A 247,662-nucleotide genomic window follows, 5' to 3' on the forward strand; every position below is an offset into this window, starting at 1 on the left:
TCAAGATGATGTACGAAATTAAGTACTTTGGAGATATTTAAAATTGATAAACAATATTGGATAAATTAGGGATATGATGTTAGTGGGGCAAGTCAAATAGGAGACCTGCTCATCTAATGGGGCGAGGATAAGTCCCGATCTAATTTGGCAGGTGGTGGAGCGAGGATAGGGATAAAAACCATATCTTTCATGGGTGATGGGGTAGGGTGAATTTTTAGTTAGGTTGTAAACGACCCGCACATCCCCGTCTCACTCCACTCGCCCCACTTTGTACCCGTCCCATACCCGCATCCATACATTTAAAGTAAATATATATATATATATATATATATATATATATATATATATATATATATATATATATATATATATATATATATATATATATATATATATATTGTCGTATTATAAAGAAAAAAAATTGTGGAACATTAACTTATGTGATTTTTTCAATCGTAATTTATATAATGTAGTTTTGTTGTATTTTGGAGCGATAATTTCGTGGGTACGAATATTCAAGTGGGAGTGGGATGGGGATGAGAAGGTCAAAACATCTGCTTCACTCTGCCCCATTGACATCCCCTTATTGGATTAATAAATACAAGATAAACAAACAATATAATAAAGCATTGATAAGTTTTAGTTAAACAGAAAATTAAATTAGAATTTCGAAATTTGTTTTTATTGCTCAAACAACAACAAACAGGAAAGTATTAAAATGCCCTTATCTCAACCATTAGTTAACACTCAATCACTTTGGTGTAAATCTGAAAGATTTGGCGGCGTGCCAGGAGAAGGTCCAGAGTGAGATGGTTTTACACTGGTAGTTACAGTAAAATCTGAAAGACTTGGTGGCGTGCCAGGAGATGGTCCAGAGTGAGATGGCTTTACATTGGTAGTTGCTGTAAAATCTGAAAGACTCGGTGGTGTGCCAGGTGATGGTCCAGAATGAGATGGTTTTACATCAACATTAGATGTAAAATCTGAAAGACTCGGTGGCGTTCCCGGAGATGGTCCAGAGTGAGATGGCTTTGCATCGGTAGTTGATGTAAAATCTGTAAGACTCGGTGGCGTGCCAGGTGATGATCCAGAGTGAGATGGTTTTACAACAACAGTAGATGTGAAATCTGAAAGACTCGGTGGAGTTCCCTGAGATGGTCCAGAGTGAGATGGCTTTATGTCACTGGTTTGTGTAAAATCTGAAAGACTTGGTGGTGTTCCTGGAGATGGTCCAGAGTGAGATGGCTTTACATCAGTAGTTGGTGTAAAATCTAAAAGACTCGGTGGTGTGCCTGGAGATGGTCCAGAGTGAGATGGCTTTACAACGGTAGTTAGTTTAAAATCGAAAATACCCGGTGGTGTGCCGGGAGATGGTCCAGAGTGAGATGGCTTTATATCTGTAGTTTGTGTAAAATCTGAAAGACTTGGTGGCGTTCCGGGAGATGGTCCGGAGTGAGATGGCTTTACATCGGTAGTTGCTATAAAATCTGAAAGACTCGGAGGTTTGCCGGGAGATGGTCCGGAGTGAGATGGCTTTACATCGGTAGTTGCTGTAAAATCTGAAAGACTCGGTGGTGTGCCGGGAGATGGTCCGGAGTGAGATGGCTTTACATCGAAAGTTGCTGTAAAATCTGAAAGACTCGGTGGTGTGCCAGGAGATGGTCCAGAGTGAGATGGCTTTACATCAGTAGTTGATGTAAAATCTGAAAGACTCGGTGGTGTGCCAGGAGATGGTCCAGAGTGAGATGGCTTTACATCGCTTGGTGTAAAATCATAAAGACTCGGTGGTGTGCCAGGAGATGGTCCAGAGTGAGATGGCTTTACACTAAACTCACGAGCCGATGTTGTTCCTTTATTTATAAAAAAATACAATAATAAAAGAGGTCAAATAATATAGATTTTTGATTAGCAGTTAATTAAGAATTAACGAGTCTTAGCTTGTTAATAACATTATTACATACGTAATATATAAGAAGTGGTATACATGTCACGTCATGTCATATTAATATACCATTAGAAAATATTTAGAATTGAAAATTAATCGAATTATATATTTACCAGAAGAAGCAGCAAGGAGTAAGAGCATTAGAAGGGGGAGAAAAGCCATCTTATTCACCACTTTAGAGCACTGTAAATGTATGAAGTTATGAACTAACACTTTTGATTGAAAGCTAGTTTGTGGTGGATTGTTTCTTACTGTATATGTGACAATGCTTAATCAATGACCTCTTTTTATAGTGGAGAATTAACAACTAATTAATTGTGAAGATCATGTTTGATATCATAATTAATTGTGAAGATCATGTTTGATATCATAATTAATTGTGAAGATTGTTTCCTAAATTTATATAGCATTTATGTTTGATATCTTATCTTAGGATTGTTTCCTAAATTAATATAGCATTTATGTTTGATATCTTATCTTAGGATTGTTTCCTAAATTAATATAGCATTTATTAGGATAGGATTTGTTTGGATAGGATTTTATCTCAGGTGAATTTTGAGATTTGATTTTAAGCTTTAGGCCCTTCTTAATATGTTACATGGTATCAGAGTCAGGCCAAATGTTTTGGGATCATTAATTAGGTATTGTACATTGGGCTAAATTTGAGTCGGTTGTCCATGTAAGGGAGAGTGTGAAAATACGCTCAAGCCCTATAAAAACATCAAATGTGTTGTGTGACAGAGTTAATGTAACCCTACGTTTGAGGAAAGTGTTAAAATACAACATCTTCAAACAATACTTGTAAATATCACATAGTGACAAAAGTTGTCTTATACACTTTATAATGATAAGAAGACACTCATCTATTTTATATGTTTTCAAGATTAAACTTCCTTAAACTTGTGAAGTTGAGTCTCAAGTGCAGCCCATCCCGTATTTGACAATAATGTTCAAATTCAAATTAAGAATGCTATGACAAGCACTGATTTGTAAATTTCTTATTTCCTTACAAATTAAATAAAAACCCTTCAATAATAATATCACAATTTATTACCTCCTATCAAATGAGATATCAATAATTTAACTTTTTGGCTTGAATTACTGATCATTATTAATACATGGGTCATATTAGGTGAACTTATGTAACAATTGTTAGATCGGAGCAGCGAACACTTTGTTTGGGTAAATGACAGGAGGAAGAAAGGATAGGAGAGGGAAGGATCCATTTTCCATCTTTCTTTAATAAGCCTAATCCCCCAAAATTGAAGAGATTTAAATGGAGCTAGCTCACCTCCCCCTCTAGAATTTATTATATACACCTGGGTGTACCGTACATCACTAACCAAAGGTTAGTTTTTGCTCTTTATTTGATAATAAAATAAAACAACCATCAAATGAGAACAAATACTCATGAGTGTACCGTAGAATTGTCAATTCGGGTAAATGGATCGGGTTTGTATCGGGTAAGAGTGGGTCGGGTCAACTCTTAGCTTGTCAGATCAATTCGGGTTAATGTCGTAACATATGCGGGTCGGGTTCGGGTTGGGTCATGCTTGAGTCGGGTCACGTCGGGTCATACATCCTGTCGGGTTAATAACAGATCGACTTACATTTGGGTCGGGTGATGAATAATAGGTCGGGTTTAGGGCCTGTTCTCATTGACTGAACTCAGCTGAACTGAACTGAACTGAAATGAATATTTTATAAGAGAAGGAAATTAGGAGCTGAACTGAACTGAACTGAATTGAACTGAACTGAGCTGAACTGAACTAAACTGAACTGAGCTAAACTGAACTGAACTGAACTGAATTGAACTGAACTGAGCTGAACTGAACTGAACTGAACTGAGCTAAACTGAACTGAACTGAATTTCAACGTAAGAGAACAGACCCTTAATTCGGGTTTTCACGGGTTAAAACGGTTTAGGGTAATTCTCGGGTTCGAGTCCACTTCGGTTCAAGTCAATAATTTGCGGGTTAGAATCAGGTCGGGTCATTCTCGGGTTCAAGTCGGGTTCGGTTCAAGTCAATAATTTGCGGGTTACAATCAGGTCGAGTCATTTTCAAGTCGGGTCATGTCGGTTCAATTCAAGTCAATAATTTGCGGGTTATTATTAGGTTGGGTAATTTCCAAGTCGGGTCATGTTCGGGTTCAGGTCTCAAATATTGGGTTAATTTGGGTTTCGAGTTGATTTCGGGTACATTTTTTGGGTCGGTTTGTTAACCGTTCATGTAATGACAATATAACAATATACTACCTCCATTTCTTTTTAGTTGACACGTATTCCTTTTTAGGAAATTTTGACACGTTTCCTTTTGAGGTAAATTTTGTACCTTGCATTTACATGCTACCCCACTTGCTTTTTCATTCTCTCTCACACTCTCTCCTCTCCATAATATATGTGCCTAAATCAAACGCGTCAACTAAATAGAAACGGAGGAAGTATATGGCAACATACGAGGGAACTATAGCCTATAATTTAGGAAGATAATTATCTCCTTTGACCATATAACAAATATATAATGTATCTAACTCTTAAATTTGGAGATGATGCTTCTTTCTTTTGCTGGCCTGGACCGACTTGGTCTACCTAACAAAATGTTTTGATCAATCTAATAATAATAAGGTAGTCTAAATTGAATTTAAGGTGATTTGAAATTAGGTTAGGAACAATTTTGGTTGAATTTAGGTCGGTCAATAACAAGTCGTGTTGATTTCAGGTCGGGTTAGTAATAGGTCGATAAAATTCGGGTCGGGTCAATAACATGTCGGGTTGAATTTGGGTCGGGTCAATAAGTTGAATTTCGAGTCGGGTTAGTAACATGTCGGGTTAAATTCGGGTCGGGTTAGGAACGGGTTGGGTTGAATTCAGGTCGGGTTAAATTGGGTTTTGACGGGTTAAAACGGGTTTGGGCCAATTTCGGTTCAGACCGGGTTTGATTCAGGTCAATAATTTATGGGTTACATTCGGGTCGGGCCAACTCCAGGTCGGTTCATGTTCGGGTTCGGGTCTTAAATACTCGGGTTAGCCCGGGTCGTCTTTGGTTGGTTTTATGTCGGGTTCACACTAGGCGAAAATATGTAATGGCCACCGGTTGAAAACCCCCCATTGCCACCGGTTTTGTTTTGAACCGGTGGTCATTTGGGGGGTGGCAATGAAGCAACGCATGGCCACCGGTTAACCGGTGGTAATAATAATTATGGCCACCGGTTAACCGGTGGCAATAATAATGGCGCGGTTTTTTTTTGGAGGGGAAGGCTGACTATTGCCACCGGTTTGAACCGGTAAACCGGTGGCAATAATAAGGATCTAAATTTTTTTTTTTTTTTTTTTTTTTGCCTGCAATTATTCCTACAACTGATCCTGCTATAATATTCTGCCATATTATTGCTATAAATTCTGCCATAATATAATTATTATTAATAATCATAACAAGAATTAAAAATATATATTTAGACTTTTATAATTAAAAACCAAATGCAATACAACAAATTAAATAAAGTGTGATATACACATAAATACAAACAAGACTAATAACTAGTCAATATTGTAGTCTAAAAGTTAATAATTAACAAAGTATAAATTCAAAATGATGCCACATTTACAAATTGAAGGTGATGAAAGATGCCAACATGTCTCGAACTTCATTAAGCTCCTTGCTTGTTAACGGATCTCCCTTTTTCACCTTGCAAAACTTGGAATATATATAAATTATGTTAGAATAAATTAAATTAATTAGTTAAGTTAAACATGTTGAGTAATAAATATGTAAAAAATTAAATACTTGGGTCAAAACGGTAAAAAAGAAGGCCTAAAAGACTTCTATTTGTCCATTTTCTACATTTTTAAACAAATGACCAAGTTCTTTCTCATAACATGTCAATTATACTTAGTTATAGGTGGCTAAGCCTTGAAATCACAGAAAAAGGGCATTTTACTAAGTTTAAGGTCGCATTTTCATCCAAAATAGCCTAAATAAGGCCTATTTGACTTCTACTTCCCATTTTCTACATTTTTAAACAAATGACCAAGTTCTTTCTCATAACATGTCAATTATACTTAGTTATAGGTGGCTAAGCCTTGAAATCATAGAAAAAGAACATTTTACTAAGTTTAAGGTCGCATTTTCATCCAAAATAGCCTAAATAAGGCCTAAATGACTTCTACTTGCCCATTTTCTACATTTTTAAACAAATGACCAAGTTCTTTCTCATAACATGTCAATTATACTTATTTATAGGTGGCTAAGCCTTGAAATAACAGAAAAAGGGCATTTTACTAAGTTTAAGGTCGCATTTTCATCCAAAATAGCCTAAATAAGGCCTATTTGACTTCTACTTGCCCATTTTCTACATTTTTAAACAAATGACCAAGTTCTTTCTCATAACATGTCAACTAACCAACGTAGTGATCGTGGAGTTGGAGGGTTCTTCGGATGACCCTTGAGTCAAAGTGGGGTATATACCCTCTTTCTTCCAAGTTTGCCTCCATTCACCAAATGTCTTGGCCCCCGTACGATGGCGGTACTCCTTCTTCAATGAATTTGCCTTGTTTTGCTCTCAAATTTCCTACATAAATAGTAATGTTAGCATCATTACTGCAAAAAGAGTCAATATATTATACAATTCTCATTAGATTTAGTAGTTCTTACAATTGCTTTGGGTCGAGTTTTTTTAATAACAAAGTCTTTCCACTCGTCCTCCGTCACGCTTGGCCATTTTTTCCACGGTGGGTCTTGTTCCTCAACATCTTCCTCATTTCCACCTTCACCAGGCCATCATTTCCCTTGGAAGCTTTCTTCTTGTGTTTCTTTTTCTTATAGATCCATCCACTGGTCAAGTGGGTCTTGAAGCCTCTGAATTTCTCCGCTAGTAAAGAATCAAACACCCTTCTCTTCTGGGGATCATTAGGAATACTAAACATCTTCTGCAATCACAAATACAAGCAATTATTATTTTCCATTTACAAACAAACATTAGGTGAAATTATTTGTAATACATGTAAATGTGCATTTGAACAAAACACTTGCCCTGGTATCATCCCAAAATGTTTGAATCAAGCCTGGAGGTACTTGCTTCCAAGAAAGTGTAATGGGGATTTTGTGCGAACATATGCCAACTTGGTTTGCATATTTCCGAATCCATTGTCATACTCCAACACCATGGGACCGGTTGGCTTCTTAAAACTTGTTGTCGGACCCCTACCCTTTCTCTTAGCTGGTGCCTTTACCCCCACTCCACCACCTGTGTTCAATTGCTCCTGTCCTTGGCTTTGAGTTTGAGGAGTAGTGTTCTCACCAACAATCTCAACAATTGTAGAATCAAAAAGAGGCGCACGTTCAGCTGAAATTTCAAATTCATCAAGCCTGCACTCAAAAGCATCTTGTTCCTGATCTTCTGGCTCACCCAAATCAGACTCCTTGTTGACATCATATGGCTCGTCCTTGTCCTCATCCTCATCCTCATAGCCATCATCATCATCCTCCAAATCCTCTACTAGTGGGTCATAATCGTCCTCCATGAGTTATAAACACCTGTCATTACAAACATAACACGATATTAGGTCCATAAGAGATAAAAATGTTGACATATAGGTCATAATACATGTTAGTATATAGAATATTAAATTCTATCATTTTTGATGCATTTTGACGTAACTTGTTATTTTCTAGTACCGTTAACACTAAAAAAATTAAATTCTATCATAATATGTCAATTTTGAGATATACTTCATTCATTAACAAGAATTTGTGAAAATTTAGCAACTAAGATAACAATATCATACATTTTCCCTCAAACTATTCATAAAATTACCTAACTTCTGATTAAATTTAATAATACTTTTAATTGCTTACAATTTCAAATTAAATGTTATAGTACCTCATTCTAATATTCCTTCGTTGTGGTCTGACCGCATATAACATGTCTGGTCGTCTATGTCATTTGATGCAATAGGTCTAGGAACAGTGAAAGGTGCTGAATCATCAAATGCATCGTATTCTTCCTCATCTTCAAGATCTCCAATGCCTAGGATTCTTCTTTTCCCAGCTAGCACAATGGACCATTTTGAATCGACTGGGTCAGTTACATAGAACACTTGCTTAGCTTGAGAAGCTAGGATGAACGGTTCCACACTACCATTCAAGTGCCCAAGATCTACAAGAGTAAAGTCATCATACTTGACATTACGCCTGATATTATCAACCCACTTACATTTGAAAAGAGCAACTGTGAAGTTACAATAATCAAGCTCCCATATTTCTTGAATTCGACCGTAGTATGACAATTTTGCATCGACAGGTGATTTATCCTTAACACTTGCAAACTCCCTTGACGATGCCACAAGCGTTACTCCACTGTTTTGGGTCGACGTAGATTTCAAATCCCGACCCTCTGTCCAAAAAGTGTACCCATTGATGTCATATCCCTCAAATGAGCGAACATCATCCCTAGGACCATAAGCAAGCCACCTTACTGTATCGGTGACACTATCATCCAAGCGACTCATCACTCGTTGAATAAACCAACTCACAAACCTCTTATTATGCAACTGCATTAGTGCCCTTTCACCTTTCGATGGAAATTCATCACGCAAACTAGCCATGTGCTCATCTAAATATGGGTGAACATCAGCAACATGGTGCAACACATAAAGGTGTGCTTGTAAGAACTGATCTCGATCCGGTGACATTCGTTTCGACCCAATTGTGCCATGACCATCCAGTCTCCCTTCATGTCGAGAAGCAGGAAGACCAATAGGTTCAGCAACGGCTAAATAGTCGGCCACAAAATTACCAATCTCCTCACTCACGGTCCCTTGAATCATGCTTCCTTCCGGATGAGCCGGATTCCTTACTTTATCTTGCAATGTGCCCATGTGTCTTTCAAAAGGATAGCACCACCTCAAGAAAACTGGACCGCACAACTTAATCTCACGCACCAAATGAAGAATGAGATGCACCATTATGTTAAAAAATGAGGGTGGGAAATACATCTCAAATTTGCACAAAGTCACAACCACATCCGTTTGCAAAGCATCAAGTGTACAAGGATCAAGCACTTTGCTGCATATTGTATTGAAAAACGAACATAGGCTTGTAATAGCTTCCCTCACGTGCTTCGGTAAAATACCACGTATTGCAATCGGTAAAAATACTTGCATCAACATGTGACAATCATGGAATTTCATACTTGTCAGCTTCAGTTCTCCACTTAAGGATACAAATATTTTCATGTTAGATGCGTACCCAGATGGAACCTTAATGCCGTAAAGACATTCACAAAACATCCGCTTTTCTACCCTTGACAATGTGTAGCAAGCCGGTGGTAAATACTTCTTCTCAACCTTGCCTTTACCCTCATCTCTACTCTTTATTTGAAGCATCCGCGGCCTTTCCCTTTCCCTTGCTCTTCCCCTTTCCTTTTTTCGAAACATTTACAGTTTCTTGTTCCGGTTCCTTTCCCTTTCTGTCCTTCTCCTTTGTAACCTTGTCTTTAGGCCACAATTCCGGACGAATCCCGATCTCTTCCAAATCTAACCGTACACCCTTTCCATCCTTTGTTTTGCCTGAAATATTAAAAAGTGTTCCCACAAGAGCATCACACACATTCTTCTCTATATGCATTACATCTAGACAGTGCCTAACATCATGTTCTTTCCAGTACGGAAGCTTCCACAAAATTGATTCTTTTTTTAAAAGAGCTGTTGAGACCGGAACTTTTTCAGATTTTCCAAACACTGTTCGTATACCCTTAACTCGAGCATAAACCTCAACACCGGTCAATGGCCTAGGCGCAGTCTCCTCTTCCACTGTCCCATCGAAAGCCTTTTTTTGCCTACGGTACGGGTGATCACGCCTAAGGAACCTTCGAGTCCTTATATACACATCTTTGTGAGAATTCTTGAGGTATATGCTTGATGTTTCATCAATACATATGGGGCATGCTTTTTTCCCTTTAACCTTGTACCCACATAGGTTTCCATATGCAGGGAAGTCATTCATGGTCCATATAAGGGCTGCACGCAATGTGAACACCTCGTTCTTATGAGCATCAAAACAAGAAACCCCTTCGTCCCACATCTTTCTCAAATCGTCAATTAGTGGCGCAAGGTAAACATCTATGTCATTTCCAGGTTGCCTGGGCCCCGTTATTAGCAATGAAAGCATTATATACTTCCGTTTCATACATAACCAAGGAGGCAGATTGTAGATCACTAAAAGAACCGGTCAAGTGCTGTGTTGGGTACTAAGAGTGCCAAATGGATTCATCCCGTCTGTGCACAACCCAAGTCTTAAATTTCTGACTTCATTACAAAACTCCAGAAACTTCAAATCAATGTTCTTCCATTGCGGGGAGTCAGCCGGATGCTTCAGCATTCTGTTTTTCTTCCTTCCCTCGGCATGCCACCTCAAGTTTTTAGCGTCTTTTGGTGTTGAGAATAGACGCTTAAACCTTGGAATAATAGGAAGATACCACAACACCTTAGCAGGAGGTCCCTTTGTACCAGGATTGCAACTCATGCGCTTGTAGCGCGATTGCTTGCATCGTGGACACTCCTCCAATTGTTCATTCTCATTACGATACAAAATACAATCATTAGGACAGGCATGTATCTTCTTATACTCTAAACCAAATGGACACATAAGCTTCTTTGCATAATAGTAAGACGTAGGAATTTCATTCCTATCAGGCAACATCTCACTTAATGCGGTCAACAAAGAAGTAAAACTAACGTCCGTCCACCCATGCTTCGACTTAATGTTAAAAAGTGTTAGCACGGCAGAAAGTTTGGAGTATTTTTTGCACCCAGGGTACAAAGGCTTTTTGGAAGCCTCCGATAGTAATTCAAACACATCACCTTCGACATTATGCAACATCTCATCCACGTCATTATCCTCGACCTCATCCACTGGATGATCCTCAGCTCCATCCTCACCACTATCAATAACATATTCATCATTCTCCCATTCCTCGTCCACATGAATCTCATTGCTTTTATCATGCACATCATTCCCATCAAGATCCTCACTATACTCTCCACTTTCACCATGCCAAATCCATACATGGTATTTAAGTCTAAACCCACGACAAAGTACATGATCTCTAATGATTTCAACACTATTGACCACCTTCACATTATTACAATCAACACAAGGACAGTATAGGCCTTCCTCACCAATTTTGCGCTGATAAGATAAAGCCGTCTCGCAAAACTCTTGAACCCCATTCCAAAAATCCATTGTATCACGTCTACCATCCAACCACGATCCTTTCCCATTTAGTAAAGTGTCTCTAAAAATATATAGCAACATATTATCAATAATTTACAATTACTACATATCTTATGTAAATCAACTTCAAGTACACACCGTGAATATACCATTCATATAGTGAACAAATGCATGTTTCCAAAGTGTCCCTATCACTCCAACCTAACCCATCCTTGAATGTCTACTCTCACTAGTGAATGTATGTCAACTTTCCAATTTTAAGGAAAATCCAGCAGCACTTCCCCCCAGTTCTCCAAGTACAAGATGTAGATAATTATTTACCCACATATGTACCCAGAGAACATGGAGAAGAAATGGACAGCCAAGATGTTCCTTAAAATCGAAAAAAAGACATACATTCACCACCTAAGTGAGAGTAAACATTCAAGAACAGTCCCAACCGGGGACTATTCAAGACTCTCCTAATGAGAAAGCCTTGAACGGGTATCTAGGCATATGATGATGCAAACATTCAACATATTATTGTAATTATTTATTATTAAACAAGACACAACTTGTAATATCATGAACAAACTTTTATCAAATAGATAAATAGAAAGAAATATAGCTCCATAAAGTTTATAGTTCATACCAATATAGCAATTATAATGGATGTAATGTCTCGAACTTCCCACTTGAATAGCTAATAAACTTGTGCTTCACTTCATAATATGAATCTACAAAAATAAAAAATAAAACAAAAAATAAAAGTTAGTAATTTTGTCAAGAACTATAAAACAACCTAAAATTACACATTAAAACATACTACCAAATTCAACTAATTAAGTAACAAGGTTACTAATAATCTCTACTTTATTCAAAATTTCCTAATAAAACCTAACAATCAATTTAACACCACTCCAACATATCAAATTATTATACTCCATAATCCATATATTTCCTAAAAGCATTAGGAAAATCATTAGGTAATGTAATCTAAAACGGATTACTCCTCAATCTAACTCCAAAATAATTCAATTCATACTATAATTAACCAAAAATTAAGCAACAACAACAAATTGATAATAATAATAATAATATAAAAGAAATTAAAACAACAATATACTACCAAATTCAACTAATTAAGTAACAAGGTTACTAATAATCTCTAATTTATTCAAAATTTCCTAATAAAACCTAACAATCAATTTAACACCACTCAAACATATCAAATTATACTCCATAATCCATATATTTCCTAAAAGCATTAGGAAAATCATTATGTAATGTAATCTAAAACGGATTACTCCTCAATCTAACTCCAAAATAATTCAATAATTCATACTATAATTAACCAAAAATTAAGCAACAACAACAAATTGATAATAATAATAATACAGTGAAAGAAATAAAAAAATTATTCAAAATATATTTTCCATTATACTGTTAATTCATGAACAATTAATCAATTTCTTGCATTCTAAAGATACACACAATTAATCAATTTCTTGATTTCTAAAGATGCATTCTCTAAAATTTTAACCCTACCAACAACAAAAAAAACCCAGAAAATTCAGAAAAATTAACCAAAAAATAACCTAATTATTGTCTACCAAAGAGAATTTCCCAATGATAAAAAACTAATGATCAAATTACCCACCCGGGTGTATATAACAAATTCTACTTTTTCCATGGATTAAAGAAATCAAGGGGATTATGCATGCAACAACTTACATTTGGGGAATCATCGGACAATCAAGCAGCAAACCTTAGTTGCGCCAGCATCATCGGCGTTCTGAATCAATTCTGAATTTCAATAAACAATTCAAGGAGCATAATCATATCAGAGTCTTCGGCATAACATTATACGTAGTATAATTTTCCATCTGTTCAAATTTATAGGCTCGATCTTCTCTAACTTCTTTTTCTTTTTCCTCTCATTTACACTGTTTTTATTCTTGTGGTTTCACCTCTAATTGCAGTTTCTTTTTTTCAATTAACCTAATTCATGAACAATTAATCAATTTCTTGCATTCTAAAGATACACACAATTAATCAATTTCTTGCATTCTAAAGATGCATTCTCTCAACTTTTAACCCTAACAACAACAACAAAAAAAACCCAGAAATTCAGAAAAAATTACCGTCAATTAATATGCAATTTCGAACGGTGGCTGTGGGATGGTGGTGCGGTGGCTGTGGCGTCAGTGCTGACAGGTGGTGGACGGACCACGCACCTGGTCAGTGGTGGAGGGAGTTCCCCCAAAAAATCGAAATTTCGCCCTGTGGTGGCTGCTTGCTGCTTTGCTCATTGGTGGAGGAGGTTCGGAGGGAGTGCGGAGGTGGTGGAAGGTGGTGCGGTGTCGCTGGTGGAGTGTGTGGTGGTAGGGTTTGGATGGTGGTGCGGCGTCACTGGTGGCTCGTACTGGAGTTTTGGTGGAAATAAAACAGTGAAGTATTCTGGATGGGGAAAGAGAAGAAGAAGGGCCGCGCGTTTTTATGTATTCAAATATTGCCACCGGTTCAAAATCGGTGGCCTTAAGCATTATTGCCACGGGTTCGGTTTGAACCGGTGGCAATAATATATGCCTTATTCGCGGCCATTTTTTAAACCACTGGTTTTCAAAAACCGGTGGCCTTTAAGCGGTGGCATTTTCAATTTTTCTACTAGTGTCAGGTCACCATTTTTTCGGGTTCAGATGGGTTGGTTAATAATCGGGTTCGGGTCGGTATTTCGAGTCGGGTCAGCTTTTGACAGCTCTAGGTGTACAGTTCACCAGGTGTATATAACAATATCTCAGCTCCCTTTATTTTCCATTCCCTTCCTTTCTTTATTTGCTATCCAAACAAAATGTAAGAATGTTAAACACAAGTAAAAAGCAGAGGAAACAATACTGCATTCTATTCAAATAAATCAACCAATATTATATAGGCATACATAAGCTTAAAAAAAAGGAAAAACTAAGAAATGGGATAGTGATCCACGCATGCATGCACTACATGATTTGCATCTTCTATATTCACTGCTAACAATTTTTGTCACCGGGCTTCTAAGACTATTTCTGAAGTCTGTTTGGTACGATGTTTGACGGTGCTTGGGATCCGGTGGCTCATAGTCTGTTTGATTTGCATCTCCCATGTTATGAGGGGAGGAGCTTAGGCTTGTGTGACTTACTTTGCGGTTCAGTACGAAATTTGGCCTTTTTTTGTTTGGGACTGCGACATGTGGTTTAGCATAGGTTTAGCCGTGTTTAGGTTTTCATTAACCATGGTTCCATTCCTGGAGTGTACGTAGTACGTGTTTGATTTATTTAGGATACTTGAAGTTCATGAGCTGAGTTTACTTGTACCGTTATACGTAGTATTTTTTTTTTTTTTTTTTTGAAACAACCGTTGTACGTAGTATTAGAGCTATCATATTTGGGGCATTGTATTCCTGATTTATTTCTCTCTTTAGGGTCTTTTTCTTTATAAATAAATATTACTTGCAAAGTTTCAACACTTCCATCAATAAATTTCCATGCAATTTTATTTTATTTTATTATTTTATTATTTTTTTTTTTTGGACGAACCATGCAAATTTCTATTCATCTTTTTTATGTTTTTGCATTTTCTTTTCGATTTAATTTTTTCAACTGAATCTTTCTTCAAAAAAAAAAAAAAAAAAAAAAAGGTTGAAAATAGGCATTTACTTTATTATGCTAAAGTTTCCTCAAAACCTTTATAATACATATTATCTTACTCCAATGTACCACCCCTTTAAAACTTTCTAAAATTTTATTCGTGGTTCTCTTTAATTTTAAAACTCCCTTATTTTATCTTGGATAGACGCTCTTACTTTTTCTCACTTTACTCACCTTTTTTTGCAAACTCTTTTGACTAATTATCTTGTTATGTCTCTTTCTATCATACAACTTCTTAATATGATTCATATTAGCTGACCCCAAATAATTATATTATGCACACTCTTTTAACTAATTATCTTGTTATGTCTCTTACTATCATACAGTTTTTTTATGATGATTCACTATAGGCGATCCCAAATAATTTTGGAAATAAGGCTTTGTTGTTGTTACGCTATTATTGTTGTTGTGGTAGTAGTATATGGATGGGTATTAAAATACATACGTGCATGAGATATCTTTATGATAGTATTGATATCGATAAGAACAACCACCAATAAGATTATTAGTTTATTTAAGTCAAGGTATGTATTACAATAGTTATTTCCAAAGGACATAAGAAAGATTATTGAGTAAGTAAATAAGCTAAAATAAAGGAATCAAGTATATGTTATTGTCAAAATGAATACAAATATTTTATCTCATAAAAAGATATCATTCTCATCTTTTTGATAAGATGTATACATCACAAATTACAAACTATGGAGTAATAATTAAATCCTACAAGTACATCATCAAGTAATGTAAAAAAATTACAAAATATTTGATATTTGAAAAGAACACAAAAATATAAAAATTAAGGGTTCTTCTACTAAATTGCCTCAATCTAATGTAGCAATTTCTCTCGTAATACGTAAGATAAAGCCCAGCTACAAAGTAGGCTTATTAATTGACCGTCATTTATTTATATAATTTTTATTATATGATGGTAATTAATTAATTGTTCAATTAATTAATTTTTATTCTAATGTATGTGTTTACATACCACAACAACAGACATTTCTACCAGGAACAGCCATGCACCCTCCATCTTGACCATAAAATGTCTGGCAATTTTCATTGCATTTGTCGACATCACATTCACCGGCGGTCTCCATACAAGGCGGCTCGCCTTCACCATCGTTGCCCACAGGTGCTTGGCTTGGAGCGTCACCAAGTTGTTGTTGTTTCAACATTGGTTCCAAAAGAGGTAAGAAATCCGCATATGATTGAGCTAAACTTGTGCCTGTAATTTCATTAAAAAAAAAATAACGTAAATTAATTCATAATAATTATTTAATATTGTTTTTTTAATGTATAACTGTGAAAGATATGAATAATGAAAGTATAAAATTAAATTATTACAGCAAAAGCTGAAGAGGACAATTGTAGCCAGGAAAACTGCTGATCCCTTCATATTGTTGATGATCTTGATTGAATTTTAGAGATTTTGTGATATTAACTAGATTATTGTATGTGATTATTACGTAAAAACAATTATGAAAAAGACTGATGATAAAATGTCAATTTATACATAAGAGGCATTTCCAACTTTATGAACAATGCATTATTTTTTGGAAAATTAAGGGGGATCAAAATAGTAAATGGTGTTTAGCCCTTAAATTTTTGAGGTGTAGAAAATTAAGCTCGTCAACATCCTCTCATATTTTAGCATGTTAATTGTCGTCGTACATTGAATGTTTTTAAGTTGTACAAATGTTCATAATATAGAACTCGATCTATTGTTTAAATTAAGTTAAACCTATTTGGTAGAGAATATTCATTCTCTATTTCACTACTTGTATTAAATATGAGAAGAGTATGAAATTAAATTAAGTAATTTATTCGAACCATTTATAAGCAATAAATTTCGCTTCCATAATTTTCTTCTGTGCACACTTTGTGCAAATGTATAGGGGTTCATATATACTCATATACACATAAAATCATTGTATGTTGTCCCTATATACAACCCCATTAAAATTTTGACACATCATAAAAAGTGGGGGAGAAAATTAGGAGTCAAATATAAATTGAATTTAATAGAACTTGGGCCCATTATTCTAGCCAATAAAAACATGACAAATAAAAATTGTATGTAGGGACCACATATAGTTGTAACTTGTATGTATAGTCTTTACTCTCGTATATAGTATACGAAGTATATATTACATAATCTGACTACAATTTTGTATAAATATGCCAAATTATCAAATCAATTTTTATAGTAAATAGATAATTAATTAATGTTCATTATCGGTGAGTTAAAGATTAGTGATCCTAATTAAAATGACCACAACTTGAAAATTGTTGTATACTACCTCTGTTTCTTTTTAGTTGACACGTATTCCTTTTTAGGAAGTTTCTTTTCAGTTGACACGTTTCCTTTTAGGATAACTTTTTTACTTTGCATTACAAGCTACCCCACTTGTTTTTTCATTCTCTCTCACTCTCTCTCCCCTCCTTAATATATGTGTCTAAATCAAACGCGTTAACTAAATAGAAATGGAGAAAGTATATATTATGCATTTATGGACTCTCTTTCAATTTAATATACTACCTCTATTTCACAATCTTGCAACTTTGAAGGATGCACGGATTTTTAAGCAAAATTTATTTATGAGTGTAAGATATAGAAGGAAAAATAGAAATGCATGTGATGAAGAGAGAGATAGAGAGAAATGACAACCTAAAATGAAATAAAACATTAGTTGCAAATAATGTGTAGCATACTAGCATCTATTTTTGGCAAAAGTTGCAAAAAATATAGAATGGAGGTAGTATAATACTTTGAATGCAATAACCTTTTCACTTCCTCAAAAAAAAAAAAAATTATATATATATATATATATATATTGCAAATTGAATTGTATAAAACAATTGAATGGAGAACTTTATACATATTATTCATATACACCCTTTGTTTCTAGAAAACAAAAACGTCCATTATTATTTGATTTGAATACTTGGCAATGTATATTTTTTTACCATAAATTTATATCTTACTTCCTCTAATTTTTTCTACTTGCAACACGTCAAGGAAAAGATGATTATACAGTAATCAACTAATTTTATCAAAATAATTTTAACATTGGAATATGATGAAAAGATTAGATACAGAATATTGTGTATCAACTTTCAAGTAATGAAAACACACGAATACATACATTATTAATAATCCAATAGTATTTTATACATTCATATATGTAAGAAAATATAGTCAAAGCTAGAATATGAATGATACAAAAGTTAAAGTGATGAATAATTCAACACTCGTAACAGGCAAGGAAGTACAACAAAATTAAAGGAGACTAAAATATGTACAAAGTATATCACAAAAAATTGTGCAAATTAAATTGTATTTGGAGAGTTCATAATTACATTATAATCACATATTTATGTACTACGGAGTAGTTATTAGTTTCACCTTTATGTAATGCTACGTTTAGTATATACAAATTTAAATAATTTGAGATTCTCAGTTTTTTAGTAGTAGCACAGGACCTCTAAAATATTTTAGAAGACCTAGATTTTAGGAAAAGGAGGTGTAAAATTCTCCCCATTCCATTTCAAGCTAGCTCATTCCAAGACCTTGGCTTTACTCCAAACCAAAAGAATATAACCTTTTCAAATGCCTCAAAAACCCTAATTTCATCTAAAAATTTGTTCCAAATTCCACTCACTATGCAATAATTACTATTAAAAAGAGCATGGTGATGGGCAGCATGTTGTGAGCGTGACACTAGCACCCCCAAATGTTGTAAGGCCACAACTATTGTGGGTAATTTGTTCTTTGTTGTGTGGGACCATGCATGAAATTGTTGACAAAATAAGACACCGGTCGAGAGAGATCCGACAAATGCTAACAAAATCGTGTTATTGCAAATTAGGTTAATAGGTAAGAAAATTAACGTAATGATTTGGGATAGTTCATAGAGGTTGGTGGCTATATGTTTTCTAGCGATGATCCAAGGCTTCTCATGGTGCCCTTGAAAACCCTCGATTTGAGATCCAAATATTGGGGTTTTGGCATCTCCGTAGTTGTCAATGCTCCAATGGTAGACTCCAGTGATAAGATCTGAGAAAATGTATCCAGCTAAGCCTGCTAAGATGGGTTTCACCCATACATGGGAATTGATTGAAAGGGCTATGGACTTGACTAGGGCAATAAGCACGGTGATGCATCCAATCGCCAACCATGCTTGGTGCACCCATATAGATTTTGAGGTTGGATAATCGGATTTATGCTCATTAGTGGTTTTATCTTGAGCTCGAATGGCTGGAGTGGTGTTCGGTTGGATGTCTGGGCATATTGAGCCAATGTTTGACATTATTAGGGTTATTAATCAAGATCAAATTGTGGGCAGTAATTTGATAAGTTTTGATAGGATTTTTTTGTGCAAATTCGAAGAAGTTTTGTAATGATAGAGGATTATATTGATGTGGGACAATAACTCGAACTTATAAAATTAATGGGCATGGGGGAGATATGTATATATAATTAGTGGGCATGGAGGAGATATGTATATTCTAACTTACTAAGCTAAGTTACAAATTCTGGTCAAATAAGACAATTTTGCTTATGGAAATACGTACACGAAAGAACATAGTATTACAAAATGATTGCCTTTGATTTCTTGTTAATCCAATACATACCCTAATTAATAAATATTGAAGCCAGACTATTTAATTATATTATACTTATGAAGTATTAAGTGATGTTTACGCTATGTGCTAAGTCAACGCCCAACTCAAGGCACAATCCAATTTACCAAACAAAGTACAACGCGTACTATATTCTTTATTCAACGCAACAGCTTCACCAAAATTCATAAAATCTTACGTAGAAAATCAAGTCAAGCTTGTTATTTGGTACTTTTATATTCCTTTTTTTGGAAACAAATTGGTTGTAGTCTGCAACAAGAACTTTCTATTCTAGGTAAAACCACATTAGCTTTGGGAAAAAAGTAGTTTTATGTAATCTGGTTGAAAGAAATTCCGTAGAAAATTCTACTCGTAGTATTTATGCTGAGGTGTGAGCCATTACGAAATGTTCCTTCAATCTATTTTGCTTGCAAAGTTGCAATATTTATTTCTACTATCTCTTATAACGTCATATTGTAATTTATACTAAAGAAAAATATGTCACATGTGATTTTGTTAATTTCGACTCAATTTAGACTTTATTAAAATATAATTTTTATCAAAATGCAATAAAAAAATATTAGTACTTTAAATTGTATATTGACAAGTGTAAAATACCTAGTGTTGCAAAATGGAGTAGTAGAAGTATTTAGGACATTTTGTGAGAAACTACCTTTTAAAGCATTTGTTTTGCGAGAAACTACCTTATAAAAAAAAGTTGTAAAAAACTACCTTATAAAAGCTAAATGTTGTAAGATACTACCCTTGGTCGGAAAGTGAGAGTTGACTTAATTTTTCCGGCGTTGACCTAATCATGTGTCGGTCACGTGACGTTTAATTCATCTTTCCTCATTTCCCCCTAATTTTCCCCGAGCCTATCCATATAATACCCAAGATGAACTAAATGTCATGTGACCGGCACATGACTTGGTCAACGCCGGAAAAATTTATTCAACTCTCACTTTCCGACCAAGGGGTAGTATCTTACAACATTTAGCTTTTATAAGGTAGTTTATTACAACATTTTTTTTACAAGGTAGTTTCTCGCAAAAAAATTACTTTAAAAGGTAGTTTCTCACAAAATGTCCAAGTATTTACAAACTCTCAGATGGACTAGCCCACCAACTCAAGTTGAGTCGATTTCTAAGATATTTGGATTGGTCCAGTAAGACAATCTCTTTACCTATAAAAAAAAAAATAAGGGTTTTTCTACATTATAACCCTCTAACTTTCCGTTTTCTACGATGTGCCCCCTCTTTTTGAGAAATCTACATTGTAACCTCAAAATACATTTAGCTTCTATACGGTAACCTTGCCGTTATATTGTCGTTAACAAATTCCATTAGTGGGGCCCACTCACCACTTAATAATATTTTTTTTATCGATTTGCGTGTTGAAAATGGTTCCGTTTAAGGTTTTGGGGGCTATTTTGGCCCTAAAGGGTCCATATTGAGCTCATATTTAGAAAAAAAATAACAAAAATGCCTCGTATTGCATATTAAGAAATGTCTCGAAATGCGTGTTTATGTATTTAATACGCAAAACGAGACATTTGCGTCATTTTTTTGTCAAATCTGAGCTCAATTTGGATTCTTAAGAGCCAAAATAGCCCCCAAAACCTTAAAAAAATCCATTTCCAACACGCAAATCGATAAAAAAATATTATAAAGTGATGAATGGGCCCCACTAACGGAATTTGTTAACGGCAATATAACGGCAAGGTTACCGTATAGAAGCTAAATGTATTTTGAGGTTACAATGTAGATTTCTCAAAAAGAGGGGCACATCGTAGAAAACGGAAAGTTAGAGGGTTATAATGTAGAAAAACCCAAAATATAAAAAGGTAACATGAGGAGACAAGTTGACCTGTGTGAAACTCTAATATAATAGGATATAGGATTATTTATCATATAATTAAAGCACGCACGCATAAGGACATTATACAAAATGATTGCCTTCTTGTTATTAAATTCAATACACTAAAGAATAATGTATCTGTGTTACACATCATCACTAACAACGGAAGAAAAGGAACAAGCAAGATTCATATGATTCCGGATTGAGGAAGATACTTGAATAGAGAGGCAAAGTGAGGTTTCATTGACTATCATAGATGAAGACTTTAGAGGCGGTTTACCATTCTCCATCAAGACTATGCATAGAAATTATTATGTACTCAATCCTTAGAAAATTGATTTAGGCACACTTGATAATGCATAACTTTAACCATATATATTACAAGTAAGGGGGTTTTTAAATATCGCCCTCGATTTTCTAACTAACACCCGCAAAATGAAATTAAATTACGTATTTAACCTTATTATAACGATTATAAAAATAATTAATTTTACCTTAATTTCATACTTTTACTGGACACAAAATTTTTTACCGCTCTCTCTAGTGGCGAACGGCCACCGACCTTCATCGGACAACCACCCCAACCACCGTGAAATCAAACAAATTTTATAAATTTTGCAAAATCAATTTCATTAGATCTTATGGACAACAACGAAATACCAGAAACACAACCTTTGACGCTTGCCGAAGGCTCGTCGAACCGATCAGAATCGGTACGTTGCGTTAATTTTTTTAAAAAAATCGAAACCCAGGAAACGCCTAGGATTTTCGAATGACCTAGGCTGAAACGCCTAGTTTTTTCGAATATCCTAGGATGTTTCGAAAAAACTAGGCGTTTCAGCCTAGGTCATTCGAAAATCCTAGGCGTTTCCTGGGTTTCGATTTTTCTTTTTTTTTTTCTTTTTTTTTTATTTCACGTATTGGTTGATTGTCATTGGATTTTATACTTTCGAAATTATTATTGTTATTAAAATTAGTAAATATTATTATTATTATTATTATTAGTATTATTATTATTGTTATTATTATTGTTATTGTCATTATTATGGTTGAAAGTTTTTTTTATAATTAGTTGTATTGTTATTGTTGTTATTATTATTAGTCGTGTTCTTTGGTTCTAACTTTTATTAATATTTATATAGGATTCTGAGTCCGAGGATGGTGACGGTGTGGACTATAGTGGACATTTTTTGAAAAACGAAGTGTTTCCGAGTTTTGAGGATGCTGTTCTATGGGCACAAAATGTTTGTCGACCGCTCGGATTTATGTTAGTGAAGGCTTCTTACAAGACCGATCGGAGTGGTCGACCGTATCGATATGTGAGTTGTGATCGTGGAAAAAAGGGCATGATAAGAGACATGATGAACGCGATACGCAAAGACACCAAAAGCAAGGCAAACAATTGTCCCTTCAAACCCAAGGTTGAGTATGTCAGAGTAGTAAATGGTTGGAAGCTTAGTTGCTTGAACGGAACTCACAATCATTCTTTGGTTGTTTATCCCGAGGGACATCGACAAATTAGTGGTCTTAGTATTGCTGCTAAGCAGGTAGTGCGTGACATGACTCAGGCACAGGTGCCACCTCGACATATCATGAGAACTCTTGTAGAAAAGTTTCCCGGAGACCATCCTAACATCAGGCATGTCTACAACTGCAGAAGTAAAATAAGAATGAAGCAATTTGAAGGAAGAGAAGTAGTTCACCAGGTGCTTCATTTGGCCAGACAGAGCAAATACCTCACTTGGGTTTTTACTGATTCCAACAATGTGTTGCAACATGCTTTCATGGCACACCCGATCATGACAAATTTTCTTCGCACATACCCGTACGTGATAGGTATGGATTCCACTTACAAGACGAATCGATACGGCATGCCATTCTTTGAGATTGTTGGGGTTACACCGACTAATCAAAACTTTCTTGTTGCATACGCATTCATGAGGTCAGAGTCTCAGGAAAGTTATCGGTGGGTGCTTGAGTGCTTGCGGTTGTTGATCGGTCATCATAGAGAGCCATCGGTACTATTGACAGATAGGGAGCTTGGCCTTTGTGCAGCGTTGAAGAGCGTGTTTCCAAACACAAGACACATGTTGTGTGTGTGGCATATTAACAAAGATGTTGAGGCGAAGGTTACTTCCATGTTTGAAAAAAAAAAAAGGAGATTGGTGCCAAGTTCAAAAATGGGAGGTGGAGGCTTGTGATTAATGCTACATTTGAAGAGGCATATAACAGAGAACTTGCAGTGCTGAAAACCAAGTGGAGTCAATGGCCGAAAGTGATTGAATATGTTATGGACACTTGGCTCGTACACAAGGAGAAGTTTGTAATGTTTTGGACAAACCAGGTACTACACTTTGGCAATGTTAACAACTGCAAGGTTGAGAGCCAGCATTCAGCATTGAAGTGTTGGATTGACAGTTCAACAGGCTTTTTGGACACGGTTTGGGCTCAAGTGCACTGCTCGATTAAGAACAAGATCATAGCCATTCGTAATGGATTGGAGGCATGTAGAACAAGTCATGGTCAGAAGTACAAGCATAAGCCTTTACATCAGCTGAACGGAAAGGTATCCCACTATTGTCTGTCTATTCTTCTCGGTGAGACAAACAGAATGCGAGGCTTGAGTACGGATATTCATCGACGCTGTGGGTGTGCTCTACGTACTACCCACGGCTTACCTTGTGCGTGCCAAATATATGACTCGATTGCTGCAGGGAAGGGGTTGTATTATAAGAATATTCATCCATTTTGGAGGACCCTTGTCATTGGAGATGGTGTCGACATTCCTAATATAGTTGATGAAAATGATGAGGATCGAGCTCATTTCCGCACCCTTGTTGATCAGGTTATTGCCAGTGATCCTGTGATGCTTAGGCACGTGTCACGAGTTATTGAGGGTGAGATGGATCCTAACTACGATGACCTTCAGGAGCCTAGAGTCAACCCCCGTGTAAGGGGACGACCACCCGAGAATCGTAATAGGCGGGATCCTTCATTTTTTGAGCATGTTGAACGTAGTGGGCGAGAGAATCGATCTAGAAGTAGACCACCCCCATCTAATACAGGTGATCATCAATTTAAATAATATGTTTATTCATCCTAAATTTTAATTTAACTATATGTCATACTATGTTTTTAATTTTGTAGGTACTGGGTTCGACATGCGCCAATGCAGATACAGCTACGCTATTCCCAACATCATTTGGCCTTATGTCGTAGGTGTTAAGGATGTAATTGGTGATGGGAACTGCGGATTTCGTTGCGTAGCAGATTTATTGTACGGAACTCAGGAGGAGTGGCGATTGGTTCGGCATCAAATGGCAAATGAGGTTGGTTCTCACCCTTGGTTGTACAGCATGATTTACTACGACATATGGGGCCAAGGGGTTGGTTCAGGACTGCAAAGGGAGATAGACCGGATTAGATGGGATGGTGATGCGTGTGGAGAGGAGCACTGGATGGTAGCACAACAGGATTTTTTTGCTATTGCCACATTATGGAATGTGGTGGTGATTTGTTATGGAGTAGGAAATAGACCGTCGAGCTACTATCCATCTACTACTGTTTTGCCGTTGAACAATCGTGGACCTTTAGATAGGACTTCTGGGGAGTTTGTGATTAGAACTGTTGCTGGATCGCATTTCATTCGGTTGCATATGGAACATGACCACCCACTACCTCCAATTTCACCAATGTGGTTTAACGCTCGACAGGCAAGTGTAAACGGGTGGGAGAGAAGGTACGATAGAAGGCTTCAATTGTGGCAGACATTAATCAACTCTTGAGTACCGTTGAGTATTGTTGTGAATTTTGATTCAACTTTATTTTAACTTTATTAATAAACATGGTTATTTTTTTAATTTAGTTTAAGCATTTCTTTTGTGAAGCAAGTACACAGTCTATTAGAAAATTAAAAAAAAAAAAAAAAACTCAAACATAAATGTCAACTTGATTATTTCCAACAAATGTGTAAAACTTAAATGACCACTAACAACATCCAAAACATAGTCAACATCCAAAACATAGTCTAATAAAAAAATAAAGTCCAAGCTACAAATAAATATTACAACTAATCAGCAAGTCCATTTATTGCATTCCAATCAGAAATCACTTGCTCCAACATTGCTCTGGTGTCTCTCGATAGTGTAGGGTACTCACTAAGTGATCGCTGTGCTGTAACCATGAATCGTCCTACCCACTGCATAAACAATTATAATTGTATTAATAATAATAGGAAAAAAAATTAAATAAAAAAAAACAAGTAATAAAAAACTTACGTAATCAACGTTGGTCCTCTCAGGAAGACCGTGATCATCCTCAACATTAGGAGTGACGATAGGATGACTAACTCTTCTAAACCATGATAGGTAGTCAGGTGCACAAGTATGTCCGCCAGGCGGAACTCTAGTATATCCACCAAGCAGAAGACTGAACGCGACACCGGGAACAAAACCATTCCACATGCGAGTAGTCATCTGAGCTGAAAAACTGACCCTATAAGACTTAACACTAACTGATCTATGAGCATCATCAGGCCTAATCATGTCACCGGGAACCTCCTGTATAAACCCCAACTGTCGAACAACTCGACCGGGCATATATGGCTCTATGATGCCTCGATATCGAATACATCCAGTAAACGCAGTCCTAGGCACCTGTAATGCAGGAAAAGCTCCGTACGACAACCAGCATACCTACAAATTAATACAAGAGTAAATCAACTGTAAATTAAAGCATTGTAAAAAAAAATAGTATTACGTATCTATTTATACCTCATGGTCACCCAGCTGGTCAAGTCGAGTACGAAAGGACACGAGACGCTGTTGATGCTTCCGCGCCATACCAACATCCCATAACCCTGCACGTGCATATGGAACGTCTCGCATCAACACACCCTGGTGAGGCCGAAAACATGGAAAGTACTCATATATCCAAGACTGGAGAAGAGTTAGACAACCCGCGATAGAATCACATCCATTTCGGGTGGCATGCCCGAGCTGACGATACAAGTACGCTAGTGTGGCTGAACCCCAGGAGTATCTCGTCAACCTCTCCAGGTTATGCTCCACAAACAACTCAGTGAGAAAAGAAGGGTGGGTACGACAACCGCTCTTGTCAGTAAAGAGCGTGTTACCCAAAAGGACCCACATGTAACCAATGACCTGAACCTCCTCTGTAGTCTCTACAATACGACACCTATCAAAAATCTGGTCAGTATGGACGCCACCATTCCTATATATGGCAGTCTGAGTCTTGACCTGTAGCTCCTCTGTAGTCAACTGTAACAACTCAGCTGCAAATGTCCTATACCGGTCACTAGATAGATCCTCGGCAACCATATCACCTTCAACCCGAATACCAAGTATGTGGTAAACGTCGTGCAACATGATGGTCATCTCACCAAAAGGTAGGTGGAAGGTGTTTGTATCTGGCTGCCATCTCTCCACAAAAGCAGAAATCAGCGGAAAATCAAGGTGGTCGTGCATAATGCTCGGCAGGTGCGACAACCCATTCTGTCATATCCGCGTAGCAGTGTCTGCCGTAAATCCCTCCATCCATTCACTCAACAATCTACACACACTAGCTCTAGTATGACACCGCAAAAACCGTCGATCATGCCCGTCCCAAATATATTGAGCAACATGGGCCCCAAAACTAGGAATAACGGTCCCAACATCGGGTCCACCGTTCATTGGCCCCTGAACAAGCCAAGGCGCTACAGATCGAGGTGGTCGTGAACTCGTAAATCTCCCATCAGGACCTCTCGTCACGACAGTCGGCTGCTCCTCAGCATCAGCATCAGCATCAGCATCATCGTCCTCAGGCCCATCATCATCGTATCTCGAACCTGAACCCGAAACCGAGCTAGTAGTCCTCAACAAAGGATTAGGACCGGCTCCCTCTCGCTCATCCAAATAAGTCCCAGAACTACCCACTTCTCTGTCGCGCTCCAGTAAAGAACTACCTTCCCGTATACTAATCCCCGGCCCCCTATCTCTCCTAATCGACGCGTTAATGTCGCGTGATCTAGCATGCCGTGGACCAGAACCCTCGACTACATTCTAAATTAAGAATAAAATGGCATTAATACTAACAAAATCAACCAACTAATATTTCTAATAATTAACAACTAAATATTTCTAATAATCAACAAGTATTTTCATATAGATGAATTCGAAATCATATTTAATCCTCATCAACTATATATCAACACAAACCACCCAAAATATCAACAAAACTTCAAACTAAACATCACGAAAATTCTCAAAATTCCCAATTAAAGCATTACAAAAATTAAATCTACACTAACAAATCCCAAAATCAACAACTAAAAACCAAGCAATTGAAGTCCTTCACTTTAGTTGATTAAAACCCAAAAATCTTGAAATTTAGTTGATTATTTAATTTTCAATTTCCAAACAGTTCTTAATAATAATAACAACAACGAATTTACAAATTGAAAGCCAAGCAATTAAAACCCAATACCAAAAAAAAAAAAAACGAATTTAAAAAATAAAAAAATAAAAAACCAGGCAAACGCCCAGTTTTTTCGAACAACCATGGTTGAAACGCCTGGTTCGTGTGTACAACCGTGTGGTTGTACGAAAAAACTGGGCGTTTCACCTCAACCGCCCAGATTTTTCGTACAACCACACGGCTGTACGCACGAACTAGGCGTTTTAGCCATGGTCGTGCGAAAAAATCAGGCGTTTGCCTGGATTTCAGAAAATGATAAAAAAAAAAAAACAAACCTCTTCTCCGCCAACGATTGACTTGCCTTTGTCCTTCCGCGGCATTATCACTGTGTAGATCGGCGCTCAACCACTGCTCCGGCGCTTTTATCTGCGGTGATAGTGGTGGCGGAGGTGGATGTTGTGGTGGTGGAGGTGGATGTGGTGGTGGTGGTTTGTTTAGAGAGAGAATGAGAGTGAGTAAGGAATGAGGGTTTTGTTGGGGGAGGGGGGTAATTTTGTTTGAGGGTTATTTTTTTTTTTATAAAAAGGGTAAGATTGTAATTTTAATTTATTTTGCGGGCGTTAGTTAGATATTCGAGGGCGACGTTTAGCTTTCCACAAAATAATTTGTTGATATAAAAACAAAATTAGAAATAATAATTTCAACTTTCATGAATTTTGCTAAATTAATCCCAACTTTGGATTATTGTGGAATAATCCGAACTTTGGAGGTAGTTCTTTTTCTTCAATCCCAAATATCGGTTACCGGTTGAATTTTTTTTTTTGTTAAAATGACACGTGTCGCAAATTAATTGGTTAAAAAATATTTTTAAAAAACCCCAATCACCCTAAGATCTCCGGCAACCCGCGTAGCCCAGCCACCACCCTCGTCGCATCGTCGCCGCTCTGACGCTTCCCCTAAGCCACAGTCCCCCCGACCTCCTTGAAACCCCTACGCAACCACCTATAAAACCCATCGATCCTCCATTTCGAAAACTTCCAACCACCGCTCCGCTTACCCCGGCCCGAAACTCTAGCGGGTAGGGTTTTCGACAGTGAGGAAGTGGTTGTTGGGAGGTTTTCGGGAGTGGGCCGGGGGAGGGGTTTCGAGGGTATTTCGAATGGTTGGAGGGGTTATAAGGGAGTTTCAGTGTGGAGGGCGGGAAACCAAATCGGAAAACGACGGGATTGGGGGTGGAGGTGGGTCGCAACATCGGTACAGGGGGAAAGCGGCGCAATGTTAGCATCAAGCCATTGAATAATACAAATTGTACATTGTACGCATAGCTCAATATATAGCATATAGGGAAATAGCACGTTTATCACTTAAGTATGCAAAGTTCCAACCTAGAGTCAAGAGTACATATCCTAATCTATGGTCAAGCTTGAGTAGTCAAAAATTCAAAATACTCTATCGTTAAGATCGAGGTTGATACGTATGTAGTCTCGCAGGGTGTACACGTTTGCAAATCTACATACCATGGTTTGATATGCTAGTATTAAGATGATGATGACCCGCACGCCTAGAGTTTTAGGTTGGCATAGTCTAAACCCATAATGGCTAACCTTTTCTTTTAAGGACCTTTTATTGAATTCTAGCATTGACTTACATTTTCAAGCATTGACCACGCACTCATATGCAAGGCACGTGACAACGCACCAAAAACCCTCATCCATGTATAGTATATCAACACCATGATGTACCAAACTCCCACCCAAACTCGATTTTACAAGGTACCATACTTCCTCCGTTACTCTAAGATTTTCCCATTTAAATGATATAGAGTAGTACAAATTATTAGTAATATAAATTTGAAATTCTAAAAATTATTATCAAGACAAATTAAACAAAACATCATTTGAGTCATCTTGATTCTTGAATATATGATTTTTACACTATTTATAAATTATAAGCCTACTTTGACTTATACTAATATATAAAATATATGTAGCCATGTAAAATATATTTGGATTAGTCTTTATGTATATATTCATTATATTAATCTTTTATATTTCTTATGAAATTACAAATTTTAACGGTCAAAATTGTGCATTGGCATGTGTATCAAACTATCAGTAATAGCGTTGTAATTATTATGAAACAAAGAGAGTACGTAATGTCTACATTCCTAATGAGCGAAGAACCTTTAGGAAAAATTGGAATAATAATTTTAATGACAAACCCCCCGAATGTACCTTTGTTAATGTCTAACAAATAATCAAGTCATGCGTGTGAAATTTATGCTTGAATCATGTGAAACTGTATTCACACAAATTATTACTCCGTAGTTAGGTTAAAGTCAATGATTATGGTAATAAAACTAATAATGACAGGAGATGATATCTAAATATAAGGTATATATTGTATATATTGTAAAGTCATAATAACTTAAGAGGTTTTTCAGTGTGGCAGGCCACATGGTGTAGCAGGGGTTATTTGTAAGGGGTGTTACTGGTTTTGTCAAAGGTTACTTGTATGGGTTACTTGTAGGTGTTACTTGCATTCTGAGTAACCCCTACAAATAACCCCAGACCAAACCTTCATACCAAACCATTAACACCTGATCATAACCAGTAAGACCATACAACTAACCCTTGAATACAAGTAACACCTTGACCAAAACCAGTAACACCAGAATACAAGTAACACCAAAATACAAGTAACACCCTATAAGTAACACCAGAATATATACAAGTAAACACCCTACAAGTAACCCCTTGCCAGCCACATACAAAAATTTGTATAGTAAGTTTTCTCCTATGTTTAATAGGCAATAATTTGTGAGAATGGCTATAAGATTGGGACTTTTTATTTTGTGAGTATGGTCAAATTAATGTAATATAAGGTTGATATTGTAAACACAAATTTTAAATCTGTAAAATATAGATTTAAAACAAATGCAACAAAGAATTAATTTTATTAATTTGATAATTTAGGGTACAATCTCTAATTTGATCCTATGATTCGATCTCCACTTTGACTTTGACGTAATTTAAAGATTGACTTGATTCTCGAACGAGGGTCGTCGAGGCTTGATCTCGATCGAAGATTTGATGCAGACCTTTGACTTATCTTTGATGTAGACCTTTGACTTGTTGTTGATGTAGACCTTTGACTTGAATTCTTGATTGAGGGCCGACGAGGCTTGATCTCGATCAATGACTATTTGATGTAGAGATTTTGATGATTTGAAGTCCTTCTTTCCTCCGTGTTGAGGGCCGTCGAGGGCCGTCAAGGCTTGATCTCTTCCACGAGTGATCTTCTAGAGTAGAACGACACGTCGAATGCTTGTTGTTCTTCTTCTAGGTTTTGAGAGGATTTCTTTGAAAAGATTTAGAGTGTTTGATGAGGGGTTTTCTCTGAAGAGAGCTTTAGAGTGTTTGAGAGGTTTCTTTGAAAAGGTTTTTGAATATTTGAGAGAGCGAGGCTTTCTCTGTATTTTGTATCTACTTATTTTCCTCTCTAGGTTTCCTCTGAATTTTTCCTCTAAGTTTCTCTCTAGGTTTTCTTTCTGTTTTCGTTTTCCTCCGAATTTTTCCTCTACCTCAATGAAATAGAGAGAGCTCTATTTATAGAGTGAGACATCCTAGGGTTAGGGTTTGATGTGTACATTGGGGTTGGGCTTAGCTTGGCCATATAACACTAATTAAAATGGGCTAATTTAAGTAATTTGACCCAAAATAATTAATTCTAATTAAAGTCAAATAAACATGAGTCAATACTTTGACTTTGACCCGTATAATATCCAATATGGCACTTGTATAAAATTTACGTGCCTACAGATATTTCATATCTGCTTCTTTAATTTCGAAGGAGTCATTCGGTTCGTTAAATTGGAAGGAATTGGAATGGATCTCAAATTAGGGAGATATGGATTCTAAACCTCATATTTATTAAAGGGTAAATACAAGTTGAGTAACAATTCATATATTCCAATAAAGTAAGCCCAACCTAAATATATACTTCGTATATGTTTACATATATTCGCTCATTATGTTGCCATTTCTAAAAGAATATCCTGAAAATATCTAGATATGGCGACCGCATTGCACGCGTTAGCCAACTTAGTTGATGTATAGTTATATACTTATATTATATGCTCTGTACTTCGTAGCTCATACCACCTAGTAACAGCATGGCAGCCTAGTAATAGCATGGGCTTACTAATTACAATTAATTAATTACACTAACATAAGCCCAAATATGAACTAACAAATAAATTCCAATAAAGTAAGGCCAACCTAATTATGATTGCCCCAAGTTAGTGCCAAGCTATAAAGTTTTTCCTTCATTTACCCAATTATGATCTAATAAAATAAAAATTAGATTCAGATGATATTCCACTATTTAATATAAAACCAGTTTATTGGTCTAGGCGATGTCCCAATAAATCATAAATTAATAGTTTGATCAAAATTAATTAAACAAGGTTAATGTTAACAATATTTGTAAGTGAATGAAAAATATAATAATCTATATTAACTTATCTGTCTGGCAAAGGATGGATGACGGAGATGTACTCAGGGGTTAATTAAGGGGATAGGAGATAATGGGGCGCCCCTGGGATTTGAAAGAGTTAACATTGGCTGCAATGGTGAGGCTATTAATAATCCTTTAAATGACAGGATAGAGGTGACTATAATGGCGGATGGCTCTTGGAAAAAGAGCACTGGAAATGCAGGTATGGGTTGGGCATACTCCTTTGACCATCTATTCTATATGGAAGGTGGAGGCATTCATGTGGAGCGTTTGCCATGTGTAGCTGCCCTTAAGTGGGCAATACTACTGAAAAGTTATCAACGAATACTTTTGTTTACGGACTCGCATGCTCATGGGAGTTGATTCAACATCCGAAAAGGAGGGAGGTACGGCTGCTACGGACAATTCAAGAATTACTACAAACAAGGAGGTCTTTTATGAGCTGCATCATTTGGAAAGTAGGACGAGATCAAGTAACTAAAGCTCATGGATTGCTAATATGTGTAGGTTAATTTACATAGCTTTACTAGTTAGTTTTTGTTTTAGGTTGCTGTTGTCAAAAAAAAAAAAAAAAAAAAAAAAAAGGTTACAGTTGACTCGGAAGTTATTGTACGTATGTTGGTGGATCCGATTTTCCCCAACTCTCCATATATTCATCTGTTACGAAAGTGTAAGACCTTAATTGCGAAACGTGATTGGGAGCTTACTATTAGTCATTGCTACAGAGAGGCTAATCGGGCTACGGATTTGTTAGCTAATTTTGAAGTGACGGCTACAAAAAGATAGTCATCTTTGAGGCGGTCACGAAGTATCTTCAAACCGTTTTATTGGAGGACTTGAGGGGAGCAACAAGGGCTAGGATGATCCCAACCGAGGCCACTTGAAGAAAATTAAGAGGTAGTCTTTTTTGTTAGTTTTTTGTTTTTTATTTTTCATTGTGTTTTTAGCAACAAGGGCTAGGATGATCCCAAATGAGAGAATATATACTCGTAGTTTGTTATAAAAACGAAACTATAATAAGACCTTCAGAGTAACATCTTGTAAATGTAATGGAAAATAATGACGAAATATTAGTGCATATTTCATATAAGTTGATTATTGCTTAGAATTTTATTTTTGTTGTTTTTATTATTATGGAAATCAAGTCTATTATCTGTAAAATACAACATAAAAACTACTAGCTAGGATGATTTGTTTTGAAAGACAACTATTAGGGTGATTAGTACATACACAAATTTTTATACTACCTCCGTTAATTTTTATGTGCAACTTTGAAATATTTTATATCTCATAAATAATACCCCAAAGTTGCACATAAAAATTAACAAAGGTAGTAGCTTAGATGGTAAACTATGCATGTTATACCAGTAAAAAAAGGTTTTATGTTCAAATTAAATCTTGTTCTACATGCAATTAATCAATTAATTAAGTACAGTTAAACTACATGCACGTGCATTGCATAGGTTTAAAGGTAGTTACATTAAAAAATATACATATGCATAATCAATTGTACAATACATATTACATCAATTAATTACTGGTATAATGTTCATAATTATTTAAAGTTATTAAAGAAAAAAAAATACTCATATATGATTTAGAAAGAAACTTCATTATTGAAGCTAGGAAGGCGGTGTGGAATTTTCCTCAGTCAATTTCACGCTAGGTTCATTCCAAGACCTTGGCTTCACTCCAAACCAAAAGAATATAACCTTTTCAAATGCCACAAAAATCTTATATTCATCTAAAAATTTGTTCCAAATTCCACTTACTATGCAATAGTTACTATTATAAGGAGCATGATGGTGGGCAGCATGTTGTGTGCGTGACACTATCACCCCTAAATCTTGCAAGGACACAACTATTGTGGGTAATTTGTTCTTTGTTGTGTGGGACCATGCATGGAATTGATGGCTAAATAAGAGGAAGCTTGATAAAGATCCAACAAATGCCATTAAGATTGGATTATTGAATATGAGGTTAATAGGTAAGAATGTGAAGGTTGTGAATCGAGATAGTTGATAGAGATTTTTGGCTACTTGATATCTAGCGATGATCCAAGGTTTCTCATGGTGCCATTGAAAGGCCTCTATTTGAGACCCAAATATTGTGTTTGTTGTTTTCCCATAGTTGTCAATGCCCCAGTGGTATATTCCAGAAATGAGGTCCGACATAATATATCCAGCTAAGCTAGCTACGATGGGCTTCAACCATATGTGGGAATTGATTGAGATGGCTATGGATTTGGTTAGGGCTATTAGCACAGTGGTGCACCCGATAGCCAACCATGCTTGGTGGACAAACGTGGATTTTGAGCTTAGGTCATCGAGCTCTAGCTCATTAATGTTTTTAGCTTGAGCTTGAATGGCTGGAGTTATAAAGTTCGGTTGGACTTCTAGGCGTGTTGATCCCTTGTCTAACATCATTATTGTGTTTCTTCCACAAAAAAAAAAAAAAAAAAAAAAAATCAACGTGTGGGTGGTAGCTTAATTGGTAGGTTTTCTAACTGTATTGCTAGGTATGGAGAATCGAATAGTATTTTTGTGGAAAGATTGAATAGATTTGTGTTAATGAGGAATGATACCAAACAATTACTTAAAGGTGTGCTTGAGAATAAATGGCGTAGTGCCTTAAATAACTAGGCTTGGTATGTACAAACTAATATTGGCCTACTGGTGAATAATTGCACCTTCTAATTTTTAGCTTGGGGTTTTGATTATCAATATGGAAAATCTAAGGGTGTGGGAATTCATTATGGACACATTGACTGTGGAAATCTTTACTCTTCCCCTTCACTTATAAAAGTATATATCTAGCCTACAAATTTAAATTAAGTGGACGTAATAGTTTGATTCAATAATATTATATGTTATATTTCTTATCTTTAAAAAGTGGTGGAAATACGTACACGGAAGAACATATGGAGTATTACAAAATGTGCCTAAATTTTGCTTATTTCAATACACTAATAAATAATGAATATAGACTACTCGATCTATCACTTTTAATAAAGTATTATGTTTGCTTTATATGCTAATAAGTCAATGCCAAATTCAAGGCAAAATCCAATAATAAACAACGTGCTCGTACAAGATATAGAGATTTAAATTGAAGTCATCAAATGTTCTATGCTTCTATCTTCTACGTGGGATAAAACAATCCCACACAATTTCATCTATCACTATTGTCTTATTGAAGCGAGAAAAAGTACACTTGCCTGTTAGAGTAACACGAGATAATTATAATAATGGCCTCCTCCTATCTAGAGAGCATAATATCATCGCCCATATAATTATTGAAGGTGATAATCTCACTATTATTAATATTTTGCAGATTTTGCAGGGTCATTATAACTGCTCGTGAAAGCTCCAGCTGCTAATGGATGATAACTTTTTGGATTCTTTCTCGGCCTTCAAGTCTCAGCATATCTACCGTGAAGGAAATCGGGCATCAGATTATATTGTTATGATGCTGCTAAACGTCCCTTTTATCACCTTTAGTATAATGTAGTAGATAGATAGATAGATAGATAGATATATTGTTATGATATTTTTCCTACCAGTTACTTGTTCGTGCAGTGGTGAATGGGACTGCACTTGATAAGGAGGACCGTGTGTTCAATCCCTGCAGCAACAATTGGAAGGGGACTGAAACCCACCTGCCCAAAACTTAGCCCTAAACTCATATTAGTCTAGAGGGTGAATGGATGGAAACCAAAAAAATAAAAATAAAATATCCTGTATAAAAATATGATTGACATATTTAATTATTGATTAGTTTTCTTTTTCGTATTGAACTTTATGTGAACCTCCTATCCTTCGCCTTTTCTTTCTATTTCTCACATACAATGTATATTATTAATATGTATCATTACATTACATCATCACGTCAAAGTGAGAGAAATGAGGGAATTGAAATTTTTTGGGTCCTCCAAATAGAAGAGGGTTGCCTGAAAGGTATTGCATTAATTAATTTTGATGCAACAAATTAAACAAACTAGTTTTTTGGCCAGGGCGATGCCCGGATTACTACGTGAAATTAACTGATTATTATTATACATTGTAATATATGATTTAATAATATAACCTGCTTGATAATTAGCTTAGATGGCTAAATATTCAATTTTGTTGTAAGTGGTTTGGGGATCAAATCCTCTTATCTTCATATTTTTTTATATTAGTGATGATGTGGCTGTTGTGATGTTGGGTAGGTGACGTGGCTCCATCAAGTGTTTGTGAACTGACGTGGCATCATGAATTGTTAGTGAAGTGACGTGGCGTAATTTGGAAGAGTCTACGTGGCGCATGGACATTTTTATAAACGCCTTTTAATATACTAGTTTTGTACCCCGGCGATGCCCGGGTTGTTTATTGAATTTTAAGATAAATTTATAGTTCGAGTTAACTCATGACCAGACCTAACAGGTCTATATAGTAATAAAATTCTATTACATTGTGAAATATATATGTTATTTTAACCGATTAGTAGGAAATACAAAATAAGTGATTTAAAAAGACACTTTATTATCGAGACTAGGAAAGAGGTGTAATATTCTCCTTAGTCAACTTCAAGCTCGGCTCATTCCAAGACCTTGGCTTCACTCCAAACCAAAAGAATATAGCCTTTTCAAATGCCACAAAAACCTTATTTTCATCTAAAAATTTGTTCCAAATTCCACTTACTATGCAATAGTTACTATTAAAAGGAACATGATGATGGGCAGCATGTTGTGTGCGTGACACTAGCACCCCCAAATCTTGCAAGGTCACAACTATTGGAGGTAACTTGCTCTTTGTTGAGTGAGACCATGCATGAAATTGTTGGCTAAATAGGAGGCAAGTCGATAAGCATCCAACAAATGCCATTAAAATCGCGTCATTAAAAAAGAGGTTAATAGGTAAGAAAATGAAGGTCGCGGCTTGGCCTAGAGCATGAAGATTGTTGGCTACTTCACGTCTTGTGATGTACCAAGGCATGTCATGGTGACCTTGGAAGTCGTCGATTTGAGCTCCAAATATGGGGGTGTTTACATCCCCATAGTTGTCTACGCTCCAATGGTAGACTCCGGACATGAGATCTGCTACAACGTACCCAACTAAGCCAGCTATGATTGGCTCGACCCATATATGGGAATATATTGAGGCCACTATTGACTTGGTTAGGGCAATTAGCACAGTTGTGCACCCGCTAACTAACCAAGCTCGGTGAACCCATGTGGATTTGAAAGCCGGATCATCAGGCTTGAGCCCCTCGGTAATCTTAGCTTGAGCCACCATGGGTTGGGTAGAGCTCGGTTGGACTTTTGAGGAGGTTGACATTGTACACATTCTTGGTGAAAAGTGTTTGAGAAGGGGTGGTACCTTAAATAAATAAAGGACATGGTGGAAATACGTACACGGAAGATTAATAATAAAATTAATACTACAAAAAAATTGTTGCCGCAAGATCAATAATTTTTCAACCATTAAATTGAAATACTCTACTTGTATAATATAAACCTCTGTAACTCTGTTATACTCGCTCTGTTTTCTTTTATTTGTATCAATTTAATTAACCGGCACATTTGTCAAGACGCAACTTTGACTATTAATATCTTTAATTGCTAATTAGTAAAAATTATAATAAAATTATATTATGAAACTAGACATTATGAGAAATCTAATGATATATTAAATAATAACATTTATTTATTTTATATAATATAATAAACATTATATTTTATTTTATCAAGTCAACCATGGTATGTGAATAGTGCAAAAATTAAAGTGATGCATTTAAAAAAAAAACAGAGTGAGTAATAAATTGTTGTATGTAGGAAGGGTTGCACAAAGTTTAATTGTAAGAGATAATTTTAATAGAAAAGAATGCGACAAGAGATACTAAAGAAGTTTTTCTATATGAATCAGAGGGTAATGAAATTAACAAAACTTTTGATTGCGGAGTTCAGGACTAATGAGGAGGAAAAGGACTCCATTGTGCCGGGTGGATTCAATTGGTTTGCAATAGTAGCTAGATTGAGAAGTTGATTTTTTTTATTTTTTTTATTTTTTTTATTTTTTTTTTTTTTTTTTACAAAAAATGAACATAATTAAGGAGCTTTGATTTTTTTTTTTTTACGGAGTACTAGTACTCTTCCGTCACTAGATTACATTATATTTCTACTTTTCTCTAATATGTGAGGAATAAATGCTAGAAATAGAATTGTAATTTAGGGACGGAGGGAATACTATTATTTCGGTTAATAGTTTATATAAATAAATAAATTATTTTTGCCCTTTCTAGTTTCTATTACTGTTTTTTTGATTAATTCCTCATTAATACTTTGCCTAAGTCCTTAATGTCAAGTGTCTTCCATTAATTTTTTTTTCTTCCAAATTTTAGAACTGTCAAAGATATCTGATACGCGCATATAATAAATTATATGCCACATGTTCTATACATTATTTTCAAAAGTGGAAAACATCACAATAAATAATCTTGTCCTCTCCATTATTTTTGCTCCTTCAAAACAATATTTTTATGTGATGAAAGAGCTATAAGACTTATCCGAAACGGTGGCGTATCCAGGAAGTCAGAAGTGTGGATTCGAAACATTGAATAATAATATATTAATATATAGCTCCGATCCTTCGGTTTTTTTTTTATTATTGCAATTGATAGAGAATATCCATAGAATATTCTCATCCTAGGTTTAGGATATATTTTGTATAAGATTATCTTTAATATCTGTACATATCTTATAGTTACCTAATATGATTAGGTTTCTCATTGTAACCCTATAAATATTGATCAATGGAAATCACTCTAATCAAGGAGTTTACATTATCTGACATGGTATCACAGCTTAAGTTAGATCTTGGGATTATATGCAAAAATTCTCACCCTGCCGGTGGCTTAGAAAATTAAACCCACCAGCGGGATATACACAAATTTTTTATGCTTCCGCAAACACACACATATAGATTTTTTATGTTGGTAATTTCATGTTTGTTGACTTGAACGAACAATACAAGAGGGGGGGTGAATTGTATTGTGGGGAAACTAGGGTAATTTTTGCGGAATTTGTAAAGAAACTAAGCGAAAACATAAAGTGCACAAAGAGATTTTACGTGGAAAACTCCTTGGCCCTAATCAAGAAGAAAAAACCACGACCACAAGGGATTTTAAACCTCAACTCTTAATTATAATAGGGCAAACAACCTATTACAATCTAAGACTCTAACTCAAGTTCCTCAACAAACTTGAGTTCCCCTTCAACCGATCCCTCAATCAATTGAACGCTCAAAACTCTCTCTATCTCTTTGCTTCACTTAAAGCAATAAACACTCTAGAGTTCACTCAAACTCTCTCCCCAAATTACAACTCAATGAATTAAACTCTAATATAAATCACAAGGACACTTTTGGACTCAAGTGGAATAAGTAAGAATAAATATGCTAGAATGTTCAAGTGTGTTTTTGCAAACTGAGGAAAGCGTTATTTATAGAGTTAGAAATGCATCCACTAAACAGTTAGTTAGTCCCACTAACTCCACGTTCCTCAACTTGAGTAGCACGTAGAAGTGAAATACTTGTGTTGCAAGTGAACGCAACTAACCCACGATTTTTTCAAACTCTAAAACTGCTTCCTTAATTTTCTCAACCAATTTGACTGATTAAAACCCACGTTAAAATACTTTCCAAAAAAAATCTTTTTCTCAAAAATAAAAACCAAATCAGTTAAAAGATATTTTAGAAAGATATTTAATATTTCCAAAAGATAATTATTTAAGTAAATAATATCTAATAGAAATATAGGAAAATATAATTAATTAAAATAAGATAACTATTCCACTTGACTCCTACTAATGTCAATATAATTTATACGTACAAGAAGCTAAAAAGATAACCTATTAACTGTTAAACTCCTTGCTTTCTCTGAGGATTCTTCGACTCTAAAGTTTCCACACTTTAGATCCCTCGGGAAACTAATGTCTTGCTTTCTTGATTTTATCTTCTCGCTTAGTCTTTAGCCTTCTTTATCTTCCAGTATGCTCGTTCCTCCTCGGGTACATCATCACATACTTCAGTTTCCTCTTCGAAACCTAAGACTTACAATACTTAAAGACACTTGTTAAAACGTGTAAGTTTGCTTGAGTCATCATCAAAACACATAAGGGTCAACAATGTTTGCCAATACACATTTTATCACTTAAATATCTTAAATTATATATTTGTAAAAAATATAAAAAGTTAATATTTAAAAGGAAAAAAAAAATTGAAATGGCTTATATATATAAGCATTCGAATTTTCATAGAATGCAGTGATGGTAAAGGAAGAGAGGGGGAAAAATTAAAACGGCTTATAATATACAAGCATTCGAGTGGTAATAATTAGGGTTGTTCAAAAATACCCGACCCGCTGACCCGCAAAGTACCCGACGGGTTTTATAATTATTTTTCCTATTTTACCGGGTAAGGTACCCAACCCGCTAAAATATCAAATATTTGGGTCGGGTAATGGGCCACTATTTGACTGTAGCGGGTACCCGTTAAATACCCTTTTTTTTATTATTTATTATTGGCAGCTCTTTACTTTAGGGTACTAATAATGTAATATGAAGAGTTTAGAGAAGGTATTGAAAAAAAAGGAGATAAAAAAAAATAAAAAGGCGATGCTAGAAATCAAACCCCAGACCCATGAGGCCCAAGTGCACAAACCCAAACCCTTGCTACTATCGAGCTACGCTTCTTTTCCTATCTCACTTATGTACCCATATTCTATTTATTCTTTTTTTTTTCTTCACTTTTTTAAAATTTAAAAAAAAAACGAAGTTGTTTTTCCCCGAAAAATCAATGGGTTTAATGAACCTACTTTCCTTTATTTTGTAGGTATTGTGTATGAGATAATTACCTTGATATTTTAAATTGTTATGTCTCTGCTCTGCTTTGTCCTGTTATGTTAAAATCTGCTCTGCTGAAATTTGCTCTGCTCTACTTTGTTTAAATATGCTATGTTCTACTTTGTAGTGCGTTGGAAGTCTTGCTCTACTCTGCTCTGCTAAAATTTGCCCATAAGCTCAAAAGAATATAGCAAGCTACTTGTATTTTTTTAACGCAAAGTAGTAATATTATATTATATCAAGGTGAACTTAGCCACCTGAGCAAAAGCAGAATAGAGATGGGTGTGAGTAACAACCCAAACTCTATCCTTGATAATGTTTACATAAGCATAATAAGCAGCTAAACAAGACAAATATTTAAAGCTAATCCTAACAGTCACAAGGTGCGCAAAAGGTGAGTTAGGAAGCAGCAGAGGAACACATCTAGTTAGTAGGTTGGTAGTCAGGGATCTCCGAGGCATAAGCTTCAAACACATCAGCAGGAGGGTAGTAATAGATCTCCTTGTTACCCTTCTTCACTCTTGTTCTGCCAGTCATGGCTAATTTATCAGCCACAAAATCAACAGTACGAGGAGCATGCAGAATGTTAACAGTCCAAGCCCTATGAAGAAGAGAGGCCACATCTCTGATAATGTTTCCCAAGTCCGAGTCTTTGTGGTTATCTGGATTTTTCAGCATTTTTGTAAGAGCATCAGCATCAGTTTTCCAGATCCAAGTGAGTGATCTTTCTCTTCCAAGCCATAAGTAATCCTTCCCTGATGGAAAGTAATTCAGCAGAAGCAGCTGAGATAGCATTGAAGTTAACAGCAAAGCCTTCCTGCCAGATTCCTTTGTCACACCTGATTACACCACCACCTCCAACATTTTCCAGGTTAATCCAAGAGCCATCTGTGTTTAGCTTGTAGCAACCTTGTTGTGGTGGAGCCCAAGTTCTCATAGCAGCAGAGTTAGAGGAAGAAGCAAAATCTGGATGACCCTGCTTTAATTTGAGACAGTAGAGATAATCAACTAGAAATTTGTTAAAAGTTGAATTGATAAACAACATTTTTTGTTCAAAGATGGCCATATTCCTAGTCTTCTAAAGATGCCAAATAGCAACCAAAAAAATAGTTTTCCAAGTTGTAGTTTGAGAAAAATTAAAAGCAAGCCAATCCTGAAAACTTGTATTGTAAAAAGAACTTAAATCTGAAATAGAAGCTGGAAATTTTTGGAAAACTAAAGACCAGAAAGAAGAAGAGTTAGGACAATCCCTGAATATATGGACTGAATCCTCAATGGGAGCTTCACATCTAATGCAAATTGGGTCAAAGTTGCTGATTTTTCTCCTAAGGGTATAGCCAGTAGGAAGAATATCTCTAACAACATTCCATAAGAGCATCTTATACTTGTAAGGGACTTTAATTTTCCACATTAATTTCCAGTTAAAATTAGACAGGAAAGTAGTATTAAGATTAAAATTGGGAAGGGTGCTGTTATAAGCAGATTTAATGGTAAAACTACCACTTTTATCCATAGTCCATCTTAGTCTATCTTCCACATCAACAAGTTTAGCAAGGGGATAGGCAGAAATAAGAGAGCAAATGTGAGCAGGAATGATGTGTTTAACATTGTCTAAATACCAAGAATTATTCCTAATGATGTTAGACACTCTCCAATGACCCCAAGAGTTGGGAATTTTAATATTAGGGATTAAGTAAAGAGGAGAATCACCAATCCAGTGATGATACCAAAGAGATGTGTCTTCTCCGTTCCCAATGTTAATAATAAGACCAGGTTTTAGGATTTTTCTACCAGCAAGGATATCCTTCCAAATAATAGAGTCAGTGATTTTTTGGTTATAGTCGATGAAATTACTATACTTAAGATATCTTTTAGTTAAGATTTGCACCCAAAGTTTATTAGGTTGGGTTAAGATTTTTCATCCCAATTTAGCCATAAAGGACAAGTTCCATCTTTTTAAATCTCGAATTCCTAACCCCCCTTTAGCCATAGGGTCACAAACAACCTTCCAATTTGTTCTAGGAATGTACTTAGACCTATTGACACGGTTCCAAAGGAATTGTTTACAATTTTTTTGAAGTTCATTTAAAACCGTGATAGGCAATGTTATTAAAATCGCGATTCAGATCGTAGAATCGTACGATTCTACGATCCTAATCCACCTAAACGATGTAAATCGCTGGTAGAATCGTTATGTTGTAGAATCGCTCATAGAATCGGTAGAATCGGTTAGAATCGGTGGAATCGGTACCGATTCTACGATTCTACACCGATTCTACCGATTCTACTCCTGCAAAAAACCTGATTTTTGGAAATCCATAACTTTTGATTCCGAAGTCGGAATTAGGCTTATAATATATCATTGGAAAGCTCTTGAATTCTACTTTCTGATAAAATTGGTTTCGTACCTATATCATTTATATATTTTATGTTATAGAGTAAAGAGTGTAAGGATGTCATAGTTGAACCTAACTTTAGTCAATGACTTACATATTATTCAATCTAAATCATAATAAAGCTTATGAAACATCAATTTAAATAGCTTTTAAGATTCTATCCAACCATTTAAATTTTATGGGCATAAGAATGTATTCATGAATCTCATGCACTCAAATTTGGGCATATAAAAAACACTTTTATAACATGAGTTTGTTGTAGTTGTCATTCTTTAGCTATCTCGTTAAATGAACTAACTTGACACTTAGTTTTCTATCTTTATTGGATTTTTTTTTATAATTCATGGGTCTAGGGAAAATAACTTTACGAGTCAACAACATTATTTTTTTCATAATTTAACAACAACTGTCGTGTACTCTCATGGTTAAGAATGTGTACCAATAATCCGACTTTATAGTTTATAGTGTATTGTTTGAGTTATGCGCGTGCGAAATTACTATAAAAACTATTTTATATTTGTATGTCAATATTATGTTATTAACAATATATATTATTATCATTCTCACTGCTATAAAATTATGTATGTAGTCATTTGTTACATTTTGAAGCCCAATTTTACATTTTGGTAGAATCGTACGATTCTACGATTCGATTTTACCGATTCGATTCTACCCCACTCACCGATTCAAAGTAGAATCCCGATTCTAATAACTTTGGTGATAGGAAGAATATTAGTTTGCATAGCATAAACGGGATAAGAGTTTAAGACTGATTTAATAAGAGTGCATCTTCCTGCCATATTCAAAAGTTTAGCTTGCCATCCTTTTATTTTCGAGCAAGTTTTGTTAAGAAGAGGGAAATAGTCTAGGTACCTTAACCTCTTATGAGTAATTATGATTCCTAGATACTTCCCAAAATTAGAAGTATTAGCTATATTACATATATCACAAATAGACTTTCTTACATTGTAGTTCATTTTCCTAGGGAAGATAGCTGAAGACTTTTGAATATTAATGGATAACCCAGAGATACATTTAAAATGATTGAGGACTTCCATAATAACATCAATATTAGAAGCAGTTGCTTTACCAAAAAGGAAAACATCGTCGGCATAAAGTAAGTGGGAAATACTTATGTCTTTAGCAATTTTAATAGGTTTCCAAGAGCCGTCATTAACTTTATTTTGAATCATGCAAGAAAGCCGATCTAAGCAAAGGACAAAAATATAGGGGGAAAGAGGGTCTCCTTGACGAATGCCCCTTTGAGGAGTGAAAGAGTTAGTAATTTCACCATTCCATAAGAGAGAAATAGTAGGAGTGCAAACACAACTTAGGATTAGGTCAACCATAGAATTAGGGAGATTAATGCTTTGAAGAGTATCTTTAATAAAACTCCACTCAAGACTATCGAAAGCTTTAGAAAGATCTACTTTTAAAGCCATTAAGTTAGCCTTTTTAGAGGCTTTATTAAAATGATGAGCAACTTCTTTGATTATGATAATATTTTCCTCTATCGATCTATCCGGGATAAAGCTAGATTGAAAAGGACTAATAAGATCATTCATAATGGGTTTAAGCCTATTAGAGATACACTTAGTAATGATTTTATAGATAGTATTACAAAGGCCAATAGGTCTAAAGTCCTTCATAGTAGTAGGGCTGTCACATTTGGGGATTAGAGCAATGTAGGAATTATTAATATCACTAGGAATAGCACCATTAGAAAAACATTCTCTCACAAAATTTACAATAGAATTATGAAGAATCTCCCAGTTTTTTTGATAAAAAATTGGTTGTATTCCATCTGGTCCAGGTGATTTGATAGGATCCATGTGAAAAAGAGCATTTTTGATTTCAAAAATAGAGGGAAGATCATCAAAAGTTTTTAAAATAGAGGAATCAACTGTTTTTGGAAAACAGTAATTTTGAATAAGGGTTTGATCAGTAGGGATGCTTTTAAAGACATCAACAAAATAATCTCTAGCCAAATTTTTTAACAAAACCAAATCATTGATCCAAGTACCAGAACCAACTTGAAGAGTTAAGATTTTATTCCTGGTCTTTTTTATGTTAGCTAAAGGTGAAAGTACTTTGTATTGCAATCTGCATTTTTCCTCCAGTCTAAACCTGCTTTTTGAGCCCAGATTATTCTTTCAATTTTATATATATGATTAAGCTCCAAAAGAAGGTCTTTTTCCAAAGCTATAAGAAAATCAAAATAATGATTGGAAAGAGCAGTTTGAATGCCATTAATTCTAGCTACCAATCTCTTTTTTTTTATTATTAATGTTACCAAAAACATCATAATTCCAGTGCTTAATATTGTTTAAGAATTCTTCTCTTCCTTTCAAGAAATCATAATTATGAATATCCCAGTTCTTAATAAAAAAAAGAGTTAAAATCAGGATGTTCTAACCATGCAGCTTTACATCTAAAAGGGAAGGGGCCACCTTTATGCTTATCAAAAAGAGAAATAAGAATAGGGTTATGATCTGAATGAGTACGAGCAAGATGCAATACCTTTGTGTTTGGATAGGTGTTCAGCCAGCTTGGATTTCCTAGAGCCCTGTCAAGTCTTTCTTGAATCAAGTCCAACCCTTCCCTAGCATTGTGCCATGTAAATGGATTACCAGAAAAGCCCAAGTCAACTAAACAAGCAGCATCAACCAATTTGTTCAAATCAGCACATTGAGACTCCCTAAACCTAAGCCCTCCAGACTTCTCTGAGGGTTTGGTTACCTCATTCAAATCCCCGAGAAAAAGCCAAGGTGTGTCATCAGGAGGGAGGGAAGACCTAAGATCATTCCATAACTTATGTCTCTCAGAGGCAGTAGCAGGAGCATGCACAGCAGTAAGTAAAACTTCCTTACTATCCGGAGAAAATTTGAAAAGAGCATGGAAGTAATTCCTAGTATGCCCTTCTTGATAGACAATCAGTTCAATTGATTTCTTATACATCATCCAAATACCCCCACGCAATCCATTAGGCTTAACAAATTCAAAAGCATCGAAACCTAGCAACTTAGCAACTTCACAAGCACGAGTCCCATCACTCTTAGTTTCAAGTAAGATGAAAATACTAGGATTATGAGAAGTGATAACTTCCCATGCATGTGGAATAAACTCATTTCTATAGGCTCCTCTAACATTCCATAAGACAATTTTCATATTGAGATTAGGATAAGAGGGTACCGGATTACCATTAGAGAAAAGTGGATCAAATTTGTCCCACTCCTTCCATGCCGTTGTTCGATCCATCAGCACTATGTCGTGCATCTTCAATGGGATGACCATCGAATCCAGCTCTCTGATTGTGTTCGTTGTCTCCCAAAAGTTGACCTCTATTTGTAATCCCACCACCCCGCTTGTGATGCTGAAGATTTTCATAAGGTGATCGTGATTTTCGAGGTCTCCCTCGCTGTTTTCCGACGAGAGATGAATTACTTGAGGATTTTGCGGCGGTGGAACGAGTTGATGAGGCTGATAATTCGGCCATGGTACTTGCTGTTGGTACCATGGGCGAAGGGTCGGTTGTGGTGGTGGAGATGACAGGGGGTTGGAGGGCATAGGAGACGGAGATGTTGTCGGAAATTGGTGGGGGTTCATAATTCTGGAAATCTGAAGGAGAGTGTTGTACATCATTGCTATTTTTTCCGGCGATGGAGGTGTCTCTATCGACGACCATAGCAGCGGTGTCGATAGAGGAGGGAACAGGGCAGAAGGAGAAAGAGGAATTGACATCGGCGGGGTTTGCACTAAATTGCGGATCTGAGATGGAGTCATGGTCGGAGTTTGAGCTGGATTGAAAGGGAAGTGAGGTGGTGGGGACGGAGGATGGGGGAACGGAGTGAATGGGTGGCGCATAGAGAGGGGTTGGGCGGTCGTGATCGGAGCACCTTGGAGAGGTAGCGATTGAGAGTTGGATAGTGACAGGTTGGTTGATGGTGGTATCCATGGCGGAGGAGTGGTGGTCCTCCTGGCGAATCTCACCGATCGGCGGGGTGGGCAAATCGGTGGTAATTTTCCTTTGTTCTTCTCCATCAGAAATTAAATTCAAGGGTTGTGTTTCAGTGTTTAGGGTTTCTGTGGTGATTGCCTTCTGCGTTAAGGAATTTAAAGGGGTGGAGAGGGAAGGAGAAGCTTCAATCGGTGTTGTTGCCGTCTTCATGGTTGTCAGATGGCTAAAATCTTCTGAGCTCAAGCAAAAGGAGGAGGGAGAGGAAGCGTGTGGAATTGAAGAAGATGGTTTAGTGGTTTTAGTTTTTTGAGTTCCCAAGTTAATCTCATCATTGGGATTTAATACTTTATTGTTTAATTCCTTAGAAGTGGGAACCTCTAAATCATCCAATAAAGCAAAAGAATTAGAAGTGGAAGATTTAGAAGGGGAGTGAGAATTAGGAAGAGAAGTAGTTTTACTAGGAAGTTTGGTAGTAATTGGTTTGGGCCTAGGTTGGTTTTTGTTTACTGGGCCCAAATTTGGTCTTGGAGAAATAGTGGAGTTAGCATTTATAATTCTTTTTGATGGTTTTGGTGGGCTGGTTTTCTTTTTATTTGAAACCATTGTCCAAGGGCCATAATCTGAATTTTGATGGGGAACCATGACCCTTGAATCCTGGGAGGAAGATGCTAAAAGAGAGTTAGGCAGCTCCACTTTTGAGGTAGTCGTAGTAGTTGAGGTACTAGGAGAAGAGTCCACTATTTTTTGTGTGCATCTATCTTTTGTATGACCTATTTTTCCACACAAAAAACAAAGACATTGTATGTTTTCATACTCAATCAGTTGCCAACCATTGCCCACCCAAACACTAGGAACTAAAGGACTAGTGAGATCAATTTCGAGACAAACTCTTGCATATCTTGCCCTGGTGAGATGATCCGTAGCATAATCCACCCTGATTGGATTCTCAGCTAGTTTAGCAATATCAAAGAGAGCTTCTTTGTCGTAGTATTCAACAGGCAATTCAGGAAAACGGATCCAAACTGTCATCTTATCAAAGGGATTCATCGATGGCCTAAAATTAGGCTTCCATTTAGTAATCATTAGATAATGATCAAGAACAAACCATGGTCCTCCTAAGAGAGCCCTTTCATAATCATCTTCCACCGAAAAACGAAAAAGATAAACATCTTTTCCAAGATCAATAACCTCAAGAGATCCTTTTGGCCTCCACATTGCACGAACTCTTTGGGTTATGAACGAGGGTCTAACAGAAATGCCCAAACATTTCCCCATGAGAGTAAGTTTCCAAGGATGTCTTAGTTTATGAAGAGTATCCTTTCCAAAAGCAACCTCCTTGGCTGGGATAGGTGGGATAGGAATGTCATCCTCATCCCATTCAGTAGAAGTTATAGCAATTTTGCGAGCTTCAGAAAACCATTGAGAAGAGGTTTGCACAGCTTCTCTAAAGGATTGCTTTTGAACTGGACTAGAGCTTTGTTCCCTTGCTAGAGGAGAATCTTGTGCCCCCGAAGAATCCAACATAGGAGTATCAACAACTATGTTTTCATCTTTATTTAAAGAACTATTTTGATTGTCTTCATGCACACCTTCCGTCATACTAGTACAACCGAGCATTATACTATTATTTGTTACTTGCTGTGAGCTTTCTAGTGAATTTAATTCCATGGCAAAACACTTAAAGAAAATGGACTTAGAAAGAAAAGAAAGAGAACAGGACAGGACTAAGAAAGAAACTCAAAGGCTGAAACCTGTAAAAAGAAAAACAATTTGAGAAGAAAGCTAACTTAACTCAAACAAGAGCTCCCAAGGCCATCTTGCCTAAGCAAGATGGTTGTTCCTTGATGACCCTTGAGAGAGATAGAGAAAGCTAGAGAGAGAAAGCATTTTTTTAAAGATAAGACGTGCATTAGCAAGCTACTTGTAAGTTCAGCAAGAAACTAAAAAAAAAAAACTTGGAATTGATAAAGAGCAAGAGAGTAGAGCTGGCTCCTTTGTAAGTTGGGCTTTTAACTATGTTGATTTTTATTGGGCTTGTACTGGCGGGCTAGACCCTAATGACCCACCATGAAAATCCGCTCCTACCCAACAGCACATGAAAAAAATGTCATGCTCAATGCATAACTAATGTCATGCTCAATGCATAATTAATGAATACTTTACCTTATTTTTACTGAAGTGAAATTATTTTTAATTAAACTGAAATTATTTTTGTTGAATTTAAATAATTTTACTGAGTTGAAATTTTTTTGCTGAACTGAAATTATTTTTACTGAATTTCTATTATATTTCATCTTTAAAGTTATTAATTTTTACTGAATTGAAATTATTTTTACTAAACTGAAATTATTTTTTACTAAAGTGAAATTATTTTTACTGAATTGAAATTATTTTTACTAAATTGAAATTATATTTACTAAATATTTTTTTTTAAGATGAAGTGAACGGGACTTTAGTTTTTCTGTTTAATTTTCTTATACTATGCAACTTTATATATTTTTTCTTATATTTATTGTATTAATTCAGCTTAATTGGTTATATATGTACATATATTAATTTTTTTTAATGGAGTAATTGGTTGTGTATAGTAAGGGCTGAAAATATAATTTTCCTAATGGTTGAAACGACAAACACTCCATGTAGTCCGTGGTATTGAGACTGATTGACTTTGCTTGGTTCCTAACAATGAAGCACGGAAACTCTTAATTTTAGCCACGTATCGTTTCCGAAACCTCTTACGTTTCGAAACCCGTTTCGAAACGGCTCATGGAGTTTCCTTGTTTTGTGAAGCGTCTTGCATAATTTAATAGTTCGAAAACCTGTGGGAAACTTAATTAAGGATATGAATAAGCGTTTCCCCTTTAATAGAAAGCAATTAAACCCTTATATTCACAAATTACGAGCAGTCAAGCAGCATAGTTATTTGAGTTGTTTCTATAATTGTCGTTTCCATGCTTTGGAGATCCATGTTTGCTGCCATCACCGCCTAGCTAGAACAAAGTCGATCTAACTACCACCGAACAATTTCACTAATTTGATGTTTTTCTTGTAGTTAATTTGGAAAAAAAGGAGTTCTTGCAATTTACAGAACGAAGTATCTGTTTGTTTTTATTTTTTTGCAAGTTTATTTGGTATTTTATTTTGATTAAATGTATTTATTTATGTATTTTTAATGTGTCCCCGTTTCCCATAATTTTAAAATTTCTGTTTCCCCGATTCCCCGTTTTCCCGTTTCCGTTTTCCGTTTCCGTGCAACCTAGGTTCCTAATAAGACATTGTTCTAAAATTCTCTTCCTCGGCCATCAAATCTTTGAATAATCAATCTATACACACAAAAATTAAAAAATAGTTTGCGTAACGTATGCAAAAAATTTCTTCCATAATGATTTTCTTGTATACAATAAATTGGAGAAGAATAGAAGATACTTCACGAATTGTTGTACAAACTTATTTGGGCTTGGCCCTCCTTTGCACCAAAAAAATAAAATTGTTGTACAAACTAAAATATATTGGAGAACCAATGTTTAAATAAAAAAAAAAAATTATAAAAAAAAGTATATGAACAGAATATATAATAGAAACTTCATCATTAAGGCAAGGAAGAAGGTATAGAACTCTCCTCGGTCCATTCCAAGCTAGGTTCACTCCAAGACCTTGGCCTAACTCCTAATTGAAAAAATATAACCATTTCAAGTGCTTCAAGAAGCTTATTTTCATCCAAAAATTTGTTCCAAATTCCACTTACTATGCAATAATTACTATTGTAAGGAGAACGATGATGATTAGCATGTTCTAATCGTGACACTAGTACCCCCATATCTTGTAACGTTACTACTATTGGTGGTAGCTTGCTCTTTGTTGAATGTGACCATGCATGAAATTGTTGGCTAAACATGATGCAACCCGCGAAGGATCCGACAAATGCGAGTAGGATCGGGTCGTTGAGGACTAGGTTTATGGGTAGAACCGTGAAGGTTATTATTTTGGCTAATGCATGGAGGTTGTTAGCAAATTGGCGCTTTGTGATGGTCCATGGCCATTTGTGGTGCCCTTGGAAGGCATCAATTTGGCCTCCGAATAACGGGGTTGTGGCATCTCCATAGTTGTCGATGCCCCAATGGTAGACTCCTGACCCGAGATCTGCCAAAACGTACCCGACTAAGCCAGCTAAAATAGGCTCGGCCCAAATATGAGAATCTGCTGAAACAGCTACACACTTAGCTAGGGAAACTAGCAAAGTTGTGCACCCGCTGGCCAACCAGGCTCTATGGCCCCACGTGGACTTTAAGGCCGGATCATCCGGCCTAGGTCCTTTAGGGATTATTGGAACTTGAGCCGGTGTAGGTTGAGTAGAACTTGGTTTGACTACTAAACGGGTCGGACCAAGGTTTGGTTTTACCGGGGTGGCGGTGCAATGAACCCGAGTTCGAATGATGTGGATAATTTGGTAGTTTTTGTTAGCATGTTGGTAAGGAGACTTCTTGAAGAGGTTCTTTTGTTGAGGTAAGATTGACATTGGACATTAAGATGGTGGTAGACTTGCAGGGGTGCCTAAGGGGATTAATATGATATAGGGTGGTATTTTTATAAGTGGACAATATAATTTGTAAATACGATTGCTAGAAAATAATAATTAGAAAAATAATAAATAAATGTGGTTGGAGTTGATGAGAAAGGACTTGTGGTGGATGAGAAGATAGAATCGATAAGTAATGTGGTATGGAGAAGAGATGCGTGGGACTATTTGGATGCCTCAATTAGGGAACTTTTTGGATGGTGATATGGGGGTCACTTGTTATACTTCGCATTAGTTATGACTTATGATCATGTCTATTAGTTAGTACTTCGTATTAATTAGTAAGTCATATTTGATATTTTGGTATCAAAGCTAGATATTCTAAAAACGTAAAGAAACTAAAAGTGAGTAGAAAGAATTGAATATGTAAATGGAATTAATATCTATAAAATGTGGATGTCAACAATCTTAATTAGTGAAAGTCTTACATACACGATGGTACTAAACGCATAATAAAAATTGAAAACCAGTATACTATGTATATCATAATCCCTTTATGGCTTTTTTTCCAACAGATTGATTAAAAAAAATTTACGATTCAAATGTAACACTAACTATTGCAAAAAAAAAAAAAAAAAAAAAAAAAAAAAAAAAAAAAAAAAGTATCAAGGGTTGGAGATAGAAGGAATCAAGGAACAAGCTCAAAGAAATACTCCGTAGAATGTATTCTGAAGTAATCAAACTTCCAACTCATTTCTTTTTTCCTAATTATTTTTCTCCACAAAATTACAAGTATTGCATTTTGCAATTCAACTTGCCAAAATTAAAGGTAGAAGAGAAAAATGATAAACGGAATTGGTTGTCAAATAGCTCTTCTTTGTTAGAAAGGAGCTAATGTGCCAAAATAGTGGCCAAATAGCCGTATATTCCAAGATGCTACTAAGAACATGAGGCAAATATGTGTTCAATACATTGCTTAGTGTCTATGGAGTACCTTTTTTTCCTTTTTCTTTTCAATTTCGATTCTAATTTCATTAATAATATAATGGACTAATGGTGATGGATGATGGGCCCGGTGGCACAACTCGTTACGCTTATAAATATAATAAAAACCATCAAATTAAACACTCAAAAATAAAATAGGCATGTTGCAGATAAGTTATAACAATCTTAAAACAGAAAGAGTATTTCTCTCTTTTCTCTTTAGATTTTAATTAAAAAAAATTAGAGTTAGCAAGTCGAAAATAGTCAAAAGTAGGTTAGCTCCCGTGCCATGCACGGTAATTTTCAATTAATATTTTTAAAATTAACACTATATTGTAATTTCCAATAACTATTTTTAAAATTAACACTACATTAAAAAAAATTTACTTTCGTATGTTATATTCATATCAATTAAATGGAACAAAAAAATTGCACTAATAAAAATCAACATGTGCCGGTCTTGGAAAGTTTTATTGAAGTATCCATAGTTAATTATAGTATAGTATTAATTGGTTAATAGTCTAGTCATAAATAATTCAAGGAAACAACAAAAGTTTTATTAGTTGATTTAATATGGGCATTTCATTGTTGAATCTTGTAGCTTAGCTTCTATTAAGAAAATATATAATCTTATTGTAATAAATGTATGTAGTGCGTACTACGTACGACACACACACACACACACACACACATATATATATATATATAATACGTACATATATAATTTATGTGTTTCCTAAAACAAATACTCCATATGTCACAAATATGATAAGAATATTATTTTTTATTTTATTTTTTGCTTAATTTAAGTCATCATAGTTGTTAATATTTTTTTTTTTTGGAAAGACGCATCAAATCTTCTATTATACTTTATATATGTAAAGGATTTGATTCTTAAATAATTTTTTTCAAAAAAAAAAAAAAAAAAAACCCTACTAAGGACACACATGTGTCATTGTTGGTGTGTCTTTTAGTATATAGTTATTGATTGATGATTGATTTAATCAACATTTTGGCTATTTCCAACCCTATATATCATTTTAAAAGCGCAACTTGTATGTCCTCTATAGTGGTATTTGTTCGAGTATAGTTGAATTATATGAGTTTAATATTATACAAAGTTAATAATTTTTGTAAAAATTTATGCATGATCAACTAAAGAGGTTAATTCTTAGACTACAATAATTAGATGAATCATACGAAATAATCATAAAGTATATAACAGATGATTGAGCTAGACGAATAATATAAAATACCAAGATACGTTAGAGCAAAGGTAAAAAAAAGTTGATATGCCACAGGCGTAACTTTGCAAAAGGGAGATTTTTATTATTATATACAAAAAAAGGATAACATGAGGGATGGTCACACTGTGTGGCCAGCTATTATTAGGGTTACTTCGTCAGTGAGTGTTATAGGAGTTACTCGATTAGTGTTATAGGGGTTACTTTATCAGTGTTATAGGAGTTATAATGTTATATGAGTTACTCGGTCAGTGTTATAAAGGTTATTCCGTCAATATTACATGAGTTACTCTATTAGTGTTATAGGGTTTAATTTTTTCTTTTACAAGCAGTCATATAATGTAGCCACCCGGACACAAAAACGCATTGTAATTTTTTTTTAAAAAAATTATTCAGATGATCTTTGAGAAGCTAAAAATAAAGGTGAAAATCTAAAAATAAAATTTCTAGTCATTACAGCAACAAGAAAACAGCCCTGGGCCAACCCTAAAGCACTTATCTTTTTCGCAAGGGGGGGAGAAAGTGCACCCGCTGTCACAATTTTGAAGCATATAACATCTGTGATGTTGATCGAGAATCTCTGCTTGGGGTTTCAAAGCCAACTTAGAAGGATCTAAATGATCTTGATTTGATATCCCTATTAAAAAAATATATTTATCATAGTACAACATCTTAGTTTCAAAATAAATTGGCTAACATAAATCGTTAAAGATGATAATAATAATAATAATAATAATAATAATAATAATAATAATAATAATAATAATAATAACAACAATAATAATAATAATAATAATAATAATAATAATTTTTTTTTTTATAGGTTGTATGAGTTTGTTTTTGAGATAATAATAATAATAATAATAATAATAATAATAATAATAATAATAAGTAATGCTCCTTAAAACTTACCATGAGAAGTGACAAAGAGTATCACCAAAAAGAGGGACAACAATGTAGAAATTTTCATGCTCAAGAACTTCACAAACAAATTAAATGCTAATATTCAAAACTAATAAAAATTGAACACTAATGAATGTGTGAAGCGATATTCTATTAACCTGTTTTTACTTATTTAAATAAACTTCTATCTTATGTATATTTATCTTATCTTATCTTATCCAATCTTATCTTATCTAAACTTATATGGAACCTTATTAATTTTTATTATAATTGTTCACATAATTGATGGATAACCTGGCCTAGAGGTATTCAACCACAGCCCGACCCGCTAACCCAACTCAATTTGGTCCAAAAAATTGAGCGGGTTTGGATAATCTTAAAAACACATCAATTATTAAGTTAAATCTCAAACGTGCCCTGAAAAAACCCCAAAAACACACTTTGACCCGACAAATTTGATACTTTTTTGCGTGATGGGCATGAGATATGATGTTAAGGCTCAATTTGGCCCAAATTTCTGATTGCCTCTAGGTAACCCTTTATTCGAATAGAATTTTTGTTGTACTTATCAAATCTGAATTGGAAAAATGGAAACTCCAACCTTTTGGTGGTTAGACATTGAAAATCCAACCTTCCATTAATCTCATAAAAATCCAACTTCTATACCCCACCTTCTTTGACAAATCCATTTGACCTTTAATCTGTTAAACAGGTTAATTTTTTTTTTTTTTTTTAAAAATTCTCACTTTCCTTCTCACTCCTCTTCTTTCTCTCTCCTCTCTACACCACCACCAGTCCACCACCTCTGCCACCACTTACCCGCCCTACCCAAACTCGAAACCGAAACCCTCTTCCTCCTCCTCCACTATCTCTCCTCCCAAACCAACGCCCAACCACAAGCATCACGTAGTCCTCCCAAACGAGGCGGTCCGGGATAGGGTATGGGGTCGGTTTAGGGTCGCCGCGCCGTTGATTGGGGTTTAATAATGGTGGAAGTTGGGGTAGGCAACTGGGTTCGTGGAGGTTAGGGCTTGCGTTTAGGGTCGGTTTAGGGTCGTTGTCGATTGGGGTTTGATAGGGGCTAGGTTTCACACAGGGGAGGGGGAGGGGGATGGAGGGGAGGTTGCGCGCAGGGGAGGGAAGGGGAGAGGGAGTGGTTGCGCGCAGGGGAGGGAGGGGGAGAGGGAGTGGTGGTAGGGGAAGGTGGTAGTGGTGGTAGGGGAATTGGTGGTTGCTTTAGAGAAGGTGCGGCGGCTGGTGGTTGCTTTGGAGCAGGTGCGACGGTGGGCGGTAGGGATGGGGTGGTGGGGATGGGGTGGTCAGGAGGTGGGGTTGGCTTTTCTGATTTTTTTTTTCTTTTAATTTTTTTGGTTTTTTAATGATTAAAAAAATAATTGACCAATCAATGATTGACACGTGGCACATAACTTACAAAAATCGGTTATCAACAGGTAATGGATCTGTCAAATTAAAGAAAGTGAGGTATAAATGTTGGATTTTTATGAGATTAATGGAAGATTGGATTTTTATTGTCAGATCGTGCAAAGGTTGGATTTATAGTTTCCATTTTTCCATCTGAATTTAACAAGAATTATCTAAACTTATTTAAAATTATTAATTATGAAATAAGTGAAACTTTGTTGAACAAAATGGGAGTTAGCTTAAAATGAAAAAACGAAACGATATTTTGAAAGTAAACTTTGTAAGGATTTCTTTCACATTTGCTACTGATTTGTTTCAATCGAATTCTTATGTACACCAACTGTTCTGCTTTGATATCCCTGTTATCTAGTTCAGGGTTTGTTCCTCTTTCTGCGGGATGGTTGCTCTGTGATATCCAATCTATTATTTTGATCCTTTATGTGTGCAGAATTAGGAAGGTCCCTCATCCTTGGCTTACCCCGGTTCATTGGTTGGCCACGACAACAAGGTGCTGTCAGCTTTTATATTTTTCCTTTTGAATTTTGTTTGTTTTACAGTTCTTCTTGTCAAAAAAAATAAATAAAAATAAAGTATCAAAAAGCTTGATTTTTGTCTTGTTTCATTTCTTTTTTAGAAGAAATTAATTGGTCAATGATATGTGTATAATTTATTACTTTTTTTTTTTGAAACAAATCAATTCATTAATAAAAAGTCATCCATTATCTACAAATGAAATCTAAATTAATACAAAAAATTAAATCAAATTAGGGTTTCCTTTATCAAAGTTACGATCGTTGAAAAGTACTACCTCCGTTACAAGTTATGTGCAACGATTTGACATAAAGCAAAGAGGAAAAACGTCTAATCGTTGCACATAACCTGTAACGGAGGTAGTAATAAAATCTTGCATAATTCTCGCGATGTGTGCGAGAATTTATTACTTTAATGATTTTAGCTTTTGAATTTGTTTTTTCATATTAATTACTCCTTCCGTCCCATAATATAGTTCATGTTTTCCTTTTTTGAAGATCCAAAATATTGTTCATGTTCTATTTTGGGATACTATGTAAAGACTATTACACCCTCACTTTTTTTTTAACTCTATTCATTATATTTCCTAAATTACCCTTGATTTTTGTAAATATTTTCTACTTTTTTCCACTTTTTCTCTCTAACTTTTGTCTACAAATAAGCATTAAATATCTTTTCTTATTTGATACAATACTCCCTCCAATTTTAAATACTTGCTCCACTTTTCATTTCCGATCATACTTGTTCCATTCTATTATTTGAAAAGCTTTTACAACATTTAACTCATTTCATTCAACTAGTGGACCCAACATAAATAATATTTTATTAATTTCATATTCTCTCTCCTCCAATTCTCTCAACTACTTCCGCTTTTTACAATTTTTTTATTCTTTCATGTACCTACCCCAATACTTTCATATTTTATAACTTTCTCCAATTTCTTCTAAAACTCTGCACATGGTGAAAAGGAGCAAATATTTAAAAACGGAGGGAACATTAGATTAGAAATGCATGACAAGATTACCCGCAAATTAGTGCAAATTATGTATGTATTTCATTAATATTTTTCTCTTTTAGCTATTTATACATAGCCCTTAAAGCAACCACATTGGTGGAGTAGCTCAAAATTTCTCTCTCCAATTTTAATTCTTCCACATCATATTCCATTAACTTGAGTAACTCATTTACTTTTTTCACAATGGTGAGCTAGCTCACTACAATAAAAATAAAAGGAATATCATTTATTTAAAATAAATACATGATTGTATGATTTTTTTTTATTTTTTTAATTTTTTTTTTGGTGTTTAGAGAGCCACAAGGGCGGTGGTAAGGACATGTTCACATTTACTGAATTGAACTGAACTGAACTGAGTTGATTGGAGCTGAAGTGAACTGAACTGAGCTGAGCTGAAATGAATATTTTATGAGAGAAGAAAATTAGGAGCTGAACTGAACTGAAATTAAATAAATGTGAACATGCCCTATTTAATAAGAGAAGGAAATTAGGAGCTGAACTGAACTGAACTGAACTGAACTGAACTGAAATTAAGTAAATGTGAACGAACCCTAAGAATCGATCCCAAGATCATCTGAAAATGGGAGGAAAGCTCTAACCACTTGAGCTATCCCTCACTCTCATAGATTGTATGAATATGCTGGGGTTTCACTATTTATTAATTCTTTAATGTATTATAAATCACTTAAATTATTTGTACTACAATTACATTTTACACACAAATAAGCCAAAAAATTATTGTTAAAATCGTGCATCGCACGAGCCTAACCTATATATACATTTTAGTTCAATGATATATCAATATTGACTTTCTTCTTATAACCAAATAGATATTTTAAAACTATGTATTGAACCATTCCTTTGGAATAATAATTCCATTTTATTAATTTGGATCTTGCTTGTTAAATTAGCTTTTAAACAAAAATATATCTTGTATATATTTGATAAATTATTACCAAGAACATCTCATTTCGAATGAAAAAGGGTCACTTTTAAACTTGAGGTTACTATTTTTTTTTTTTTAGAGAAAGGTTACTATAAAGTTACATATAATTTAGTGAGTTTATGAAAATGGAGGAAGTAATAATAAATAATTGTATTAATGGTACAATAACATACATGATTTTTTTTTTATTATGACTATATATTTTAGACCTTCATCATTTTTTAATTTTATTACAAACTTAATTAAGTAAAATATATTGAAGAGATTTGAAGGTATAAATTGTGAATTATTGTCATATTTAAATATATGGAATTATAATTATATTTATGATAAACAAAGTAATATATACTTACTTGTTTCAAAAAAAAAAAAAAAAAAGGTAATATACACTTAAAAATAATATTTTATTCAAAGATATAAAAAATTTGTGAATCAAAACTTTCGTGAATAGTACTATCTATGTGTTTAGTGAATATATTGTGTATAATTTACAATAAGCATTATGATATATAATTTTTTTTTTTTAATTAAGAGCTAGGAAATCAAGTCATCATGGATAAATTAAACATATATATTATATTACATGTAATTGCCAGAGAAAATTGTAAAAAAGGACCTTTAAATGATCGACTTTTTGAAAAAGGATCTTTTAAGTGAAAAATGATCTTTTATTAAGTTATATTTTGTTTATATGGGGTGCTTGTGTCAGCTTGCGAGGTGGTAAATCTTAGAGCTCCGGCTGTGTTCACTATCACATATTAATCACATGACTTATTTTCAAAAAAAAAAAAAACCCTTTCCCGACTTCCGTGAGAATATTACATGAAAGGGTTCGGTCGAGAAATGATGGAAATTTGGGAATTTTTTTGATTTTTATACTAATACATGATAGTCAACCCCGGGAATTTTTTTGATTTTTATACTAATACATGATAGTCAACCCCGAATCTCCGGTGTTGACCACCATGCAAGCTCACCCAATTCAAGTACCCATTCAAACAAAATACAAATTAAAAGGTCATTTTTTTCACAAATTTTCACTTAAAAGGTCATTTTTCAAAAAGTCGACCACTTAAAAAGTCATTTTTCACAATTTTCTCTAATTGCTATTTGCTAATTTCATGTATTATAAGGCCAAAATATAATTGCCAACAGTTCAATAATATATAATGAATCGGGCATTGTTTTGTTGTAATTAAATATTAATTGGTTCACTAAATTTTGTAATCTGCAACTCACATGATTCACATCAATGTAATACCAATATAATATCCAATATATAACCAAAATTGCATTGAACTAACAAATAAATAAAACTTCAAAGATAAAAAGACTATCATTTATTTAAAAGTCTATATATATCATCACATAATTATTAGTGATAAAAGGAATTTATAAGTGTAAATAATTTATTAACTACGTGTAATTCCTTAGTTTTTGGGTGGAAGTAAGGGTGAAGATCTGCAACAACATAAATGTGACCCATCGGTGTATTGTCGACATGTTGAGTCCTTGCAATAAGGATCAATATCACTACAACTTGTATTGCAATCTTTAACCTTGAAGCAAAGTGGAGCATTGATGACTATTTCATCGGGCAATATCACTCTTGTACGTTTAGCTTCCGCACTTGTGATTGTTCCTGATTTCAAAACATGTGATAATGGTCAAATATGTGCATAACATTAAAACAAACATAGCAAATGAAAAAGAAAAACGAACAAATTAAACAAGTGCAAAATTACGTGTTAATGTTATTAAAACACAAATTTAGTCCATACTACATGCATATTAAAGTACATATGCTCATTTTTATCACAAAAGGACGATAATTTGTAAGCAAATTAATAAGTAATTACCGCATAATATGGCGAACAAGAAAACTGAGAGAACAATAATACTAGTAGATGAATTAGTCTTCATCATACTATAATATTTTTTAAAAGCACAGATTATAATGTAGAGTATTTTATTGTATTTTATGACGAAATTATTGAAGAAATACTTCATATTTATAGTAGTGCTAGTGGACATAGTTCTTGAGATCGAGTATCAAACTTTTAAAAGAAAGAGAAAACACAAATTAGGTCTATAATGTATATTTGGTATGTTGGCATTTTTCTCTTCCATTAATAGATTATAAAATTATTGATTTTAGCTTAGAAATGAAAAAAATATATATTAAAATTAATCCTGTCAAAAAATATAAGAATGAAATTGGCCTGGTAAATGCACTTAATTAAAAATTTTAACTTACATAATTAAGAGAAGGGAATCTTTATTAATTTAGCTAGAGTGTAAATTTTTAATCAAAATTTATAAACTTACATATTTAAGAGAAGTGAATCTTCATTATTTTAGTTATTTAAAGAATTAAAGTAAAACCAACTATGAGGATCGAGGAGGAAGTATACTCTTGAGTCTTGATTCTTGAGAAGTTGTGAGTAAAACTTGTCTAATTCATTCTTGTTAACAGAATACCTTTTTTTTTTCTTTTCTTTTTTTTTTTTTTTTTTTTTTTAAATATATAAATTGAAAATAAGTATATACTACGTATATTATATACGAGGAGCATGTCAATTAAGTGGATCATTATATTTTCAAAGATATTGTATTAAGATTTTTTTATAATCACACTATGTATTTTATTTATTTTTTAATAGAAAGATCACACATTCACACTATGTATTTTAACTTTTAAGGTATGAATGTTCAAGATGTAATAAAGAGAATACGGCGTAGAAATTAACAAATTAAATGCTTGCATATACTATCTTCTTATATCTTAGCTTTAAACATTGAAGAATTTTTTTTAGAGTAAATAATTTTTTTTTTATAAAATTAAATATTCCGTACTCCCTCCGTCCCTAAATTAAAAGTCTCTTTCTCTTTATTATGTGAGTACTAAATGCTAGAAAGAGACTTTATATTAAGGGACGGAGAAAGTACTAATTAAGAGAATAGAATTTTTGATTAATTCTGTTTGTAATTGGTCAGTATTCAAGCCCCTATAACAACTAGTTTGTTACATTTGTATTTGCCTTTGCCTTCGCCTTCACCTTCACCATTTACAAACTGCGGAGTACCTTTGTCTGTAGTTAGTATTATACTTTATGTACTCAAATTATATCAAATACAAGTACATACTCTTATAGTGGATGATCAAGTAACATTTTTTTTTTGTTCTCATTCACTAAACTGAACTGAACTTATTAAAGCTGAATTGAACTGAATATTTTATAAGAGAAGGAAATTAGGAGCTGAACTTAACTGAATTGAATATATTTTATAAGAGAAGGAAATTAGGAGCTGAACTGAAAACAATCGTATGAGAAAAGACCCTTAGTTGGTTAAAGCTTTGAAGCATGATATTCAAGACATGAGACAAATCGTCAAGTACAATATACTGGTAAAAAATTTTAAGTATGCTTTAAGTTAAATTATTTAAATGCTTATTATTATTATTATTATTTTGTTGCAGAGTTACATTAGTTATATTATAATGTCAAACAATATCAGAAAAAAAATCCGATCACAATCGCTAGGTTTTAGGATAAAACTCCATTAAATATTACAATAGTATTGCGGCCCGTTCCAAAGGGAGGTTAGTGAGGTATGAGTAAATGCATAACGAGAGGCATAAGGTCTTTACATGTAAATGCATATGCTTAATTTATAGAGTACCATTGGATGATCATTAGTACCACTAAATGATCAAATAGTACTATTGACCATTCAAATAGTACTTCCTCATTCTAATATACCACGCTCTTAACACTTTAACCAATCAAATTAGTTAATCATTTCGATATCCATCCTTTGTCATCCACATTATTCTTTGTCATCACAACGAAACAAGCCGTTATTTCCAAACCAACCCTTTTTTTTTTCTACAATAAGCTACCCATTCATGTCTCGTGGGCCCGTGGCACTCGTTCACAACAAAAAATCTCCGTATATTCGGATCCGTAACAAAGAATCTCACCCCAAAACGTCACCGTTTAACCCCTCCAAACTTCTGAATCTTTCAATCTTACATCAAACTAACAATGGCGTGTTTGGACGAACCCACTTTCACATATAAATTCACAAAACTCCATTGATGAAGTCAAGAAACCTTCAATTTTAACAACCATGTCAAACACGCCCTTTTCGATTTTCTCTCTCCTCTTTCTTCTCATCTTTTTCCCCACTTCAAACACCCTTAAAGCCCCATTTTACCCCTCTGATGTTCTTCCTCTTCTTCCTAAAGAGGTTTCATGGCAGGTTCTTAAAACCCTGAACCGGGCGGTTGACCTTTTGCCGACTTTTGTGGGGGCCGCTTCTTCTTCCTCCAATAATAGCTTGGATTGGAAAGGGGCTTGCTTTTATGAGAATACTGCTTGGCTTGAATTTCACAATAAAAGTGGTAGTCAATTTGGTGGGGGTACCCTTCATATTAAGGTTTGTATCAAATTTTTTTTTAAAATCAATTTTGAGTGATATTTGAGGTTTTGCTATGTGGGTTTTGTGAATTTGGACTTCAATTTGATTGAGTTGTTATTTTTTTGAATGAAATTGATTTCTTTTTTTGTTGGCATGTGTGTATGTTGTGTTTTTGTTTGCATATGAACTTCAGTAGGATTAATTTGTTTTTGTTCCTGAACTTCTGTTTAATATTGGCAAGTGGGTATATTGTGAATTTAGCTGAAATTGATTGATGAAGAATACTGTATAATTTTAGTTGAATTTGGTGTTCGTTTTGATTGCTTAATTATAATTTAAATGAATTTGAAAACTAAGGCATGTGTTTGTGCGTGTAATTTTACTTTGAATTACTTCATTTGTGAAGTTTTGTGGGAGCCTGGTGAATGGAGTAGTGCGGTTAAAGATGAGATATTTGGAACTGTTTGATTAGGTTTGAATGGGGGAAAAAAGGGAAGGGGAATGGGTTATTGGCTGTTTGATGAATCCATGGAGTTTTGTTTGGAGAGTAATGGAGATTGAATATTTAAGTTGAGAGAAACGGGGTGGGGGGAAGCAAAGCGAAAGCGGGGAGAAGTGGAGTTAGAGCTAGGAATATGGGGAGAGAACCAATCAAATGCAAAAGATATATTAATACTAGGCTATCATCTTTTCCTTATCTTCCTCGCCAGTGATATGTCCTTCCATACTGTGTTTGGATCGCATTTTTGGAGGGAGAGAAAGCGAGGGGAGTAATTTTGGAGGGAAGGGAAAGGAATGTTGTTCTTCCTAATCTTCTACTGAACACCACAGGTCATAATTAGAATTTCGAAAAGTTGTACAATATTATTATGAAATGTAGGGCATATACAATTCAACAGAAGGACTATAACTCAATGAGTGAAAACAATTATATCATGGCTTGTTTTACTGTAACAGTGGAGCAATTTGCAAAATATTATAGCATTGTCGCTCTTGTAGTAGTAATTTAGTTGTTTCTGTTTTGCGATCAGTTGTGGCATTATTTATACATATGCACTTATGCAGTTATATGAATGTCTTATAAGTACTGTGGATATGAAGATATCGGTTTGGATATGCCTGGAAGCAACCTCTTTATGTTACTGCAACTATGAGAGTTTAGAGATATGTTCATGGGAACATAAACTTAAACCTTTTTTTATTTAGATTAAGTTCAGTGGCTACATGCCTACAAGTGAATATAGCTAAGTTAGCTCTATGTCTCTATGTTATGTGTTCTCCTGTATCACCTTCCTTGGCATACCTATGTCAGATATGGGTGTGACTCTTCAGACATGTCGGTGTCAATTACTATATCCTAGTTTGATACTTTTGGTGGGTCCCCATACATAGGCTTTATGTATGTTTAATGTACATATGATATGCAATGTATCAATAAATGATATAGTGTAGAAGGGATTGGCTTAGGTATTCTTATAACTTTCAAGTTTACTGTTATTTGGTTAGCTAATGGGAAAAGAAGATAAAAAGATGGGTTCATTGGCTGTTTGGTGATCCCCTGGAGTTTTGAGGAATGGACTTTAAATCCATATTTGGTTTTAATTTGGGAATTGGGAGTTTCAATGGATGGGTGAAGGATGGTGTGCACAAAAATATAGATAAACATAGTATTACAAAAACATATGTCAGGTGGTTTTTTTTGCATATTTTCGGTCAATGCTGCCAACAGTGATGAAGATTGAATAGTATATGTGGTTTACAAGTAGTTGTGAAGCTACATTGTGAACTAGTTTTCTGATGTGTCTATATTAAGGAGTCTAATCAGAGGTATTGCTTCTTCACTAATCACTAAACTTTTAGTCTTTTACACAGAAGTATTATCCTTCTCGGCTTCTAAGCTCCTTCTAATTTTGTAGAACAAGACTCCTAATGTCTGCTACAGTATGGATGTTTTCTTTGATATCATGTTTGTTGCTTGTACAGTGCCTTTTGTGTGTTGTATGGGTGGAATTTTCAATGGACGTTTTACCCTCCTTGATATGCTCTTGACCTGTTGTAGGCTTGTAGAATGTAGGTGGCTTTCTATTCCTTTTTTTTATCTTCATGCATTATCATAGGATCATTTGTCAAAACCTTTGATTATGGGTTTTGTCACTTTTTTGTATGTTGGTTTTGTAAGCCGTAAGATGCTTATGATTATGATCCTTGAAACTCTGAATTACATTAATCGCCTATATTTGCTATGCAACCAGGTTAGCAATGCCCATAGCTGGACCTGTATGGACATTTATGTCTTTGCAACTCCATATCGTGTGACATGGGACTACTATTTACTATCTCGGGAACATACTCTGGAGTTCAAAGAGTGGGAAGATAAAAACGAATATGAATATGTGAGTTCATTTCATTTTGGGCATTTCTTCCTCTTTGACTTGGTTATTAGTAATTCATTGACACTATCTTTATTTCAGGTAAAAGAACATGGGGTTTCAATTTTTCTTTTGCAAGCTGGAATGCTTGGGACTTTGCAAGCTTTATGGGAGGTCTTCCCTCTATTTACAAATACTGCTTGGGGTGAGAACTCTAACCTTGCTTTTCTTAAGAAGCATATGGGGGCATCATTTGAGGAACGCCCTAAACCTTGGGTTACAAACATTACCACTGATGAGATTCAATCCGGAGACTTTCTTGCTATATCAAAAATTCGTGGCCGTTGGGGTGGATTTGAGACTCTGGAGAAGTGGGTCACTGGAGCCTATGCCGGTCATAGTGCTGTGTGCTTGAGGGATTCTGATGGGAAGCTATGGGTTGCAGAATCTGGACATGAAAATGATAAGGTCAGTGTAGTTATGTCTCCATTCTTGATACTTGAGTTGAAACTTGGAAACTTCTTATTTGTACTTATTGGCCCTCATTTGAACTAACCTTGATCTATTTGAATTTTGAACGTATGTTTAGCTATAAATTGCAATTGCTAGTGCTTATCTGAACTTTTGGACTCTTATCTAAATTCACCTGAATTATTGGTCCTTAAATGAACTTATTTATCCCTAAACTTATATAAATGGTAAAATGCTGAGCATTATTGTGTCTTGTACATGGTTATCTCAAGGCTACAACTTCATATGTACATAGTTTTTTTGAATTTGTGCACTTCTGTTTTTTCTGAAGTTGCTGGTAATGGAAAAGTTGACTAGTTCAAGCTTCAAGGGGTTTAGTCACTTTTGTGGAGGACTGTTGGTTCTTGTTTGAAATTTCAATTCAGAGAATGAACTAAATAGTGGTGTAACCGTGTAAATTTTATACCTTTTCTATGGAAACATATTTTTTCTTCATTTATTAGTGACACTTGTTAAATGTTTCTGTCCCCCCCCCCCCCCCCCCCACAACAAAAAAACCACAAAAAAACTGATTGATTTGGACAGTCATGTCTCTAGAACATGGCTGTGAAACTTGTGCTTGTTATCATCGACTTGTTACTAATTAAATAATATGATCGTAGGGACGGATTTTGAGACTGGAGAGGTGAGAGAAATGTGGAGATCTTAAGTCCCTCATTTCTCATTGTGCTAAAGATGTACAAGTATGGGAAATTTTCATAAATTTCCGCTTCCTTCACCATCTCTTTATCCTATAAAATCCTCACCACTAAACCCCCCCCCCCCTTGTTATCTAGAGTCTAGACAATTTTTTCTTCCAATGCTAACTTTAATCAGCTTAGAAAACTATTTAATTGAGAAACATGGTGAATCAATGATGTCCTGTCATTTTGCTATGATTCTGCAGAGTTTTACAAACTTTATGAATATATAAATGTCTGTATCAACTAAATCAACTCAAATATAATTTTACCATTTGCTGCTTAGTGATAAGTTGATAACTTTAATTGTTATCTTAGAGGTTTACCTGGCTTCATTTGTTTTGTATCAGTTTGACACTGAATTTTTGTAATTTCATGTTACAGGGAGAAGATGTTGTAGCTTTGCTTACTTGGGATGAGTGGTGGGAATATGAGTTGACTAAAGATAACGCCAATCCCCACATTGCATTGCTTCCCTTACATCCTTCTCTACGTGCCAAATTTAATGAAAGTGCTGCTTGGGAGTATGCAAGAAGCATGGATGGGCAGCCATATGGTTACCATAACCTTATTTTCAGCTGGGTAGACACTATTGATAAGAATTATCCTCCTCCTTTGGATGCACATCTGGTATGACATATTTCTTACATTCTCTTTAAGCTTAGTCCTTTGTATTCTGGGATTATTGAATTCCTTGAAATTGTCCTACCATTCTTTCCAATTTAAATTCTTTGTATGGGTAACTCTTGACTAATGAGTTCATCTTTTCACTTTACTTTATTATTTATTGTCAATACTCTGCTTTATATCCTTGATGTCATATCACGATAACATGAATATTGATTTTGATGCTCAAGAATTTGTGTTCACTCTGCGGCAACTTTTAGCTGCATACACAGTTTGCTGCTAATCCTTGTACAGTTGTAACCACACAATCTCTGAATTGAGAATTCCCTGTAATTAAACATTGATAAATGGTGTGTGTACTAGTTATTATCACTTGTAAGTATCAAAACATGAAAATTCTTTAAATTTTGTTGCAGGCATTGATATATATATATATTTTTTTTTCTGTATATATCTTTTTATTTTATCAGAAATTGGTTATTATGTCAAAGTTCGAATAGTAGGATAAGCATTATTAGCTACATATCATTATAAACCTTGACTTTTCTAATTTTTTGCAACATAATTTTTTTTTTTTTTGGAAAATAACTTCATGGACTTGTTCATATGTTGTACTTCCTCCGTTCTATGAATCACTAACTTTATTGCAACAATGGACTTTTTGCACTATTCATCACTATTGTTTGACCATATAATATGATTTATACCTTTAGCAAAATATAGTCATGTGAGATCTTGTTGGATTTGTCTCATAAAATACTTTCACAATATCAACCTTTTACAATTTTTACTCTTACATAATTATAGATATTTAGCATATAAATTGTGCTTTGGGATGCGTAATTTCATCCTTTGTTGCAATATTAATAGAACGAGGAAGTAATAGGTATTACAGGTGGTAATGTTTTATGTATACAATATCTTAGATTATTACTATCATTATGTCAATAGGTTATTTTCTTATTTGAAAAGTGGTAGCTAATCTTTTAGTGTCTTAAAAGTTCGAAAGTGTTTAGGTATATCAGTTGTTTGGAGTGTTTATCCATTAGTTTTATCAGTCTTTTTTATGTCTTTATCACTTTCAGCGTTTAGATATTTCAATTTCACTTTTATGATAAACATAATTAAAGGCCTTTTGATGTACAAAATTCATGATCTGACTGATGGTTTTATTTTATAGTAGTACAATTTAGTTTATTTATACATCTCTATGTTTCCTTTTTTTCAGGTTGCTTCTGTAATGACAATATGGTATCAGATGCAGCCTGCTTATGCAGCCAACTTGTGGAAGGAAGCATTGAATAAGCGGTTGGGAACTGAGGTAAATGTTCCATAATGTCTCTCATTCTTAGTTTTTGTGATTGACTCATCTATTGTCCCAACTGATCGATAAGATGTGAACGGTGATTAGTTGCTTCCTGATTAGCATGTTCTATTGAACCACTGAATTTCCCCTCGTGTGCTACCACCCTTTATTTTTAAGGAACATTATTTTATGATAATCAGGGAAGGAATGGAATGTTGTCTCTAATAAAAAAAATTGTTACAAAAATATTTATACAGGGATTTGACTTTTGTAAATGATTTTTGCTTTTTTGCGGCTACCCTTTCTCTATGCAGGATCTTGATCTTCCTGAAGTTCTTGTAGAAGTTGAAAAACGTGGCTCATCCTTTGATCAGTTGCTTGCTATTCCTGAGCAAGATGATTGGATCTATGAAGATGGATCGTCAGTCTCGTGTGTTGCTTATGTTCTTCAAATATACAAGGCAGCTGGACTCTTTGGGCCACTTTCTAGTTCCATTCAAGCAACTGAGTTCACTGTGAGTTTTTTTTATCCTCACTCTACAAATTTTTTAACTGGCCCTGTTTAATGGGGTTAATCGCTGTCCTCGTGCTTCATATAATATGTAGCATGATTCAGTAACAGTGCCCTTGCGTACACCAAAATCCCCATAAGGCCCCAACGGTCTTTTAACAATACAGCATCACTTAAGATTTTTTTTTTTTATTTTAATTTTTTTATTTTAAATTTTTTTATCACTCAGCTACCTTACGATTTGATCATCGTTTAATTGCTCCAATATAAACAGGCAGCTGAACTGCTAATATTTTAATGTAACTCGGGGCACAAGTTTGAGGACTTCTATTCTCACTGTCTTTGTGAAACGAAGGATTGATATGTTTTGCTTTGATTGCAGATAAAGGATGCCTACTCACTAAAGTTTTTCGAAGATGATCTAAGTCGGCTTCCAAGTTGGTGCAACGACAATGATAATGTGGAGCTTCCTTTTTGTCAAATCCGAGGAAGATATAGAATGGAATTGCCCGGTTACAATACCATTGATCCGTACCCACATATGAACGAAAAGTGTCCATCCCTTCCTCCAAAATATTACAGACCAAATAACTGTTAATGAGTCACACTAGTTGGTTTTAGCCAAACAGCAGGATTTTTTAACTTTCATGTTATTTCTGTACATAATTTTCGTGTAAAAACATCATATGTAGGTTGATGTAAGGTGTATATTTGGTTCAGCTAGTCATACCATAGATAGTGTTGTATGTACACATGATTAATCTTAATGCAAACTTTTGTTGTAGCTTGATTTGACCTTGATTATATATAAGTTTCACCTTTGCTTTTAGCAAGTGATCTCTCAAATTGATTCTTCAATTATGGTTACAAATTTACAATCGATCTTTAGTTGTATGTCGGAGCAACAGCTCCCACATATTTTCCTGCATATCTTCGCTGAGAAGATCATTCACAAGTGATCAGTTGTATTTCACTATAATCAGGAGTTTTGTACTTCATTGATATTGACAAAGTTTCCCCTGAAATCGAAAGGCTTATAGCAGCATGGAATAACTTGCTGCAGTAGCATAGTTATTTGTTACCATGTTTACACTCACATTTAAATTCCCTCTTATAAAGGGATAGAGTACGTGCAGCTTGCATATTTTACACTTCTGCATCCAAGCCCTCGTTTGTCTGGCTAGCAGTTCCAAGGTCTTGGTTTGAGTTCTTCTCGTGATGGCTAAGGACGCGATCCTGCTCATTAGAGATGTCCTGCAATCAACACATAGATTTGAAATCTTTCATTATGTGGCGTCTTTTATTACCATTTAGCATTATAGTTTTCAATAAGTTGGAAATAATCATGTTTAAGATGGTGGTTTAATGGTCTTTACCAAAATTACCCACAAATGTAATTCCATTATTCCTTTTCCCAATAGTGTACCAAACAGCCCCCACTGGATCATTGCAATTTACTAGTATTAACTTTCAATGTTATTTTTGATCGAAGTTTTGTCTTTAGGTAATTAAAACAAAATGTACTATACTAATATTGGATCTTGTGTTAATTTATGATTAGTTGTTATTAGTAAACTTGACTAAATTAGCATTTTTCATGCACTTCTTATTTAGCGCACATGTTATTAAGCTTGTTGCATGCTAGATTGCTAGCTTATCGATTGTCTTCACATGACAACCTGTATAGTTATGCATAAATCAAATTAACTACGGATTCCAAATACATTAGACATTATTTGATCGAAGTAAAAAACTTTTTTTATTATTATTTTATTATTTTTATTTTTTTTAATAAACAAAATCAAATAAATAATTGGACATAATTTGTGTTAATAACAAGTCTATTATTTTCTACTGTATGAGAAACAAGATCTATCTACTATGGCTTGAGCCTTAAGAGAATGGTTTTTTCTCCAACTTTATAGATACCTCCAAGTTCCATGTTCATGATTCGAGAAAAATATGTGACACAGATGCCGTAAGATTATTTTAGGATTAGTTTTTGCTGCAAGTATTTAAGCGAATTTGAATGGAAACATGATACAATGGCTTGAGCAACAAACACTTGACTTGTTAGTTATTAAGAGTGTACTCGGTTATTTAATTTCTACTGATAATTGCTGCGACAATATGTACCTTCTTATATGGAGCAAAAGTCGCGGTTTAAAAAACTATTAAGCGCTGAGATCTGAGACTGAATTAGCCGAACTTATTAAGCTCCAACATAACTGCACACAGCAGAATTGCATCCTTTCATAACGATTCAGTATGTAATAAGCGGTTGTTTAATACAGTACGTTTTGCTGATCCAAATTATGCCGATGAAGGATAAAATCAGTTCATGAGCACTTGAATTCTGTTACAATTTTTTATCGTCTGTAATTTCTCGTCGTACATACCTTTGAAAAATCCGGATCGCTTGGACTGTATGGGGAAGAATTCAACATACCTACAGTTTGAAGGCCAAATGCCAAGACAGTAGTAATTCTTTGACAATTCTCTGTTATGCATCTATTTCAGGGTCAAACTAGGCAGAGTTTTTACAGGATAGCTTACTCTTCCTAAGCAAAAATAAGTAAAACTGGCAAAATGGCAAGGCAAATTGGCCATCTCTGAAGTCACTAAGAATGAAAGTTGTATGCATAATCAAAGAGTAGTAAATTAGAAATCAACTCACCATTTCATTTCTAAGAAAAATTAGTATCTCGGATACACATACATTTGTCAGATTTCAATACAAATACATCTTACATAAGTAAAAGCAGGCAAATTAGAGATCTTAACTTCTCTACACATAGCTAGGATTCACAGTAGCTGTAAGAAAAAGAATGTTACTAGTATGCATCAGAAATGTGCTGTAGGGCAGTCAACAGAACTTTTCAACTTGACAATGGTATAATCTATCATTATTCAGCCTTGGCCGGAAAATGGTTGCCACCACTTGCTACCTTGTAAGCATAAAAGGCAGTCATGAATGCACTGCAAATAACAAGAATGAGAAGAATGAGAGATGGATGAGAATCTATCAGAGAAGGAAGAAATAACATCAAGCAAAGGAGCTAGAAAAAGATGTTTTAATTAACACATGCATAAATTAAACATTTGTTAGCATAGCATATGATTATGAGTTAGGGCCTGTTCTCATTGACTGAACTCAGCTGAACTGAACTGAACTGAACTGAATTGAGCTGAACTGAACTGAGCTGAACTGAGCTGAGTTGAACAGAACAGAACTAAACTGAACTGAAATGAAATGAATATTTTATAAGAGAAGGAAATTAGGAGCTGAACTGAACTGAATTTCAACGTAAGAGAACAGGCCCTTACTTTGTATGTCATGGTTTTTCACAGTGACTAATCATAGGCTTTGTAAATAAACATATTTAATTGTGTATTCTAAACCTCATATCATGAAATCTTAAGTGCTCATGCATGAATTTTCCTGGTTTAACTGTTTAAGAGTACTTAATCTGTTCCAGGATATAAGTCATTTTAGCTACTTCATTTTGATCCAAAATATAATAATAATGCAATGTTGTATTTCAATTAACATTAGCAATTTAACAATGTAGACCAATCTAGAGCAACATACTAATATTAAATGTAATGCAAATTAAACCAAATTTATTCAAATTCTTGATGTGTAAAAATTCCTAAAATAACATGTAGTTGGGGTAACATTTAGCCAATGATTTACAAGTGTAACATCACCCAAGGCTCCTTTTAATTTCATGGAGAACTCTTAATGGATTTAGCCACCATGAAGATGCAAGGAAGCCATGCTAATAATGAAAAGAGAATAACAGATTATGGAGTTTTCTAATCAAGGTACCTGATCATGGCAATTACTCCAGCAGGCATTATCTTTGATGTCTCCATATAGCGCTGTCCCATAACATATGTGAGTCCAGTTGCAGTCACTGTTGAGATAGATAGATAGTTCAAACTTCAAATACTATGCTTCAAGATATTTCATTCAAAGAATGAAAGCATCCAAAAACAAACTAGTTTCTTCTGCATGTTTGCCAAACTTTATCCAGATAAAAAAGTATCATAGAAGTACTTGTAGTCTCAGAATGCACCACAAATAATCTTAAAAAGTTAAGGAACTGCAATTTTTAGAAAGCCTGCAAGGATGTGTGCATTGCATTGGACAAGTACACTTTCCTTGGCATTATTTATGATCAGGAATCATTTGCATTTAGAAGTTGAACTATATGCTAATCTACGTGAAATTTGCATTGCGGTAATCTTTAACTCAAAAAGTCTTTTATAAACAGCTCCAATGTGTTCAAAGGTCCTCATTTAAAATTTGGTACTCCTGATCAACGAGCTTCCAAAGGCCGAGATCTCCAATTTACAAGAAGTTTGATAATATATGGAATCTTTCGGAATCAGATTCAGGAAAGAAAAAAACTAGCAATCCCACTTACAAGGGTATAGAAACCCTTCCATAAAGTTAGATCAACATTTCACATCAAAAATAACATATTGCTGTGTAGCTATCCTCTCTTTTATCAGCTAAATTTCAGTTACCTAGAGCTAAGAGGTGTACCAAGAGTCAGCACAAATTTTATCTATAGTTAGTACACAACCACACAGGTCATATTGCTTGCACAGTTTTCTGCCCTGCTTCTAGCAGTACCTCATATAACTATATAAATCTTCCTGATCAAACCCGCGAATTAACTTATCTCACAATACCTCTTAGATAGTCATTTCTGCTCAAAAAGTCTTTACTCATGGCCAACATCAATGCAAGGAAAAGGTCAAATACCATTAAACCTTATCATCAAGACAAAGATCATTTAGTTGAACAAACCTTAAATAGCAACAACACAATCCTTTCCCCTAAAATCTGAGGTGGCGAAAAACCGATTCAGATAATGATTCTTCACATTAAACAATAGATCAACCAAAAATAAAATAAAATTATACATTATACAAGCTGCAAAATCAATACAAGTCACAATTCTCACACATCTAGCAAGGTTCCAACTTCCAAGAAGACATAGCTCTAAATTGTTAACATTGCGATGAAAACACACATGATCACATTATAAAAACCAACCAAAGATCACTTATGAAGAAATTCATCACAAAATTGCCCAAAAAAATAACTTTGAAAAGCCAATTGAACATAATAACATTTAATTAAGCATACCAGTCTCAAGAATCAAAGCAAAGTATGAATTTTTGCGCTTTTTGAAAGCATTGAGGCTCAAATAACCAGCTAAAATGAGCAATAAACCAGCACCAGCACCCCCACCAAGTGAAGCCAAACTGCCTTTCTTGGCATACCCGATGAGCCCGCCCAATACAAGAACAAACCCATATGGGATTGTGAAGCAAAAATCATGCATTTTCGACTAATGGGTATTTGAGATTATACAAAGATTGATCAAATTTGAACTGGGTTATCGGATTTGAGATCGATGAAATTGGAGAGAGAATTATTCGAGGAATTTTGGAAATGGTCAAAGGGAAAGTGGGTATTGGCGTGTGGCCACCTTAAGCTATTGCAATTTGGTTAGTTGTATTAAAAAATTAAGAAATGGAAGCAATAATATGGATTAATGGATGATGAGTAATTACTAATTAGTTGATGTCAACGACTCTCCGATCCTAGTTTTTCATTAATAATTTATGTTTGTAATAAATTGGTCATTACTCATCATCTATGCTTTATCCAAATTGTTGAATGTGGAGAATTGACCACTGAATTCTCGATTATCAAGTTTAACTCTACTAGTGAAAAAAATTATACATCTTAATCTTGAGGTTGAAATTCAATTTTCACTATAGACACTTTAAGGATTGGACCCCTTACTCTTTCGCCTCTTTCCTAGTTTTATATAGGTTAATCTAATTTATAGTCGTCATCCTATTCACTTAATTGATTCTATGTGGGTTTTCTTAGTCCATATCATTTCATCAAGATTATCATTGTTATTAGTGGTTTTAAACTTTTATTGGCCATCTAGACTTCTTCTTTTTCAATTGCATTTTCAAAAAAAATGTCCTTGCTCTAAACAAAATAAGTTTATAATTGTTTTGAGCTTGACAATACAATACAGGAATGAGAGTGAGAAATTAGAATGTAACAGAGGCTTGATGAGAAATGTAGATTTTAAATTTTCAGCTCAAATTAAGTTTATAACCGTTATGAACTCGACAACTCTCGGCAAGAAAAAAGATGGGAAATTTGAGTGTAAGGATGACTATATGAGAAAGGTAGAGCTTAACTTCTCGACCATGACCATATTAAGTTAATAACCATTATAAGCTCGATAACCCTCTACAGAAGAGACAATGGGGAACTAAAGTGTAAAGTTTGCTAGATTAGAAATGTATGTAGAGCTTAAGGAAGTGACATATAACTTAATTGAGAAAACCATTAGCAACAAAGCTAATTTTCTAAGATCGATTAGTAGGTTTACCAAAATATCCGTATTTACAAATAGACGAAGATGTAATTTATCTTCCTCTCTTTAGTCCTTACATGAGTTACATCCACTCCATTCCTTTACCTAAGCAAAATACTACACATCCATGCAAACATATTGTTAAAACAAAACTTTTAAGCACCCAAATAACACCCCTAATTGTGTATAAGCTTCATGTCTCAAGTCAAGACTAAGATCAGCTACTTCCAATGCACCAGCAAACTTTCAACATTTTTTACCAGAACAATTTTTTCTCTCTCCAGAATCCCAACTTTAAAGATGAAATCCCAACAAAATTCCAAGAGACCCACCTGCCCATCTTGCTCAAAACCTCTTTCTCTCTGTCTTTGCACTCGACTGAAACACCCAAATCTTAACAACAAAGTTCATGTCACCATTCTTCAGCATAGCTTAGAAAGAAAACACCCTCTTAATTCTGCGAAAATTGCTAAATTGGGTTTGAAAAATGTCGATGTTTTCACTGTTACTGATGTTATGTTTGAAGCTCAGTTTGATATTCAGCCACTGGGGTTGGATGGTACAGAGATTTTGTTAGAAGACGAATGCACGTCAACTGTTTGTGAAAATGTCTCTGAGAGTTTAGGGGTAAAAATTTCTGGAAAGCGGGGTTTTGATCAGGTTACTGATCTTGATTCTGGAGCTGGGTGCATTGATGTTTCAGATTCTGAGAGGTTTTCAGGTTGTATTCGAGAAAATGTCGGTGAATTTGTCGAGTTTGAAGGAAGTGGTGGTGCATTGGCCCAGAAAGATGATCACTTGCTTAAGCAATGTGATGCAGAAGTTGATAATATAACTAGTAAAAATGTAGAAACAGAAATTCCTAAAGCTGTGATGAGTGTAACTATTGGTAAATATGGAGAAATCAGCAACATTTCTCATCAGTGGAAGCTGCAAGATGAAGGGAAATCACTCAACCTTGAGCATCTGGCCGCGTCACCAGAGGCTCTGGAATTGCTAGCAGGAGGGTTTGTGGTAAAGAAGCTACAAAAGAAGCAAATCAGTGGGAGTGTAGAACTAGAACAATTTGAAGAGTTTCAAATCACGGTACCTCCAGGATCAGCACTTCTGTTTCCTGCACAAAAGGCGATGCCAGCTGAGGCAGTCGACTTTGAAGTGAAGAACTTGATTGTTTTAGACGGAACTTGGTCAAAGGCGAATAGAATGTATAATGAGAATCCATGGTTGAAAATTATACCGTCTGTGAGATTAGACATGGAGAAGTTGAGCATGTTCAGTGAAGTTAGGCGTCAGCCTAAGCCCGGATATTTGTCTACCATTGAGAGCATTGTGTACGCATTGGAGGCTCTAGGAGGGAGCGAGAAGTTAGAGGGGCTGGATAACTTACTAGATGTTTTTGAGTCCATGGTTAAAGACCAGAGACGATTCAAGGAGGAGGCACTAAAAAATCTATCTTCATATCGATGATTAATGTACCAACACAATGTACCTACATGAGTGCAATCTTGATAAACAGAAATATATTTAAATCTTGCTGATTATTAATCATATTCTTCTCTTGTCCTTCACTTTGTGAGTTTGCTAGAATCCTGCTTCAGTCTCTATCATCTTGCTTCTTGCAGTATCAGGCTATTTAACGTTTACTTCTACCATGTGCCTCGCTTTCATAGTGTATATAACATATATAACAATGTGACTGCTGCTTTGGACTTAGGCATCCATTATGCAACTAATGCAAGTTAACATATGATAATGGCAGGTTAAGAGTTCTTTGCAACTAACCTGCCTAGTATCTTCATACAAGCTACTTTGTGTTATGTATATAACCTATCTTAGTCTCGTACTATGTTACTTCTATGACTATTTAAGCATCACAAAGATAACTAACCTATCTTAGTCTCACATTAAAGTCATCAATCCCTTGTTCTGACCACCTCTTCACCCAACAACGAAAGGGTTGTCAAAACACCCTAAACCAACAAAAACCACAGTAAACTGAAAAAAAAAAAAAAAAAAAAAAAAAAACACTTTTGCACATTCGATTTGTATGAATACTACGACATATTTGTACAAATCATTTTCTGAAATTGATCGTAGACCTGAATTGATAGCTCTATTTAATTCCGGTAATTTTTTACTAAAAAAAATGAAATCTAAACCATAATGATTGGCCTTGGCCACAAGTCCACAACAAAAGAAAGCCCAAAATTCTTTCAAATCCAGTCCATATTATAAATTGCTGAAACGCTGATAAAACCTTTCTTCTTCTTCTTTAACACTTTCAGTGAGAGTAACCAGAAAAAGTTTACTTCTTCAACAGCCAATGCTAAACCTCCTAATACGACGTCGTTACATCCCTCTAACCCAATTCACTTCATCCTTCTCTTCTCTCTCCTCCGACGCCGACGACCCACCTTTCTCTCTCATCCCAAAACCCCAAAACAAGAACAAGAAGGAGAAACAACCCCACAAAAATCCCCAAAATGCCCCCAAATTTCCTGTAAATTCCGACTTACCCTTCGACTTCCGGTACTCATACTCCGAATCCGACCCGTCTGTTAAGCCCATTGGATTCCGTGAACCGCCCAAGTTTTCTCCGTTTGGGCCGGGCCGGCTTGACAGGAAATGGACCGGGACGAATGCTCCGGCCCAAGGGGAGACAGAGGAGAGAGAACAATGGGAGAGGGAGAAAGAGAGAGTTTTGGGTGAGCCGCTTTCTGAAGAAGAGGTTGCTGAGCTTGTGGAGAAGTATCGTCATAATGATTGTAATCGCCAGATTAATATTGGTACTTTTTCTCTCTCCTTTTATTCAATTCAATCCGTTAAGTTCATTAGAGGTTCCGGTCTGGTAGAGCGCCTTAGAAAAACATAAAAGTCGAACATTTGCAAAGTTAACATTTGGGGATGATCATAAGCTTCTACATGGGGTTGAAATGTTTGGTAGCTTCTTGTCTGATAATGTGGATGGTTTGGTTAATTAGTTTATGAACGTGCTTGAGTATTGTTGAAATTCATACCCCATTTAATAATATGGATTGTTGTTGGTTTGTATTTGACAAGAAATTAAGAATTCAACATGTCTTAGGGGTGTATGAGTATGCAATTTGCTACCTAGTATAGGCAAAATGTGCCACATTTATGTATTAATTCGCCTTTGTCAGTTCATAATTTGCAGGAAATTGAGGTACATATGTGACATGTACTTATAATCGTGTTCGTGTTAATCAATGTATGTCTTTGTTTCCTCCCTGATCATTTAGCAGAAGCTTAAGTGTAGAAGAACAGTTACCTGCATGAATCTTGCTGTATGCTGGCCGTTTGAATGTTTGAATGAGCGTAAATAATTAAATTTTCAGTATTCTAGTTACAAAATATGGAGCATAATTTCAAGGTTATGTACTTGTGTATGTAATGCGAATATGTATATACATAGTTATTGATTTCTCGCATTAGGGAGATTAGTTGTCTTGACTTATGGCTTTGTATAATCCAGTACACTTATTGTGGCTCCCATCATAATGGCTGATATGTCCTCCTTAAGAGTTACTTGTAATGCAAATATGTATATACGTAGTAATTGATTTCTCGCATTAAGGAGATTAGTTGTCTTGACTCATGGCTTTGTATAATCCAGTAAACTTATTGTGGCTCCCATCATAATGGCTGCTATGTCCTCCTTAAGATAAGAGTTACCCAAAATTGGCTTGACATATTTGTTTTTCTGTAACTGGTTTAGGGAAGGATGGAGTTACACATAACATGTTGGATGACATCCACAACCATTGGCGGAGAGCTGAGGCTGTGAGGATCAAATGCTTGGGAATTCCAACTCTTGATATGGACAATGTTTGCTTCCACCTTGAGGTGCTGATCTGAATATCTGATTGCATTTATTTTTTCAGCCTTTTTTTGGTGGGAATTCTGGTCTGATTTTGTGCTCCTGTACTTACTGCAGGATAAATCAGGTGGAAAGGTCATCTACCGCCACCTTAATGTTTTAGTTTTGTTTCGGGGTAGAAATTATGATCCCAAAAACAGACCTGTGATTCCTTTAATGCTTTGGAAACCTCGTGCTCCAATTTATCCGAAGCTTGTGAAGAATGTTGCTGATGGCTTGACTTTCGAAGAAACCAAAGAATTGAGGAACCAGGGGCTTAATTCTCTTGCTCTCATGAAACTCAGTATGTTATTTCTCTAAGTTATATCTCTGTTCTTTCAATTGCTTATGAAGTTATGATCTATGAAATATTAGACATCATGAAGGAAAAAAAAACACACAAACATTTTCATTATTGATGTGTTTCCTTAGCCAGGAATGGTGTGTATGTGAATGTGGTGCAAAGAGTGCGGGATGCCTTCGAGACTGAAGAGGTAGTGAGGCTGGACTGTACCTATGTTGGAACCAGCGATTGCAAAAGGATTGGTGTGAAACTAAGGGTAGATCTCTTTACTTAATTTTGGCTTTTTTCACATCTTGTTTTATAACCATTGTTTTGAAATCAATGCAGGACTTAGTACCATGTATCCCAATCTTGTTCAAGGATGAGCAAATTATTCTTTGGAGGGGAAAGAACGACCAAGAAAATCAAGCTAGCTATAAAAATGAGCCATCAAATTTGTAGTCATGAATGAGAGTCGCTCTGCTATTACTTATTACCCAACATCTTATCAGTTATCACTACTGTTGGCTTCAGGTTGGTCTGAGTCAGAGATGTACTCATTGATCTTCGTCACACTTTCTTATATGTCAAATGGGAAGATTGTTTCACCCAATCAGGAGGTTTCTCATGCATGAAGCTGGCAAGCTGCTGTATGTCATAAAGATTTGAAGCTGTACCATCATTACACATACTCTATGGTTCTATTTAACGGCATGGATGACAGTGAGTCACTGAGTCCTAGTGATTGCTGCTCTGAGTTCTGGTCGTGGTTGATAGGGAAGGTAGAGATGAGAAGAGACACCTGAGGATTCTTATGTTCATTGTGTCATCATGTTTATTCCATTTGAACCTTGATCAATATCTATGACAGTATGACAATTGACAATTGACAATGGACAAGTTGTAGCTTCAATTGTTGTGGTGGTTGTGATTCCCTACCTTGCTCTACAGTTCGTACCCTGAGTCCCTGATAATTACAAACTCTGAATGAGATAAATTTTGTACTTGTATTTTTTTCTATAAACAAACATGAGCATACATCTATTAACATATCTTCCTTTGCCTTGGCAATGTTGCATTTTTTTTTTTTTTTTTGACATCCACTTAGCTTAGCTGAATAACTAATGAACCGCTAAATTCTGTTTGCAAGCAATTTCTATCATGTGGCCTGCTGGGCTTCATTTCTGAAGACTGCACACAGCATGAGAAGATGCTTTACATCTTTCCGTGTATGGTGGAGAGATGCTTGTTAGCAACAGGGATGCACTTTCTATTTCTCAGAATTTCAACGAGTGAAGCCGAGTCTGTTAGAATTCTAACTCTTCCCCAGTTATTTCCCGATCCATTCAGTAAATAGCCAGAAGATGTGCATGAGCTCCATTTGTGATGCTGTTTGAGCATGAATACTGCATGGTTGTATATTTGGTATCCTGTTTCAGAAATGATAACCTAAACTATAGCAGCTCACTCAAAATCCTTCTTTTATAGTTCTATACCCCATCGGCCCATCCGCTGTTAATCAAAATTGTGTCAATTACCAATTAGCTGCCCTATTTGAGCAACTAGAAACCCAGGCTGAACTCACAGTTCTGATTTTCTTCTAGATAGAAGGGCTGAATGTGGATCTGTATCACATACACTTTCTCCATTTGTTCTTACCAAACCTCTAAAATTTTCAAATTTTTTGCATTTACATAAAGGGTCTGTTCTCATTGACTGAACTCAGCTGAACTGAACTGAATTGAGCTGAACTGAACTGAACTGAAATGAATATTTTATAAGAGAAGGAAATTAGGAGCAGAGCTGAACTGAACTGAACTGAATTTCAACGTAAGAGAACAAACCCTAATACTTGTAGCTTTATAAAACTCTCAAATGTGCCCAGAGTGGTGTTTGATTTCAAATCCAACATTACATGAAGATAAGTGGTGAAAGTATCCGTGAATGTATTTGACACTTTTACATTGGTTCACTGAAAATGGCATCTCCATGGCTCACTGAATCAAGTTGTTGCAAGTCCTTTTATAGAAAAACTCATTAATCCAGATATATAAATCTTAAAGCTGTGTTGGAGGAATAACTGAAACAAAACTGCAACGCTTGTAAAGATACAGAAAAAGGTCCAAGATGAAACAGGATGATATACGAGTACTGCTATATATATAAACATCTGTACTACAATGGTAAAATTTTAGATTACACCATGTAGTAACAAAAACAATAATAGCAACATAAGCTATAGAGGACACAAATTCCAGTACAGAAGCAAGATACAAGAACTGCTAAAACCAAGACTGTCAGATATCCCTGTAGCGGCAGAGGTTCTAAAACAAGCTCTATAGCCTCTTTAGTCAGGGTACAAACATGATTTGAAGACAATATCTACAAGGATTCCTGCTAACTGATAACAGGAATAGTGGAATACAAAAATAGTTGCTACTATCTGACAGTTCTATGGCTCCAAAAGTATTTTCCTGAATTCAGGTGCCTTGTCTGCAAGGCATCCTGAACTAGCTAAAGAGGTTATCCAGACCTCATCTGATTTAACCGGCTCATCATCATCATTCCTATGCCAGCTCCAGAAAGCATGAGATGAGTTCACAATCTGGAGTTCTCCATGGCCAAAGCTAGCTTCCCGGAATACTGACCACTCAGGGTGCGGAGTTTGATACCTGAAGTCCATAGAAAATCAATACATCAAACAGGATCAAGAAAATCAGTACCAACCTGAAATTCATGAATGAAATGAACAAAAAGGCTGAGAAAATTTAGAATTAACATTAAAAAAGCCATGATCTTTATTCATAACTGAAGTTACCTTCATATATACTATCTACTCACAAGTCTATAATTAGGATTTTATGCAATAAGTAGATGAGTATTCCTTCTACATGATTATCTAACAAGGACAGAAAGTAAACACAAATTTAAAATGCAAATGAAGAAGGTTCATGAGCTACACACCTTCGAGCTAAACCCTCAGAGTTCCCACCATCACCAATAGTTATATGGACGGCACCACAACGGTCAGATTTACCTCCATACACTCGATTCTGTCAGCATATGGGCAGATTTTTAACACACAATTTCTTATAAAGACCAACAGGATAAATGAATTTAAAACACTCGTACCGATCGTTCATAAGCATGCACATGCCCAGCAAGCACCATGTCTACACCAGCAGCATAGAGTAATGGTTCCATATATGACATCATCTCATCTCCTTCACCTTGGTGAGCCGTGTTGCTATTGTACCAAGGGACATGGAATAAAGCAATCAACCAAGGTGTTCTCTTCCTGTCTACCTTACTAACATCAGCCTACAAATAAAACATGGGTTAAGTAATATCAAGCTACAGAAAGAAAAGAAAAAATACCAGATTGGGTTCTTCAAGTAACAATCATTCCATTTTATTTCAAAAAATAAATAAATAAATACATAAATAAAAAGAAAAGAAAAGAAAAAAGTAACATTCATTCCATTCAATGATTCAAGTAACAGAACAAAAGGCCACACAAGATGTTTCCCCATATAATTATGGAATATATCCAACTTATCAGTAGTGAGATGCTAGCATATACTTTCCTATATAAATGAAAAACACAGTAGACTACAGTTGATGCAGCCTCTAGCAAGTAGCAATTAATATCCAGGAAACTAGTGTCTAAGCAAGAACATATTTTATCAGAGCAATACCTTGTACAGTAATATTGTGAAGTATGCGATTAAGCACAGATCTTAAACACTGAATTTACCATCAGTTAAGTACTAAAGTTTAGAAATTTAGATAACTAACTCTCACAGGCCTTGAAATTCTCTAGTTATAAAATGAAAGAAAAGGGAAGCAAACCCAATAACAGCACTAAACATATCCCTATGGAAATACATCTTGCATACAGCACCCACCTATCAGAATCAAGTGATTAATAGTTTTCAACCATGCTGCAGTGTTTCAATTTGATCAGTAGAAATGCAAATTAATTTTTTTTTTTTTTTTTTTTTTTTTTATCTAGATTCAATCTCCTATTTCCAACAACTCCTAGAAATGGGATCGCTATACATGTCAAAACTTGAGAAACTTTGCAAATGGAGTAAGCCTATATAACCATTTGGCAAAATACATGATAGTAACAACAATTCAGTAAGAATATTGTTAGTGATGAAGGGGTCCAAATGAGTTAAAACTGGAGAGAGGTCTCAGAATTGATAAACGAGTAAAAACACTTCAAACAATTTGATCACGCACTATCTGTCAAAAGATTAAGAGTGAGAAATAAAGCTAACCTTTAGCCAGCTAAATTGCTCAGAGTATTCATCATAATCTGTATATGAACCAAGCATGATAACATGCACCTCCGCTACTTCAAAAGAATAATAAAGGTTGGAACTTGAACCACTCTCCTCAAATGGCATTTTCCATCGTGCATTGTATGATTGGAAACCTTCTTTCACTAAAGGGATGTTTTCTTTTTCATGGTTTCCTTCCGTTACCATCCAAGGCCTTCTACTAGCTAGTGGTTGCACTAGTTCACCAAATGTGTCCCACCTATGTTGCATGTAATTAGCATAGGAAAGATCTCCTGGTAGCAAATGCATATCATACTTGCATAAATCTATGTGGTCCAACGTTGATTTTGTCCAGCCCGTTTGACCCAAATCACCAGCAATAGCAAAAGTAATCGGTAGTTGAGCTGGAGGAGTTTTCAGCTGGAACTCTGGACCTTCCCCTCCACAACGATAGAAGTATGCAGTGTCAGGGTTCAGTGGCCCAATAACAGTATGATGTATCTTTCCTGATTTGTATAGCATATAAGAGTAGGAGGTGCTCTCCCCCTCAGCTTTTGCAGAGTACTCTCCTGGTGATGTTCCATATTCAACTATAGAAGGAGCAGATGAATCATCTGTAACCCATGAAATTCGCATATGATTGTCTCCTGCCAATGAGATATGTACCTGAAAACAAAATAAATGTTTATAAGACCTCTAATACTTCAGTTTAAGATTGCCTTAAAACTCCTGCAATATTTGCTTTTCCTTCGACCCCTTAACTCACATTGCACCATTGTTGATGGGTGTCTCATGCAACAATGTAGTTTAGCTTGCATTAAACAAAAGCCTCTTGACATAATGTAAAGGAAGAATAGGCCCAATCTTACAACAAAGATTCACTAAGGGACTGTTCTGATTTACTGAATTGAGCTGAACTGAACTAATTGGAGCTGAGTTGAGCTGAACTGAATATTTTATGAGATAATGAAATCAGGAACTGAACTGAACTGATTGGAACTAAACTGAATTGAAGTGAACTGAACTAAACTGAAAATAAGTTGAAGAGAACAGGCCCTAAATGCAAGATACAAATATAAGCACTACTCAATCAAACAACAAATTTATGCGGTCACACAAAGACAACACCTTGACAAATAAGAAAAAACAGCGCCTTTGAGACTGGAAAGACAACAAAGAATTCACATTTTGCCATCTATAATGCAAATTTCTAAGTTTAACAATGTAGAATCCTGATTGTTGAGTTTGTGCCACTTATGCAGTCATGCTTTAGCAAAGAAATGTCACTAGTAACATTCTAATTTCATCCCAACTACAACTTTTACTTACAATCACACAATGTTTCTTTCCTTTACATTTTTTAAGGGTTTAATTAATTTTGCATAATCAATTTACCTACTACAGAACAAGAATTAAGCAAAGTTTCTCTAGATATATGACCACATTCCACATATACTTCGATCATAACAAAAACAAAGCCTTTGTTCCAAATTGATTTGGAGTCGGCTAACACCAGAGTACCCGACTATGTTATCTAAAAACTACTCATGAAGGTCCTTTACTAGAGAAGACGTCAACTATCTTAGTTGATTAAAGTCTAGAGTGGTATAGTAAATCCGTGGGTCGGTGGGTACCCAGGACCTAAAATCAAATCAGGCCTTAATACAAGTAAAATTTAGGTCCTTTCCTCCATATAACACCAAGATCACTCCAACAAACAGGATTGATTTATCATAAGCAAACAGAAAAAAATATTTAAAAAAAAAAAAAAAAAAAAAAAAAAAGAAAGAAACAAACTGAAGATAAATACACGAACCATCCAAAAAAATATCAAAAATAAAACCCAATTCATAAGTTAAAAATCAAACCAAAACCCAAATATTATAGCAATCAAATTAACCAATTAATAAAATTTCAGTATATAAAAATAAATAAATGGAAAAGACCTGCTGTGGTTCGGTGGAGCTGCGACGATTCCATGGAAAATGAAGAAGTTGACGAGGTTTAGGCCTAATGTATTCAGTAGCATAAGAAGCAGAGATTAACAGAGTTACAGTTACAATAATTAGTTGCAAAATTTGACAACCCATGATTCTGGGATTGAATTTAATGATACTTGTACTTGGAATTTAGGAAAGATTTGATTTTGTTCTAATAATAATTGATAAGGAGACAATTCCCCATTAATTTTGGCCAGGTGGTGTAAATCTTCGGAAAGTTAAATTGGGAATGGTATGTTGTTTTTCTGCTTTTAGGATAGAACTACTTTTGTCATTTTTTTTTTTGTTTTTACTTAAGGAAGTTCATTACTTTACAAGCAAGTGGCTAACAAAAGTCATAAAGTTTGGAGGCCAAAACTAAAACAATTGTTCAAGTCGGTAGATCACATTCACACGCCATGAATGAGTCATGGACTCATGGTATAATCGTTAAGTCTTAGGGCCGATTCTCTTCAGCTAAATTTCATTTTAGTTCAGTTATGTTCATTTCAGTTCAATTTAATTAATATCAATTTCCTTCCTTCATAAACAATTCAATTCAGTTCATTTCAGTTCAATCAATTCAATTCAGCTCACGTCAGTAAATCAGAACAGACCCTTAGTTACACGGTTGCATCCCAGGCTCTATAAAATTAACATTTATTAACAAAAAATAAGAACATATGAAGTATAAAATACTTCATTCGTTTTTAAATACTTGCTCCACTTTTTATTTCCAAGCGTTTTTAAATACTTGTTTTATTTTCTTATTTGGAAAGCTTTTATACTTCGTAATATTTAATTCATTTCTCTTAACTAGTGGACTCAATATAAGTCATATTTTATTAATTTTATATTCTCTCTCCTCCAATTCTTTCAACTACTTTGTTTTAGTACAATTTTTTACTCTTCCACCAACCCCACTACCCCCATATTTTATTACTTTTCCCAATTTCTCCTAAAACTCAGCGCATAGAGAATATGAGCAAATATTTAAAAACGGAGAGAGTAAATGAGTAATGAACATCTGAGTAATGAAAAACGAATACATATCTTTAAAATGAAAACCTATTAAAAAAAATGATCATTTAATATATTAAAAATGAACATAATTATCATATAATAATGAACACATAAAAAAATGAACATTCAGTACTCAATTTTTGTTCTGAAAAGTGTTGCATTTTAACTGACATATAATTTTAGGCAATTTAATGTGATAAGTGGGGTGATTGGAGTATTAAAAAAATTGTAAAGGAAATATAGTATGGTTAATAGTTTATTGAAAAGTACTTAATAATGTGATTGGAAAGAAACAATAACAAATAAATAAAGTAATAGTGGATTTGAGACTAATATAATGAAGTTCATTTAATATATATGTTAAAAATAAACATGATTATCATCTAATAACTAGCCTTCTAACCCGTGGGTTGTTTATAGAATATTGCATTGAGAAATGAGTGAGAAAATAACAATAAATTAGTGTAATGTATAATCGAAAAATGATTAAAGAAATTAATTTTTGGACTTTAATTTAAAATGAGGCTTGAGAAAAAGAAGGTGGAGGGACTAAATTTAAAACGAGAAAAGAAAAAGGTTGAATTGAAGAAAGGAGATGAAGATGAATCTATATCTATATCTATATCTATATCTATACTTTATTAGTATTTAAAAACACAAACCATCATCCTCATGATGCCACGTGTAAATTATATTTTTCACCAATGCCACATGTCATCTCTTTTAATCTTTCTCATATTAAAAAAGTACACTAGCTTTAATTCAATACATGAATGAATGTTTGGTTCACTTTCCCCCAACTTAATATTTTCTACAATTACATTCAATTTTCACCCCTTATTCTTCTTTATAACTATTAATTTTCCAATAAAAAATATACGAGTATTATAAAAGTAAAAATTATATTACATACCTATAAACAATTCGTGCATTGCACGGGCCTGAAGGCTAGTTGTTTAATAAATGAGTTAAGAAAGATAGTGTAATAAAATAAAACTATAAAAATGTAAGGTGACACGTGGCATATTATCTCTATACTCTATTAGTATTTAAAAACAAAAACCATTATCCTTATAATGTCACATCTACATTTTTTTTTTCTCCAATGCCACATGTCACCTCATTTAATCTTTCTTTTTTTAGTCCCTTTTCTCATATGAAAAAAAAAACTTTAATTCAATACATGTATAATGATTGAAGGTTGTTTGGTTCACTTTCCTCCAGTTTAATTTCTACTACAATTGCATTTAATTTCCACCGCTTCTTCTCCTCTATAAACTATTCATTTGCCAATATAAATATATTAAAAAAATAATTATATATATTATATACCTATTAATAAACCGTACATTGCACGGGCCAGAAGACTAGTTGGGTTAAAAGAAGATAGGGAGGTGTAATATAATGAGAACATGTGTCTTTCTCGGTTTGAGTTTTTAAATACTAAGTATAGATATAGATAAATCAGAGCAATAGAATTGTTGGACAACCACGACCTTATAATTGAACATTCAATATAAAAAAAGTATGAACAAGTAAAAAAAAACATTTAGGGCATGTTCACATTTACTGAACTAAACTGAATCAAACTGAACTTATTGGAGCTGAACTGAACTGAATAGAGCTGAAATGAATATTTTATGAGAGAAAATTAGGAGCTGAAGTGAAATGAAGTGAACTGAAATTAAGTTAAAGTGAATAGGCCCTTAATAAAAAAAATGAACATGTTAAAAAAAATATTCTTGTTCTGTTTTTTTTTTTTTACACATTCTTGTTCTTTTTTTGAAACACATGCTAGTTTGTTATTCTTGTAGTGGTAGGGTTCATGTAAATCTAGTTTAGGATGTTTTGAAAAAAAAAGGGAAAATATTTTGGTTAATTAGTTGCAAAATAGTTATTGTAATTTTTTTTCCTTTTTGTAATTGGTTTTGTAGTGTATATCCTTCTTTCCATTGATTTGTTAATTAATTGAAATAGAATATTTCCATGTTTCTCTTATAGATAAACATGTCAAATATCTCTAAGGGCTATTTGTGTCATTTTGAGTATCTAAGTGAGGGCTAATATTGTAAATATTAGTTCTATCTTTCAATAATATTTAAAATTTTAGCTTGAAAAAAATACATTTTGTACATCCATATATTGTGAAAAAACTTAATACTCCGTGTTAGAATGGTGTTTTTGATTGAACTGAATTGGGTATAAAGATGTTTAAAAAAAATTGTATACGAGGATCTTAAAATTTAGAAGAAAAGGAAGCAAAATTTCAACTGGTCCAATCGGTCAAACTGTCAAAGCCGGCATGACCGGTTAATTCCGGTCTGATCTGTGAAATTTTAAAAATCCATTCAATTGCATATGATTTTCAGTTATTGAATTACAGTATTGGTTTTTCAAAATAAGACCATTTCCAATGGTGCGACTTGAGAGAGTTTCGAGAGAGAATATTTTTTACAAAGGATACCAATAAGTTGGTATCTAAAATTAGCAACTCCAAAAGAAAGTTGTTAAGTTTAGATACTCAACTTTGAGTCCCATTTGACAAAAAGTGTGGGTTCTTTTCATTATTATAACTAGGTTAGGTTCCGTGCCATGCACGATAATTTTCAATGATTAATTTATAAATTAACCTTTTATTATACTCCGTATTTTTTTACTTTCATATGCTATATTCATATCAATTGAATGTTGAAAATCAACAAAAATGAAAGGAAAAATTCCACGCACTTAGAATAATCAACCTGTGTCGCTCTTGGCAAGTATTATTGAAGTATCCATAAAGTAATAATTGATTGAAATTCTAATCATATATTTATTTAACGAAACACACAGCATCATTTGATGATTTGATATTCGCATTTCATTATTTAAGTTTGTAAGTAGCTTCTATTACATAATTATAAAAAAAAAATTATAGACTCTTGTTGTAATAAACGTATGTAGTACATAATATGTATTTACTTTAAAAATAGTCCATAAAAATTATGTTAAGAATTTTTTTTTTTTTTTTTTTTTGGCTTAAGTTTATATTTGTCTATATGTTTTATTTCGGAAAGATCCATCAAAATTTTTTATTACACTTTATAGGAAATTAATACTTTATATATATATATATATATATATATATATATATATATATATATATATATATATATATATATATATATATATATATATATATATATATAATTTGTTTCTTAAATATTTTTTTTTTCAAAAAAAAAAAACCTAAGTACACACCAGGAGATGACACGTGTTATTGCCGGTGTGTCTTTTAGTATATATTATTATTGATTGATATGTTTTGTAATTTATTTAAGTTTTTGTATTTTTTTTTTCTAAAAAAAACTTATAATATGATTTGATGGGCCATAAATTGAAAGTAACATTAGTATACTTTAAAGGCTCACCATTGAAAAATTAGACTTCAGATGAGTTGCTGAATTGAGAAGTGGGTTGGATATTACCATTGGAGGTAAAAAAACAAGTCATTTTGTATTTCAATACTCAAAGTTGGTAGTCACCATTGGATATGATCTGACAAACTTGATTTACATTACATCATATCACATCAACATGTTTTAACTTGAAGTACATGCTAAATAAACAGTTCCGGTCAATTATATATATATATATATATATATATATATATGCTAATTAAATAAATGAATTAATTAATCATATTATTCATCCTCGTCGTGATCATCATCTTCATCATCAAAAGCTAGATTTGTTGGTGTCTGATTTGGCGTAATAACATCTTTGATATTTGGTAGTCTACCTTGTATTTCAGTATAGCAGGAGCCTGTCAGGTTTCTGCAGCCAGATAAATCCAAGTGTCTGAGCTCAGAAAGCTCTGCTAATTCTATAGGCAATTCTCTAAAAAGACTAGCAGAGAAACTAAGAAACTCGAGATTCTTTAAACTCCCAATCATGGATATATCACCTTCTAGTTTCCATCTTCTAAGAAGTAATGTTCGGAGATTTTGGAGACATTTTAGCGAAGGTGGTAACACCATCTTAAGACGCTTCTTTGCTGCTGTCAAATCGAGAACTCGAAGTGCTGTCAGCCCTTCAAAACTGTTGCTTTTTAATTCCAAAGGTACACGTTGAGCGCATAGCAGTATCTTCAGTCTTGGACATTGAGGTTGTGCAGGAAATCGACCGTTCTCAGGGCAAGCCAACAAAGAAATCGCCATTGCTTGGTTAACGTTTTCATTCCTCGCCCAGTTAACATCCAAGGTTGTCGGTACAATGAAGGGCTCGTCGCCTTTAGAAGTAATCCAAATTGCAGCATCACGAACCATGTCGTGCATTTTCACATGGGCTCTCATATCCTCTGTTTTCAACAGCAATGAAGATGATTTCAGATCACTTAACATACGCCCCACTCGCTCCTTAACCGATGTTATGGAGTCAGCTGTGTCTTTACAAAGACCGAATCCCATAGCTAATATAGCTAGTTCATCCACTCGTATCTCATGATCTTCGGGAAACAACGAACACAACAAAAAACATTTCTTTAAATCATCCCTTTTCAGATAATCATAACTTAATCTGAAGCAACTGTATACGTTGCGACTGCTGTCAACTTCATCCATTTCTCCAAGCTTCCCCCGTTTAAGGTCGTCAGCAGCCGACTGCCAGTCCTCTTCCAAGCTTTTCCCGCTTAGTGCACACGCTACGACCACGAGAGCTAGGGGCAACCTTTGGCACTCGTCCATGACTTTCTTGGCAACACTTCTAAGTTGAGGGGATGGGTCATTTAGTACTCCCCCTACATTCTTTTTGAACAGCTCCCATGCTTCTTCTTCTTCTAGGAGATTCAACCGGATAATGACCGTACATTTCATAGATTTACAGACATTCTCGCGTCGTGTTGTCAGGAGAATCTTGCACCCCTTGTGATCAAAATTAGGATCTTTACTAAAAGGAATCCCAAACTTGAGCAAATCAATATTTTCCCAAATATCATCTACAATAACCAAAATTTTGTTTATTCTTTTCATCCTTTCCATAAGTTGATGTGCCCTGCCTAAATCAGACTCTTTTGACAAAGTTATGTTTAACATATCACCTAACAAGCCTTGAATCTTTCTAACGTCCGGTGCCTGAGACATCACAACAAACAACACCAGATCAAACAATTTTTCTTCTTTCGCGACTCTACTAATTTCTGTAACCAAGGTTGTCTTGCCAATGCCACCCATCCCAAGGATGCCTATACCTCTAATGTCATCCTTTTTCAAGGCCGTGAGAACTTCATTAAAAGACACTTTCATCGAATCGAAAGCAGTGAAGTCACCGTGTGATGATATGAGATCTATTCCCTTAGGGGAGGCAGGGAATGATACCTGCGGAAATTTGTTGCCACGTTTAACAAGTGACATGATGTTTTCTTTGTTTTTCATGGCTTCCTTACTTACCTTGTAACGTTTGCAACAATTAGGACAAGGTCCACATTTTGTTTGCAAGTCATCTATGCTACTTGACCAATCATTTACGTCGTCTTTAGTGGATTGCGCCTCTCCTAACCACTTGTTCACCTCCTCAATAATGTTCTCCCCATTGTTTTGGGCTTGATTGACTTGATTTTGGACTATAGATAGCACACCTGATAAGTCCTGATGTTCATTCTTCAAATCTTCCTTAATACTTTGGTAATTAATTATGAGTTTTGCTCTTCGCTTAATTGGATCTACAAAATACTCTGCAACTTTCGTAATGATACCTATGAGAGCGTCCATGATATTGTTATCCTGCATATATATTATACACAATAAGTACTTCATTAGAAATTTTGAATACTAATAATGATGATCTAATGTGATCAGAGCGACTGGTTTATGAATAATAAATCTAGTCATCACAATTCATAGACTCAACAGTCAACACCAAACTTTTCAAACAATGTTATTTTTAGACATTTGCTACCACTTAATGGAATCACACAGGAAAAAAAAAAAAACTACTTGTACATTCTAACCTCAACACCTTGACAATGAGGAATAATTGCATGAGAAAGAAGCTCCAATTTCAATTATATGCTCCATGCGTATTCAGAAAATGATCCGACCTGTGCTTGAATTGGACTTGAAAACTACCCAAATTGTCCTAAAAGTCTAAAACCCATAATTTTTTGACCCGAATTGAAATTGACCCGATCTTAACTCAATAACCAAATTGACCCGATTTAGCCGTACCTTATAAGAATTATGAAGGAAGTTGTACTATTCTCATTAAACGATTACATATATATAGTATATCATTGGTATGGGCTTTGGCTAAAATAGGCTATACAAGATTACAATCAATCAATCACTAAGATTAAGGAGTAGATTATGGCTAAATTATATAGACTAATTTACTGACTAATATTCCTAGAATCAAGGTAGAGAATATTTACAAAATAATAGAAGATATTTACTTTGAGAAGATTATTCCTTAACACGCCCCCTCAAAACGGGCGGCCAAGATGAGAGCCCGATTTTGCTTGTTAAAGTAGTGAAAGTTTGTCTTGGTAATGGCTTGGTAAGAGCATCTTCAAGCTGGTCATTTGTTGAAATGTAAGAAACGCGGAGCTGACCACTTTGAACATTCTCCCTGACAAAATGATAATCAAGAGCTAAGTGTTTCATTTTGGAGTGAAACACAGGGTTTGCACTTATATAGGTGGCTCCGGCATTGTCACAATAAATGACTGGAGCTGCTGTAACTTTATGACCAAGTTCCTGAAACAAATTTCGGACCCATAAGATTTCAGCAGTAGCATTTGCCACGGCACGATACTCGGCTTCGGTGGAGGACCTTGCTCTTGAGCGTTGTTTTCTAGATGACCAAGAGATTGGGTTCTTGCCTAAGTAAACAATATATGCTGTTGTAGAGATATAATCATCCTTATCTCTAGCCCAATCAGAGTCGGAGAAAGCATGGATAGTAAGAGGAGAGTTTTTATGCAGAGTTAAACCCATGTAAGATGTGCCATTGAGGTACCGTAGGAGGCGATGCAATGCTTGCATATGTTGTTCAGTTGGTCTTTGCATATATTGGGCTAACTTATTGACTGTGAAGGCAACGTCAGGACGTGTTAGTCCAAGGTATTGAAGACTACCAATGAGCTGGCGGTATTGTGTAGGATCCGGCAGTGGCTCTCCATGCATAGACAAAGGAGGATCCGTGACAATAGGTGTGGCAACTGGTTTGGCTTCATCCATGTTGGCTTTGCTCAAAATTTCATTAATATACTTCTTTTGACTTAAGAAAAGGCCATTTGGATGGGACATGACTTCAACTCCTAAAAAGTATGAGAGATCACCCAAGTCTTTTAAGGAGAAACGAGCAGCAAGTTGTTGAATAAAAGATTCCATGAATGATGAACTATTGCTTGTCACAATAATATCGTCAACGTAGACAATTAAATAAATGATCTGACCATTTTTGTGGAGAGTGAACAGAGAGGAGTCAGAGATAGTGTTCCTAAATCCCAAGTGGATCAAATGTTGGCGCAATTCTTTGTACCATGCTCTCGGTGCTTGTTTTAACCCGTAGAGGGCTTTATTTAGCTTGCACACATGTGTAGGATTATTAGGATCACTATAACCCGGTGGTTGAATGGTATAAACATCATCAGTTAAAGTGCCTTGGAGAAAAGCATTATTGATGTCCAATTGGCGAAGAGGCCAACTTTGGCTTACGGCAAGTGAGAGAATAAGACGAACTGTTGCGGGTTTTACAACAGGGCTAAATGTTTCACCATAGTCGATTCCCGGTCTTTGATTAAATCCCCTTGCAACATACCTAGCCTTGTATTGAATGATATTGCCGTCTTTATCTTTCTTAATTCGAAAAATCCATTTGCACCCCACTACATTTTGTGAAGGAGAAGAGGGAACAAGATCCCATGTTTTATTTTTCATCAGAGCATCAATTTCAGCATCCATGGCCTTTCTCCACACCGGACTTTTGAGAGCTTGAGTAATATTTTTCGGAACCTCAACCTCAACAACCTCTGCATTTAAGTTCAATTTGTCAATTGGTTTCCTAATGCCATGTTGAAGTCGGGTGGCCATTTGTGGTGACAAAGGTGCATGGTGGTTCACATTTTGTGGTGACAAGGGAGGAGAAGGTGTGAGAGATGCATGTGTGGAGGGAGTGGAAGGAGGTGTGTGGTCTGATGTTTCGGCAGCGGAAGAAGTAGGAATGGGGTTATTTGAGGAGTGGGGTAGGTTTGGTATAGGAGTTAGAATGGGTAAGGTAAGAGGTGCCCATTCTTCTACCAGTGATGTATGTGAAGGAAGAGAAATATTTTTCTCAGAGAAAGGAAATTTGTTTTCTACGAAATGAACATGCCTAGAAGTGTAGATACGATTAGAGTTTAGTTCTAGACAATAATAGGCACTTTGTGTGGGTGAATACCCAAGAAAGACACATGGTTTGGATTTTAATTCCAATTTATGAGAATTGTAAGGTTTAAGAAAGGGGTAACAAAGACAGCCAAAGCTCCTTAGTTTACTATAGTTGGGCTGAACACCAAACAATTTAGAATATGGTGATTCATTGTTTAGTGTTGGAGTCGGTAGACGATTAATTAGATAAGTGGCAGTGGAACAAGCATGGGTCCAATACTCAAGAGGCATGTTGGTGTGTGTTAGTAAGGAGAGAAATGTTTCAACAACATGACGATGACGGCGTTCAGAATAGCCATTGTGTTGAGGGGTATGAGGAGGTGTAGTTAAATGAGAGATACCATCAATAGAGAGGAATGTTTTAAGGGATTCATATTCACCACCATTATCCGAGTAGAGAGTTTTAAGGGGCAATTGAAAGTACTTTTCAACAAGAGCCTTATATCGGATGAATGTATTTTTGGCGTCGGATTTATTTTTAAGATGATATAGCCAAATGTATTTGGTATAGTGATCCACAAAAATTATGTAGTATTTGAAACCATCATAAGAGTAAATTGGTGAAGTCCATAGGTCAGTATAAACATATTCAAGAGGAGCACAAGAAGTAATGGAAGATATAGAGAATGGAAGACGATGACTTTTATTACAAGCACAAGAATTACATTCTAGAGTAGAAATACTGGATACATTTAGTTTATTTTTAGAGATAATTTGCCTAAAGGCATATTGGGATGGATGTCCTAATCGGTGATGCCAATCAAGAGAACTAGTAATTGTGCTTGTGTAGACCTTAGGAGAAGTGGGTTGGACTTCATAGATGCCAGATTTAATTTGCCCCTGGAAGAGAAATGCCCCCGTTGTAAGATCCTTCACAAGAAAAGAAGTGGATGAGAAAGTGATGGAAATATTATTATCTTGACACAATTGTGAGATGGAAATAATATTTTTGGATATAGCAGGAACAACAAGAACATTGTTAAGTTTTAGAGAATTTGAGAAGATAATAGAACCAAAGTGAGTAATTTTTAGGCCTTTACCGTCACCAACAGCTAGTTCTTCACTCCCATCATATGGAGTGTGCATAGAGAGATTGTTCAAGTCTGCTGTTACATGGTGGGAAGCACCGCTATCAAGAATCCAGGTGGAAGAGGATGATGTAGCAAGGTTGGCAGTGTTAGCTTGTGGCATAGGAGTTGGACGGTTGTTGTGTGGTGGTGGTGTAGCATTAGGAAACTGTCGTTTGAACAAATTGCAATGGGCAACAACATGACCCTGTTCACGGCACCATTGACATTTGCCGAGAAAAGGTCTAGATTGCTTAGTGTGATTGTTGGGAGTTGGAAGAATACCTGAAGTATTAGTACGATTGTTATTGTTACTGTAGGTACGGAAGTGAGGCCTTGTTGACGCTGCAAAGGCAGTGGCAGGAAGTGAGGGATCAGTACGGCTTTGCTGCAATGAGAGCTCCTTGTTGATAAGTTTCTCGTGCAATTCCTCAAATGAGATGGGTATATCCCTAGCATTCACCGATTCAATGACTGAGTTGTAGGAGTCATCAAGGCCGGAGAGGACTCGATCAATTAAATCCTCGTGTTCAAGCTTCTTGCCCAATGAGGCTAAACGATCAGCACAAGTTTTGAGAGATTGCATATATTCAGTGATGGATTGACCACCCTTGGTGATGCGATTGAGTTGATCCTTGACTTGTTTGATGTGGCCACGAGTAGGAAGGGCATAGGTGCGTTTGAGAATGTCCCACAACTGCTTGGAGGTACGAGCCTCAGAGACCAGGGGAACAAGGTTTGGTGATAATGTGCCGATTAGAGCACCAAAGAGAAGACGATCTTGGCGAGTCCAAAAGACATGATCTGGGTTGGGTTCCTCTTCGCCACTAGCAGAGGTGATAATAGAAGGAGGGCATGGAAGAGAGCCATCAATGTATTGAAACAAATCGTGGCCAACGAGTATAGCTTCGATTTGAATTTTCCAGGAAAGGTAGTTTGCAGGGTTGAGTTTGATAGTGGTCTGAATATTGAGAAAAGTGAAGGGTTTGGTAGGGTCATTTCCATTGGGAATTTGATAAGAAGGAAAGGAGGTTGAGTTGACCATTTTGGTTAGAGAAGAAAGAAAATTGAGTGGAGGGAGGAGATCAGTAGGCTGATACCATATAAGAATTATGAAGGAAGTTGTACTATTCTCATTAAACGATTACATATATATAGTATATCATTGGTATGGGCTTTGGCTAAAATAGGCTATACAAGATTACAATCAATCAATCACTAAGATTAAGGAGTAGATTATGGCTAAATTATATAGACTAATTTACTGACTAATATTCCTAGAATCAAGGTAGAGAATATTTACAAAATAATAGAAGATATTTACTTTGAGAAGATTATTCCTTAACATACCTGACCCAAAGTTGACAACATGCTCTCTGAATTCAAAAAATTAACATGGCTAACTCGCGTATGTTACAACATCCTCCTTATACGAGTAGTTTTCTCACTTTCTTTGATTTACCCAGTGGATCTCTCAATCTCTAATTAATTAATTATAGAGCAGAAAATTAACGTGGCTAATTTTGTACAAGTATAACTTATAAATTAAGAAAGGAAAGAAATGGTGGGCTGAGTTTACAAATAAAGGTAAGAAATGGTGTGGTATGATTGGTGTCAATGTGTCATCATATCATGTGGTTATAGAAAAGATAGTACGAGTACAGGAGGAAACTGGAAATGTCAGATGCTATTTTTTTTTTGTGTGGTTAAAATAATGGATACTGTATTGGTTTGTCTAATTAAAGATGCCATCTACGAAGTAACTTTTTTTTGTTGAAGAAGAAAAAACACTAAAGGAGCAAAAATGCTACGGAGTACTTTATATAATTAGATACTCCGTACCATCTAATTAATGCTAATTTATTTTTATACCCCGTAGTCTGTATTTCATACAGTATATACTCACCTCTTTTTTACCGTAAAACCCATACAGTACATGTTATAAGTATAAGAAAAGTACTTTCCTATATATATCTTCTTTGATTACTTCAACCTACTGATTTGATTATGGAATAAATACTTTAAGAAAGAAAAAAAAAACAAGTAAATTTTTATAATCTGAAAAAACATATGATAATGATTAATTTCATATAATATAAATTAGGTTAAATTATGGACTTTTTGTCAAAACTATTTAATAAGACTCAGATTTTGCGAGAAACTAACTAATAAAAAAATATTGTAATAAACTACATGATACGAGTAAAAGGTAAAATATTGTAAAATACTATTTATATCGGATTTTCACCGTTGACCGACCTTAAAACACAACATCGCTTTCATTCCCAAAACTAACACAACTTACTTGAAATAGACTCCACCACACCTACACCATCTTTCAACCCCCAAAACACCACCTCTAACCCCAACATCATCCGAAAGCACTAATGTACCTTCACCAACTTGGAATATCCTCCAACTATCGTGAAAATTACCTTACCACCTTAAAAATCAACCCTCGTGAAAGTTTCGGGGGGTGTTTTAAGGTTGATCAACGTCGTAAATTAAGTCAACGATGGAAATTCTATCAAAGTTGGTATCTTACAACATTTTACCTTTTATTAGGTAATTTCTTATAACATTTTTTTATTAGGTATTTTTTCACAAAATTTAGGTTTTATTCGATAGTTTCTCACAAAAAGTCCATAAATTATTTATCATCACCGTGAAACGTACGGGTACTAATCTAGTTTTTAATAATAAAAAAATAGTTACGTGAATAATATTGGAACGGTTTAAAGTAAGAAAAATGGAACTGAGTTGAACTGAACTAAACTGAATTGATTGGATCTGAACTGAACTGGTTGGAGCTGAACTGAACTGATTTAATTTGAGCTGAAATGAATATTTTATGAGAGAGGGAAATTAGGAGCTGAACCGAACTGAACTGATTGGAGTTGAGCTGAACTGATTCGAACTAAACTGAATCGAACTGAACTGAACTGATATGAACTGAAATTAAGTAAATGTGAACGGACCCTAATAATCACACATTTCGGTTTTCTGCTCAAAACTATCCCATCATTTTGAAATCTGGAAACAATCTCACCTTTTACCTCCGTCTGTTCACAATGAACCTTTTACCGATTTGTTAAATTATTAACGAAGGTAACCTAACACATGTCACATTCTTATTGGTTTTCATTTTATTAATAATTTTTTTTTTAAAAAAAATAAATAATAAAAACCCTTTCCCACTTCCCCGATCCCTCCCCCTGCCGGAGCCAATCGGCTAATCCTTCCCCTAGCCGAAGCCAACTCCATCAATCACAGCCACTATCACCGTTGCAGCAACTCGCTCACACACCCCCACCAACAACCTCGACCATAGTAGATTAGTAGAGTGTGCTAAGGTGGGAGATAAGAGATTGAAAAAAAAAAAAAGAGAAAAAGAAAAAGTAAAACAAAAACCCAAATGTGGGATTATTATTTTCATTTTTTCTTTAAAGTATCATCGCAGTAGAATTATAAAATCAATAGCTAGAAAAACACATAAATTAATAAAAATAAAAATAAAAATAAAAGAATAAAAGAATGAAATAGGCTAAATCTATATGTAAAAAATAAGGGAATACTCCGTATCGGTTTTACCTCTGTTATACGGATTCAGCTTGATCTTCTAGATGGAACACCCAGCAGGCAGCAGAACAGAACTCTGCATAAATATTACTGTTAGTGTTACTTGTACAGTTGTACACAGTATTATCTGGCAATTGTAAGAAGGAATATAGGGAAAGGAGCGAGGATTCAGCTAATTAAAGTGGGGAGTAGATGATACAGTCGCTAATTAAGAAAAAGGCTTTTTTTTTTTTGTAATTAGACTGACAATTGAGGGAAGGTTAACATTTCGGGGAAAAGTATTAATAGGAGCAATTACTTCGTATGTCAGAGTCGGATTGGCCCACTCAGCCCCGTTCCTGATATATTTTGGACCCTAGGCATAATATTAGAAAAGGGCCCCTCACCTAACTAATATTTTTCTTTAAATATAGTTGAACAAAAAATTGACAAAAAATGAAAAAAAATTATATTATTTAAATTATACTTAATAATACCGTTCAAAAAAAATTATATACTTAATAATACACTGCATAATCCCCACTTCATAAATAAATCAAAAAAGGTGATTTGTTCAAGCATTTTGTGGCACAAGTGTTTATACAATTAACTCAAGGTTGATTGTCAAAAAAAGGTTGATTTTCTATTATATCCTTCTCAATTGATAATTTTGCCAAACAATTCAACATCTCTTGCCAAATATACATTATTCATTTATTCAAACGTATAAAAGTATACTAATAATGATTATACTAGCTATGACTAATTGACTCGAGTTTAGTATGATAAAATCATATTGATAATTACTCCGTATATAATAGTTATAGTACTCCGCTGAGACTCCGTACTAATGTACTATATAATTAGAGTAAATCAAATCCCTTAAATCATGGCACAATACTTAGGCTAGTATTTACAATTGAATATATCTACAAGTAATAAACAATATAAATAGAGTAAGAGCTATATTGTGTTACCTTTATGCAATCATCCAAGGAGGATCGGACGTCAAGGATGAACAAAGAGCAAGCTGCCAATGTGAAATTGATCGAAATTAAAACAACCAATAACATAAATAAGATGGGAGTTGAATAATTGTTGATAGATTTTTTTTTTTTATTTATTATTATTGTCTTGTTAATTGTCTTAACCATTGCCATAATCTAGAGAACTTGAACTGAACTCTTGAATATGGGAAATTGAAGATAAAATCTAAATGATATTATGCGAATGAATATTATACCAATTGATAAAGGGGTAAATTAGAATCCATTAAAGAAAAAAAAAGTGGTAAATTGGAAAGCTACTGATAGCTATTCAATTAATGAAATTAAAAAAGGAAATGAAGAGGTACATTGTGATTCTAACCAAATCAACTAATAGCTATTCAATTAATGAAAATAAGTAATTAAAGCTAATTAAACAATCACATTTCCCGTAGTAGTATTTGACTTTTAAAATTTACTTACACTACACTAATGGGGCAAATTAGAAGGCCATTTATACTTTATTATTTTTTTTAATATAAAAATTTTGGGCCCCTTTACCCCGTGGGCCCTAGGCGGTGGCACTCTTGGCCTACCCTCAGGGCCGGCCCTGGGCCCACTTTCTCACCAAAAAAAAAAGGAGTCCGATTGCCAAGTTGCATTGTTTTGTTGACTTTTTTATTTTAATGTACGTTTATGTTCAGATTTAGACTCATACAAGTAAATCCCTCCATTTTGTTTCAAAAAAAAAAAAAAAAAAAAAAAGTAAAACAAACAACACAGTGGTTAAATATTAATAAAAAAAAAATATAGAAATTTTAATATTATGAAACTTCATATTAATACTTTTTAAGTTATTTCACATATTTCATGATTAAACTAGTGTATAGACAGGGCGTTGCACCGATTGCTACTTAAATTATATCATGCTAAGTAGCACATATTAATAAAGAGTACATACATATTGATCAGGTACTTCAAGCTTAGAAGTACTTGTATATATAATATATTAATACAAGGAGAAAATTATTCAGATTTAAAAAAAAATTTCTCGTTGGTACATGGAGCCTTGCCATCCACTTTGACGCGATGAGTTAGCAGCTCATTATTAGGCAATAACAAATTTTTTAAAAAAGAATAATTTGTCCTTTTGTATCACTAAGGGAGTGTTCAATAGTTGTTGGATGTGAAAATTGATAATTTAGGTATGATTATTTATTAAAGTAGCGGTTGACTAACTGTTATACAAAAAACTAAAAGAACGACTACAAAAGCAAATAAAAATGATTCGATACGACAAGCCAAGCTAAGCTTTATCCCGCGGCACAAGCTTTGCACAAGCAACTCCACTCATATCCTCCAATAAAACGACCCAAAGATCTAAAGGGGCCGCCTCAAAAATCACCATCTTTTGATCATAGTTGACACCATAGTTCGCTAACCAATTAACCGTTTGGTTCGCCTCCCTATAGCAATGACTCAACATCACTTCCCAACCTTGACGCAAGACAAGAGATTTACATTTCCGAATAAGATAAATATTGGGAGAGTGTGGAGGGGAATCCTCCGCTAAGAAACAGACAACAACCTTCGAATCTACTGCTAGTTGCACCCTTCGATGCCCTGCATTCCAAGCCACAGCAAGCCCCCTAAGAACACCAAGTAGCTCTGCTTTAGTATTCGAAAACCCACCATAGTGAGAAGCAAAAACTTCGAAAATTTCTCCATCATAACCACGAATAATTCCACCAACTCTAGCCCTCCTCGAGTTGCCCTTAAAAGCCATATCCGTATTTAATCTAACCCACCGAACTATAGGGACTTCCCAACGGATAAACACCTCTTTACGCCTAGCCACTCCAGCAACATCCCTCGACAAAGACCTGTCTAAGGCTCTTTTGACATCACGTAGCCATGATGAAAGCCACTTGATCAATGGGAATGCTGGCTTCTTACCTAGCAAATACTCTTTCATTTCGCCACTGCCAAAGCCACCAAAGAGTGATGACAAATACAATAGTACGCTGCTCACCCACCTCAGAACCAATACTACCAATGTTGAATAAAATCCAGTCATTACAAGACATGTCAGCTTCCAGGCTAGATAGTCCCATACCAAGCTTCATCCAAATAGTTGTAGCTACAGGGAACTCACGCAAAATATGGTTAGTGTTCTCTTTAGCCATACATGTAACACCCCCAAATCACCCTCTACAAAAATACCAAAAAAATACGTATAATCACACCGTAGAGATAGACTTAGGCGTATTACCGTCGCGTGATTACGCACGGTTACCAAACTTACTAAATAAAACCAGTTTTTTTGCAACGGAAGACGGTGGGGTGGGGTTTTCGGGTAGAGGGGTTTGGGAAGAAGAAGGGTTTGGGTTTTCTAGATTGGGTTTTAAGGTGGAGGAAAGACGATGGAGTAGGGTTTTCAGATAGAGGGGTATATTGGGGTGGAGTTTCAGGTAGAGGAATGGTAGTGGGGTCGGGATTTCAGGCGGAGGGGAGTGAACTGGGGATTTCTGAGCAAATTTGATGTTGGTTCTTCCTTGATTTTTATAATTTCTTTTATTCATGTTTATGTTAATTTTGAAGGGTTTGAAAATGGGTTCATCTTGAATTTGAGCTTGTTTGCAAGATTAATTCTATTTACTGGCATTGTTCATGTTTTGTAGAAAATTAGATGCAAAATGTTGAATTTTTCGAGGGGATAATTTCAAGAACATTTTTTTTTTTCTGGGAATTTTGAAGTTGATATGCTTTTGTTAGAGCTGTATTTTGCCTTTTGGGATTTGAAATTGGTTTCCCAATGATAATATCTATGGGATTTCAGGTTGAGGGATCGGGATTTCAAGTGATACGGGGCAATGGAGTTTTCAAGTGGTGGCGGTAAGCTGCGTGGTGGTGAGTGAGAGGGGCAGGGTTATTAAGGTCGGATATGGAGGTGATCGGATTTTGGGGGTTACGATTGTCGGATTTCGGAGGTGACAGTTATGGAGCTGCATTTTTATGGAGGTGGAAGGGGAGAGGAAGAAGAAAGGAAAAAAAAAAAGTTTTTTGAATTTAAAAGTTTTTTAAAAAAATAAATTGAATTTTTTTTTGGACAAATGAAAACATGATACATGGCATGTGACGTGCTATTTTAGGTCAAAAGACTTGCTTGGCCTAATAGAATGGAATACCCCCTAAAGATTGGATAATTATAGAATAATCAAAAGGTCGGATTAATAAAAAAAAAGATTGTGCAAAGATTGGATTATTAAAATCAATTTTTTACTTTTTTTTTAATAAAAAAACCACCTTCTTCCCCTAACCTATCCAACAGACCGCCAACCATCTCTTCTCCTCCCTTTTATGACCAACCTTGCCCCTTTCCGAAGACTGGAGACCATCTTACCCTCTTCCCTTCCCGTTTTCAACCTTCCTGCCCTCTTTCCCTCCCAAATTTACCTTTGATAGTCCCCTTCCCAATTCATTTTTGAAATTTCACGAGGTGGACACGATTATACGGTTAGGGAGACAAATCGTTCTCGTCCTTTTCCCGCAACTCCACAACTTAGTTCTGGCGACGGTGAAGGCAATTCAAATGCCAATTTGGAGTTGGTCCCTTTTCCCACAAGTTGGGACTGGTTTTGTGAGGGGCAACAATCCATGGTGGTTGGCGAGGGTGAGGTTTCCATGGCTAGTGAAGGCCATAGGTAAGGTGGGGGTGAGGTTGGGGGGTTCAATGCTGGTGGAGGTTACAGTGGGGGTTAATTGGGGTGGGGGGTGTAAGGGCAAGGGGGTTTTCTAATTTTTTATAATAAAGAAAAATGTTTTAAAAAAATCAACTGACCAATTACAAAGTGACATATGTCACTCTTAACCCATTAAGCAAGTCACAATCGGTTACGCCCTATTTATGGAAGATGTATGTTAAAGGTCATTTTATTTCGAGATAATTAAAAGGTGCTTTATTTTTGGGAGACCGAGCAAAAGTCATAATATTCCTAACAAATTTTTCTATACTATTTTAATATCAAATGTTTATAAATTTTACTCCCTCCATTTTTAAATACTTGCTACACTTTTTTTTTTTTTTTTTTTTTCCGGCCATTTTTAAATTCTTGTTCCATTTTCTTATTTAAAAAGTTTTTATAATATTTAATTCATTTCTTTCACCTGGTGGACCCAATATAAATCATATTTTATATTAATTTCATATTATCTTTCCTCCAATTTTCTCTTACAACTTTTTCTTTTTATAATTTTTTATTTTCCACATACCCACAACCATTATATTTTATTATTTTCTCTAATTTTTCCTAAGACTCCGTGTATAGAGAAATGAAGCTAATATTTAAAAGTAGGGGTACATAACTACATATTACAGTACGAAATAGTAATTTAACATATTAACAATTGAAAACATACATAGACAAGTATGAAAAGAAAAAGTGTTACAATTACAAAGGGAAGTACTCCATATTGTAAATCTGAAATGTGAGAGTAGTGGATTTTCTTTCCAAAAAATACTACAGTAATAAAAATAAAAAAGTGACAGTAGTGGGACTTTTCAACTTCTAACTTCTATTTTTCCCCGACGACTCGACGAGGTTTGAGTTCACACCAACTTTTTTGAAGGAAGGAAGTTCACAACTTCACACTAACTTTTTTGACAGTAATACTGCATCAAGTTCCTTCAAATCAATTCAAAAACATATCATCTTATTTGTTCTTCAGAAAAAAAGAATAAAAACCCTGTACTCGGTATCCGTAATAAATTGAGGTACGCTGCTCAATCCTCTAAAACCTCTGATTTTATGCATTTTAATTATGGATTAGGACTCATTTTGGAGCCTATTTTCTTTTAATTAGAGTTATGAATTTCGAATTATCATTACATAAATATGCTGCTTAGTTAAAAGATCCTGATCATCAACTTTCAGAGCAGATATTTCATATCGGACATAATTTTGTTCTTTTATCTGGCAGTTTAATTTCCCACAATTCTTTTGATTTAGCCAATTCAGGTTGAATTTTTTTTATGTGATGTACTGTACTTCGTATTTGTTCTATGCTATTGTATATTTATATCGTTTCATGCTCTATAATTAAGGAATTGTTTTAGGATATTTTCAATAAGTATTTGTATTTGCTTGATTATTACTCCGTAAAAGAGGGGAAATATTACAAAAACGAAGCATGCAATTCATCGTTAAGAATAATCTTCATATTAATTAGTTGTGTGCCTGTGGATAAAATTTGGCCCTTCATTAAAAGTAAATGCAAATCAACAATCACCGCTGATACCGATACCGATACCGATACCGATACCATAAACTTAAAATAAGTTTCTGTAAAAAAAAGGAAGAATGTTGAAATGGAAATTGGTTGAGCCACTTGAACATTTTTGCTATATATGTGCTATGTATCTTTTATAGGAGTACTTTGTATTAGAATCATTAGATAGCTCTGAGGCACATGGTGTTACTACGTTTGACTGATACAAAGTTATAATCCCTCCGTCCCCTGTTGATAGTCCCTTATGGGCATTTTTTACGGGAATTAATAAACACAAATAAGAATAGTAAAAGAACATTGAAAAAGTAAATTGACATTGGATATGCAAAAAAGTAGAGAGAGAAAGTAATAAAAGTACATGTGAAAACCAAATGTACTTGAGAAATTTAAATTTGCACAAATATTGTTGCAAATTGGAGGTAATTTTTGGTTAAAAATATATATTAATGGTTGTTGGAAAAAGCAAACGGGGTGAATATTTTGGGACTAAAACTTGCCCATAAGGGATTATCATTTGGGGATGGAGGGAGTATGTGATTGGGTTGAATTTGTTAAAATATTGTATAAGTAGGGTTTGTTGGGAAATTAAATAATATAGTGGATTAATATTTTACAGTGTGCTTGGATTAAAAAAAAAGGGGAGATGAGGGTAGAAATAATGATAGTTTTCCATCCAAATTTCTTCATTGCTAAAGAGATTTAAAAAAGGGTCCTTGCAATATCTCATAAACCACTTTATTAGAGTGAATGTGCAGTGGGTTTTGAGTGCCAACAGCACAACTTTCACCATGCTGATGCTGTAATTGATGGATTTGAGAGAGCAATTGAGAGTTAGGTGTGTCAATATAAAATGCGGTTCATAAACTGGTAATAATATTTCTTAAGAGAAATTCAGGAAATCAGCTCATTGTTGTTGCACTTTGGGGCAATAATAATCTCTTACACCTTTTATTATCAACTCTTAGATTTCAGACAACTATTAACAAGAATCTCTTACACCTTTTATTATCAACTCTTAGATTTCAGACAACTATTAACAAGAATGAGCTGTATGAGCAACATGGAAGAATTACGTAGAGAAGCTGAGGAGTTGAAGAGTATAGAGAGGGAGGTGAAAGAAAAGGTCACTCAAGCCAACGAAATTGGAGAGAAGATTGACGAACATGTTAACATATGGCTTAAGGAAGCCAACATTATTGGTATGAAGGTGTCTAAGCTGCTAGTTGATGCAAAGCCTAAGTCAAAGTTACTCAACAAATTATTGTTTCCTAGTCGACGTTCAAAGAAACCAATTGGGGATGATATTGTAAATTCTGTAAAAGTTCTGGTGGATCAAGGATACAATATTTTCCCTACAAAAGGAATAGAACTTATATGGCGTGATGGTTTTGCTGATTTCCATTCTAGGAGATCTACATTTGCCAAGATTATGGAGAGCCTTAAGGATGATGGCATTGGCATCATTGGCATCTCAGGTTTAGGAGGCATTGGCAAGACTAGATTGGTAACGGAAATAGGTAAAAAGGCTAAAGATGAGAAATTGTTTGATCAGGTGCTAATGGCAACTGTATCTCAGGAACCTGACATCAGAAATATCCAAGGAACACTCGCGGATATGTTGGACCTGAAGTTCAAAGATGATGATGAGATGAGCAGAGCTAATGAGCTCAGATCAAGATTCAAGAGAAGGCGTAAGGTTTTAGTTATTCTGGATGATGTTTGGGAAATATTAGACCTGGATAGTATAGGAGTTCCTGTATACTCAAATCAGAAAGGATGTAAGATTGTAGTCACAACACGGCGTGTGAATGTTTGCAAAGATATGTCCTGTAATCTGGTAGCTCCCTTGGATAAGATAATGTATGATGAAGCATGGGATTTGTTCAAAGAGTATGCGGACCTGAACGATAAAAAATCCAACAACTTTATGAGTAAGGCAAGAAAAATTGCGAGAAAATGTGGTGGCCTGCCACTTGCAATTGTTGTAGTTGGAAGTGCTCTAAGGGGCAAAGATTTTGAAGATTATGAAGATGCACTTGAAAGACTCAATAATTCCAAATTTGTAAACGTAGAAAGTGCTGATATGGAGATCTACCCTTGCCTGAAATTAAGTTATGATTATTTGAAAGATGAAGATGCAAAGAAATGTTTTCTGCTGTGCTCAGTGTTTCCAGAGGACAGTTCAATATTTGCACTTAAATTGGCAAGGTACGCGCATGGACAATGCCTGTTTCAAAATGTTAATTCAATTGATGAAGCAAGATTGAGGATATTTGCTTCTATTGAAAAACTTGAAGATGCTGGTTTGTTGTCTCCTGTGCCTCGTACTCGACATCGTAAAGGTAATTATTTCCAAACCTGGCCTGTCCTGAAAATGCATGATATGGTTCGTGCTTTTGCTTTGTGGATAACTGAAGAAAATGGCGCTTCCTCCTTTGTGCTGACCTCTAAGAATGAAGAGATATGGATGAGAAACTATAAGAACGCAACTTCTATGTATCTTACAAGATTTAAGTTAGAGTGGAAGAACTTTCCTAACAAAGTGAAATGCCCAAACTTGAAAATGCTGATTGTCTCAAGTCACGTATCTATGGTATCATTCGAAAAATATCAAGGTAAATAATTTAGTTTAAATTTACTTGTATATATTTTCATTGGTTAATGAAATCGGAGTTCATGAATAGAAAACCTCATGAATGGAATTTCCTCTTCCTCGTTTGCAGGGGTTTTTGAAGTTACAAGTGCTCTTCAGGTACTTGACATGTCATCCAAATCCAGTCATACACACAATGTATTGCCGCCAATATCACTGGAAACTCTCAAAAACCTCAGAAACCTTCATCTGGATGGAGCTGTCCATTCAAGGTATTATTAAAGAAAATTTATTGACGCATTTAAATTAAATGATAGGTCCATACATATGCCAGAAACCAGCACTAACAGTTATAAGGAACATTATTGTTAGGAAATCGGGTAGAAATATTTGAATTTTATTACAAACAACAATAACATATTAGCACTCATTTTTCAATTCTCGAACCTTGACAGTACAGTCTCACTAGTCAGTTGATGAGAACTCTCAACTATTTCACTAAATCTGAGAAATGAATCTAGCTAAAGACTTTCCTAAGAGGCGATCCAGAAATCTACTTAGTTAAGAAATATATATGTTTTCCTGATAGAGTATAAAACATATTCCTGGGCCTTGAGGCCCAACTGATGGTTGAGGCCCAGGAATATGTTTTATACTCTTATCATTTCCTAATTACATTTGTCTGCTGCAACTTACCTGTATCAACTTTTAAGTCAAGTTTTTTTTTTTAATTCCCCCCCCCCCCCCCCTCTAATCCAGGTGTTTTTTTTCACATTAAGCTCTTGTGGACCGAATATGAATTGATCATGTCATATAACAGAACACAGCGTAGTCAATCACATGCAGTGATCTGTATGACATTGAGAAACTTATGAAAATATGTCGATCAACCTGTATTGCTATGTGGAAATATTTACAATATGCTAAGTATATACTACTATACTAGTAGTGAAAGTCCTAAACATGATAGAACTCCTGTACACCCTAAAATTGCTTGGTTAGGCTTTTGGAGGCATTTTGGTCCATCAAGATTATCTAGATTATAATGGTTGGGGGGAAGGTACTTGCTTGCCAAAAAAAAAAAAAAAATCTAAGGTAGTAGCTTATCTAGCTATTTAGGCAATTGTTGCACATCTGGAGCTAATCAGCTTTGCAAAAATTGTTTGATGTTGCACCTATCTGAGCTAGGAGGGTTGGCTTATTGCTGTGGTGTTTTGTGGATTAAAAGGGATGTTGCTTAGAAAGCTGATGTTGAATTGCATGATAGTACAAGCAACTAGGTTAGTCAGTGAACCATTAACTCATGTTCTTCTTTAAGTTTTGTGGCTTGCAACCAGACATTGATTATAACTTTAGCTTAAAATGTGCTTTGGCACATACTTAAGACAAATTGCTACAATATTATGATAAATATTTACTTGGTTATGTTATTCTATACTCTACTGGACAGATTTCTTAATACAATCAGGAGAATGATTTTTTAATATAATCAAGAGAATTTGTAAACTGATTTTTTTTTTTTATTGAATTGAATTTGATGTTAAAGATTAGTAATATATAATAGTTGGTTTGTTTCAGGAGTAAGGAAATGTCTATGATAGGATTACTACAGAACCTGGAGATTCTCGAATTGAGCCTTGGTTTACAGCAAACAGTATTACCAGAATGTATAGGGGAGCTTAGTAACTTGCGACTGCTGGACCTTTCTAGATGGTATGGGTTGAGATTGATACCTCGCAATATATTACCAAAATTAACAAAGCTGGAGGAGCTATATACCCCTGCATTTCATATTCCTGATTACAAGTGCCACTGGGATACAAATTTTTTGTCTGATTTAAAGTTTTTACCTTGTTTGACTGCCTTCGCCGGCCAATTCATGGGCTTTCAAACCCTTCCAGATGATTCAAGGTTTGGGAATTTGCAAAGGTACTACATAAACTGCAGACCCCACCACTTGAAAAATGAAGATATTAGATGGACAAAAACTTTGGGACTGGACGAATATAATGAATTGTCAGAGAAGGTGTTCAATAAGTTGTTACCTGGTGTGGAGTGTCTTAAAATTGTGGGACAAGAGTATATACGTGGTTTCCAAAACTTGTGTCCTCAGATTGATAATGCCGGTTTCCAGAATCTTAGGGAGCTAATTCTAGAGTGCATTTACAGTCTTGAATATCTTATTGATACAACAGGAAGTGGAGTAGGACTGCCTTCCTTAACAGCAGCATTCCCCAATTTGGTTGATCTTACTCTGGAAAATATAACCCTGCTGCGCAAAATGTGCCATGGCAAACTTCCAGGCAGTTACTTCTCAGAGCTTAAAAGTGCTGCGATCATAAATTGCCGAAAGTTGAAGAATGTAGTTCCTGACATGCTTCCAATTGGACCAAAGTTGGAAGAACTAGAAGTAGAAGAGTGTTACCCAATGAAGTATGTGTATGATCTGGTGGAAGAACAATCAAGTCAGCACACACAAATACAGCTGCAATTTCTTCCCTGTCCTAAAGTTCTTGAGTTATATGACCTTCATCAGCTGCAGAGCATATGGAATGTGCCCCCCCAGTTGGTATGAACAATCTCCATCCCATTACATTCTTGTGCATGCATTTACATACCTCCAAATTGCATATTGTTTTTGAACATAATTACCTCATTCGTTCAAAATAAATGTGTTAAGTGCAGCTGTCATGAGAATTATGTGTCCCGCATTGAAAGATATGGTAAAGAGCTTTCACTTTATAACCCAACAAGCGGGCTACTCCTATTGTCAATTGGTTTTTGAATGTAACCTCACTTTGGGCTTTGTTATTATTTAATAAGTAAATCATTTAAGTAGTTTTCAATATGAATCTGAAATTTTAATTATTTTATACATTATTATGCTGGCTTTTTTCTAAATCTTCCCTCTTTTTGTTAATGTATTTACTTTTTTACCCTCTATTTCTTGAAACAGGAGCTAATTGACAAGCACTACTATGTAGAGTTGTGCAAGCTGGTTGTGAGATGCCTAGAATCACTTGTTACGTTCAAGCTTCACAAGTCCTTAGAGTTGGAAGAAGTTTTTCCGCGTGTTGAACTCAACAGCCAGAGATCTGATGCACAACTCTCAAACTTAGTTGAGTTAGACTTGCTACTCTTACCTAAATTAAAGTGCATATGGAAAGGCTATCAGCATTATTATAGCCTCCAAAATCTTGAACGCATAAAACTAGACGAATGTGATGCATTGACAACTGTTTTCACATCCTCTCATGCCCGAAGTTTGCAAAAATTACAATACCTTGTGATAAATAATTGCAAAGCGCTGGAGACAATCGTTACACTAGATGATCAGGATGAAGCAATGAGGCTTTCTCATACCTCTACTTCATTTCAAAGCTTTCAAGAAATTAAGAAGATTGATATAAGTTCATGTAACAAATTAAAGACTATCCTGCCAATTTCTTTTGTAGCAATGGAACTTCCTAAACTTGAAAGCATCGACATCAAAGAGTGTGCTGAGCTGGAGCAAGTGTTTGGAGATCATGGTCAAGAAATTGCAGCAGAGGGTAGGAAGGTTGTAATGAACAATCTGAAGGAGTTGACGCTTGTGAAGTTACCAAGTCTAGTTCGGTTCTCACCACTTAATTGTAGTATATCTGTCTCGTCTCTATCACAAACGGTAGAGCAAGATTATAGTGGCTGCATGGACCTTCTTAACTTTCTCCCTCACTATGAACCTCACAATTGGCAGTGGCAAGAAGATTAAGATCTTGGTCTCTTGTTTTGCATTTGTCTCGATGTGTATTTTGTAACTATGGAGTATGATGTTTTCATAATTTTTATTAACATAATATTAAACACTCAATTTGATTTGGTACGGTTTAAATTTTTTTCCTTACTACATGATAGAGTATATAAATCAATCCTGAGCTACAACCATCAGCTTATGGTTGGATCGGTGATAACTTGTTATTCGATATGATTTTAGGGTGATTTTGAACCTTGCTTACTTGATATATTGACATTTTGGTTCACTTCTACTCTATTTTCGTTCAATTTTTGTGTATCCCTTGTTTCACGGGTTGCTGGTGTTTTTGTTGAGTTTTTAGGTCCAAAGACGATCATTTGAAGCATATGGATGATAAACCGAGGATAGAAGCCGAGACAAAGGAGCAAAACCGAAGAAAAAGTGAAGATAAGGGCCTTAGAGAGCCTGCACGGGCGTACCATACCTTCACATCCGTGCAGGTACGCCCGTGCAGGAGTGCATAACAACGATCAGGAACTTCAGTCTGTTGCTTTCAAGACCTGCACGTCCGTGTAGAGTTCAGCACCTCCGTGCAGGATACTCAGCACGTCCGTGCTAATCCTGCACGTCCGTGCAGCTCGCCTAGCCCGAATCAGTTTCAAAACCGATCCTGCAATTCAAGGCCTGCACGTCTGCGCCATTTTTGGCACGTCCGTGCGGGATTCCCAGGCCAAGTCAGTTGCTACTTATCCTAATCCTCTGGCTCTGTCGCCCGTGCCAAGCTTGGCACGTCCGTGCGTATTAGGCTGCACGTCCGTGCCAAGTCTGGCACGTCCGTGCAGACCTGTAATCGTGCCCGACTCTTGTTTTCGATCTCCGTCTTTTTTATTTGGGGTCTTTATAAATAACCCCTTGAGCTCATTTGTACGGATCTTCTTCCTCCTTAACTCCTTTAGACTTATCTTCTTAATTAGTTCATAGCTTTATTCTCCCTTAGTTTAGTTTCTCAAAAACTCAATCATTTGTAAGAATTATTGGAAGTTTGTTCCATCAATTTCAACATTTTCTCAACCTTGAAGCTTATTAAGTAATCTATTTCTCTCCTTTGCTATTTAATTTTCTGATTTTATCTTTGATTAATCTTAGGTCTTGCTTAATCTTTGTTAATTGCTCTTGCATGCTTAATCATCCTTTTGTAATCTCTCTCCTAGTTTAATTGAATTCATGTTAACCCTAGATTTAATTGTTAGATTGCTTTCCACCATGTTTAGTGAGTAGTTTCTTAGTTAGGGGTTGGGTGAAAATCCAACCAAGCTATGGTTGATTGACTTGGATTTATTCATGTTCTACCTTGGATTGATAGTTGTTTATGCTTGAATTGATTATTGCATGTGTGTTTTGATGGCCACTTTATACTCATGTGTTCATCCCTCTTCTCACACCGAAAGATGGGGATTTGGAGTGAGTCCTTTCTTGTGCAATAAGATTATGCTACCTTCATGACTATGGATGTTTGGTTTCATTGAGTAGGATGCTTTAGTGTGGTAATTAGGTGAGAAATCCCAATTATTTGTGCTTCATGCTAGTTCGGAACAATCGAGAGACAAACTCGAGCTAGAAACCCACTTCCTATCCTTGATGCTTAATCCTTGTTATTTCGGTACTTAATCTAGGAAATATTTATGTTGTAACTTTGAAAGAAGACAATGTTAAATTTCTATTCTATCTTCCATGTGTGCTCATGATTTATTCTTGTTATTGATTCCTTGGTTTTGGTTGGTGTTGAATCCCGTTTCCCCTAGCGTTCCTTTATATAGTAGTTAACCAATCAAAACCCAATTTGTGACCGAATTAGCTTATAACCGTTTCATACTCTTGGTGTTTTTTACCCATTCCCTATGGATATCATCCTTTACTTACCCTAGACTTGTCTTAGGTTAGTTTAGGTAGAAATATTGTTTGGTTTAGGGTGATTATATCCCTTTACCAATCGGTTTATATACTCTATCACTAAATGGTTTTAATAAAAATAAGTTCATTTTTATTTGTCTTGATTTCCTCAACTACAAGTCACTGCTCCAAAAGCCTGGTTTGGCCAAAGTGGCAGACTCCATAATGTATTTTAGTTGTCATTTCCCAAATACCATGAGTTTTCAGAAATTTTTGAGCAAATTTGATGCTTAATTTGGTAATGAGCTGAGAAGATAAACAATAACACTCATTGTGGTAGTTTAGCAGTATAGTTGCAGTTTTTGCACAAGGGATACCACATTCACCTTGAAATTAAAATCAAAACAAAATTTGGATAACTGCTTGCACTAGGGGATCTTCCATCCTACTATTGAAACGATTATGGAAGTAATTAGAAGATTAAATCAAATCTTTCTATGTATCAAAAAAACTCAAATTTATAGCATGATACTTTTCTTGCTAGAATTAAGTTGATTTTATTCTAAATCCATAGAGCTCCGGCCTCTTTCAACATTGGCACGAGTCTTCCTTGAACCTGCAGGCTAATAATCTCATTAGCACCACCAACTAATTTTTGGCCTATGAAAACTGCAGGTATAGCCGGCCTAAGTCCTAGCCTTTGTAGCGCTCTATCTACTTCTTGCCCGTTGGAAATGTCATCTAGCTGATAAATTGTTGCGTTTGCTCCATAGCCGCTGATCAGTTTAATCACTGAGTGGCTTATGCAGCATGAACTTCTGCTGAAGATAACTAAAGGCTTTTGTTCCACTAATCTGTTCACAGTATCCATTACTAGCTAGTTATCTGACTTTTTTGCTGAGTTTTTTTTGGGATGTACTGTTTTTTCTCTTCTTCTGCGCTGTATAGCTCTTTCTGAAAACAGAATGAAGCAGGCAGATAAGGATCAACTGTGTTACTGCAGATTGGTTTTGGTAATGGATTTTCTTGCCTTCGCTGTGATGTGAGTAATTTGATCCATCACACATGCCATCTATTTATATTATGAGTTAATCAGTGATTGACATTGCTTCTCTATTATTTTATATAAAAGTAGTGCAAGGAATGATGCTCCATAAAATCAGTTTATTCCACAATATATCCTCTTTAGGCTTGAAATTCTGTGGATATGTTGTCTCGAGGTTTAAAGAACTGATCAGTGATCTGTGGACATGGTAAAGAAAGGGAATCTGGATAGAACTACAGATCAAATAACGAGTAGTGTTTAAATTTTGCTTTTGAAGCACTCGAAGAGACTACTTTGTCTACTTATGCTCAAAGGTATCACCTGGAATATGGTACGGGCTCCATGATGCTCAGAATATGTATCTTTGGAACCGATGCTAGTTTAATTTACAGCACAGTGTCTAAGTTCAATGTATTTTGAACTTTTATACATTTCATGATACCTAAGAGTTTTATTACATTAATCTCAATGAGCAACAATTATGGGATTAAGATGGTGCATGATTCCTGATCTCATATGGGAATAATCTTACTATGACAGCGGCATTAATATCTGAAACTCTGCTGTTGACTTAAGAGATCTAACTTCAGGGTGTATAAGAAATTTTATCATCACTTTGTGGTGATTATATGAAACTGTTAAATAACAAATGTACGAAAATACCTAAGGTAAGGCTGTTCACCGTTTTTATTGTCTTAATTTAAGGACATACTGAAGTATACATGTACTGCTTGATAGCAGGACATGTTGCAATACTGCATGGAGTACAAATTTTTTTCATTTTTTGAGAAAATGCTTTAACTTGTTAATATCTCATAAACAATTTCATAAGACAGAGAAGAATGTTGAGCTTGTATGGTTCTAGTGTGACTGTGTGAGTGGAATGTCAACTCGGGTTTGTTTGATCATTGTGATATTCTGGACATGCAGAAAAAGGCACAAAAGGGGATGGTGTGGCAGTGGCTCTGTGGAAGGAAAAGCAGAAAAGGGATGCAAGAATGATTCTTCCCACCACATTAATGTGTCAGATTAGGTTCTCTTGGTATCGTACTACCTTTGTCCAGCCTCTGCCTTCAAAGGATGACGCGCTGCTACTTTTGTATAGATTAATTGCATCAGCCTCATACATCTAGAAATATCTGTTGATTATGTAATTACAACCGATAACTATGAGTATTAGCACTCACAGAAAAGTCACATTCAGTCACTGAGAACCAAGTAAAAATGTGTCACAGCAAGAAGTTGTTACAAACTTTCTTTTTATCTGAAGTTTTGAGCATATGCGTATGCTATACATTAATTGTTTTGATTTTGCATGATCATATAAAAGATGATTCATATGTCTAATTCTTTTTTGATGTAAGTGGTTAAGAAAAATAGCCCAAGGATAGATGTCTGAAATAATTGGCATCTTTAATGATTTTTTTCAGTTTTTTCAAATTTGAAAGGTTCTGTTCTACCTTTCAAACACCAGATTCTTTTAATGAGCAGAATTCTTGATACAAGATAACTCCTAGTTATAAAAGATAGCTCTAGGAGATGCCAACGGCCACTTATATATGTTGTCGACCTCCCAGTAACGTTTAGTCTTTACCCTCTATCAAAGAACTGAGAGGGTAAGGACTCTAAGGAGTCTAAGGACATGACTGTCAGAGGAATAAAATCAGTTTTGAGTCGCGTATTTCTCATAAACTTCTATGTGGGAAAGATAATCACGACTCTTTATCCAAAAAGCAGGTTTTTAAACTGATATTCTGCCTTTTTATCCTTTACTTTGGAGGTCTTCAGAAGAAAGAAAAATACCGCGTTTTTATTTGGATCAGATTCATGCAGTGAATGTGGCAACTAGACATAGATTTTGTGTCCTTGATATGCTATAGCTATCATTAGTCAATATTCCTTTTGTATGTCATCACTTTTCCTTACAAGAAGACTTCTTGGTGTGGGAGATTTAGATTATATTAGTATTGATGTTTTAAAAACTCTATTATCAAAACTTTCCAATGAGTTATTAACTTAATATATATGAAATACAGTACCTGTTTAATGCCTTGACTAAAAAAATACAGATTTTGCACTCGATGTAAGTTAGCCTTCTGATCCTTCTGATCAACAGGCCCAACAGGATGAAGAAACAGAAAATGAGATGTAATTTCATAATTTGATAAAAAGTTTACATTTTCTTTAGTGTACTTTTACTTTCTAGGATCACCTCATCCTTTATTTAAGGAATAAGTAAAATCTGGACTGCCTAAACCTGTAAAGATTAATAATATTTTGTTCTTTGTTACAACACTATATTTTAGTTGGCAGAGGATATGAAGCAGCAGCTGCCGGCTGAATCACTATTGGCTGGTGAAGAATGCAACTGCTGACAGAATGGGTTTTACTATGATGTTCCCTGGGACTGCCAGAAAAATAAAATTATGACAGTGGCATGATAACTCTACTGTCGTATCTTCTAAAAGCCGTTCTATTTTTACTAGTTAAGTTTAAACCTTTGTATCAGATTCTGGTTTGTGTCCTTCAGCATAGTATTGACTAATTTCACAGTAAACCTGACTATTTAATTACTAGTCAGGATGATTGCTCTAATAAAAAATAATTAGCATTGCTGAAGCTGAACTAGCAGCTAAATGTTACTTTGACATCACTGTATTTGGGTTATGTTACTATGTGCATCAATCTAATATGCTGCTCAAATGTGGCCAGCCATATCTATAACTAATGTGAAAAAGTAAAAGCAGAATACAACTCCATGCTGCAAACACTGCCAAGCACATGAAGGAATTTTATCTACAATCAACAGCTCAAGGTGTAGTGAAGAGCCAAAAAAGGTTTTTAAGCCAATTCTACAGTACGCCGAGGTTGTCTGCTTGTAATGAACTTTTTTAGCTGCTTTATCTAAACTGACAATTGTTTGAATTGTGCACATAGCTTACAGAGGAATAAATGCTGACACGAGATTGTACAAGTCAGTACGGAAGGAATGTCAACTTCGGATTTGGCCTAGCTAGAGATTTGCAAGCTAATTAAGGTTGGCTTCTAGTATAGCATGACTGCATGATACAGGCTGTAGCATCAAACTCTCTAGAACAAGGAAGAATATTTTTTACACAGTGACGTGCAGTAATGTAGTACAGTGTAAGGGTATGAAATTGTTTGATTTTATTCTAAACCCATAGAGCTCCGGCCTCTTTCAACATTGGCACAAGTTTTCCTTGGACCTGCAGGCTAATAATCTCATTAGCACCACCAACTAATTTTTGGCCTATGAAAACTGCAGGAATACTCGGCCTAAGTCCTAGCCTTTGTAGCGCTCTATCTATTTCTTGCCCATTGGAAATGTCATCTAGCTGATAAATTGTTGCGTTTGCTCCATAGCCGCTGATCAGTTTAATCACTGAGTGGCTTATGCAGCAAGAGCTTCTGCTGAAGATTACCAAAGGCTTTTGTTCCACTAATCTGTTCACGGTATCCATTTTTGCTGAGTTTTTCGGGATGTACTGTTTTTTTCCTTTTCTTCTGCACTATATAGTTTTTTCTGAAAACAGAATGAAGCAGAAAGATCAGTATCAAATGTGTTACTGCTGCTGGGTTTTGGTAATGGATTTTCTTGCCTTCGCTGTGAGTAATTTGAGCCATCATACATGCCATCTATTTATAGTATGAGTAGTTCAGTGATTGACATTGCTTCTCTAATATTTTATTTAAAAGTAGTGCAAGGAATGATGTTCCATAAAGATCAGTTTATTCCATTATATATCCTCCTTCAGGCTTGAAATTCTGTCGATATGTTGTCTCAATGTTTAAAGAACTGGTCAGTGATCTGTGGACATGTTAAAGATAGGGAATCTAGATAGAACATACAGATGATCAAAATAAATAATGAGTAGTGTTTAATTTTTGCTTTTGAAGCACTCGAATAGACTACTTATGCTCAAAGGTATCGCCTGGAATAGTGGAATATGGTACAGGCCCCATGATGCTCAGAATATAAATTCTTGGAACCGATGCTAGTTATATTTACAGTACATCAAGAGTAAATTCAATGTATTTGAACTTTTACACATTCATGACATATAAGAGGTTTCTTACATTATTCTCAATGAGCACCAATTATGGGGTTAAGATGGTGCATGATTCCTGCTCTCATATGAGATTCTTACTATAAACAGCAGCATTAGTAAGCATTCAGAACTCTGCTATTGCTTAAGAATTCTAACTCCAGTGTGTATAAGTAGTACTCCGTATTATAATTAATTTAATTATTTGATGACTTATGTGATTAGGTAAGGCTGTTCATCATTTTTATTGTTTAAGGACATACTGAAGTATACAATTACTGTTTGATTGCAGGACATGCTGCAATACTGCATAGAGTACAATTAATTTTTTTCGAGCAAATGCTATAACTAGTTACGGAGTATAAGACAAACAAGAATGTTGAATTTGTAAGGTAACACCCTACCACAGGGTGAATGGAATGTCAACTCAGGATTGTTCGATCACTGTGATATTCTGTGATCACGCGGAAAAGGCACAAAAGGGGATGGTGTGGCAGTGGCTCTGTGGAAGGAAAAGCAGAAAAGGGATGCAAGGATTATTCTTTTCCGCGTGTCAGATTAGGTTCTCTTGTGATCGTACTTTGTCCTGCCTCTGCCTTCAAAGGATGACGCGCGTGTATAAATTTAGAAATCTCTTTTGATTATGTAATTACGACAGATTAGCACGAAAAATCACATTCAGTCACTGTAAAAATGTGTGACAGCAAGAAGTTGCTACAAACTTTCCTTTTATCTGAAGGTTTGAACATATGCTATACATTAATTGTTTTGATTTTGCATGATCATATAAAAACAGATTCATATAAGTGATTAAGAAAATAATCTTAGGATTGATGTATGAAATAATTGACATCTTTAATTATTCCTTTCAGTTTTTTCGAAATTGAAGGTTTTTGTTCTACCTTTTAAACACCAGTTTCTTTTGGATGAGCAGAAGTCCTGATTGTAACATTTAGCCTTTTATAATTATGAAACAGGGATTTTTGCGACGGATGATTTCTGATTAACAACAAAATCTGTCGGAAAATTCCGACGGGAAAAATGTTTGCCGATGGATTTTCCGTCGAAAATTCCCGACGGATTAAGTCTATCGGAAAGTTTCTTTCAATATTAAAATAAAGTTTGAACAAATTTCAGAGGGAATTAGATATCGGAAATTCCGTCGGAAAAATTCGTCAATATTAAAAGATAGGCAGTCAGCCTTTATCAGTTTCAAATCCGAAAAACAGAAAAGAGAGAGAGAGAGAAAGAGGAACGCGAACGCCGCCTTCTCCGGATCCTCCGCCGCCGGCAGCCGCGACGAGCCTCCACTTGCCCAGCTCCTCTGTAAGCCTTCCCCTTTTTGGTTATTTTCTTTCCCCCTTTTATTGTAATTTCAATTACAAACCCTAATTTTTAAATTAAGCTTTCTAATCTAATTATTTGTAGGATTTGTAGAGTGAGTTAGTTTCATTGTAAAAAATTGAAGTTAAGAACTACAGATTTAAAAATTAATTACATTACAAACCTTAAATTTTAATTAAATTTATTGTTGTTTTTTTTTTTTTTTTTGGGAGAGGAAATTTATTGATTTCATTGTTTGTGTATGAGTTTATTTTTGTATCATATATGCTTTGTAAAATCTATAAATAAATACGTTTAATACTCCTGATAATGTATGTTAATTTAGTGTATATATATCAAATTATCAACCTAAACTTGATATATTGGTAAGGATTGCACTTTATTGGGGGTTTAATTCCCACTAAAGGCATTTTGAGGGTGGAGATTCCTAAACCCTTTCCCCTGTTCAATCACTAATATAGACGCTTTGAGGGTGGGTCCTTTAAATGTATAACACATTCCGCTTGGTTGTCAGTAAAAGGAATGGAATGAACAAAGGGAAAGAAGGAGAATGGAATGAAAATCCCTCAAATTTTCAATGTTGTTTGTTTTAAAAAATAAAGGGAATGAAGCCACTAGTCCAACAACCATACCACCACCGCACAACAACATATCTCTTCACTTTCTACCTTTTCCAACCACCATCTAGCCACCTCACCATGTGCCGCACCCCCCTCCACCACCTCTGTGCTTCACCGCCTCTCCCCAGGCCCTTGCCTCCCCTCCCCTCCTCCCTGGAAAACAGCCCCGTAAATGGTTGGAAACCCCTCCCTACCCCCGTAAAATCGCCGCCCGCCCTTCCTTCCACCCTCGAAACCCTAGCCGCTAGGGTTTCAAGGGTGGAAGGAAGGGCGGGCGGCGATTTTCCAAGAATAGGGAGGGTAATCTAGGGTTGTACGGGGCTGTAGGTTGTTCTTGCGGGGGCGGTGAGGGTCGGGGGAGGGGCGGCGAAGTTCGGGAGAGGGGCGGTGAGGGTCGGGTCAAAAGACGGTTGGGTTTTTCGGTGGTGTAGGTAGCTAGGTAAGAAGGCGGTGATGTGGTGGTGCGTTATTGGTGGCTAGGGAATGGGAATAGAAATACCTTTGGGGGGTGGGGAATGAACTTGGAAGGATTTGGGGGAATAGAGGGGGTTAGGGGAATGAAAAAAAATGGCTAACAAACCGTAACAAAGGAAATCAGAGCGGTTAATTCCCTTTCCCTTTGATGAATACCCCCAACCAAACGGCCTTAGTTTATAAACGTATATATACAATTTATTTTATTCGTGTTTGTTGTATAATATGTTACTATGTAATTTAAATCAAATTAATTTCATGAAATTATGTTTCATTTTCATCTTTTTATATGCTAATTGTGTGGGTACTTAATGTAAGAAACACATGATTCATTGTGAAGGATGTGTAAATGTTTGAAATGAATCATTTGCATAATCATATGTTTATAAACTCGTTCAGACATACACATTATGAGTATGTCTTGAATAATTCTGGTTGGGATTGTGCTTGGACATTTAATTTCACTTAAGTGGTGAATGTATGTCATATTTTTTAAAACTAATGATTATCATGCCTTGTTATTTCTCTACAATGTTCTCTTTATACATATGTAGGTGTATTTAATTGCCTACATTGTGTACTTGTGAATCTGTAAGAAAAGGGTACTAGATATTCCATAGAATCGAAAACTCCGCATACATGCATTAGTGAGGTTCAACGTCCAAGGATGGGTTTGATTAGAGTGATAAGTACACTTGGGCATCATTTAAAGTCTCATTGCAATTCTATTAAGTAAAAACTGGAAGACTTTTATAATAATGTTTGTGACTAATGTGGTTATATGTGTGAGTTATGTAGAAGTTGTAATCATGAAACGAAGAGAGCGTAGCTGGATGTATGACAGAAAGGATGGGTATTCTATTAAGCCCGAGTTCTTTAAAGGGGTAGAGGAATTCATGCAATATTGCAAAGATCATCCTGAGAGCAGTAACCCCAATGAAGTTAGGTGTCCTTGTGTTAAATGCAAGAACTTACGTCTTCATCCTCCGGACATGGTTAGAATTCATTTGTATGGCAAAGGATTCGTTCCTAACTATTATGAGTGGATGTGTCAAGGGGAAGGGTTTCCTACTACATCTAAAGAGAAATCCAATGAATATCGTGAAATGGTTGTGGACGCTCTTGGTGATCATAACCAAGATCAATTGGGCACCGAAGCTTCAAAGGAGGAGCCTAACACACCATTAGAACAGCATCTTGATTTGGTGAAGGCATCTGAACAGCCATTGTATGAAGGGAGTTCAATGCCTATTTTACCCCCCTATCAAAGAACTAAGAGGGTAAGGACTAAGGAGTCTAAGGACATGACTGTGTCCGAGGAATAAAAAGTATATGTACGTGAAGTAAAACTGGAATATCAGTCTTGAGTCGCGTATTTCTCATAAAGTTCTATGTGGGAAAGAAAACCACGACTCTATCCTAAAATAAGGTTTTTTTAACTGAGATTCCACCTTTTTATCCTTTACTTTGGAGGTCTTCAGAAGAAGGAAAAATACCGCGTTTTTAATGTTCTTTAGATCAGATTCATGCAGTGAATGTGGCAACTAGACATAGATTTTATGACCTTTGATATGCTACAGTTATCATTAGTCAATATTCCTTTTGTATGTCATCAACTTTCCTCATAAGAAGAATTGGTGGTGTGGAAGAATTAGATTTTATTAGTAATGATGTATTAAGACTCTATTCTCAAAACTCTCCAATGAGTTATTATGAAATACCTGTTTATTGCCTTGAGTAAAAGATACAGTGTTTTCACTCGATGTAAAGTTAGCCTTCTGATCAACAGCCCCAACAGGATGAAGAAACAGAAAATGAGATGTAATTTCATATTTTGATAAAAAGTTTACATTTTTCTTCAGTGCACTTTTACTATCTAGGATCACCCCATCCTTTATTTAAGGAAGAAGTAAAATCCAGATTATCTAAACCTGTAAAGATTTAACGCTATTTTGTTCCTTGTTACAAACCAAAATACACTGTATTTTAGGTGACAGAGGAATGAGAGGATATGAAGCAGTGCTGCCGGCTGCAGCACTATTGGCTGGTGCAGAATGCAACTGCTGACTGAACGGGTATTACTATGATGTTCCCTGGCACTGCCAGAAAAATAAAATTATAACAGCAGCATAATAATTCTAGTGTTGAATCTTCTATAAGTCTTCCTGCCTAGTCCCTCCTCCCTGATGGCTTGACCTGTTATTGCATGAAATGATGAAGTTGCATGCAGAAGCGAAAATATATGGTTTTTAAGCATAGTGCATACATATTGATATTAGAGCCATGTATAATTTCATCATATCAGCTAAAAATTATGATCATGTTTTCTAACTAGTTATATCATTGTATCTGATTCTGGTTTGTGTCCTTCAGCATAATACTTTACACATGTAAACCTAACTGTTCAATAGCAAGGACTATTGATCTAATCAGAAATAATTAGCATGTACTGAAACTGAACTAGCTGCTAAATGTTATTTCGATATCACTAGATTTTGGGTTAAGTGCATCAATCTAATATGCTGCTCAAGTTGTGGCCAGCCATATCTATAACTAATGTGAAAAAGTAAAAGCAGAATACAAGTCCATGCTGCTAGCACATGGAAGAATTTTATCTAGAATCAACAGCTCTAGGTGTACTGAAGAGCCAAAAAGGTTTTAAAGCCAATTCTACAGTATGCCGAGGTTGTCTGCTTGTAATGAACTTTTTTAGCTGCTTTATCTAAACAGACAATTGTATGAATTGTGCACATATCTTACAAAGGAATAAATGCTGACACGAGATTGTACAAGTCAGTACGGAAGGAATGTCAACTTCAGATTTGGCCTAGCTAGAGATTTGCAAGCTAAGGCTGGCTTCTAGCATAGCATCACTGCATGATACAGGAAACTCTCTTAAAGAAGGAAGAATATTTTTTACAGTGACGTGCAGTAATGCAGTACAGAGTAAGGGTATGAAATAGTTTGATTCTGATGTTGATCATATTGATTTTCTCTGTATTCTGAAAAATGGCAACCGCCAGTTGTTTTCTGTATTTGAGGAATTATATAACCACACAATTATGTGTACTTATACTAATTAATGTCAAGCCTATAATCTATAATCTATCCTTTGCCAAAGTAGATTTTTCTTAGCAATAGGACAGGTAATCAGGGATGGTGATTATAAAGCATGTTCACCTGTAAGTATTCCATGTTAAACAGGTGTTTTCTAAAGTATTTTCGATCAGTTTCAGTCCTGTTTCTTTTTGCTTTCTTACAAAAAACTGAACAAGCTTGAGGCTCAAACATAACAAGAACTCAAAAGTCTCAAAATAGTAAACTTCAACATTTATTAATTCTATGTTCTTAAATAGCTGATATATTTTCACAAGTAGTACAGTATATTTATTATTGTCAGAACAAAAATAGACATCAGTCCAGGCTCATTTTACAGCAAGCACCACACTTCAATCCCTACAAGTTAACTTATGGAACCTTGTGACATGCATGTAATGATTTTATTATGTGTGATATGACATGCACAATGCATCAATTTTTACCCTACATGTTCCAGATTTTTCTGGTCCAACAAGGCTCAAGTTTTTGTTTATGACAATCAAAATTGTTGTACAGCCAACATTTCTCTCATTTGTTACTGTCTAAAAAATAGTTCATATATGTCAAAAGAACACAAGAAAAAATCATAGTAACTAGAAAGACGCTTTATTCAAATATGAAGATCCAATGTTCAAGCAACGACTTCTGGCATATGTAAACTAGCACACATAACTATTGTATTCAGCAGGAGTGAAGGCGCGGCACTAAACAATTTTAGCCTCATCTTAATACAGCTAAATAAACAAAAACCACTCTCACAATTATCAGAATTACAGCAGATTATTGATATTATTAACTACTGGTTTCTGTTCCAAAACCATATGGCTCGTGCATCAATCAGCTTTTGCACTAGTTCTCCACGAACTTGAAGGCCAATAACATCATTTGCCCCACCAATAAAGTTCCCTCCAATGAAGATAGCTGGCACACTTGGGGTCTGCACTGCCACCTGATCAAGGGCATTTTCAACTTCTTGTCTATTCGGTAATTGATTCAGCTCATAAACTACAGGATTTGCACCATAGCTAGTAAAGAGCTGCTTCATGGAATGGCTCACAGGATCAGAATTGTTCCTGCTGAAAATAACAACCGGTTTTTCATCCACCAACGGCCTTAAGGTATCCATTAGAAAGATGATTAGAATGAAGAAACCTCTGCTTTTCCCTTACTGTTACTAAGCCAACCTTGGATATGTATTTATATAGCCCACAGAGAGGGCTGTATCTCATTGTCATTTTACTGAAAATGCGAGGGATATGTTATTATTCTTGAACTATGAAGGCAAAGGAGCTTTTTGTGATTCTGTTATTGTACCTAATTATTTTTCTCGTGACAATCAGAAAGATCATGCCTTAGGTGTATAATCTGCACCACTAAAACCCTGAGACAAAAGCAAGGATGTAATTGAGCTGCTAGTCCAATATACTTATGCCTAGTGTCAGAAAGATTGCATGTATTGTCAATTCTTATTGGTTAGGAGAGCCAGTGCCATGATTCAGCTCAGTATTGGACAATTATGATTCAGTAGGCAAAAATTGTCACTCGACAGATGAGAAAGTAGATAAAATGGTGCTTGATTAGCCACAGCAGAATTATCCTGCAACTTAATGAAGTGACCAAAGGTATTTTGTGATGGGTATGTGCAGATTCTTGGTGAAGGAAAGTGCAAAATGCTAAGAGGCACCAGTAGTTTCAAGAGTGCTCGAGTTACTTGAATAAACGGCTCTACAAGAAGCGAAGGGTCAATACTCAATACTAGATTCGAACTTGGTAAATTGATCAAAAGAAGACAACCACCTGCTTTTACTAACTAAAAAAAAATTAAGAAAAAAACAGATAAGGTTTCAAAGATGTGCATTTAGGGATATATGAATATGAAAGGTTGTACAAATAAGAAGTACGGATGCAGATGCCAAGTTAAGAAGTCAGGTCATATAACTTATTGCAAGATTTACTCCTCATATCTTACAGTAGAGATCATCTTTAAAGTTGCAATATATATTCCAATATTCTTGCGTGGAGCTGAGATAAAGATTAAAATGATTACGGAGCTAGAACACTTTCTCTCTTCGCCTCATATTGTGTATATGCTGACTGGAAAAAGGAATGTACAGCTTTCTTATCCTAGAAGAACAGAGTTACAAACCTTTTTGAGCAGCAATATCTTATCCTTTGAATAGAAAAGAAGGGCTTTATCATATTATACCTTCATTTTACTGAATGCAAAATCATGGAATCTCAGTTGCCCCTACAAGCCAGCTGTGCTAAGGCCAAAACTGTCTTCACCGGCTTCCTCCATTCCCTGACAAGAGAATATTGATTTTAAATTCACCTTGAAAATTTTTACATTTATGTCACAGGAGTTGCACCAAGCTGATTAAGTGCTGTTTCACCAAGTAACTACAGAAGCTGAACTACTACGAGTTGAATACCTGAATTACACACCGCTCCTATTTTGTTTTCATTCTATTATTTTCATGAAAATTCTTTTGACGAACGGCATTAAAGTTCACTAAGCTGTGTAGTAGATGAACTTATGTGCCTAGGCATGAAGCCTTTTGTCATTGACTGAGCATGAGGGCATAAGTTCAAAAGAGTGACGATAAAGTTTGCTTTTGCTCATTTCCCTTTCTTTGTTAGCAATGACTAATCATGTAGATGGCATGGATATGACTCAGGAAAACAACCAAATCCCAAATCTTGCTCAACATAAAAAAACAAAAAAAAAAACAAAAAAACAAAACAAAACTTGACTATGGACATGTTTAAATGAAGCACAGTTTAAAAACAACTCCATAAGCTTTAGCCTCAAGCAAGAGCTAGGCAAGATTACCTAGGGGATGAAAACAGCTACTTTTACATTTCTGCTGTTAAGAATTTTAATTTGGATGATGCAATAAACTTGTACTACACAGTCTCAAAAAGAGGATGCCATATTATCATGAGACATTATGAAAAAGGATATTGGGTGACTTAGTACACATTATAGGTGACCTTTCACTTTTTTTTTTTTTAACAAGAAATTCATTGCTTGTTATCTCATCTCATTGAAACCTTTCTGTGAGAAGGGTGTGTAACTGTGTATGCAAATATGCAAGAAAAACAGATTAAAGGCCATAAATGATAGTATCTTTGTTTAATATCTTAACTGACTTGTCCTCCATTCATCAGTTTGGAAGTGATCAAATATTCGGTCAATTTCCAGTGTAAAGCAATCGTTTTGTTGATATTGCAGTATGCAGTATTGCTGAGGCTAATCCCACAGTAACATGTATTACAATTTTGACCCATTAAATGATAGATAGAAATTGTTTGCAAAGCAGAAGAATGTAAAAGTTTCAGAGCATGAGTACTAAAACAAAAGGAGAGAGAATAAAAGTGTGCACCATTGGGCTTCTTTTTTTACCACCATTTCTAGCCTTAGCCCAACTTGGATGAGTTAGATAGCCCAATGTAACCATGCCTTGCTTTTTTGGGAGGAAGAGAGCACAATTTATGTTTCTGGAAGTGTGTACTTTCGTTGTAAGGGCTTGCTTCTGTACCTATCACAGAGCATCTTTGTGAATGAGAAAAGGTTTGCAAGAGTTATCCTTGCATCACACATTGAGATTCTCATCCCCTTTACAGAAGCAAAATGTAAAAGGCAAGATAAACTCGACGATAAGATTATATCAGTAGAAGTAAATGTTTGTGATAGCTTATGTAGCACAAAATTAGTTCTGACAAGGAATGTCTGCTTGCATGTTTTTTTTTTTTTTTTTAACTACAGTATTTATTCATATTATTAGAGAAAATTAACATCACATTTCAGAATCGATTTTTATTGTTATAGCAGCTGAAATTTTACAGTCTAAAGGAATAACATGTAGAGTGTTACAGGAAGGTGATAGATATACTTCAGAAAAGATCATCAGAAAAATCTGCAATGGACAAAATACAAACATTTGCAGTTAGGATAGCACCTGAACTTGATTAATTCTAGGATCTTCAAGAGGCTGAGACATACTCAAACTGAACATTGTCATACAGATTATGTTTTTAGGTAATGCCATCAAAATCACATCCACGTATTGGCATCGAACCTCAAAGAAAGTAAATTCAAGCACAATTTTATAGATTGCTTTAAAGGTTCTTCTATTCTTTCCTTATCACAGAACCAGCAGACATCAAACACCAACTATAATTTCTGTTTTTTATGGTTTATAAAAAACAAGGAAGTGTCAACTTCACCCATTACCCATGTACAATATATACTTCTTTAGCCACTAAATGATCAGAATAATATATGCCCACTTACAAACAATGACAACTCATGATTATAATCTTGTGTGGAGCACATGTTGATTTTTAGATTAGTTCTCTTACATCCTGATTGTTGTAAATCAGATGTAATCAGGTCTTGTTTCAGAGAACAGTTAAGTATCAATTTAATGTATAAAATGACACTCAATTTTTATTATTATTACTGGCAGATTGATTTTGGACTTTAAGCTATGATCTCTGACAATGTGGTAACTATAATACTTGGCTTCTAAAAAACAATGAGATGACAGAGATTTAATCTCCCTTTGTTTCTTATAAGTATTAGTAACTTCTTTTCCTGTTTCATTAATAACAGTAATAGGCTCACTATTTATGCACTTTCTTTCAGAATGAATTGGTGTAGGTAACTGGATCAAAATACATTTACTAAACTAACTTTACTCGAATAAGAAAGTAAAGTACAGAAAGGATCATGTAAGATATATAACCCTTCCAAATAAGAAAAGTAATTGCACATTTAACATAAGAAATCTTCAGCTGCATGTCCTCTATACTGAGCAAATATGTAATCTATACACACACTTAGAATGATCAATGTAGGTTTACAAATTAAATAGCAGACAAAAAATACCAGAAAGGCTTAAAAGAGTATTAAATAAAATAAAAGTGGCCCATAATGTATATTGATTAATTTTCTCTGAAAGATCAATGCAGGTTTTCAGAAGCTGCAAGCCTGGTTTACATCATTAAGCTTCAAGATCATCTAACTATCACCTATTCTTTTAAGGAGGCATCAAATCCAAGTGTACATGCAAAATATTTATCCTTAGATTAAATGAAGGCTGTGATTAAGGGATAACACATCCAGAGCATAACTAGAGAAAATGTAGGCATATAAAGCTTTACATTTCTAATTAAAAACAAGGCTAGCTCTTTATACAGGAAATTCGAACTAGTTCTGAAAAACACTGAACTAACATACTACAATATAAAAGCATTGGATAGATTGCATAGATTGGCATATACATGAACTTTTTTGTCCAGAAATCTATAAATTGTAGTTGATTTCATAATGTATCATGTTTGCATGTAAATTTTTCGTTTAGGTCATGCCAGTGTATACTTTTGTGCAAGGTTCTAAACATAATCTTATTTACTTGGTATATATAAAGATTGTAGAGCATTATTTATCAAAGCATAAGCAACTGAATCCCAGTCCATCATTTTATAACAGTAAATCAAGACAGGTAATAAGGTACAGAAGAGTGCATTGTCAAAATGAGAATGCAGCTTTCACTAGTATTTGACTCGATAACAAAGGACAAGCATTTACTCAGAGGATATACTCTGTTTTTTTTTTTCTTTTTGGCAGAAGGAGAATAAGACTATGTCACTGAAAAACACTAATTTTCAGTCACCAAAATATAATAGTGCCTAGAAAAACAAGGCACTGCAGAAGACGCATTATTTCCCACTTATGTCCTCTACAAATATAACCTAAAACTTCCCTTATTCTACTTCTAATTGCTGAGACTGGAATATTTAGCTAGTTTCTATTCCAGACCCAAATAGCTCCGGCGTCCATCAACATTTGTACAAGTCTACCTTGAACCTGAAGGGTGATCACATCATTAGGTCCACCTACAAAGTTTCCACCAATGAAGATGGATGGTACACTAGGTCTGCGTCCCATCATCTGCAGAACTCTCTCAATCTCCCGTCCATTTGGCATTTGATCAATTTCATATACAGTAGGATTAGCGCCAAAGCCACTGATAAGCTGTCTCATTGAGTGGCTCACAGGACAACTAGTCTTACTGAAAATAACCACAGGCCTGTCTTGCACCAAACCCTTCACAACCTCCATTATCTTTGAAGGAAATTCCTTTGTTTGGGAGATGAGTTGGTGATGAAAAAGCTGAAATACAGAGAACTTTTGTGATACTAGTTGGAGAGAAGGCTCAAGGTTTGAGATGAGGAAAATGCTTAGAGCACAGGTCTATTTATAAGCCCATTCTAAGGTGACGCAACTCAAATCTGCATGCAAGAACTGATACTGTTATAAGGATAAGTTCCAAGACTTTCAACAAAAAGAGAACTTTCTATTTTCTCTTTTTGATCCACAAATTGTACTCGAAAATGACCCTTTACATCGTCTATGTTCTTCATATTCCGTAAAGAAACAAGGACATTTGTCCTATCGAATAATTTCACGATGACACAAGATAAAAACAAAGGGCATCTAGAAAAATTGACTTTGCAACACCTAAAGAGTGAACAGAATAATGAAGAGCCACGCTCTAAAACTCCACTAGAAGTCCTCTTTTATTTGATCTTCTCCTAAATCAAATACTCGAGCAGCACAAAACTCTTTCTTTTAACAGACACGTGGATGTTTATCGTCGAAACTTTAACTCAATTGAACTCGAAGAGCCAAAAGAAAATTAAGAGCGCGGAAAATATGGGATTAGGCTGATCAAAGATGTACTGTTTTCTGCATTCGTCATTCTTATTAAGATGCAGTGAACATAACATATTGTGACTTTGCGTACCTTTTGTATGAATATTTTGGAATTGATCCTGCTAAGATATCTCCAATATAGAAAGAGAAATAGTAATGTACATCAGAATGTATCAAACATGACACTATCTTAATCCTTAGCATTTTTAACCAGGCTGTAATTGATCATTTATAAATCTCATGAGATTCAATGTAAGATTTATTATAATTGCTTTTACATTCTTATATCAATTGGATTATACAGCAAGAGGCCTATCCAACTATTTGCAGAATTAACAATTTAAGCTTGCACCTAGAAAGACATACATCTCTGTTGAATACAACTAACCAATTATGTGTGCTATTTGAGGACATTCAGCCTACCTAAATATCTACTGTCGTGTACAGATTAACACAATAACACATTGTGCTGGTGTTTTTGTATAATTACCAACTGTATATGTATTGGGTTCCATTAGACCAGAACTGACAGCTTAATTATAAAAAGCATGCATAGCACGCCTCACACAGAGGCACTGAACTTTGTGCCTCATGGAGCAAAGTGAGTACCTCAACTTCACAGACGCCCTAGTGGAGCAAATTGAGTACCTCAACTTCACAGACGCCCTAGTGTGATTCGCACCGTTCCAAATTAAAGTGTCTTGTGAACATGTCATTCAAATTCACGTCGATTCATTCTTGTGAGTTAGTAAATACTCTGTATGAATTACTAAAATAATATTGATGAACTTTAGATGAAAAAACATGTCAAATTTGGGTTACACAATATGTAATTTCTCAAGGATTGAATATGTATTGTTTAACATTGTACAGAAGATTGCAAAACCCATGTTGCATTTGATGAGAACGCATACTTTTTGTGTAAAAGCTGGTTATGTTAAATGCTACTCCATGAACATCTAAGGCTTCAAAAAAAAATCAAAATCTGATCTACTGTATATAGTCCATCCTCAATAGAGTTGACTCGTTCTTTTTTATTTAATACGTATCACTTAAAACATCGACCAAACCAATATAGATACAGACACTTTTATTGTCCAATTCTTAGTTGACTTGTGCTCTATGTTACATTATATTGCTATAGTACCTATCTGTGCACAGACAAAAAAAACTAAAGAGATCATACAAATTTGACGTAATGCATGCAGAATAAGGCAACTTCGGCTCCTCGCATCACATAAAATGGATTTTATATCTGACATAAGAAAGCATAATCCCCACCATCTTTTTCTCTCTTCTTTCCAAGAAATTCCATAAAATAGTGGGGCTTTGCCTTTATAGAAGTGGCCAATTGCAAAGAATATATGTCCCCAAAAAAAATATTGTGACATATCAAATTTGCAGTACCTTAGCTAATGTCATGATCCTAATTGATTCTCCAGAACTCTTTATTGTTCTCAAAATCTCAGTTTTCCTGATTCTTAATAAACTTCTTTTTTCTCTTCTTTTTCTCAGGTTTCTAAGGACAGTTTAGTATATGGTAAGAACACGTTTTTCACTTATAAACAGTACTATCAACATTAATCGCTTTCAATGGGACTAACAATCATATCTAGAACGATTCGGATACTTTGTTAGAATAATACTACAATTACACTTAATTTAATCAACATTTTTTCTTAGGAATTTTTTAAAGGGGTTTCCATCAGGCTATGAGTGAAAAATAGAAAATAACAAGGGTCGTTTAGTGAAATAAATTATCCAAAAGCCACTTATTGTAGCTAAGCTACAGTATTTGGAGTTGTATTTTTAAAGGTTTTAGATTTATGGGTATATATAAAGTTTGTAATACATAAAAAAGCTTTAAAGGGATATTTCAACACTTTTAGTTATACAGGAAAGATTGTTTCAGAAAAAAACCAAAAAAAAAGGAAAAATTCCCTGTTTCTCATATTGAGAAACGAAATTTGTTTCTCATGGGGGCATTTTCGTGAATAAATCAACAACTTTTTCATTATTGTAGGCTCTACAATTGAATAAAGTTGTTGGTTTATTTACGAAAATTCCATGTTTTGTTTCTCACTATGAGAAACTGGTCATTTGAACCTCTTAGCTCAAATATGGCTAACACATGAGATTATTTTTTATAATTTAATCATCTATATTTTTAATATACATGTTTTACAATCCTGACATGTTTAAAGACCTGTAGAGATTTTTCTTGACACACAAGAAGCAATTTTGCATAAATTAGACCTATTGGCCGACTTACCAATTCATAGAGGTTTATAGGAACCACCATGGCTCAGGTGCTAAATTACTAATGGTCAAGTTTTCCATGTAAATAAATTATACAAGGTATGTCTAGCAAATAGGCTTGATCTAATGTCATATTACCATCCAAGAACATGAAAAACAAGAATAATTGTTGATCTCTGTATTACTATTTGCAACTGTAAAGGATATAAATATGTAAGCAAGGAAATCTCAGAATGTATATATTTCCATTGAATGCGAAAGAAATTTTTTTACTCTTATTCAGCTAGAGTTTAATGCACTCTCCTAACTCACTAATAATAGCCCCTAAACAATGAAAATGAAAAAAGCTGGAAAAAAGGAGAAATATGTTCACAAGATTGTAGGGATAGCTAACCTATTTCGCTGTATTTTGAGCCACAGAATTGTAGCGCTCACCCAGATTGAAGGTGTGCCTGTGGTATGATAGCATGATGCTAGAATTCAATGATGTGGCAGCATCATCAGTCTTGTACTCCTTACCCACTTCAACATCAGGAAAACACCATGAAAAAATCATCATAAATTTATATGTATCTTAAAGCAATGTGTCAAAGCGCCAAGCTCCAATTGCCCACCCCAAGCCGCTGTTGTTCCACCTCTCTGCATTAATTCTCAATCTCTGCACCAGAGAATCATCTGACTCTTCTTCAATCACATCCTCTGACAAGAAATATGGGGAAAATTCGGAGGCATGATCACGCATATAAGAAGCCAACATCTCTCAAAACTGCTGAAAACTATAAGGTGAAGACCCTCCAAACAAATAAATTAGTTGATCCTCAACAGCTCAAGGCAGAGGCCATCTGGTTTAACCTCATAAATAGCTAATCCAAGCGGTTCTAGCTTCTTCTCAAAAATCTCATCTTTAACCACTGTCAGTCTGTCACTTATGGTGTTCCTTTGTTCCTCTTTTGTTCTCTGCTCCCTTGCAGCTTCTTGCTGAGCTTATATTCTCACATTTCTTAATGCTTATACTAGGCATGTAATTATCAGTTTGACTGCCAACAGATACTCCTGCTATGACCTTAACAAGTGTGTTGAGGTTTCCCTCATCGTTTCCATTGCCATCTGTATTGCTAAAGCCCAGGGATGAAAGTTCCTGCCAATGCTAATTTTTATGAATTGTGGATAATTCATAAATTTTGCTGTTTCCTCAACTTGCTTCTTTTTTGCTTACTGTTCTGCTTGCTACCTTTAGCTGCAGCTTTTTTCATTCGACCTCTTTGTTCTGTAGTTGACCAATTTCCTACCTGTGGCATTGAACAGGAAAAATCAATAATACATCTAGATTAAGAAAAATGGATAAAAGTATGACATGATTTAGAAAACTCAGAAAGACATTGACCCTCACAAACCCAACTGCAATACATGAGCTTTAAGACATTGTCTCTTGTTTCATGTTTAAAAACGTCAAATTGGAGCAACGATATAAGAAGAAAAAAAAGTACATGCATCCACCTGATATATCATGTCTTCGACATTTAAGAAATGTCCTAGATGATAGTCCGCAGTAATATTTTGGATTGTCCCAAATTATAGTCCACTATCTAAATCTAGGTTTAATATCTTCAACTTATCCCTAATACCCTTAATGATAAGCTTAAGGACATACAACTTTGTGGCATTAAAAAGATATAAAAAGTTACATAAAGATGGACAATCATGGTCTTTCAATCCAACTCCTTCAAATTTATCTTTAATCCAATGTAGCTTATTTAGGGACAGAGAGAATAAGTGATCTTTACAGACAAATTTTGTTTTGGTAACCAGCATTAATATCTTTAGGGAAAGGAGAATTTAGGGAGTAGAGTTAAAATAAAGTTGTTGTAGCTTGAAGGAGAAATTAGTTAGTTTGTTAGGGAAATGCTCTATAAATAGAGCTAAATAGAGAGAGCTAATCATGTAAAATATTGTTGAATGTTTTGGGTTAGCTTTAGAGGGCTAAATTGGGAGAGAATCCACCTCTTGAAAGTTGAAAGTGGAATTATCATACAAAAGTGCTGTTATTCAGTTTACTCAAAAACATCATCTTCCTATTTTCTGCCATTTAGGATGCTCAAGCTATGATAATTCATAGCACAAGGTCCTCCTTTTTTCCTTTAAAACAGCCCATACCATTTTCATTCCATTTAATCTCCAAGTTCTCTTGCATTTTGTTAGACTAATGCACTAGCTAATTGATCCTTATAGCAAGCATTCAAGTGCCCCAAAAAAGAAAGTTCCATTTAATCAATATCTCCAAGTTATCTTGCATATATTAGATGCACAAGCTAATTGTTCCTTATAGCAAGCATTCAAGTGCCCCGAAAAAGAAAGGCAATTCCCTCAAATTCACAAGTTTTTATAACTGTTTCAGGTCACAAAGAAAATCATTACAATGATCATCAAAAGACCATCCTAGTTTCAGGTTCACACATCTGTCGCATATGTTTGGTAATCATAGCTTTCACTCAGTTACATACTAAACTAGTTGCCCTTCACTTTTTATCCACAATACAGATTATATAATTATACAAACCAAAACTTAAAAGCTCCATTTCACCCTTAAACCGTTACCATCAATAGGGCTAACTATGGCACTTATAAAACAACCCAGATAAGCATCACTCATGAATATCTGAGGAATCCTACCAGTTGCTTTTACAAAACTTCCCTTGTATAATCAAACTCACCCAATAATACAACACCAACATAATTCGATTCCAAATTCAGAGCAATACCAATTGTCCCTTCTTCAACTTCTACTTAGTCCTTTTTCTACTAGAATACAGAAGGATTTGAGACAATGACAATTCCCAATTCATAAACCATAGTATATTATTAACAAGAAATAGTTGTATAACCATAAAAAACCGAGTGCGGTTGTAATGTGCCGCATGCAAATGTCTTATACTAAGAAACAATAATGTCTTATACTAAGAAACAATGACAATAGCCAATTCACAACACTTTGTGCTTATATTAAGTGCACGATATACCCGGGTGTATAATGGCAAACTGCTTCCATTCTTACAAAGATAACAATTTGGGATTTCAGGAAAAAGGGTTATTTCACATTCCTAATAACAAATGCATTGATCATATTCCAACCCCAAAATTTCTAGCAAAGAACAGACTAATTCATTACACATTTCTATCAAATGATAACAAAATTCATCAAAACTAAAAATGAACTGCTCAATCAAACACTAAAACTCAGAATATTACAGTAAAACAATTTAGAATAAGATAAGATAATGATATAGAACTTGCCTAGTAACAGTTGCTACCGTCGGATTACGGCGGAGGTGACGGTGGCTCGCAGGCCCCAATTGCCGCGCTCTTCTTTCTTCCGCCATTTTCACTCTAATTATTTCTTCTATTCACTTGTAAACTTCGAATTTCTTTGATAATCCAAATGATAAAATTGAATGAAAGATTGATTGGTAAGATAGAAGATAGAATAAAGTATACAGAATTATAGAAATTCCGCGCTCTTCTCGTGTTCTTCATAATTGGTCTTTTTTTTTTTTTTTAAGAAAACATAATTGGTCTTTTGTTTCCCTCTGATTCTGCGGATTTTGATTCTTATTACGATGAGGTGTAATAAGAGTTATGGAGCATCAAAAGTCGAATAGTAGACCTGATAAAAATGACTCGAACTCGCTTATTACTCGCTACTTGATCTAGATTGAATGATCCAAATTTGGACTACAATCGATTATTGCATTACTCGTATTAGACCTAAGCCGTAATTAGAGCCGAGCAGACCGCCACCGAATTGAATTGAATGTTACTCGATAACACACCAAACCGCGTCAGTGCGTGTCCCTGAGACAAGCTCCGAATTCTGCTCACCTAGAAATTGCAAATGCATCTTGTTTTGAAACTTAAATCAATGTCCTACTTCCGTTACAGGTTATGTGCAACGATTTGACATAAAGCGGAGAGGGAAAATGTCTAATAGTTGCACATAAACTATAACGGAGGTAGTATTAATCTGAAGTCATGTAGTAAAATTAAACTAAAGGAAACCTGTTAATAATAGGTATTCTGAAATGGGATTTCCAGCCAATTAACTTCTTTCATTTAATGTGGAAAGAATACAAGTACGATTCTGTAAAGCTACAACTAGCAAGCTACAAAAAATATGTACAATCAGAATATGGACCTATAGTAAACATGTTATTCTTTTTCGAGGTTAGTTCTCTCCCATTCAAATAATCCTGAAGATTCTAATTCTTGAGGGGATAACAACTCGTGTTCTGACGATTTCTTTTCCAACACCCCTGAGATTATGACCAGGAATTTTTGGCATGCATGTCTTTCATCTAATTTCTCCAAATCGGTGTGTTCTGTTTCAAGATCAGCCCATGGTTGGTAAAATGACCTGTTAACAAGACATGAGTTACTTCATTAGTTTAGCTCAAACAGATATCAAACAGTAACCATTATACACAACTACTTGTTGCACTCATGCTTCCTTTTCACGAAAGGGGAGGAAATGTCCCAATGTGGTTGCCCGGTAATACTACTACATAACATAGATATTGCGTTGAGCTAGAGGAGATTAAGCTTAAAAACAAGGATGAGTTTTTGGGAAGGACAACCATATTCAGGATTGAGTATGGCAATACATGTAAAATGAAAACAAGATTTCCGAAATCAGGAAGGAATATGAAGGGAAAACAAAAGGTCAGACAAAGAAGCATAGTATCTTACCATCTCCAGGAAGGATTAGCTTCAGGAGGACAGTATATCTTTGACCAGATAAATGACAAAGAATTTTGAGGGTTGACACAGGTGGCGGTGCCTGACAAATCACCTGTATAAAAAAAATAAACCAGAACTCAACAAACAAATAAAAAGGTAAGAAAAATTAAAGTCCCATGTCTGAATGCTATGCATAGAATTGTTACAAGAAGGGTAGTAGCTGATTTCAGAAAACAATCATCGAAATTTAGTTTCTTAAGATGTGTATTAAAATACAACTGCAATATTTGCATTTATTAGTCCTCTTAAATCTCTCACCCGACAACTTGTTACTCCTTTTGGCTATTATCAATAATCAGACGGGCTGCAGTTTTTTATTGCTTATTGTGATCTTTACATATGTTCAGTGATGTTGTGACTTCTGGTACATACCTGCAGCAGCATATGACCCATCACCAAGGAGCAAAATTGAGAGTGCTGCAACCACTGAAGGCAGCACCAGACATTTCATGCCAAGAAGCTGTTGAAGGTGAAAAATTGCTGTAGCTAAGATTTCTTTAGAACCAGACACAAGTTTGTCTTCTCCACCTTTGCTTTCAAGGAGTGTTATTAATGATTGCAAAGTTTCACCATTTTCTCCACTAGGTAGAAAACTAGTGTTGAAGACACTATTGCTACATGAAACCCTCCATAGAATTACAGAAGCTACAAGCCAACGTAGAAGTGTTGAAGTTAGAGACTCTTCTTGTATGTATTCTGCATCCTGAATACACACTTTGTGGGGAAAATATTGTGTTTGCTGCAGCGTCTTCCGAGAATCTGTATGTAGAGCTGTAGAAACTGCCCACGTAATAAACTCGGAGAGCTCTTTCAAGTCCTTCAGGAAAAAGAGGTAACATGTTAATAAATGCAATAGCACTTCTACAGATGCATCTAAAACAAGATGCTCAATTGTTCATCAATATCTTCAGCACAATTCCACTTCTACAAATGCATCTAAAAAGAAAAAAGTAACACATCTCATCCATACTAGAATTCAAAATATAAACACTTATTACACAAGGCACTCTCTCCTCTTAATTTGTCTTCCTTTAACAGTAACAATAACATGGTTATCCAACCTTAATACCACTTTTCTCTCATCTTCTACCATGATCAATTTTAAAAACAGTATAGAACCAGTGCACTATACATGTCAAAAACACTAGTCTAACCAGTTATTGTAATAGAACTTCTACATGACTACATGTGTAGATGCATCTAAATTAAACAACATTTTACTAAAATCTTTAAGTCAATTTCTAGCAAGAACAAGTACTGATATATTAAGAAAAAACACACACACAATCATGCACAAACAGAAAGAAGAAAGGGAAGGAAGCCTTTCCCAAAGCACATATCAAGGAGACCAGATAAACCAAATTATTCCCCTGCATGCAATAAAAATGTTAAACAAAGTTGCAGCCCAAGGAGCAACAAAATGCAGATATCCATTACTCATTCAGACCATAACAAAATGGTTCTACTTTTATATAATTAATTCCATAGACAGTCCTGGTGCAAATGTGGGAGTCATGCAATGGCACAATCAAGGTTGAAGGCTGGAGGTAAAGTGCATAAACAAATGCAGCCACCAACCCCAATGATCCCTACCCCCAAACCAACACAGGCATAAAGAAAGGAAAAAGATGAAGATGCTACACACGCAGAGAGAATACCAGGTCAAAAATAGTTGTTGATGGCGCACTCATAAGTATAGCTTTCAGCCCACATTCTGCTAAATCACCAGATCTATTATCATGCACATCAACAGCCTGATATATTTGATATAAACACCGCATAGTAGGCGTAAGAGGTGGTTGGTACATGTTCCCTTTTTGTGACATCTTCAAGACTGTCACAATTATTTCTAGAATTAAAGTAACCAATGACTTAGTCTCCAGAGCCAACTTTGAGCATCTAACTAACAGATTTAAAAGTTGACAAAAAAGATCAGAAAGCTGCTCAATTGCATGCTTTTGCAGCCATTCCATTGTGCTTGTGGATGAGACGGTCTCATGCACTACCTACATAATGAATGAAAAAATGGAAATGATCAATACTCAGTTTCGATAGTAAGGAGCTAGTGGCCAATAAATAGCATCATAACAAGTAACAAATTAAAATGATTGTAACTATCAAACTTGAGTTCTTAAAAGATACAAACCATATGCATTCTATTTGGGAAGTAAGCTTCATACTGCCTTAACCTCAAGAACAATGGCAAGTAAAGGTAACAAACAAGAGCAAATCATCAAAAGGGCAGCAACACAGCACACTGAAAATGGCACCTGGGGTAGGGACTAGAAAGACAGAGCATATGATAGCAAAAATAGAGCCTTGGTCTCTTCAACAAACAAATGCTGAGAAAAAGGATTAAGTAAGCTCTAGAAATATAGTGGCTTCCTTTCTTATTTCACATTTTTCTTTGATGTTTTACTTCTCTTTATTCTTCAGTGTGATTGTGCGTGTGTGTGTGTGGTTTTTCTTTTTTTTTTTCTTTTTTTTTTTTTTTTTGCTTGACAAGAAAAATAGATCTCATAACCCAAGAAGTACTAAAAGAATTAGAGATGACACACCAGTAGGACAGAACTTTATTTGGGTAGCCATTGATGTGTAGCCTAACCCCCTTTAATGACCAAAAAAAGATCATTTCCAATTAACCCTTATTTTAAAACAAAATAACCATCAAGCAACTTCGCAATATATAAAAAGTACAAAGAGTAAACTTGAAAGCGATATTAATACATTGGCCCTATCAAAATCACATCATATTATAAGAATACAAACTATAACAATACCATTACATCAAACATGCCGCCATATATACAAGCTCAAAAAATTGAATAGAGTGGATAGATAATCTTAAATAAAAGGTTCAATGGATAAGAAGAAATATGATTAGGGACAAACCTCAAGTAGAACTAGCAACTGCTTTGAGAAAAACATATCTTCACCATCAGTATGAATCATAGATAAGGCAAGAGCTGAAGATAGCCAGGAAATCAGACAACAATTATCAACTAAATAACAGGCTGTCTTGTGCAATTTAACACACTTCTTCACCACCTACAAAATAAAAAACAATAAAGCAGAAGTTCATTAGATAGCAGCAAGATATTCATAATATTCTGGTCATGATATTGAACAACACAGGGCTGAAAGATTGAAAGAACATGTATGAAATTTGATATAATAAAAAATGGTGAGCACAAAGAAGAAAACAGCTTTTAACCAACTAGAATAGCTACCGTACTAATCAATGTGCTTTCAATGCTCATATATTAAATGCAAAGCTACTCACTGCAAAAATTAGATCAACAAAGGATCTAATGCTCAAAGTGAGTTATCAAAATGCAAATGAAAACCTTTTGAGTGAGTGGAAGATGGGTTTGAAAAAAAATACTTTAAACAATTAAATTAAACTCATCTTCTTAGATAGATCCCAACATTTGATTATTCCGAAGAAAAAGAATTTGTTTTAAAAAAATATTAGCTATTAAGGACTAATACAATAATACCCAGGATTTATAGCTTCAAACAATGTCCCACAAAATGCAAATCTCCTGTCAATTGGGATAATATTTTGTTAAATTCAAAGTTGAAATTCTATAAGAAGATGGTCAACAGTTCAGATTAATTTCAATACAAAAGGGACATAATGGTAATGGAAATTAGAAACATAGTGGAGAACCTGCATAGTCAATAGCATTTGGGAGCACTCCCATATGATGTACAATATAGCTTGATATATATTTTTCAAATAAAAAAGAGTACTATCATAAAGTGAAAATAAACTGCAGAAAGAGAACCAGAATACCCCAAGAGTCAGGAGTGAGTAAAATTTATCCCTCATAAATTCCACTGTTTTTTTAGCAAAGCAGTTCCAAACTTTGTCCCAAAATAAAAAGAGATGATTAACAAATATATAAAAACATACAAGAACTCATTCATATGACCAAAACTTACCCGAAGAATCAACTCCTTTGATTCAAGATCTGAAAGAGGTGAAGCATAAACACTCAATAAAATCTCAGGCACCGAGTTCCTAACACATATTACAGCATCATCTTCTAAATTTATCCCTGCATAGAGTAGACGAAGCATCCACAGCCTGTCTGTTCTGAAGGTCACAGAGCTGCTCCAGATAAATTCATGAAACAAAGGTATGGACTGCAAAAGAACAAAGGTTAATGAGCAAGGAGATTTTGAATTTATAATAAAAAGACATACTTAAAATATGTTGACATAAATCATTAAGGAAAACTAAGAGTCAAGTAACTTCTGCAAGTAATTACCTTCAAATTTACACGAGGAGATTGCAACAAGAACTTGCTTATGACAGGATAATGCTCGTGCGAGGGATCCAATAAAACAACAGAGGCTTCGGCAACAAAAACAGCAAGAATGGTGGGAATTTTTTGCCATGGTTCTTTTATTCCATTCTGTAAATACGTCAGCAAAAGCTTAAGGCGTGTCACCTCCCTTTTTTTCTGACATCTCTGCCATCAGCAACAAAGTACTGTTAGAATATTTAATACACAACTTATGATCAAATTAAATGACATAAAAATCAGGTAAAACAACAAAAAACAACCCAGCCAATTAATAGTCAACGTTAAATGAGATCTTATAGTCAGAGTGTACACTCTACTTCGACCTTTTGTGCTCATTGTCTCAAAATAAGGCTCGTGCTTTGCATTCTGGGTATAATTGAACTAATCAGGTTTATATTTACAGTAACATGATTATTAAATGAACTATAAGAAGAGAGCCAAAATGACGTACAAGATGGATAACATAAAATCTTCAAGGGCACATCATGAACAAGCTAATCAGCCATTAATCAAGGAGAAGCTAAAAAGACAAGGTTGAGTGGGACTAAGATTTGGAAAGGAGTCATTATAAAATACTGCTGTATCCATCCAATAGTATTGAAGATTGGGATTGGTAAGAAATATATGGCACACTTCCAAAGGATTTTCAACTACTATCTTTCACCTTTTCAGGCTCCCTCCTTGCCTCCCCCCCCCCCCCCCCCAAAAAAAAAAAAATAAATAAATAAATATATCCCTGAGCGTTAATCTAGAGCAGAAGCTATATGCCCAACAAGGCCAACATTTCATAGAAGACCAAATTAACTTGTCCAAACATGCAAACAAATTGGAGAGAACAATTTGACAAAAAGTTTACTAGCAATAAAAATGAAGAAAATGCATGTTTTCCAAAACGTATCTTTCAACACATTTTTAATCACTTGAGATAACTATATGCAAGAAACAAAATACCCAAAACATTTTTCAATGACTAGGAGTCCTGCTCCAGCATGTGAAGCAAGAGAACTTCCCAAGTATACTAACACTTTGACACAGTAAAGCAGCCTGAAACACACTACTCCCATCAGCCAAAATCCCAGGATAATAACTCCAACCTTCTTCCTACCTCACTGGATTAAAAGTAGGATGTACATACAGACCAAAAGTATGTGATCATTGATGCCCGAAATTAAACCTAGAAAGGGAAAGCCAACAGAGATGAGAAGATTTGATATTCCAAGACAAAACTAGCAAAATTTGGCTTGTCCTTCCATTATAGCCTTTATAGGAGTATATGATCACACCAAGAATTGGAAAACAGCTCAAGATGGATGTAGTCAGCTTTAAGATCTCATTTGAACACTAAATACAGCTACGTACGTATCAATGACCACTAAAACTCAAGCTAAAAGAGGACATTTTCCTATCTGATGCATCACCAAGTCAAAGAACAAGAGAAGACACAACTGTTCAATCTTTGGTGACAGTTCACCTAGTTCAGGTTCTCCATTTTGCTTCCATTATGGGAGTAAATGGATTTGTTTAGCTTAGAAACCTAAGAGAAGCAACTCAAGGCAATTACTAAATACTAACACCAAGAAACAACATAATCCCCCAAATGAGATGGCCATAAATATCAGAAGCGGGGAGGATTAGATAGCTTTACCTCCACACAATTTCGCAAAAGATATATCTGGAGCACCCCCAAAACTCAAACAAGAAAGCAAAAGCAAACAAATTGAACACTCACAGACTATAAAACAGTATGATAGATAATTTTTCTTTAATGCAAGCTACATTTAAAAGTATACCTTAATACAAGATATGAATTTACAAAGAAGCTTGTAGTGTATCCTCTTTTTCTTCCAAAAGAAGCATAATCTTCCATTATATTCAAGTTATCAAATAAAGATATTTGAACAAAAGACCCAGCAAAACAAGTACAAAAAAAAAGTTAAATTACCATCAATGCGTCCTTGAATCTCCAAACAACCTCGTAAGCTAACTTCCGTATCTCATCTTCAGGTGATCCCATGCTAACCAATGCAATAGCAAGCAAGCCTAGGGCAGCAAGCTCTATGGGATCCAAGAAGCCCATTGTCAAGCTATGAATGGAGAAAGATAAAATAAAGATTGGATCATAACGCTCTATTCTTCCTATATCTGTAGACTGCTCCTGTACCACAAAAGAGGGGGGTGGGGGGGAATCAGTAAAATAAAAAGATGGTGATAACAGGTAAAAGAGAAGAATATAGAACCATCATATATTCATATATGATGCCAAGATTGAGACATGTAAATAACTTAAATATATGTGATGGATACCTCCTTAGTATCTCTGACTCCACCCTGATGAACATCATCTATGAATAGCGACTTTGCAGATGTGGTCCTTTCATAAGGAAAATATAGGACAGTCTGAATCACCAACTTAGGGTTAATAGGAAGATTATCCCTGAACTGACTTCGTCTACAGTCTTCTTCCACATCTGCCGTACCATCCTTCATAAGCACATTATTCATTGTGTGTCCTTTTCCAACTTTGAGAGCACTTCCCCACAGGTAATCTTGATCAGAAAATATTTGGTCACCTATCCCCTCGTCAATATAAATTTCTGACAGAAGGCTATGAATCTCCAAATCAATTTCACTAACCGTGGCGCCATAAGTAGTCAATAGTAGCAAAGATAATTCTCTTAAATTAATACCTAAGTCATCCTCAGAAACTGAACCGCATCGAGTAGCTCTTAAGTGAAAGAGTAGTCTAAGTAACTTGATTACCTCCAACTGGGACTTGTATTTTTCTGATTTTTCCGAATTGCTTCTTTCTAAAGGAACAACTAGTGTCCTCAAAAGGCTAGACATGGGCTTTATAACCATCCCAGATGAGGCAGAAGTAGATGAGTCAACAACAGTAGCAACAGTGGAGGCCAACTGAGAATGCCCAAGAACCAACTGAAGAATAAAGATTATAGGCAACTTCCCATCAGATAAAGATGATAAAATGTACCGGAGATATTCAAATGTCACAGGGTCCCCAAATCTATGAAGAAGAGAAATCTTTACCATCTTTTCAATAAAGGAAAGAGAATTCATCTGAATCAAGATACTATGCATATTTATGATCAATTTATAAATGCATCTCAGCGTAAACATTTCAAGAGATCTCAACAACAAACAGATGGGAGTCTTTAGGCCGGGATTATCAAAGGCAGATGGATTTTTTTTCACAACAAGTTGCCAAACACAGATCAGCATATCTAAGAACCTTAATCCTAATGAGTCTTCACTATTAGAGCCGACACAAGATTCCCGCTCTACATCAAGAGTTTCATTTGTTAAGCACTTCTTACCTCCCTCTGGGAATAAAAGCACCAAACAAAGAGAAATTTTAGCGAAAACTCTATTGATTAAGTTGGTCAACTGTCCAACAGAGTATGAATCAATATCTCTGACATCAAAGTCCATAAAATCATCTAAAGCTTCAGAAATAGGGCAAAGTGAGCCCACTATTTTCAATCTCTTATTTTTATCATCCCCACTTGAGGAGAAGTACCACTGCAACATTTGAACTGCTTTATGAAGGAGACTGCTGTTGAAAAGATCATGAAGATTCTCAACAGAATACGGAAAAACATTATCAAATTCCACCTCAAATACAGATTTAGACACAAAGTCTTTCCAGTTAGAAAAACCATCCAAGAGAATCCTTGAATAAGAATCCAGCATGAACTTAATATTCCTAAAAGGGTGCTCTCTGAGTTTTGTCCAAGAAACACTTATGTACAAGGCTGCAGCAGGCAAAAGCATCAAACACTCCTCATCTGAAAGGGACTGACTACAGATCTCTTTTGATGCATTGACAATTGAAACAGTATCTTCATTCATAAAATCTGAGAGCAGCTGACCAAAAACTGATAAATGTAATACACTCATCTCAATTATTAGAAATAATATTTTTGCCTTGGTATTGTCAGTTCTGTGAAGACAGTGGGAAACAATTCTTACAGGAGTGCTGGCTGTCAATCTAGTTATTTCAATGCTGAATGGAAGACAATCCTGCCTATGAATCTGGCTGCAAGCAGCATTGAGAGCCTTAAGCAAACATATGTCTGCAAAGTCAGTTTTGAGACAAGTTGCAAAGGCATAAGCCTTAAAATATATGCTTTTGAATAATGTAGCATCAAGACTTCTCAATTCGGTAGCTTTTGAATATTGTGGCACCATCCCAGAATTTGGAGATTGCATACATTGAAACAGAATGCTTAAAGCTCCACAAGCAATAGAAAATGCCAAACATGAGCGAGAGACATTTAAGGTTCCAGGAATTATGGAGTCGGTAAGTTCCACACATGAAAGCATCCAATTTACCAACTCAAGCAACTCGATGGGTGAGCTAAATCGCATCAAAACAACAAAAGCACATAAGATTGGAAAGAGGGCCATATCACCAGATCTATACCACATTTTGAACTTCTGCTTAAAAACTAAAAATATCCACTGCACCAAATTCCTAAACTCCTTGACAATATTTTCCTTGCACTCAATATACATGGATGAAGAAAGTTCTTTGCTACACAGAGCTAATAAGAATTCAGAAGTAGTAGTCAATAACTCCAGAATATGAAGTTCTGTCTTACAAATACCTTCTCCACTAAGATGCAGAACTCCCTCTGAGATATCCCTTAAAAATTCTTTGGTGAGTTTACAACCACGATCAAATGGAGACAATATTGCTGCAGTTACTAAAGGGTGACGAAAGACAGTTGTAGATACTTCTTGAAGACAAAGAGAGAGAGGAAACACTGCATTTATTGCCAAAGAACCAGAATCAAATTTCAAAGTAGGCAAAAGGGCTAAAATGTGTTTCACAAGCACATAGCATAGTTCAGCTTGCAATTCCTGCTTTTTAGATGGTTTCTTTCTATACGAAATCTGTATCTGATGATACCAAAAAAGGACCAGCCTCAGTGAAGAAACAATCTGCTCAATTTCTAAGTTAGACACCTTAGCTAAAAGCAACTCTTGGATTTCTGGATGGTGCTCCCAACCACAGAACAAAAATGCAGGGAATAATACGTAGAAAGGTGCATCTTTCAGTAAAGAACCAAAAACAGCAGAAACATATTCTATCTCTACAAAGTCATTCTGCAGAGCCTTTATTGAAGTTTGTTTGTGATTTTCTTGAGTCAGTTGACTAGATGCTAGGACACTCAGTTTAAGACCTGAATAGTACATATCCGGCCAAAGCTTAGACACGTGTTTCATAAGGTTCTGATCAAGACAAAAGCAGTCCATGACTGAACGGTTAAACCCAGGAAGTTCACCAGAAACAGCCAAAACTGAAGGCAAATTATCCACTATATCATCCGGGTTTGTGCACGCTATTGTGGAGCATAATGCTTTAGATATTCCAATGACGTCAATGCTGCCTGCACTCAAAAGCCTTTTCACCTCAGCAAGCATGTCCATCAATGAGCGGTTTTCCTTCCGAGAAATCCTATCAGTAGAGACTTCACTGCAAGTTTCATGATATAAAATGCTCCGTGAAAACAGAAACAATGAAATCATTGGTCTCCACTCACAGCAGGAATTTTCAATTACGGCTACTGCAGAGATATACTTCTCGATTCTATTCGATAACTGCTGATGAACAACTGCAGCTAATACTCTGGCATCAATCTATCAAATTAAGAGCGTCATGTTATAATTCAAACAGAAACTTGCAATGAAAAGCTACAGTGTTAACAATTACCTGAGTTTCCATTAGATATTTTAATGTGTTACAGACATACAAGGATATCACAGATTTCTCAGGCAAAGTGAATGTCTCTGATCCAGAGCTGAGCAGCCTCAAACACTTTTCCAGAATACAGGCTACAAGTGGGCTAAAATCAACACTCGCTTCTGCCATGGGAAGAAAATATTCAACCTTTCAGAAAACAAGTCATGTCACTCATGTGCTCTCATCACGATACATTCTACTAGTTAGGGACCCTCGTAAATTATCTTCTAAGTGTGCAAATCACCATCGCAGTTAACACGTCATGAAGAAAGGCAAGTAAACAACTGTAGCTTAATACAACAATATGTCAATACATCCTCAATTCCACAGCTGGCAATGCAAAAAGAAGTAGCAATTATATTATACCTTTAAAACAAACCACAATAGTACATTGGTCCTTTTCTAAACCTCTTTTAGTTATAAACTTTTATTTGCCCTATGAGGTGCTTCAGCATAGCAATAATTGTAGCAATGAGAAATGCAACACGTTACATTCACAGATAGATAATAACATACCAACACTTGATAGCACCAAAACTTACTATTTAAAACAAGGAATAGGGTCAATCAATCATGCAAATAACCCGGAAATCTCATTAATGACGAAGACATGAGAAACTATTATATAGAAAATGTGTAGTTTGACTATGTGCAACCAGAATACAACCAGAGTACTCTTCTTAATATTGGACAACAAAATTAGAAGAACTCAAAAAAAAAATCGGGAACACAAATTGGGCAAAGACACTGTAGCTGATCCCAAGTAAATGGAGAACTCTAAAGCTATAATAGCGTTAGTCATATAGGATTTTAACAATTTCCATTGGTAATAAATTGTGTTTAGATAGTACCATCGTGGTACAATTATAGTTCTTCATTGGTACCAATAAGAATTTTTGCTTTGTTGGTATCAATATATTTCTCAAGTAAATGAGCTACTCCATCTCAACATTGAGGTGAAATGCACCCCTTCCTTGCCCCCATATCCCTCACCTTCCCTCCATCTTGAATTCTTGTTTGTGTTTATTATAGATCCCTGTCAATTGTAAGACTAGTTTCTACACTTTAGTCACTACTCCTGATCCCCCCTCCCCGACCAGCTCCAACTCTTACTCCTGTAACAAAAATGCTTGCTGAACTTTGCTTTTAAGAGACTTTTTTATTGCACATATTGGGTGCACAGTAAGGTTTAGATGAGTTTTTGTGAGAGAAGGCATAGCTTTATAAATGACCTTTAGGAGAACAGGGGAGCAAAGTGAGAGTTAAGAGTGGGTTTTATTAGACAGGGGTGATTGTGACTTTGCCATTGCTCACAAACTTTTGCATTATTCATTTTATTACATCCATTCCAGAAAGCGTTTACAACTGGTGTTTAGAAAACAGCCTTTTCACTAGACTCAATTGGTTAGAGGTAAGGCTACATATTCCAGGGCTTGTTTGGCATTGTTTTAAGTTTTCAGTGTTCAATATTTTTGAAAACAAAAGGCCAAAAACAAGAAACAAGAAAAAGGTATTTCCACTTTTTTGTTGTCAGTTTTCAAAAATAAGTTTGACTAATTTTTGATTCATTATATGACATAGACTAGTTTATTATAGATCCCTGCCAAACGAACCCTAAGTTGCTGGACATAGATATCAATGACATAACTACTCATAAGCATACATTTTTTAAACCTCTTCCCCTTTTGCTTCTTCTAGGTGTAAAATGTCTTTGAAAAGCTAAAAAATATTTGCATAAAAGTAAACAAATCTAATCACCTCTAAATAAAACGAATAACATGAATGACTACCCAATAATTAATTACTTTATTATGTAACATCTTGCCAAAGAAACAAGTCCATTGAGCTTCTTTTTCTCATTGACTATGTATGTCGCCATTTCTCAAGGCAAGAAACAACTCAAAGTAACTCCCCCCCCCCCCCCTCCCTCTCTAGCTGAAGCAATCATGCAACACAGTAGAAAGTCTAGACTCCAAATTTCGGTACTACAAGAAGCATAAAATAGTGTCTAACGCTTAAATATATTAAGACCAACATATGGTAAATGAAAAAGGAATTACGGAACCAATGCTTTGTGTGATTGTGCAACATGTAGTTAGACTTTTTAGGATGTAAGCGGTACCTTTTGCATCATACCATAATTTAAAAGCAAGATTACTAAAACCAAAATAAAAAAGCATAAAAAAGACAGAGATCATTTTCCAGTTTATTACTCCATATTACCTTTTGTACTTTCCACGTCCGACTGTTGGCACTTCATAATACCTTTTGTAGTCTCCACTTCCGAAAGCTGAAACTTCATAATATCCCAGTACTTGACTAAGTTATTACCAACGGTGGATACAGCATCACAAAGAAAAGAAACAACAGGTAAAGACAGAGAATGGAGCAGTTTTTCCTCCTGGCATTTGCCACTGTCATATTGTCCGACATCACCAGATAAAAACAAAAACCATGACCCAATTTCACATGGGTTGTGGTCAAAAGCACCAGTACTCATCATTGCTGCTTTAGCCAAAACATATGCATGCTCTCTTACATATCCAAAAGGTGAATTTAATGACAAGTTAAGAAAAGGTTGCAGATGCTTGTAGATAGGAGGCAGCGTTCTGGCTGAGAAACCTGACTCTTTTGAACAGCCAAGGTGTTCTATCAACATGGACAACAACGATTGCAAAAGAATTCCTGGCAACTTTAGCGGATTATTTGGCAAAATTTTAAGAAAATCATATGATACTTCCAAAATAGCTTGAAAGGTCCCCTGTATAAAAAGAAAGTGAAAAGTAAGTTAATCATACAAAGGATATTTAGGATACAAAGAAAGCCAACAATCAGTTAATCATACTTCCTGACAATTTCTCTCTTCTGTAGTGTATTTCTACTAAATAAGCCAAGCAAGTGAAAGACGGAAAGTCAATTTCGGAGACCACAAAACCAAGCAATCTAGTCCTTGATTTTCTTAACATGCTAGGCAGAGTTGGTCATGACATTTGTGGAACAACTCCCAAACCCAGAAAAATTTTCATTGGAAAGATAATATCACAACTTACAAGGTCTTAGTAGATGTGCAATGAATTCATACAAAATTACAATAAATATAAATAAGCAAATCAATAAATACATATATACATAAAGTACAGCAAAATAAAGCATACTATACTAATACAGTGATTTGTTTTCATCAAGATGTGTAAAGGACGGACGAGTCACATACATCAGAGTATGCTGGTAAGAAGTTGAAAACAAGTCATACACTCATACATACCATGGTATACAAATTTTTTGAAAGTCCTCCAAAACAAGAAACACTTGCTGAATTAATGTTGAAGGGGAGTAAGATACATAAAGAAAGATGCAAAGATCCACATGAATTCCTTTTGGGTCATATCAAATTTCATACCAAGTTCCAGATCCAATCCCCCCCCCCTCCCCCGCAAGCCCAAGAAGTCTGTAAATATTTATTTATTTTGTTGATGTAAGTAGCAAGAGGCATCTCCCATGTCACAAATGCAGGTGTAGGACCATTCATGTCTTCAAGCTGTCAAGTGTCGAGTATGATTTTATCTATAAAGTGCAGGAGTTAACTAAACTTGATGATCATATTCTCTCAATTGGTGAAATTGTGACTGCCCAGTTATATTATTAGGTGAATGTAGGTACACTATTCAGTGTTTGGATCCCCAATATGGATCTTGACTACCAGAATTTCAGAAACCTTATTGCCAAGTTACTCAGGTTGAAGCAAAAAAATTAAAGCACATACTACAAAAGACCTCATCAGTTTACAACTCTAAGTAAGTTAGAAGATCAGGTTGGTTTCTGGCTGCAGAAAGGTGAAGGAGATTGAATGGAATGCTTCTGTATCAGATGAAATTCTGCGTTCTAACCCAGATATTCACCACAGAATGGCCAGACAAATCAAGTATAAATGAACCAATTAGAAATAATTTATGGTTACAAGAGCTAAACCATAGAAAAAAGGCCCTGGAAGATAGTAAATGATCAAGGATTGAAAAAAAAGTATAATAATAAAGTGGATAGTCTAGTCTGGGTATAACACATTGCAATAGAAAATGAATCAAGTTATATTAGGCACAAGACATAATCACATTGCAATTTGCAATTGCCTCTCCAAACCTATTCATATGTTATAGATGTAGTTACGGCCTTACGGGAAAGGTTAACACCTACATGCATATTAAAGTTAGATTTCTTAAATAAATCCTAGCCAGGGAAGAAAACAAACAGAACAAAAAGTAGGCAACACAAACTTTTGTCAAGTAATTTGAGTGTGGATTTTAGATTACATAGTAATTGTAATTTCATGTGGCGGGCCTATCAACGCTTAAAAACAATGTCAGAGGGAAATTGATTGACAATGCCCTAGCTTACCCCAATGTAGGCAATTTTCTATTCCTCTGAAGTTATGTGCACAACACTATCTGACGTGACACTGTAGAGAAGCATAATTACCACTGTTTTGCAAAGATAATAAAACCTAACAATAACTACATGCAGTATCTTTGAATTATAAACAGCAAAAAACTTACGTGATATATTTTGAGAGCTTCAAGTACTTTGCAATAGAAGTACACTTCGGCATTTTTTACAATATTCAAAGAGAAAGAGCTTTCATAAGAACCCCAAATTTCCATGATTGACTCATGATCATTTCCATCCTCAGATGGAGGCATCATAGATTTTTCCGGTGGTTTTACACCATCTACTGGTACAATGCTTTCGGCACTTGAACTTAACCCGGTCACAAGAATATCAATGTCTTCATTAACCTTTGATTTCTTTTTAGCAGAACCTTTATGACTGCCAATGCTTTCTGAATCAGCTGCTCTCTTCAAGGAAGGCCCTGACATCTGATTAATACTACTAACCGAACTCAGTAATGTAAACAATACTTGAGGATCAGGGAGCAGGATACGAACTTCATCTTGAATTTTTTGCTTGAGTAAAGGCAATCCTTTCAAACTTAAAGCATCAATGAAGGAGCTTAACAATTTTAGAACCTCTAAAAGGAGCCTTAAGGTACCATGTTTGATCAGAAAATCAGAATGAAGTAAGCCTTTGTTGACTACCAGACGACTGAAAGGGCGAAGACAGACACATTTCATAACACTTTGTACATCTGACGTCTCAAAGGCCACCATATTTTTGGCTTGGACATCAAGAAAATCCCATGAAATCCCACCCCTCACCGAGGAAACCACATTTGCTGCCAATGTGACAGCAGAGAGCCTGAAAGAATTTCTAGTTACAGCCAAAAAAAAAGAGAGTAATGTACTATCAAATGACCAAACACTAGATTCCAATGAAAAAATCTCACCATGTGGATGATGTATGATCATCAAGGTTGTATGGGAACTGATCCAAATACATTGAAGCTAGTGATGGTCTCCCATTGACAATTGCCAAAAGCAGGCTCCTGTGGTACTCAACTTCCGTAGCTTTAAGCTTCTTCATTAGGTCAACAAGCCGCTTTGGATTTCCCTTTGCAGGTGGTTGTCTTTTTAAGTCAGTCATCAATCCATTGTCGGGATCAATGCACACCATGAGAAGAACCTCATACGCAAGCTTTGCAGCAAGCGCACCATCTTTCCACGCAGAAATATCTACTAACTGCTCTAATGTAACACTCCCAAAAAGAACACTTCGAAGACCCGGGGGAACCAAGGACTCACGGGTAAGAACCCGATCACGCAATGTCGACAACACATAGACCACAGTCATTTCATCATCATTCCCAATCCCTCGAAGGATCCCCGAAAAAACTTCCCTCAACTGCAAAACCCACCTCAACAATCCCGGCTTACCCACCTCCAAAAACGACATTGCAAACTCAATAAAAGAATCCCTAGTTGAATCCTTCCTCTTCCTATCTACTTTCTTCTTCCTATATCCGGACAACTTAGGCAATATCGGTAACTTAAAATCGAATATCTTGGCCACCTCAGCAGCCAACAACGAACCACGCCTAACAATCGACGCCATTAACAACAATGCCGCATTTTGGCGCTTCCCATCCTTACTATTAAGCTCCTTATAAACATCATCTAACTTCTCTTCAATAATCAATTTCGCAAACTTATCTAATTCTCTACTAATTGCAATCCTACCAGGAACATCAGACCTAAACTTCCCCTCAGAATGCCCCAAAATCACAGAAATAACCGACATTACATAATACATACCAGGCTTACCTCGCCGGCGATTCCAAACTTCTAGAAGCTCCGAGAACTTCGACGAAGCCCGAACATACTCATGCAACAGCTCCCCACCTGAGCTTCCCCTCAGAAGCTTCATGAACTCCTTTGAGCCATCAGAGCAAAGCTTGGGCTCAATTGAAGTAATATTCCGAAGTAATTCACGAATCTTCGCCGCGTGCGACGGCTTCGATTCGAAATTTAGGGTTTTTGATTCATCCTCCATTGCTGCAACTTAGAAATGCAGGATTGTTAGAGATTGAATGAGTGAGAAGGAGAGGAGAAAAGAGGGTGAGAGAGTATTACCGTGTTCATCGTAATCGAATTCGTTGTCTTCTGTAAATGTTGTTAGGGTTTCCATTGGTTGTTCTTCGTCGGAAAGTGTGTCCTCCATTGAAGAGTACAGGTGAAGCTCAGAGGAGGCGAAGTGAGGGTTTTTCAGAGGTTTTGGGGTTTTGCAGTTTAGGGAAACAGAGCAAACAGAGAAGTCTTCAACAGCCACTACCTTTGGGACATGACCAAAGTTGTGCTGCCCCGACCCGATCCGAAAGTGATGGGCACGACCCGGCCCGATACTTTTGAAATAAAATACTAGTATATGGGTTTTTAGGCAGCCCAAATTACGTTTTGGTTAAAAATTAGGCCCATTACATGAAGGCCAGACTCTTATAGGTTTTGAACCCTGGTTTTGAGGTTATCATAAGTACAACAAAATCACTGATCCAACTTCAACTCTATATAATTACTATACATATAGTACCTCCGTTAAATATTATATTCAGTTTTGGAATGTTTTATATTTCACAAATAATACCCCAAAATTGCACATAACAATTAACGGATTTAGTATATATTAATTTTCAAGGCCCTTTATTTTGGGGGGCCCTAAGTTGTCGCCCACCTTGCACCGGCCTAGGCTCGCCATTGACTTCAGCTTAATTTCAGCTCCAATCAGTTCAGTGTAGTTCAATTCAGTTTAGCTCTTAATTTCCTTCTCTCATAAAATATTCAGTTCAGTTCAGTTTAGTTCAATAAACGTGAACAGACCCTAATTTCAGTTTTGTTCATTTCATCTCCTAATTTTTTTTCTCTCATAAAATATTCATTTCAGTTCAGCTCTAATTAGACCAATTCAGTTCAGTTCAGTAAATGTGAATAGGCTCTTAGTACAATTTTTTCATTCATAGTCTCTACCCAAACCCACTACTACTTTTTTTAATTATTTATTTTCTTACATAAATTTCTATATTCCAACTACCCCATTTACCTTTTATTTTATTTAATTCAATCTAATTATCTAAAACTATGTGACGGTCAAAGTGTAACACTTACAAAAATACAGAGATAGTAGCATTGTCAGTGATGACAGTGAAGTTTGCTTATTGAGTAATGACTTAATATCTATAACATAGTAACAAAGGCAAAACTAAGGGCTTGTTTAGTTTACCTAATTTTTGCTTATATAATCTTGTTGAATATGGACTGATATAATTTAATTTGATTGTCTTATTTAATTTCTATTGTTGGTTTCAATTACAACTACTGATAGACCATTGTAAATTGCAAGCAATTTTTCCCAAGTTTATTTAATAAAGTTTTACTTGTTTTTCTCTTTAAATTTGTGTTACAGTAATGAATTTGTTAATAGTGCAATAAAAAGGTACATTGATCAAGCAAAGAACTAAGATTAAGAGTTGAATTATAGAAATTAAAATCTAATATTTTTAAAAGGGGAAATTGGAGAAAAAATCAAGAATAAGGGAGAATTTAAATTTGGGATTTAAGTAGATGAAGATAATGGTGGATCAACAATTGAAAGAAGAGATTACGAAAATGGTTGAGGTTTTAGAGGACTAATTGTAGGAGTTTATAGGTACGAATGCGGAAAACATTAATCATATTCATATAGCACCTAATCCCAAGATCATGCATAACACATAAAGAAATAGAATTAATACCTTTGAAGCATGATTCCACGTGTGATCGAACAAGAACAAGGGAGACAACGAACCTCAAACGTGATTCCCCTGCTTGGTCCACAGGCACGGATTAAGACCTCCACAAATGCTAGTTAGTTGCAATTGAACCCTTTAATTGACCTTCTAAGGAGAAGAACGAGCAACGAACCAATCATGAAACCACCACGAACCACCACACGCGCCACTAAGGGTGGCTGGCCGTGAGTCTAAGGGGGAGGAGAGAGAGCCGTGGGATAGAGAAAGAGAGAGTGTGTGAGGGTTTTGGGATTTCTGGTTGCTTGATGCACAATCAACTGTTAATTGTGTTGTCTCATACAACCCTAGGCATGGATCTTATATATAGATCTCATCTCCAAATAAGAGTCCATGACAAAGCCCAAAACCTAATAACTATTTCATGATTAGTTACTTGTTCACGAGGCCCATAAATGGGCCTCTAACTTGTTTAACCCAATACCTTTGTGTGTGTGACCTCATAGGATCCATTCTAGTGGGACTTGAACTATTTAACTAGCCCAAAGATCATTGATCATAGTCTAGCAACAGATAATGTTGACCCAAAAGAACGAACTTATTATCTCCATAATAGTGATCCTTGATACATCTAGTAATTGCACTTATCGAAGACAGAACTCCTTCACTAATGTTCACATAAGTTGGGAAATTTGTAAAAGAATTTGAAGTGGGATTGTATGTTTCGAAATGAAAGCAAGAGAGTTACACATGTACACCATATATTGTAGAGGAAGAAGGGATAAGGGCATGATTATCTACACAAATTCATACAAACAAGTAATATAGTATATGACATCAACCAATTAGAAATGTTATAATGGACTTAGTAAAGAACAAATACTAAATGTAAAATCAACAAGAAAAGCAACACAAATCTATGTGGTCCACAAACAAAGTGTTAGCTGCGTTTATAAGCAGACAAGAGTAATAGTTTTATTGATCTTGAGAAAACATAATACAAATCAAAACATACCAGTCATAGAAAAACAAATTGATTGTCTCTTGGATTTCAAATGTTATGTCTCTCGGAACTCACAAATGAGAAATGCATACAAAACTCTCATATTTTTGAATAATTAGTTAGGATTATTATAAGGGGTATTTATAATAACTGCAGGCTAAGAAATATTGGTCTTAACTAAGTAAATAAAGTCCACGAACAAAGTAACCAAAATCAAGAAAAATTGTTGAGCAACACTACAGAATTCGAAACATGTTGAGGCATTTAGTACTTGCCAGCTTTGGGCAGGACCGTGCCTCGTCGAATATTATTATTAAAGCCTCATTGAGGCACGAACATGCCTTGTTGTTCTTCATCACTCCTTCGTCGCGGTACACCCATGCCTCCTCTAGGCATGAACGTGTATTGCTCCACTTCTTCATAGTTTCCCAACTCCTAGTTTTCGACTCAAACACATTGCTTACATTACAAGAAGGCATAGTGAATGGTACACATATTTGAGCCAACAAATTTGAGCCCCACCACCCTAATTATCTCTTATTATCCCCATAACTCTAAATACTTTTTATATTTTTCATATCTTTTATCTTTCATTCTTATTCCTCTAAACGATCAAGTTGTGAGGTACCCTAATTTATTTCTTGATCAAAACTATCGACCACGTCAAGATACGATTTGTGATGCATATAGTTTCACAAATTTCGCAAATCGCTTATAAATAATTATAAAAACCAGTTATACCAAATTTCAAAACCACACCACAATTTCAAATACAAACCACTCCAAATATTTTTTTTCCTTTCATTTACAATTTTAACCGTATTCAAAAAAATCTTAATCTTCTTAAAATTAACCCTTTTCTCTTAAAAAGCAATCCTAATTACGAAGTGAATTAAACACTACTCAGTACTCCGAGTACGCCGTAATTTACATCTAAACACCTCATAGAATTCTCTAGCAAAACCTTGTTAACTTTTTTCAATCTATAGAATTTTTAAAAATATAATAAAAACCTCCTTTATTACTAGGTTATTTATTTATTCATTCATCCACCCATAGAAAAACAAATTGAATTCACTCCACAATCGAGGAGTTTGATATCACATCACAACTCAATAAATACACCGCCTCATCTCCAAAAATCCCCCTCTTTCTCTCTCTAACCTGTTCTGGGATTACCCAAATCCCTACCTCCCCTTTCGTGCACCCATTTTCTCTCTCCTCTCCTCTAGGGTTTCTTCCTCCCTTCCTCAAACCCTAGCTACCATGATGCAGCAACCATCTTCAGGCGTCGTACCACCGTCGATGCAACAACCACCGGTCGATCCCAACCAGCAGCAACCGCCGGCTCAGTACGGTCAGCCGCAGCAACCGTGGATGATGATGGCGCCGCCTCCTCCTCAGCCGCAACAACCACCGTATGCGCCGCAGATGTGGCCTCCTCAGACTCCGCAACAGCCTGGTTTGGCTCCTCCTCAGCCTCAAGCTCAGCCTTATCCTTTGGCTGCTGCTGCTGCTGCTCCTGCTCCGACGAGTCCTGATGAGATTCGATCGCTTTGGATCGGTGATTTGCAGTATTGGATGGATGAGAATTATATCTTCTCTTGTTTCGCTGCTTCTGGAGAGGTATACCTAAAATTTTCCCTATTTTTTTTCGTTTTTTCTGTGGTTTATGTTGATGTTAGTGATTTATGTTCTTGAAATTGTGTTCAAATAAGTTTTTCTTTGCAGTTTTCTTGATTATATGGAAATATGATTGTGATTTAGGGTTTTGTTTTGCAAATATGATTTCGGATTCTTTGTGGATTTGTGGCAAATTATGTTTGATGAATGAGTTGTACAATTATTATTTGAATAAATGTTAGGAGATTACAAGTTGATGTTAGGGTGAGTGATGTGATTTTAGTGGCTGGATATGTTGTGAAAGATTATCGGTTTTTGAGAAGTATAAGCTGTTTCAAGTATGGCAGTTTGATGACAAGTTTATGGTGGTGCTTTGTCCTTTTCAATAGTGTTTGTATGGTTTTTTGGGTTGTATTAGCAATACTTTATTAAGCATGTTCTAACGTGGATTTAAATACATTCTAATTCTATATGCAACCGTTGAAAAGTTTGAAAGCCTAGCGACATTTTTTTTAATCAATGACTCACCTTTGAGTAATTAATGGATCAAAGTTGATTGATGCTTTGGGTTAGATACAAACCTTTGTGTCTTAATAGATTACACGTTGCTGACTGATGTTGCAATGCTAAACGTAGGTTGATTGGGATAATCTGTCACAAGCTCACTCCGGTTTTTTGAGTGACAAACTTGTAGGCAATCATGATGCTATATGGTTGATGGTCTTCAGGCAATGCTTTTCTGTAGATAGGAGTGCCTTCTAAATGATTTAAGGCTTAATTGTTATGGTTTAATATACAATGGTAATATGTTGTGGTTTAATATACAATGGTAATATGTTATGGTTTAATATACAATGGTAATATGTTGTTTCTATATAGAAGCCATGATGAACCAGGGAAAAAGTTTTGGACTTTTGGACGTGGGCTACTGCTTAATGATGCTTGTGTATTGAGTTATATGGAGTAAGATTTTTTTGATGTAACTGTGCTTAGATTGTTTAGAACCGAGTGAAGGTTTCTTCTTCCTGCCTGAGCTGATGAGAGATGCCTACTATTCTTAGTTGTGCTTCTATCTTGTTTGAACGTGGTTTATTTCCTCATTAAAGAGGTGTTTTACCTTTTGTTTTCAATTTCTTTGTTCTGCAGGTTGTATCTGTGAAGGTAATTCGCAATAAGCAAACCAATCTCTCAGAAGGTTATGGGTTTGTAGAATTTGTTAACCGTGCTGCAGCTGAAAGGACATTAGCTACATACAATGGGACAGTAATGCCACAAACCGAACAAGCTTTTAGACTGAATTGGGCCAGTCTTGGTGCTGGTCAGAGGAAGCAAGATGACTCAGCTGACTATACAGTTTTTGTTGGAGATCTAGCAGCCGAAGTTTCAGATGTTATGCTTCAGGATGCATTTCGTGTTCATTATTCTTCTGTTAAGGGAGCAAAGGTTATCACTGATCATATTACTGGGCGTTCTAAAGGGTACGGGTTTGTGAGGTTTGCGGATGAAGGTGAACAACAGCGTGCCATGACTGAAATGAATGGAGTTGTTCTATCAACTAGGCCCATGAGAACTGGACCAGCTGCCAATAAAAAACCAGCTGGTGTTCAGCAGAAAGGTATGCTTGTTATTGGGCTTGTGTAATGTTGCCTTGCTCTTGTTTAGATGTTGGAATTGCTTGAAGTTGTAATGATTAGTTAATGTTGATGCTTTTCTGCTATGTTCTACCCTGTTGTAAAGTTAATTTGTTAGCTTGTAGATGGATTCTTTTATGAACCCTTCGATACTTTTACGAGTCCTTTCATTCTAGTTTACCTATATAACTTGGGCAAGATAATTCTATGAAAAACCTGCGGAAAACGCTTATAAAAACTCATGTTGTCTCAAAGCAGGACACCAAGAGGCTCTCGTATTAGGGGCCTGGAACTGACTTCAGCTGAAATGATTCCACTTTAGTGCGTGGCCTCATTTTAGGTCAGTCATTTTTAATGCCAGAAATTCAATATTTTTCTTTCAGTTGTGGCATTTGTTATGCTACATTCGCAAGTTAGTTTTTCAGTTACTTTTTCTTAAAGCACATTTACTCTTTTAGTGAGGTTCAAAAGTTCTTGTTTCTTACAATCCCTTTGTTTAGTTCTTGTAGATTTAGAAGAATACTTGGTCCTTATACTAGTCTCGTCTTAAGCTTTCCATTTTTCTCTTCACTTATGGTTGCTTTTTTTATATTTTATTTGTTTTTTTTAAATACCTCTCTCTTTATTTGTTGGGGATGAATTGTTTATTTCCGAAGAGTTGCTTTCCTTTTAATCTCAGTTTTTTCGCTTTTGTTATCTTTTCTCTGTCAAAATTGAATTCTTTGGCAGTTGAGGTCCTTTGAGGCAAGTTGCTACTTACCTTTCAGGATATCCAAAGGGCTTGTTCTTGGACCTATTATATATACTTTTTTTTTTAATGGACTTTACACTGCTTTACCCATTGAAGAAGGAAAATACATTGGATGAATATAGATGCATTGGTTATGTTATCTTGTCATCGAATTTTTATCACAGTATTGTTTAATTGGAATAAGTTTTTAATCCTTGTATTTGACTAAATTGAAAGGGGTTGGGTTGGAACCATCAGTACATCAAGAACCTGTCCCCAATTACTTCCTTTTTAAGTTTGTTTACTACCTGTTATAGTGTTTGTGTATTCTTAATGTATATTGGTCAATGCTTTGAGTTATGTAGTTTTTGGCTTGATATATTTATGTTCCTTTCTGCTGAATTTGTCATGTCCCAACAGTGTGCATTGTGCAATGGCCCCCCTCCCCCCCTCTCTCTGTTGTGGGTGGGTGTTTGGGGGGGTGGGGTGGGGTTAGTTGGTGTTGGGAAGGATAGGGCGCTCTTAGCTATGTCAGTGTTGGATTTTTTTAGTTATGAAAAGCCTATACATGTTATCAGAGTTGGTTGCAAATTGCTGGAGTAGGCCATGATGTTTTCTCATTATCTCTGCCATATTTGCATGATGTGTTTTCTCTTTTCACCTACGTTATTAATATGTTATTATGTGAAAAAATATAGTTAATTTTAACTGATTAGAACCTAGATTGAATTTCAGTTTATATCTGTTTTGTTACATTTTTTTTTTCTGTTTGCCGCTTGCAGCTTCTTATCAGACTACTCAGGGAAATCCAGGCGAAAATGATCCAAATAACACAACTGTGGGTAGTCTGTTGTTTAATGCGGTTGTAGTTATTCTCCATTGCATTCTAATCTGCTTTCCTGTTGCCTGCAGATATTTGTTGGCGGTCTGGATCCCAATGTTACAGATGACCAGCTTAGACAAGTGTTTAGCCCTTATGGGGAGTTGGTTCATGTGAAAATTCCCGTGGGCAAGGGCTGTGGTTTTGTGCAGTTTGGTAGCAGGTGAGCAATGTGCTTTTGTTTATCTTTTGCATTATATTGTGATTTTACTGCTCATAGGCTGATCATTTTTTTTACTTCATTTATTATAGAGCTGCTGCTGAGCAAGCATTGGCAGCATTGAATGGAGCTCAGATTGGATCTCAGAGTGTTAGACTTTCATGGGGTCGTAGTCCATCAGCCAAACAGGTCTGCTTGTTTTTCCTGTTGTTGAAACAATCTAAAGCAATTTGTGTTGCATGTTTGATTTGACTTATTCACTAGCTTACCTTGAGTGCTGATTCTTCCAGGTACAACCTGGTCAGGCTCAGTGGAATGGAGCATATGGATATGGATATCCTCAAGGGGGCTATGATGCTTATGGATATGCAGCAGCAGCTCCTCAGGACCCTAACATGTATTATGCAAATTATGCAGGATATGGAAATTACCAGCAAACACAGCAGGTGAAATTTCCTTCTGTCTCACTCTAAGTAATGATCTGATGTCTCTTGCTGAATCTTGATGAAGTTCTGCGAGCTTTGCTATTTGTTTGTGGCTCTGTTAATCTGAAATAACAACCTTTTATGTCCATATTTTGCTGTGTTAAAATCTTGGGTTGTATAGCTTTTAATGGTTTGGTTAGTAATTAAATGGTTTATCTTGATTACATGGATATAGTTTTTTCCTTCCATATAATTTAATCATTTAATCATGTTATTGAAATAAGTCACCACTCCTCCTATTTGAATTTATTCTTGTATTGTGAATGTGAAGGACATCATGCTAAGACTTGTTCTGCATTCCATGTCCATCACCAATTTCTCTTGTCAGCGACTCAGTGTTATCATTGTTATTGTGATTAATTTATCTATATTTGCTTTGAACTATGTCATCATAATGTCGTGCCTATGCTTTGCAGTGATTTATTGAGATGCTGGCTGTGAAGTCCTGGGAGATGGTGATTACGTTCTACTTCACTGAGAGATTTGGTAGATGAATTTTCCTGGGATCACATATGTATTTTATTAGCCCTCTTTCCTTTCCTAGGAGTCTCCCTCCCCCTCCCTTCCCCCTCTTTTTTTTTTCTTTTTTCTTGGTAACCTGAGAACAAACCTTCCTCCATGTTGGTGGATGTGAATTTCCAACTCTAGTGTTCTTCTGGATCGGTAAGGGTTAGTTACAACCCCCATCCTGTGACCCCCCATCTTCTGGATATTTAAACTATTTTGCTTAATCTGAATGGCTGATGCATGCACAACATGATGCTTTTAAACTATATTCATCGAACACCAGCAATTGAATCTGCTAACTCTAATCCTGGACGAATAAAATTTTGCAGTATAGAGAAGGATTTTGTTTGACATCAAGTCAAGCCGTTAAGGGAATGCAAATGATATTTAACAGCTCTAACTATTTTCTTAGGATTTCAATTGATTCTGATGTTGTTTGTTTATTATTTTTTGGAAAAATGACTAATAACTAATAAGGAACCAAAGTTCATACAAATATAACAAATATCGTTACTTGAACTTAATTTTATATTTTCTAGAATTAAATGAGGCATCCTAAAGATTTGCTGAATGCAATTGTTAAGAGTTTTAGCCCTGCTTAGTCTCGGTAAGCTGAATGCTCAAGCTCATTCGCTGGTTGTTACTTGTTAGAGCTTCAGACATCTATATCCAAGCCACAAGATTTGTTGTTGTGAATTTTGAGTTATGTTTATTAACCACCAATGTACTAGGCAACTATGTGTTAAGTCGTGAGCCTAGAAGTATATGATTAACAATAATATATGCTGTATGTTTTGGGAAGCTTAGATTAAATTTCTTGTTATAAGGAAGCAGAAAATAGCTTGGTATGGCAGCAATCGAACAACCGATAAGCTCTAGGGCTGTCAAAATTAGGTTCGTGAGTATCACCTATACACAGTATTCTGTCTCTCTGATTATCTAATACGGAGTACTAATTATGGAGCTTTCCCTTAATCATTTCTTCAGTAGCTATTTTCCTGTGAATTTCCTTGTAATTGCTAGAATACAGAAGTTGGAAGGAAATCCAACTTTAAGCTTAGGCTTGTTCAACATCATTTTTTATTTTTAGTTTTCTATTTTTTTAAAAAACCAAAAACCGAAGACAAGAAACAAGAAAAAGGTGTTTCCACTTTTCTGTTGTCGGTTTTTAAAATTATCAAGATTTTAAAAAATTTTAAATTTTTTTTATTCATTATGGGACATATATCATACTTCCTCCGTTCTGTTAATATTGCAACAAGGAGGAAATTACGCATCTCAAACACATTTTATATGCTAAATATCTATAATTGTGTAAGAGTAAAAATTATAAAAAAGTTGATATTGTGAAAGTATTTTATGAGACGAATCCAACAAGATCCCACATGACTATATTTTGCTTAACGTATAACTCATATTATATGCTCAAACAAGAGTGATGAATAGTGCAAAATGTCCATTGTTGCAATATTAATAGAACGGAGGAAGTATACTTTTAAAAAACAAAAAACCACGACAATGTCAAACGAACCCTTAGCTTTTACTTTCCGAAATTTATCTTGAGCTGAACTTGTTGCGTACCGTTAAGAGGATTGGGTCAGGTTGAAAGAGGGATGAAATAGGATTACCTTTATGAGGCCTTTTTGTTCTAATATCCTCTATCTCTAATAATCTCATTCTTAGTTTTGTAACTCCTTTTCTCCACTCAAATTATAAACCCTAAAAGAAATTTCCCCTCTAATTATATGTTAGTAAAATTATAAAAAAAAAAATTGTTCTAATAGTATACATTATAAAGACTCCAATAAAAAAAAGTCTTTTCTAACGAGCCCAATTTCTATTTCTAAGTTCGTTTTTTCAACCCATAATTCGAGCCCATTTTCTCTTTCCTCTCTTTCTCTTTCTTTTTGTGCTGTAGATCGTATATGAGTGTTTTTTTTTGTTGGTAGGGACGTAGGGCCAACACACAGTGCGGTGAGCTAACACATACCAAAACACCATCCGGGTAATCATTGACCGATTGAGTAAGTCCAACCACACCGTGTGATCATATAAAAATTTGAGTTAATGTGACATTTTCAATTACTCGAAGATGTCCTTGAGTCCTTCCACTTCTAGCTTGGAAGTGGATTTTTTTTTTTTTTACAAGCAAAGAATGGCCTTAGTGATGTAAGGCTGTCATAGTTTCTCATAATGCCTCCCTTCTTCAGCATTCAAGAGCTAATCCTTGCATTTTTTTCCTTATATCAAAGTAATCAAACCATGTCCTCTGCGTCATTCTGCTCTTTAAGTTTTGAGACTTATGACAGGAAACATTAACCCCGAGGACTTCTCTGAGTGACATTAAGCTCATGGAATTACAGTATCCCTTTGAGAAGTAGTTGCACCCTCATGGACTCATGGTTGTATGTTATATCAATAATAAGAACACTCCGAGTACTTCTTAGATGGATTAATTCATCAATCCTTTGGATATTGTGAAGCTCACCAGGCCAAACTGGTATTTCCATCAGATTTGAAGCATGTAAATCATCGGATTGCCCCCAAATGCAATACAAACATATCGAGTCTCCAATGTGTTGCTTCAGCACTTTCACACAACAATTATCAGCCCATAATTAAATTACTCCAATAACAATGGTTCCACTACATTTTGCTCGTGACTTTCCAATGTACATAGCAGGTGTATCTCCCAAAGAATGTCATGAATCGCTTTAGCCTCGGGATGTGAGAATGCTCCTGCAGCGAAACCATGAATGCAATTGTTTAGCTCAATAGAGCTTTCACCTGGCAACTTCTTTACACCAGAGCTTTTCATTGTTTTCCTCACCAACCTAGCTTCATTCCAATTTCCAACTGATGCATATGTATTGGAAAGAAGAGCATAGTTTCCACTATTATCAGGTTCCAAAGTTGCAAGGTGCTGCAAAGCTTTTGCAGCAAGGGACGAATCTCTATGCATCTTAGCAGCAGCTAGAAGCGATCCCCATATAGCAGCATTAGCATTGAAGGGCATCCTCCTGACTAGATCCTCTGCCTCCTCGAGACATCCAGCTCGGCCTAACAAATCCACCATACAGCCATAGTGTTGAATCTTGGGTGTGATCCCATACTTGGAGCTCATAGATTTGAAGTACGAGTTCCCCAATTCAACGAAACCAACATGTGTACAAGCAGACAGGACTCCAATGAAAGTGGCCTCATTCGGCCTACATCCCCCTCTTTCCATGCGAGAAAACATCTCCAATGCTTTCCTTCCATGGCCATGAAAGGCTAACCCCACTATCATTGTAGTCCAAGACACCACACTCTTGTGCTGCATACTCTCAAAAATTTGCAAAGCCTTATTTATATTTCCTGATTTCACATACATATCAACAAGAGCATTATATAGAGGGACCGTTCTACGCAATCCACGCTTCTCAAGGAAGTCATGTATCCACTCCCCTAACTCAAGTGCCCCTGAATCAGCACAAGCTGAAAGAGCAGCCAGTAGAGCAACCTCGTCAAGCTCCACACCCTCAACTCGCATCCTCCGAAAGATCTCAATCGCCTCTTCAGGTTGGTTCACATGAACATAACCCGCCATCAACGTAGTCCAAGAGATCACATTCCTCTCAGTCATACACTCAAACAATGCCCGCCCACTACACATATCACCAACACCAGCATATCCAGCAGACATCGCATTCCACAATGCAACATCATTTGAGCTAGACATTTTATCAAACACCTTACGTGCATCCTCCAAAGACCCACAAGATGAATACATCTGAACAATGGCAATCACAACATGAATATTCAGCTCAAACCCAGATTTTATACTCTGCCCATGAATCATTTTCCCAGCATTGCCATCACAAACCCGGCTCGCCGCCTTAAGAACAAACGGGAAAGAGTACGAATCGGGGAAAAGACCGAAAACCCGAATTCTGTTAAAGAGAAAGATGGCTTCTGAAGCAGAAGAATGGTGCAAAGACAAAGATTTGATCATGGTATTGTAAAGATAAATACAAGGTTGAGAATTTTGGTTGAAAACACAGTACCCATAATCTGAAAGATTGAATCTTGAACAGGATTCAATAAATTTGGAAAGGAGGAAGTAGTCATGGTGAAGTCCTGTAGAAAGAAGGAATCCATGAATTTGGTGAATGTGTTTTGGTGAAGAGCAGAGTTTGAGCTTGGAGATTAGGCTCCCAATTGCAAGCATTTAATTTGCGTGTAATAAGAAAATAGTCTATATCATAACTTGCATCATATATTTATGGGTTTCATGCGATTCATAATGGTACTTTGATCAAAATTTTGCCTTTCTTTTCAGTTCAGTCTTGCAGAAAGTTTAATTTGTTACACCATTTCTAATAAATTACTACACCTATCAACCTATCATAAACTAAACAAGTTATACGAGTACGAAATTATGGAGTACGAGTCTGTCAATGAACACCCTATTTTAATGTGACAAAACTTGAAACAAACATAGGGTAGTTCTTGCAAATTGCAACAACCATCAAATTCTCATTCATTAATGTAAATATCAAATTCTCATTCATTAATGTGAATAAAATAGTAAAATTTAAATTCAAACTTCCTCAATGGTGTCAACATAGTAAGGAGTAAGATACAATATAACTGTTACAAAGGCGAGCAAAATTGCATGTACACTATAATCTACCAAAAATCTCATAGAAGAACTAATCAAATCAGGAACTCTTCAAAACTGTCGGAATTTCTTCAACTTCAAGTAATACTCGACTATCCAAGCTTTCATATCTGTTTGAGCTAGGTGTCGAAGTGCAGTGAGCAGTTGAGGAATATATGAGATGAATGAAGACCCCGTAGACATCCTTTGGGAGCTTTTGTGTGCTTTCAAACGAATGTGACGTACATGTATAAATTTAGGAGTTCATTGAACCAAGCAACTTGAGAGCCAGATCCTCTTGCTCTGCCAAAGATATTTTATTAGTGTTGATATCCACCATTTTCTTGTCTTCTGTGTCCATGTCACTATCACTGTCAAAATATATTTTCGACTTTTTGTTGGGTCGTCCTGCAGTGGCTTCCTCTTCTGACTCAGAGCCATCTTCTTCTTCTTCTTCATCTTCAGCCCTATCCCTCTTCAACTTCATCTTCTGCTTCAATCTTTTCTCTTTGCGAAGCTGACGAGCGTGGACCTTGTCCACTTTATCCTCTTGCTTTAACACTTCCCTCATCTTCTGATACCTTTCTTGCACTGCAATGTAAGTCGACAAAATTATTAATAAATGTTGCAAGGATATTAATACACCCATTAACTAAAAAATGTTGCAATTATATGAATACACCAGTAGCTAAAACAGGTACAAAATCTATTCAAGTACACGGTGAAAAAAAGGGCACGAGACTGTAAAGGCTTCAAACAGATAAAACATAGTATGACAAAATTATCTAAACATTTTTAAACATATATTAGATACACGCGTACACATTAGTAACATATAAAGGTATTTTGAAGGCATTATAAACAATTTCAAAAGCAAATGAAAAGGGATAAAAATGCAACAGTATTATTGCCTTTATCAGTCATTAACCTACAAATTAAAGCAAATTCTTTACTCCGTATTTTTCACACTAAGTCACTGACAATCTAGTAGTGTGTCACATACCTTTATCAACATCAATCGCAGATGAATCATTTGTCCTATCTGCTAAAGTTGCAAGGGGTGGAAGAGTGTTCCCCTCTTCATCAAAGACAACCCTTGTGCCGACAGGTCTGTGGACATTAATTTTCAGCTTTTTTTTCTTCAAAACCCTGGTAGCCGGCCTACAAGAACAAAGAACTAAAAAAATGAGTGATTGCCCCTAGAATAAGAAAAAACGTTTCGGCAGAAGTGTACATCTTAAAAAAGAACTTTTATAACAAGTAAATGAACCATACACAACAGATTCAATTTCAGTTATTGCTGGCTTCACTTCAGATGAAATCTTGCTCCCTAAAAGATCATTATCTGATTCATCTTCATCAGATTCACTACTCTCTGCCTCGGCAGTTTCCAACAAATTTTCTGCAGCAGACTTGTCTATTTCCACAGTTTGACTTAATTTTGAAGAATTTTTGCCCGCGATTTTCTGGTTAAGGAAACGGATTTTTGGCGTCAATGGTAAACCTATTGATGCTGAGAAATCATCAATCCCAAGTTTCATCACATCAAAAACTTCTTTATCCTTTTCTTTACAAACAGCCTTAAGATATGTGATGAATGCTCTTCGAGCCAATTGCTGCATATCAGGATACTTCACTAATAAAGATGCTAGCAGAGGAGAAACAGGCTGCAATTTCTCTTTGTTTATCTGCAAGTTGAGAGCATAAAATTGGTCACATTAGCTACTTAACTGGCGACAAGTCTCAAAAGAAAGCATCTGAGCCAACAGTATCCAAGTATGTCTACATAGAGACTTGAACAAGAACTCTAGAGAAGATTACCGTTTTTGCAATTATTGGAATTTTTGCCTCTTTTAATTTTTCAAGCATTTTTACTTCAGATGGCTCCACAAATAAAACAGCTTTCCCGCCCGTAGTGTATCGAGCAGTGCGACCGACTCTGTGTATGTAAGTTGCAACATCTGATGGACAATCCATCTAAGGAATAGACAGAATGAGTTGAGCACCTAATCAAATGTACAACTGATTAACATGAAACCAAAGCTCACCTGAACAACCCAGTCAACTGACTTGTCAAAATCAAGACCTCTTGAACTGACATCAGTTGAGAATAAAACAATACGTTTTTCACTAAACTGGGAATATGTTCCCAACCTTCTCTCCTGATTCATCTTTCCATGTAAACACTTCAATGGAATACCTGGGCGCAGTTTCTTGAAGGCCTCAAAAACAAATTTCACCTATACGGAAGTTAAAGGACCATCAGGGAGTTCAACCAAAGTAATATAACATAAAAGAAATATCTAAAATCAAAAGTTGTGTTACAAATCTCTCAGCCCCACCGTCTCCAAAATAAGAGAGTAAAAGAGCTATACATATCTAAGCAAAACAAAGATCTGTAAAAATGCTGAATTATTATAATTACCTGCTTACGACTGGTAAGGAACACTAAAATCCTCGAATTCAAGTGAGACTTTATAAAACTCCACAAAAGGTCTAGCTTCTGATGTAGAGGGACAACAGTAGCAGTCTGCAGCAAGTGCTTGGGAGTAGCAGTAGTTGCTTCTGCATGAACACTAAGATATTCAGGGTCTCTCAAACTGAGCCTTGCTAGGTCCTGAACTGATTTTGTTTGTGTTGCAGAAAAGAGCAAGGTTTGTCTTTTCTTTGGAAGCTGTGATACGATTGCATTCACTTCTTTTTTGAACCCTATATCAAGAATTCTGTCTGCCTCATCAAGAACTAAAATCTGTTCCCTGGAAAGAAATTAAAACCCTCAAATACTCACCATATAGAGCCTAAGTTTAATAGAATACAGAGATACACAATAAGCTATTGACCTACATAAGATAGATTGAAGCACTACTTAAAAGTCAGGGAATTTTATTATGAAGTTTAAGAACACCCATACTCAGATGCAAGAGGACTAGAAGAGCATGCATAAAAGTAAAGAGACTAAAGACTAAAAGACAGATCAAGATAACCAACTAGTAAAAAAATGCGGGCAAACCCTACTTCAGAAACGTTGTATAGCTCTTCCCCTCTCGATTTCACTGATTTGAAACCCACAATTTTGTTCAACGAATGGAATTCCTACTTTTATCAACAATAAGATTCAAATTAAAAGAAATGTCTTGTTGCAGAAGAGCAAAGGTAAATATCAGTTTAGATTCTAAAGTAATAAAAAGTAAATCTGTAAATGTCAATACTCACACTTACAGGCACTACACAATTTATGAAGTGTCTACAAATAGCATGACAATTAGACTCCGTCTATACCCTTTGATAATCTTAGATGGCTACATAGGCTAAACATTATGAAAAGAGTAAAAAAAAAAAGAGTAGATTATAACCATCATTGTTGTGTAACATTTGAATAGCTCCATAACCTAAAAGAGACATAAAATTGAAGAGTACCCCATACAAGTTGCAGATAGCACAAATGCTAATTTAGGGTAAATGTCACTATTAGATGATCAATTAGACATCATTATCTAGAAAAATGATAAATAACACTCATCAGTTGCTATTACTTATCAGCATACATTAAAAAATCAAATGGACTCTATACCTATGAATACCAGTTATTGCTTTTATAGCCTATTGCTTCTTTTATGATATTTATATAAATTTAAATGGTATGCTTCATAAAGAGAATGGATAAAGTCTTATCAAGGATCCAAAAATGTAGAATTGAGATATTATATTGGGATTCAGGAAAGTAATAACAGAAAAGTTATGGCAAATCGCATATCACCTAAACTTGTGACAAAGAGGATCAAACAGTTAGAAGAGAAAATATTATGCCTAAAACAAAGTATCGCAGTAAGGATGTGAAGATCATGTGGACCTGAAGCTGAGAGCATTCAAAATTTGGTGTTTCATCCATGTGTTGAAGCAGCCTTCCAGGAGTACAGATCAAAATATTCAATTCATTAACACGTTCCTTTTCTTCATCAACACCTTTACGACCACCAATTAGCAGACCAGCACTGAAGCCATGGTGCTTTCCAACTGCCTTCAAAACACCAAAGATTTGACTAGCTAATTCCCTAGTAGGAGAGATGATGATGCAGCCCACACCATCCTCTGGGCCCCATCTTTCCTTGTATAGTTTCTCTATAACCTGTCAAGAACAACAACAAACTTACAACCACAGTCCAGTTCATCACACAAACATTGGCAAAGAGCCATACTATTTTTTTTTACTAAGAATATTTGAATATATTGGAGTTATAAACTAAAGCACAGATCCAACACGGATAAGAAAGCTATATTTGGTTTCTTATACTTGAAGGAACAAACCTAAGCATATTAGGGTAATCAGCGAGTTGAAGTAACAGACATGGTAGCTACTAGCTACAAGTCTATAACCATATGACCTAGCATAGACATCAATGGATGTAATCTGAGCTGATGACCTCATTCTAAGTTCATAAAACTGGATATTAGACTATTACATAAAAAACTATTTCGCATCAAATAAGTTTACATCATTAGTATTACTCCCACAACTTTTTTGCTCCAATAAAAAAAGAAGAAATGCTAAAAAAAAAACAGGAACAGAGAGGAGGGGGAAATTCATATGCACATATTCTTGTCCCTGTAATTGTCAAGGAAAGACAGTCTCATGGACCTGATACTTTCAGCCATATTTTTATAATTGGTCAAATTAAATCATTAGCCTTTTAAAGTTAATCCAAACTATGAGCTCTACTACAGACCCATGCAACCACAAGAAAACACAACTAAAGTACGCAAATTCAATAAAAAAAAATATAATAAATAAAAAAAAAACCGCAGCTAAACTCCTTTAAAATACAGTGAGTAACATAGTGTTCTTAACAAAAAAAAGTACAGAAGGAAATCTACAGCTCCCAACACAAGAATATGAGCTTTTTGGCGCTTCTTTGAACAAGGCTATTTAGAGAAGAAACAAAACAATCCACCACTGGCTCTAAAGAAAAAGTTGCCACTTAAAGAGATCAAGGCAGAAAGATAACCACTTTGAGAGATTTATCAAGGCACTTTGCTTTAAATACCAGCTAAACGATTTAACACTGTGAAGCACTCAGTGTACGAGAACACTCACTTTATTCACAACCATATATTGCTATCAATTAAATTAGCTATTATAAAGACGAAAACTCTCTATATACCTAAGTTTTGACTTTTCGTACTCGATTATTTCAAATAATTCATCCTAATAAAAGACAAGTAAACCAAATTTATAAACAAATGTGTTACACCATGCCCCCTTCATTCCAAATCGCAATTTATACTTGCAAGTTCACTGAACGCATTCTCTCAACCATTATGTCACCTCTAACATTATAACAAAGATGATGAGTAGTCTATTTTCGGATCCTCAAACAAGAAACAGAGCGAGTATAAGAAGATGGAGGGACCAAGTTCCTCCCAAACCAAATTCTTCTAATGTTCGAAATATTAAGGAAGGAATATGCTAGCTCACTCCTGCTCTCCTCCCTTCCATAATTCCATCCTATCCCTTCCCTTTCCCTCTTCTCCACTTCCTTACACCATTGTTATTGGAACACTGTGATTAAATCCCGGGTTAATTTCGCTTCCGAAGAAAATTATCTCACCTCTCCAATAGAGAAAAACTCTCTGCAATTCGGACCCAATGGCTGCTAATCCTCCCCACTCACCCCCTCTAACCCAATCAATCACCCAATCCAAATTCGAATCAAAGTAAAATGCACTTCCACACCTTCAATTATTTTTAAATTCACAAATCCAAACTATAAAACATCTATATCAACATCCAAAACCTCAAAAATACAAAATTAATCAAAACCAACAAAACAAAAAAAAAAATCAAAAAACTTACAGGAATAACAAAAGCCAAAGTTTTTCCAGACCCAGTTTGAGCAGCACCAAGAAGATCACGACCCGAAAGAGAATGAGGCAAAGAAGCTCTCTGAACATCAGTCATCTGAGTAAAGTTGGAAGCTCGCAACCCATCTTTAGTTTTCTTCGATAATGGCATTTGCTTGAACAATTCACACCCACAATACCTTGAGAAGGTATCATCGTTTAGTTTACCCACTGGAGAATCGCGGGGCAATGGAGGAAGCGATAATGGGTTCGAACCCGAATCGGGTTTACCGAATTCAAGCCATTTTTGGAGGAATTCGATTTCTTCGGCTTCTTGTTGGCGCCTTTGCTTGCCCAATTGACGGCGTTGGGGCTTGGGTTTTGCCATGGTTGTTGATTTGAGAAGAAAGTTGGAAGCTTTTTGGTGGGAGAGAGAGAAAAAGAGGGGTTTTAGGGAGGTTTTGGGAGAAAGGGAGTGAAGAAGGGTGGTGGTGAGGGGTAATTAGGGTTTCATAAATTTGGTGAGGAGAAGGGTAACCGAGGGAAAACCGCCAAAAACAATACTAGTATACTACTAAGTCTACTGCATATTTCTGAAAACATTGTTGACAAATGTGATAAAGAAAACATGTCAACTAAAAAAGCGAAGAAATTACCTAATTATATAATTTTTTAGGCTTTATCTACCATTAAGTGTACAATGGTATATAGTACGTGAGATAGGAGGTCAAAGCAGTTGGTTAGTTATCTGACATTTAGGCATGGGGTCAAGGGTCGAATACCACTAGTCTCATTCGAGAAGAAATCTTACTAGACAAATCACTTGGAATGGAACAAGCTTAATAACACAAGGATTTACGTGGAGAAATGATACCAGGAAACTTTCTTATGTAGCTCAACAACTAGCTTAACATTGCCTCAAGGCTCTACATGGTCGAGCTATAGCTCACTTGCCTAGATCCCATAGTTAAATATCCTTCATGCCATGATGATGCGTGGCCGCTGGCTGACCCTTCCCTTTGCTTTCAATCTGTCTTGTGCCACTCCACGGGATGTGCGAAGATCGCCCAGTGGTGCCTGAATTCCAAAGACTTGATGCAAACTTTCCCCATATGCGCAACAAGTTAATAAATAGAGGAAACAACACGCAATGACACTAACCAGCGCCACCAATACATGTTTTAGTAAAGGCACACAAGCATAGGAAGGTTGCCTCATATAGGACTTGTTGTGCCAGGCATCGGGAAAACTGTTAGCACGTGGCATATAGCTAGCTTCCTCATCGCAATTTCCTTGCTTATGCAGAACTCCGAGCTACCTAGTGAGCTATCACTCGCTACTCCAAAACACTAATGTAGTGATTGTCAATTGATACTCCCTTTTAAATTACCCCTTGAAACTTCTAATATCGTCTTAAAATTTATTTTACTATTTTAATAGCTATTTGTGTCGAACACTTTCAACAAACACCTAATTCTAGCATTTATTAAGACCATTACTGACATCAACACTTTCAGCTATTTGACATATAATAATACACTTAGAGGGCCTTTGGTTTCCTAAAAAAAAAAATAGGGGGCATTTGGTTCGCGGAGTATGAGTTTAGAATAATTAAAATCCATACCATATTTTTGGTTGTCAAAAATATGAATTTTAAACCCATATCTCAAACCCATGAGGTATGAGATTTAGAAACCTTAAAGGAGGTGGGTCTAGCTAATTCCATTTCCTTAGGTATTAAATACATAGTATTAACTATTAAGGGGATGATATTCCATTCCAAAATTGAACTAAATACATCGAATTAAGTATCTAGTTTCCACCCAATATCTCCTTAACCTCATATTTGATTTCAAACTCATACCCTTTTGGGAACCAAACGCCCCTTACAAAAACTAATTTTCCAAACAAGTCTAAAGTTTAGCTAGTGACTCTAATAATCACAAAATAACCAAAATGCCCTTAACATACGTTTACTAGTCCAAATCGAATAAAAAGCGTATTAAAAAAAAAAAAAAAAATCCTGGTGCATACGAGTAATTTTTTATAGGACGAGGGAGTAGACAATTTATAAAATTGTACGTCAAACAAGAAATAAGGCTTCACATTTGAACATTTTGGCAGACCTCGAAGCGCCACCCAGAAAACAGCGAGAGGTCCCCCGATCTTTGCTGTAATCGTAACTTCCCCTCTTTTCCCTCTTCTCCTCACTCACCAAAACAGAGAGAAAACAGAGAAAGAGATCACCATTTTTCAGAAAAATGGGGAGAATCAGAGAATTCACAGAAGATGAATCAACAACAACAACAGCTTCACTTAGCGAAGCTCTTCTGTTCACCACCATGTGCATCATTGGTCTTCCTGTTGAAGTTCACATCAAAGATGGTTCTGTCTTTTCTGGAATCTTCCATACTGCTTCTGTTGATAAGGGTTATGGTTTGTTTCTTGCTCCCTTGTTTGATCTTCTGCAATTTTGTAAATTAATTTTTGAATTTTTTAGCATGAGAAATGATGTGTATTTTCTGGGTTTTGTTTGTTGTTATGCATTGCATTTGGGTTTTGATTTTTGCGAGGAATTGTTGTTAGTTGTGTAAGTTGTTTATTTCAATTGGATCATGTGTGTTTGGATCTAGGTTTGTTAATTTCTCGGTCTTGATTGCTTTTACATGTTGCTTATAGGTTTTTGATTTCAGGTAGAATTTATGGTATGATGTGAGTTATTTATGTGGGGGTTTTGTGTTAGTTATGATCTAGGTCTATTTACTATTGCTGGATTTGGGAAGGTATTGAATGTGGGATGTAATTTGATTTGCTGTGGAATTGAATATTCATTTCGAATTCCGACTTTGTTCAATGTTTAGGTATTGTTTTGAAGAAAGCAAGGATGATAAGGAAGGGCACTCAGAGTTCAAATGTGTCAAATGGTGGCCTAATAGATACTCTAGTTGTTCAACCCGGAGATCTTGTTCAAGTTGTTGCCAAGGTGTTACGAGTCTCTTAACTTTGGATATTGTGTAAGGTTTTCAATTGGTGTTAAATCATCAAATTAAGTGGTTTTATTCCTTCTCTGTATAGGGTGTTATGCTTCCAGATGACTATACTTCTAGTTGTGCTAATTGTGGTGATGAGGAGACTGTTTCTGGAACAATTGAATCTTCTCAAATTTCTGAAAATGGAGCTGTTTTGACTAATGGATGGAGGAATCCGGAGAGGTAACTATTTTGGTTAAGTATGGCTTAGAGCATTTGCAAATTATTTCCTTTTGCCATTCTAGGACGGTTTTTTGTCACTCTTCATGACTTCATCCATTACATGATATATTTACTTTGCTTCTTATGACCTGTAAAGAATGGGAGAGAAAATTGCTGTAGCAACTTCAGCCCTGAAAAATTTCTAGGTGTGAGGAAGCTTAGGATGAATGTTTAGTAGCAGATTACTGGATTTAGTTTTATTGCTAATATGAGAGGACAAGTGCTCAAACTGTGGAGGTGTTGCTATAGTTGTGAAAGCATTTGATCACATTTTATTGACTGTCGAGATGTTGCTAAGGGAGAGGGAGGATAGATCTTGACTCCTGAGACAGTTTGAGTGTACATGTATATTAGGTTGGGTTAAGACTAGTGCTTAGCTCAAAAAACTAGCTGGGTATATTTTGAGGGGTAAATAAGGTAGATTTTCTTAAAAATTAAGTTTGTGGTCTCAGCTTCATGATTTTTTCCTTCTTTTGGATGGACAGACAAGTTGGTGTAATCATGTCTCATGAGGAAGAAGATGGTTGCCTCCATCAATCTAAGGCCTTGAAGGAAGTACGTATTTATTTTGACATATATAATTTTTCCATTTTAGGTTATATTTACTTTCTTATTGCTGTTTGTAACTATGTTACCATTCTCTTATGCAGGTTGCCAAAGTTAATGGTTCAAGTAAAAGCTGTAAGTGCATCATATATTTCTATCTTTCCTCAGTATAAGCTTCTCTCTTTTATTCTCCAATGAACTTAGTATGATATTAGAGATTATTGTGAAAAAAACCCTTTAGATTGCAGACCTTTTTTCATTGAACAAAGCAGAAATTTTATCCTGGAACACTGGATACTGATGCTTGGATTATTACATTAGGGAGGGGAATACTTGGCTTGGAACCATTACTTGATTCCATATGAATACAGAAATAAGGTGATGGGGGTGGTTTCTTCCAATTTACTATTATATTTTTTTCTAGTACTATTCTTGCAGTAAAGTTTTGTTTACATCATTCTTAAAAATAACTTTTAGGTTGTGTTAGGAAATTTTAAATCCCAGAATTTGATTCTGGGAATTGAGATTCTGATATTCATTTTCAAATATGATGTTTCGCAATTATTAGGAATTCTTTGGCATTTCAAATTCATCTGATAAATGAGTGGAGTTTTGATGATGAATTTTTTTTTTTTTTTAACTTTTAATTTTTTCTGTACTAATCCATTTTTGATTATTAATTCCATTATTTTTACAATTTTTAATTTTTGATAGTAATTCCATTATTTTTACAATTTGGAAAATCAGGTAGATAATTGCATAGAACTTAAGATTCTGGAATTAATCAGATAATAGAAAAAAAATAGACTATGATTCATATTCAAGGCTGCCTCACGCAAGCAAGGAGTGAATAATACATGATTTAATAGTTTACGAATGATGGCTGAGACTTCTTTTGGAGGCATTGGTTGTGATGGTTAAGGGACGAGGAGTGGAGAGAGTGAGTTTAAGGGTTGAGAGGTGATGAAAGTTGTGAGCTGCACATGTACTAGAGCAATGCTAAATGGAATCATGAGGGAAAGATCACAATAAGTGAATTTGAAATGAGCATTTCATGTTTCATTTGAAATTACACCAATGTGGCCTATCTGGGCCTTTGAAAATGTTGTAAGTATTGGCTCAATTCCAGAATATAAATTCTTTGAGTTATAAATTTACTTTCAGAATCTCTAATGAAATTGTTTAAACACACCATTATAGAATCTAGCATTTAGGAAAAAAATTCTGAGTTATCTATGATTGTTTCACACTTTCACTGACCGAACACTATTACATTTGACCTTTGGTGAAAAATGTTCTTGCTCTTTATTCAGCTGCTGGATTTTATTCCTCCCCCCCCTCCCCCCCTTGTTATTGTGTTTCTCTCCTACGTTTTGCTGTATGTCTCAACTTTTGGTCGTTATTGGTTGTTGACTGAGTGTCTGAGTTATTATAGCATTTGGTATAGTTTTATCTTTTCAGTGCTTATTACTGGTAAATTATGGTAATATTTCAATACAATCCTGTTTTTGGCACCTTCTCTTTTTCCTTTTGTGATAACTAATTTCATCTGTTATGCTCTACTACCAGTGAATAAAGCCCCCAACAAACTGAATGCTCACAAGGAGATTCAAGAGAGAATTGTAGTCAACCAATTAGCCAATGGATCACTGTCTGCCATTGATGCATCTTTGGATGTCAATCATGTAAATCAGCTCCCTGCTAACGAAATGACATGTGAAGATTCTGTTGCTTCAGAGGTTTCTGATTCTTCCAAAACAGATTTGGATGCATCTCGTACTCCTTTGGCAGTTCCAGTGGAAAGGGCTCTTCAAAATCCACTTCCTAGTAGGACTGCTAAGGTAAAAGACAATGATTCTTTTTAACTTATTACAGCGGAAGTCATTATTTTGTTTCACTTTGCCTTTTTCATTGCCCCAAGAGCAGTTTAATAAATTTGTTTGTATGCCTGTTACTTATGGTTTTCCGTTTACTGCTATCCTGTTTGAAATAGGGATTTCACAAAATGTTACTGCTTCCCTTTTTCACAAAAGTGTTGTATGTGTCGACAAGGTCCTTTTCATTGTTGACTTGTGCTCTTGGGGTATAAATAATTAAATACATATGATGTATGTAATTCATGGGTCTTATTTTCTTTGAGTACCTCTAATATTATCCGTCTTCTGATTTACTAATGTTACATGTATACTTCACAATATGATATATCCTATTTCATGCTATATTTCAGGAATCCAAGCTCAATCCAAGTGCAAAAGATTTCTCACCGTCTCTTCCTCATTTCAGATCAACACCACCTTTGGTGCCAACAGTTCCAAGTGTTCCTTATGTACCCAACCACATTCCTGCAATACAGGTAGCTGGTGCACAGCCAGAAGTTGGAAACAGATCCATTTTACCACGTTCATCTTGGCCTGTTAAGTTTGTTCCTTATGCTACTTCAACAGCAATGAATGCTGATAATGGTCTTCAATATAATCAACCTGTATGTACTATCTGGTCTTCTTGATTCACTATATGTCTCTGTTCTTTCATCCTAAAAAAAATACAGTAATAATCAGCTTTAATCGATTAAAAAAAAAAGAGTTTAAAAAAGGTAAAAATCAATTTTAATCAGTGAAGCTAATACAAGTTCAGAAAAAATCAGTAACTCCAAAGAACAAATATAAAGGAAATCATTAAACAGCTATCTTAATCTGTAAAAATCAGTTTTGATCAGTAGGAAAAAAAATTACTCTGTTATTTCAGTTAAATAGTTTAAGCTCAACAATAATGAGGTGAAGAGAATAAAGCCTAAGGAAAGGAGTCACCTTTATTTTTCTTGGGAGTGTAAGAACTAAGAATTGCATTTGATATTGCTTGAATTTCATTAACCTTGTTTATCCTTATTCTGCAAGCAGATTGCTGGTCATATTGTAACAAGAGCACAGCCTATTAGACATGGTGGACAGTACCAACCAATTCAAGCCATGCCTTCATATGTACATCCTAATTCTCAAAATGTATGGAATATTTGAATTATATCTCAGTTAATCACAAATTTTGAACTATTTTTGCACTGCTGCTGGTTCAGCTTTGTGCAGCAACATCAGCGAAAGCCTTTTTCTTTCTTATAGAGATTTGCTCACTTGATCACCTAATGAATGTGTCTACTCCTGCAGGGCATATTTGGAAGGCCTGGACAGGTCGTCTATATTCATCCAGTTTCTCATGTGAGTTTTAATATCATGTTTGTTATTTACTTCTCCTTTCATTTCTGCTGGGGCTCTTTGATCACTTTCATCCATTTTTAAATGTTTGCTTTTGCTACTTACTAAATTGGCTACCTTTTGATTTGAAGGACGTGATTCAGGCTCCTGGATCTCTCTCATCACAAGCTCCACACCCCTTGTTGGCTTCACATCCAATCCATGTTGGTTTTGCCAAGAATGAAGGTATGATAATAATGTGTAATTTGAGATGTTTGGTGCAATACTGCACTGGTGAGTGGTGACGAATGTTAACATGTTTGTACAGAATTATGCCTGTCTATTTAAGTTCTCATCTCCCAATGCCTGCACTAGTTAAAATGTCTATATCATTAGAGTTTGGTGTGCCTGATGTTGCACAATTTAAGACAAGAAATTGTATTCAATGTGGCTCATATTGCTTCTCTGAGGTTTAATGCTGATTTCTTTTTTATTTTGATTCCCAATTACTAATTCGTGTCCCTTGATTGGAATCTAATCGATATTTGGCATGTCAGTCCCCTCTATTATACATCTGTTGGTGGCATAAGTGTCCTAAGTCAATTAACTTATCAAAAAAGGAACAAAAAGTTTCCTTTCTATTCAGAAGTAGAGATGTGTTTACAATTGTATAACTCTTGTAATTGAAATACTGATAATCATTGCTTGCTGTAAAATGACACTTCATATAATGCTTTGGTTTTCATTTGCAGGTGTTCTAGCTGGTCCGGCATTGCCAATTTCCATGACTTCACCTTTAATGGCAAATGGACCGCAGTCATTTACAATGCCAAGTCACATTCATCGCCTGTCATCACCTCATTTTCCTTCCATGCATCCTATTCCAATCTTAGGTCCTAATATTCCTTATAATGCCAAGTTTCCATAAACAAATATCCTTAATAGAAAATTTTCTTTGCTTTTCTTTGGAGCTGGTCCCAATTTTTAATCGACAGAAGTTTTGGCAGAGTATATTTTTTTCTTGAGACTAGGTTTTGGGTATGTCAAGAGTGCAGTTTGAAGGAAACATTTCTCCACCCATGTTTTAGAAGAGGGAGGGGTGATGCGTCGATCTAGAGAATTCTTTTTTGTCAGCATATGGTATCAAATTTTCCATTGGGTTTTACAGTTGCTCAAGATCTATTGACGGGTATTTTCTTTAACATCAATAATTTAATTGGTTTATCTCTGAACACTCATGTAAGAATTTTGATCATTTGACAGAGAATATAGGAGCTTACGTTCACCTGTTCTTCATTCATGTTTTGTTTAAATCCTTAAATGTTAGTAATTTTATTTATTGCTCATGTAATTTCTGATTTTACCCAAGGATTGCAAATTTGCAAATGTGCATGTAAGCTGGTTAATTGTGAACTAATCAAATGTGAACTTGGTTGACAAAAGCAAATGAATAGGAAATGTATTCCCTGCCTCCTCTGTCTTGGGTTGTTGACAAGGTGTTTAACCCATTTGACCTGGTTTGGCTGTCCGTATGTATTATGAGCCTCGTAATCCCCATACTCTGCTATCTCAATACCCACCTATCAGTTGTCTCTGCTCGGAAGCAGTATATACGGATATTCCAAACTGTGATGAGAAGGTAACCTTGAACAGGCCACCGTGGTTGTTAACAAGTCTGCTGCCACCACTCACCAGCCAAACCAGGAGAATCTCTCATCAGACGAGTTGAACAGTTAGTTCAAATTCATCTCATTAGTAAACTACACAAAGCCAACCTCGTTGGAGGCAAGAGAATCCATTTCCCGTTCCTTTAGTTTTGTCAAACAAGGTTGCCTACGAGTTCACAAAACATGAAAATAATCAACTTACATACAAACTACGCAATTGAACTAGATAGATAATCAGGTAAATCACGCCAAATCTAAAATTATTTAAGCAATGTCTTGTATTTTAGGTTCGATTTCATTAAGCAGCAGAATGAGGGGCTATCGTACCTCATCAGGTCATTCCTCTACCCAAGATATCTGCTGTTTCATTTATGTGCCCCAGAGCTCGCCTACTTATGAGTTCTTATTGACTTCTTAGTAAAGGCATTCTAGGAATGTTTTCTCTAAAGTCATCATTGAAATCATTGATGTTAACTTCCATCACTTAAGCTAAGTACACCCACAAGTGCTCTTGTATGGATTTTAGTATTTACACTCAGCTCTCAGCCTGCTATCTAGTCTCGGGCTTAATGTAAACTCGATTCAAGCCTGACGTGTTTGATTTTGGTGTTATAATCACTTGTTGCATGAGGCGGATAAACGATCGTTAACTAGATTCAGAGTTATAAGTAAAGAGAACAAGGGAATAACTCAAGTCTCAGGTTCTCAGCATATTTTAATTTTAGAACGGGGGCAGAACCAGACGTTAACACTTAACAGAATGAAATATGACAATCAAGGTCGCGAATGAAAAAGCTGCACAAAAAATTACGAAAACCTTTCTTATGAATACTTTGTCAAAGAATGCTATGTATACATAGATACAATACAAGTACACAATAGTTTTGCTTCCTATTGCACCAGTCAACTCCTACACAATCTCCAAAGAAGGGACTACTTGATTTTAAGAATCCAACTTGGAACCCCATTGAATATATCTTTCAGCCTCCTGAAGGTGACCGGAACGAGTAAGAAGTCCAGCCATGACAGCGTATTGCTCTTTAGATGGCTTGATTCTATATTTTCGAGTCATGAGCTGGAAGATTTTACACGCATCATCTGCGAATCCAGCTTGATCACAAATAGCTAAAACCACATCTAAGGTGTCCGTATTAGGAGGCTTACCTTCAATCAACATTTCGTTAAAAAGAACAAGCGCTTCTCTAAAACAGTTGTTATATCCATAAGCCAACATCATGGCAGTTGGTGCTACTGCACCATCGCAAGGGTAGAGATCGAACAACAACTTTGCTTTCTCAATCATTCCACATTTTCCATACAACTTTACAAGTCGTGCTAAAACCCAAGGAACGTACTCAATGCCCTTCTTCAATACTTGTCCGTGGAGTTCTTTCCCAAGTTTCAACAGTCTCAGTTCATGGCAAAGCTCTAATATTCTAGCCATTGTAACGGAATCTGCCCTGTGCTTGGATTGCTGCATTGACCTGAATACATCAAGGGCTTCGACTGGATGCTCGTTTTCAATACAAGAAACCATATAAGCTGTCCAAGCAATCACATTTCTTGCCTCCATACCATTAAACAACCTACGACTAATCTCCAAGACACCACATTTCGAGTACATCACAATCAATGATGTTATCAATGATACATTAGGCAGAAATCCATTCTTCAACAAAAACCCATGTATCTCCTTTCCTTGCCTCAACGCCTTCAACTTAGCACAAACCGGAAGAATTGTTGCCAACGAAACGACATCAGGCTTAAACCCTTCTTGCTGCATCCATATAATTGACCTTATAGCCTGATCAAGCTTACCATTTGATATATAACCAGATATCAAAGCAGTCCATGAAACAGTCGTCCTATCACCGGAATTATAGAACACTCTCCTCCCATAAGTCATATCACCACACTTACAATACATATCAATCAAAGCCGATTTCAAAAACGGCTGCTCCATATAATTTCTTCTCTTGATCACAAAGGCATGAACCTCTTTACCCATCTTCCAAGCCCCAAGTTCCCCTAGAATGGGAAGCATTGAAGTTAACACAACCGAATTCGGCAATACACCTTCCTTTATCATCCACCTAGCATACCTAATCACTTCTCTAGGCAACTTATTATGAGCAAACCCTGCAATCATTGCACCCCAAAGAACAACATCTCTCTCAGACATTTCATCAAACAGGTGATAAGCAAGCTTAACTCTACCACATTTAAAGTACATATCAATCAAACTTGTCTTCAACATCTCACTACCAATAAAACCATTCTTAATCAACAATCCATGTATCTTTAATCCTTGCCTGAAAGCCGCCGCGCCGCCGAAACTCTTGATCAAACAAGAAAAGCTATACACATTGAATTCAACCCCAGTTTCTCTCATTCTAGCAAAAGTATACAATAAATCCTTGTATTTTTTTCCACCTGCAACAACATTACCTCTAAGCAATGCATTCCATGAATAAACACTGTTAGATTCTTCATTTTCATCATCACCAAATACCCTTTTGGCATCATCAACTAATCCACAAGAAACATACATTTGAACAATCTTGGGTTTAAGAAATTCATTGTTTTCAACCCCATTAATCCTGATATGGGCATGAATCTGTTTCGCTTCGGTTTTGGATTTGGAACGAATACAAGCAGCAATCACAGCAGAGAAAGTTGAAGCATTTACAGGGATACCTTGTTGCTCTAAATAGTCTAGAATTGTGAGAGCTTCTTTGAGCTGGTTTCTTCTTGCAAATCTCTGAATATCTTTGTAAATTGAATGTGGGTTTTTCTTTTGCAGTGGAAATGACCAAGGGTATGTTGATTTTTCTCGTTTTGGAGCTGTTTTCCGGGGATTTTTGGGGGAAATTTTGGGGGATTTTGGGGATTTCTGAAGTGATGGATTCTGGGTTTTAATGGAGGTTGAAAATGGAGGGATTTTGTTAGGATTGTTTCTGTGTTTGGAGTTGGCGGGAATGGAGGAAAATGGTGGAGGTGATGATGCAGAAATTGATGTTGTCATTACAGCCATTACTCTGTTGCTCTGTTGTGTTCTGAAGTCTGAATTAAACTCATCATCTTCTACGGTTTTACCTTCTTGGGCTTTTTTGGGCTCCCAATTTTTATGTAGAGATAGCCACAAATGACAATTGATGTACGAGTTTACAATTACGGTTTTGGAACTGATATTTTAGCAAAGCTTTTTTTTTTTTTTTTTTTAATCCTGTGTTATTTGTATAAAGATTTTTTTTGAAACATTTTGTATAATGAATTTAGAGCATCTATTTTTAAACTGATATTTTTTTGAGGGAATTTGTAAACTGATATTCACTTAACTTCATACAATATCAAGTTTTTTTTTTTTGGGTGGAAATGAACTAGATTAAACAATAACGTTAAGGTTCATAAAGACCACGTTAGTTAGGTGACATGCCACCATAATTAGAGGGCCTCTTGGGACCAATACTAATGTCTGGACTAGAGTTCTCTGAAGACAAAAGATTACAAGAACTAAGGAGTACAATAAAATGCAGTAGCCAATTCTGGTCAGGCATGTTACTGATAGGAGAGAGAGGGAGCTCAGCTTTAGCTCTCCTGGCCATAGAGTTCACCTACTTCAGTCTTGTTCTCGGAACAAAAACCAGAGTTGAATCTCTGCACTGTTGAAGAAGGTCCCTGCAGATCATGTAAAAGTATGTTGCTTCATCAGATGGGGTGTTTTGGTTATTAAGACCAATAACCTCCCTTTGACAATCTGAATAAATCACAGTATCAGTCCAATTTTTAGCTAGAGTCAGATATAGCCTTGCCATAATTGCTAAAATTTCATCAACTAGTGCAGAGGGAGCATTTACATGTCTAGCTAGTCCACTAGCCAAATCCCAGAAGAGTCCATGCATACACAAGCAATTCCAGCTGAGAAAGAGGAAAGGGAAAAAGAAGCACCCACCATTACTATATGATTGGCCAGAGGAGGGGGTTGGGGGGAGCAGCGAGGGAGAGTAGGGGTAGGCTTATCAGAGAAGAAAGCATTTTCAAAGGAGTCTTTTCAGAGAGTTGCAGAAGGAAGTGAGAGAGATGGCTAATTTTTGAAATATCCACTTATTCCTCCTATGCCATAACTTCCAAGCACAGAGAGCAAAGGAGGTACACCAAGGCAGCTGCAGAAAAGGGTGAACAACAGGCATTGACAGATTTTCACTCAACCAGGTTAATGTATCTGTTTGGGAGAAGAAAGAAGGGGGGGGGGGGAGAGAGTTCGTGCCACACCTCTAAAGCTCTAGGGAAATCTCTTAGGACATGTAAGATGGTTTCTTGTTGTGTAGGACAAAAGGTGCAGAAAGGACAGGTGGTTATATGCTTGGAGAATAGGAGTAGAGAGGTTGGCAGCCTTCCCCAAGCCACCTGCCAAAGAAAGAATCTGTTGGGTGGAGAGCAATCAAGTCCCCAAATAATACTCCAAATGTCATCCAAAGGTTTGCAGGGATGGCCATTCAGCCAGAGATGGTTGTAAGCTTGCTTACAGTCAAAGTAAGAACCTTTCCCCAGTTGGTAGAAGGGAGAATCATCCTTGTCAGAGAAGATGGGAATTGCTTGAATTATGGAGATGATGTTAGGAGGAAGGGAGAAAGAAAGATTTTGGAAGTTCCAGCCTTGATCAGTGATACAGGAATTAAGAGTGAGATTCATTTCATGCTTTGGTATAGGACCAACAATTAAGTCCCTCAAAGGCCCATAACCACTCCAATTGTCATGCTAAAGTAAACAAGAGCTACCATTACCCACAAGCCATTGAGTAAATTTGGCATAGACATCCCATCCTTTACCAAGAGCTTGCCAAATGTGAGAGTCGTTCTTGAAAAGGGTTGGGAGGGTCCTTTTATAATATTTTTCTTTGATGATTTGGGAGGAGATGTTGGTAGAGTTGTGGATTCTCCAACATAACTTGGTGAGAAGAGCAAGGTTTTGGTAGTGGCTTTCCCTAAAACCCAATCCCCCGTGATCTTTAGGACCACAGAGATGCTGCCAAGCAATTAAAGGAGACTTTTTGGAGGTTTGATCAGAGCCCCAAAAAAATTTGTTACAAACTTGGTCAAGTTGATGACAAGTTTTCTTTGGGAGGAGAAACGCTTGCATAGAATACTGAGAGATGCTTTGAAGGGAGGATTTGATAAGAACGGCTCTCCCTGCCTTGGAAAGGCAGTTGGACTTCCAAGAAGAAAGTTTGGACTTCAACTTATTAACAATGTGGTTGACTTGAGAGGGGGAAGGTTTTTTGTCGGTTAAGGGGAAGCCAAGATAAACTCCAAGATCATTGGTGATGGTAATTTGGAGGGAAGAGAAGAAAAGATCTCTGATGTGCTCTGAAGCATTTTTTGAGAAATAAAGTTGGCTCTTGGCATTGTTCATTTTTGACCCGAGATGGAGAAGAAGAGGTCAAGGGTTTGAGTTAGTGAGAGGAGGGTTTGATGGCTAGCTTCCCCAAATAGGATAAGGTCATCCGCAAAAAGTAAGTGAGAAATGGAGAGTGAATTCTTTCTAAAGGAGAAGGGGGTCCACTCACCCTTATCGCAAGCTTCCTTGATGAGATAAGAAAGGTATTCCATGCAAATGATGAAGATGTAAGGGGAGATTGGGTCTCCTTGTCTAATGCCCCTCGAGGCACTAAAAGCGGGAGTAAGTTTGCCATTGACCATGACTTGAAAGGATAGGGAGGACACACAACTCATGATAAGTTTAACCGATGGTTCATCAAAACCATTTCTCACCAAACAAGTCTTAATGAAAGACCATTCAAGCCTATCGTAGGCTTTCTCCAAGTCAAGCTTGATGGCAAACCAAGCTCTATTCCCACTCTTCTTTTTCATAGAATGAAGAATTTCCAAGGCGGCAATGAAGTTATTCTCACATCCTCTACCAGGTAGGAAACTACTTTGGTTGGGGGAGATGATGGAGTGAAGAAAGGGTCTAAGCCTACTCACAAGGATCTTAGAAATGATCTTGTAAGCGGTGTTGCATAAGCTAATGGGTCTATATTGCTTGATAGTTTCGGGATGCTCGACCTTTGGGATGAGAGAGATGGAGGTTGAGTTCAATTGAGAAGGGATGGAACAGCTAGTGAAGCATTGGTTAACAAAGGATTGGATGTCGGGCCATAGAACACCCCAATGCTCTTGGAAGAAAAAGGGATGGTATCCATCAATACCCGGGGCTTTGAATTTCCCCATGCTAAAGACAGCATTATGAATCTCATGCAAGGCTGGGAGATGAGAGATCTTGATGTGGTCCCCATAATGAGAGAATGGCAGGAAGGGGTAGCCAACTCAGAAGCAAACAGATGGGAGAAGTAACCATTGATGTGAGAGTGCAACTGAAGCAGAGGAACTGGCTCCCCCACATCATTTCTCAAATTAAAAATCCTGTTTCTTCTCCTTCTGATGATGACAGAGGTATGAAAAAATTTAGTGTTTCTGTCCCCACAAGTCAACCAATTTACCCTTGATCTAAGTGCCCATAAGGCCTTTTCCTGGGCATATAGGGAACAGAGTTCTTCATAAAGCTTTCCTTCTAAATTATGAAGTAATTGGTTCGAGGGGTCAGATTCCAGGGCTGCTTGAGTTCCCCCAAGCCTTTTAGTCAGGTGAGCAGCTCTCTTGATGGGGTAAGGGGCATTTACTTTTTCCCAAAAGGTGATGATGTGAGATAGAGGAAAGTTTGGAGGGAAGAGCAAAATATAATTTCATACCTATATTTTTGCACTTAAAAAAATGAAGAAAGTATTTGGAAAAATGTCTCAAACTCGATATTGTATATTGTATCTATATAATATCGAGTTTGAGACATTTTTCCATACTTTCTTCATTTTTTTATGTGCAAAATATAGGTATGAAATTATATTTTATTTCTCTGTACTAATTACTATGGCATTGTAGTCTCGGTCTGTAGGGCATATCCGATTGGAAAAAATGCAATGTGTATCTTATCCGGATGAGATTATTGGATATTTGGGTTTGACCATGGAATTTTGAATCGAATCACATAATTTTCAAAAATAATGCAATCTATCAGACTTGAAAATCATACTTGAAAATCATCTTTTTTTTTTTTTTTTTTTTTTCAGGAGTTCTGGATCACATAATTTACGTAGTACGAGTATTAATTTTGCAGCATATTTGAAATGTTGGATCAGGTAACTGAAACTTTAAGGCAGTCAAACAAATTGCCATTGTTCAGTGTCTCACTGCCTTTGACTGCTATCAACCACCGGCCATAACCACCATTGCCTCACCAAAGCCATCACCAAATACTAAGCCACATCAACCACCATATGGCTAATACTACGTATTATTGACCATCACAAACCTTTAAATTCACCGCATCAACATCAGTATTACAGAAGAGAGAACCTGAAGCCTGGCAGATCATTATGGAGTAAATTTAGCAAGCAAGTACTAATAAGTTAGTCTAGAAACGAAAGACTTTTTGAAGATTTAAGCCTTTAAAATGAATACAAAAGCCCATTGAGCTTCACCCATAATTTAAACATGCACTAATTACTTTTAAAGTGTTGGGGCCTCCCCATCTGCCTGTCTGGAATTGGATCTTACTTGAAGTCTAAAAAGATCCCATCCATAATCGACGAGTCCAACATACCACACTAAACAATTCATGTATAACTTGAAACTAACCACAACAGTATTACGATGGAGCTTTTCATAAACATATTCATACAGTTCTTTCAAAAAACATACAATGATTGAAAAACTCGAACCCCATGCAAGCTAAGCACAACCACCTTGCCTTTGCCTTGAACAGGATACTGCAGCTTGAGCAGCTTGGAAAAATGCCCAGTCTAGATGAAATTTCTTTCATAGCTGCTCTATGACATACTGTCTTAACCAATCAGAAAGTAGTTAAGAGATTCGATTGGTCTTCCTGTACAAGATAGCCAAACATGGAACTTTGGGAAGATATGGTCTTTGAGCAAAATTTTCATCCATTCTGAAGAATGATTTTCCAAGTTCTTTTGTTTGCTCAGTTCAGTTTCCCGGGCTCTTGAAGTCTTGATGTTGACCATCAGAAATTTGCCTCTCCATTAAGTTTTCTTGCTGTACAGCCTTTGCAAAGCAGCAGAGCAGTTATGTTCAGTTAGCGATTTGTATAAAATAAAATTGATACTTTCAGTAACATAGTAAGAAGTATTTCAAAGGTCAAACCTAAAACAATCATCCAGCTAGTAAGCCCAGTAAAACTCTAAGAAATCCTTTTTAAAGGTAGTATATAAAAATTAAAAGTTAAAAAAAAAAAAAAAGAAAAGAAAACTTATACACGATGAGAATTAAAGTTTTTGACTTTCACTCACCATTAGCAGTTCTGTCATCTTGCCTGCTCTTCTCTCAGGAAAAGTGGGGGGTATAGATGCAGATTGATCTGGGGGCTCTGAGCGAATGGCTTGTAGGGGCTTAACCAACAGGGGCTTACTCAAGTCCTGGACTTGTTCTGGGGTAAGCCCCGGAGTATCTGGCAACACTTTGTTTGACTGTCCACTATTGTTTTGAGTTTCTGCAGACTCAGGTGACCCTTGTACTCTCTTAGCAGCATCGACATGGTCATCAATTGGTTGCGAAGCAGAACCACTATCTGTCTGAGATCCTTTGGGTGTTGCCTCCTGGGTTAAAGGAGGCAACCTGCTTTTCAAGGCTGCCAAATGAGCAGGTTGAGAAGCAATGGGAGGTGCTTCAACCACAGGAGTTGCACCATTTGACAAGCTCACTGGTTGCAGAATCACTGGTACCACAGTGCCTCTTTCTCCCACTGGATGGGTAGGTTGCGCTGCCACAATAGACATCTGTGTAGCTCGAACCCTAGCCAATTGATTAGAAGTAGGTGAACCATTTGATGGATATGCAGCATGGTGGTTACTTCTCTCTCTCCCCCGACGCTTGTGACCTTGGTTCCTTGATGGAAAAGGAACCTCATTCCTTCTGATCATTTGCAAACTAGGGGCCACATCATTTTCAGCTGAAACAGGAACATAATGTCCTGGCTTGAATACAATACCTCTCAGACTTGTGTCAGAATCACCAACACGAACTGACAACAAATATCCAGCATCAAATACTGCCTCAATCACACCTGTAACTATTTGGCCAATCACTGAATCCTCTTTATTGCTCCTAACTGTATCAGCTGACGGTGGTTTTCGATTCCCACCTACTTCTTCAAATCCTGGGGGCACAGGGGCACCTTCACCATGATTTTGGTTTTGATCCCTTTTACGCGGTAGATGGGTTTTTCCAGGATTTTCACTTCTTTCTTTTCGAGGACGACCTCGCTTTCTCTTCACAGAAGCATCTGACAGCGGGACAGAGCCGCTCATCTGCTGTGGTTGATTAACTTGATTTATCTCCATATATAACAGCCAAAAACAATGAAATTTCACCTGCAAGACATCTGAAATCATGTCAAGCTAAAGGCAGCTTAAGACAAACATGTGTTATGCCCTTATTAAATTATCTGAAAATAAGTAATGCTGTTTTCTCCACTTCAGGAACTCTTTTGAAATATAACTGCATCCTAACATAACATTGAAAGTACTTTAACACGAGGATTAATACATGAAAAACTAGATGCTCATAAGAAGCAACAATCTCTTCATGGTAAAGGTCAAACACTCAAACGTATTCATCCTGTGGTACATTTTAAAAATAAAGATAAAGGAACCTTAAGATTCCCTAATACAGTCTGCGTTTGGCAAAAACTTCTCAAATACTCCCTCCATTTTCCTTAGCATTCACCTTCTTCCACATCTGGTTTTAAGAGTTACTTTTGGCAAGGCATTTTTTAGAGTTATACCTACCTTTTGTTTTATTCCTTATTTGATCACTATTATTCCTCATCAACCCTTTAATGCCCTAAACATGGGACCCAACCCACCCAGGTTACCTTTTCCTCTAGAAAAGTACCCAAAAAGGTTCATTTTTCAAATTATGCTTGGTTTTGATTCCACCGCATCAACATGGGAAACCAAGAGGATAACAATTCGCATTATCATTCAATCAAAAGTCTACCATAAGTACCAAACTACGGTAGCAATTCAAGTTTATTTTTTGTTTTGGTGTAGAGAAAGTCGCAAAGGGCAAATGCAATACAGTCTGTGATCCCAGAAATTGGGTATCACCCCCAAACTAACTACAATAACCAGCATCAAATTAGTTCGACTTAAAATAACTTTTCTCAATAGCAATTCGAGTTCATATAGCTAGGTAGTGTAAGCTGTGTAACATATTGAAACATGTTAACTTCCACAATACACTAATTATTCTACACCCAAAACTAGTTGAATTGATCACTTATTTTACAAAACCAACTACCTTAATAGCTAATCTCTAACAATTAACATTAACCCATTATTCACTATTAGAATAGCAATAGCTAATTTTGCCGAATATGCCCATAAACCCGTAATCGAAATCGGGTAATATAGAAAATTCAAATCTTGCCAAAACAAGAAAGAATATTTTATACAAAACAGGAAACAGTTATTTGAACTGTCCTTAAGCAAGGGCAAGAGGGGAACATAGAAGGGTGATATACAAAAGCCAGCAACACAATAGCAATAAAATTGGACTTATTTATCAAATTAAGCACCAATAATCACACATAATTCTTCTTGCTTAAAAAAAAATAAAATTGCAAGTTCTAATTTTTCATAACTTCAGTTAATTATGAGAAATAGTTCAATAATCCATCTTAGAAGAACCCTAATTTGAATATACTGACAATTAGATTAACATAAACCCTAGATTATGAAATTAATTGAAATTCAACGAATTAAATAATAATAATAAAAAAAAAAGATAAAATCTTTACCTCAGAAGTTGAATTTCAATGGAGGAGAGGAAGCCTGATACATGCTTCAATGGAGAAGTGGGAAGAATACGCTTCAATGGAGGAGAGAGAGAGTGAGGTGCAGTGTAATAAAAGTGAAAAGCTTAAAAGTACTAAACAAAAATTGAAAACATAGAAACAAGATTAGTGGCACGTATACATTTTCAATAGTCAAATTTCGATAATATCAACGGTTAAAATTCATTCTCAATTAACTTTTGTTTAATTCTATTACTCCATTTTTTTTTCCTTTTAATTAATAATCCATTTCATAATACCACTCGGTTCCTAGATTACATACACTAGAAGTAGGAATATAATTTAGAATGGAGGGAGTAATTTTTTTTTTTTTTTTGGAAAGGAAGTCCTTTCTTAATACTTGCAATATAATATTTCTTGTTTTTTTTATGAGGACTTTAATATTTTAAGAAGGAAAATGCTATAGGGCTATATATATAAGAAGTTAAAATAAAAAAAAAATACTCCGTTAAAAATAAATAAATGAAAATACATTATTAATTATATTGATTTGCGTGTGATTTTGTCATACATTTCTAAATTAAGAAAAATGTTTTTTTTTTTGAACGGAAATTAAGAAAAATGTTATGCATAGCCCTAAGGGCTAGATATAAACATTAAAAATACTCTAGAAAATTGTTTAAATTTCGGAAATCATGACAAAAACACACTAATTACACTGATTTGCACGTGTTTTTGTCATGAATTCCTAATTTTATACCTTTTTTTTTCAAGAATATATATATTTAATGCTTATATGTAACCCTAAGAACTATATATAGCATTACCCCTAAATTAGTACTCCCTCTGTCCCTTAATACAATGCCTCTTTTGAGCATTTATTCCTCACATAATAAAGAGAAAGAGGCATTGTATTAAGGGACGAAGGGAGTACCAAGTTAGGAAAGATCTTAAATGCTTATTCATAAGCTCATAGCCCTAAAAGCTACATATAGCATTAATTTTTTTAAGAAAAACATATTCGATTCAAAAAAGTTGTACATATAACTCTTAACTTTTACATTTGTTAATGTATATTTGTCATTTATATATTACTATATCTTTTGGAAAACATTTATTACAAAATTTAATACTCCCTCCGTTCCCGAAATAACGACCCTTTTAGGCTGATTTCGCGGGTATAAAGAAAGTTAAATAAAAAGAAGTAAAAATATATTAGAAAGATAAAATTTACATGGGGTTTGTAAAAAACTAGAGAGATTTAGTAATAAAAGGACATGAAAAAAAAATTATATAGAGAAACTAATTTTGCACAAATATTGTTGCAAATTGATGGGTATTATAATGCAAATGGGATGATCATTTTGAGGCTAAAATTTGGCTATTAAGGTCAAACTTTTGGGGATGGAGGGAGTATTTAGAATAGAGTTTATGATAAATTATAATACCCCCAATTGTTTGCCCCAAATTATAAATCTACTTTATTAAGGCTTTGGGCAAAAAATGGTGCACATGGGTTGACACAAATATCAATGAAGAGAGAGATAGAGAGAGTGCAAGTGGGAAAACATGCCAAAAGTAGTATGAGGCAATCTTTTGGGGACACCTTAAAAAGGAAAGTGGAACAAACAATTAGGGACAGAGGGAGTAGTGTATACTTTTTTTTTTTTTTTTTTGATAAGATTGATTAATTATTACCTTTTTTAAACTCGATTAAATAATCTTGATAGTATTTAAATTTGTGTTTGTGTATGGTGCAAATAACTAAATATGGAGGATTGTATATGTTGGAAATAAAGAAAGGAAATTCAAGGGGTCAGATATGGGCGCCCGATCGGGCGCGAGAAGAGTCGTAAAATTCTGGAGTTTAATTTGAAAACGAAATTATATATTTTCATTGGCTACTAATTGGGTATTGGTCGAAAGATTGGTTGATGTCAAGAAAAAACAATTTTTTGGGAAAAAATATTTCTCACGTTTTTCTGGGAACAGTCCCGGAAATGGACCCCGATCGAAGGTCAATCGTTGTCGGTTTGGGCTGAAATTTTGGGAGCTTGTTCAAGACATATGAAGCTTCATTTTCAATGGTTGGATTATTAATAGCTGCTCATGTTTGGGATTTATCGCTTCAATGTTAAGCTGCATTTTTTGGAGAGGAAATTTGGGCGTACTACGGAGAATGCTCATCTTTGACAATTAAATTAATTCAAGGGAGGTCCTCTCTAAACTAATTTTATTTTGATTATGCTTAGCACGTGATTTTAATTCTAATAATCTTCTTGGCAAATATATGAGTTGTGATTTTTGGCATTATAATATTAGATGATTATTTTGTCCATAATGTAGTATTTGTTACATGATTATTAGTTTATAGGCTAAAGTATAATCCATGTTATATATGTGTGATGTTACATAGCATGATTATTTCTATGTCTTTGTTCTATGCTTGTGGTTTGAACTTAGCACTTAGAAATACGTTAGTTGGTTTTATTTACCAATTTGTTAATTTTTGAACATATGTGTTGTTTTGTTCATTGAGAAAGTAAATATTAGGTTATTGCTTTAGATTAATTTTCTTTTAGCAATATGTTGTGTTCCTAATATTTACATGCCTATTTTAATAAATAGTTCATGGTTGTTTAAGACTTGTTAAATTGTTAGTTTTACCATGAATTTTGTGATTATGTGGAGTGTGATGCAATATCAAAGTCTATTACTTTTGGTACATATGTGTTGATAAACATATATATATTCATGTTGCTTGTGGGGGCTTTGTTCATGCTCATGATAACGCTCTTTTTGCATACTTCTTCTCAAAACTTGTGTTAATTCTTTCAATTTATTAAGTATGAGAAGTTTTTGAATGAGAATTATGTAATTATTTTTTGAAGTTAAGAACCATATGTGTATCATTTTCATGGAGAACATGCTTAGTGGTTGTTGTATTTGTGACTCTTAGTGGTGTCATAGTTCTTGTTGAGAATGGATGACTACTTTAATTAATTTTTAATACTCTTGAAATACTTTTGGTGACTATTTTTAATAATATTTGGAAATCTCCATTCATCACAATTAAATTATCTCCTTTACTTTAATTTGTTTTTAGCAATTCTATGCATTATGTCATGTTTGAGTGACTGGCTATGCATATGAAATTTTCATGTCTCTTGATTGCTATATTCCCATACATGCATTTATTTTGTTTATTGAGTAAACAAGTTAACTATAAGAGGAATAAGAGGCATCATTTTTAGTTTCTCTTCTATTTGATGCAAAGCATGAAAGTGACTAGTTATGCTAAAGACTATTATTTATTTGTCTTGATTTGGTTTCTCTATGCAATGTGTGAAGAGTGTTTCCTTAACTTAATGAATTGATTATGTGAGTGATTGGTTATTTTAGAAGAAGTTATTGAGTATGAGTTAAATAATTTTAACTTGCCTAGAGTTCTCCTATCTTTTTATGGAGTGTGTTTCCTATTATTTCTTCTATAATTTTTTCAATGTCAATTCACTAAGTGTTGTTGGGAATGATCAAGGCTATTTTTGTGAGTAAAGGTGACTTTGTCTTTCTTGTCTTAATGGAACGATATAGGTCTTACTTGGATGACTTAATTATTTCGGATCTTTAGTCTTTGATGATAAGTTCCCCTCTAGTGGTTTGTTAAGCCTTCTAAGTGATGACTTAAGTGGGTTGGTTGGTGAGTTCCATGTTGAAGATAAAAAATGTGAATTGAAGTTTAAGTGTGAGCTATAAGTTCAAGTATGAGCTAACTTGATATTATTACCTAGGGAGTGGTACAAAGTGTGGTTAGTACCTTGTGAGAATCTAATACTTGTGATTAAGTTTGTTTCTCACTTCTTGCTTCAAGGTAATATATATTTTTGTGCTATGTCTACAATGTGAGAAATGTGGTGCTGTCGAGAATCGCATGTGATTTGTAGTTAACAACTTCCTTGAACTTCTTATCTTTCCAATTTTGTTGAGCAACTTTCACGATTTGGATTATGACAATATGTTTTATTATTTTCAGAATAATAATGATCATTATGAGTTTTGGTTTTTTCCAAAGTGTCATACATGTTTCGTGATTGGAAAGATTTATGCGATAATATGATATTTGTTGTTCATGTTATCATTTGAGTGGAGTATGTTTTAGCATGAATTATGTGTATGTACTTTAAAGAGGTCTTAAAGTATGTCTTGAGTGGAGTATGCTAATACATTTAGCAATGTGATAGTGACATGCATTGCATTTTATTTTAACATAGCATATATTTGTGAAATAGTTGAAGTGCAATATTTTACAAATCTAATAGTGAATGACTAACGTTGTTTAAATTTACTTCATCTTTTACTAAGTATCTTTTTAGGTACGAAGGGTGTGAAATACACTAGCTTTTGGGGAAAGTTGTTCAAACTTTTCGGAAGGCAAGTGTTGGTGATTGATGGTTGATGAAGAAAGTTCACTAATGCGGCTATGTTATTTTCAAGGATTGGACTTGATTAAGGTTTTGAAATTTCAAGTCTTGGGTTCGTTGTCTTATTACTTATTCATCTAATGGTGAAAACTAAGTGATATATATTTTTCTAACCATCTGTGCAAATTAAGTTGATGTTGAAAACATGCTAGTTTTTCTTATTGGAAAAAATATTCTAGCAAAATAATTTTGCACTATGGTAAGGAAATTTGGGACATGTAACACAATCCTTGATAATTTGTGGAAATGTCGAGGGGGATAGGCCTTAAGCCCATGTGGAAAAGCATTACTTTCCTATCCCTATGGCATGTGTTGTAATGCTTGTTTGAGGCTGGACTCTTTTAAGTTCTTAATGGATCAATAAACCATTTTTGGTTGGTGCTATTTGAGACGCACTTGATTGATCCACTGTTTGAGGTTGAGTCCTTTGACTCTTAATGAATCCAATTGTTTGGGTGGACGCACTAAAACTTTGGATCACCGTTGTTTATGATTATTGTGAAGTTGAGCGTTAAGCTCTTAATGAATCCATGGTCATGTGGGGGTAAATAGCTACAATGCAACATTTGTTGAGTTCTTATGAACATGTTTTAACCCTGTTGACTAAGTAATTTTGAGAAGTGCTTGTGATTCACCTGTGTGGTTGTGAAGACTAGCCATCTTCTATGGAAAATTTGGGCGGATTTCCTAGAGCTTCCACTAGACCTAAGGTGAATATGCTTGGCTATAAAAGAGCATATCTCTTCGCAGAGTTCAAGTAAATTTTTGGAGAAAGGTATGTGATGTGGGGGTCTTGAATTAAATCTTGGAGTTTCAAGGCTAGTCCACTCCTTGATCAAGAGTCTAAGGGTTTCAAGGTTTGTCCACCCTTATACTTGTAATTCACTGTCTCATTTCACTAAGCACTAGATTTCAAATTACTTATGTAATATCTAAGTGTTATGTATTGATCTCCTCTTATGCCCAATATGTTGCTTATCCTCATCTTTTGTTGGCTTTTCTTCCCTTCCTTTAGTGGGGGATTGTTGGAAATAAAGAAAGGAAATTCAAGGGGTCAGATATGGGCGCCCGATCGGGCTCCCGATCGGGCGCCCGATCGAGCGCTCGACCGAGCGAGACCCGCCCGATCGGGCGCGAGAAGAGTCGTAAAATTCTGGAGTTCCGCCGCCCGATCGAGCGCCCGACCTGGCGCCCGATCGGGCGAGCCCCGCCCGACCGGGCGCGAGAAGACGTCTGGAAAAAGGGAGTGTCCGCCCGATCGGGCGCGTGTTTCTCCGTTGGACTCCAACGGTTCCCTTGGATTCCTCTTCTTGTTTGATTTCTTGTAACCCCCCATTTAAGAGGTTGATTATGGTGGTTTTAAAGACCATAATATTTCTGATTTTCTCTTCTTTGTTGATAGAAGATTCCTCCATGATCTTTCATCTTCTTTATTCATCTCTATAAATTGGAGGATGTTTTCTGATTTTGATATACACAAGAAATATATATCAAACACAAGCTTGCTTAAACACATACTCTATATTGGGCATAAGTTACTTGGCTCCAACCTTCCACCCAAAAGTGTCTTTGTGTGGAAGTGGTGTGTTAACCTTAGGGAACGTGTCGGCGAATACAATAGTGCACCCCAGTTGCGCCGGAATTTCGTTTTCAAGTCAGTGATTTGCATCACGACACACCGTACTCTTTCATTGTCACGAGATCATTTTTTCGATCTTCTTATTTTAGAATATAGCCTTGAAAATACTTCTTATATTACAACAGTATATTTGTATGTTGAGCCCATGAGAAAACCCACGTGTGAGTGGTGTGTTGTCTTACATTGAAGAGTGTAGAAAGTGTTGGGAAGTGTATCCTACATTGAAAAAATAAGAAAGTTATGCTCACTTTATAAGGCTAAGGGGCTATTCCACTTAATGCCATATGGTTTTGAGGTGGAACTTCCTTGGTCGTATAAAGTGGGCAGTTGTGTCGGGTGTGACCCAGGTCCGTTTTTCATGGTATCATAACTAAGGTTAGTTGTGTTATGATTTGGGCCAATATTATGGACAACTCACATGTGAGGGGGAGTGTTGAGCCCATAAGAAAACTCACTTGTGAGTGACTCACTTGTGAGTGACTGAGTGGTGTGTTGTCCCACATTAAAGAGTGTAGAAAGTGTTGGGAAGTGTATCCCACATTAAAGAAATAAGAAAGTTGTGTCCACTATATTATTGTCATATGGTTTTGAGATGCTCGAACCAGACAATAGATGTTTTAGATTTAATATCCGTCTATGAGAAAGTTATGAGTCTTATGACATGTAAAATACATCTCCTCTTTGAACACGTTATGTTCAAACAACATTATTAGTACTCATAACAATTCAAACAACATTATTAATACATCTCCTCTTTCAATACACATTATTAATACTCATAACAATTCAAGCAACATTATTAGCGTAGCTTTTAATTGAGGATAGTTGTCTGATTTGAATATAACATTTCCATCTAGATAAATCACAAATGATAGTAAGAAAACATCGAAGTGATAATAAATCATTAATCGAATGAACCAAATGGCTACAAAAAAAAGTATACAATTTCAAAAAATTATTGTACCTCACTTCTGCTAATTAAAGGGTTATAAGAAATTTTTGTGAGGTAAATAATCAAATGTATAAGTTTGGTGCATTGGTAATGGAGTGACTATTACTCTGTTAGAGAAGCGAGGCTCCTCTTAGGTTCTTTTTTTTTTTTTTTTTTTTTTCCACTTTACATTCAGAAATTAAAAAACAAAACATCGACATTGTAATCCTTGTTATAAAATAAGGAGAAATATAAGAAAGATTGATAGAGAATATATCAGTGTATTTCTATTCCATATAATGGGGTATATATAAATACAATACATTAGGGTTTGAATGGATAAGAATATAAACCCTAGATCTAGATTGTTCCGGTATGATACAAAGGAGGATAATGGATATCCACAAATATTTCATAACACTCCCCCTTGGATGTCCATTATCGAAGATTGTGCCTCATTAAAACCTTACTACGAAAAACCCTGTGGATAAAAACATAGTGAAGGAAAAAGAGTACATCATTCTTCGTAATACGCTCGAGATGCTGCCTCATTAAAAACCTTACCAGGAAAACCCAATTTGGGACAAAACCATGGTCAAGGGAAAAAGAGTGCAGCGCGTATTTTCTCCCCCTGATAAATACATAACTTGAAATCTTCTAGTGTCGCAACAATGAATCCAATATGTTGGATATCTTCTAATAAGTTGGTAAAATATCACTTGTTGATCTTCGACTGTCCTAAGCTGAAGTTGCATCTTCAATTCTTCAAGTCTTCACGTGAACATGTGAAGTGTCTTCATTTCACCATATATGTGTTTATCTCTAATATCACCATTCCAAATCTCTATTTAATAGTTGATTAAAAAGATTAAACTCATGCGGTTATGACTTCTTCTGGAAGTCGTTAATAATAAATATTGGTGATCATTATTTGATTTAACATTCATTAATGATAATTTGATGACAAACTTGATATTATTAATGTCATTCTTCAATCTCATATGAATTATAATATAAAATATGTAATTATGTACGCTAATCATGGTTCTTCTAGACCATGAGAAAACATTCTCGCGCATAAGTATTCCATTGATATTATTTAGATGTTTCATGATTGACATGATAGCTCTCTTATAAATACAAATAGTAAATCCTACTAACTCTCATATGCTCAAACTTCAGGCTAAGATGTCAATAATGTAGTCACATAGACTTTTCCAGAGTTTGATAATAATTGCAATATTCAAGACATAAAAATTTGTAGAGTTGGGCATTTAATACGTCATATATAAGTTCTTCAGGAACTCCTTTTACATGATTCATAACATGTTATTATATAAGTGTCATCAATAATTTCATTACAATTATAAGCCTATTGGAATATAAATATCTCTTTCTAATTTTTCATCAAAGTTGTAAATATGTCTTGCTATATTTTGAAAGAACATTCACATACACCACAACCATTGTAAGAAATTAATCCATGCAATATGAGATATATAAAACATGATAACATATTAAACAAATTATATAATGAGTAATGCATCTAACTTCCTACATATGCAATAAACCATTAACCTATGACTCACGTGTACATGAATATAAGACTCAAAATGATGCAAGACACTGTACAGCGTGGATTTAAAAATCCATATTTCATTGGACTTCGGGTCTATGATAAACTTATGATCATTATCATTATGTCGACATCAAAATGTACATATATTTCAGATCCCTTACTTGTGGATTTAAAAATCCATATTTCATTCCATTATGCATATGCATATTATTCATCGGTTCCATTATGTACCGGTATCATAAAATTCCTTTAACTTACATTCCGCATGCTATTTTTCTATGATATCTTAATACATTTCTCATTGGTACCATCATAACTTTTCTAACATCATAGGCCATCTATTATAATAATTCAGATATCTATACCACTTTAGGGTATTTCATACACTATGGTATTTATATACTATTACACTATTAGTGTCAACTGCACTATCTTGACAAACATCATATCTATTAAACATATCTTTATTTTGGAACCGATCATACACAACCTACACTTCAGGTGTAGTGATTCAAGTACAATTGGCAAGATTTTATCTCAATGTATACACATAATTAATATGACCAAAATGTATCTTCAACGCTATGCAACATGAGTCATAACTGAATACAAATCAAATCATAAATGTGCAACATATCTTGATAATATATATACAAAATTTGGCATATATATAACTTTTCAAACTACCATTATAGGGATCATATATATTCTTTATTTATTTATTTCGATTTTTCCAACTTTTGCTATTTCTTCTCCCCCTAAGTTGGTAATATATCTCTTTTATAGGGGCGTCTGATTCTATACCAACTTAGTATATAAATTTGCATTAAAATTCATTTCAATGGGAGGATTACAATCAAAATTTATCTCTTCTGGAGAACAATTTCGATGAAGAATCATTTATTCATTAACTTTATATTTCATGTGTATTTATTATTAAATATTCAATAATATTTTCTCTTCTGGATATCAATGTCAATGGGGAGACATATGTTGTGCAGTTGTACGTTTTTCTTTCTTCTCCAATTTAATATGTGCTGACATATAATAGCCCCAATCAAAAGAATTGTTATACAAGCATAAATCACTTGCTCGTAATTCTAGTAGGTGATGATCTTCTGGATCGTTAAAGACTTAAATAGTGTATTTGGTGAGCTTTTGATCACTTGATAGTTGACAATAATATATAAGTTATTTTGGTGAACTTCTGGTCAGCAATTACTCCTTTATCAGCCATTACTCCTTTATATAAAAAAAAAATCAAAACATATTAAATCTTGAAATTTTCATCAATACAAATTATTATAACTCACAATCCAAATATAACTCAATCTCAATATTACGTCTTGCCATTCAATTCATTTTATATATTTAACATTGAGAAAGCGTCAGCACATTATCAAATGAAACTTCAGGTTTCCATTACGGGTAATTATTATTAAACCTGGATGGCCTAATTTAATTATCACATCCAATCACTTTACTCTGGTCAGTTTTCAACACTAGTGATCACTTTATTTAACTTACTATATGGATGGCCATGAATGTGATGTGATTTTAGAACACCAACAAGTGTTTCTTTATACAATTGGCAAGACAATCAATTAATATTTTATCCAATAATTACTCATACTCTACTGGAGTTTATACTATAAACTTGATACATGTTAATCTTGTTGGATATTTCATACTCTTCTGGAGTCTTTTATATAATCATGAAACATATGAACTTTACTAAAAGTGATTTCTCTAAAAATGTAATGATATTTACCACTTCCTCAAATTTGTCATTGTCAATAGTGACTCCTTTCCTTTTCAAAGATACTTAATTATCTTTAGAACCTATTGATTTATCACGCTTCAGGCATGCTATAGGTTCATCAACAATTGATGTTGTACTCTTAGGACATCAATTTTAAATTAGAACATTTACAACTAGTATATGATAAATGTCATTTGTTTATATCCATCTTCAGGATGGTATCATTTCAAAATATTTAATGAACATATGGTCACTTTTATTAAATAAATCGTTGATATTTAAGTTATTGTATGTATCAAACTGACCATCAATATATTTTATTATTTATATGCAAGGGTTACATACAATCTCCCCCTAATCCTTGCATACGGGTCCAACAACCTTTAAAATCCTTGCAACTTTTAAGCCATAAATTCTTTTGGCAATGTCATGTATCAAGTAATATGTTCCTTTTAGCAAAAACATGCTTATATAAAATTATACTTATAGAACACTTATCATGTTCCTCATGCCCAATTACGTTCATTGACAGTTGTATCCTAGCGGTTTAGCACTTTAAAGCAATATATATGTTATGTACTTGAAACAAAATTGCCCTTGGCTAATCAATAAAATATAAACAACCTTAATCATAAAACCAAATATGATGTATAAGAAAGGTAATTTATCAAACAAATATAGAATTGCTTTCATGATTGTTATGGAGTGCCTACTACATACTATACTCACTAAAGCCAAGTGACCGAGTGGGATTCAAGGTCAAACAATTGTCAGATACAATAAACAATTAACTTAATGCTTTGTTTGAAAGAAATTCACATGATAAATCTCAAATCTATTATTAATTATAGAAAATAATAATTTGGCATTACTATTGAGTCCGTAATTATATTATTGGACATTTGGACGTACCTTTACTAGTGCAGAAGATATAATTTGCAAATTGATCACTTCAAAAAAAACCAACTCCATATGTGCAAGTCATATGTAATTATGACTCTTATAAAGATATATTTGATAATACCTTTTATTTCTTGAGTATATACTACCAAAAAAATTAATATGATATAATAACTTGATATAATTAATTAATGTCTAGACTCCTCAAGATATTGTTACTTGATTTATCTTATAATCCATTACAAATACAACTGTTATTTAGTGAACCAAAAGTGTATACATATATATAATTCAAATAAATGATAATACTGATAAGGTTATTACTATTATTCAAGCCATAGACTGTTGCTTAACGATTATCTTATTAATATTGTTAAGCATGTATAGCAATCTTGTATAGCTCCAAAGATAAGAATTCTAATTCCTAGCCTTTTGTTGAAACTGGTTACATATCTACTGATTCCATAGCAAATTACCAAAACAAAAGTGAAGGCCTATATGCAATTAATATTATAAGCATGTAGAGAGTAATTACTGCTCGACAACCGTATCAAAATTAAAACATATTCAACAAATGAAATTCATAAAACATTGAATTAACCAGTTTGATCAATACCCCACTTGCTTGAACAATATCAATCTCCAACAAAATATAAAACCCACTAATCCACTTAATTACTTGGACATTATTAATTTGCGTCATAATATAGTGTAGTCATAGACCTCATATTGGTACATCCTACTTTGAATCATTGGTAGCTAATGAACCCAAATACTCATACTCTTTACATAAAGCAATTTGATAATGAATTAATATAAATAGTATATAATGTATGCGTACCTTTATTACTATTCACACATCAAAAACCACCAAAATTCTTAAAATTTAAGGTAGTAAAATATCATGAGACATTATGTAAACCAACAATTATGTAACCACATACACCTGAACTTAGGATATGTAACGTTAATTATAGAGAAAAATAATGATAACTTAACATTTAACTACAACACAAAACAAAGAGATAATGCGAGTTCAATAATCGAATATGGACACGAAACTTATAAACGGAACCTAAATACCAAAGAAGAACATATAACGCATCAAATAGAAAGCCCAAATCTCCCCATCTAAATCTAGTAACTAATGAACACAAATTAATTAAACTATTAAACTAATAGAACAAATTCAATATATTTATTTAGGTGAATGAATCAATCGAATAATCCTAAAAATTAACATCATATAGTTCCTTCAATAAGATCTCTCATCATTAGGATTAATAGTACCATGAGAGAAGTATCGAGAAGACTGCGAGTAAACAAAACCTGATCAGTAGGATTAATAGTACCAGGCTCAATTTCACGTTGTTGAAAAGTGAGAATGCTTGAGATGCTGGTAACGAGCGAGCAAAACAAGAATGGTGCCGCCAAAAGTGGTGATGACAACAGGTCAGCTTTGGCAATGGAGTTCTTTAATTCGGATCTAAATTAAACAATTTGCGTAGAGTTTGGTGCTGATAACGTGTTATAAAATAAGGAGAAATATAAGAGAGATTGATAGAGAATATATCAGTGTATTTCTATTCCATATAATGGGGTATATATAAATACAATACATTAGGGTTTGAATGGATAAGAATATAAACCTAGATCTAGGTTGTTCCGGTATGATACAAAGGAGAATAATGGATATCCACAAATATTTCATAACAATCCCCCATATTTTTTTAGAATAAATTATTATATTTCTTTATTATTTAAATAAATATTTTATTTTGTTTTCATTAAATAATTTTTTTACGCAAAATTTATTTAAACTTTATTAAATCAATAACCACTAATTTAATTTAAATTCTCTTTTTCTATACACCAACATACTTTATCAATGGTGTTAGTAGCCCAAAAATAAATAAAGAGATGTTAAACTTCCATCTAAGCCCAATCCACTTAATTTTGGAAATCAAGCCATTCACATCAATTTCATCTCCTTGCTTTCCTCCTCTCCTTGCTATTCACAAACCAGAAGAGAAAAAATAAAATAAAAAATAAATTCGAACCTGCTGCCGCTGCTCAGCCGCCACTACCACCGGCGTCCCTGCTGCCGCACCTCCCTCCACCACCACCGTACAACACCAGTCCGCCCCTTCTCTCTCTCCTTCTTTCATTTTCTCTTTTGTTATTTAGATCAAGTTTCAATCTTTGTCAAATTTTGTTATTAAATTGTTATTATTATGGTTTGATTATGTATATGAATTATAAAAGATTATAACTTTATAAGTTTTATTATGTTTAAAATATGAAATAAAATTTCAGATTTATTTAGCTAAGAAAATTAGTGCTTAAACCTTGATTTTTCATGATTTTAGGGTTTGAATCGTGTTGATTAAGTTACCTAATCATACTATGTCTAAATTATGTTTATGCATAATTATTTTGATTATAAATAAAGTTTCATATTTATTTAAGTTTCAATTTTATGTTTTGTATTAATTTCATATTTTTATGTTTCTAATCTCATAAAACAATGATTGTGCGTATTTTATGATTATAAAGCCTTGAACTTTAAATTCTAATCTCAAGAATAAATTTTCAGATTATTGTTCACATTTTTGAAGCCTCTAATAGTCTAATTACATTGAAGGTTTTAAATTGTTGTTTAATTGGATTTTGAAGGTTTTAAAGTAAGTTATTATATATTGCTGTAAATTTGATTGCTTGGGTATTGATTGAGATCTTATTGTTTGGTATAGGGAGGACTTTATGGAAGGTGATTTCTAGTTAGTAAAGTGGCATACCAATTCGATTACTTAAGGTACATACAAGGATACAAAAACCTTTAATTTAGGAGCATGTTTAAGGATTTGGAAAACTTAGAATCATGTTAGGAACTTGTGGATTGGTTGAAATTGTATGGTATTAATTGTGATTAATGCCTGATTTGATGGATGGTTTTGATTCAAGTATGAGGATGTGTATTAATTTATCTTGTTAGTATTATTCATGTGTTAATTTGCAAGATGAGTTTAGAGGCAAAGGTATATGTGGAATGAATTATTTTATTACTCGTCATGATTATTGAGATAGAATGAGTAAATGAAGAATTAAAGTCTTACAAGACGAGGTTAAGGATTTGGGGTGTCTTATGCACTTAAGGTGTTTATACACCGAGGCACTTAAGGATTTGGTGAATAAATATTGCTTGTCATTAATAAATCAAGAATTGAAAACTTGGATTGCTTGATATTTGATTTATTATAATGTTTTTCATACGAGTCATCACCAAGTCTAAGCTTGTAAATCACATAAAGTGCAAGATGAATAAGCAATAAATCTCTGGATTGGTGCACATCTTGAGAAATATCAATTGTTTTTTTTCGACATGGATTTTTTTGTTGTGGTTGTTGTTGTGATTTTAATGGATGTTTTTTGAGAAAATAGGAGTTGGGTACATGGAGTAATTGGAGTTTGTAGGTGATTTTTTTTGCAATATATTATGAGTTGGGTTTATAAGGTTTGCAATAATATATGAATTGGTTAATGTGGATATGCCGTTCTTCTTACTGCATTCATACAGTACGTACCTGATCATAACTCATGCTTCTTGACTTGTTCCATTAACTTCTAATCTAATATCATCTCATAGTTTTGGTTAAAAATAAACCAACTGTTTATTCTACATTGTAGTGGACAATCCTTTGTACTGCAAGTCCCCCCATCCTAGTGACGACGTTTTTTAGGTAGTGATAAGTGGCTTATCTCCATTTGAGGTATTTAGCAAACCTTGTGTAGCTGAAAATGGGTGATTAAGCCTACTTTATCTGTTTACCAAGTTTGAATATGTTATTTATGTATGCAAGTAAAGTCATTCAATCTTTCAATATATTATACATACATGCAATAAGTTGATAATTGAAGTTTTGAACATTATGAGATTTGACTGCTCCTATATTAGGACTAATGTTAGTTCTGCCCATAACCTTCAATGTTACATACTCTTTGTCTCCTTTTCTTTTTCTTATCTGTTGAAGAAAGAAAAGTAAAACTATTATACAGGATTATTGGTGGATAATTTAGAGTTGGGATAATTTAGTTAGGATGTTTCTTATAAATTGTTGTTTCAATAATACTACCTTGACCTACTTCTTTAATTTTGTAGTTATAATAAGTGAATATCTACATAATTGTTATTATCAATTGTTATATCAATATTCTTTGCTTATTTCTGGCTATGAATTGAATATTTTTACATTAATAAGCTCTTCCTATCCAAATATTTGGTACTATTATTAACTCGATGGTTGATCTTTTTGTTAGAGAATTGATAATGGGGCGCCGAGCCAATTCTAAAAAAGAACAGAGAAAGAGAAGGCAAAAGCAAAAGCAAAAGCAAAAGCAAAAGGATGATCCGTTTTATGAGATTAGGAAATTGATTGGAACAGTTTCCGATGATGACGCGTTGTGTTACCGTTGTGACGTTCCCAGTGACGAGTCCATGGATGAGATTCCATTCCCAAACGTTGAGGTGGTTGCTCCTGATCACGAATGGCTAACGAATAACTTGTTAGCTGGGGTTGATGAATGGGGAATGGCGTGGTATAGGGTGCTACGAGAAGATGGTTTAGTTGACTCTTCTAACAATGACTATGACAAGTATTCAAGGTTTTCAGAGCAAGAGAAGCAAAGTTATAGGGAGAGAATGGTAGATATTGTTAGGAGAGAAAGACGAAGTAAGATGTATTGTAAGTGGATGATTGCGAAAAAGAGATTGGAGTGGGAGAAGGTGTGCAAAGGGAAGAAGAAAGTTGGCAGGGAGGAGGATAAGGAGGGGCCTAAGGCAATGTCGTCGTTAGAATGGAACACATCCTGGGGTGATTGGGATGATGATGATGATGATGTTATGATGTCCGGGGGCGGCGAGGGCCATGGAGATATGGGCAGTGAAGAGGAGGAGCTTTGAGGCTGATACAGGAGTTGCTGAGAAGGAGTTTGAGTATACAATTAACTCGAATAACCTAATTGAAATGAAGCTGCATTAGTGTGAGCTTGATCTGAGAATAACTTCTTAGAGATAATTTGTATTGAGAATATATTATAATTTCTTTTGAGGCAATTGTATTGAGTAGATGTGGTTATTGGACAGGGTACCCCAATGATAATAGGAGCAGGGCCAAGCTTATAGGGCTTTTAATGGACAGGGCCCTTATTGGGTAGGGTCAATATAGGGCCAACATGTTTTTCCAATTTAGTTGATAAAGAAAATACATAATGTAAAAATAATTATATAGATTAATTTGTATTCATATGTATTTAATAATGACTTTGTCCAATATTTATTTTAATTGATATTTTATAGTCCCGCTCATTATTGACCCGCGACCCGCATTGGCCCGACCCTCTATTGACCCTATAAAATGTGACCCTCTTTGACCCTGACCCGCAACCGACCCACACTGATCCTGACCCGACCCGCCCAATAACCAGGTCTAGTATTGAGAATACATAGAATATGTTGAAAGCTTAATATTTAAGAGTCTTAAAAGCTAACATATCACTAAGACATTCACACTAAATTCACGGGATAATAGTATATGATACCATATTAATTAAGTTAATAACCAAGGTACCGAGAGATATATTTGGTCAAATGAAAAGTTCATTAAAATGAGAAGAATGAGAAGATTTTTTGTGTATAATGCTGAATGTGCATATATTTTAAGCTAAATGTGCAAAAAAAAATTTGACTCAAATTTGATGTGCATAATTTTTTAACAAATGTGCAAAATTTTTGTTTTTCTAGAAAAATAAAAAAAAAAAAAAAAAAATGTTTATCCTATGACATTTTCTTAAATAAGTGAGTCCATAGTGTCGATGATTGGATAAATTTGTTGATATATTTACCAAAATGTTCATGTGATATCTTAGAGATTAATCTAGGATTCTTCACTTTTTTTTTTGTAGAGTATGATATACACCGTATGTGAATCTTTAACTCTTATAAAAGTCCCCAAGCACCCTACTGTAGCACAAAATGAGTTCCAAATTTACTGTTCCTTAGGAACAGAAAAATTACGCCCCTGCCCTTTGCCTTTCTTGCTGAAGCACTAACTTTCCAGGGGTAAAATTGTCATATTTGCTTCCTTCTTTGCTTGGTGTACATTTGTTTTCGACCTCTTCTCTTTCCTACCTCATCTATAGTTGCCATTGCTGAATAAGCTTCCAGATATGAGTCTTCCTTCTCCCTCCTATTGGATTATGTGCAATTTCAACAAAAAAAATCTCGGTTTTGATCTTCTTTTTGGATAATTTTTGAAGAATAAGGGCTTTTCGATTTCGTTTTCTATTGTAGGTATGTTTCTATCTTTTGATACTGCAATTAGGGTTTGATTATCAAGCATTCAAAAATGTCGAATCCCCAAAACCCTCCATCATCTTGTTCGCACCACCGTTACCACCCTTACTACCGCTGCAATTCACCGGAATACACCCCTTCAACTCCTCAATACAAGTACACCCCGTTCTGGAGATTATCGACGACAACTTAAATGCCGGAAAACCCAGCAAATCAATCGCAACAATTCATCCTCTTGAGAATGCTTGGACTTTTTGGTTCGATAATCTTACTGCTAACTCGAAACAAGTTGCTTGGGGGTAGCTCTATTCGACCCATTTACACTTTCTCTACTGTTGACGAATTCTGGAGTTTTCTCTTTTCATCTTTGTTTTTCATATTAGTTTGATTGTGAATTTATTGAATTTGGTTTGTTTGAATCTTTTTGTGATGTGGGTGATTGAATTTCCAGTGTTACTTCTTCGATTTCAATCTGTAAAATTGATATTATATAGTATGTTAATTAAATCAAAGTGTTTCATCTAAACACACGAAGGAATGTCAATCTTGCTGATATAATACTTGTTGCTTAAATGTGCAGGAAGGTCAGCAAATGTTTGGGAAGCTCCACCAGGTTGTCTTATGTTTTCATTTACACTACAGATGGAGGATGGACAAATAGTGCCTTTAGTGCAATATATTGTTTTAACAATGGCCTGCCTCAGTTGGGTGTTAAAATTAAGTGGCCTAATGACCTTTACGTAAATGGCTTAAAGGTTGGTGGGGTACTTTGCACATCCACTTATAAATCGAAGAAATTCAATATCAGTGTGGGTAAATGTCGGCAAACCTTTTTTTTTTCCCCCTCTTTCAATGGTTATTATAACTTCCTATTTCCATCCTGTTGTAGTTTGATGCAAATGATCTGTTGTATTTCTTGTATATCTTACTTCAAGATCATTGTTTCCTCTTTCAGGGATTGAATTAAATGTAAATAAAAACAGCCAACGACTTGTTTGAATGCAAGGTTGCAGCAAATAGCCTCTATGTCCTGCCAACTACGCAAAGAAGACATCTTGGCCTCCTTCTTTAACAAGTTTAAGAATTTTTTTGACCAATTTTTAAGCAAGATAAACCAAGTTTTCTCTTTTCAATATATTTGTAGTTAGCTTTTAGCTCTATTTAGTTTCCTGCCCACTGTCTGTTTAATGTTTAGACTTTACCCCTGCTTGTCTGAAGGAGTATATGTGAATTGCTTCAAATTGGATAAAAGACTTATTACATAGAAATACTTCTTTGATTTCAATCTGTTAAATTGATGAAATGTGGCTTGAATTTGATTTCATTTCGTCCATATTAGGTTTATTTAATCAATTAGTATATGATTGAGTGATCAAATCCATGAAATTCTTTGTATTTGGTTTATGTTCTACAATTTTGATTTCTAGGGTTATTTTTCGAATATATTCTTTGCTTCATAAGATTAATCAGACATATAGAGGAAATCGAGTTTAGATGCATATTTATTTATTTATAATTATTCTATTTATCTTTTTCTAAGTGCAAATTAAATTTGGTTAAAGTGATCCAATAGGTATTTGTTTTAATCATTCTTTTGCAAATTTTTAATGATAAAATATAGTGATCATTAGCTATTTGATCACGTTCAAAGGAAGAAAATGAGAAATTCGTTAATTATGTATAATAATTTACTATAACAAATTAACAATAACAATCACAGATTAATTGGACATTACAAGTATATATACAGGCGCAAAATCTTGATTGTTTTTATTTCTCTTATCAAGGAGATCGACTGGCGAAGGTCGGGTTTCAGTTAGAAATATATAGGGACGTGTTTGAATGGAAAAAATATCATACTTGTGTCCATGTAATGGTGTCCATGTGTTTGCTCTCTCTTCATTCACTTTTTCTCTCCTCCATTGAAGAGTGCTTCTTCAACCGCTCTAGACCTTCTTCAATCGAATCAGAGCAAAGCAATCAATCAATCAATCATGCCTTCCACTAATTTACTCCTCGAAATACCAATTCGTATGGCTTCAATTCTTTTGTAAGTTTTTTCTCAATCTAAAATATCCAATTAATTGAATTGTTGTATTTTCATTTGTTCATCTGAATCTCTTTTCCATTATCAATCTAAAATATCAAATTAATTGAATCATGTTGCAGCTTTGTTAATCAGATCTTTCGAGGCTCGAAACTCAAAATTTGTATGTGACCAACTATTCTGCGAAAGATGTGGTTTTCCGTTGAAACAGACGACGTCGGAATTTGGGACACCATTCCAACCCGATGCTTTGATTAACCAGTGACCGTTACTTGTCGAATTCGGAAGTTGTCGCCGGAGATGAGTTGGAATCCGCGAGGTCCGCTAATGTTTCCGGCGATTACAAGGATGCTTGGGTTTTCGTTGAAACCCTTCTCTTTAATTTACCTTATTATTATGGGTGAGATTTTCTATATTGTTTACAATTAAATTGATTGTTTTGTTTTATTTTAGTTTAATTAATTGGAATATGGTATAATTTGATTTCATGATTATTGTTGTTATATTGTAATTGATTTCTTAAATTTTTGGGAAGATAGCAACTAAATTCTTGATTCTCTCTTTATATGAATTGTTTATAGCTCCATTGAATCTAGATTTTGTTGGATTATAGCTCAATGTGAAAAATTTCCACATTTTTTGTTAGTTTGGGGAAGAATTACATTGAATTAGACTAAGTTATGTTGGTTTTGGAGATTCGACCAACAATTTATATTGTCAGTTTAGTTTATTTAGGGTTGTATAATTCATCGAGGTTGAAGATCAAGCCGAATTTGACATTGCCGATGAGGACAGAACCAGTGAGGGAGAGTTTAAGTGGGATGGCATTGTTAAAGATGCCTAACATGAGTGAAGTGAATCAGGACGGCGGTATAAATGAAAATGGTTCAAGAGATGGATCAGTGTACGGTGGACTACTGAACAAACCAGCAAACAAATTTGAGTCCAATATGAATCGTGAAGGTCAAAGCTTGACTGGGTTTGGTGAAGAAATGTTGTTGGAGAAACCCCAAGCCATGGTGCCCGGGTACTGAAGGGATTGGAAGCAATTTTATGCCTAATGGAATGGATGATATGCTAGAGGATTATACTGAAACGTTTCTAGAATTTGGAGGCAAATTGATTTCAAAGCAAGATGGACCAGGAGAGATCTCCCCGACAGGTACGTAATGCTCCTTTGATTTTGCATTCTATTCTAGGCTGAAGGTATTTGCAGAAGACTAGCTATTAATGCTTGTAAGTATTTATTTTCAAGGAATTCAGAACCTTGAGCAAACTAATGGTGGGAATTCAGAGAATGGAGACGGGGTGTGTATTTCCTCAGGTGTAACAGATTCTGCTCTCCGGGGAAAACCAAAAAGGTATAAAATTTTGGTTTCTTTCCACGTGTTTTTTAGCCTTAGAAAGTTTAGTATGCTAATAGGGTTTTAAATAATAGATTAGACCCATCTGTAAAAGAAACATCATCCTACCCAATTCAAGAGAGTACGGTTCATGCTTATCCTGAAAGGTTCGATCGTAAATGTGTCCAGGAAGAATTGTCTCAGCCACAACCTCTGAAGTTATATTTCTTATGTTCCACTGGTTTTAACCACTATTAATGGGGGTAGATCTGATCCTCTATGCTCTCGTAGGCAACTGAAGAGACTGCTTGGACACAATTGGAGCATCACTTTAATCTTGGAGATAAAGTGGATGTGGAATTAATTAATTGCAGTCCAAGAGGATTTGTGGTATGGATTTTACTGAAGCTTACAAATTCGTTCTTCCTTGTTTTCTATATTTATTTTTATTTTACATGTATTGGCTCCTCTTTCAGGTATCCTATGGACGTTAATAGGATTTTTTCCATACTGAAACCTGGCAGCAAAGCGGAAGTTCTTAGCTTTTGAGTCATGGTTGGAAGAAATGGTTTAGATCCATCCAAGTACAAGCAACATTTAGGCATTGTAGGAAATAATGACATATTTAAAAAGAGCAGTTATCTTGAGTCCTCACCGGTTCTAGAAGCCAGTCATAAAGAAAAAGAAAAACTTAAAATTACTGTTGATATGGAACTGGAAGATCTTTTGAAAATATATGACCAAGAGAAGATCCACTATTTGTCTTCATGTATTGGTCAGGTTTGATCAAATTACCATGAACTCAACATTTTTCTTTGCTTATGCTTAGATTGTTGGTTTTAATTCTTGAAGCTATGAAAAATTATAATGAACGATTTTTGTTAAGATCTTATTATGTTACTATTATTAAGCAAGAAGAATTTATTGTGGTTTTAAGAGCTTCATATTGAAATAATTGTGTTATGAGTTTCTTGAAACAATAAAAATATGGGTTTGAAAGATAAACTATACTTAAAATAGAAACGTGTTATAGAGTGTACATATCGGGTTATGTCAGCTGATAATATTTGAGGGATGAAAAGAGGGTTGAAATGAACAAAGGTCACGCAACATATAATATTGATGGGTTAATCGGTTCAATTTTTTTTTATTATATTGATTATAATATTGTACTCCCTCCGTCCCCAAATATAGTCCCTTATGGCATATTTTTAGTCCCAAATTGATAGTCCCATTTGCTTTTTTCAAGTACCATTAATATCAATTTTTTATGAAAATTCCCTCCAATTACAACAATATTTGTGCAAATTTAACTTTCCCATGTAAATTTTGTTTTTCAATATACTTTTATTACTTTCTCTACTATTTTACATACTAAATTTATCTTTTCAATGTAATTTTACTACTTTAAGTTTCTTAATTCCCATGATTTTTGCCCATAAGAGACTATCATTTGGGGACAGAGGGAGTATTTGATTATACAAAGGTCACTTATTTTGAGCGGGATTTATTTTCATGTTAAAATCCAATTATGATTGTTTTTTCCAGATGATTTTTGCTTTGTTCGTGAAAAGAATAACCAGGGAAGATGGGAAGTAAATGGAAACCGAGGTGAAAAGGTTCAGAGCTGAAGTGAAAAGGCTAACAACCAGAGAAAGAGCAGCATTAGGCGAGTTTCTTGTTCTTCAGGCCTTCAGTTTTCGGTATCCTTGAATACTCTGAGAGGTATCTTACTTTGTTTATTTATGTTTAGTCCATTAATAATGTTTTTTTTTTGGTATTTATTTTGGTGACTTTGAATTTTGGGATTTGGTTATTGTTAATTTATGCTCTTAGACTGAAAATTTTTCCCTGAACCGATGCATTTAATATTTAATGTGAATTCAGCTCAATTTCCATTCAAGGGGTTTCCATTTCATTGAGAGGCGAGGGACGATGGACTATGACTACTAAAAATGTTAAAACCATTAAATAGTACGAGTATTGTTTATTTATGCACTTAGACTGAAATTTTCTCCATGAACCGGTGCATTTAATATTTAATGTGAATATAGCTCAATTTCAGTCATTGGGGAGGGGGGGGGGGGAGGGGCGTAGGACTATGATTACAAAAAAATGTTAAAACCATTTAAGAGTGTGACAGATAGAGAGCGGGCGAGAGAGGGGAGGAGAGAAGAATAAGGATCAAGAGAAACAGGAAAGGGAGAGAATGAGAGAGGAATAAGGAAGAGAGAAAAAAAAAAGGTGACTATGTGATGGCTAAGATGTTAACGAAAGATCGAGGTCCTCAAGGATACTAGGGAGAGAAAAGTCGTGACAATTACAGCTTTTTTAGAAGACTGTTATACAACATAATATCTTTTTAATGACATGACAAAAATATAAATTATAAAAGTGAATATCTTAATAACCATATAAGATAAATAAGGGGAGCGATGAGGAAGGATGAGAGAGCGATTAAGGTGAACTTTAATAACCATGACATATAAGATAAATGAGATGAGGGATGAAAAAAAGGTGCGAGAAAGGGTGAGGGAGCAATTAGGACGAACTGAATTATCAAGACCACAATAGAAGAGTGAAAAAAGAGAGAAGAATAGGAAGCAAGAGGAGGTAAGGGAGTAGCTGATGATGAGGGAACACTTGAGGAGGTCAATTATATAACCAGGAAGCAATAAACAAAAGTATTAAAAGACTTAAAATTTGCAACACCATAAAGACTTGAGTGATAGAAAGAGTACGGGGAAAGAGAAGTAAAGCTGGTAGGGAGAGCAAGTGATATGGAGTGTATATGTGTTCTGTGTGTGCTAGATGAAAGTGGTAGTAACATATAACTTTCTCAAAATCAAGTGATATGGGCGTAGGACTATGATTACAAAAAAATGTTAAAACCATTTAAGAGTGTGACAGAGATAAAGAGTGGGCGAGAAGGGGGGGGGGGAGAGAAGAATAAGGATCAAGAGAAATAGGAAAGGGAGAGAATGAGAAAGGAATAAGGAAAAGAGAAAAAAAAAGTGACTATGTGATGGCTAAGATGTTAAAGAAAGATCGAGGTCGTCGCAAAGAAAAGTCATGACAATTACAGATTTTTTAGGAGACTGTTATACAATTTAATATCTTTTTAATGACATGACAAAAATATAAATTATAAAAGTGAATATCTTAATAACAATATAAGATAAATAATAGGAGCGATGAGGAAGGATAAGGGAGCAATTAGAACAAACCTTAATAACCACGACATATAAGATAAATTAGAAGAGGGATGAAAAAAAGGTGTGAGAAAGGGTGAGGGAGCAATTAGGACGAACTCAATTATCGAGACCGCAATAGAAGATAGAAGAATAGGAAGCAAGAGGAGGTAAGGGAGGAGCTGATAATGAGGGAACAAAAGGAGTAGAGGGAGATAGGGCCCAATATGTGACAGTGACAATGTGAGAGAAAGAAGACAAAGAGATAAGGAGCTCTTCAGGAGGTCAATTATATAACCAGGAAGCAATAAACAAAAGTATTAAAAGATTTAAAATTTGCAACACCATAAAGACTTGAGTGATAGAAAGAGTAGGGGGGAAGAGAAGTAAAGTTAGTAGGGAGAGCAAGTGATATGGAGTGTATAAGTGTTCTCTGTATGTTAGATGAAAGTGGTAGTAACATATAACTTTCTCAAATCAATTTTATGGATTCGACACTAATCATACTCACACAGTAAGTAGCAAAGGTCTAAAAATTACCCGTCATCAAATATATATGAAGGTCATCAAATTACCCAATTTAATTCTTTGCTCTCATCTTAGTGGAAGATTATGATGCTATGTTGTTCACTAATGATGAGCCTAACCCTATACAGACTGCAGAACTCTCATTAAGCATAATGTTTATGTAAGCAGTTGCAGTGAATTATCAATTTGTCATCAAACATAATGCCTTGCGCGACCCAATTTTAGTTTAGATACTTCTGGTAGTCAAATTGTTTTGTGAATAATGTCCATTCTAATTTTTTTTGGCAATACCAGTTATGCTTTTTTTTTTTTCTCAAATCCTAGCTTTAGCAAGTGCTTAATCTTGCTATTGACATGATTTATAAACAATGTGGTTTTGTTCTGAATGATTGGTCCTGTTAATAACTTGTGTATCCTGTTGAATTCAACGTTTTTTTCTCTTCAAGCGCGTATTTTTACTACCAAAGTTCCCACCTATAATTTGTCTCGCAATTGTTGCTTATTATAACAGGATGAAATTGAGAAACAAAGGAAGCAAAGCAGGTAATCCCTTTGCCTTTCCTGTAAGAAAAGTTTTTGATGGCCTCATTATTGTCATGAGTTATGATTGTTAGAACTAGAATGCTAAAAAAGGGACGATTTAGCGTAGGCACTGTGTTTTGGGGCAAATTTGGTGATTTACTCACCTTGTTTAATTTTGGCCCAGGTCATATTCGTTTTTCATAAGTAGATTATTATGATTGGTTATCAATGATATACTTACTAATTTTTAGCTCAAGTTGGGTCAATTTTTGTTCGAGCCATGTAATTTTGGATATTGTTTGATATTGGTTCAAATAATTCGGTAGGGGTCATTGTTTGGAGCTATTAAAAATTGATCTTTGACAACCAATTCATTGTTGTATTTGTTTGTGGTTGCAGTATCATGAGGAGCAGAATTTACAAGCAGTACTGACTACTGAGTAGGGCATAGGAAGAAGATAAGCTATGAACAATGAGGAGTCGTTATAGCTGCACCCTATAGATTAGACTCAAATTAAAGAGGAACCAGAGTCCGGAAATAGTATTTAGTAGTAATTATGTAATCTGATCCTCATAGATCAATAATTAAGTAAAAGCAATTACAACATTGTAAATATATTAATAGCTAATAGTCAAAGTTGTACTAGAGATTGTGCTGCACTTAATTTTCCTATTGTTGGGAGTCGAATATCTATTCTTTTAGTTTGCTTTTGGAGCCAACTCAATGCTCCATGATTAACCAATGCACATGAACTTACTAACATGTACATATGCCTTATGTTAGCCTTCTAATAATCCCCACTCTAACTTCTATACCTACACTTTATATACTATAACTAAACTGATTAATAGGCAAATTAACTTACATTAATATTTACACTACGACTAATTACACACTAATTACCTAAACAAAATCACGTTGGGGGACCGCGCGCGTAGCGCGCGGGCCAACAACTAGTAACAATAAACATACAAAAAATGTCTAATTACTATTGCATTTTGTGATGTATCATTATATCAACAATTGTGGGCCTATATTTAAATAAAAAATATTGATTTATACAAGTGAGCGTGAAGATTTTGCATTGTCCTAACTCCTTAGGATAGAGACGAGTTCACCAATAATAACAAAGAGCTAACCATCATAAGATTGATAACAATCAACGAGACAGTGATGTATATGATTGAGCTTTGAGTGGTAGAGTCATCAAATTTGAAAGATTATCAAACAAGACAAGCCAAAAATACTTCGTGACAACTATAATAAGATAAAGAGATTAGCAATCTAAAAGTGCACATACCTTTTCTAGAAAATTGCTAGTCCACAAAACACATTTATTTGTTCATCCGTTATTTTTCGTTTGTCCCATTTAGAACATCAATTCGAGGAGAGTGAGACCACTTCACTACCAATATTATTAGTCTATAAATGATGGGTTTTAAGCAAATTTTCAAATACAAAAAATACCAATCTATTAATTAATGCATAGACTTCTATAAAGAAAGAAAATGGAAGCTAAGTCTAATAGTAATGGAAATAACAAACGATGGTCACTTCAAGGGATGAATGCTCTTGTCACCGGTGGTACCAAAGGCATTGGGTATTGTATATCATTTACAACTCTTGTGCCTTTTATTTTATTTATTTATTTATTAGATATGTTAAACATTTATATATTATAATTGCAATTGATCAAATAAGTCAAGTTTTTTGATTGCTAATTACTAAATTTATTGGTTCATTTGGATTTGCAAATAAATGATGATTGATTAGAAATTAGGTCATCACAAATTAATTCTTCAAATACTTTATTAACTAAACTAGCTGAACAACAGTATATTATTAGTATGTCTAAGTCACGAACATTTTATTAAGTTTTGGTCCTTAAAATCATTGACAATTGAACTTTTTTTTTAAATAAGATTTTCTTAGTTTTAGGATACATATACTACATGTGTTTTTCATGAAATTTTGTTCAATGGGAATTTTTTATTCTTTTGTCTAGTATTATGATACAAATATTATTGAGTTATAAACAGGCATGCAATTGTAGAGGAACTTACGGAACTAGGAGCATGTGTTTATACATGCGCTCGCAATGAAGAAGAGCTTGATGCTTGTTTGGTTGATTGGAAGACTAAAGGTCTTCAAGTGAGTGGCTCAATCTGTGATGTTTCTTCTAAACCTCAAAGAGAGAAGCTTATGGAGACTATCAATACCATCTTTGGTGGAAAATTGGACATACTTGTAAGTTTGAGTTCAGACATTTTCCCTCCATCTCCCCCAGGAGTGACCTGAGTTCGATCCTTTGATAACTATAGAAGAGTCGCCTTTGTCAATTTATTCATTTCTATACTGATAGATATTATAGAATTTACCATAATAATAATAGATCAAGAATCAATATAACTTTACTCTTGGAAATTAAGCTACATTAGTTGTTGAATTTCAGGTAAACAATGTTGGTGGTTGCAGAATGAAAGAAACAATTGATTACACAAGAGAGGATTTCTCATATGTAATGGCCCTTAACTTTGATTCAGCATATCATCTTTCTCAACTTGCTTATCCTATGTTAAAGGCCTCAGGGGGAGGCAACATTATATTCCTTTCATCAATTGCTAGTTTCTTTGGCATCAATGTTGGCTCCGCTTATGGAGCTGCAAAAGGTACACTCTAACGGAACAATATCTTATGTATTGTCCTGCTTTTTGAGTTTTAATACTTCGTATTTATATCATTATATGAATTATTTATTCTTTTTACAAAAAAAAAAAATGTTTATAGCATATAATGAGACTAAAGAAAATTTTAGAGTAATGAATTATTATGATTTTTGTAAAAGAAATTTGTTTAATTATTTTGTAGGGGCATTAAACCAACTAGCCAAAAATTTGGCATGTGAATGGGCCAAAGACAATATTAGGGTGAATTCTGTTGCTCCTGGGTACATTAGGACACCTTTGGCAGATGTGGTAATATTCTTTACTCACTTAATTATCTATTTAATTGGTCATATACTTTACAAATCACCCCTTTACAATGAATTATTCCCTACATCCCTAATTATATAATTAGCCATATGTATGCTTCTAATCCATTTTTTCAAAATACTTGTGTAGTCAACATACATAGAATCGCGCTATAAGTTCTTAAAAATTCTACGCTGAATTAACGTTACATATCATCTATTAAAATGTAAATATATAGTTCAAAATTTAACATATTATATACATGTAAGCATAAAACTAATAAACTTTTGATCCGTCTTAATTAATAAATTAGGTCTCTTAACCTTTTTTCCTAATGTCCCAAAACAATGTACTTGGCTATGTTACTTCGACACCTTATTGTACATCAGGTATTCAGGTGTGGCATGTCGGATATATCTTCCCACACTTCGACACCACACGAGACCTATCATCGTGTCGGATAAGACACCCAAATTCGAGTCCTGCATTCTACTAATTTGATCCTACTCTTTATATTGACAGTTACTCAGTAAAAAGGAGAATTTGGAGGATATCAAGTCACGAACAGCTCTTGGACGTGAAGGAGAGCCTCAGGAAGTGTCAGGATTAGTAGCTTTCCTTTGCATGCCAGCATCTTCCTACATTACTGGCCAAACTATATTTGTTGATGGTGGAATTACTGTCAATGGTTTTCTACCAATTGTAAACTAGGATAATTAATACTCGTGTTATATTATTCCCTCCGTTCCTTTTTATTTGTTACATGTTTTGTTTTTTATGTGTAATGATTGAAATTTATAATCAGTTTATATCATGAATATTGGACACATTTATCCTTTCTATAATTTTTGATGTTCTAATTTTATCCCTATTAATTAGTGCGCACTAATAATTATATGCATAAAAGAGAGTAAGGAATAGCTCAAGTGATTAGAGTTTTTTTCCCAATTTCATTAGATGTCAGGATCGATTCTCAACACCAACACCCTTGTGACTCTCTAAACAACAAAAAAAATAAGCATAAAAATAATCTATAGTACTATATAAAGAGAAAACACTTATTCATCGATAAATTTTGCTTTTTCTAAAATACCTTTCTATTTTTTAAAAATTACATTATTTACCCACAATTAAAAAATATTTTTTTATTAAAAAAAATTATCCTATCATAACTACCCATAAACATAAACCATTATTCAAATAAATAAATAAGTAAAAGGCAAATGTGTTAAACATAACCCTTAGGGCTATGTATAACCATTAATACATGTCTAGATTCTCTTATATTTTCAATAAAAATAATAGTGTACAGGTTTAATATTTATGGGGAATAATAAAAAAAAAAAAAAAAACAAGTCAATAAATAGCACATACCCACACAAATATGTTAATTCCCCATGAAACTAATGCTTGGCGCCTAAATTAGAATCAGATTTTTCATCTTACTTATACCATAAAAATATATGAAAAAAAAAAAACAAAACAAAAAAAAAAAAAACTGAAGTCTCCATCAAATCATCTTACAACATTTCCTCTTCGTCATTTTACATCTTTTCTATCTATACTAGTGGGAAAAAAAAAAGGTTAGCAAGAGTCTTATGAGTTATTTTTTATTCTAAAAGGTATGTCTTTTATGAGATGAATATTTTGTTTTAATGAATAATTGATCATCAATTCATCACCATCAGTATTATGAAAATATTTTGCATTGTGATAATCTTATTGCCCACAACCTGTTTGATAAATTGTCTTTTTTTTTTTCTTTTTTTCCTGTTAATGAAGTAATGTATACTGGTTTGATGAATTGTTTTTTTTTTTTTATTTTTAAATGAAGTAAATTACGATCATGCTAGTTGTTTTAATACTTGTGATTCTACCCTAACATTATAACCCACTTTTACGTATTTGGAGTAAAAAAGAAGGATACAAATCCTAATTGACTTGCTGATATTGTCTACTAACTTCTTGAAATATATTTTACTATTTTAATTGTAAAATTTCTTAAATCATGTAGTTAATCTTTTTACTTTTGAAAATTTTAGATTGATATTGCTGTACAAGAAATTGTTCAAGGAGGAATTTGTAATATTATGACTGCCATACTTAGACCAATTCCAGTGAAATCAAAGTCGTTAAAATAATCGAGTGCTCTTTTTTTTTATTTTTCCTTTTATAAAAAATTAAAAAAAAATTGCTTTCAAGATAATTTACAGAATTGCAGTACAATGAACGTATTTTATTTCCTAAAATAATGTGTATAACTAATAAGTGGGTAGGAAATAATATTTTAATAAATACAATTTAATGAGAATTGAATGATGGTCTAATTATTAATATTAAGTTTGTCATAGATTCCATTTGAATAAGATATATACCATTAATTGGAGGAATTTGCTAGTTTTTATGCATAGCCCTTAGGGATATGAATAACAAAACCGTAAATAAAACTACTTATCATAACTACCCTATAATAACTGCTCCACTTCTTTCACATAAATGTATATCTTCAATTGTTCTTACTCCCTATAAAAAATAAAACCGCTCTTAAATTTTTTTTTTTTTTTTTAATGGTTAAAAAAATAAATAAAATGTATAGCGTGTACCTCTTAGCTTGTAATAATAAAAAAAAAAAAATCAAAAGTGGGAGAGATAGGTATGAGTGGGGTCGGCACGATTGTTCAATCTCACCATATGGTCCATAATTCCATGTCAACTGAAAAACCAACCATGTAGCAATTTACTGGATAGACCCTTTATTTTGTAGATAGTAATTAAAAAAAAATTATTTGATAAGTTTAAATTACTGTATAATATTGAATGAAGGCTAGTTTAGATTATAATAATATTGAAAGAAGGCTACGGAGTATATAAACTTTGTTTACCTTTCCTATTTCTTTACAAAAAAAACAATGATTAAAAAAAAAAAAAAAACACAAATGGACTTATCAATGGTAGATATTGTCCCGTCAAAAAAAAAAGAAATGGTAGATATTGTGAAAAAAAAAAAAAAAAAAAAAAAAAACTCCAAATCGAATTAACGGTCACATTTTCTTTTTGTAGTGTATCTTAAATTGGTTACTACATTTTCACTGTTTTTGAGAATGTTATTGTCGTCTCTACTTCTACTTCTCCTACAGTTGCATGATTGGCAATTTGGCATCCAGGGAGCTCCAGTTCAACTTCACGATGAACAAAAAAACGTTTATCTAGTAGTAATTTCGTAAATAAATCAATATAAAATCTCAGTCATCGTGGCGTTTCTGTAAATAAATCAACATTATTAGAGTCTACATTTGACAAAAGTTTTTTATTTATTTACAAAAATGTCACTATATATGTAGAGCTAACACCATTAGTATAAAATTGTTATGTCCACAAGATTCGATAAAGAAGCAAGTACTACATATATACACTCTTAATTATAATTAGTCAGTAAGTGGGTGAAATTAAATTATGTTTAAGGATAGGGGCCGGGACACATAAATTCACCTGTAATTGTCTACCTATACATGGTGGAATAGTGGAAGCAAAATAATTTCAAAATTAGATTTAAAATAATAAAAAAAAAAAAAAAATCCGATTCACAAAGAAAATAAAGAAAATGGAAGCAAAGACGAATAATAATAATAATAATAATAATGGAAAAAACAAACGATGGTCACTTGAAGGGATGAATGCTCTTGTCACCGGCGGTACCAAAGGCATTGGGTATACTATTTACATTTCTCTCGTGCTTTTTATTTTTTTGTATTTTTTGTTTTAATTTTTAATTATTAATTATTTGATATGTTGAACATGTATAATAATCGACCGATTAATAATTGTCTTTTAATTTCTTAATTTATTGTCCTCAAAACAAAAAAAAATTCTTAATTTATTGGCGAATTAAAATTTTATACTACCTTCGTTACATATTATTTGCAACGATTTGACATAAAGTAGAGAGTAAAAATGTCTAATCGTTGCAAATAACATGTAACGGAGGTAGTAATTTAAATGATGGTTTGTAATTGTAAAACATGTCACAAATAATTCTTGACCATAATTATTTATTAAGTTTTGTTTTGCTAATACATGATTCGTAAGTCATAATTAGGAAAGTGTATTAGTTAAAATAATACGGAGTAGATGATTAATTATGTACACAGACATGCAATTGTAGAGGAACTTGCGGGACTAGGAGCAAATGTTCATACGTGCGCTCGAAACAAAGAAGATCTTGATGCTTGTTTGGTTGATTGGAAGACAAAGGGCTTTCAAGTAAGTGGATCGATTTGTGATGTCTCTTCTCGACCTCAACGAGAGAAGCTTATGGAGACTATCAATACTGTCTTCGATGGAAAATTGAACATACTTGTAAGTTTTAGTTTAGTAATTTTCATACATATAAAGAATTTATACAAGAGTATTCGTTAATCATTGATTTACATAGTTTAATTGGGTCAATTATATTATTTATTGTTGTTGATGAAGCATAAGGGTATTTGTTGCCTTTTTTATTTGGTATGTATACAAGTGTTTCTTATCATCCAATCTATTTTTCTAATTTAGACGTAGTGATAAGAGGAAACATGTGGTTGAGAAAGGTCCTAAATTTAGTTTGGTGTAGATAATTACCTTATACCGAATAAGTTGTAACTTTAAGGTCACTAGATCAAATCATCTTAATAGTAGGTACTTAATTGAGATAAGGATTCCATTACTTGCCCTCTGTAGGATCATGAAATAACTAGTTGATTTTCAGGTAAACAATGCTGGTGGTTGCATATTTAAAGAAACAATCAATTACACAGGAGAGGATTTCTCACATGTAATGGCCCTTTGTTTTGAATCAGCATACCATCTTTCCCAACTTGCTCATCCTATGTTAAAGGTCTCAGGAGGAGGCAACATTATATTCATTTCATCAATTGCTAGTATCTTTGGAATTAATGCTACTTCCGTTTATGGAGCTGCAAAAGGTACATTCTAACAAAATAATGTCAACTGTCCATCTTGGAAATTTTACAAAAAAACTACTTTTTATAAGCATTTTTTTTACAAGAAATCACCTTATAAATTTTTTTTGCAAAGACACACCTTACTCAATTTTTTTTTTGCAAAACCATACCTTTATGCCGGAAAATAGAGTCAAACCCTATTTTCCGGCGTTGACTACGCCATTTGCATCCACGAAACTGACAGTGGAGGGGAGAAGAGTGGCTAGGGCTATAGAGGAGGGTTTAGGGTGGTCAACGTCGTTAAAGGGGTGTGTTTAGGGTGGTCAACGCCGTAAAAGGGGGTGTGTTTATGGTGGTCAACGCCATGAAAGAGTGGTTTTGTTGCTGGGGCTTAGGAGGGAGGTGGTTTCGTGGGTGGGGCTGGGGAGAGAGGTGGTTTCGTGGGTAGATTGGGGTAGTCAATGCCGGAAAATGGGGTCAAACCTCATTTTCCGACATAAAGGTATTGATTTGCAACAAAAAAAAAAAAAAAAAAAAATTTGATTAAGATGTGTCATTGCAAAAAAAAATTTATAAGGTGGTTTCTTGCAAAAAATTGCTTATAAAAGGTGGTTTTTTGCAAAATTTCCGTCCATCTTTTTGAGTTTTGTTTAAACAAAATACTTTGTATATCACTATTTACAAAGTAATGTATAATAAAAATTTTCAGCACAAAAGTGTGACTGAAGATTTAAAAATATCTTAATTTTTATACCTTGTTTACAAAAATTTTATTTGTAGGGGCAATGAATCAATTAGCCAAAAATTTGGCATGTGAATGGGCCAAAGACAACATTAGGGCTAATTCTGTTGCTCCTGGGTACATCAAAACACCTTTGACTCAAGGGGTAATGTCCGCCATTAAATCTTTTTAATTTACCATTGTTAATTTGTTATACTCCCTCGGTCCCTATATAAATGATGCATATATTATACTTCCTCCGTTAATGGTTAATTGCAACAAAAGAATATTTTATATCTCACAAATAATACCCCGGCCCTTTGTTGCAATTAACCATTAATGGAGAAAGTATAATAATGACTCGAAATTTTAGAGACTGATAAGTTATAATAACTTTGTATGATTGAATTATATTTGACAGATTCTTAGTAATAAGGAGTGTGTGGAGGCTATCAATTTCCGAACAGTTATGGGACGTGTAGGAGAGCCCCAGGAAGTGTCGGGTCTGGTGGCATTCCTATGCATGCCAGCATCTTCTTACATCACTGGCCAAACTATATTTGTTGATGGTGGAATCACTGTCAATGGTTTTCTACCAATTACCTATATTTAGTACGGAGTTATTGAAATAAGTTATTGAACAATAACTTATTTTTGGGATTTAGATATAAGGTTTTGAACATTTTGTATGTGTGTGATTGGAAATTCAATACAAGTATAATAATATTTTAGACATGTCACTTATTGGTATTTTGAAAAAAAAAAGAGAGATAATTTTGTAGAAATTTGATATAAAGGTGTTCAAAATTTTGATATAATTATTAAAACTAGATAATACGCGAGCAAATTCGGATTTTAAAGTTATTTGTAAATAAAGAAATTTTAAGATATCAATATCAGAATTGTTAATAATAGTAATTTGATATTTAGGGTATGTTCACATTTACTGAACTGAGCTGAACTGAACTGAACTAATTGGAACTGAACTGAACTGAAATGAGCTAAAATGAATATTTTATGAGAGAGGGAAATTAAGAGCTGAACTGAACTGAACTGAACTGATTGGAGCTGAACTGAACTGAACTGATTGGAGCTGAACTGAACTGATTGGAGCTGAACTGAACTGAACTGAACTGAAATTAAGTAAATGTGAACAGACCCTTAATGTAGGCACTGCCTTGTGATCTTAGCTGAAAATTGAAAGCTAGGTAATTATACAGTGTAATGCTAAACTTTTATGACTAGATTGTCCTACCTCTATTTCATATGATTTGCAACGATTAGACATACATATTCTACTTACACTTTATGTCAAATTGTTGCAGATTATATAAAGGGGGTAATTAATATTACAAATTAAAGTGTTTGACTAGTTCCTTGATTGTATTAGCTATTTAATTTTAAAATGTTTATTAAACATCTATTAGCCGATAGATATTTAAGTAGTAAAATGACATAAGAGGGACATCTTACAAAAGTTATATGTACTTTTATGTAATCTTACTTACTCCGTAATATTTATTTATTCATTTTTGTTTTTTTAATTAGTGTTGATAGTTAAAATTTAATTTGGATGGTGAATTATGAGACATAAAATATGTTAACATAGAGTAATAAAAACAACAATTGCAAAAATTCAAATTAGCCAATCTTTATAATATAGTGTTTGTAGATTTAAAAAGATGATGAGGTGAAAAATTATAAATTTTATTTTATGTATTACTTATTTATTTTATTCTTTTTGTTTTTGAATAATTGACACAGTTTCACTTAACACACATGTTAATGTATAAGTTTGACAATTTTACATGTGAAGATTTACCTCATTAAAATTTTTAAAAAGTTGATATTAGGATGATATACATTAATACTAATTTAACAACATTTACATTTTACATGATAACATTTGAGTTTGTAATCATATTAATACAAATATACATGTATATGATCAAAGATAAATAGGTAATAGATGAATATTGCAAAAACTTAAATTGAGTTATTGTATAGTTGTCCTAAACTCATTTAAGAATAAACACTCCATATAAGAGAATGAATACAATAAACTTGTTAGTTGTTACAACTTACAACAACTAAACATTATTTATGAATTTTATTGTGATACAACTTAACGTTATTCCTTCTATTCTCTCTCTCTCTCTCTTCTTCTTCTTCTTCTTCTTTTTTTTTTTTTTTGGCCCCATTATAAATAAATAAAAAAACTTTAACCATATATTCTCAATAATCAACTAGAAATAATATATTCTTAAAAAAAAAAAAAAAAAAATAGAAATAATATAGTTATGTGAGCTATTATTAAATTTGTGTTATTATGAAGTATTATATTTTATTTTAATTAAAAGCAAGTTATTACTCCGTATTAATTTTAATTCGTCTCTTAAACTTTGACCATGAATAGTTTGTTTACTCCTCTGATTTGGTAGCTTTGTAATTGTAATGCAACATTAATGACTTATTAATAAATTAATTGCTGCTAATTAATTTGGTTTCTCTCACCTACACAAAACCAACTCAGTTCCCACCTCATAGAGAGGTTAAATGTATAAATGACATGTGGTAGAGGAAGACCGTTGGTAGCCTTGTCGATCTACTCTTGATTAGCTCTATAGCCTCTATTATGGACCATATCTAAATGTCCAAAATAACTAACCAAGTTTGGTGGAGTTGATGGGAATTGACCTTAGCTTGTGACTTTGAGCTAAAGAGCTTTCACTCCCTCCAACTACAATTACTTAGAAATAGGGGGATTTCCTTATTTTTTCTACTCTCAAACATTGACTTGCGAATTACGGTATGAGATTGTGAGGCACTGATTCACAAGTGGTCTTCATCTAACCTTACAAAAATAAAAACATGTAATTGTCCAAAAATACAACATTACGTTACGTCCATGCAAAGCCGTGGCCATTCATGTCAATTTTTCATTGCGTATGGTACTCACTACCTTTGTGGTTTTGTGTTTGGATATAAAATTGACACGTGGTTGTTCCCATAAAAAATTGTTAGGCATTCGGTCTCCTATTCTACAAGTCCAATATAGCCCAAAAATAAAGCTTACTTTCAAATAATCATTTTTTTTTTTGAAAGCACTTTCAAAAATCAACTTCCATAATTGTAGTTTTGTGTGTGAGTGTGTGTTTTTTTTAATAATCATTTTCTATAATCAAGTTGAAGAATTAAAAAATGGAGGTAATTAGTGCAAATACTAATGGCAATAACAAGCGATGGTCACTCCAAGGAAAGACCGCTCTTGTCACGGGTGGTACTAGAGGCATCGGGTATGTACCAAGTAAATAATTGTATATAAACTACTCGTGCTATATTTTATGTAATTTTTCATAGTATTTATTTATCGTCGAATAATAATAATATGCTGATTATATTTTACATATATTAACGGGTGCTGATTTGGTATAATTGGCCTTGTATGGACCCGGTCTACAATAATAAAAAACTGAGTAATGAAACACGGAGTATCAATTTTCTTAAGTAATTCAAGTTTATATTTATGTATGTGCACTATGCAGGCATGCTATTGTAGAGGAGCTTGTAGGACTAGGAGCAATTGTACATACATGTGCTAGGAATTCAGCTGATCTTGATGCTTGCTTGTTAGCTTGGAAGGCAAAGGGTTTTCCGGTAACCGGCTCAGTTTGTGATGTTTCTTCTCGACCTGAAAGAGTGAAGCTAATGGAGACTGTAAACTCCAAATTTAATGGAAAATTGGACATACTCGTAAGCAATATAATCACATTAAGCATGTGTACAAAAAATAACTTATTTGTTATTTGATAAAGTCTTAGGAGTGGTACTCGAGATTTATATATGAGTTTTGGGTTCAGGTGAATAATGCTGGTGGTTGTAAGAGAATTGAAACTGTGGATACAACGCCAGAGTGTTACACGAATACAATGGCAACGAATTTCGAGTCAGCTTACCATTTATCTCAACTTGCATATCCACACTTTAAGGCCTCAGGACAAGGCAACATTGTGTTCATTTCGTCCATGGCTAGTACCATGGCATTTGATATTGGATCTGTTTATGGGGCAGCAAAAGGTACAAAGCTTTTCAACTTTGTTACTCGACTTTTCAAGGATTATTATATTGTTCATTTATATAGCAATTTCAGTTACATTTGTTCATCATTTTACAGGAGCAATTAACCAACTAGCAAAGAATTTGGCATGTGAATGGGCAAAAGACAATATCAGGGTTAATTCTGTTGCACCTGGAGTGATTTGGTCTGCTTTGACTGAGGTACTAATTTCATTTCCGAAGTAACACAAAATTTAGGAAACGTGACAACTTTTTCCGTACATACCTACGCATTATGTTAAGATATGTTGCACATTATTAACATATTTAGTTGTGGTAATTGGCAGGAACTTAGAAACCATAAGGATTATTTGAAGGCAGTCGAGTCTCGAATTGCTCTAGGACGTGTGGGTGAACCAGAGGAAATTTCACCAGTAGTCGCGTTTCTTTGTCTGCCTGCAGCCTCTTATATAACTGGACAAACTATAACGGCTGATGGTGGTTTTACTGTTAATGCCTTCATACCAATTCCGCTGACAGAAAATTAAAAAGTTAGAATTTCTGTTTTTATGGTTGGAAGGTTGTTTCCTTTGTCCTCCAGAACTAATTCGCCACAGCAGCAATGTTACTGTGAATAGACGAAATTCTATGCTTGAGTTGAACTTTTCACTGTAATAATGTACTTGTAGTCTGATAATTGTCATAAGCATTTGTATCTATTTGTAATAATTATACTACATCTTGAAATACTTGATCAAATACAATTGTACTTAACTCGTTTGATCACAAACATTGTGATACTAGCCTGCAACAAAGTTGCTAATCTTCGGATTAGTTTTTTTGCAGGCTAGTATCACAAACATTGTGATATACTAGCCTGCCAAAAAATCGCCTTTTTCCTCAATGGAAGTGTTCGATCTTAAGCCATGTAAATCTGCTAGAGTGCTAATTACAATATGATTTAGAGCACTTTAGTGTTTAATAGGAGTAATATGGTGCTTACCGATATAAATTCAGGTTATGCAAGATAAAACTTAGAGCCAAAAATAATTCAATGGTTCTTAGTGAGTTCAAAACTACACCAGTTTTCTATTCATTTACTCTTCACAAATTTTGTTTACGAGAAATTAGGTATGGCTTCTCTCAGAATCACAAATTTGTAATGTAACCCACCACATATCTATCTTAATTACCTTGTAAAATATGAAGCTAATATATTTTCGAAAATACAACTAATGATTATAAAAACATCAAAATCCTTTGTAGAAAATAAATAATTATAAACATAATATAAAAATTATAAAATATCAATAAAAGTACATAAAATTAATAAGCGTAACGCAGCTAGCTAAACCCAGCAACACATCAACGGTTGGTTCGTACCATACAAATCCGTCCTAGAATCCCCACTCCCTAGAATGTGATACATCTTAGTGTCTAGAGAGTAGAACACAATATTTTTCCCTTCTATCTTCGAAAGGTAGATCCTGTTTCTCATCGTAGGATCACTTGGTACTATTGAACAACACGATGTCTTGCTAATAAAGAAAATATGATTTCCTATATCATCAATTACAACCCAACTCTTGTTAGTGCCGTCGAATCTAAACACTTGAACCCGACAATTTTCAATCCGGTCGACGTATACCATGTAGAGTTCTCCTTCACAATCAACCAGATGACACGACTCGAAATCATCATCCACAATGTTCGGCATATCATAAACTTGCCAACTTGGTTCGTCGTTTACTATTTCAAACACACCGAGATTTCCCAAGCAATCTGGGAAGTAGAATGCTCCCCCGAGATAGATAGGAGCACATTCAGTAGGCCGAAATTCTGAATCTGGATCGTCCTCCATAATGTCAGTATCAATTTCTTCCCATGTGTCATCCCCTGATTGAAGATAGCATAGTCTCAAAAAGTCAGGGTACTTCAACAATGCAACTGTCAAACAATCGGAGCTTGTTGGATTCGATGAGAATGCAATGCTTCTGGTGGCACCTACCCACTTTTCATCGAATAGTGGTGGAAAAACTCCTGTGACACCTGTGAAGAGATTGTAGAATTTCAGATGACATTTAGCAACTAAGCTAAGTAACCACCCATTTTTAGAGTATATCAAGGTAAAACGATCTTGAGAGAATGGAACTAGGGTGCTGGAGCATATAACATCATTTCGACACGGGTCCATCAACTTACACAATCCAACTTCATTCTTAAAGAACAAGAATAAGGGAAACTCATTGTTGGTTCGCCATAGAGGTTCAGGGAGTGCTGCATGAAACATCTTACAACTAGCGCGAAATTTCCAATACTCAAACAAATGCATATAGTTTGGAAGCGATTGTATCATATCTAATGGCAGCTTATCAAACCAACAACTAATGTCCTCCTCTTGTGCTTCTTCATTAATATTGTCATCTTCGTGTTCGATTTGAATTTGTTGTTGGTTTGGATTTGGAATGTTATTGAGTTGTAACCTTGGCATGACGACCCAAACAGGATTATCATAGTACTCATCAGGGCTTACCAAGTTTGGGGAGGGAGAAACAACGGTCCAAGTTTGATCAACTAGGTTGACTGAAACTATAATATTTGGGTCATCTTCTAATCCACTTGAAAAAGGAAAGCAAACGCAATTCTCTTGAATACCACCAACTTTAGCATTATTACCCCAACACCAAGTACTACCACGAGGATTCAATAAAAAAGCTCTGCCATTCAAACTCTTCAACTCCATCCAATTGTTTTCCTCTAAATTCAGCTCCCATGCCCTGATAGCGACAATGTTGTTTATTTCATGATATTTATTAATAAAACGATAAAGTATCTTTGCGTAGTAAATACAGCCACAAGATTCGAGCAAATAGGTATGATAAAATTCATTAACCGTCTCTGATTCTATATTCGGTTCATCAATTTGCAAGGGTCGTATGGTCAGCGTGTTCAATTCATCGACTATATAGAATATATCATTGCTCACGGGATCTTTTACATATGAACGACCATATATAACCCCATTAAGAGTAACCAGGTTTGTTATACGTGCTTTCGTCCCATCTTCAAGCTCAACACTTTGTACGACCCAATCACACGTATCAGCCCATGGCCGGCAGAAAAACAACAGGCTATCACAGATATCACTAACAATGGATAATAAAAACATACAATTATCATCAGCAGGGGATGGGGATGGGGATGATGTTAGTAAGCACACAGGTAACCCTCCAACAGGTACATCATCAGTTGGTAAACGCGGAAGACTTGTGGTCTGTAGAGTGGTAATGTTGAATAAAGAATAGATGCAACTGTCCTCCTGATCGCGTAGAATTAACCAGCCATGAAAAAAAGCAATTGTTTCCTTGTGGCACAATTCAGGGATACTTTTCATGTACGATTTCGAGTCACCGGGGGAGTAAAAAACCTGGAGTTGTTCACACTCACTAGAGTCACTATCATCATCATGGTCATGGGTATACAGAAGCCAAGGTGTTTGTGTTTCCTCAAGAGAGAGAGGCCATGATTCGTCAAACTCTTTTTCATTCATTGCTGATTAACAACTTATCTAGCACACAACCTTAAAAAATTACGACTACTGTCTGTAATTTGTAATTCTGTTGTGGCTTCTTCATAAAACAAATTGCAAATTTATAGAAATTTTTAGTTGTTTACATATCATACTTAAACTAGGAAACAAATTTAATCAAACGTAAGAGGGCAACATTATTTTAGGATATTATTTAATTAGCTAACATAAACATATCCTTAAATTAGGAAACAAAATCACGTAGAGATAATCTTCTTGATTTTATAATCAAAAGATTTTTTTTATTTTTTTTTTTTTTACAAAAAAAGAAAATTTCAAAAGGTCTGTCAAAAAAACATCTAGATCGTTTCCAAAAAAAAAAAAAGATCTTGATATTATCTTTTACTCGTATAAATCATATTAGGACAGCAAAATAAATTTACCTTCCCACCATAAATTCAACAACCTTACACAGAACTGAAATTTTTAAAATGAATACCTGTGTTATTTTATGTATGCAGGTGTTACTTCTGCTTCGTGCCGGAGCACCGTGTAAGCTACATTGCCACTGCCTTCTCGGCCTGAGATAAACCTCAACTAATTAGGTCCACCACTCAAAACGTTGCAGAGATGATGATTCATAATCCTAATTATAGATAATTATCGATGATTTAAAAGGAATGATAATTTCAAAAAATATATTGCAATGTAGACAAGTTTTACGAAGGTAATCGGTAAAGTTCGAGCACCAATGTCAACTGTATGTCTCGCATATTTGAACCAACAGTAAAACAACAACATATGATTAATCCCTTCAGTTTGCTACACCAGGGATATTCTATAACAAAGAGCTTCCTTAGTTACATCTCTTTGTCGATTTATTGAAAAAAATGTTCAATGATTTAACAGTGCAATGAATGTATCTTTCTAAAATGGGTCTTTAGTATTTTCCAGGTATTATCTAATTATATTCTTGGAAGTTGGCATGACCCGTTGCTTGTGCATGCTCCACAGCCTCCTGCAGTGACAGTACAAAATTCGAGCATCATCATAATTTGCATTCGGAGACGACACCAAATATTATATGAGTATGCCACTAAACAAACGATGTAAGGGATCCTACCTTCTGTCCTTTAACTCTGATTTGGCAGACTCCACAACGCAATGTGAAGTTGGCAGTGTCAGTAAACTTTCTCAGCCTGAAGTGCAACAAAGTGAAATTAGACAGAGTAGCACCATCAGTCTCAACTGAATAACATTCTCAAAAGTTGGCATCATCATCTACAGAATTGATAATGAGCCTAATAGGCTTACATTCACATACTACTTGAACTTGGGTCGGTCAAAGCTGAATTCAGATCGAGAGTAGGTTCGAATATAAATCAAAGAGAACATATGAGTTATGGTTTATGATTGATAATACATTTGTACGAGAAAATGTGAATATCACAGCTTTTAAGAATATTTGATTAAATTAAATTGAGCTTGTGATCCAAGCTCAAGCTATTACCCAGCTAAGTCATACATTACTAGGATCAGGAAGCTTGGCTCAAGTTTTAATTGGTGTAGCGGAGACTCAGTAAGTCATTGTCAGTTGTCTATCATCTTAAACTGCAGTATTTTGACATGCAAAAAATTAAAGCAATAACTAGCTCCAAGAAAATTATGCAAGGGATCAAATACCTATGCTGCTCCTTCACAAAATTCTGAGCAAGGCTCTCAACAGGCCCTATGGTTCTGTCATTGCTTACAGCAAATATTGTTAGATCGAACTCTTCTGGAGCACCTTCAGCGGGAGATATCTGTTAACACAACCACAAATAATGTAAAATTTCTAAATAACATCCAATGGATTCATCAAGGTGCAGGACTGAAAGAGAAATGCCATGTTAAACGAACACCCACACCCCAACCCCCACTCCCCCCCCCCCCCCCCCCACCTCTACCCCTCTCAACAAAAGCATTTAAAAGGTTAAGGAGCTTACAGCCAAAGCATCATAGTGAAGCCCATCATAAAGAAGCATAGCCCTTTCACTGAAGTTACGATCCTGGTTTAATACCCAAACAAACAAGAATAAACAAACAGAAGGCTTTAGTATCAAGAATTGGATATTGTTTAGTGAATACAGAATAAAAAGCATACTGACCTGACCATACAAATCACATCGAGTTGTCTGAATGTCATAAGCTGCTATTTCGCGCCCATAAAAATCAGCTAATATTGAAAGTTCTATAGCCCCTATTAAATAAAATACAATACAAGCTGTCAAGAACCACAAACAACTCTAGATTTTGGGAGAAGATTATATTCTAATGCTTAAGAAGAAGGGAAAAAAAAAAAAAAAAAAAAAAAAAAAAAAAAAAAAAAAAACCCACAACAGCTTAAGAAGATTATATTCTAATGCTTAAGAAGGAAAAAAAAAAAAAACCCACAACTGCACTAACAAAACATAAAAGATAATGTAGTGCAAAAAATATACAAAAATCCTGGGAGTTGAGGACTACAGGGGACTGTTTTAATACATTGGAATATAATAAACCATTGTTTTTTTGTTTTTTAAATCATGACCTCTTTACAAGCAATTATGAAGCCAATTATAGCATAATCATACAGGACATCCATGATTAGAGGCAATATACTCATTAAATTTTCCTAGACATGCTCACGCAATCCAAGTTAAGACCCCTCACACAGCATATATCCACCTCATACTTCGCTTGCTCATGATTTTCTAAAAATGTTCAAACTATAATTCAAAGCCTGGGTTGAATGTAGAGAAGGGCAAAAAAAAGGGTAAACGTAACTATGTTATAGTAAACAATGAGGTTAACAATTTCATAAAAGTAATCCTTCTCTTTGGCCAGCATAAAAAATAAAGGAATTTTAAATCAATCACAAATAGGTTAGGAAAAACAAGATAGCCAGTTTATGGAAAAGCCCCATAATAGATATAGAGCACTGAAAATAATCCACCGTTAGATTATGGTAGATCATATTCCATTTATAGAAGAACTTAATACACGATAATACGAAGTTTTTGTATTTGAAATTTACAGAGTAACAGACCATTATATGCAACAAGAGCTACAATTTATCGATTGAGAAAGTTACTGAGTGACTTTCCATCATTTCTACTCTAATGCAAAAGAAATAAACAGTAACTTTTAATTAGAAAGACAAATTACATGAAATGCCAAGGTAAGCTCACTCGTTTGAGTCTATAAAGGCACAGTTCCAGATTCAATCTCAGGTGAAATTATACTAGGTTAATGTTGGAGTAATCTCCCCACTAACCAAAGAAACCTTTCATAACATATTAGTTACTCATCCCAGATTCATAAGTTAATCTGAAGAAAAAGGCCACTCCTCGTGAAAAATATTTCCTTCATAATCATTAATTTATGTATCAACAGTTTAATCATGATCATTACAAGACTTCCCTTGGCACACAAATTGAAAAAGAAAAAATACTCATTAATTACATGCCTTAAATTTTTTGACATATACTTACTCATAAACTGCTTTCAAGATTTTCTCAACTATAGCACATAAATTCACTAATCTTATAGAACATAAGAGAGAGATGTAACCTGAGAAATCTGATCAGGACCTAAAGCTCTAAATTGCAACATAGACGAAAGTTTAGAAAGCATAAATTCTTTGAGAAATATTAGATTATAAGCAGTGATATTTACAAACCAAAAGAATAGCATGAGGTTGTACCATAATCTGTCAAGGCTAGAGTTCAACCAAGTTGTCATCAGCAGATTAACTTATAGGTTATTAAATAATTGACTGATAGTTATCATAGTATCGGGTAGTAGTATCACTATTCTTTTCTTTTTGCTAGAGCAACAGAACTAGATTAGTGCCAGAATTAGCGACAGTTAAAATTGGCAAGTAATCAATGCCCAGATGGTTGACAAATAACTGAGCAATGGAAGCATTTATTTCAAAAGAAACTTGTGCATCTAGCAGTGTTTAAGCAAATAACACACACTTAAACAAGCCAGCTGATCTTTTGAAAGGTATCAGCTAAAAATTAATTGCAAAAATGGAAAACATGAGCCATGGTGCAATATTTGTTCTGGTGCAAAAATGGAGCCAAATGATGTTCGAACATTACAATGATTGGTTTAAATAATCAACATATTACATATAATCATCTTTGGTTCATAAATTTTGCAAAGCAACAGCAAAGAGATAACTATGGAATAAAGAATAACATGGCAACTTAAGAGACTGTCATGTGGAGAGAACTACATATGATTCAGATCATTTAATATTGATGTTGAAGTTTCTAATCTTTCCAAAGGAATCCACTTTTCGAAAAAGGTAACACCACCAAAAGATTACTTGGAAAGAATAAATACATCCATACAGCCATGATAGATAAAAGTAAGTGTGTACTGTGACACAAAAGAAAAAAGGAAGTCAAGAGGTATTCAGCTGACAACAGAAACCCCTCTTATTTTGTTTGTTTTTTTTTAAGGATAAACCCTTATAATTCAGGAAAAAAAAAGAGAGAGAGTACTTCATGGAGCCTGAATTGCAGTCACGGAGTCAGATAGCTCCACCACTGTAGACCCTATACGTAGAATTATATATTAATATTAAAATCTAAAGACCCACAGCTACATTCGCAACTAGAACTCCTTCATGCACATTGAGTCATTGCTACTTTGCTAGTAATAGCCTGATAAAATTTATTTCTTCTTCCAACAGCAGGGAGTCCACAAGCCAGTCCTATACTTCAATTTAGCTCCAAAAGGTCTTTCCTTAAGTTATATGATCTAGTGCCTACTTAACAATCAGCAGATGGGCTGTACTTTCAATTCTTTTCGAACATTGGTGAAAAAGTTGGATTAAGAAGCCGGAATATGATAGAGAAGAATTGGTATATAAGGGACATGTTAGCCTACTTCAATTTTAGCACAGTGAGTTAAAAATAATTCAGTTTTGCCATGGCTATATGCTTTAGATTAATTAGTTCAATAAGGCTAAAATACAGCTAGTATGTTACCCATCATGCTTTTACTGGACACATTGAACTTAATTGACCTAAAAAAGAGAGCTTCATAATTGTATTCCAGTATTGAGTATATTGAATTACATCACTTGTTCATGGTCAGGTCAAGCCACCATGCCTAATATAACAAAAGAAGGATATAAAGAGTTCACTTTCTTATATCTATTAGAGTATTAGGTAAACAATTTGGAAACACATGCATGTGACTACATACAGCAACTTCAGCAGATAAAGGATGAGAGCCACCAGGCTTACTTCAAAGAATCACAATTATAAACATAAAAGCTCCACCAGCTAATAATCACTCTTTCGAATTTTAAAGACGAAAAAAAAAGAGTCATAACAAACCTCCCCATTTCTCTGAATCAAGAATCCATGCGCAATATTCTTCATTAGTTTTCCCAAGAAAAGCTTCAGAGTATTTTACAGGATCGCTAGACACAGTAGCAGCTATAACCTTCCAAAAATAACAATAGATATTATTTTTCCTGTTTAGTAAAGAGGAAATAAAAGAAAGAAACAGACTATCTATACAAGAAGCCAATATTCAACAGAACAAAATCCTATAAACATCCAAGTGCCCAATCATAAATAGTTATTTCACATCCTCTGTTTGATGGGAAGTTATACTTGACAGAAATCAAAATCAAAACTAACATATAGATTCTTTAGCAAGAACATATTGTCCCAAATGCAGCTATTACATTGTGCAAATAACAAAGGAGTACATAAGGAAAAAAAGCCAGATATTCCCACAATTCGATTGTAATCATTTTAACAAGGCAGCCAAATCTTTTATACTGTGTATAATATAATTTATTTGTTAGAAGTCCACTAACAATTTAGCCTCAACTCCATATTTTCCTCCCTCATAATGAATGTGACATACTACCACATACAACTTCATTTATTAATCGACACAGAAAGGCTAGATGATAAAACGAAGAAGAATCATATAAATGCAGATACACACCATATTATATATTTCACCATTCTAATCAATCTAACAACTTAGCCCTGAAAATTTTTACTGGTATTAAAACAGATCAGGAGTCTCACCTGTCTTAATTCAGGAGCCTTCTTACTATCATGATCCATGACATATCTGCAAAAATATGAACAATGTGAAATCTGTAAACACCTCGCGCAGTATGCCAAGAAAATTTAGCTATCCTTGGATCGAAACTTACCCAACAGCATTGAACAGACAGCTGTTATCAGACGGGATTACACGCCTAACAATAATACCTTCCATATTACAGAACCAATATTACACCTGTAAGTAAACAAAATTACAATCCGCATATCAGAATTCATACTGAAGGCATTGGATAAACAAGAACAAAGGATTAAAAGGCGATGTTGAAGAATTCGGAACGAATTGTGCTTCAAGAAAAATGAACATTGCATAGCATAATGTAATTCAATGTCAGGCATGTAAACTAAAGAAACCAACACAGTATCAATTTCAAATTTGGGGAACAAAACAAAAATAATTCAGCAATGATAATGACACAAAGGGGAGTTTAGCTTCTAGAATCCAGCAACAAAGTAACAAAGAATAACAAATCAAATTGAGTAATTCTTCCTATTCCCCTGAACAAAGAAGCAAACAATTTTAATATTTTTTCTTAAAAAATAATAAAATTATAGATGGGATGTATAAGAAAACCATGAACAATAAACTGATAAAATACCAATTTATCAGCAGCACCAAAACCATCCAAGATTTGCAAAATAACCCAGAAATCTTCTTGAAGCATCATAAACTATGCATACCCAAAATGTAAATCCACCATCGAAAACAACCAGAAAAATTTTGCAGCAGAAAAATGAAAGAAATCAAAATTGCAACAAAACATTTATTGAAAGACTCACAATTTTTGGAATCTGTTCTTGTTCTGGAAACTTAGAGCTGGACAAACGGAATTCTCTTTACAAATTTTGCACCGATTTGTTGGGAAACGTTTCGTATAGAAGAAAGTTATCTGGAAAGTAATCTGGGTTTCTAATTTTAATTTGAGAAATCTGCCATTTTTAAGTTGTAGGCTGTCTGATTGGGTCCCACTATCCTACTATTTGAAGAAAGGTTGATGAAGGAAGAAAAGAATATTTTCTTTTACTTAAATTTTCATATCCAAATGTACACAAATTATTTTGCAAGAAAGTTGGTGTCCTAATCCAAGAAAAATAAAAAAGAAATCTCAAAAAAAAAAAAAAAAAAAAAAAAACTTTTGGTCATTTTTTTTTTTTTTTTTTTTTTTTTTAGCTTTAAATTTTTATTTATTTATTTATTTTTTAAAAAAAAAAAAAAAAAAAAAACTAGCTCCCAACTATCACGAGATTACGATTAATGCAAGGGGACATACAAACAAAAGACATAAACTGGGGTTTGGGATACAACATTCATGATCAGCTAGACAATACAAATAAGGTGATTGACAAATTCCATTACAAAAACTAGTCATATATTTAACCTTGTTTTAGTGTTTCTTTACGCTTTTTGGACTTGCTCAAAGCTTCAAAATGATATTTGTACTACGTAATATATTTAACCTTTCTTGTTCTTCACCCTTGACGTATACAACCTTCTATGTTTCATTGCCTTGGCTTTTGAACATGAAGGTAGGGGGTGGGGGAAAAGATTGCACTTGGTCGGGTTTAAAAGCCATGAAGTCATCTTCATTAGATCCCACGAATTTCACTTTTTAGCAATATTAGTGGAGGATATTCTCACGTAAGAAAAAACTTCACTCCCTCCTCAATGCTTGAACCTTCATCATTGTTATTAGTTAGACAAAGAGAAATAGGTTCATCTTTCTTCTCAACAGTAGGTAGTATTGGGCTTACCAAACCCAACAATATAGTTTGGGCCGGGTTATTCAAGACTATTTATGGAAGGATTATTCAAAGTTAAATAATAGTTGTGATTATTATGAGAAAAATCTGATAGTTCAGATTATTTTTTTCTAATTTTTTAAATAATAAAGTTATAACTCAATTTGTACCTATGAACTACTTACTACTACACATTAGTATTCTATCAATACAAATTCTTAAATGGACCTGGTTCACACTAATTTATTGTGGACCACGAACATTAGAGAAAGTATGGTTGTTTTATTAATAAAAGTTCACTATAATTAAAAAAAAGTTCACTATATTGAAATAAAAATCATTTTGGTAATATATAGGCCTAAATGGTTACTTTTGTAATGAAATATTTTATATACTGATCAATATGAATTATAAAGGCCACTATGTTAAAATTAGGGTAATAGCGTCGTATTTCAAGTTCACAATATTATTAAACGTTGTAGTAGTTTTAATAAAGGTTACTAGGTTAAAAATAAGGTTACTATGTTAAAAATAATGGTCACTATGTTCAATATAAAGTCAGTTGCGTGTGTATAGACCTCGGGTCCACAATAATATTATTGTGGACCAGGTCCACGCAAGTCTTTTTGTTCTATCAAAGATAAAAAGTCTAAACCTCAATTAAATCCTAAAAATTTTACTCCAAATTTTATTCAAAATAAAACTCTAAACTTTTTTTTTTTTTTTGGATCCTACAAAATCTATCTAACTTTTAATCTTTTATTTTACAAAAATCTATTCAAATAAAATCTTAGTGTAACCGCTAAGTGTCTTTGTCTTGCATTCAGGCTAAAAATAAAACTTTATACTTCTATACTATATATAAAAAGACGTTTCCAATTAAGTTCACATGATACGTGACACTTTCTCGGCATTTCAAACTCTTGATATCAAGGTTAACTAATAAGAACATAACCATTGAACTATATCTTAATATGTGTCTTTAATAGCAAAAAGAAATTATAAGTACTAGAATTTTGTTTTTGATAGAGATTATAATAAAATATTTGATCATGAATACATTCACAATTATTACTCGTGTAAATTTGTAATACGAGTACATGTTAACCTGCGGCATCCCCCTATCCAAAAAAATGATACAAAGTATGATTTAATAAGTTGTTTACTTATATCATTTACTAGTTTAATCATGATATTGTTACAAACTCATAATATTTACTATTTCGAACCAAAAAATCTCAAAGGAAAATAGTTTTTCATTTCATTGGCAAATCAAAACAACACAACTAGGCAAATTCAAGGTCATTCCTTTTCTTTTTCTTTGTTTCCCTTTAATCTCATTCCGTTTACCCCACTAATTTCTTAACCCATTCCCCCCAACATTTATAAACCCTTCTTCTTCGCACTTTTTGGAAAAAAAAAAAAAAAAAAAAAACCCAAAATAATAACCACCGCCACATTCTCCACCGCCGGCCACCACCCCACCCTCCGGTGTAGGAGTGTGTGAACGGGAACAAGATATGTGGCAGTGAAGTTCGCACCTTTTATTGTTTTTTATTTTTATATTTATTTTTAAATAATTAATAGGATGTTATTGATCTTATTGCATTTTAATTTCAGGGTCTTTGATTTTTTGAGTGTTAACGAATTGGGGAATCGCCTGAATTACATTTGGATGGCTTGGAGGAGGGTCTGTAGCCGAAAGGTTACTTCTTTTTCCTTCAATTTTATTGATTTTGTGTTGTTGTTTTTGAGCTTAGTATGGGTGAATTCTATGAACTTGATTCCATAGCTTTGTAATGTTCTTAATTTAACTCGGATCTTTGGTTTTCTAAACCCTGAGGATAGAGGGGTTTGGGGTATTATAAGTTATGCAATTGACAATGTTGAACTTGTTGGAAACTATTCACTCAATTAGACAACTGAATTTCAATGAAGTTTTCAAAAATATGTTTTTGTTTCGGAACTAGTGAAGCTTTTAGAGGGGATTTTCACATCTTAAAGTGGGTGATTAGAGATGGATCAGGGTCAGGGTCAGATGTCTTTCCTTTGTTTGACAACTAAATTGGCATTGGGAACCTTATACTTTTGCTTGATTGATATAGACTTAATGACCAAGAAGGAATTCGAGCTTAGGATTTGTGATGTCGTTGTGAATGAAAATGACGTCCTTATATTTCAAAACCATGATCTAGATTCATGGTTACAATGTCAATATGTAAAAAAAAAAAAAAGTGGTTCATTCCTTTTGATGTCAGTTCTCTTTATGGCCTTGAGCTAAATAGTATGTTTGACGGTAATACTCTTATTTTCCTGTTTATAAGAGTGATCATTAAGATGATGATGATTTAGTTTTGATTTTTTAATTCTTGGTTTGGCATATTCTTCAGAGATATTGCTACAAATTAACTCCTGCACTCAGAAATATTTTTAGTCATTTATGCACCTGTTGTCCCAATATGACAATCCGGAGACTTGACACCCTATCCGATACCTTTTCTTTTTCCTCCTGGGGAGTGGTTCCTGAAAGTCCTGCTATATAAAACTCCTTTGAAATAACTTGCCATAGATATCCTGTTTGTTTGCATGGTGAGGGTACTGACCTGAAATGTCGGAGATGCCTTCTATTGGAAGATTTAAGTAGTTGGAAAAAACTTATTTCCTAGTATGACTCTACCCTAGTTGCCTCTTTTCTAAATATGATAATGAATATAATCTTTAATCAAGTGAGATATGAACTGACCTGCTTTAGTACTGGATGGGTCACAGTGACAATGAAATTGTTGGTGGTTTGCCAGGAATTTAGAAAAAAAAAAAAAAGCAAGAACATTAAAATTTGGTCTCTGAAAGAAAAGCTTTTCAAAAGCGTGGTTAATGTTGAAAATTTTGATTTCAAGTTGGCCCTGTTCATTTGCAGTTTTGCTCAGTAATAGGGCTGAGATTGATTAACGTTCTTGATCCTATACAATGATATTAAGCTGGACATTATTAAATTGATAATGCAAGGGAGGTGTAGCCCATAACCTTCTTGCTTACTTAATTGTGGACTGCTGAGTTATCACGGAGATTATGAACCTGGTCAAGTTTGAGTTCTACTTTCATGAAACCAACCTATAGTACTATGAATGGTCCACCCACCACCTTTGTTATGACATATCCTAGTTTTCTGGATTTAGGCTTGTCTGACTCCATCCCAGGCCCTGATTGAGTTGGACCGTCCATGCCAGATATTGGTTCCAGTATATAAACTTCAGAACATTCTCTGTCACGAACAAAGAGCTCTAGAGTATCGTGATACCTTTTTTTCCCCCTTCTTCCCTCATCTTTGACTGTGGGCATCATTGTTCTGGTTCTGTTTGATTGCATAAAAGAATACCCTGGAATATTATATATTGTGTTTATTTATTAATTATGTACATTTTTCTCATAAGTTGAGGAAATTTATGTCAACATTGTGTTTTTACCTTCCTGCTTATTGTAGGTAACTTATATTGCAAGTCTAGCAAACTCTTTGGCTATTCCAGCTCCTGGAGGTGCATTGGTGTCAAGATCTTACTCCAAGCATGCTATTAGGTCAATCTTAGAATCAGAGCTATGGATGCCAGGTAAAGTCAAAATGTGCTTTTCCTATCTGCTAGTCCTGTTCTCCTGTATCGGTTTAATTGTGACTGGCCTTTGATAGGGTTCATTTATCAATGGGTAAATACAAGTTA

The 247,662-nt window shown here is 34.9% G+C and overlaps 20 protein-coding genes, 1 long non-coding RNA gene and 10 pseudogenes across 25 annotated transcripts; 12 read left to right on the forward strand and 19 right to left on the reverse strand.

Annotated features, from left to right (window-relative positions):
- Positions 1-18,388: 18,388 nt before the first annotated feature.
- LOC145628213 (fatty acid desaturase 4, chloroplastic pseudogene) lies at positions 18,389-19,249 on the reverse strand (annotated as a pseudogene).
- A 2,712-nt stretch (positions 19,250-21,961) lies between these two features.
- On the forward strand, positions 21,962-25,105 carry LOC145628214 (PKS-NRPS hybrid synthetase cheA-like). The gene is made up of 4 exons (XM_081680521.1): positions 21,962-22,033; positions 22,463-23,460; positions 23,553-24,385; positions 24,468-25,105. Exons 1-4 carry the CDS (start codon positions 21,962-21,964, stop codon positions 25,103-25,105), a joined length of 2,541 nt encoding a protein of 846 aa, XP_081536647.1.
- An 8,772-nt stretch (positions 25,106-33,877) lies between these two features.
- On the reverse strand, positions 33,878-34,701 carry LOC145628215 (fatty acid desaturase 4, chloroplastic pseudogene; annotated as a pseudogene).
- A 2,077-nt stretch (positions 34,702-36,778) lies between these two features.
- Positions 36,779-37,582, reverse strand: LOC145627336 (fatty acid desaturase 4, chloroplastic pseudogene; annotated as a pseudogene).
- A 4,251-nt stretch (positions 37,583-41,833) lies between these two features.
- LOC145628216 (uncharacterized) lies at positions 41,834-46,700 on the reverse strand. The gene is made up of 4 exons (XM_081680522.1): positions 45,949-46,700; positions 44,498-45,659; positions 42,401-42,940; positions 41,834-42,112 (listed from the first exon to the last, which is right to left on the reverse strand). The coding sequence occupies exons 1-4, from the start codon at positions 46,698-46,700 to the stop codon at positions 41,834-41,836; spliced, it is 2,733 nt and encodes a 910-aa protein (XP_081536648.1).
- Positions 46,701-50,855: 4,155 nt separating this feature from the next.
- On the reverse strand, positions 50,856-52,087 carry LOC145627337 (fatty acid desaturase 4, chloroplastic pseudogene; annotated as a pseudogene).
- Positions 52,088-62,981: 10,894 nt separating this feature from the next.
- Positions 62,982-70,287, forward strand: LOC145627338 (uncharacterized). Its single transcript, XM_081679730.1, has 7 exons — positions 62,982-63,494; positions 65,729-65,869; positions 65,948-66,313; positions 67,441-67,686; positions 68,912-69,004; positions 69,304-69,504; positions 69,883-70,287. The coding sequence occupies exons 1-7, from the start codon at positions 63,186-63,188 to the stop codon at positions 70,096-70,098; spliced, it is 1,572 nt and encodes a 523-aa protein (XP_081535856.1). The 5' UTR covers positions 62,982-63,185; the 3' UTR covers positions 70,099-70,287.
- A 1,870-nt stretch (positions 70,288-72,157) lies between these two features.
- LOC145627339 (protein FATTY ACID EXPORT 5-like) lies at positions 72,158-75,066 on the reverse strand. The gene is made up of 3 exons (XM_081679731.1): positions 74,665-75,066; positions 73,333-73,420; positions 72,158-72,479 (listed from the first exon to the last, which is right to left on the reverse strand). The coding sequence occupies exons 1-3, from the start codon at positions 74,861-74,863 to the stop codon at positions 72,407-72,409; spliced, it is 360 nt and encodes a 119-aa protein (XP_081535857.1). The 5' UTR covers positions 74,864-75,066; the 3' UTR covers positions 72,158-72,406.
- Positions 75,067-76,041: 975 nt separating this feature from the next.
- Positions 76,042-77,463, forward strand: LOC145627340 (uncharacterized). The gene has a single exon (XM_081679732.1). It carries the CDS (start codon positions 76,121-76,123, stop codon positions 77,390-77,392), a length of 1,272 nt encoding a protein of 423 aa, XP_081535858.1. The 5' UTR covers positions 76,042-76,120; the 3' UTR covers positions 77,393-77,463.
- A 600-nt stretch (positions 77,464-78,063) lies between these two features.
- Positions 78,064-81,150, forward strand: LOC145627341 (CRS2-associated factor 2, mitochondrial-like). The gene is made up of 5 exons (XM_081679733.1): positions 78,064-78,711; positions 79,662-79,789; positions 79,881-80,106; positions 80,235-80,362; positions 80,434-81,150. Exons 1-5 carry the CDS (start codon positions 78,249-78,251, stop codon positions 80,545-80,547), a joined length of 1,059 nt encoding a protein of 352 aa, XP_081535859.1. The 5' UTR covers positions 78,064-78,248; the 3' UTR covers positions 80,548-81,150.
- Positions 81,151-82,213: 1,063 nt separating this feature from the next.
- LOC145627342 (purple acid phosphatase 18-like) lies at positions 82,214-86,641 on the reverse strand. The gene is made up of 5 exons (XM_081679734.1): positions 86,321-86,641; positions 84,372-85,040; positions 83,218-83,406; positions 83,050-83,138; positions 82,214-82,757 (listed from the first exon to the last, which is right to left on the reverse strand). Exons 1-5 carry the CDS (start codon positions 86,462-86,464, stop codon positions 82,538-82,540), a joined length of 1,311 nt encoding a protein of 436 aa, XP_081535860.1. The 5' UTR covers positions 86,465-86,641; the 3' UTR covers positions 82,214-82,537.
- A 4,418-nt stretch (positions 86,642-91,059) lies between these two features.
- Positions 91,060-101,420, reverse strand: LOC145628218 (disease resistance protein At4g27190-like). Its single transcript, XM_081680523.1, has 2 exons — positions 100,440-101,420; positions 91,060-93,135 (listed from the first exon to the last, which is right to left on the reverse strand). The coding sequence occupies exon 2, from the start codon at positions 93,121-93,123 to the stop codon at positions 91,060-91,062; it is 2,064 nt and encodes a 687-aa protein (XP_081536649.1). The 5' UTR covers positions 93,124-93,135; positions 100,440-101,420.
- Positions 101,421-106,036: 4,616 nt separating this feature from the next.
- Positions 106,037-113,160, forward strand: LOC145627343 (disease resistance protein At4g27190-like). Its single transcript, XM_081679735.1, has 5 exons — positions 106,037-106,166; positions 107,701-109,296; positions 109,405-109,546; positions 110,853-111,843; positions 112,231-113,160. The coding sequence occupies exons 2-5, from the start codon at positions 107,724-107,726 to the stop codon at positions 113,023-113,025; spliced, it is 3,501 nt and encodes a 1,166-aa protein (XP_081535861.1). The 5' UTR covers positions 106,037-106,166; positions 107,701-107,723; the 3' UTR covers positions 113,026-113,160.
- Positions 113,161-115,459: 2,299 nt separating this feature from the next.
- LOC145628219 (monothiol glutaredoxin-S1 pseudogene) lies at positions 115,460-115,768 on the reverse strand (annotated as a pseudogene).
- Positions 115,769-119,115: 3,347 nt separating this feature from the next.
- LOC145628220 (monothiol glutaredoxin-S1 pseudogene) lies at positions 119,116-119,424 on the reverse strand (annotated as a pseudogene).
- A 1,249-nt stretch (positions 119,425-120,673) lies between these two features.
- Positions 120,674-124,190, forward strand: LOC145627344 (uncharacterized). 3 transcript variants are annotated; one of them, XR_014111380.1, is made up of 3 exons: positions 120,674-120,748; positions 120,987-121,335; positions 123,246-124,190. It is a non-coding gene; the product is annotated as an uncharacterized LOC145627344 (long non-coding RNA). The 3 variants fall into 3 exon arrangements; XR_014111381.1 differs by lacking the exon at positions 120,674-120,748 and adding an exon at positions 120,823-120,898; XR_014111379.1 differs by lacking the exon at positions 120,674-120,748 and having other exon boundaries at positions 120,797-121,335.
- Positions 124,191-126,177: 1,987 nt separating this feature from the next.
- On the reverse strand, positions 126,178-126,672 carry LOC145628221 (monothiol glutaredoxin-S6 pseudogene; annotated as a pseudogene).
- A 9-nt stretch (positions 126,673-126,681) lies between these two features.
- On the reverse strand, positions 126,682-135,827 carry LOC145628223 (OVARIAN TUMOR DOMAIN-containing deubiquitinating enzyme 5 pseudogene; annotated as a pseudogene). The gene is made up of 4 exons (XR_014111418.1): positions 135,819-135,827; positions 134,924-135,676; positions 128,933-129,088; positions 126,682-127,848 (listed from the first exon to the last, which is right to left on the reverse strand). The product of XR_014111418.1 is annotated as an OVARIAN TUMOR DOMAIN-containing deubiquitinating enzyme 5 pseudogene (transcript).
- LOC145628222 (monothiol glutaredoxin-S6 pseudogene) lies at positions 129,347-131,676 on the reverse strand (annotated as a pseudogene).
- Positions 135,828-138,566: 2,739 nt separating the features above from the next.
- Positions 138,567-156,071, reverse strand: LOC145629377 (uncharacterized). Its single transcript, XM_081681972.1, has 14 exons — positions 155,922-156,071; positions 154,739-155,843; positions 153,951-154,650; positions 151,624-152,161; positions 149,371-149,522; positions 145,941-149,297; positions 145,579-145,791; positions 143,598-143,801; positions 143,269-143,472; positions 142,213-142,368; positions 140,979-141,326; positions 139,693-140,137; positions 139,270-139,372; positions 138,567-138,937 (listed from the first exon to the last, which is right to left on the reverse strand). Exons 1-14 carry the CDS (start codon positions 156,007-156,009, stop codon positions 138,733-138,735), a joined length of 7,818 nt encoding a protein of 2,605 aa, XP_081538098.1. The 5' UTR covers positions 156,010-156,071; the 3' UTR covers positions 138,567-138,732.
- Positions 156,072-159,672: 3,601 nt separating this feature from the next.
- LOC145629378 (polyadenylate-binding protein RBP45-like) lies at positions 159,673-164,810 on the forward strand. Its single transcript, XM_081681973.1, has 7 exons — positions 159,673-160,196; positions 161,340-161,808; positions 163,337-163,392; positions 163,467-163,597; positions 163,687-163,783; positions 163,885-164,040; positions 164,496-164,810. Exons 1-7 carry the CDS (start codon positions 159,837-159,839, stop codon positions 164,496-164,498), a joined length of 1,272 nt encoding a protein of 423 aa, XP_081538099.1. The 5' UTR covers positions 159,673-159,836; the 3' UTR covers positions 164,499-164,810.
- Positions 164,811-166,726: 1,916 nt separating this feature from the next.
- LOC145627345 (pentatricopeptide repeat-containing protein At5g56310-like) lies at positions 166,727-168,586 on the reverse strand. Its single transcript, XM_081679736.1, has one exon. It carries the CDS (start codon positions 168,578-168,580, stop codon positions 167,210-167,212), a length of 1,371 nt encoding a protein of 456 aa, XP_081535862.1. The 5' UTR covers positions 168,581-168,586; the 3' UTR covers positions 166,727-167,209.
- A 560-nt stretch (positions 168,587-169,146) lies between these two features.
- LOC145627346 (DEAD-box ATP-dependent RNA helicase 32-like) lies at positions 169,147-175,557 on the reverse strand. Its single transcript, XM_081679737.1, has 8 exons — positions 175,080-175,557; positions 173,079-173,354; positions 171,654-171,977; positions 171,277-171,468; positions 171,050-171,205; positions 170,504-170,916; positions 170,232-170,389; positions 169,147-169,819 (listed from the first exon to the last, which is right to left on the reverse strand). The coding sequence occupies exons 1-8, from the start codon at positions 175,452-175,454 to the stop codon at positions 169,485-169,487; spliced, it is 2,229 nt and encodes a 742-aa protein (XP_081535863.1). The 5' UTR covers positions 175,455-175,557; the 3' UTR covers positions 169,147-169,484.
- Positions 175,558-177,087: 1,530 nt separating this feature from the next.
- On the forward strand, positions 177,088-183,348 carry LOC145627347 (uncharacterized). Its single transcript, XM_081679738.1, has 11 exons — positions 177,088-177,502; positions 177,928-178,049; positions 178,142-178,278; positions 178,803-178,872; positions 178,968-178,998; positions 180,433-180,704; positions 181,091-181,345; positions 181,761-181,862; positions 182,022-182,072; positions 182,201-182,294; positions 182,801-183,348. Exons 1-11 carry the CDS (start codon positions 177,328-177,330, stop codon positions 182,974-182,976), a joined length of 1,485 nt encoding a protein of 494 aa, XP_081535864.1. The 5' UTR covers positions 177,088-177,327; the 3' UTR covers positions 182,977-183,348.
- A 1,174-nt stretch (positions 183,349-184,522) lies between these two features.
- On the reverse strand, positions 184,523-186,749 carry LOC145627348 (pentatricopeptide repeat-containing protein At1g71460, chloroplastic pseudogene; annotated as a pseudogene).
- Positions 186,750-191,222: 4,473 nt separating this feature from the next.
- On the reverse strand, positions 191,223-194,749 carry LOC145627349 (protein METABOLIC NETWORK MODULATOR 1-like). 2 transcript variants are annotated; one of them, XM_081679740.1, is made up of 3 exons: positions 194,591-194,749; positions 192,081-193,171; positions 191,223-191,835 (listed from the first exon to the last, which is right to left on the reverse strand). In XM_081679740.1, exons 2-3 carry the CDS (start codon positions 193,128-193,130, stop codon positions 191,758-191,760), a joined length of 1,128 nt encoding a protein of 375 aa, XP_081535866.1. In that variant the 5' UTR covers positions 193,131-193,171; positions 194,591-194,749; the 3' UTR covers positions 191,223-191,757. The 2 variants fall into 2 exon arrangements, with proteins under 2 accessions (XP_081535866.1, XP_081535865.1); XM_081679739.1 differs by having other exon boundaries at positions 192,081-193,160; positions 194,591-194,748.
- A 13,016-nt stretch (positions 194,750-207,765) lies between these two features.
- LOC145627350 (uncharacterized) lies at positions 207,766-211,019 on the forward strand. Its single transcript, XM_081679741.1, has 3 exons — positions 207,766-208,017; positions 208,633-208,694; positions 210,197-211,019. Exon 3 carries the CDS (start codon positions 210,207-210,209, stop codon positions 210,837-210,839), a length of 633 nt encoding a protein of 210 aa, XP_081535867.1. The 5' UTR covers positions 207,766-208,017; positions 208,633-208,694; positions 210,197-210,206; the 3' UTR covers positions 210,840-211,019.
- Positions 211,020-221,280: 10,261 nt separating this feature from the next.
- On the forward strand, positions 221,281-223,664 carry LOC145627351 (tropinone reductase homolog At5g06060-like). Its single transcript, XM_081679742.1, has 5 exons — positions 221,281-221,463; positions 221,903-222,110; positions 222,316-222,532; positions 222,732-222,838; positions 223,358-223,664. The coding sequence occupies exons 1-5, from the start codon at positions 221,372-221,374 to the stop codon at positions 223,544-223,546; spliced, it is 813 nt and encodes a 270-aa protein (XP_081535868.1). The 5' UTR covers positions 221,281-221,371; the 3' UTR covers positions 223,547-223,664.
- A 2,744-nt stretch (positions 223,665-226,408) lies between these two features.
- LOC145627352 (tropinone reductase homolog At5g06060-like) lies at positions 226,409-229,162 on the forward strand. The gene is made up of 5 exons (XM_081679743.1): positions 226,409-226,543; positions 226,984-227,191; positions 227,580-227,796; positions 228,556-228,662; positions 228,918-229,162. The coding sequence occupies exons 1-5, from the start codon at positions 226,437-226,439 to the stop codon at positions 229,107-229,109; spliced, it is 831 nt and encodes a 276-aa protein (XP_081535869.1). The 5' UTR covers positions 226,409-226,436; the 3' UTR covers positions 229,110-229,162.
- Positions 229,163-231,567: 2,405 nt separating this feature from the next.
- On the forward strand, positions 231,568-233,355 carry LOC145627353 (tropinone reductase homolog At5g06060-like). Its single transcript, XM_081679744.1, has 5 exons — positions 231,568-231,792; positions 232,042-232,249; positions 232,357-232,573; positions 232,671-232,774; positions 232,900-233,355. Exons 1-5 carry the CDS (start codon positions 231,698-231,700, stop codon positions 233,098-233,100), a joined length of 825 nt encoding a protein of 274 aa, XP_081535870.1. The 5' UTR covers positions 231,568-231,697; the 3' UTR covers positions 233,101-233,355.
- Positions 233,356-236,915: 3,560 nt separating this feature from the next.
- LOC145629379 (OVARIAN TUMOR DOMAIN-containing deubiquitinating enzyme 2-like) lies at positions 236,916-243,257 on the reverse strand. The gene is made up of 9 exons (XM_081681974.1): positions 242,990-243,257; positions 242,302-242,387; positions 242,171-242,216; positions 241,460-241,568; positions 238,229-238,320; positions 238,067-238,129; positions 237,765-237,883; positions 237,205-237,280; positions 236,916-237,099 (listed from the first exon to the last, which is right to left on the reverse strand). Exons 2-9 carry the CDS (start codon positions 242,364-242,366, stop codon positions 237,043-237,045), a joined length of 627 nt encoding a protein of 208 aa, XP_081538100.1. The 5' UTR covers positions 242,367-242,387; positions 242,990-243,257; the 3' UTR covers positions 236,916-237,042.
- Positions 243,258-247,662: the final 4,405 nt, after the last annotated feature.

This window comes from Chenopodium album, chromosome 4, assembly GCF_948465745.1.
Source record: "Chenopodium album chromosome 4, dcCheAlbu1.1, whole genome shotgun sequence".
In the NCBI taxonomy this organism is placed as follows: Eukaryota; Viridiplantae; Streptophyta; class Magnoliopsida; order Caryophyllales; family Amaranthaceae; genus Chenopodium; species Chenopodium album.

Excerpts from the sequence above, each read along its gene's own strand:
- LOC145628214 (XM_081680521.1), top strand. The coding sequence starts at position 21,962 with ATGGACAACAACGAAATACCAGAAACACAACCTTTGACGCTTGCCGAA. Across the intron at positions 22,034-22,462 it reads CGTCGAACCGATCAGAATCG|GATTCTGAGTCCGAGGATGG; the intron begins GTACGTTGCGTT and ends ATATTTATATAG. Across the intron at positions 23,461-23,552 it reads GAGGCGAAGGTTACTTCCAT|AGAACTTGCAGTGCTGAAAA; the intron begins GTTTGAAAAAAA and ends GGCATATAACAG.
- LOC145628216 (XM_081680522.1), bottom strand. The coding sequence starts at position 46,700 with ATGAAAATTGTCTTATGGAATGTTAGAGGAGCCTATAGAAATGAGTTT. Across the intron at positions 45,660-45,948 it reads TTTAGATGTAAAGCTGCATG|GTTTAGACTGGAGGAAAAAT; the intron begins GTTAGAACATCC and ends CTCAAAAAGCAG. Across the intron at positions 42,113-42,400 it reads AAGCTCCCATTGAGGATTCA|GGTCATCCAGATTTTGCTTC; the intron begins GTCCATATATTC and ends AAATTAAAGCAG.
- LOC145627338 (XM_081679730.1), top strand. The coding sequence starts at position 63,186 with ATGTCAAACACGCCCTTTTCGATTTTCTCTCTCCTCTTTCTTCTCATC. Across the intron at positions 65,870-65,947 it reads ATAAAAACGAATATGAATAT|GTAAAAGAACATGGGGTTTC; the intron begins GTGAGTTCATTT and ends TCTTTATTTCAG. Across the intron at positions 69,505-69,882 it reads TTCAAGCAACTGAGTTCACT|ATAAAGGATGCCTACTCACT; the intron begins GTGAGTTTTTTT and ends CTTTGATTGCAG.
- LOC145627339 (XM_081679731.1), bottom strand. The coding sequence starts at position 74,863 with ATGCATGATTTTTGCTTCACAATCCCATATGGGTTTGTTCTTGTATTG. Across the intron at positions 73,421-74,664 it reads TGCTTTGATTCTTGAGACTG|TGACTGCAACTGGACTCACA; the intron begins GTATGCTTAATT and ends CTATCTCAACAG. Across the intron at positions 72,480-73,332 it reads GGAGTAATTGCCATGATCAG|TGCATTCATGACTGCCTTTT; the intron begins GTACCTTGATTA and ends TGTTATTTGCAG.
- LOC145627340 (XM_081679732.1), top strand. The coding sequence starts at position 76,121 with ATGTCTCAAGTCAAGACTAAGATCAGCTACTTCCAATGCACCAGCAAA.
- LOC145627341 (XM_081679733.1), top strand. The coding sequence starts at position 78,249 with ATGCTAAACCTCCTAATACGACGTCGTTACATCCCTCTAACCCAATTC. Across the intron at positions 78,712-79,661 it reads TAATCGCCAGATTAATATTG|GGAAGGATGGAGTTACACAT; the intron begins GTACTTTTTCTC and ends TAACTGGTTTAG. Across the intron at positions 80,107-80,234 it reads TCTTGCTCTCATGAAACTCA|CCAGGAATGGTGTGTATGTG; the intron begins GTATGTTATTTC and ends GTGTTTCCTTAG.
- LOC145627342 (XM_081679734.1), bottom strand. The coding sequence starts at position 86,464 with ATGGGTTGTCAAATTTTGCAACTAATTATTGTAACTGTAACTCTGTTA. Across the intron at positions 85,041-86,320 it reads GCTCCACCGAACCACAGCAG|GTACATATCTCATTGGCAGG; the intron begins GTCTTTTCCATT and ends TTTTGTTTTCAG. Across the intron at positions 83,139-83,217 it reads TGCATGCTTATGAACGATCG|AATCGAGTGTATGGAGGTAA; the intron begins GTACGAGTGTTT and ends ATATGCTGACAG.
- LOC145628218 (XM_081680523.1), bottom strand. The coding sequence starts at position 93,123 with ATGGACGCTCTCATAGGTATCATTACGAAAGTTGCAGAGTATTTTGTA.
- LOC145627343 (XM_081679735.1), top strand. The coding sequence starts at position 107,724 with ATGAGCTGTATGAGCAACATGGAAGAATTACGTAGAGAAGCTGAGGAG. Across the intron at positions 109,297-109,404 it reads ATCATTCGAAAAATATCAAG|GGGTTTTTGAAGTTACAAGT; the intron begins GTAAATAATTTA and ends CCTCGTTTGCAG. Across the intron at positions 109,547-110,852 it reads GATGGAGCTGTCCATTCAAG|GAGTAAGGAAATGTCTATGA; the intron begins GTATTATTAAAG and ends GGTTTGTTTCAG.
- LOC145629377 (XM_081681972.1), bottom strand. The coding sequence starts at position 156,009 with ATGGAGGACACACTTTCCGACGAAGAACAACCAATGGAAACCCTAACA. Across the intron at positions 143,473-143,597 it reads CTCCTCGTGTAAATTTGAAG|TCCATACCTTTGTTTCATGA; the intron begins GTAATTACTTGC and ends GTTCTTTTGCAG. Across the intron at positions 140,138-140,978 it reads CAACAACTATTTTTGACCTG|GACTTGAAAGAGCTCTCCGA; the intron begins GTATTCTCTCTG and ends TTTTTCCTGAAG.
- LOC145629378 (XM_081681973.1), top strand. The coding sequence starts at position 159,837 with ATGATGCAGCAACCATCTTCAGGCGTCGTACCACCGTCGATGCAACAA. Across the intron at positions 161,809-163,336 it reads AGCTGGTGTTCAGCAGAAAG|CTTCTTATCAGACTACTCAG; the intron begins GTATGCTTGTTA and ends TGCCGCTTGCAG. Across the intron at positions 163,393-163,466 it reads ATGATCCAAATAACACAACT|ATATTTGTTGGCGGTCTGGA; the intron begins GTGGGTAGTCTG and ends TGTTGCCTGCAG.
- LOC145627345 (XM_081679736.1), bottom strand. The coding sequence starts at position 168,580 with ATGATCAAATCTTTGTCTTTGCACCATTCTTCTGCTTCAGAAGCCATC.
- LOC145627346 (XM_081679737.1), bottom strand. The coding sequence starts at position 175,454 with ATGGCAAAACCCAAGCCCCAACGCCGTCAATTGGGCAAGCAAAGGCGC. Across the intron at positions 171,978-173,078 it reads TTGAATGCTCTCAGCTTCAG|ATTTTAGTTCTTGATGAGGC; the intron begins GTCCACATGATC and ends TCCAGGGAACAG. Across the intron at positions 170,917-171,049 it reads TTCCAATAATTGCAAAAACG|ATAAACAAAGAGAAATTGCA; the intron begins GTAATCTTCTCT and ends CTCAACTTGCAG.
- LOC145627347 (XM_081679738.1), top strand. The coding sequence starts at position 177,328 with ATGGGGAGAATCAGAGAATTCACAGAAGATGAATCAACAACAACAACA. Across the intron at positions 178,873-178,967 it reads AATCTAAGGCCTTGAAGGAA|GTTGCCAAAGTTAATGGTTC; the intron begins GTACGTATTTAT and ends TCTCTTATGCAG. Across the intron at positions 181,863-182,021 it reads TACATCCTAATTCTCAAAAT|GGCATATTTGGAAGGCCTGG; the intron begins GTATGGAATATT and ends CTACTCCTGCAG.
- LOC145627349 (XM_081679740.1), bottom strand. The coding sequence starts at position 193,130 with ATGGAGATAAATCAAGTTAATCAACCACAGCAGATGAGCGGCTCTGTC. Across the intron at positions 191,836-192,080 it reads AGATGACAGAACTGCTAATG|GCTGTACAGCAAGAAAACTT; the intron begins GTGAGTGAAAGT and ends TGCTTTGCAAAG.
- LOC145627350 (XM_081679741.1), top strand. The coding sequence starts at position 210,207 with ATGGGGCGCCGAGCCAATTCTAAAAAAGAACAGAGAAAGAGAAGGCAA.
- LOC145627351 (XM_081679742.1), top strand. The coding sequence starts at position 221,372 with ATGGAAGCTAAGTCTAATAGTAATGGAAATAACAAACGATGGTCACTT. Across the intron at positions 221,464-221,902 it reads GGTGGTACCAAAGGCATTGG|GCATGCAATTGTAGAGGAAC; the intron begins GTATTGTATATC and ends AGTTATAAACAG. Across the intron at positions 222,111-222,315 it reads GTGGAAAATTGGACATACTT|GTAAACAATGTTGGTGGTTG; the intron begins GTAAGTTTGAGT and ends GTTGAATTTCAG.
- LOC145627352 (XM_081679743.1), top strand. The coding sequence starts at position 226,437 with ATGGAAGCAAAGACGAATAATAATAATAATAATAATAATGGAAAAAAC. Across the intron at positions 227,797-228,555 it reads CGTTTATGGAGCTGCAAAAG|GGGCAATGAATCAATTAGCC; the intron begins GTACATTCTAAC and ends TTTTATTTGTAG. Across the intron at positions 228,663-228,917 it reads AAACACCTTTGACTCAAGGG|ATTCTTAGTAATAAGGAGTG; the intron begins GTAATGTCCGCC and ends TATATTTGACAG.
- LOC145627353 (XM_081679744.1), top strand. The coding sequence starts at position 231,698 with ATGGAGGTAATTAGTGCAAATACTAATGGCAATAACAAGCGATGGTCA. Across the intron at positions 232,574-232,670 it reads TGTTTATGGGGCAGCAAAAG|GAGCAATTAACCAACTAGCA; the intron begins GTACAAAGCTTT and ends ATCATTTTACAG. Across the intron at positions 232,775-232,899 it reads TTTGGTCTGCTTTGACTGAG|GAACTTAGAAACCATAAGGA; the intron begins GTACTAATTTCA and ends GGTAATTGGCAG.
- LOC145629379 (XM_081681974.1), bottom strand. The coding sequence starts at position 242,366 with ATGGAAGGTATTATTGTTAGGCGTGTAATCCCGTCTGATAACAGCTGT. Across the intron at positions 237,281-237,764 it reads TTTGTGAAGGAGCAGCATAG|GCTGAGAAAGTTTACTGACA; the intron begins GTATTTGATCCC and ends GTTGCACTTCAG. Across the intron at positions 237,100-237,204 it reads TCAGAGTTAAAGGACAGAAG|GAGGCTGTGGAGCATGCACA; the intron begins GTAGGATCCCTT and ends CTGTCACTGCAG.